The sequence below is a fragment of the Chiloscyllium punctatum genome, chromosome 32, assembly GCF_047496795.1.
Source record: "Chiloscyllium punctatum isolate Juve2018m chromosome 32, sChiPun1.3, whole genome shotgun sequence".
In the NCBI taxonomy this organism is placed as follows: domain Eukaryota; kingdom Metazoa; phylum Chordata; class Chondrichthyes; order Orectolobiformes; family Hemiscylliidae; genus Chiloscyllium; species Chiloscyllium punctatum.
In genome coordinates, this window is record NC_092770.1 from 41,176,068 (window position 1) to 41,464,425 (window position 288,358).

The 288,358-nt window shown below is 40.9% G+C and overlaps 4 protein-coding genes and 1 long non-coding RNA gene across 9 annotated transcripts; 2 read left to right on the top strand and 3 right to left on the bottom strand.

Annotated features, from left to right (window-relative positions):
- Nucleotides 1–36,647: 36,647 nt before the first annotated feature.
- Nucleotides 36,648–111,872, bottom strand: LOC140458091 (protein FAM180A). The gene is made up of 3 exons (XM_072552156.1): nt 111,657–111,872; nt 49,633–49,736; nt 36,648–39,153 (listed from the first exon to the last, which is right to left on the bottom strand). Exons 1-3 carry the CDS (start codon nt 111,730–111,732, stop codon nt 38,833–38,835), a joined length of 501 nt encoding a protein of 166 aa, XP_072408257.1. The 5' UTR covers nt 111,733–111,872; the 3' UTR covers nt 36,648–38,832.
- A 137-nt stretch (nt 111,873–112,009) lies between these two features.
- Nucleotides 112,010–129,932, top strand: LOC140458092 (uncharacterized). The gene is made up of 3 exons (XR_011953437.1): nt 112,010–112,160; nt 126,408–126,553; nt 126,803–129,932. It is a non-coding gene; the product is annotated as an uncharacterized lncRNA (long non-coding RNA).
- Nucleotides 129,933–130,090: 158 nt separating this feature from the next.
- On the bottom strand, nt 130,091–202,413 carry LOC140458093 (sodium- and chloride-dependent GABA transporter 1-like). Of its 4 annotated transcripts, XM_072552159.1 has the most exons (16): nt 202,234–202,413; nt 198,990–199,338; nt 192,376–192,507; nt 177,313–177,413; nt 174,710–174,819; nt 173,263–173,395; nt 167,390–167,524; nt 166,335–166,438; nt 164,468–164,592; nt 163,233–163,345; nt 158,479–158,610; nt 150,581–150,683; nt 146,667–146,767; nt 137,876–138,043; nt 136,061–136,183; nt 130,091–130,871 (listed from the first exon to the last, which is right to left on the bottom strand). In XM_072552159.1, the coding sequence occupies exons 2-15, from the start codon at nt 199,219–199,221 to the stop codon at nt 136,079–136,081; spliced, it is 1,794 nt and encodes a 597-aa protein (XP_072408260.1). In that variant the 5' UTR covers nt 199,222–199,338; nt 202,234–202,413; the 3' UTR covers nt 130,091–130,871; nt 136,061–136,078. The 4 variants fall into 4 exon arrangements, with proteins under 4 accessions (XP_072408260.1, XP_072408261.1, XP_072408259.1 ...); XM_072552160.1 differs by having other exon boundaries at nt 130,091–136,183; nt 202,253–202,413; XM_072552158.1 differs by having other exon boundaries at nt 130,091–136,183.
- Nucleotides 202,414–217,006: 14,593 nt separating this feature from the next.
- stmp1 (short transmembrane mitochondrial protein 1) lies at nt 217,007–231,733 on the bottom strand. Its single transcript, XM_072552164.1, has 3 exons — nt 231,606–231,733; nt 222,550–222,603; nt 217,007–217,487 (listed from the first exon to the last, which is right to left on the bottom strand). Exons 1-3 carry the CDS (start codon nt 231,618–231,620, stop codon nt 217,407–217,409), a joined length of 150 nt encoding a protein of 49 aa, XP_072408265.1. The 5' UTR covers nt 231,621–231,733; the 3' UTR covers nt 217,007–217,406.
- A 5,789-nt stretch (nt 231,734–237,522) lies between these two features.
- dennd11 (DENN domain containing 11) lies at nt 237,523–267,077 on the top strand. Of its 2 annotated transcripts, XM_072552162.1 has the most exons (9): nt 237,527–237,890; nt 242,665–242,764; nt 252,546–252,704; nt 254,691–254,853; nt 256,672–256,810; nt 257,765–257,893; nt 258,245–258,395; nt 260,411–260,479; nt 261,138–267,077. In XM_072552162.1, exons 1-9 carry the CDS (start codon nt 237,638–237,640, stop codon nt 261,331–261,333), a joined length of 1,359 nt encoding a protein of 452 aa, XP_072408263.1. In that variant the 5' UTR covers nt 237,527–237,637; the 3' UTR covers nt 261,334–267,077. The 2 variants fall into 2 exon arrangements, with proteins under 2 accessions (XP_072408264.1, XP_072408263.1); XM_072552163.1 differs by lacking the exon at nt 260,411–260,479 and having other exon boundaries at nt 237,523–237,890.
- The last annotated feature ends 21,281 nt before the right edge of the window (nt 267,078–288,358 follow it).

Consider the following 288,358-nt stretch of genomic DNA (forward strand, 5'->3'; position numbering starts at 1 on the left):
ATGCTACCCTGTGTCACCCTGGAACTGCTCTCTCTCTTCACCTTCAACACAAGGAGGAGCTCAGTGTCGCTTCTTCACACTTATCCGCTTTTAGATCTCTGGTAAACTTGAACCAAAACAGCGTGGGCTATAACCGGAGGCGAAAATTCACTGAGTGGTAAAGGGTATCAGGAAAGGACTGATAGGCTGGGTCTGAGGGCAAGGGATGACCCATCAGAGGACTTTAAATGATGAAGTGAATACAAAGAGAATGTTTCCTCTTCTGGGGAAGAGCTTAAACGAAAGATAATCATCTTAAGATAACCTCCAAAACAAAAACCCAACAGATCATTCACAATATTCCTTCTTTGCCCAAAGACTGCTGAGAATGAAGCTATTATAGCCAGTGCTTAACAAAACTCTGTAGGTGCCTTTAAGGGGAAATGAGACAGGCAGATGGGGGGAGACTGGTCATGGTCATGGTGGTAGATTTCAGTCCAGATTTAGATTTACCTCCAGCACATGGACTGCAGCAGTTCAAGAAACGTCAGGGCCAGATGAAATGTATCCGAGGTAGTTGAGTGAGACAGAAGAGGAAACAGCAGATGCACTTACAAAAATGTTCAATTCCTGCTGGCCACAGAAGGAGAGGTGCCAGAGGACTGGAGGACAGTCAATGTGGTACCGTTATTAAAGGAGGGAGCAAGTGATAACCTAGGAAACTACAGACTGATAAGTCCAACCCTGGTAGTGTGGAAACTATTGGAAGCAATTCTGAGGGACAGGATTAATCGACATTTGGAGATGAGAGAAATAATCAAGAACAGTCAGCATGGTTTTGTGAAAGGGGAGGTCATATCTGACTAACTTGATTGAATTTTTTGACGAGATGTGTAGATGAGGGCAATGCTTTTGTAGTCTAGTTGTTCTTTAGAAAGGTTTTTGATAAGTTCCCATATGGAAGACTGGTAGCAAAGGTAAGAGCCTGTAGGATCCAAGGAAATTTGGCAATTTGGATCCACAACTGGCTGAGTAGTAGGAAGAAGAGGGTGATGGTTAAGGGGTGTTTTCCAACTGAAATTCTGTATTCAGTGGGGTCCCACAGGGGTCAGTGTTGGGACTCTTGATGTCTGTCAATGAATTATGTCATTGAATGTGGGAGAGTTGATCAGTGAGATTGCAGAGGATACACAAATTGATGGGGTAGTAAGTAAAGAGGAGGATATCCTTATATATACAAAAAGGATATAGATTGACAAATGGAATTCAATCCTGATAAATGTGAGGTGATGCACTTGGCAGCTTAAACAAGGCAAAGGAGTACGCTGTGAACAGTAGGACCCTGAGACAACCAAGGATCTAAGGGACCTGTCCTTTAAGGTAGGAGTCAAGTCGATAAAATAATTAGAAAGGCATAATGAATATTGCCTTTATTAGTGAAGGCATAGAGTTGAAGAGCAGGGAGGTTATGCTGGAACTATATAAAATGCTGATTCGGCCACAATGAGAATATTGTGTGCAGCTCCAGAATCTGCCTTATAAGAGGGATGTGCTAGCACTGGAGAGGGTGCACAGCAGATTTACCTGGATGTTGCCTGGACAATTTCAGTTACAAAGGGAGATTGGCCAGAATGTGGTTGTCTTCCTTAGAGCAAAGGAAATTGAAAGAGGGCATATTTGAGATGTATAAAAGAATGAAGGGCACAGATAGCATGGGAAGAAACCTTTCCTTTGACGGAGAGATAAGTGACAAGGGAGCACAAAATTGAGCTAAGAGCAGGAGGTTTAGAGAGGATGTGAGGCAAATCCTTTTCACCCAGAGGGCGCTGGAAATCTGGAACTCATTGTCTATAAAGATGGTAGAGGCTGAAACCTGCATAGCTTTTAAGAAGTATTTAAGTACGCACTTGTGAGGTCAAGGCATACAAGACTATGGACAACTGCTGGAAAATGGGAGTGGAATGATAGTTGGTCATTTTTGACCAGCATGGATGTAATGAGCTGAAGGGTATTTTTCTGTGTTGTAGATCTCTATGGCTCAGTAATGCAGCTCAAGATCAACTAGGGAATGGGTAATAAATGCTGGCCCAGCCAAGGAAGGCTATGTCCCTTGAAAGAATGAAACATGATTCCCATACCAGCTGAGATTAGCATGAAGGTCTCACCTTCATGGTGAGGAAAGGTGACCCTCAGATTAAGCCCCCTCAGTCATCTCACCCTAATGAGAGAGCAGCCCTATGGTCCAGCAGAGCTATGGTGACTTTACTTATTGAAGTTAGATGAGGAAATGTAGGAGAAGTTCAAATGGAGCATACATACAGACATGGATTAGATGGGCTGATTGGCTGTTTCTGTATCCCAAACCAGACAGATGGTAATGCAACAACTATCCATCCTATCAACATGAAACATTGCCTAAATCACAAACTGCATAAATAGACCAAAAAAAAACTGGTTCCTAATTTTCACAAAGTACACACAGAACTAACACCTTTGTATCCTCAAGTGTAATGGATATAAACAAAGCAGGAATTATTAATTCACAATAAACTATTTGCCTGCTTATATTAATCTTACCAAGTGAGCTATTCACTATAACTCAAAAAAATGTAGCAGGGCTTTTTGTAAATGTCAACCTGTCTTTTTAACTATGTATCAATATTCACTTAGTGACAGCTCCTTACATGAAATGTAAATCAAAATTAATAAGCTAAAGACTTATTAAGGCTAGTTTTTGGTTACAGGGTTTAAAATTTGTGATCTATCAAAAAAAACCATTGCCATTAAGGTATCCAGCTTGTTGGAGAGTTGGTCTGAGCAGATGCCTGTTGCTAGCTGCTTAGTGCTCAACAAGAACAAGCAGTATGCACATATAGAACATAGAGCAATACACCGCTGGACAGGCCCTTCAGCCCTCGTGTTGCGCCGACCTGTGAAATAATCTAAGCTCATCCCCCTACACTATCCCATCATAATCCATGTGCTTATCCAAGGATTGTTTAAATCTCCCTAATGCGACTGAGTTAATTGCATTTGCAGGCAGAGCATTCCACACCCTAACCACTCTCTAAATAAAGAACCTGCCTCTGACATCTGTCTTAAATCTATCACCCCTCAACTTGTAGTTATGCCCCCTCGTACAAGTTGACATCATCATCCTAAGAAAAAGACTTTCACTGTCTACTCTATCTAGTCCTCTGATCATCTTGTATATCTCTATCAAATTTCCTCTTAGCCTTCTTCTTTCCAATGAGAACAGACCCAAGTCTCTCAGCCTTTCCTCATAAGACCTTCCAGACCAGGCAACATCCTGCTAAATCTTCCCTGCACCTTTTCCAATGCTTCCATATCCTTCCTGTAATGGAGCAACCAGAACTGCACACAATATTCCAAATACGGCCACACTAGAGTTTTGTATAGTTGCAGCATGACATTACGGCTCCAGAACTCTATCAATAAAACTTGACACACTATATGCCTTCTGAACAGCATTATCAACCTCAGTGGCAACTTTCAGAGATCTATGTACATGGATTCCAAGATCCCTCTGCACATCCACACTACCATGAATCTTTCCATTGACCCAATATTGTGACTTCTTGGTATCCTTCCAATTGTGAATCACCTCACATTTAGCTGCATTGAACTCCATTCGCCACCTCTCAGCCCAATTCTGCAGTTTATCCAAATCCCCCTGCAACCTGCAACATTCTTCCCCAATGTCCACTACTCCACCGACTTTAGTGTCATCTGCAAATGTGCCAATCCATCTATGCATGTGTTTAAGTCATTTATAAGAATGACAAACAGCAGTGGTCCCAAAACAGATCCTTGTGGCACACCACTAGTAACCGGACTCCAGGCTGAATATTTTCCATCAAACACCACTCGCTGCCTTCTTATAGAAAGTCAGTTTCTAATCCAAACTGCTTAAATCACCCTCAATCCCATGCCTCTGCATTTTTTTCCAACAGCCTACCATGTGGAACTTTAATAAAAGCTTTACTGAAGTCCATGTACACTAAAGTCCCACGTCAACTGCCCTACCTTCATCCACATGCTTGGTCACCTTCTCAAAAAACCCAGTGAGGTTTGTGAGACATGACCTGCCCTTGACAAAACCATGTTGACGATCTGAAATCAAATTGTTGCTTGCTAGATGATTATAAATCCTATCTCTTCCAATCCTTTCCAAAACTTTTCCTACAACAGACGTAAGGCTCACTGGTCCATAATTACTTGGGTCATCACTACTGCCCTTCTTGAACAAGGGCACAACATTTGCAATCCTCCAGTCCTCTGGTACTAAACCTGTAGACAATAACGTCTCAAAGATCAAAACTAAAGGCTCCGCCATCTCCTCCCTAGCTTCCCAGAGAATCCTTGGATAAATTCCATCCAGCCCAGGGGACTTGTCTACTTTCACTCCTTCTAGAATTAATTAAAAACTCCTCCTTACTAACCTCGATCCTTTCTAGTCTACTATCTAATTCTTCTCCTCTACAATATTCTCCTTTTCCTCAGTGAAAACCAGAGAAGTATTCATTTAGCATCTCACCAATCTCCACAGGGTTCACATACAACTTCACACTTCTGCTTTGATTTGCCCTATTCCTACCCTAGTCATCCTTTTATTCCTCATATACCTATAAGAAAGCTTTAGGATTCTGCTTTATTCTACCTGTTAACGGCTGCTCATGTCCTGTTTGCTCTTCTTAACTCTCTCTTTAAATCCTTACTATCTAATCTGTAACTCTCCATCGCCTCATCTAAACCATCCCGTCTCATTGTCACTTAAGCTTCCTTCTTCCGCTTAACAAGAGTTGCAGTTTCTTTAGTACACACGGTTTCCTTGCCTTATCACTTCCTCCCTGCTTGACAGGGACATACCTATCAAGGACACGCAATATATCTTCCTTGAACCAGCTCCACATTTCGATTATCCCCATCCCCTGCATTTTGTTACCCCATTCTATGCATTCTAAGTCTTGCCTAATCACATTATAATTGCCCTTGCCCCATCTATAACTCTTGTCCTGTGACATATACCTATCCCTTTCCATCGCTAAACTAAACATAACTGAATTCTGGTCACTCTCTCCAAAGTGCTCACCTACCACTAAATCAAGCACCTGGCCTGGTTCATTACCAAGTACCAGATCCAGTGTGGCCTCCCCTCTTGTTGGCCCATCAACATACTGTCAGGAGACCCTCCTGCACACATTGGACAAAAATTGATCCATCCAATCAATGTTGGGGAAGTTAAAGGCCCCCATAATGATCACCCTGTTCCATCATTCCTACCCAGAATCATTTTGCCAATCCTTTCCTTCATCTCCCTGGAACTCTGCGGAGGCCTGTAAAACACTTCAAGCAATGTGACCTCCTCTCCTGTTTCTATTCTCAGCCCATACTACCTCAATGGACGAGTCCTCATCATAAGTCCTTTCAGCTACTGTTATACTATCCTTGACTAACAAGGCCACACCTCCCCCTCTTTTACCGCCTTGCCTGTTCTTAATGAAAAATCTAAACCATGGAAGCTGCAACATCCATTCCTCACCCTGCTCTATCCATATCTCTGAAATGGCCACAACATCGAAGTCCCAGGTACCTTTCCATGCTGCAAGCTGACCTACCTTATTTCGGATACTTCTGGCGTTGAAGTAGACACACTTCAAACCAGCTTGCTGTCTGCCAGCATATTCCTGTGACCGTGAAATCCTGTCCATGCCCTTCCTACTCTCATCCTCCTATGCATTGGAACGACACATCAGGTCCCCATCCCCCTGCTGAGCTAGTTTAAACCCATCCAAATAGTACCAGCAAATCCAGGATATTAGTACTTCTCTGGTTCAAGTGAAGACCGTCCTGTTTGTAGATGTCGTATCTTCCCCAGAATGAGCCCCAATTATCCAAGTACCTGAAACTCTCCTTCCTGCTCCATCCTTGCAGCCACGTGTTCAGCTGATATCTCTCCCTGCTCTTTGCCTCACCATTACATGGTAACAATCCAAAGATAACAACTCTGTTTGTTTTAGCTCTCAGCTTCCACCCTAGCTCCCTGAAATGCTCCTAACATCCCTATGCCTCTTTCTACCTATGTTGTTGGTACCTACGTGGACCACAACTTGGGGCTGGTCACCCTCTCCCTTCAGGATCGCAAAGACATAAACCGAGACATCACTGACTCTGACACCTGGGAGGTAACACACTGACTGTGAGTCTCATTCGTTCCCAACAAACCTTCTATCTGACTCTCTAACTATTGAGTCCCCAATGACTAACACTCTTCTCCTTTCCCTCCTTCCCTTCTGTGGAACAGGGACATTTCATCTGTATGTTAAAGGAAGTTATACTCAGATGAAGAGAGCTGCTGCTGGCTGCCCATACTGACTGTGGTCGCGTGTCTGGGTCGGACAAATACAACACCAGCAAAGACTTAGAACTCATAAGTTCACTGATGCAGAGCTGATGCTTTCAGTAGTGGAGGATTACTGGTGGAGTGAAACTGTGATTCCATAGGTGGGTGTGGATGCAGAAGTCTTTCGAGGATGACTCTCAGAGGGAATAAGCAGAGAGGTCAATTGTTGAAGGCTAAGTCTATGAAACAGTACCGCAAGAAATTCAATGAACTCACATGCATGGCTAAATTCAGAGTCTGCATCATTGAAAGACCTCTCCCACCAATTGAGCTAACAAACTTCCACATTTCTCAATACGTGACTCCCTCTTCACTCATCCACTAACAGTCAATACCATTGAGAACTCAGACCTAACATCCAGCTGGTGAATCTCTCTCCCACACCCATTCCATTATTGCCAGCCTTATACACAGTTCCTACTTTTTCCATGTGCCACCAACTATTCAGTTGTGGAAGGGGCATCATCAAGATGTAATTGTTATAAACCATCAGTAAAGTATGTTGATTCTTGAACCCCACTACTCCTGCTGTCACCACTGAAGTTAATGATTTAATCAAAGTACACAAAGTCCCCAGTTAATTTGTTGGATGAAATCAGGTTAATGGAAAACACTGACCACTTCCCATGTTTAACTTGAACTACACTTTTTTTACAATTAAATAAGTTCAAAATGAACAAAACGCAGACTTACCAAAATGCAACTTCTACTTGAAATTCTAACCCACTTTTAAGCTTCTGCGCACAAATGCAAACAAATCAAAATAAATGGTTTTACGGATGGAGGGGAAAAAAACTGGGTAGAACAATTCAATAGAACTAATCCATAGCACCAGCTTACCACCAGCTTACCACAATTGCTGGGAGAGAAAAAACATACAAGCTTTTTTCAGGAGCAAAAGCTTGAAATTACTGGAAAACCTCAGCAAGTCTGGCAGCATCTGTGGAGAGAATTCAGAGTTAACGTTTTGAGTCCAGTGACCCTTCCTCAAAACCGATAGTACCTCAGAAAGAGTTTTTATTGTGGAAAAGATAGGGTGAGGGAGGGTGTAAGAGTACAAATGATTGGTGGAGATAAGCTCAAAGAGTGAGAAGAACAGTTGGACAGACTGAGGTGTGGATAGCAATCAGTCGAGGAGAATGAATAGCTATTAATGGGCACAATTAGTAGCTAACAATGGTAGTGTGTAATAACAGACCATGTGATAACAAGGCCTGGTGTATCAAGGTTGGGGTAAGGACATGGGAAAAGGTGCTTCAAGCGCTAAAATTGTTGAACTTAATATTGATCCCAGAAGGCTGTAGAGTTCCCAAGAGGAAAATGAGGTGCTGTCCTTCCAGCTTGTGCTGAGCTGCACCAGAGCACTGCAGCAAGCCTGAGGCAGAGATATTAGCCAGGGAATAGGGTGATGTGCTACTTTCTTCAGGCTTCAGGCTTCTTTTACTGCAGAGAGATGGAGACACAGAACCTGCTCATCTAGCAGTTAGGAGGCTTCTCACCCTCTATTGTAGACAAACTTTTGTTTACCTGCCCAGGAGCCAACCAGAGAGCTGTTGTCATGCTGATGACCTCTGCCATTCACCAATAGTCACCATGCATAAACCAATCAGCAGTCAATTGCCGGCTGAATCTCACTTGGGAATCATTCCCCTAGTCTTATCTCACTACTTGCAAAAGTAATAATGTAACTGTAACTCACAATGCGTTCCAATAATTTGTCTTCAAAAGTGCAACAGACCCTCTCACAGTCCTTTCCCCAATTCAACCGACAACCAAGAACCACAAATGAAATTAAATTGCAGTATTTACTTAATGCAAATGATGAATGGCATTCTTCCCTCTCTCCTGCGGGGCATGACGGACCATAAGTTCTGGGAAAAGTTTCAAACCTTATGGGCAAAAAGGACTTGTATCAGCTGAGCCCTACAAGGGCTCTCATCTGCAATATGAGGCTAGTTGTAACAGAGCCTGTGGCAGCTACATGGCAAAATTATGGAGCTACATTTCTGTCTAATACACTTTTCAACTACAGGATCACCTTCATCCTGAAGCCTGGCATGAAATGCACGTTGATGAGGCTCTGCTGATGACCTCTTTTTTTCCAACATATCCCAGATTTCCCAACCAGAAGTTTTCCCTTTCTACACGTTTGCTTTAAGAATTCTCTGAACAGTTACCCTCTCACCCACATAACACCTAGGAGGAAAAGAGAGAGAAAATACACATAATGAGGACTCTGCTCAGGAACCGTACAGTAGAACACCAAGGAGAATCTACCCTGAAATGTTCAATGCATTGGTTGTTCTGTCAGATAACATCTGTCACTTTCAAGAGGCATTGGGAAATTTAACAAATCAGCCGATGGAGGAGTGGTGCTCCGAAAGCTAGTGCTTCCAAATAAGCACTACAGCCTGGCGTTGTGTGATTTTTAACTTTGTACACCTCAGTCCAACACTGGCACCTCCAAATCATTACTGATAGGTTGTATTGTTGTCTCTTTAAATTGCTCCTGAGGGAGATCCCTCTTGCAATCGAATTTATGTTATTTGGTGAATAATAAAGGTATACAAGTCAATTTTAAACTTTGTCTGTCGAATTGACCAGAACAATAGTTTGATATCATGATCTGGATACATGGGAAGCTTCCAACATGCACAAATCATGTCTCTACAAGTATACCTCACATCATCAGAAGCACTGCTGTGCCTCATTTGGAGGCCTTCAACTTCCAGCTGAGCTGCAGAGCCAATTTTCAGAGTCGATATCTGATTGATATTTTAATTCATAATTTACAAACAGATCTCTGCCATGTCAGGACAAATATAATTATAAGCTACCTCTACTCTCATTTGTACTCAAAGATGACAGAGAAGAGCATGGAAATAGTTGATAAAAACAGAACAGAAAATCATGGAAATTTTCAGTTTTTCAGTTTTAATGCAAGGTCATTGATTGGAAACATTGACTCCAGGCAGAATTTTACCAAAGATCAGCTAAATGTCAATTTCAAGGAGCATCATGGATGGTTTCCCTTTGTCAGCTCGAGCAAGTTATCTCATGACATTCTCTGCCACTCACTTTATTAAGTATGTTTGGTTCCACTCTTACACTATCCTGCTCTCATTAATGGTGAAAGTACTCACCGTTGCTGATGTATTATTTAAAGCCCAACTATATACCAAGTCATACACTGCCAGCCACAAAAAGTCAGTCACAATGCACATAGTGAGGGGGACAAAGTTTCGTCCCCTGTCTAGGTGACATCCTCAGTGCTTGGGAGCCTCCTGTGAAGCGCTTCTGTGATGTTTCCTCCGGCATTTATAGTGGCCTGTCTCTGCCGCTTCCGGTTGTCAGTTCGAGCTGTCCGCTGTAGTGGCCGGTATATTGTGTCCAGGTCGATGTGTTTGCCATGGCACTCATCCACAGACTCTATCAACAAACACAATTTGAGCGGGAGCAGCGTCGAAGTAAAAGAGAACCCGGGAGACTACAGCAAAGGTAATACAGTTTGTTTTAAAATTGCTTACCTGTAGTGGGCAGCGGTGTTTTTTTTTTCCCTCTCTCTCCACAGAAAGAGCGGGAGCTGCAGAGGAAGTGACGGCGAGCAGAGGGGCAGCCGGGACGGAAAAGTGAGTATATAAGTCCGGAAGGCGGATAAACCCGAGATTCTACACCTGTAGTATCTCCCACCCGCCCTCCTCCTCTAACCTTCTTAACTACTGCTTTTTTTTTCTTTTAAGGTAAGAATTTTTATTTCTTTACTGGGGACTAGTTAAAAAATTACTTCGTGTTTTTTTTTGTGTGTATACATCAAGTCCTTACTTAGGGTAAAAAAAACTATAGCAGAGAGGTATCAGAAGGTATTCTAACTCATACTTGTACTAAGTAAGTAATTAACTAACTAAGCAGAGATGGCTGGGCAGGTGATGTGCTGTTGCTGTATGATGTGGGAGCTGGCTGATCCCATTGTGAACGGCAGTGACCACATCTGCAGCAAGTGTTGGTTGCTGGAAGAACTCCAGATCAGAGTTGATGATCTGGAATCTGAGCTTCAAACACTGCGGCATATCCGGGAGGGGGAGAGTTACCTGGACGCTTTGTTTCAGGAGGCAGTCACACCTGGGAGATTAATTAATTCCCACTCAGCTAGTGATCAGGCACAAAAGAGTGTGACTGTAAGTGAGGCAGGTAGGGGGACCCAGAATTCAGGAGTGGAGGAGCCTCAGCCCTTGACCTTGTCCAACAGGTACGAGATTCTTGCTCCCTGTTCGGATGAGGAAAAGGGCTCTGGACAGGATGAGCCAACTGACCAAGGCACCATGGTGCAGAAGGCCATTCAAGAGGGGGGAGCTAATAGACAGGTAGTGGTTATAGGGGATTCTATAATTAGGGGGACAGATAGTATCCTTTGCAAACCGGATCGGGAGTCTCGCATGGTGTGTTGCCTGCCCGGTGCCAGGGTGCGAGACATCTCTGACCGGCTTGAAAGGATATTGGAGCGGGAGGGGGAGGATCCAGTTGTTGTGGTCCACGTTGGTACCAACAACATAGGCAAGACTAGGGTGGAGGACCTGTTTGGGCATTACGAAGCACTAGGCAGGAAATTGAAGCACAGGTCCTCAAGGGTCATAATCTCCGGATTACTGCCCGAGCCACGTGCCAATTGGCATAGGGACAAGAAAATTAGGCAAGTAAACACGTGGCTAAGGGATTGGTGTGGGAAAGAGGGATTCCACTTCATGGGGCATTGGCATCAGTTTTGGAACAGGGGGGATCTGTACCGTTGGGACGGTCTCCACCTGAACCGATCAGGTACCAATGTTCTGGCGAAGAGGATAAATAGGGTGGTCAGTAGGACTTTAAACTTCTGAGTTGGGGGGAAGGGAAAGTGAAAGCGACAGGGAGTATGGAGGTAAATGGAAAGATAAGCAGCAGGATAGCATGTTTCCAGGCGGATTTAAAATTGAGGCAGACTGAGAATGCAGAAAAAAGCAAGGATAACTTAGGACATATGACTTACAACATCTCTAATAAGGAAGTTAGCATTAAGGCACTTTACCTGAATGCTCGTAGCATTCATAACAAAGCCGATGAATTAATGGCACAGATAATAGTGAATGATTATGATGTAGTAGGCATCACAGAGACTTGGTTACAGGGGGGTCAGGACTGGCAGTTAAACCTCCATGGTTTTTCGACTTATCGAAAAGACAGAGAGGTGGGCAGAGGGGGTGGGGTTGCCTTGTTAGTTAAGAACAAAATTAAATCTATGGTATTGAATGACATAGCGTCGGATGATGTGGAGTCTGTGTGGGTGGAATTGAGGAACCACAAAGGCAAAAAAACCATAATTGGAGTTGTGTACAGACCTCCTAACAGTGGTCAGGACCAGGGACGCAACATGTACCGGGAAATAGAGAAGGCATGTCAGAAAGGCAAGGTTACATTGATCATGGGTGACTTCAATATGCAGGTGGACTGGGTAAATAATGTTGCTAGTGGATCTAAAGAAAGGGAATTCATGGAATGCTTACAGGATGGCTTTTTGGAACAGCTAGTCATGGAGCCCACAAGAGAGCAGGCTATTCTGGACCTAGTGCTTTGCAATGAACCAGACTCTATAAAAGATCTTAAAGTAAGGGAACCCTTAGGAAGTAGCGACCATAATATGGTAGAGTTCAGTCTGGAGTTTGAAAGGGAGAAGGCGAAATCTGATGTAATGGTGTTACAGTTGAATAAAGGTAATTATGAGGGCATGAGAGAGGAACTGACTAAAATAGACTGGAAGCAGAGGCTAACCGGGAAGACACTAGAGCAAAAATGGCAGGAGTTTGTAGGTATAATTGAGGACACTGTACAGAGGTTCATTCCCAAGAAAAGAAAGATTAACCGGGGAGGGATTAGACAACCTTGGCTGACAAAGGAAGTCAGGAAATGTATTAAAGAAAAAGAGAGATCCTATAAAGTGGCTAAGAACAGTGGGAAATCAGAAGATTGGGAAGGATACAAAAGCAAACAGAGGATAACAAAGAGTGTAATAAGAAATGAGAGGATCAAATATGAAGGTAGGCTAGCCAGTAATATTAGAAATAATAGTAAAAGTTTCTTTCAGTACATAAGAAACAAACGACAGGCAAAAGTAGACATTGGGCCACTTCAAACTGATGCAGGGAGCCTAGTGATGGGAGATAAGGAAATAGCAGGAGAACTTAACAAGTACTTTGCGTCAGTTTTCACAGTGGAAGACAGGAGTAATATCCCAAAAATTAAAGGGTGTCACGGGGCTGAGTTGAGTATGGTTGCCATTACGAAAGAGATAGTGCTAGAAAAGTTAAAAAGTCTTAAAATTGATAAATCTCCTGGCCCCGATGGGATACACCCTAGAGTTCTGAGAGAGGTTGCTGAGGAAATAGCAGAGGCATTGGTTGAGATCTTTCAAGAGTCACTGGAGTCAGGAAAGGTCCCGGACGATTGAAAGATGGCTGTAGTAACCCCCTTGTTCAAGAAAGGATAAAGAAAGGATCAAGGATGGAAAATTATAGGCCAATCAGCTTAACCTCGGTTGTTGGTAAAATTCTAGAATCCATCATTAAGGATGAGGTTTCTAAATTCTTGGAAGAGCAGAGTCTGATTAGAACAAGTCAACATGGATTTAGTAAAGGGAGGTCATGCCTGACAAACCTGTTGGAATTTTTTGAAGAGGTAACAAGTAGGTTAGACCAGGGGAACCCAGTGGATGTGGTCTATCTGGACTTTCAAAAGGCCTTTGATAAGGTGCCACACGGGAGACTGCTGAGCAAGGTGAGGGCCCATGGTGTTCGAGGTGAGCTGCTGGGATGGATTGAGGATTGGCTATCTAACAGAAGGCAGAGAGTTGGGATAAAAGGTTCTTTTTCAGAATGGCAGCCGGTGACGAGCGGTGTCCCGCAGGGTTCGGTGCTGGGGCCACAGCTGTTCGCATTATATATTAATGATTTGGATGAGGGAACCGGGGGCATTCTAGCGAAGTTTGCCGATGATACAAAGTTAGATAGACAGGCAGGTAGTACTGAGGAAGTGGGGAGGCTACAGAAGGATCTAGACAGGTTGGGAGAGTGGTCCAGGAAATGGCTGATGGAATTTAACGTGAGCAAGTGCGAGGTCTTGCACTTTGGCAAAAAGAATATAGGAATGGACTACTTTCTAAATGGTGAGAAACTTAATAAAGCCAAAGCACAAAGGGATCTGGGAGTGCTAGTCGAGGATTCTCTAAAGGTAAACATGCAGGTTGAGTCTGTGATTAAGAAAGCGAATGCAATGTTGTCTCTTATCTCAAGAGGGTTGGAATATAAAAGCAGAGATGTACTACTAAGACTTTATAAAGCTCTGGTTAGGCCCCATTTGGAGTACTGTGTCCAGTTTTGGTCCCCACACCTCAGGAAGGACCTACTGGCACTGGAACGTGTCCAGCGGAGATTCACACGGATGATCCCTGGAATGACAGGTCTAGCATATGAGGAACGGCTGAGGATACTGGGATTGTATTCGTTGGAGTTTAGAAGATTAAGGGGAGATCTAATAGAGACGTACAAAATAATACATGGCTTTGAAAAGGTGGATGCTAGAAAATTGTTTCTGTTAGGCGAGGAGACTAGGACCCGTGGACACAGCCTTAGAATTAGAGGGGGTCATTTCAGAACGGAAATGCGGAGACATTTCTTCAGCCAGAGAGTGGTGGGCCTGTGGAATTCATTGCCACGGAGTGCAGTGGAAGCCGGGACGCTAAATGTCTTCAAGGCTGAGATTGATAGGTTCTTGTTGTCTAGAGGAATTAAGGGCTACGGGGAGAACGCTGGCAAGTGGAGCTGAAATGCGCATCAGCCATGATTGAATGGCGGAGTGGACTCGATGGGCCGAATGGCCTTACTTCCACTCCTATGTCTTATGGTCTTATGGTCTTATGGTCTAACACATCGACCTGGACCCAATATACCGGCCACTACAGCGGACAGCTCGAACTGACAACCAGAAGCGGCAGAGACAGGCCACTATAAATGCCGGAGGAAACAGCACAGAAGCGCTTCACAGGAGGCTCCCAAGCACTGAGGATGTCACCTAGACAGGGGACGAAATGTTTGCAAGACAAATTCCCAGCTTGGCGAACAGAACCACAACAGTGAGGGGGAAACAAAGGAAAAAAAATTTCTGAGATTGCATGGGTTGCACAGGTGACAGTGCTTTACAAATTAAGCTCACACTTGCAAATATATTTGCGATTTTAGATCATCACCATCTGACTGACTGCTATTGTAATTTTATTTACAAGAATTAGACCACAGAGGCCACCCATCCTTAGCACCATGCTTTGTTAGAAACCTCTTTAAGGTTACACTTCTGCTAACCCCCAACATAACATGACATGTCACTGTTCAATGTAGGACAATCACATGTTAGAACAGTTGAAAACGTTAACTTTTAATGAATAACAGCAGAAGTGAAGAAAGTAGGCAAACAAACAAAGCTACATTTGCTTCTGGAATGAACAGTGACTGCTTGACATTTTAACAACAGCAAATTCACAACCAATGAATGGTCACTTCTCCCAATTCCATTGGAACCAAGTGTCAATTAAGTCCCGTCTGGATTGTTGCAACCAATCTGCACCTCTTTATGATGGTGAAGGTGTTGTTTCTCCTGCTTAATGTCCTCATCTTCATCCTCAGAAAATAGCAGCTATTTTCCTGGCTATAATACATCCATCACATCCCCTTTTGTCCACTCCAGTGCCACGGCAGACTGCACATAATGATTATGCAGCACATTCTGTCTGGATTGTACTGCAAATCCTCTCCCATACCAATCCAGGCTTTGGAACTTCACCTTCAGAAGGCCTACCATCTGTGCTGGTGGAAGAATGGTCTGCCTTGTATGTGTGCTTGGACAAAGGAGGTTGTGTAACAGCATCATCAGCCATGGTTATAGAGGAGGGTAGCCCTTGCCTACATACATCCTTGTAAGGCACCTCCTCTTTGAAACTAAGTGGGAACAAGAATATAGGCATCATGGCAGTTTATGGGGTACCTAGCACAGGCTTCTAGAATGTGGTGCTGATGATTACAGATGACTTACACCTTCACTGAATAGCACCCCTTTCTACTGATGAAGTAAACCGCATAATGGTACAGTGCTCTCAATGCAATCTATGTACAACTTATAGTGCCTGCACTAGGGGAAGCCAGCAATATTGGCAACGTCTGCTATCCAATTTGCAGCACTGACCTCATCATGGGGATACAAAATGAAACTGTGTGATCTTGCACAATTTGCAAAAGTAAATGCCTTGATATATTTGTTGGGTAAGGATTAGAAGAAGCCAACTGCATAAAAATATAGCACAGCTGCCAGCTTGATGGCCCCTGGGATGGTCGCACGTCCTGCTCCAGAAGTTGGCATTGTTCTGACAGTGTCTCGGAACATCTTCAGCATTGAGTGGCAATGTACCTTACTCACATCAAGGAAATGGCATTGAGGATGAGAGACTGTGGGCCTCCAATCCCTTATCTACATCCTGAGGGGATTTCATATGGAGGCTGGAAGTTACTGCTGATCGTGGGCTTGCTGGGACATTTATTCCTCTTCATTTTCTCTGCTACCTTGTTGCGAAGTGGGCAATGTAATGATAACCTTTGTTGTAGCTGGATCCATTGGTCACAGTTCTGATAAATCTGTGCGGGGAGTTTCAGAAACAGAACAAGTCCTTAGAAATGTGAGTAGTCAGCATTCCCTTCACTCATAAATGACAGGTTAGCATACTCCTCAATTCAGTGGGGCAGGGAGGACTCTAACATGAAAGGCCATGGAATGCCTCTATGGGGACCTTAGACATAGTGAACTTTATTTGAATTAATACTGTGCAACTCATCTAGCACATATACCATAAGAAATTGTAAATGCAGTAGGATTACTGTAACATTGTCCCACATCCATATAACATCTACGAAAGGCAACATTGCAGATAGAGGAAATCTGTTCCATGCCCATTTGCAGTCTCTGAGACCTTGAACTGTCTTTGTGAATTATGGTTTAATCATGCAATCATCATGATGCACTTCCCATCAAAGTCAAGGTGGGTGATGACCATCAATTGCCCCTCCTTTCACAGTAACCTGTGTTCTGTAATCTACTTTTGATTCTCACACATTTAGCAATATGTCAAATCCTTGAATGATCACTGCTGATAAATATATCAAGCTGCCTGGCTTTTTCTTTACACTAAAAGGCAAGCAGAACAAAAGTACTATGAATCTGTAAGTCCTGAATGACATGCCAGCATGTAAAACAGGAAGGCAAGGCAGACGTGCTGTGATCGTTCAATGAGAACAAGTAGAGAGCCCTGAGGTGCAACTTACTCAGATGATGCTGGTGGGTGCTTGTCCTTGCACAATGAAAGTTTTCAGTATGTTCCAAAGTGCAGTACTGAAATGAAGAATTGTACTCAAGATGACTCAGAGATGTGCCATGATGAAATGATGAGGCTTGTGTGTGCCCAAAGCCAATCTGCTGTGGATGGGGAATGAAGGTAGATGCCATTGGGAGAGGTTTATCACTGTGCATGGGATGTAACCTGAAATTTTTGGGCTAGCTGGTCCAAGATAGAAGTCTGGAGGAGTGGCGAGTATCAGGTCTGACTTCATCGCCAGCTACAAACTTATCTCCGTGGTATGGGAGATGAGTAAACTGCATATCAATGAGGTGTGACTAGATAATAATGAAATTTTGATGCACGCAAGTCGCATCTCACCGTTCACTAGCAAGATTCTCATCTCACCACTCAAACCTTGCATGTAAAATCCGACCTTTCTCTTTAAGAATTCCACTTTTCTGATCTGCTAACTTGGCAATGCACTTGGTGATGCACTTTGGGAAGAATAACAGGAAGGCAGAGTACTGAGTCAATGGAAAGATTGTTGGTAGTGTGGATGTGCAGAGGGATCTTGGAGTCCATGTACATAGATCCCTGAAAGTTGCCACCCAGGTTGATAGTGCTGTTAAGAAGGCATACGGTGTGTTAGGTTTTATTGGTAGAGGGATTGAGTTCCAGAGCCGCAATATCATGCTACAACTATACAAAATGCTAGTGCGGCCACACTTGGAATATTGTGTACAGTTCTGGTTGCCATATTTCGGGAAGGATGTGGAAGCATTGGAAAAAGTGCAGGGAATGATTTACCAGGATGTTGCCTGATCTGGAGGGAAGGTTTTATGAGGAAAGGCTGAGAGACTTAGGTCTGTTCTCATTGGAAAGAAGAAGGCTAAGAGGGGATTTGATAGAGACATACAAGATGGTCAGACGATTAGATAGGGTAGACAGTGAAAGTCTTTTTCTTAGGATCCCGACATCAGCTTGTACGAGGGGCATAACTACAAATTGAGGGGTGGTAGATTTAAGACAGTTGTCAGAGGCAGGTTCTTTATTCAGAGAGTGGCAAGGGTGTGGAATGCCCTACCTGCCAATGTAGTTAACTTAGCCACATTTGGGAGATTTAAACAATCCTAGGATAAGCACATGGATGATGATGGGATAGTGTAGGGGGACGAGCTGAGGATAGTTCATAGGTCAGTGCAACATCGAGGGCCGAAGGGCCTATTCTGCACTGTATTGCTCTATGTTCTATGCTCTATGTTCTATGACTCTTCATTGCCCACACCGTTCAGATGCTGGGAGAATTCCACTCTCTTTGTTTCACTTTCTGCCTGACCTTCTGAATATTTCCAGCATTTTGTTTTCTGACTTTCAGCATCTTTGTTTTTGCACAGAATCTTTATGCTGGGTGATCATGTCCCTGAACGTTTAACCAAGAACTAAGTATTGAGCTGAAGTTAAACATTATTATCAAGGCACCCTGCTTTCTGGGTGCAGAGTTATTTTACACTTTGTTTCCTTGCAGCTATCTAGAGCATGGTTACACTTCCTGTTATTGAATTGATGCCTTGCTCTAAATTATACCAACTAACATTATGAAGAAAGATCATCACTGACAGCAGCAGCAAACAAAAACAAAATCCTCAAAAGGGAAAACAGTAAATAGACACAAAGGGAGCATCAAACAAAAAAGGCAAACTCCATTAAGCATGCAAATTGCACCGTTGCTTTGATCCACTTCAGGTTCAGATGTTCTTGCCATTTTTCAGAGAAAGTGTCAGCTTTATCTCAATGGTAACATACACAATTGGAGCTTTAGGCCCATCTCCAAAAAACCGAGCATACAGATCAGGCTGAAAACTCTGTGTAATACTGGGGGGAGCATAATCTGTCAGAGCTTTCAACTTTTATTTGAAATGTTAAATTGGCTTCTTGCATGGATATAAAGTCTCTATGGTACCAGCTATAAAGAAGAGCAGCAGAGTTGTCCTGGACAATTATTATCCATACAAGCACAACTCAGAATAAAAGCAGATTATGTAGTCACTTGCCTCATAACACTTTGTGGGTATTGCTGCACTAATTTACTGCTGTGCTTTGCAGCATTATAGCAGTGAATATGCTGCAAATCTACTTAATTGCCTGTATAGCACCAAGAGACACTGAAAAATTAATGGTCATATATAAATAGAAGTTCTGTACTTTTGTGCAGGTTATTCAGAATGAAATGTCCCATGGTCAAGGCAAAATACTGTATGTGCAGGAGATCTGAAATAACAACAGAAAATGCCAGCAAAACTCAGCAGGTCTGGCTGTATCTGTGGAAAGAGGAAAAAAAAGTTAATCTTTCAAGTTCAGTGTGACTCAGGATACCAGGAAAAGGAGGAGGAGATGGAGAGTAAGTTGATGAGTGAGGCAAAGAGATGACACCCTTCAAATTAGTACCTCTCTCTCACCCACAAAGAATTAACAGCAGACGTACAGCTTATGGAAGCCGTACCAATAGCTTCATGATCAAAGAATGTGCACCCAACTCCACTGGCCCTGAAAAATGCTTTTGGTTTTAATAATTATTGACTGTACTCAATAGTTATATAACTGCCTTCATTTAAGCAGCCATGGGAATCTGTATGAAATTGTCTATGTTGCTATCTGGACATATATTTTCCATATGACCAAGATTCATCTAATTTGACACCAATTCAGCAACATGGTAGGCATATATTATTTTCAAGCAGTGACAGATTTCTTCAAACGTATCATTGTGAAAAAAAGCCCCAACATCCTTAACAGAAAGAATTGACACAAGTGAAATATTTTGCTTATTTATGAGAACACGCAAACAATGTTTCATGGAAAAACTATTTCTTTTTGAGATGGACATGACTTATATGTTTTGCTTGCCCAGTTCTGATTAAGGCAACTAATCATATGTACAGGGGAATTATTGGATGATAAGACATGGATAATGAGCTGACTAAGATTTACAGGAGCAATACATGAGGAGCATGACAATGCTGCAGGTCTTTCATCCAGATTGGGTCCATTGGATCTAAAAGGGACTCTAGCTACTTTATTAGGACAGGAGGAGATCTCTGTTACCCTTTATATCACTTTGCTTGCATGGTTATTGCTTTCTCTATCTTGTAACGACACTGTAATTCAATAAAGGCTTCAATTTGGTCATTCCTAAGGAGCACTTAAGTTGCTTTGAAGCAAGAATAGCATGGAGGATAGCATTAGATTGGTCACTCATCCAATAATTTCTCAGTGACTGCTCAAGAGTCAGCAGACCACAACTGATCAATAAGTATTCTTCAAGATTGAACAGAAGCAGTGTAATGTCAGACAGGGCAGATCTTTCACTTGCTATTGAACCCATTCAATTTTCACGTCATTGAAATTTTCTAGATGAAAATAAAGGCAGTCGAGTCATCCCTTCATGTCCCTGACAAAGTGACAAACCTCTGAATGTGTATGACAGATATTTTAATAAATGTAGTATTCTCATTACATTTTCAATCCTAGATAGTCAATATTCATAACGCAGACTTATACACACTGAAATAACAGAATATTACCTCAAATAATATCAACTAGGAATGGAGTTTTACTGAAATAGATAAGCCCAGGGACAGTGCTACCATTGTGTGAAGTAGGCACTTGCCTTGGTAAGTTTGGCAGGGGTGAAGAAGGGTGTGTACAGCAAAATTTGAATTTCATTGAGGGATTGAGTATGAGCAGCAAGCATTAATGGGCGGCACGGGGGCACAGTGGTTAGCACTGCTGCCTCACAGTGCCATAGACCTGGGTTCAATTCCTGCCTCAGGCGACTGACTGTGTGGAGTTTGCACGTTCTCCTCGTGTCTGCATGGGTTTCCTCCGGGTGCTCCGGTTTCCTCCCACAAGTCAGAAAGATGTGCAGTTCAGGTGAATTGGCCATGCTAAATTGCCCGTAGTGTTAGGTAAGGGGTAAATGTAGGGGTATGGGTGGGTTGCGCTTCGGCGGGTCGGTGTGGACTTGTTGGGCCGAAGGGCCTGTTTCCACAATGTAATGTAATCTAATCTAATCTAAAAATCTACTCGCTTCTTAAGTGGATTAGTCCCATAACATATACAATGAAAATGGAAAAAAACTCAAAATCTCATTACCATGAAGCATTGTCATGAAGTGCCATCACATCCAGCACAACATTGCCCAAACAAATTAGAGTCATGGAGGATTGCAGCACAGAGAAAGGTCCTTTGGACCATCATGTCTGTGCTGATCAAATACAGCCACCTAAATAATCTAACCTCCTTCCACTGGAAAAAAGGACTCATTTTAACTGGGAGTTTGATGGGTCATAAAGGCTTTGAATTTCATTGAGGGATTGAGTATGAGCAGCAAACATAAAAAAAAAACAAAGAACTGTGAATGCTAGAAATCTAGTACAAAAACTGAAATTGTTGAGAAACTCAGCAAGTCATGTAGCTTCTGTGGAGGGAAAGCAGAGTTGACATTTCAAATTGAACTTCAAAAGTGAAGAATTGTCACTAGACCTGAAACGTTAACTTTGCTTTCTCTCCACAGATACTGCCAGACCTGCTGAGTTTCTTCAGCTATTTCTGTTTGTGTAGCAGCAAGCATTGTCTGACTGTGATGTGGGTGAATGGAGGTTCACATCATTTCACTTCTGATCTTGCCAATCATTTGTTTTAAGGTTTACTGAAAATGTTCTCATGGTATTTGTAAAACTGACTGTGTCAGCTAAACAAAAGAGCTTTATCTCAGAGTCCACTCATTACTGAGGAGTGGCAGGGAGTTCACAATAGGGAGGCAGTGAACCCCACATTAATTTGCACCCTAACCCATTCCCTGGGTTATTGGACTTGCTTTCACTTACAACATACTCTCAGCTTGTCACTGACTACCCATTTTGTCACTTCTGCTAACATTACCTGGATTATGGGGTAATGGATGGTCGGGGGGCAAATGCAGAGTAGCAGGCTGAAGTTTTGCCTAGGGTAGCAAATATCCTTGAGGCGACCCTACATAAGCCACAAACATTATCAAAATAGCTTTAGAATCAGCAAAGGCTAAAAAAATCTGCAGATATGCTTTTGTTTTACTTCCTTCATTTTTTTTCAAAAATGTATTTCTAAGCAAGTATACAACATAATAATTGCAATACTCACTCGTAGGCACTTCCATCTAATATATACATTCCAGTTTCAAGGAGCAAGCACAATAAAGCTGCAATACATTCTGACTATGAATTGGCAAATTAAATGTAAACTGTTCCTAATTCTGAATTCAATCAGTTTACAAGTTCTATCTCAAGGGCTGTCATAGTATCCCTATCTCTGGCCAAACAGGACTAGGTGCAAGTCTCATCTGCCATAACATGTCTCAAAAGGTTGATTACATTTCTGCAAGTTTTATCTCATTAACTCCTGAAAACACATTTATGCTCAGCACTATAATTAAGTACATTTGTTATTTTTGAATGAAGCTCACTAAAACTCCTTGAAACAGAATAAAGCACACGTTCATACTTTGATCTCATCCCTGATAGAATACCATTTTTTTTAAGTGACTAGTACAGATTTCAACACTTGTGAGATGATTTGTCTCCATACTGAGGACAACCTGTCTTAAAAAGGGGTAAAGCAGTTTAAAACTGGCCATTAGTAGACAAGCAGTGGCATTACCAACCTGTACCCTCATAGCCTGACACCTCCCTCAGCGTGCCATCAAAATTAAGCCAGGGAATCAATTGGGAGTTTAGGGCAGAATGCCAGGAGCAACTATGGTGAGGTCCTAATGTTCTCTAGCACAGCCTATGATAATAACAGACGCTGCACGGGCAGATTAGCCACAAACATATTGAATGGCAGTGTAGGCTTGAAGGACTCAATGTTCCACTCCTGCTCCTATTCTTGTCTGATCCATGAATCAAATGTAATTTATGCATTCCTGTTGCATCCAGTTAAGAATTGTTATGGATAGTTAAACGAATAACAGGAGCAGCAGGGTCAAAACATAATCCCATCCTGAATGATAGTGGACTCCAGCACATCAGTCCAAACTTCAAGGTTGAAGCTTTTGCGTTGATTTTGAACAGGAAGTACCAAGTTAATGATCTATCTTAGCCTCTACTGAAAATCTTCAAAATCAAAGATTCGGTTTCTTTAGCTATCTCTGATTAACCCACGTGATATCAAGCAATGGCTAAGTACATTGGATGTAACAAAGACCAAAACAACATCCCAGCTGGAGTGCTGCAGATATGTGTCCCAGAATTAGCAGTGCCCTTTCTGAGCTACTCCAGTACAAATACAACACTGACATCTACCCAACAATGTGGAAAATTGCAGATGATATCCTGTCCACAAAAATAGACAAAATTTAACCCGACCAATTCTACTGTCAATCATTATTAAGGTGATGGTAGGGGATGTTGGAAGTGCTATCAAGCAGCACTTACACAGTAATAACCTGTTCCCTGACTCAGAACTAAGAACTCATCTGGAACACTGAATTCCTGACCCTATTATAGCCATCACTTAAACACGAATAAAAAGCTGATTTCCAGAGGTGTGGTGAGTGACTGCCCTTGACATCAAGTCACAATGTAATTGAGTCTGACATCTAAGAGCCCTAGCAAAATTGAAGTCGATGAGAGAAAAACTCAAGCACAAAGGAAGGTGTTTGTGGTTGTTGGAGCTCAACCCCATAGCATCTCTGTCGGAGTTCTTCAAGGTAGTGCCCTAGGCCCAACCATCTTCAGCTGATTAATCAATGGCCTTCTCTTCATATTAAAAGTGAGGAGTGGGAATGTTTCTTCATGATTCTACAATGTCTAGTTCTATTCACAAATTCTTAGATAATCAAACAGTCCATGCCTGCATGTAACGAGATGTGAACAAAATTCAGGTTGGACTGATAAGTAACAAGTAATATTTATCACAAAATTGCCAACTAATGTCAATTTTCAACAAGACAGAGTCTAACCATCTTCTCATGACATTTGATGATGGTTTAATCACTGGTTGACACTGACCAGTAACTGCACAGACAAAACGGATACAGTAAGTCCAGTGACTACACAAATAAGTCAAGACTGGGTGACCTGCAGCATCTAACTTGACTCTCGACTCCCCACAACTTGTCCACCATTTACAAAGCACAAGTCAGAGAGTAATGGAATATTCTCAGCTGCCTGGATGAAGTCCGATTTCAATATCACCCAAGAAACTTAACACCTTCCACAGCAAAGCAGATTACTTGACTGACAATCCACCCACCTCCTCAAGCATTCATTCCCTCCAGCATCAGATTCTGCATTGTTATATGTGCTGGCTACAGGTAGCAATTCAACAAGGCTTTTTCAACATCACCTTCCAAAGATGCAGCTAACAGCTAAAAAGACAAGACCGGCAAATGCATGGGAGAATCACCACTTGCAAGTTACTTTCAACTTATGCATCATCCTCACTAGGAAATACATCTCCTTTCCTTTATCATTGCTGAACCAAAATCCTAAAACTCTTTCCCGAGTAGTTTTGCCAGTATATTTTCATTACATGAACTGTAGGAACTCCAAAAAGTGTCTTGTCAACAACTTCACATGAGAACTTAAAGACGGATGACAAACTTTGAGCTGAAATTTTTTTCGGCTAAGTTTTGAGTTGCATCATGTTTTTGGAGGGTTTCTCGCCCTGAGACCTGGCAAGTATTCTTGCTATTTTGTTTTAAACTATATTTGAATTAAAAAAAGGAAAACTTTTTCTTTTGAATATTACAACAAATACAAAACCAAACAATTCAAACTAATATTAAAAAAACAAACCTACTAATTACATAAATAAAAAATAACTAATATCTAAGCTAAAAAAGAAAAATCTTAACAATAATAATAATTTTAATAACCATAACACAGCTCAGCAAAACAAAGTGATCGCCCTTGATCATCGAGTGCACAAGTTTATACATATTTATATGTTCATAGTTTCTCCCCTCTGGATACCAGATTCATTACACAAAATTGCTATGGCTATATAAAGACTCTTGTAGTATGGCAGACAAATCTATACCCAGGTGATCCAAAAAGGGCCGCCACGTCTTATAGAAATTCTCAGTCTTATGGTGCACCATACTCTTAAGAATGTCAAAGGGGATGTGCACCATGACGAGCTTACGCCAGTCCACCGGCCCCAGGGAATTTTCCGACACCCACTCTAATTGAATGTTCTTACTGGCACAAAAAGTGATGATACTGAAAAGCCTTTTTTTGTGTGCACCTAATGAAAGTGAATTAACAAAGCAAGAAGAAGAGATACTGGGTCCATCTCCACCTCCATCCCCAGGGCCTTCTCTATTTCACCTACTACAGCACTCCAATATGCCCGCAGTCTGTGGCAGGATTAAAGACAATGAGTGAGTGTGCCCAGGCTCACTTTACATTTAGAACACATTGGAGATGCTTCCACTTCAAATTTAGCGAGGCTGCCTCGGGTCAAATGGATCCTGTGGAGAATTTACAATTGCAAGGCATGTGTTGCAAATCGAGATCCTCCTTGCATTTTCCCAGATATCCTCCCATATTTCAGAAGAGATCTCAACGTCCAAATTCTTCTCCGATACCCTAAAGAGCAGTTCGGTCTCATTTCAGGGACCCTCTCCCAATAGATGACAAATGTTGCTAACAAATAATGTATTCTCAGCACTCAAAACCCTCTTCTCCATGTCAGACCGATAAGGATCAGTTAGAAATATGGTCTCTTTCTGCATGAAGTTTCTAATTTGAAAGAAACGAAAGAGGTCCCTCTTGGGCAATTCATAGTTCTGAGCCAACTTGTCAAAGGACATCAATATGTCCCCTCCAAATAAATCATCCAGGCAAGAAATGCCTCTAGCTGCCCATAGTTAAAACCCAGAGTCCATCGTCCCTGACTGAAAGCCCGGCATGCCAACTTTGGGTGTCAAACATGATGTTTTGGCAATATTGTCCTCACCCTGACACAGTGCCCTCTCCGCCTTGGCAGTATTGATGACTACTGGGCTATGGCAATATTCCTTCACTGTTCTCATTTCATCTAAGAACAAATGGCTATTAAGGGGGCATCTTGCCTGAGATGCTTCGATGTCCAACCATAGTGAATGAGGGACCCCCGCAGCCCAATAATTCACGTAAGATAGCAACAAGCTTAACTGATAGTTTTTGATATTTGGAAGGCCCACTCCTCCCAGTCTGTAAGGTAACTGCAGTTTAGTCAATTTAATTAGTTGCTGCTTGCGATACCAGACAAAAGAACTAAACCAGCTGCTCAGTCTTCTAAATATTTGCCTAGTAGAAAGCAAAGGAAGCATTCACATAGGATACAACAGGTGGGACAGAATGAGGGCTATCGGAAGTGCCTCCCATCTATGAAGGTCCTGCTTGATTCTGTTGAATAAATAGGCAAAATTGGCTTTAAATAGCCAATCAAAAATAGGAGTAATAAATATACCTAAGTAGAGAAAGCCCTCCTGCAACCATCTAAAGGGGAACCGAGATCCGCCCTCAGGATCAGACACTCTCGGGAGATCACTATCGGCATGGCCTCTGACTTGTCAAAAACTGATGTTATAACCCGAGAAGCCACCAAATAGATTGATGCATTGTATCAGGTGTGGCACTGAGACTGCTGGGATTGATAAGAAGACGAGAACGTCATCCACATACAATGCGATCTTATGTGACTTTGTCCCTAGTTCTGGAGCGATTACATTGGGATCCCTGCATATTGCCTCTGCCAGCGGTTCAACACCAAAGTGAAAAGCAATGGTGACAAGGGACAGCCTGTCGATTGCCCCTACAAATATTAAAATTGCTTGACCGTACACCATTGGTGAGGACCACAGCAAGAGGATCACTATACAGGCCCTCCACCCACCTGATGAAGGTCTCTCCCTAAATATGAAAAAGATATGGCCACTCGACCATGTCAGATGCCTTTTCCGCATCTAAGGAGATCACCAATCCCTGTACTGGCCACTGTTGACTTATCTGGATCATGTTAGGTAATCTCCTGACATTATCCATCGATCTATGACCTTTTATGAACCCCGTCTGGTCCTCCTTAATGACGGACGGCAGTAAAGTTTCTAGCCTGAATGCCAGAGTCTTAGGTAAGATTTTGAAGTTGACATTCAGGAGTGAAATGGGTCTTTAGCAAGCACAATCCTCCGGGGCCTTCTCTTTTTTAAGAATGAGAGAGATGTTCACCTCTCTGAGAGATGGTGAGAGGAAGGCCACGACTATGTGAGTTATTAAACATACTAAGCATCGGCCCTGACAATATAGATATAAATTCCTTATAGAACTCATTGGGGAGCCTGTCAGGGCGCAGCACCTTTCCACTCTGGAGCTGCCTTCCAGCCTCCTGCACCTCTTGCTCTGACAATGGGGCATTGAGGAGAGACTCTTGTTCAGGGGTCACTCCCGAAAGGTTGAAATTCTTAAAAAAAGACTCCATCCTAACCCACCCACTCTCGCAGCTTTCAGATTGGTATAATTCAGAGTAAAATTTCTGGAATGCTGCATTAATCCTTTTAGAATTGTAGGTCAAATTTCCAGTACCCTCTCTAATCGAGGTAATGGCCTGGGGGCACTCTTTTACCCAGCAAGGTATGTTAGGTACCTGCCCATATAATCCACATGCTCAAACAGGCTTTGACTTGCAAATGTAAGCTCTCTCTTGGCTGTCCGTGTGAGCATGGAGTTCAGCGTAGACCGAAGCGCCGTGATCCTCTCCAGTTTAACCAGCAAGGGCTTGTCAAAATATGCCTTTTCAGCTGCTTTCAGACACGTCACGACCAAGCGTTGCTACTCACCTGTCCGTCACTTTTTACTGGCTGAATAGGAAATAATCAATCCTCTATCATAGCCTTTAGCTGTTTCCCAAAGGAAACTGGCCGAGCCTGAATTAATACCTAAAAAAGCCTTGAACTCAGTAGAAAAGAATTCAATAAATTTGCTATCCTTGAGGACGAAGGGGTCTAGTCGCCAGTGCCTTGAGCTGCCACTGTATCCATACTCTTAAGCATTAACTATACTGGGGCGTGATCGGAAATAGTGATATAGCCAATTGTTCATGACGCCACCGAGCCCAGATGTGCTGTGGGGATCAGAAAATGATCAATCCTGGTATGGCATTTATGTGGGTTCAAAAAGAACGTGAAGTCCCTGCCAGTAGGCTAAAGGTACCTCTAAACATCTCCCAACCCCAATTCAGCACACAAATCCCTTAACTGTTTAGATTGCAAAGAAGATATCAGTGGGCCTTTGGGCAATCTGTCTACCGTAGGGTCTATGAAACAATTGAAATCCCCTCCTGCAATGATATGTGGAGATGCAAGGTTAACCAGTTTAAAAAGTGCATCTGTCAAGAATTTAAGGGTTTGGGCTGGGGGACAGTAAACATTTAAGATCCCATATTCTTCCTCATGTATCAAAGCTTTAAGGATTACAAGTGTCCCTTGTGTGTCTTTAATACACTCTAATAACTTAAATGGGAGACTCTTTCTAACTAAAATAGCCACTCTCTACTCCTTGTATTGAAAGATGAAAAATAAACCCAGTCTTACCCGTTCTGTTGCAGCTTCAAATGCTCTGCATCATCCAAGTGTGTTTCTTGTAAGAAGGCAACATTCACTCTCTCCCTTTTAAGGCTGGAAAGTACCTGCTTCCTCTTGACGGGTGAATGACTCCCCTTAATTTTCCAGGTGCACCACTTAAACACATCCTGAGCCATAACCTTCTATAGCACCATCTGGACTCCAGAGAGGAAGAACCCAAACTACACATCGCTGAGTTTAATGCAAGAGAATCCACAAAACCCAAAATCTACACAGACTAAAATAATTAAAGCCAACAAATCTGCAAAACTTACAAAAACTATGCACAGCAAAAACAGAAAAACAAAAAATCGCCAAAGGCACTGTTTGGAGGAATTTACTCCCCCATTCAAAGGGGGCACCTATACACCCTACAACCCTATGAACCATCCCAACCACCTTCTCAACTCCTACCAGCTAGGGTTGCACCACATACACTGACCACCTGGTAGAGAATAAAAAACACCTGAGAGCAAGGTTAGTACTATAAAGAAGTAAACTAAAAATAAATATGTCACCCATCCCTTAACTTAATTTAAGAGATGAAGATAAATATCCATCCCAGACTCATTTCACACAACTTATTACGAGGAAGGAGACTCCACTCTTTTTAAGGAAGAGCAAACCCGAACAGCTCTGTCCTCTACGCGTATTCGGCCGTTCATTTAAGTCAACTTGTCCACAAGGTTCTTTGCTGTCTCTGGCAAATCAAACAAATGTATGGATCCATTATGATTGATCCAAAGCACTGTTGGATAGCTTAAAGAATACTGGATCCCAAGCACTCTCAATCTCTTCTTGATGCCATCTTGGACTTCCTTTTCCAGACCACTAACACCAAGAAGTCTTGAAAAAACATGACCCTGGAGCCGCCACATACCAACGCCCTTGAATCCCTCCCCTCGGCTCTGGAGGCCTCCATGACCCTCTGCTTGTCTTTATAATGAAGGAACCTTACCAGGACAGGGCGTGGGTGCTGATCAGCACCTGGCGATCTGGTGGGCTCTTTCAGTTGTTATCCTTCCCTTCTCAACCTCCAAACCAAGGAACTCCAGGAACCACTTCTCGAAGAACTCCACTGGCTGCTCACCTTCCGTCCGCTCCGGTATGCCAACAATGTGCACGTTCTTTCTTCTGCCCCTGTTTTCGAGATCATCTACCAGATCCCACAGAGCACGGACCCGTGCTTCCAGGGGTTCAATCCAGCTCTTGGAGGAATCAATCTCTGACCCTACCCCTGCAGTCCGGCACTCGGGTTCATTGGTCCTTTTTCCCAAGTCTTGTAGCATAGCAAACACAGCTTCTCCGTGACTTTTTCCTGGATCTGCCTCCCAAGGACCTTGCACGATTTGGCCAGTTCCTCAACCAGGAGGTGGTGAGTCAGCAAGCCCGCTGCTTCAGTGGGCTGGGCCTTGGCCAAAGCCCAAGGCAAGCTTCCTCCTTTTTTTGGCATTCTCCAGCTGCAAGGACAAAGGTAAGTAGATTTTTTCCAGGTCTCTAGCTCTGTTTCTGTGTTTTTGCTCACAGAAAATTTTCTTGGGATGGGTTCTGGGTCTGTGTTGCAGCGCGGAGCCCAGCAAATGCGATCCTAACAAGATGCCGCCATCTTGGATTCCCTCTTGCCATTTCTTACCAACTCTATTGATCAACTTCTGCCTTCAGAACATTCAAGAATTCTGCTTCTTCTACTCTTTGAGGAAGGGAGTTCAGAGGTTCATACTGTCAATGTCCCCAGGATTTTATATGTTTCAGTCAAGCCCCCTCTCTTAGTCTTCTAAACTCCAGAGAACACAAGCCTATCTTGTCCAACTTTCCTCTAAGTCAACCCATTCTCTGTTTCCAATACATTTACATCCCGGCTTGGTCTGGCCTACCTGTGAATCCAGACATGCAGCATTGTGGTTGACTCTTAACTACCTCTAAAATGACCAAGCAAGCCATTTATCCTAAAGAAAGGAAAATAAACTGGATGAACCACCTGGCATTCATCTCGACACCAGAAATGAAAATGACAAATGTTTCCCTGTTGGCCCTTCTTCACAATAACAGGGGTTTTGTGCCAACATTGGGAGTGCAATCCCACCTATAAGTCAAGCAAAGGCCTCTTGGAATCAATTCTTACAATTTAGTGTAAGGTACTGTACCCAGACACTATACCGCCAAGTCTGAGTCTATAATGCCAGTTGGATCAGAATTTGATGACACAATCAGGTAGGAGTTGCCCTAGAAGTTCTCAACATTGACTTCACCTGAGGCACCAAAAAGCATATAAACCAGTTTCAATCAATTCAGTTCACTCATGTAATATTAAGAAATGACTGGATGCTTTAGGTACTGCAAAGGTTATGAGCCCTGACAACATTCCAGAGTAGTACTGAAGATTTGTGTTCCAGGACAAACTGTTTCCCAATCCATGCTGTTCAAGAACAAGATTGACATCTATGCAAACATGTAGAAAATTGTCCAAATATGTCCTACACATCAAAAGCAGGACAAATCCAACCCAACCCAACCCAATCCCATAAGTCTATTCACAATCATTGACATTGATTTACAAGAGGAAATGCATGCTTTACAAATTTACTGAATTCTTCAAGGAAGTAAAATACGGTTGATGGTGGGTGGGATGAGCAGTGATTTGGTTTATTTGGAATTTGAGAAAGCTTTCAACAAAATCCCACATCGTAGATTAATGTATAAAAATTAACACACATGGGTTGGAGTATAATGTATTGAGATGAATAGAGAATTGGTTAGCAGACAGAAAACAAAGAATAGAAATAAATGGGTCCTTTTCTGAATGGCAGGCAGTGACCTGTGGGATACTGCAGTGATTGGTATTAGGACTCCTGCTATTCACAAAATATGTTAATGATTTAGATGAGGAAACTAAATGTAGTATCTCAAAATCTGCAGATGATACAAAGCTGGGTGGGAGAGTGAGCTGTGAGGAGGATGTAGAGATGTTGCAGTGTGATTTGGACAGGCTGAGTTTGTGGGCAAATGCTTGACAGATGTAGTATAATATGAATAGGTGTGAGATTAACCACTTTGGTCACAAAGTTAAAAAGGAAATTATTATTTGATTGGCTGTAAATTGAGAGAAAGGAATATTCAACAAGACCTAGATGTCCTCGTACACCAGTCACTGAAAGTAAGTGTGTAACTGCAGCAGACAGTATAGAAGACCAGCTCTTTGTTGGCCTTCATAGTGAGAGAATTTGAGTACAGGAACACGATATCAGAGAATTATAGAGTCTTACAGCACAGAAACAGACTCTTCAGTCCAACAAGTCGATGCCGACCATAATCTCAAACTAAACCAATCCCACCTGCCTGCGCTTGGCCCTTTTCCTTCCAAACATTCCTTATTCAGGTACTTATCCAAAGTCTTCTGAAAATGTAACCGTACTCCATCCACCACGTCCTCTGAAGTGCAGCTTCAATAACATTTAACAAGCTTGATAGTAGCCCACTTGATTGGCAACCCATCCAGCATCTTCAACATTCATTCCTTTCACTGCCGATGCATGGTGACAGCTACGCGTACTATCTATAAACTATATCGCAGTAACTCAACAAGGCTTTTCCAACAGCTCCTTCCAAACCAATGAATTCTACTACCTGGAAGGACATGGTCAGCAAATGAATGGTAACATTACCACCTGTAAGTTCCCATCAAAACCACACACTGTTGTGACTTGAAACTGTATTACAGTTCCTTGCTTGTTGCTGGGTCAACATCTCAGAGCTCTCTTCCTAACAGCAATGAGGGTTCCCTTACATCCTAAGGACTACAGCAGTACAAATAAGCAGCTCACCACCACGATCTCAAGCAATCAGGGAAAGGATAATAAATGTTGGTGCAGCCAATGATTCCCACATCTCACTGATGAATGAATATCAATTGAAGTTTAGCCCCTTTATCTTGTATTTTCAAGTCTTCTCACAACACAGGATAACATTCTAATAGATTCCTTATTTTTTGCTCTATCTGTATTCTAACCTTTTGTGATTCCTGAGGAAACCCAGATTTCTTTGCATCTCAGAGCTCTATAATCATGCACCATTTAGATAATATGCTTTTACACTCTTCCTGCCAAAATGGAAATTTTAGATTTTCCTACATTATGCTCCATTTGTCAAACCTTTACCCATTCTTCAATCTATTTATAATCCTTCATAAGCTCCTTTTGACTACTTCACAACTTACTTTTCTACCAATTTTGCATCATCAACAAATTTAAAATAATATCTTCAGTCCCTTTATCCAAGTCAAGTATATACATTGCAAAAGTTGAGGTCCCAGAATTGATCCCTCTGGCATACTATTCATCACATCTTGCTATCCAGGTCATCATCTTGTTTGTGTCCTTGATGCTTCCTATTAGCTAGCCATTTTCTATCCATGCCAATATGCTACACCCTAGGCCATGTGCTTTTATTTTCCACAACAACCCTTAATGTTCACTTGATTAAAATGCTTCCTGAAAATCAAATACAGTATTCAATAAGTTCCCTTTTGTTTACAGCAGATGTTCTTTCTTGCATTCACTCCAATAAATTGGTCAAACATGATTTCTCTTTCACAAAACAGTGTCTACTCTGATGCCCTTAAACTTATTCAAGTACCTAGTTACAACATTTTTATGATAGCTTTAAAAATGTAAAGCTGAATTGCCTGTAGCTTCCTGCTTGCTGCTTTCTGTCTCCCTCCCTTTTTAAATAAAAGAATTACATTTGCTATCTTCCAATGGGAACATTCCCAAATTAAGGAAATTTTGCAAATGTTAAGATTAGATTACTTATAGTGTGGAAACAGGCCCTTCGGCCCAACAAGTCCACACCAACCCGCCACCCACCCATTCCCCTACACCTAACACTATGGGCAATTTAGCTTGGCCAATTCACCTAACCTGCACATTTTTGGATTGTGGGAGGAAATAGGAGCACCCGGAGGAAACCCATGCAGACACGGAGAGAATGTGCAAACTCCAGAGTCAGTCGCCTGAGGCGGGAACTGAACCTGAGTCTCTGACACTGTGAGGTAGCAGTGCTAACCACTGTGCCATGTGCCGCTAACATGGCTAAACTAATTATAACTTAATTGTGGCTAAAATGTTGCACTACTGGCCCCTTACATGTTTGCCAGGATTCATGCTTAAAACATAAAAACAGCTTCAATAGAGCAACTCACACCACATTAGGGCAGTGACTTTTCAACACAACTTGGAAAATGTACATATCTGATTACTATTCACCAAATCATTTCTCCCCTGCCACATTTGGGTGGGCTTATTGCCCAGTCAGGCTTCACTCCTAATAGTGTAAGTGTTACTGTAAAGGAACACCATGGTTTTGAAGGATCTCAGTTAGTGAAGAGGTTTGTACACTCTTGGAGGAAAATGTCAATGTTATGAGGTATATGCCTATAAATATAGTTAGATTCATGAACAGGCATGTTTCACATTTTAGGCCAATATGATGACAGCCACCAACGGGCTGGGGTGCTGTTGAGTATTCATGGCACAGGAGTGTGTGTAAAACACAATGTCAGGAATGTCAAGCTGCCTGAAAGTTTCTGATAAATTAATAGCAAAATTCTAACCCACCGATAGAAAACTGCATTTTTGTCCCTTCCACAATAAACCTCTCTAGCCCACGCTTCTGAATGTTCTGGGTGGGCACAGAAATTTCTGTCCTTGATTGCTGATTTTTCAAAACTGTGCCAGTAAACAAAACATGTTTTATTTTATTTGGGGAGCAATGCTACTTTGTATTTTGTTTTTTGTTAACATGACAGTATATTAGTGCTGGAGTTGAAACCTGGTCAGGCATTCTGTATCAGCGCTAACCATCCCACTACAACCTTCCCTAGTATAGTCAACTGCAGAATAAAGGTCCCACCCTCCTCCCAACTTTCAAAAGAATACTCACTACTGTACCAATGATACATTTCCACTTTCCACAACAGCCTTTATCAGTGAGAAGTTTGGGCCACATTATTGACATTTTTATAATATGGACCTACTATCCTGATTCTTGAAGCTAATGTAAAAGGACTTAGTTTGACTACAGGTCCCCACATTTGTAAACAATACAGAAATATTGACTGAGGGCTGTAGCCATGTCACGTGATTAAAACCTTATTGACAGAGTTAACTCACAGAATCCCTACAGTGTGGAAACAGTGTGGAAACTCCACATTGACTCTCCAAAGAGTAACCCACCCAGACCCACTCACCCACCCCATTATCCCATATTTACCCCTGACTAATGCACCTAACGTACACATCCCTGAACACTATGGGCAATTTTGCATGATCAATTAGGGATAGTCAACATGGCTTTGTGCATGGGAAATCATGTCTCACAAACTTGATTGAGTTTTTTGAAGAAGTAACAAAGAAGATTGATGAGGGCAGAGCAGTAGATGCGATCTATATGGACTTCAGCAAGGCGTTCGACAAGGTTCCCCATGGGAGACTGATTAGCAAGGTTAGATCTCATGGAGTACAGAGAGAATTAGCCATTCGGATACAGAAGAGGCTCAAAGGTAGGAGACAAAGGGTGGTGGTGGAGGATTGTTTTTCAGACTGGAGGCCTGTGACCAGTGGAGTGCCACAAGGATCGGTACTGGGTCCACTACTTTTTGTCATTTATATAAATGATTTGGATGCGAGCATAAGAGGTACAGTTAGTAAGTTTGCAGATGACACCAAAATTGGAGGTGTAGTGGACAGCGAAGAGGGTTACCTCAGATTACAACAGGATCTGGACTAGATGGGCCAATGGGCTGAGAAGTGGCAGATGGAGTTTAATTCAGGTGCTGCATTTTGGGAAAGCAAATCTTAGCAGGACCTATACACTGAATAGTAAGGTCCTAGGGAGCGTTGCTGAACAAAGAGACCTTGGAGTGAAGGTTCATAGCTCCTTGCAAGTGGAGTCACAAGTAGATAGGATAGTGAAGAAGGTGTTTGGTATGCTTTCCTTTATTGATCAGAGTACTGAGTATGGCAGTTGGGAGGTCATGTTGCAGCTGTACAGGACATTGGTTAGGCCACAGTTGGAATATTGCGTGTAATTGTGGTTTCCTTCCTATCGGAAAGATGTTGTGAAACTTGAAAAGATTCAGAAAAGATTTACAAGGATGTTGCCAGGGTTGGAGGATTTGAGCTATAGGTAGAGGCTGAACAGGCTGGGGCTGTTTTCCCTGGAGCGTCGGAGGCTGAGGGGTGTAGAGGTTTACAAAATTATGAGGGGCATGGATAGGGTAAATAGTCAAAGTCTTTTTCCTGGGGTCGGGGACTCCAGACCTAGAGGGTGTAGGTTTAGAGTGAGAGGGGAAAGATGTAAAAGAGGCCTAAAGGGCAACTGTTTCACACAGAGGGTGGTACGGGTATGGAATGAGCTGGTACAATTGCAACATTTAAGAGGCATTTGTATGGGAATAGGAAGGGTTTGGAAGGATATGGGCCGGGTGGTGGCAGGTGGGACTAGATTAGGTTGGGATATCTGGTCGGCATGGTTGGTTTGGACTGAAGGGTCTGTTTCCATGCTGTACATCTCTATGACTCTATGACTCTATGACTCTAATTCACCTAACCTGTATATCTTTGGATTGTGGAAGGAAACCAGAGCACACAGAGGAAACCCACACAGACATGGGGAGAATGTCCAAGCTCCACACAGACAGTCGCCTGAGGCTGAATTTGAGCCTGTGTCCCTGGCACTGTAAGGCAGCAATGCTAACCACTGTGCCACCTTGCTGGGGGATGATAGCTTAAGCTGTTTTGTAATGACTTTTTTTTTCTTTTTATTTCAAACATTTTTCATGAAGGACATCCGGATGCTGAATCCAAGATTTCCTTAGTTTGGGGTCTTTGAGAAAATAGACTATTGGAAAGGAAAAGTACAAACCAAAGCTCTCAGATTGTTTTGAAAGAGAACATTATCCGGGAATATAATCCACAATTGTAACCAAATGCCTGAGGTCTCTTTCTTCTGCAACAAGGATAGAAATTTTTCCAATTAACTTAATTGATTTTTAAAACTTTATTTATTAACAAAAAAAGACTAGAACATTTAAAATATGTTTGACTTAATTGGTCATTTATTGAATGAATCCTTAAGAATGAAGCCTTAAGTTAAAGGCTCAGTAACACTTAAGTATTTAATAAAAAGAAATGTTAAAAAATATAAGTGACCATTATAACTCATTATTGAATTATTTTTTCACGCAAAGTGTTGCTACCAAAATGGGAACATGACATTTTTCTGTTAACAGCATTGTGAGTGGATTCTGTGGAAGGACTTTTTTTGACGCTACTGATCTCTGACATAGATCACTGGCAAACAGGTGCGCTATAGCCAGTGAGTCAAGATCTTCGGAGGTGAACGTACCTGCAGTTTTGATATCCAGCCAAGTATCATTGGATACTTCACTTATACAAGGAAAGCTCTGCATTTCAACTACTTAAGAAGTAGGTAACAATGATATTTTTTCTATCATGGACTGCCATTGATTTATCTACCTTTCACGATGCAAAGTTCCCAGCTCTTAATTGGACAAACTCTCCCCTTTCCTCCAATGAAATCATAAGGGAATGGAATGCTGATGGACTTCAAAAGAGAAAAGGCACACAGTGAGGAGTGAGAAACAATGCTTTCTTCTTCAATGAATACAATAAATACTATCTATAGTTCAATAGTTTTACCATCCACCCCTATGTGATATGCACCTTTGACCAGACACACAAAAGGAAAGCTTTCAGATGTTGTGCAACAATAAAATGCAGACATCCTGCCCTGGTCAGCCGATTTATTTGTTCCTGCAATTACAATCAGTCACATTTAATGATCCAATGAGTGTTAGGGTGGTGTGACGGGTTCATACGTGTAAGTCATGTATCAACTGTAAATAAATGATGGTATTTCTCATATTAGAGTAGAAGATTTAAGTGACGTGCAACACAGTCAGATTTTCCACAGTCTCCAGTTCATCTTGGTTCTCCTCCCAAGGGTTGGAGTCATTATAATCGGAGCAAATTTTATGTTACTATCCTTTTCTGAGTTTGTGATAATATATGGCTTCTTCAGTTTTTCTAAGAATGTATCTCAATACATACAAGATGTATCATTGAATTCCTCTACCCAATAATCCTCTTAATTAGTATTTTTGAGTCACTTGTGAAAAACTGTCACCGCCATTTCAAATGCACTCTGGCAAATAGAAACGAACACCTACGAAGCCAGTCTGCGATGTTGAAGGTAAGATTGCATTTTCAGCACATCGCAATCCCAAGCCCTGAAAATAACCCCTCCGCCTGGCAATATTCAAACAACGATAGCAATTTAGTTATAGAAAAGCATTCATTTCAATCATATTCTATATTGTATTGCATTTTAAATAGAACAGCTGTTTATATTTCTAAATCTTTAACAAAAGTATGCTATTCTGATTAACTAAGTGCAAATGTTATTTTTTGCAGGAAATGCATGGTGATCCATTAGCAAAATGCCTGCTACCATTTTAATCACGGCTGACATATTTCATTATCAGCTCACCTGACAAGTAATTTTTTAGCTTTGTGTTTGTTAAAATGATAGAATACTAGTGCTAGAGTTGAAAACCCTTTAGGCATTCCATATCAGCGCTATCATCCCACGACAACCATCCCCAGTATAGTCAACTGCAGAATAAAGCTCCCACCCTCCACCTAATTCTCAGAAGAACACTCTTTGCTGTACCAATGTAACACTTCCATTTTGCACTCCAGCCTCTATCAGTAAGAAGTAAGTGACAGATTTATATAATAGGAACCCACTTTCCTGATTCTTGGAGCCAGCATAAAATGACTAAATTTGATTTGATTTCATTGGGAGAAAAAAATATTGAAATTCATTTATGGTCCCCATAAACTGGCTTTGAGGGCTAATTGCAGTTGAGTGATACACTTTAACAGTAGAACCCCTGTATCTGTGGATTTGGTTTCCTGCAGTTAAATGCTTGAAAGTCTTATGCCTCACTATATCATTCCTTTGAATAGTTTTGGTCAGGTTTTATTTGATCAAGAAGCATTTATAGTTGAATCTCCCAATCTTTTTTGTACTTTAATGGCCCAATATTCAAAATATTTGCATTTCACCATCACTTATATTTTTGGATTAGAGAGGATTATGTTACATATAGTCATCTTTTTTTGTGAAAAGGGTAGAAAATACTTGCATTTTAATGCAGATCCTGCAAAAAAAAGCTAATTTAGAATGCTTAATGAAACTAGAGGAACCATTGAGAAATCACTAGAAGTGAGAGAGTTAAATATTCAAGAATTAAACTTCACTAAGCTTAACTTTCTTCCAGTACCCCCAAAATCAGAATTATTAAGACATCAAATCTTGTTTTAAAGCTTGAAAGAGATTTACAAGTGACTCTTCCCAGTAGTCCTGTTGGTGTCCTTTAAATTTTACTGCCTGATAAGCTGTGAACACCAAGGTCAGCAGCGTCCTCTCAAAGTCCTCTGACTTAAGCTGTCCAACGTATTTGGATAGTCTGTAAGTAAGCTTTCGAATATCAGCGATGTCCTTGGGAATGATGTGATTGACAATAACATTAAACTTCTTCGCTGCTCTCAGTGATGCAAGCTCTTCATCCTTCAGGGAGCACACTAAATTGTCATCAATTTTCAGCCCCCCCAGAAGAAACTAGAAATGTAGGAAAAATATATTAAAAAAAATAATAAAAATGACAGACAAAATAAACCTCATAGTTAATAAGTCAAGTATTTAGAATTTGTAAAATAATTCAACCAATCCATATGGATCCACTTTTTCAATATCTAAAACCATCAAAAGTTGAACTATATAAATCAATGAAGTGCAAGATCTGTGCCTAGTCAAGTGACAGCAGAGAGGACAATATGGGACTACAGTGAATCTAAATGTCCTTAGGCTAGGTAAGGGGAAAGTGGATAAATGGCCAGGAATGTTGCTCTTTATACTTTTATCTTTGGAAATTAAGAACTTTGAACTTCAAATAAGACAAGACTGAGCTGTGAGTCTCTGCTGTATCTGAATAGTGTGTGTAATTCCACAGCCTATGCTTACACATGAAGATTGACCCATTTGGCAAAGTCCAAGAGTGCGGCCAGAATCTGTAAAACTTTAGTCAGGCACAAACAAAGGGAGGAAGAAATTGCAATATAAGAAGAGGGGAAAATCTAGAAATTAAAAGCTGTGTTTGATTCCCTGTAGGAAGGGCTGAATCTTACATGTTTTGGCTAAGTCAATTTTGTTGAGATTCATGAAGGTTTGACTCCATAAGGTCTCATGCACTTTCATGACTATTGTCTCATTGACTACCTATGCCATTCCTATGGTACTCCTCATGTTTGATGCTAACCCAATTCTCCCACTCTCAGTACCCAGAAGAACTTGTCACTGCACAGGTATCCCAGAATAGACAAACATCCAAGGCAGCCACTCCAACTTTGAAAGGCCATTTGAAAGGATAAGTATTATCAGACTGTTGATGCCCAGCATGGTTCATAAAATTTTCCCTGGAAGTTGCAGATAAGAGAAAATTGCAGTTCTGATTTGTGGACAAGTATCTAGAGACCAAGGTGGTCAGAATAGTTCACAGGTAGGATGTGCTCTAATCTGAGTATTGCCAGAAGAGGCCACACTATCAGATCGTGCCAGCAGGGTCTCAGATTGTTATGAGGGTCATTGTGATCTGAGCTGTCTGGAGGAACTCCCAGCAGTGAAGGAATGACCTTTTCTGCTCAACCACAGGAAGTGACCGCACCTTTTCCCTGATACTGCAAACTGTCTCTATCTCTATTGCAACTCCCACCTCTGTTAATGCTCTAGCTCTTTCACTATCATCTGTAACATCTTCCCTCACTTGCAATCACCAAACCCAACCCTCCAACACCACTAATTCTTCTGATCATCTGCATTGCCTACTTACTCACTCAGGACATCTCACCATCTTTCCTCACCAGCACTAGCACTAACACTTACGCCACTCACATTCATCTCACTCAATCCCCCTTTTCTCTTCTTCCAGGAGAAACCTGTCCACATTATGGCAGAAACAGCCAATCTGATGTAATATAAGAAGGGGATCATGACCCTGATTGCCCTGAGTGGCTGATAAACTGTGTTCAAGTCTCTGGACTGATGTTGGACGCTGCCTTTGACCATCTGAATCGTGACCCCCCCCCCCACTGCCTGAAGGCAGTCCCCCTTCACTTGACTGAGGACTGTGGACTATTATGGCAAACTTCCTGACTTTGTGTCTGCACTAAATAGCAAGGCAAAATGGAAATACTGTGAACCTAGTAGCTCTGGGTGAATGGGCAAAGTGTAAAAAGGCAAGGCTGTCAGCATCAAGGTAGGCTCAAGGTGAGTGAGTACTAATACAGCAAGTGTGCAGCCCTGGGATGCAGCCTGGACCAGTCTGTGAGCTGGATGTCTGTGTACAAAGTGTCCTTGCAGCTGTTTTTCAATGCCAATGTTTTGCCAGTGTCCTCTGAAGTGCAGCTTTAACATGCAGGAATATCCTGCAAATAGAACAGAGAGGTGCCATGAGGGTTCTGAGAGACTGGCAGTTGTTGGATACCAGCGCCGTTGATGAGTATGGCAGGTGGCCTGGAGCATTCCCGGAGACTTTGTTGCTGGGTGTTCAAGGTAGCAGGCTGGAAAAGCAAGCAGTGAGCTGAAGTTATCAAATACCTACGCTGAGTTTCACATCAGAAATTCAACATCTCATTTCCTCACAGTGGCTGGCAGGCTAGGAAGCTGCATATTGCTGAGTGGAGATGGGAAGTTAATGAGGCTGATGACAAGCAATAAACCCTTGAATAAACATCTCTCTTTTGTGAGTGAGAATCTCACCTCAATTCCTGGCACTTAGCTGGAAAATGCTCCTAGTTGTTCCAAACATTGAATAGGAGCTTTTTAAGGATTATAGAGTGTTTCTTCTCCATTTGATTTTGCCTGCAGAAGTAAATTTAATGATCTGCACTCTGCTCTAGCAGATTCACTAAGGCCTTAAAGAGCAATAGAAACTCAGTCAGCAAAGTAACAGCCTTACCCCTTTCTTTATCTATGACTGCTGAAGAAAAGACACATAGAAGGCTCTGGTTATAAGTTGATCATAAAATTTGATGTTACGTTCAATGCTGTCAGACGATTGAGTGGACTATAATATCCATATGTTTAATACCGAATTAATGAATAGTGTTTGACTTTGTGCAACAAAGTTGGGGAGAGAAGTGGGGGAGGAAAAGCACACAAAGGTAAGGCAAGGTAGGGATGCTTTGAATATCCAGGTTGGCTCAGATTGAGGGAGCTCTAAGAGGACAGCTGTACATTCCTGAGATAAAGCTGGGTGCAGTGTGTGAGCTGTGTGTCTGTCTCAATGAATACAATGTCATTGCAGTAGCAATGCAATGCTGGTTGCCAATATGCCTTGATGTGCAAAATTAAAGCACAGAAGTGTCCAACAATTGGATTGGAAAGGTGCATTGATGGTTTCCACTAGTCAGTCAGTGTCCGAGGATGAGGGTGTCCTGGACCGTCCCCTGAGATTTTGTAGCCAGAAATCCAAGGTGGATGCCCAGAGGAGCAGGACGCAAGCTGGAGTTGCCAAGTAACCACTCAGACTTTCATGTCAAGAATTGCTGACATCTAGTTTCCTCGTTGTGGTGGTAGGATGGGAAGTTGCATATTAATGAAGTGAATTCCGTGTTAAAGAGACTGCTTACCCTTTAATAGGCATCTCACCAGTGTCGAACAATAATCTTGACATTCAGAACATAGTTGGAAAATGCTACTAGTTGGTCTTGATGTCAAGAAAGGCCTTGCTGCATCTCTCAGGCAACTGTCCCAGATCTCTCAACATAGCCCAGTTCATTCAGTGCCTTATAAGATACCACCAGAGTTTATGACATGGAATGGAGAATACAGCAGGTGTTTAAGTGAATTCTAAAATTTTGATTCAGTTGATCCAGTATGGCTGTCTACTGACTTGCAAGTTAATGTTGGTACCTATTGCGGAAGAAGTGTTCTCTAAAAATTACTAAATACTGAGACATAAACTCACATCCCCACACCATACAAAATAGAGGAACTAGATTGGCAGTAATTGGATGTCACTGAAGCCAAAAAGCCACATTCTCCTTTCTCTGATCAGGCAAACTATGATAATGGATCTTCACTGATCATGCAGAAAACATTGAACATACAACATAGAACAGTACAGTACAGGAGCAGGCCCTTCAGCCCATCATTTCTACTCCAATAATGGTGCCATTCTAAATTAGTCCCATCTGCCTGCACATGGTCCATATCCTTCTATTCCTTGCCTGTTCAGGTGATGGTATGAATGCCTTCTAAAAGTTGCTATTACATTTGCTTCAACCAGTTCCCCTGAAAGCACTTACCACCCTCTGTGTGAAAAACCTGCCTCACACACCTTATTTAAACTTGCCCCCTTTCACTTTAAACCTGTGCCTCCTAGTGCTTGACATTTCCACCTTGGGAAAAAGATTGACTATCCATTCTATGCATGCCTCTTATAATTTTATATATTTCTTTCAGCTTCTGAGCCCCTTGCAAAAAAAAAAATCCAAGTTTGTCCAATCTTTTCTTTGAGCTAACACACTCCAATCCAGGCAGCATCCTGTTAAACCTCTTTTGTACCCTCCCCAAAGCCCCATCATCCTTCCTGTAGTGTAGTGACTAGATCTGCACATAATACTCCAAATGTGGCCTAACTAAAGTTTTATTGAGCTGCAACATGACTTGCTAACTTTTATACTCTATGATGAAGTATCTGACTGATGAAGACAAGCACCTTCTCTACCACCTTATTCACTCATGTTCTCACTTTCAGGGAGCTATGGGTTTGCACTCCAAGATCCCTCTGTATATCAATGTGTTTAAGGCTCCTGCTATTTCCTGTACACTTTCCTGTTGTTTTGACCTTCCAAAATGCATCACTTCACACTTGGCTAGATTAAACTCCACTTTCACTTCCCAGCCCAACTTAGGGTACACAGCTATCAAGGTATAAGGAAAAAAATAGTTCAGAACATTTACAATGAAGAGATCTATTAATTGGGAACAAGAAGTGTAGGAAAGATTATTCAGAAAGGTCGGTGTTACCATTAGAGAAGCAATTGTTTGAGGGCTCCTAATCAGCAGACATAGTGAGTGTATGAAACCTAATATGAGTAATGAGAGTGTGAGGAGTGTAGTCATTGAAGAGTGCTTACTACGAGAGAGAGGATTATTATGGGGTTTAGTCGTTCATCAGAAGTCTAGTGAGGAACCTAGTTGTCAAGTAAATTATTGTTTAAGACCATGTCACTCAGTAGTAATTATAGGAATGAAGAGTTTAATAAGAGACAGAAATAACAACACAAAAATAGGTTATTTGGCTCAAGTGTGTGTCAGCAAATACTTGTGATCACAATTATTCACACTGGTCCCAAAATTCTTCAACCCCTTTTCCTTCACTCACCTTATTCAATCTAACTTTGAATGTCAATATAGGGTTGCAAGAAGTGCAAGTTGGAACTAATTCCAGAGCCTAAACCCTTAAGTTTCACAGGGCAGATTTGGAAGCCAGTTCATGGTTGTGGGAGTGGAAAGCGAGGTATGCCTCTTCATGTGTGAGTTCAACTTACACTGTGACAATCCATTGAATGCTGTGACTTCAGCTTGAAACGAATTGTGTTGTGACATGAATATAATGCCTCAAGAGAACCAGAAGTCTAGAGCCTAGGTTAGGGCAAGCCCTTCGATTGTTAAACCTCAGTCATGAGAGTGCAGAGGAACACTGTCTTCCCGGAAGCTGGCAGGATGTGACCCCCACCTGAATTAAGCAAGCCTACATGGACATATGCAGAAGGAGTATGGTTTGCAGAGATTGAATTCAATATTGAAAAAGCTTTAATGATCTGAATTGCTCTGGCAAAGTAAATGCTGTATCAGGGGGGGAGGGGGTAAAGAGGTGCACCTGAAGTAATTACTGGCCCCTGGGAAAGGGACTTTGTGCTGCTCAGGACCTGGCACCATTGATGTGTACAGCCTCTAATGAATTGGAGCAGCTGGTATTGTCCATGGAAGACAGCGGCCTTACCTCACTGTTCTTTTATCTTTATGGAGATCTCAATTCCCACAAGAGGGCCCAGATGGGTGGAGGTATTTCCGAGCATCAAGTGATCACAAGCATGGAGGAGGTAGCAATGGAAATAACAAGATCGCAGACAGTAAAGAGGTCAGCTGTGACAAGGTGGGCACTTGGGAAAGTGTTGGTGATAAGAGGGCACACTGGTTCATAAGAAGCTTTGCACTCCTCTTCATCCAACAATATACCAAACACTGAGTTACACTGGCATCGTCTCAGCAACACAGAGGTTTCTGCTGTCCAAGACTAGCTCAAATCTTCTCTTTATTTGTCTCCCACAGATGCAGAAATTGAATGTAGGAGATCATCTCCCCCAATGTCATGGGACACAAACCAAGCAGGAAAGCTCTGAAGAGGAATTGCACAATTTACAGGTGCACCAAACCAGTGCAGGTACAGAGAGATTAGTGAGTCCCGGAGTATGATTATACGGGGTGGCACTGAGTGAGTAGCACAGGACTTATGAGAAGTAGGGGATGACAAAAACAGTTGTGGATGATTTAATTTTGGATAAGGGGGGCATTTGTGATTCAGACTCCCTCACAGGCACCTCCAATATCAGGACAATCACCCTATGCATCTCAGCTGTAAGCCAAGGCAAGGGGACATCATCCAGATCTTGCAAGGCCACTGAGAGAGCAGTACATAAGAAGTGGCTGAGCATGGAGGTCACCACATTATGCAGAGCACTGAGTGGGTTACTGGGGTGTCTTCTTCATGAAAATGTACACACATTTGCTTAATGACCACAATGTAAATAACGACAATTGATTAACAATGGTTAAGAAAAGACAATGAGATGTTGGCGAGTAAGGATTTGGCTCTGGTGACAGAGCAATTTCTGGGAAGATGTGAGCCCGTCAATGGGGCTAAGAGTTCACACGTTCCAGGTGGAGTCTTCAATGGATGTGTTAGCACAGGCAACTAAGGGTCTGTTTCATAACATGCTGTTCATATAGGTATGAGTGATGTTTTTGAAATATGTCTGAATCAAATGATCTCAGACTTTCATGACATGCTGTTGAACATCACACTGGACCTGGTCGGCTCCCTGTGTATTCAGGCAATTTGGATGCTGCCTGAACTGCTGTGCTCTTCCAGAACCACTAATCCAGAATCCATTCAGGCAACTGTTTGTTCTACATCTTCCACCTCTACCTTCTCATCTGTGTCCTGCACCTCTTCCTCCACTGAGCTAGATAATTCTACAGCCTCACTGCCCTCAAAGGCCATATCTTTCTAGAAGGTCATTTACAAAGAACATTGTTCTGGGGGATATCTGATTGGTCTTGGCACTGAATTGCATCTTCAGATGGCCAACAGCTCATGGTGTGTTGCTTCTGTACCTTTGTCTGGTGACTTCAGAGAGAGGTGAGCAGTTGTTGGTTCAAGGGATATCCCTTGTCACCTTGCATCCATTCATGGAGTTTGGAATTGGATTGAAGAGTTGAGGCAGCCTGGACATGTTGGGAGGATGAGGGACTCATGACAGCTGCCAGGAAAGAGAATGCACACAGAATAAGTTGTTCTTTTTGTGATTGTTGATCAACTGACCATTGTAGGAATGGAAACTCCTCATGCGGGTGATGATCTTCTCATGTTGTGTCTACGTTCAGTCAACTGATCTGATGCAGATAGTGTGTGCATTCTCTACATCTCCTTAAAATTTGGAACAACCGCTTAATGTGCTGTTATTTACCTCATCGATGTCAATTAGCCTTCATGATAGATCAATCTTTGTCCCTTAATCACTAACCCTGGAAATGAATTCCACAGCCTTGCAGAGATTCTTGTGGTGCAGAGGTAATGCCTTTACCTCTGAACCAGGAGACCTGGGTTCATGGTCAACCTGCTCCAGAGGTGTGTAATAATGTTTCTGAATAGGTTGATTAGGAAAGTAGGTTAAATAAAATGAAAGAAACTTCATCTGGAGAACTCTGTTGGCAGTGTCCCCCACCTTCTATAGCCAGGAATCCGGGTTCAAGTTTCACCTGTTCCAGAGGTAGCACCTCTGAATGGGTTGATTAGGAAGCTATCAAAAGGTTTCTTCTGTCATCCATTCCAAAAGACTAGCATTCAACCAAATATCAATTGATCCTCCTTCATGATTTTCATGGAAATTGTTTGAGGTAGCCAGTCACCTTTTTGATCTTACATTGAAGAACAACAACTGCAAATAGTGAAAATCTAATAATATGGCAAATATGCAACACATTATTCAGAATGTGTAATGCAAGATTAACTATTTGCAAAATTGCAAAACAACTGAGAGTATTTCACTGGATATTTGAAGAAATTAGGGAAGATCAGGAAGAAACAATAGATACTTCAACTAAGAAGTGGAAGGTAATGTATTACTAACAAACTTGCTGCTTACAGCCTGAATTTTTAATTAGAAGGGGAAGTTCTCAGCGATACCAAGAGGTCTGAGTACTTCGTTACAAATTCATGAGAGGATGTTGCGAGATTCAAATTATTTCAAATTATTTCACTAGAGGGTGCTGCAAGATCAGTTCTTTCTGCTAACTGACTGCTTTTGATTTGTGATCCTGTTCTTCGTAAATTATATGTCTTCCAACTTCAATTTCCATTTATTATCACTGCCCAATATTTAATATTCCTGTTGAGTCTGTGCAGCTTTTGACAGATCAGAAAGATTTTATAATCCTGTTCTTATGGGTTTAATGTGTTTACTTTTCAACTTAACCTGGTAGTCGTTGTTGAAATTACAGCTAACGTGAGGGGTGCTCTGCATACATTCCATGTAGTGGGGGATTCATTCATAAAGGTGGATGCAACTTTTCTGTTTTATTCTATTTTTGTCACTGTTTGTCTTTATCTGATTATGCTTTTGAAAAGCATCTACCTGAAATAACTGCCCAGAGGCCGGTATCCCATCACCAAGTCTTTAGTTTTATATTCTCTATTTATATTCCCTATGAACTGAAGCTAATGAAGTTATTCCTAATCTTATGGTTTTGGAACATTTTGATGCATATAATACAATCATAAAAAGGAAAGTTCTGCTAAACAGGGGTATTTAACTGCATTGTATTGTGCTTGGATGTGTTTGGAAGGTTGTATGTTTTTATTCATTCACGATAAAATACACAGTGGTCCATACTTATTGAGCAAACAGAGTAGAGATCCTATAAAGAATGCAAAGCTGCACAGTGTTGATTTGAAACAAGCTATTCAAGTCTTTACAAGATACACAGCAATTCAGAATTGATCCAAAGAATGTTAAACTCCATTTGTGCCTCAATCATCCCGAACACTCTACTTGGTTTCCTACCCAAGAGATAAGTGCAGTGGAGGTTCACAAGGCTGATACCAGATATGGCAGGACTATCATAAGAGAAGAGATTGGTTTGACTGGGCCTGTATTCACTAGACCTTAGAAAGATGAGACAGGATCTGGTTGAAACGGACAAAATTCTAACAGGACTGGACCAACTGGATGAAGGGGGCAGGGAGATGTTTTTCCAGGCTGGCGAGTCTAGAACCAAGGGACACAGTATCAGAATACAGGGTAGACCATTTAGGATTAAGATGAGGAAGGATTTCTTCATTCAAAGGAGAGTGAATCTGTGGAATTGTCTACTGCAGAAAGGCTAAGTCACTGAATATATTCAAGAAAGAGATTGATACATTTTTAGATTTTAAAGGAGTCTGGGAAGAAAGCACTGAGATAGATATCTGCTATGAATCTATTTAATGGCAAAGCAGACTCAAATGGCAGTCTGTGCCTCGCTTGTATGTCACACCACTCAATTACTGTATATATCAACGAAGTTAGAAATCCAATTTGACTGCACTGAATTATTCTCTAAATCCTAACATCTTATATCTTTTCCTGATTCACATCAATGATTGGAGATGGGTGTTGAGAGCAAATACCTATATTTTCAGATGAAACTAAAGCTGGGTAGAATACTGAATTGGGAGGTTGATGCTGAGTGACTTCGCTGAGGCATTGGTAAGTTGGGCAAATGAGCAGAGACCTGGAAAATGAATTTCAATGCAGAGCAATGCAGGTAATGCATTTTGGTTGAAGAAACGTGAAGAGCCAATACAAGCTCAATGGTACAACTTTGAGGGGAGTACAGGAGCAGAGGAACCTTAGGATTCAAATGCATAATTCTCTGAAGATGGCAGGCAAGTTGAAACAATTGTTATCAGTGAGAGGATTGTTGTATTTATTAGTAGTAAAAGTCAGGAAGTGATGCTATAAGTCATTGGTCAAACCACATTTGGAGTATTGTGTTCAGTCTGTACACTTTATTTAAGAAAGGATGTTAAAGCCCTGGAGACAGTGCAAAGGGAGATATACAAGAATGATACCAGGAATGAGGGATATTAGATATAACAAAAGATTAGAGAAATTGGCCTTATCTCCTTGGAGCAGAGATGATTAAGAGGTGACTTTACTGAGATGTTTAAACCTTATGTACAATTTTGACAGGGTAAAGAAGAATATTCTGCTTCGGTATGTCAGTGACGAGGGGTTACAATTTCAAGATTGTCAGCAAGAATGCTGGGAGTGAGATGAGAGAAACATTTTTATTCAGAGAGTTGTTAGTCTTTGGAAAGCACTGCCCTGGAGAGTATTGGAGACAGATTCCATCAGAGGTTTCAAAAGCGAGTTGGATATATATTTGGAGTGCTACAGAGATAGAGCTGGAGAGTGGGACTAGCTGGGTAGCACTTTGCAAAGCTGGTACAGACGTGATGGTCAAATAGCATCCTTCTGTATTGTAAAATTCTATTATTCTACGAGCAGTTAATTATTTAACTATCCTTCACCAAGAAAATCATAAAGATACTCTTATCCTTAGGAGCAAGATGACAGTGAATGTTCACAATGAAAAGTTTCAGAAGCTAGTTACTTAATATATAATTGCTTTGTGTCTTATCAGATTAAGTATTCAATAACAGTGAAACAGAAGTGTAAAATGTGAGAGAGACAGAGAGAGAGAAACCTCATACAGCAGCTCCACGTCCTTATATGACTTCTGGAACACAGGATTAATAGGAATGTTGGAATCTAGATTTCTTTTTAGCCTCTGTGCAGATGGGAACAGAACTAGAAGAGGAAAAGAAAAAGAAATGTTGTTAATGTGAATAAAACAATAACAAAATCATGAACTTCAAACAATTCATTCTCAATAATATTCCATTAAAAACAACATGTGGGCACAAATTAATGAACACCTGACAATGATATTGTATTCAGTGCAAAACATAACATTCATTTATACTTTATATACAGTTGCCATCGTGTAACATACTCGAGGATACAATTTCAGCTCTGAGTTCAATTCCCAGTTCTGGAGTAATTGTACCCTAAATTCTATATGTTTTGAAAATATTGTTGCCCTGAATTTTTCACTTAAAACTGTTTGCATATTAGCAAATGTGAAATCTGTTATCAACAATCAGTATCAGGCGGCATTTAAAACACATTCTTCACAAGAAGTGTTGCTTCAAAAAAAAATCCTTTGTATATTTGGTTAAGTTTGCATAAAACAGATGAAGATAGGTTTCTATGGTAAAAATAAGCATTTTAACTACCATGTCAATTTAAGAGCTCTGAATCGTGTTTTTCTTGGGGTGTAAGCATTGTTGGGAAGGTCAGCATTTACTGTCCATCTTGCAAGTGAGCTCCTTTCTTGAATTCCTGGAGTTCATGTGGTCTAAGTGCACCTACAGTGCAGTTAAGGATGGGGGAGCTCCAGGATTTTGAGCAAATGACTGAAGGTTTGGCTGCATAATTTCAAGGAGAAAGTGAGGACTGCAGATGCTGGAGATCAGAGCTGAAAATGTGTTGCTGGAAAAGCACAGCAGGTCAGGCAGCATCCAAGGAGCAGGAGAATCGACGTTTCGGGCATGAGCCCTTCTTCCTGCATAATTTCAATTCAGGATGGTGTGTGGCTTGTTGGGGAGCTTGAAAGCGACTGCATTCCCACTCATTTGCTGACTTTGTCCTTCTGGTTAGTAGCTGTTGCAGGTTTAAAATGTGTTGCCAATGAAGTCTTGATGAGTTGCTGCAGTGCATTTGTACATGATAAAATGCTGTCACATGGTGGTGGAGGAAATGATTGATTCGGTTTTTTAAAATTCACTTGGAGGGAACGTGGACGTTGCTGGCTGGCCAGCATTGATTGCCTGTCCCCAGTTGTCCTTCAGAAGGTGGTGGTGAGCTGTCTTCTTGAAACACTGCAGCCCATGTCCTGTAGGTAGATGCATGATGACCTGAGGGAGGAACTCCAGGATTTTGACCCAGTGACAGTGAGGGAACAGCAATATATTTCAAAGTCCGGATGGCGAATGGCTTGGAGGGGATCTTGAGTTGGTGATGTTCCCATGTATCAGCTGCCTTTGTCCTTCTCGATGGAAGTGTTTGTGGGTTTGGAAGATGCTGTCTAAGGATCTTTAATTAATTTTTGCAGTGTATCTTGTAGATAGTACACATTGCTACTACTGAGTGTCAGTGTGGAGGGAGTGGATGCTTGTGGGTGTGAAACCAATCAAGTGAGCTGCTTTGTCCTGGATGGTATCAATTTCTTGGGTATTGTTGGTACTGCATTCATCCAGGTAAGTGGGGAGTATTCCATCACACTCCTGACTTGTCCTTTGTAGATGGTGGTCAGGCTTCAGGGAGTCAGAAGGTGAGTTACTCATTGCAGTATTCTTAAACTCTAATCTGTTCTTGTAGCCATTGTGTTTATGTGGTGAGTGTAGCTGAGTTTTTGGTCAATGGTAACCTTCAGGATTTTAACAGTGGGGGAATCAGTCATGGAGCACCATTCAATGCCAAGAGTTAGTGATTAAATTAGGAGAAAGTGAGGACTGCAGATGCTAGAGATCAGAGTCAAGAGTGTGGTGCTGGAAAAGCACGGCGGGTCAGGCAGCATCCAAGGAGCAGGAGAATCGATTTTTCAGGCATAAGCCCTTCATCAGGAATGAGGCTTGTGGTCCGAGGATGGATGGGGTTGCTGAGAGATAAATGAGAGGGGAGTGGGGTTGGGGGGAAGATAGCTGAGAATGCAATAGGTTCAGCCATGGTGCGGTGGGGTTGGTTGGTGCGGGTGTCCCCTAGATGTAATCTGAAATGATCCGCAAGTAGGCAGATCTTTCTCTATCCGCTCCACCCTCCTCTCCTATTTAGCACCTTCTCCCTCACCTTCATTGACCTCTTGCATTCTCACTTACCTTCCTCGCAACCCCCTACAATTTATCTCTCAGCACCCCAGTCCACAAGCCTCGTTCCTGATGAAGGGCTTATTCCTGAAACGTCGATTCTCCTGCTCCTCGGATGCTGGCTTACTGCTGTGCTTTTCCAGCACCACATTCTTGACTCAGCAATTAATTTGTCTGTTATTAGAGATGGGCATTGCCTGGCATTTGTACGGTGGGTAAATGGTACTTGCTACTTGTCAGTCCAAGCCTGGATATTGTCCAATTCGTACTTTATTTGAACATGGACTGAGAAGTCATGAGTGGTGCTGAACATCTGACCTTATGACGGAGGAAAGGATGAAGCAGCTGAAGATGGTTGGGCCTAGCACACTACCCTGAGGAACTCCTGCAGTGATATCCTGTAGCTAAGATGAATGACCTCTAATAACCACGACCACCTATGTGCCAGGTATGACTCCAACCACTGCAAAGTTTTGACTTAAGTTTTGAAAGGGTTCCTTGGTGTCACACTGAATGTGACCTTGATGTCAAGGGCTGTCACTCTCACCTCACCTCTAGAATTCTGCTTTCTTGCTCATGTTTGGACCAAGGCTGGAATGAGGTCAGGAGCTGAGTGGCCCTGACGGAACCCAAACAGGCCATCACTGAGCAGGAGGTGCTGCTTGATAGTACTGTTGCTGACAGCTTCCATCACTTGACTGATGATTGACAGTAGACTGATGGGGCGGGTTGGATTTATCCTGCTTTGTGTGTACAGGACATATTTTCCAAATTGTCAGGTGGATGCCAGTGTTGTACCTTTGTAGGATATCTCAAGTGTGGAAGCAGGCCATTTGGCTGTACTGGAACAGCTTGGCTAGGCGAATGGCAAGTTCTGGAGCACAACTCTTCAGTATTATTGCAGGAATATTGTCTGGGCCAATAATCATTGCAGTGTCCAGAGCCTCCAACTCTTTCTTGATATCATGTGGAGTGAATTGAATTGGCTGAAGGCTGAGGAGACTTAGATGATTGTCCACTTGGCACTTCCGGTCAAAGATTGCTGCTGGTACTTCAGGCTTATCTTTTGTACTGATGGGTTGGGCTTTTCCATCATTGAGGATGGGGATATTTGTGGAGCCTCCTCCTCCAGTGAGTTGTTTAACTGTCCACCACCATTCATGACTGGATGTGACTAAACCGCAGAGCTTAGATCCAATGCATTGATTGTGGAGTTGCTTAGGTCTGTCTATAACCTGCTTCTTTTGCTGTTTGGCATGCAAGTCGTCCTGTTTGCTGGCTTCACTGGGTTGACACCTCATTTTTAGGTATGCTTGGTGCTGTTCCTGGCATGTGTGCCTGCACTCTCCATTGAACCAGGATTGATCCCCTGCCTTGATGGTCATGGTTGAGACGGGTATATGCCGGGCCATGATGTTGCAGATTGTGCTGGAGTACAATTCTGCTGCTGTTGATGGACACAATGGGCCTCATGGATGCCCAGTCTTGAGTTGCTGGACCTGTTCAAGGTCAGTCCCATTTAGTACAGTGATAGTGCCACACAACTCAATAAAGGTTATTCTCAACATGTAGGTGAAACTTCATCTCTATAATGACTGTGCGGAGGTCACTCTTACGATACTATCATGGACAGAAGCATCTGCAGCCTGCAGATTGGTAAGGATGAGGTCAAGTATGGTTTTTCTCTCTTGTTGGTTCCCTCACCACCTGCCACAGTCCTAGTCCAGTAGCAATGTCTTTTAAGAACCAACTAATTCAATCAGTTGTACTGCTGCCAAGTCGCTCTTGGTGGTGAATATTGAAATCCCCCACCCAGGGTGCATAAAGTGTCGTTATCACACTCAGTGCTTCCGTAAGTGTTCTCAACATGGAGGAGTACTGATTCATCAGCCAAGGGAGGATGATATGTATGCGATAATCAGCAGGTAATTTCTTTGTTCATGTTTAACCTGAAGCCATGAGACTTCATGAGGTCCAGAGTCAATGCTGAGGACTCCCAGGGCAACGCCCTCCTTCCTGGCTGTATACCACTGTGCTGCTACCTCTGCTGGTGGGACAAAACTTAGAGTCATAGTGTCATACAGCATGGAAACAGACCCTTTGGTCCAATCAGTCCATGCTGAACATAATCCCAAATTAAACTAGTCCCACCTGCCTATTCCTGGCCCATTTTCCTCCAAACCTTTCCTATTCATGTGCTTATCCAAATGTCTTTTAAATGTTGTAATTATACCCACATCCATCACTTCCTCAGGAGATTCATTCCACACATGAACCACCCTCTATGTAAAAAAAAAATGCCCCTCAGGTCTTTTTTAAATCTTCTCCTCTCACCTTAAAAATGTGCCCTATAGTCTTAAAATCCCCTGCCTTTTGGAAAAGACAACTACCATTAACCCTATCTATATCCCCATAACATATCCAGAAATGGTGATGGCGGAGTCTGGGATATTGTCTGTAAGGTATGTTTCCATGAGTATGATTATGTCAGGCCGGTATTTGACTAGTCTGTTAGATAGGGCAGAAGTGGGTATGGAAGGGGCTGGAGATTAGAGTCAAAATTAGAGCGGTGCTGGGAAAACACAGTAGGTTAGGCAGCATCTGAGGAGCAGGAAAATTGACATTTTGGGCAAAAGCCCTTCATCAGGAATGAGGCTTCATTCCCAGTCTGTTAGACAATTCTCTCAATTTTGATACTAGCTCCCAGATGTTAGTCAGGAAGCCTTTGCAGTATCAACAGGGCTGTTTCTGCCATTGTGTCTTCTAGTGCCTTGGTCAATGCCAGGTGATCCGTTCAGTTTCATTTTTTTTATTAAGACTTTGTAGATATTGATACAACTGATTATCTTGGTGAACATTTCAGAGGGCAGTTGACAGTCAACCACGTTGCTGTGGGTCTGGAGTCACATGTGGGCCAGTTCAGATGAGAATGGCAGATTTCCTTCCCTGAAGGACAATAGTGAGCCAGATGAAAGTTTTTCTGACAATCGATAGTGGTTTCTGGTCATCAGTAGTTTCTTAATATCAGATTTCCTTTTTAATACTGAATTCAAATTCGGAATGAGAGACTTGTAAATTCTGGTGGGCAGACTGTGAGGCGGTGAGTAATTTTCCAAGAATTACAAGTTTCTGATAAGACCTTTTGGAATGGCTTGTTCAGTTAAGTTTCTCATTGTTGGTAACCTTCAGGATGTTGTTGGTGGGGCAGTCATCAATGGAAATGCCATTCAATGTAAAGGGGAGATGGGTGGATTCTCTTGGTTAGAGACGGTCATTGTCTGACACTGATGTGTCATTAATTTTACTTGTTACTTCACAACCCAAGCCTGGTTGTTTTCTAGGTCTTACTGTGTGTGGGCATAGGTTGCCTCAGTAACCAACGAGTTAAAAATTATGCAATTATCAGCAAACATTTTCACTTCTCAGTTTAATTCAGAAGGTAGCTCATTGATGAAGCAGCTGGAAATAATTGGGCTACACGCTTTTCTGAAGAATTCCTGTATCAACGTCTGTGAGCTGAGACAATTGGTTCCGACAATCATAATCATCTTCCTTTATGCATGGAATATCTTCAATTAATGGAGAGCTTTTCCTTTGATTCTCATCGGCTTAAATATTTGCTAAGCCTGCTTGATGTGGCACTCAGTCAAATGCTGCCTTAATGTCCAGGGCAGTCAATTTCATCTCGCCTGTGGAGTTAAGCTGTTTTGTCCATGTTTATACAAAGGTGTGTAATGAGGGCAAGAGCTTAGTGGTCCAGTTGAGCATTAGTGAGCAGGTTATTGCTAATTATGTCCCACTTGGTATCACTGTTGACGACTATTTCCATCACTTTATTGACCATCGAGAGTAGACTGACGGGGTGGTAAATGGTCAAATTAGATGTGTTCTGCTTTTTGTGTACGGGGTCTACCTGGGTAATTTTCCACATTGGTATAACTGTACTGGAGCATATGCAATCAGTTAAAAATCACACAACACCAAGTTGTAGTCCAACAGGTTTATTTGGAAGCAGTAGCTTTTGGACCACTGCTCCTTCATCAGGTGATTGTGGAGAATAAGATTGCAAGACACAGAATTTATAGCGAAAGTTTCCAGTGTGATGTAAGTGAAATTATATATTGAAAAAGACCTGAATTGGTTGTTAAGTCTCTCATCTTTTAAAATGACCACGTTAGCATACCCACCATATACGTGGCAGGTACTCATGCGACTCAGCCAACATTGTCTACCTTATACGCTGCAGGTATGGATGCCCTGAGGTACGGTACATTGGTGAGACCAAACAGAGGCTACGGCAACAGATGAATGGACACCGCAGAATAATCAACAGACAGGAGTGTTCCCTCCCAGTCGAGAACACTTCAGCGGTCTGGGACATTCGACTTCAGTCCTTTGGGTGACCATCCTCCAAGGCAGACTTCAGGACAGACAGCAGCGAAAAGTGGCCGAGCACAGGCTGGTAGCTGAGTTCCGTACCCATAGTGAGGGCCTCAACTGGTACCTTGGGTTCATGTTACACTACAGGTGACCCCATTGCACTATATATAACACACACACACACACTCTCTCTCACAGACATAAACCCTTTTACACTCATACTCACACACATACACACACTCTCTCACAGACACTCGTAGTCCCCCCAAACCACACCCCCCAACGCACACATACACATATAAGTTTGTGGGGTGAATTTGAACTTGGAGAATTACATTTTACTTTGCTCAAAAAATGCATGAATCCATGGAGGATTCGGTAAATTCGTTTTTTAGATTAGAGTCAGTCTGACCGTTGTGGCACAGACAGCCTCACAGGGAGCTAACACCTTCAATACATTATGTGGGCCGACATGGCACCAATTGTTAAAGTTCACTTGCGAATGTAACTTTTAAAAAAGGTTTTGCAATTTGCATATGAAAGAAATGAAACCAATGTGGTCATTCTAAAAGATGAGAGACTTAACAAACAATCCAGGTCTTTTTCAATATATAATTTCAGTTACATCACACTGGAAACTTTTGCTATAAATTCTGCGTCTTACAATCTTATTCTCTACAATCACCTGATGAAGGAGCAGTGCTCTGAAAGCTAGTGCTTCCAAATAAACCTGTTAGACTATAACCTGGTGTTGTGTGATTTTTAACTTTGTACATCCCAGTCCAACATCGGCTTCTCCAAATCATATGCAATCAGGCTTGTCTTGATACCACATGAGGTGAATTGAATTAATTGAAGATTGGCATATATGATGATAGTGTGTTCAAGAAGAAGTTAAGATGGATCATTCACTCAGCACTTTCAGTTGAGAATGGTCGCAAATGCTTCAGCTTTATCTTTTGCACTAATGTGCCATAATTAGCGATGGGACTGTTTTCAAAACCTCTTCACTGGTTAGTTGTTTAATGACAACATGTGGCTGAACTGCAGAGCTTTGATGTGAGCTGTTCATTTTGGAATGACTTAGTCTATCTATCTTCCAGTGCTTAGCATGTGCACAGTTTTGTCTTGTAGCAACCTGACTTTAATGCAACTTTAAAACAATGTATATAACTCTCTTCCAGTCACTTTGGGGTACAAATTCAGTTTCTATAAGTTAAAGCAAAAAACACATTTGAAAGCATTTCAACCTATCAGTTTACGTCCTTGCATCTAAAACAAAGTTGAAGTTTTGAAATCTCAAAGTAAGCCTGAAAAGGTAACTAGCAGAGATTCCAAATGGTGATTGGTTTACCCTAAACACCAATTTTCTGAGAAGGACGTGCAGTTTTTAAAACTTGCACAAAAGATTGCAGAAGGATGAATCCAGCTGAAAGCACTTCTAGATCATTTGACAATTTTGACTGAATTATACTGAAGAAACCAGCAAAATCAAGTGGAAAACCCAAGTAATTGTTTTCAAATATATTTTCAGCTTTTTTGCAAATATTCTTTTAATAACCAACACTCAGAGATGCACAATTTTTGCTTACTTCATTGGTTTATATTGACTTCACTCATCAATTTGTATCAAACCGTAAACATAATTTCAGTACTTTTCTCAGTTCAGTTGGCTGGTTTGCAATGCAGCATGACATCAGCAGGGGTTCAATTCCCATACAGGTTGAGGTTACTATGAAGATCCCACCTTCTCAACCTCACCCCTCACATGAGGTGTGGTGACCCTCCGATTAAAGCAACATCAGTCACCTCTCTTTCAAATGAAGAGCAGCCTCTGGGACTATGGCAACGTTACATTACCCACACTAATGCATCTCCATTTTATAATGTGTAAGATATGCCAAAGTACAGTCAATTCTGCTATAACACAGTAGTTCCATTCTCGTGCAATCCTGTGTTATAAGAAAATTGTGTACTAGCAGCACCATTTAAACTAATGTGGCCGGAATCACGTTATAACCAGTAGACATTTTCTAAGTTTGTGCTTTACAAATAGTTTGCCCAATTCGCCAAATACATTATAGCAGAATGATCTGTATTCTGATGTAGCCAATGTTTGTGACAGCATGAAGCAACCAGGACTATCTATATGTTCATTCCCACATCAATGACAAGTACATTCAATAATTTTCTTGTGTTTACTTCAACAGTAAAAAACATGTTGATTTGAATTTAATTTTGGCACCCATAAGCTGTAGAAGTTGGAACTGATATCTGAAGGAAATATCCTCATACTTTACATTCCAACATCTGTTTTCACTTATTAAAGTGCCAACAATACAATTTTTTAAAAACTGCACTGATGTTTAAAGGTTTAAAATTTAACAAAAATATATCCTATTTTCTGAAATTCTATTCCCCTTCTTAATTGTGTTTTTTTATACACTTAGTAGAATGCATTTATGTTGGGAATGTTATTTACTATTCTTAGATTTTTTTATGCAATCTTCAATTAGGAGCTAGTTAAGACATTCAGTAACTAAATTATACAGACCTGGAAGGTCTCAAGTTCACAGTCTAGACTCTAGTGAGCAGCTAATACTCATATTTGAGATTTTAGTATGAGATTGGGCATCTTGGATTAGAAAACAAAGGTGAGGTAATTGGGGTTCCTGCCCTTATGTATAATCCTCAAGGTCGTGGGAGTCAAGCTGTCAAAAGCCATACTGTCTTACTTAATATATAAAGATAAAGCACATCTGTGAAGCCAACCTGCAACATGATTTAGTCACAAAATGAAAGAATGCCCTACTCTAGTGTCCATGAAAAGCACAACGACGGTGTGCTGCAGCACTGTGGTCTACTACATCATGTGGATAGTGGCCATTCAAGCAGGTAACTCACACCATTTTCTCAAATGTGCTGCATGACCTGAATTTTAGACTTGAACTCACACACAAATAACATTCACTTCACAGAAATATCAATCAATCACCATCACCAACAGGAAGGAACTTAACCTTTTCACCCGCACAGTTAAAGGTAGTACAAGTGCTAAAACTCCCTTTGTTACCATCCGCAGGATTGCCATTGACCAGAAACATAACTGGACGAGGGAGTGCGGATGCACTTTGCAAATACTACCAAAGTCCCACTCATCACTCTGACATGGAACTTTACTGAGATTGTCCAGTATCACTGGTTTAAAAACCTGGAACTGCCGTCCATCAAGGAGTATTTTGCATCAGTATTTACTGTGGAAAAGGATATGAATATAGAATGTAGGAAAATAGATAGCGACACCTTGAAAAATATCCAGATTACAGAGGAGGAAGTGCTGGATGTCTTGAAACGCATAAAGGTGGATAAATCCCCAGGATCGGATCAGATGTACCCTAGAACTCTGGGAGAAGCAAGAGAAGTGATTGCTGGGCCCCTTGCTGAGATATTTTTATCATTGATAGTCACAGGTAAGGTGCCAGAAGACTGGAGGTTGGCTCACGTGGTGTCACTGTTTAAGAAGGGTGGTAAGGACAAGCCAGGGAACTATAGACCAGTGAGCCTGATGTCAGTGGTGGGCAAGTTGTTAGAGCGAATCCTGAGGGACAGGATGAAATTGTATTTGGAAAGGCAGGGGCTGATTAGGGATAGTCAACATGACTTTGAGCATGGGAAATCATGTCTAACAAATTTGAAATAGTTTTTTGAAGGAGTAACAAAGAGGATTGATGAGGGCAGAGCGGTAGATGTGATCTATATGGACTTCAGTAAGGTGTTTGACCAGGTTCCCCATGGGAGACTGATTAGCAAGGTTAGATCTCACAGAATACAGGGAGAACCTGCCATTTGGGTACAAAACTGGCTTAAAGGTAAAAGACAGAGGGTAGTGGTGAAGGGTTGTTTTTCAGACTGGAGCCCTATGACCAGTGGAGAGCCACATGTATCGGTGCTGGGTCCTCTACGTTTTGTCATTTATATTAATTATTTGGATGAGAGCATAAGAGGTATGGTTAGTAAGTTTGCAGATGACACCAAAATTGGAGGTATAGTGGACAGCGAAGAGGGTTACCTCAAATTACAACAGGATCTTGATCAGATGGGCCAATGGGCTGAGAAATGGCAGATCGAGTTTAACTCAGATAAATGCAAGGTGCTGCATTCTGGGAAAGCAAATCTTAGCAGGACTTATACACTTAATGGTAAGGCCCTAGGGAATGTTGCTGAACAAAAAGACCTTGGAGTACAGGTTCATAGCTCCTTGAAAGTGGAGTCGCAGGTAGATAGGATAGTGAAGAAGGCATTCAGTATGCTTTCCTTTATTGGTCAGAGTACTGAGTATGGGAGTTGGGAGGTCATGTTGCGGCTGTACAGGACATTGGTTAGGCCACTGTTGGAATATTGCGTGCAATTCTGGTCCCCTTCCTATCGAAAAGATGTTCTGAAACTTGAAAAGGTTCAGAAAAGATTTACAAGGATGTTGCCAGGGTTGGAGGATTTGAGCTACAGGGAGAGGCTGAACAGGCTGGGGCTCTTTTCCCTAGAGCGTCGGAGGCTGAGGGGTAACCTTATAGAGGTTTACAAAATTATGAGGAGCATGGATAGGATAAATAGACAAAGTATTTTCCCTGGGATCGGGGAGTCCAGAACTAGAGGGCATTGTTTTAGAGTGAGAGGGGGAAGATATAAAAGAGACCTAAGGGGCAACTTTTTCACACAGAGGATGGTACGTGTATGGAATGAGCTGCCAGAGGAAGTGGTGGAGGCTGGTACAATTGCAACATTTAAGAGGCATTTGGATGGGTATATGAATAGGAAGGGTTTGGAAGGATATGGGCCGGGTGCTGGCAGGTGGGCCTAGATTGGGTTGGGATATCTGGTTGGCATGAACGGGTTGGACCGAAGGGTCTGTTTCCGTGCTGTACATCTCTATGGATCTGTGACTCTGGATGTATTTACACCACATGGACTTCAATGCTTCAAGAAGGCAGCCCCTCCCCCACCATACTACCATCTCAAGGGCAATGAGTTATTTACTTATTTATTTTTATTTATTCATTTGTAGGATGTGGGTATCCCTGGCTGGGCCAGCATTTATTTCCCATCCCGAGTTGCCCTTGAGAAGGTGATGGTGAGCTGCCTTCTTGAACTGCTGCAGTCACCTGCTGTGTCATTAGGGAGGGAGTTCCAGGAATGTGACCCAGCGATAGTGAAGGAATAGCAAAACATTTCCAAATCAGGATGATGAGTGGCTTGGAGGGGGAACTTGAAGGTGGCGGTGTTCCCATGAATGTGCTGCCCTTGTTCTTCTAGATGGTCATGGGTCTGGAAAGTGCTTTCTGGGGAGCTTTGGTGAATTTCTGCAGTGCATCTAGTAGATAGTACACACTGCTGCTGCTGAGCGTCGGTGGTGGAGGGAGTGAATGCTTGTGGATGCAGTGCCAATCAAGTGGGCTGCTTTGTTCAGGATTGTTTCAAGCTTCTTCAGTGGCCTTGGGGCTGAACTCATCCAGGCAAGTGGGAAATATTCCATTACACACCTGACTTGAGCCTTGAGATAGTGGACAAACTTTTAGGAGTCAGGAGGTGCATTAATTACCACAGTATTCCCAACTTTTGACCTGCTTTTGTAGCTGCTGCGTTTAGGTGGTGAGTCCAGTTGAGTTTCTGATCAATGATAACTCCCAGGATGTGGAGGATCCAGTGATGGCAACGCTATTGAATGTCAAGGGACAGTGGTTAGATTGTTTCTTATCGGTGATAATCATAGCCTGATATTTGTGTGATGCAAATGTTACTTACCACCTGTCAGCCCAAGCCTAGATATTGTCCATATCTTGTTGCATTTGGACACAGACTGCTTCAGTATCTGAGGAATCGCGAATGGTGCTGAACATTGCGTAATCATTGGCAAACATCCCCACTTCTGACATTATGATGGAGGGAAGGTCATTGATGAAGCAGCTAAAGATGGCTAGGCCTTGGACACTACCCTGAGGAACTCCTGCAGAGACGTTCTGGAGCTGAGATGACTGACCTCCAACAATCACAACCATCTTCCTATGTGTCAAGTATGACTCCAACCACCAGAGAGTTTGCCCCAGATACTCATTGATTCCAGTTTTTCTCGTGCTCATTGATGCCACACTCAGTGCAATGCGGCCTTGAGTTCAGGGGCTATCACTCACCTCTGGAATTCAGCTGTTTTGTCTATGTTTGAAGCAAAACTGCAATGAGGTCAGGAACTGAGTAGCACTGACAGAAGTCAAACTGGGCTTCACTGAGCAGGTTATTGCTGAGCAGGTGCTGCTTGGTAGCACTATTGATGACACCTTCCATCACTTTACAGATTAATGAAGTTAGACTGATGGGGCAGTAACTGGCCAGGTTGGATTTGTCCTGCTTTTTATGTACAGGACATACTTGGGCAATTTTCCACATTGTCAGGTAGATGCCAGTGTTGTAACTGCACTGGAACAGCTTGGCTAGGGAAGCTGCAAGTTCTGGAGCACAAGTGCTATTTCCGGAATGTTGTCAGGCCCTGTAGCCTTTGCAGTATCCAGTGCCTCCAACTGTCCCATGACATCACGTGGAGTGAATGGAATTGGCTGAAGACTGGTATCTGTAATTCTGATATTTGTGTGGTTCAAATGTTACTTACCACTTGTCAGCCCAAACCTGGATATTGTCCAGGTCTTTTTGCATTTGGACACAGACTGCTTCAGTATCTGAGGAATCGTGAATGGTGCTGAACATTGCGTAATCATTGGCAAACATCCCCACTTCTGACATTATGATGGAGGGAAGGTCATTGATGGGGACCACTGGAGGAGGCCAAGATGGATCATCCACTCAGCACTTCTGGCTGAAGATTGCTGCGAAAGCTTCAGCCTTATCTTTCGCACTGATGTGCTGGGCTCTTCCATCATTGAGGATGTTAACAATTGACCTCAGTCAGTAACACTCACGTTACACGAACAAATTAAACTTAATTAAGTCAAAGTCTTTATTTTGTAACAAGACAATCTGAGAAAACATTTGGGAAAAGAAGTGACAATATGGAGAAAAATATGAGTTGCTCATTGAATGAAAATGAAAACCGTCTTGTTTGTTAGCAAAAGACCTGATGTACATCTCATAACTCAGTGAAATTAGTGGCACAATGGAAAGTGGTCATTTTTGATTAAATGTTGGTTGTATTATTCACCAAATAGTAGAACGATTGTTCAGGTGGAAATTAGTTTGGGACGTTTGTGATTCCAGACTTGGAGTGTCTGAACAAAGAGACCCCAAAGTATGATCCTCAGGCCTCATCTGAATAGTTAGGGTGAGTTCACTCTATGATAAAGCAAAATTGCAATCTGTGACCCTCAGGTTAATTTGGTTCAGGCAGTGATGGAAGTTGGCCATCAATGTTCACTTTTTTGTTGTTGTGTGAAACCGATTCATTTAAGAAAACAACAGTTTACATTTTTATTGCATAGCTACACATAGGCAGCATAGCCTTTTTTTTAGCTAAGAGAAACTCTTGGTTTGCAGTGGAGTTGCATAGCTAAGAAGCAAGATCAGTGGGTCTGTTTCATGTGAAATGCACTTCATGCTTCTCTTTTGTTAGGGATCTGAGCCCAGCAGGCCTAACACTTGACCCATTCACAGTGGACACATTTCTCAAAGAAACTTCGACAGAAATTGATCCTTAATTTACATGGAATCATAGAATAGAATCACAGATTTTTACAGCACAGGAAAAGGTGATTCAATCTATCATGTTTGTGCTGACTTTCTCAACAGCAACTCCCCTAGTTCTACCATCTCGCTTCTTATCTCCTACCATGGGAATCTTTGCTTTTCAGAAGTTTATCTCTTCTGAAAGCTTCAATTGACTTTAGCTCCACCACACTGTCAGACAGTGTTCTCTGGAAGACAGTGTTCTCTCATGTTTCCATTGCTTCTTTTCCCCATCATCTAAAGTATGTTTGCTGGCAAGTTCACTTTGTGGCACTCTTGTCAAACAACTTTGGAAATCCACATACACAATATCAAATAGCTTATTAAAAAGCTCAGTCAAGTTAAACACAATTTTCCATGTACAAATCTGATCTGCCTTGCCTTAATTAAAGTACGTGTGTCCAAGCAACTACTAGTTCTCTGGGAAATGATCATTTTAAGAGTACCAGTACCAGTATGAATAAAGTGAAAGAAAATATTGTCCTTATCTTACACCCGCATATGAATAGTTTCAGCAGAGGTCACTAATAAGCAATGAAGCAGTATCGTCAGTAATTATTTACTATCTTAACCAAAGGTACTGCACTCATGAGTGTCATTTCTGAAATGAGACCATTCAGCAAGAGCAGGAGGGAAAATTTGGCACTGACTGTAACCTGATTGAATAAAAAAGGACTGCAAATTTCTCTGAAAGGGACAAAGTTGACCAAGCAGAAGAATAGCATCGGTTATATTTCCCTTTTGATGCTTTCATTTTGTGTTTAAATAAATTATTTACAGAATGAAGATCTCCTTTTGCTGCCCTGATTGAGCACTCCCATACTGCAAGATAGATACCCATTACTCCAGCAGTGAGTAGAACACCGATCTCAGGACAAAAGAACAAAGGACAACATACTTGCCTGTTGATGACTCTGCCTGAATTCTAAGTCTGAGACCTTAACTTGCTGCATCTTACTCAGTCACATGTGCAGTGCTAGACGAACAGAAAGCTAAGAAAGAGAGGAAAATGGTGGCGAGGGATAGAATGGAATAAAGAACTTTTAGATAATAAAACATGTGAGCCTCTTCAAATGTTCCACACATAATGTAACATTTAAATTCAAATACAGTGATTCGATCTATGGAAGAATTACACTGCAATGAGAATAAAGCTAATCACGTCAGCGGGTGCCATGCTTAAGTGAAACTATTCAGTAATTGATGTCAACCAGTCAGCTACAAGGACTGCCTGAAGGTGTCACTGTTCAGAAAGTCGCAACAGGGAGAGACTGAATAGGATGGGGCCGTCGGAGGCTGAGGGGTGACCTTATAGAGGTTTATAAAATCATGAGGGGCATGGATAGGGTAAATAGACAAGTTCTTTTCCCGGGGGTGGGGGAGTCCAGAACTAGAGTGCATAGGTTTAGGATGAGAGAGGAAAAATTTATAAAGGACCTTAGGGGCAACTTTTTCATGCAGAGGGTGATGCGTGTATGGAATGAGCTGCCAGAGGAAGTGGTGGTACAATTATAACTTTCAAAAGGCGTCTGGATGGGTAGATGAATAGGAAGTGATTAGGAGCCAAGTGTTGGCAAATGGGACTAGATTCAGTTAGGATATCTCATTGGCATGGTTGTACAGAGGGGTCTGTTTTGGTGCTGCACATCTCTGTGACTCCATGACTCTAACTAGAGCGGTCCTTAAAGCCCTTCCCATACGTTCATACAAAAAAGCATTCGTCTAAACTTCTAAGGTGCCAAGTGATATTGCCAGTGACCCACCATTGAACTCCATCTCACTCAAACATTACATTATAGGGGTAATGGATTAAAAACACGAAAAAGTAAGTTAATGAACCTAAAGGGTTGGATGTTGTTAAGAAGTAGTTGCATGTAAGTTAAATGGAATTTTGGCACTTTTGGAGAACTGTTGGTCTGTAAACGTAACTTGTGCACGCACAGTTCTGTATTCATTTTTGTGCAAGCTTCCTATTTTTGTCGGACTTCTGTCTAATAAAGGAACTTGGTAGAAGTCTTGGAAATGATAGAGAAAGTGATAGTCTTTGTGGGAGCGTTAGGAGGAGAACAGTCAGGTCTAAAGTGACTTCATTTTACTGATGCGACTTTTCATTTTTGCAGACATGGCTATTGTGATCTTCTCACTCAGATTGCAGTCAGCAGGTTTTGCTGCTCCATTTCTTCACTTTAGCTTAACATCTTCCTCATCACATGATGAAAAGTTGCATCCCCTTGTTATTATTGTCAAGTTTTGCAAACTCAGAGATCACTTCATATGTTACAAAGGTCCTGCAGTTGGACTCAATTCCAGGAACCAACTAGATTTTTCTGTGCATCCAAACAAGACTTCAGAATGGTTATGTGTTCTATCACACTTCTTATGATTTCAGGGTTTCTTAAGATAAGAAATATGTCCCCAGTGCACATCCTGATGTTGGAAAATATATGATATGCTTCTGTGGTGTTCTTCAAGGCTTCTGTGGTGTTCTTCAAGACTTCCACACCTGCCTGGAAGCCAAGACAGTAAATCAGGTGAACACCCAAGCCTGGAGCTTGCCAAAGAGGAAAGATGCATTCTGTGTGGAGAGAAACCATTTGAGAGGTAAAGTGTTAGAAAGAAAGAATTCCAGAGCTTAAGGCCTAAGCATGGCTGAACGCTTGGATGCTAAAGGTGGAATCACTAAAATCTGGGCATGTGTCAGAGGAGAGAACAGGAGGAAGACAGATGTTCTGTTATTTCAATGAAGTGGTTACAGAAACTGCAAGGTGCAAAGGCATGGAAAGTTTTGAAAACAGGGACATGAACTTTAAAATGAATGCTGACCCGGGAGCCACTGGTTATCAGCAAGCACAGGGGTGATGGGAACCAGAACTTATCCAAGTTCTTAAGAGTGTATGGAATGCCACTGTTAATCAATTGATTTCAGATTTCCAGCATCCACAATACAGTGTTTTTGTTACAGTTAATCATCCTTATACACAACCTTCAGGGCTGGAGTGGTGAGATTGTTACATGATTAAAGAGTCATGCCAGCTCCCTATGTATTTAGTATTGACATGTGGGATCAGGTAATTAGTAACACACAGTAGAGACTTATTAATGAAATAAAATTGTTGTCTGTTCATAAAATAGCATAGGATGTATTTGCAGTATTGACTGATTCATGATCTCCCACAATTGCTGCCTGCACAAAAGGGGAGCAAACTTCAGGAAAAATTATCCTGTTATGTTTCAATTGGAATGAATGAGGTTTTGAAAGTAAAACATTCGTGCATAACTTATTGAATTTCCTGGTCTTATGAATACTGTGATTTTGGAAGTCTGCGGGAAGGACATCAGTATTTGGGACCGGGTGAAAGGGGGTGAATTTCTGTGGGAATTGTCCCAATCATCTTGTGTGGCTGCAATGAAACAGCTGCATAATGCTTTAAAAAACCAATGGTAACAATTGTGCATTGTTCTTCTGGCATTTCTAGCAGCTAATTTACCAACATTATAGTGGAATTGCAACAACCCCCATCTACGCCTCCTCACCAGGCTTTTCCAGTGCTGTGCTTTACATAAGCTTGCTTTGCTAAAAATGAGACAGGGTGCACCAGACCTGGAAACATTTATTGAAGCCTTTATCCTTCAGCCAACAAAACCAGTCTGTAAGCTTGAAAGAATTTCATTTCATCAGCTAACAGGAACTGGGCAGCAACTACTTATCAGAATTACCACTAAACATGGTTGATGTTTATCTTAATTACATCACCTGTCACACAATTTTGATGGCAGCTTTGATAAGTGTTAATCTAATGTCTTTCTATGTGCCGTTAAACCACATCAAATATAATCCATGTACTATTATTATGGAAAAATTAATTCTGAAATCATTGCCATTAAGTTGGAAATGGAGTTAAAAGCATGAGAAACATGTTAAGTCTCTCTAAATGTTGAAAGTGCAACAGATCAATAAAGCGATCAGAGAGAAATGTGGTGGGAAATACTTCCTTTGTTAACAATGAATGGATGGAACTGCACAGCCACAGAATGGTGCCAAATCCAACTCCATAGTGCCACTGGTACTAGTGCTATAGCAATCCCATAACTGGAATGATTCCTGTTAATCCTGTTGAAGCCTGACTGTAAGGGTGCAGTCAGAGGTTGGCATGTGTTAGAAACGTGCAGAGTAAGCGGATCAATTAGGCATTAGTATAAATGTCTAATTGATTAATGATACAATCTGCCATTTTGGACTGCACATTTCATTTAATGCCCTCCCTTAGGTCCTAGCTGGGCATATTCATAAGGGACCCTCTCCCCATCCTCACAAGCAACACCCTCAAACTCCCCTGTTGGTGTTAGTTAGAAACCACCCATGCAACTTTCAGATGAGGTGACTTTGACATTCTTGGTGCAGGTTTAGTGAAAGGTGTGTGTTCGGTACTGTACAAATGGAGTCTTTTTTTTATTTTTGCATTTATAAGGCAATGATGTTGGATTCTAATAAAGATGCCAAAGGATTTGGAAGACTTGTCTGGTGGAAGGCTGTTTCAGTGCACTCATTCCTCATTACCTGCAGATCCAAGCATTTGCACGGTTAGCCTCCATTTTATTGTGCCATTGACCTGTCCAGTCTAATTGTTCAGTCTTTGACAGTAGTTAGGAGAATTACATGGTAGCAGTACCCTCATTTTCTGTTATCCATGGGATGTCTGTGTCCTTGTACTGCATGTATAGTGAGGATTTGCTGTACTGGGGCCATTGTTGCCGTATGTCTGAGCCTGCAGCATACATTGGAGATACAGCAAGGGCATCAGAGAAGGGTAGCATTGTGATGGAGGGAAGGTCATTGATGAAGCAGCTAAAGATGGCTAGGCCTTGGACACTACCCTGAGGAACTCCTGCAGAGACGTTCTGGAGCTGAGATGACTGACCTCCAACAATCACAACCATCTTCCTATGTGTCAGGTATGACTCCAACCACCGGAGAGTTTGCCCCAGATACTCATTGATTCTAGTTTTTCTCGTGCTCATTGATGCCACACTCAGTGCAATGCGGCCTTGAGTTCAGGGGCTATCACTCACCTCTGGAATTCGGCTGTTTTGTCTATGTTTGAACCAAAGCTGCAATGAGGTCAGGAGCTGAGTAGCACTGACAGAAGGAGGAGCATGGATCTAAGGAGAAGGCACCAAAGGCCATTCGAGACTGAACTCAGTGCACTATCTGAACACATTTAGTTTTACTATGACTTCTCCAACCTGGCCTTTAAACACGCAGCAGAGCAAAATTGGTGCTGCCAATGGCTGTCAAGATTACTTCATCCTTAATTTCAATAGTGGTAGATCCTTCGTGGTTACTACATGGCACTCATTTCAGCTATACTGTTCTACGAGACACAGATGATAGTAGCAGCTATTCCACTTGTGCGCATTTGTATACTGCCAACAAATGCCCTATACAGAAAAAAGAGCATTTCATCGACTTCTCATTTACCAGGGAGTAGCAAAAGGAGTGAGCATGAGATTTGGCTGGATTGATGAGATTTGCAAAGGTCCACAGTGCAAATGACTGAATACAATTGGCTTTTGTCTCTCTGCATACCACATAGTAATGAAGTCATATTACACTTCATTAAGGTGCAATTGATGCCTGACAATATCAACGAACTAGCATGTTCTGTTGTCGCATCACATTTATTCATCCTGCACCAGTCAACTGCTCCCACCAGGAAGAAGCAGAGACTGGCTGCTGAGTGACAATGTTTGTCCAATCCATACTTTGGTCATGGTCTCCCCTCCATTACTCAATAATATGAGGACAATATGTCTGCATTGAGAGTCATGCAGCTACCTGGACAACACGGAAAAAACCATTGATGTTCTGATACTATGGCCCTACTGCCCGGATTACACTCAGATCTTTCTCAGTATGTGTTGCAAACTAAGCAACTGTGCTATCATGAGGGCCACTCCTTGGCCACTGCAGAAAAGAAAGAATGGCAGGAACCTCCTCACTTTGAAAGGACTGATTGTGACTGGATCCTCAGACATTGATTCCCCTGAGATATCATCCCAACATGACAGTTACTCCACAACTGCGCACCTTTCCATTCCTTTGGTAGGGACCATCACACTGTTATTTGGCCAAAAGCTGAAAATAAAAGACACCACCATAAACATTTCCTTCCAACTTAATCCAAAGCATTTCTAATAACATATTCAAAACTGAACTGTCCGCTCCTGCCTTTGTGCCTGCCTTGTAGGTGATCTTTCCTCTCCAGTGTTCCTACCCTGGGCTAACCCAATAACTATGGCATGACTGTTGGACAGCTGGTGACTTTCAATGGGGAAGACTGTAGATGGTCCTGAAAGATCATTTGAAACAGGTTTTTTGCGCCTTAAGGGCCAACATTCAGTGTGCACCATCTCAGCATAGGAGGCAGCACTCTGGAAAGACTGCATGAAATGTAATAACAAGGACAGGTGGAGCAGCAGTGGAGTGGGAATGAATGCTGCTATCCTGAGAAGAAACAGCAGTTGTGCACAACATGGAGTTACTGTCACTTCTGCAGGCTGACTCCCCAGCAATCCCGAACAAACTGTTGGAAAACAGGTTGCTGGGAGAGACTGCATAGTAGACAGGCAGGAAGTTGGAAGAACACAGCAAACCAGGCAGCAACAAGAGGTGGCGAACTTGACATTTCAGGTGTAACCCTTCTTCAGGACTCCATGCCCATTTGAACACATACACCTGCAGCCCTGATGGCAGCAGTCTAAACCTGTATCACACTACACTGAGCCTGCACAGTGACAAGCACTGGTCTCAGTCTGAGTGTTCACAATAACTCCAAAACATTGAGTAGCTTCTGTCTGTTCTTCTGATGGAAGCTGAGATATGAGTCACTCTTTTGTTGTGGGATCTTTGGGCTGCAATGTTAGGACTCCATGACATCAACATACGTTTGCTCCAGGGTCCTTATGTAAGTCACCAGACACAAAAGAACATTGTGTTCACAAGAGCTGACAAGTTGGTCACCATTTCCACTCTGGAAAGGATGGCTACAAGCTTCATGTAAAGTCCTGTGTCAAATCAAAGCCAAACTCTTTGAACTCCTTATCACTAGTGAGGAAAAATGGATCTGCCAATGCACCAAGCCTCTTAATGTGCATTCCCATAAGCATTTTCTTCGATGATCAAATCCAGGATGTCTGCCAAGTCCTCCATAGACGAGCATGTTGGCAATCTCACCCATCAGATGCACTTGCCTCTGCCCTGGCCCAGACCACTCATGCCCAGTGACTCACCAGATGCAAATTGCAGCTCTGGAGTGCCCTTTAAGGTCTGCACAGTATCAATATCCGCATTAATGCCTCTGTGTATCCATCAAAGTAACATTGCTTCTATCCACCAATCTCCAGTACCTCATTGAAAGACCTCTGAGCAATTGCTCCATGTTGTCCTATGGCTGGCAGAAGGTCTTCCTGAGAGTGTGCTGGCAGCTCCTGTAGCCTGACTGTGGATCCACTTTATAAGAGTGCAGGCTTCCTTTGCAAGGTGCACCTCCAGGCAGTCACAAAGCACACCACAGCCAATTAGTTATTTGTAAGTGTGTTCACAACCAGTGCAGTCCATCTGTGTAAAACAGATGTTCCAAAAAACATGAAATAAATGAACAGTTAATGTTTATTTGATAAAAAGGATTAGGGATAAGGACAAACATTGACTAGGATGCTAGATCCATTGTTCTGTTGTAGTGGCATGGTGTCAATGATATAAAAATAATCAAAAAATGCAGCCTTAACTTTATGTTCACTAACGTGCTCTAGGGAATGAAACTGGCATCCTTTCCCAGTCTAGTCTACATGTGACTCCAGATTCACAGCAATGTAATTGACTATTAACTGCCATCTGGGGATGGGCAATAAATGCTGGACTGGCCAGTAACACCTTCATCCCATGAATGAATAGAAAAGAAACCTCTCATCAATTGTGTCTCTGACAATGGAACACAATGAAATAACTCCACAAAGGCCTGCACACATGAATAGCTATCTCAGAGCCTAGAATGAACAGAACCTCTGACAGTCCTGTTTATATCTGTCAGCCAGAACTCCCTAACAGCTTCAATCAGGAAATTCCTATTTTATGAGGTCTATCAGGCTGACCTCATTCCAATCACTATGCACTGTCTCTGCACTAAAGGGCTAGATTAAATTACAATTATCAATCATTCTTTGATTAAGGAAGTAAATGTATGAATGACACAGACCATGAATATCCAAAATATAACTCTTGATCTGCTTTCTCAAATGTAATCCTGGATGTGTTGCAGTTTGTTTCACAACCTGTGGTCTAGGAAGAAGGAAATCACCCAGCTTTCCCACTCCCTACCAACAGATTTGGCTGAGAGATCGCTCACTGGGGAGAATGGCTACTTCTGCAAGATATAGGACCCTGAAGCGATAACTTCAGATGTCTCATATTTTTGATCTCCATAATTCCTTCTAAATGCTCTTGCAGAAAGATCAAGGTAAATGAACAAAAAGACAATATACAGTTATGATTTGGTGATGCCGATGTCGGACTGGGGTGTACAAAGTTAAAAATCACACAACACCAGGTTATAGTCCAACAGGTTTATTTGGAAGCACCTGATGAAGGAGCAGCGCTCCGAAAGCTGGTGCTTCTGATTAAACCTGTTGGACTATAACCTGGTGTTGGGTGACTTTTAACTTTATACAACATATAGTGTCATTTTCTCCTCTACAGTGTTAGCTAAAATAAATGACTGGAAAGAAAATGTTGAGTGGGTGCTCCTTGGCTATGTTGAAATAAACGTTCATAATTTTATAGTTGGTCCTAAACTGCAGGGGAAAAGGAAACAAGGAAGCCGTATCACTGAAACAATTCTGAAGTTGAGGCATCCCTTTCAAAACGCAGAGTTAGAATGGTGAGACACACTTTGGTGAAAAGATAAGCCCCAGGACAATGTTGTCTAGGATTAAAGTACATGCATACATGCAGTAAATGCAGGAGAAAGCAAGCAGGTTAAGGGCAAATCAAGAAAGTGATAAGCATTTTCAAAAGTAAATTTATTAGTAGTCAAAATCTAAGAGATTTGTACTTTCATTGCTAATATAGACAAGCAGGAGGCTGGAGGAACACGGCAAGCCAGGCAGCATCAGGAGTTGGAGAAGTCAAAATTTCGGGTGTAATCCTTCTTCAGGATGTGTGTAAGTGGAGCCACGTCTGAGGGAGGCAGAGACCTTCTTCAAAGGGCATCTTTTATTGTTGCACATGACAGAGAGCAGTCATTTGACTATTTTAATTTTTTACATTGACTTGTAATCCTTTAGCATATCAGATTTACATTTCTTTTGTTTAGTGCTTTGATGGCCATACCTCCTCTCATTTCAGCAACTGCTTCTAGCCCTCCAACCCAGAACTCTGTTCCTTCAATTCTGGTCTCTTGTGCACCTTGATTTTAATTGTTTTGCTATAGGCAATGCACCTTTAGCTGTTTGGGCAGTAAGCCCTGGAATACACTGTCTAAATCTCTTGACCTCATTACCTTTATCTCTTCATTTAAGAAAATGGTTAAGATCTAGCTCTTTGACCAGGATTTCAATCACACATCTTAATTTCTCCTTTTTTGACTTATTGTCATTTTTTTTATTTGGTGACGTTCGTGTGCAGAGTCTCAGAATCATTTGACACTGTAAAAGCTCTATATAAATTCACTTTCTTGTCAAACAATAACAAAAGATAAAGTTAAAACTACAAATTGAAAACAAGCAAGTGAAAAAGCAATCTGCAGTCTCTTCTGATTGAGATACCCCTGGTCAGAAGGCACCACATTATTGGTCTCAAAGGTCATTTGGGAATAAACTGAAGCCTAAAGCCTAGGCAAGCAGTACGTCTACCTTGGTGATCCTTTCAAATTTTGTTCCATAAGTACTGGAACCCAGAAATTTGATGATCCTTGCCTGTTTTACAGATGAAAGATGTTCTCCCAGCTGTCCATTATGATAAGTAATGCGTACATGCCCATTATGCACCACGGGTGCACTGTCCAGACTTTTGGTAAAGGCAAAATAAAATGCTAATCAGGGCTCCTGACTCAGACATTGTTCAACTCGTAAGGGGCATTATGTTTATTTGAGACCTTCTTTATATGTTACAGCCGCAGCATTCAGTAAAATATGGTGTTCTAACTAGAGATGTTTAAAGGGACCTCTGGAGGGAACAAGCAAAACAATATGCTTTTGAAAAAATTGTTTACCTGAAAGTAGGACCAGGTGGTGTAGTAGCAAAGACCATTACTGATTCATGTATAGCCCTCTCCTAGTTTTCCCACTCCCTGCCAATGGGCCTGGTTGAGAGGTAGCTCACTGGGGAGAATGGCTACTTCTGCAAGATATAGATTTCTGAAACAACAACTTCAATCCCTCATTTACTTCAATCACTTCCATCCTTCTTCAGATTGCCCTAGCTCCTCTCATCCACACCATCCCAGATGTACCCTCTGCCAGTATATGATATTGAGTAAGGGTTGTTTCAAGTAGTTTACAACCCACCAATCCTCGTTTGTCTTTACTTTATCTTGAGTCTGTTTAGTGATTAGTGGTAGAGGATGCATCATGCTAACATCATGTTATTCTGAGATAGCAATTGTGTTTTTGCAATAATAGCAATTAGCACAATGAGCTTTGGTTGGTAATGAATACCAGAGCCTTAGTGCACTGGTACAGAGACATCTTTCCCCTTCACCAACTGGAGTGGAACTATTCAGCCTCACCCATTAACCACATGTAACATCATCATCATTATACAATACCTGGGAAAGGGTTTCTTTGCTGACAGCAACAGGACGTTCTCGCCTGTCCCACACTAAAATGCTAAGCCTGCGGCTGAAAACATTGGATGGAATTGTATACGGGTCGGAATGATGTGTGCTACAGTAAGAAAAGTGGCAGAATCATGTGAGCTCTCCAGTGAGGCCTAACACGATATCAGGAGCAGCTCACAGCATCTCTTATGCATTTCCTGGGCATCAAAACAGATTTCTCCCTAGGCAGCAATGAGTTGCTAATTAGGGGGAATTATAGCTTGTTAAACACCTTGTTGAAGACACAACTCACCTCATTAAATATTCAGCTTCCTATTTTCCCAAACACACTGGAAAAGCCCAAGGTTCAGAATTCCCGAGCAGGTACCAGGTGACTTTAGCTCACTGTTAGCCACGAGGAACCTCCATGCTGCTCAGGGCATGATGTATGGGCTCAGCCGCATGCATCCCTTGACATTCACATCTGACACTTGCCAACTTCTCATGATCCTTATGGCACCTCTTCACCCAACTTGCAATTCATTAGGAAGCACGCACTCACAGTGCAAGACACACCAACCATTAGCATTGAAAGGCTGCTGCAAGTATAGGCACCCAGCTCACAGTTTAGACCTGGCTGTTTCTCAGGCCTGCTCACTCACATGGTATTTACCTGCATGACTCACAGCATCTCTCTCTTGTCTTGCCTTGTCTTGCTTGTTAACACATCGGTCCTTAAGCCAGAGTCAAAAATAATCAGTACTGCCATACTGACCATGCTTCTTTGTGCAGATGCACAGACAAACTCTTTGTCATGATTGCCAAAAGGGATCTGTTGGGGAAGAAGGAGGGCATCTTGCTGTATGGCACACTGAGATGTCAATCTTAATACCTACAGGCAGTGTGCCAGCTACCAATGTGGCAAACACTGCACATTTATTTAACCAAATGGACAGTATTGGAAAGTGGGTGAGTATTGGTCCTCAGTCCAGCAAAGGCAGCGAGGGAGTGTCCTGTTAGTCAGGGGTCCCGGTACCAGTACAGTCCATATAAAGTGTCAGGGCTTGGCTACAGTCAGCTGTCTTCTTGGCCACTCAAGGTCAGTGGACATGTTCCACTATATTCCAGGATTGGGTAATGGTCACTCTGTAGGATCACCACAAGCAATCATGGGAATCACATGTCAGTCAGGGAGCTGCAAACACAGTGGTCAGGGTCTGGCCAGACATGTTTAGAGACTACTTGTTGAAGTCTTATGGAGGTCTGAGGCAAATACAATGTTTGAGGCGCAAGTGGTGATTGTTGAGGAAGTGCAAGGGCAGCCTATAGGGGCAATGGGGATCAATGTTATACAGAATGTGGTGTTAAGGCTGAGGCAGAAAGCAGAGGCATTTGTTGAGATGGGGACAATGACAGTGATGACAGGATAGTCAAAGTGTATAGAGAATAAGTGGAACAGCATCACAGGGCATGGTAGGCTCTGAGAGAGGGCTATTGGCAGTGACTATCATTGTGGCCTCTACATGATTAGATTAGATTCCCTACAATGCGGAAACAGGCCCTTTGGCCCAACAAGTCCACACCAACCCTCTGAAGAGTAACCCACCCAGACCCATTTCCCTACATTTACCCCTGACTAATGCACCTAACACTCAGGGGCAATTTAGCATGGCCAATTCACCTGACTTGCACATCTTTTTTTTTGGAATGGGGGAAGAACCCGGAGGAAACCCACACATACATGGGCAGAATGTGCAAACTCCATGCAGACAATTACCTGAGATAGGAATTGAATCCAGTGCTGTGAGGCAGCAGTGCTATCCACTTGCCCCCCACTATGCCACCCCTATGGCGCATGGTGGCTCAGTGGTTAGCACTGCTGCCTCACAGCCCCAGGGACCCGGATTCAATTCCCACCTCGGGCAACTGTGTGTGTGGAGTTTGCACATTCTCCCCGCCTCTGCGTGGGTTTCCTCCGGGGTCTCCGGTGTCCTCCCACAGTCCAAAGATGCAGGTCAGGTGAATTGGCCACGCTAGATTGTCCCTTAGTGTTAGGTGCATTAGTCAGGGGTAAGTTTAGGGTAGGGTAATGGGTCTGGGTGGGTTACTCTTTGGAGGGTCGGTGTTGGGCCAAAGGGCCTGTTTCCACCCTGTAGGGAATCTGATTTACATGGGGAGTCTAGAGAAGCAGGCTGAACATCTTTAAAGGTATGATATTGGGGTAGGGAGGACAGTTGGAGATGAAGTTCAATATGATGGGTCTCCACATATATGGAGATAGGGAGCATCAGAGTATTGGGGTAGTGAAAAACAAAGGGGACATGGAGGCTATCTGGAGGGAGGGAAACCTTTAGGGGGGTCTGGGGGTGCTTAGCAACCAGGGGGACCCTGCCATCATTTTCTGTTGTCTAGATGCAAAATGCAACTGAATATTAATTGGGTGGCCACTGCAGAGGCTGAAGATCACTCAGCTCAGGCAGAGCTCACTGCTACAGGATCCCTCAGGAAGCATGATGTCTCATTGGAGGACTGGAGTTTTTCACCCCTGTAATAACTCAGGAATCCTGACTGGAAATGAACATTATTTATTATTGAACACTAAAATACAGCCACAATTCAGGTGTACTTAGACTAGTCACAGTCCAGGACAGACAGTTCTGCAGACCCATCCCGGGATCTATGAGGATATTAATTAGTGATTCCCCCGTGGGCCTTGTAGGAGTTATCACAATCCCAAACTCCATTTCCTGGGGATAGTGCAGACTCCCAATGTTCTAGAAAACTGTGAAAGAACTATGCTGTATGCTGGAGAGGTGTAGGAGTGGGAGGCTATCCTCTCCCTGTGCTTATAAAGGTGATAGCCACTTTAATCTTCTATGTGACTAGCTCCTTCCAAAAAACAACAGGTGGCCTATGTGAGATCACTCAGTTGTGCATTCAGTCATGTGGGTCTATCCACAGCAAGTGGAATACAGCAGTTCAAGAAGACAGCTCATTACCACCTTAACAGATGCTTCTCCTTTCTGACCTGCAACAGTCCTTTTTTCATTCATTCATGGGATGTGGACATCACTGGCTGAGCTGCCGATCCCTAGTTGTCCTTGAGAAGGTGATGGTGCTGCCTTCTTGAAGTGCTGCAGTCCATTGCCTGTGGGTAGACCCACCATACTATTAGAAAGGGAGTTCCAGGATTTTGATCTGGTGATAATGAAGGAATACCAATCTGTTTCTAAATCAGAACGCTGTCTTGATTGGAGGGGTCTTGCAAGTGGTATGTTCAACTATATTTGCAACCCTTGTGTTTCTAGATGGTAGCTATCATGCGATTGGTCGGAAATGCATAAGGAGCTTGGTGAATTTCTGCAGTGGTATCTTGTAGAAAGTACATACTGCTGCTACTGAACATCAAGCGCAGAGGGAGTGAATGCTTGTAGATTTGGTGTCAGTCAAGTGGGTTACTTTGTCCTGCATAGCGTCAAGCTCCTTGAGCGATGTTGGAGCTGCACTCATCCAGGCAAGTGGAGAGGATTCCATCACACTCTTGACTTGTGTATTGTAGATAGTAGATAGACTTAGGGAATCAGTAGGTGAGTTATTTGCTGCAATATCCCTGGCCTCTGACCTGCTGTTGTAACCACTATATTTATATGCCTAGTCCAGTTCAGTTTCTGGTCAGTGGCAATCCCAGATGTTGATAGTGGGGGGATTTCAGAGATGGTAAAGCATTGAATGTCAAGGGTTGATAGTTAGATTCTCCCTTGTCAGAAATGATTATGGTCAAGCATTTATGTGACGTGATTGTTACTTGCCAATTGTCAGACCTAGCCTGGATATTGTTCAGTTCTTGATGCATTTGAACATAGACTGTTTCAGTGTCTGAATATCAGCGAACATTCTTACTTCTGATCTGATGATGTGGAGAAGCTCATTGATGAAGCAGCTGAAGATTGTTGGCCCTGCGACAGTACCCTGAGGAACTCCTGTAGGGATGTCTTGGAGCTGGAATGACTGACTCCGATAATCACAACCATCTTCTTCCTCTCTAGGTTCAACTCAAACCTAGCACAGAAGAAGGGTTCAGAAAAGATTTACAAGGATGTTGCCAGGGTTGGAGGATCTGAACTACAGGGAGAGGCTGAACAGGCTGGGGCTGTTTTCCCTGGAGCGTCAGAGGCTGAGGGGTGACCTTATAGAGGTTTACAAAATTATGAGAAGCATCGATAGGATAAATAGACAAAGTCTTTTCTCTGGGGTCGGGGAGTCTAGAACTAGAGGGCATAGGTTTAAGGTGAGAGGGGAAAGATATAAAAGAGACCTAAGGGGCAACATTTTCACGCAGAGGGTGGTACATGTAGGGAATGAGCTGCCAGAGGAAGTGGTGGAGGCTGGTACAATTGCAACATTTAAGAGGCATTTGAATGGGTATATGAATAGGAAGGGTTTGGAGAGATATGGGCCAGGTGCTGGCAGGTGGGACTAGATTGGGTTGGGATATCTGGTCGGCATGGACGGGGTTGGACTGAAGGGTCTGTTTCCGTGCTGTACATCTCTATAACTCTAAGATGGTTGTGCTTGTGATTAAATTTCAGAGTGCAAACCACTTCAGTGTCTGATGAAGCATTTCATATATTTTGCAGGTTAGAAGTTAAATCTGGATCCCTTTATTTTACCATTGCAGATTAACTTAAACCATGTTCTAGATTTGCTGCATTATATCTTCAAAACTCAGTTAGTTCAACAGTTGCCTGATTTGTTTGATTTCTTAGTTTTCATCTTTAATTCTCCACTCACCAGCCAAATGTAATTTTCCATACTAGTTGAGAATTAAAGATTCTGGGCAGCTTTCCTGAAATGCCAATATGTCTGTTCTGTTTTTTTCTTGGTGCTTCCTGTCTTCTGCATTGTCCTGTTGTTATTCTTCTGTCTATTTCTAAACAAACAATATTTGTTTTCATATCACCACCCTTTGATTAAAGTGAACCAACAGTCTTTCCATGAGCAAATTAACTGTAATTTTGTTCAAAAACCACTTATCTCCAAAACTTTCAACTTGCTTCCAGTATTGGCCCTGGGTAAGGAAAAGTCAGCTCAGCAAAAGAGAAGGAAAACAAAATATATCCTCCCCATTTCTCATTCCAAAGCAGCCCTTTGTACACCATGCCTATTTGCTGCAGTCTTTCTGGTAAAAATAATTCTTGGATTCAAGTCCCAGAAATTGACTTGTAAAGGCAGCTGGCATAAACAGGGCATAGAGAATGAACACTGCCTGAAATGGTTAGGTCTAAAATCAACAAGCCTTGGGCAATGACCCAGAAACATGAATCTCCATTTTCTATGCATATGGAGGGATAACCCTGGGAGAAGTGGGTAGCCACCATTTTGATCGTTAAAAATGGCAGGAAAAACCTTGGAAATAATAATTAAGTTACATACATGATTGGATAATAGGTTAACTATGACAAAAAATAAGATATTTGTGCTGAACTCAAAGTTGTGGCTTATTGCAACTGAAAATTGCAACATTAAGTGAAATGAACTTAAGTCATTCACAGGTTTCTGTAGAAATCAAAACTGGAATAGGTACCTTCAGACATGTCTTACTTTGAAAAAGAAATGTGCTGGTTGAAATACATTATTCTATGTGTACACTAATATGCATTCTTTGCTGAAATGAAATAAATCGCTAAAAATGAAAGAAACAATGTACAGTTAGGTAATTCAGGACGTTTCTCAGCAGAAAAGACTTCTAAATCACTAACTCAAAATGATATCTGTTCCAAAATGCCTGCGTTCATAAAATAATCTTTGAAATAAAACAAGTTTGAAAATACAGAAGAAATACAATATAAATGTGAATACTTAAACACTTTATAATTACAATTGTTTGATGAAGTTTTAATTGATTAGATACCATCTAGTGGCAGATGTTGGTCAGTGTGTTGCAGCTAAAGCCCAGAATTTGCTGTCCTAACCAACTAATCTCTGCCTTGAGATAAAGTACAGGACTTCAGTGCATTTTAAGAATAGGAGACAGGAGAGCAGCAGATGTCAATGGTCTGAGAGGTAAGAACAGGGTGGGAATGGGCAGTTGGTACCAGGGTCAGGAACTGGCGGAAGGTCAGCAGGATCTCAGGACTGAGTGCAGGCATGAAGCATGAGGAAAAAGTCTTGAGAGCAGGCAGGCCATGGAACAGGAAGTATGGGACAAACAGTGTAAACTTTAAACTCACAACATCAAACAACTACATTGTCACTACTTTGTTTTGATTTAACATTGTTATTTTAATAATGTTAACAAAGTCAGCTTTAAATGGGAACACACAATAATGAGAAATTTGAGCAGAGTTTGACCCATATCCCCAGGGCACCATCCAACTACCTGCTGGAAGAGTGCTGGTGCTATGGACTATCACAGCTATACTGCATCATGTGACATCTGGTTATAGCTGCATAACAATATCCCTTTAAATCTCGCAATTTATATTCCTGAGCAGGTCTTTGATGAACAGAACAGAAGAGTGATTCCACGGACTGGAAACCTCTCTGGAAATATTATTGATGTGCATTATTTGAATTCCATATTAGCTTTTCTGTTTCAAAACTGTGGCACCTAGGAGAGAGTGTTCAAAAAATTAATATTTCCATTCTGCTAAGGCTCACATGTTCTGATTGCTCAAGTCCTTACATTCTAAGTCATTCCAAGATCTATTTTAGTGATGTAACTCTCTCTGCAGTGTTTATAAAGTTAGGATGTTGCATAACTTTGACAGCAGGTAAAATCTATGTGAATATGTTAGTAATCAAATGTGTTCAGAAAATAATTCCAAAATCATAGCAATGCTAAGTATAACGGTAAATACTACAGTTTAAAAGCAGCCTCAGAATTATTTGCTTAATTGACTTGGACATAAATATCCTTAAATAAACAGCATGCAATAAATAGAAGGGCGGAAAAGTTCTCACAAGAAACTTCTGGCTTCCAGTATTAGATGAGTAATAATGTTACAGCAGAACATTTCACACTGAAATTTGTATCAATGTACCCCACCAGACCCAGGAATCTTGCTGCCAGAGACACTCTCCACTACCATTCAGCATGACATCAGTCTGAATTAAGGCAGCTTCCTCAAACGGTTTGACATCTGTAGAATGATCTCACGCTTTCTGTAGCATTTAGTGGAGAAATCAAGATCATCTTAATCTAAAATACTAAATCATCCATCTGTCATGTATTGTGACACAGTAATAAGATTACAGAATTTGGTGTAATATACTAGATTTTTGTCAGTTAGAAGTGTTGACAGATTTTGCAAATACCCTCCCTCTCAACAACACACGCCCTTTTGCAAATGTCCTGGCTCGTTACATTAAATTATGAACTCATTGAATTTGTCTCAAAATGTCATTTTAAAAATGCACATATCTCTTCTCCCACACATTTGGGTCCAGTGTATGCTATCACTTCCATCAGTGTGAATCCTACATGTATTGGGTAGGATTTGCACTTTAAATAATGATACAAGAGCAAATCAGATTACATCTTTCCTAATTTCTACTATTGCAGTTGAAGGAATTAAACACTGGGAGAGATGTAGATATGTCCCTGACACTACTAAACATGGTCAAAACTGTCCTCCATTGTTCAAGATATATGTAGCGAAGTTTCAGTGTCACACATCCTGACTTCACTCTGAGACCAACATAAACTTGCAGTAAGATTCACAGATGTTCACCTTGGTATTCTGGAACATGTCTAAATGTCATCTCATGGCTATAATCACAGTTGTATGTTCGCTGTGTGATTTGGTTCATTCTATGGGTTTCAAATCGACTTCTATTGGTAGAAGTGTCCATTCTTGATGTGTGATGAAGTACTTTCAGCTATTTGATTGAGAATCACATTGGAACCCAATCCAGTTTTCATGCTTGGCCAGGTTAGACACCACAAAGCAGCAGATGCAGTGTGGCTTATGAGTTAATACTAGCCTGAAAAGAAGAGAATTGAATAGAGCTCTGAAAAACACAAGCAGGATTGTGACATACAATTATTTGGCATCCATTGCTTCCAATGGAGACAGTACGTAAGTATCACATTGCCTAATTTGCATCTTTTCTCAAAAATATAATTAATTCACAAAATATCTTTTAATTACATTGTAAAATAATTCAATTTGGACAGTAGTGTTATTACCATTTGTGAAAGTGCATTGATTCTCAAGCCCCACTACACCTCGGGTCTCCCCAAAGTTAATGATTTAATCAAAGTACATTAAGTCGCAATTTTAGCTGTCTAATGGAATCGTGTTAACAGAAAGCACTAACCATGTTCCTGTTCTTAACAAGAATTACTTTTTCATTCATTTAAAATATGTGGACATCATTGATCAGGCCAGCATTTATTGCCCATTTCTAATTGCCCAGAGGCCAATTAAGTGTCAATCCCATTGCTGTGAGTCTGGAATCATAGCTAGGAACTAATTACACATGGCTTTACTGGTTAAAATTCAAATCCAGTTTTAAAATTTCTTCACACAGTTACAGACAGACGCAGAAAGACAAAAAAGATGTTTCCTAGTCTTCATTCCATCCGTAACATCAGAGTTCATTGTCACAAGTCCATGGGTCTGTTGTGATGTTCCTTTTGCTTGCCAAGACTTTCTGTTTTTTTGGCATCTGTTCTCTCAGTTCTTTCACTTCTTCACTTGAGATACAGGCTGAATTGTATACACTAACTAAAAATTCTCTTTTTTACTGCTTCCAGGAAAGGCTGGCAGCAACTAGCAGGAGAAAATTAATGGCTTTCTTCACGTACTTATGCAACAGAGACACCCATACAACACCTGCCCTTCCAGCATTTCAAAAACATCTCCCTGGTACATTCACACCACAACCTGTTCAGTTGTTTGGGAACCAGAGAGATGTTGATAGACTGATGGACTTTGGCATTCCTAATTGGTCACAGTTACACATACCAACCAGTTACTTACCTCTAGTCATATCTCACTCTACATACACACACTCAGATGCCAAGCTATCTCAAAACAGCTTCTCCCATTGCTAGAATAAAAATCAGTGTACGCACTACACCGAATTAATAAATTGTTTTGAGAAGTGCAGCAATTGCTTCCACAGTCCTTTAAGTTTAAAGCTGTTCTTTTTGATTCTAGGCCATGATAAAAACATACGGAAATTAAATGCTATTGTCATTTAAACAGAAAATACAGTAAATTTCAGTTGGGCACTTTTCACAATTAGTTGCCTTCATCCAGTTGCAACAATGGAACGTGAACTAAAAGTGACAAGAATTATATTCATTCTGTTTCTAGTTTACAGTCTGAGCTTTCTAAGTTACTAGCTGTGCAGTACATTATGACTGAAAGATCTTAGGCAGTAGCTTTTTCCCTGCTGCAGCTGCCCCAAGCTTCTGTGCATCCTTCTGTATGTAGTCCTGGACCTTGGAATATGCCAGTCTGCAACATTAGGTTAAGGACAACTCTTTGCACTGGAAGACCAATAGTTTTCAGTCAGACCAAAGAACATTTTTCACTGAGTTGATGGTCCTCCAGACGGAGTTGATATTTGTTTCAGTGTGTGTCCCAGGGAACAGCCCAAGACCACAGAGTGCTGCTCAGAGGGAGCCTTGAAAAAAATCACTGCATCTCTCTCCAGACTTTTGTTATAAAGACACATCCTGGAAGGTGATCTATGAGAGTCTCTTCACCATTATAGCTGTCTCGAGGGCAGTGTGCGATGGAGCAGCAAGTCTGAGTGTGCCTTTCTCACCACCAGCTGAGCCAAACCTTGGTAATGCTTGAAAATTCTGACAATGCGCCATTCTGTCAAACTGCTTTGACAGTCTGCTCAGGGAACCACCTGCCAGAATCAACCATCTAATTTCCTCACAGGGCCTTGATGACTTTATGTGTTCACTGCTACCTGATGGTCTTGTGGTTAAAGGTGATTTTCTATACAAATATTTCCACAAGGAACTGTCAATATAGAATAGTCCAACTACTTGAAGCCTTCTGCAGCAACATGATCAAACCCATCCTTCACAACCTGGGGACAGGTCAAGCTTCAGCATGTTGTAACACTTAATGTTTATGTACTGAGGATCTATGAAGCTGCTCACGAAGATGGTCACCAGGATGAGGGTGATGTCAGATACATTCTTCCCCTCTCTATCCCAGGTTCTGTATTTTGTGTACCTGTGAACACAATCCATCTTTGACCTCCAGATAAAACAGAAGATAGCTCAGCTAACTGATGCAGTGTAGGTTTAGGAAATGGGCCATATACCGAAACACCGAGAGCACCTTTCACATGATGGCCAGGTCTTTACCCACAATGGAGAGAAAGAGTCACTCCTACATATGTCTGCAATATCAAACTTCATCCCACTGCCCCTTCTGCTTATATATGTGGGTGCTGATGAGAGTGATGATAAGGGTGAAGATGAGGGTTGGTGAGGGTAGTGATGTATGTAAAGGTGAGGGTGGTGATGAAGGTCATCATAAGAGTGATCATAAGGCTTGCGATGAGGTTGAAAATGAGGGTTACAATGAGGGGGAAGTTAAAGGTGAACTTGAAGATGATGATGAAAGTGAAAATGAGAGTGTTTGAGGGTGATGATAAGAATAATGATCTGGATGAAGATGAGGATGGGATGAGAGTGATGTTGAGGATGAAGATAAAGGTAAGTTGAATGTAAGGTTGAAGATGAAAATGAGATTACTATGAGGAAAATGATGATGAGGATGAAGATGAGAATTTTAGTCTTCTCATTGAGAGTTAGCACCTTGCACAGCTTCTCCCACTTTCTGTGATAGAGGGTAGGAATATTGGGAGGCTACGCTGTCTCTGGATAACTCAGACCTGTGATCTTCCTTCAAGCTGCTGATCGCAAAGCTCTCCCAGTGTGCCTTTAGAAGGAAGAAACACGTCCACATCTCACCCTGCTCCACAGAGCTGGAGATGAAAATTAGAGGCCACCGAAGTAAACAGTGAAGCTTGCAGGCTCTTCAGATCCTGAAGGTCCACTTTGACATCGACCCCCATTGTCCTCAGCAGGATCAGGTTCTGCAGCTTTTGAGCACAATTGAACACAATGCTGCCTTTCTATCTCTCTCTCACTTTCTGAATACCTTCTTGGGATGTAAAACCTCTTGATGTGCACATTGATTGCTTCCCAGGATTGCACTAGAATCTCAAAGGGACGTTTCATGCTTCTCAAATGGTCTTGAGTTCTTGTTTCTGGGATCAAAAGTTCTTGTTTCTGGGATCAAAAGTTTCATGTTCAGCTTCCATGTTCCAATGCCAACCTTCTGAACCTCGTATAGGTGACAAGCAGCCAGTAGGAAGTAGTGATCAGAAGAGAGTACCAGCTTGATGTCATTGAATCTGTCCCCTCCAAACCTGCGGGACACAAATAGGAAGTCTATCCTCGAGAATACATACCCGTTAGGCTACTGCCAAATGTACTGCTGAGCTCCATCCAAAGGGGGTGCTGAAGATTAAAAAATGTATAACTACTTATAGACAATAATAGACAATAGGCGCAGGAGTAGGCCAATTGGCCCTTCAAGCCAGCACCACCATTCATTATGGTCATAGCTGATCATCCTCAATCAGTATCCTGTTCCCGTCTTATCCCCATTACCCTTGATTCCACTATCTTTAGGAGCTCTATCCATCTCTTTCTTGAAAGTATCCAGAGACTTGGCCTTCTAGGGGAGAGCATTCCATATATCCACCACTCTCTGGGTGGATAAGTTTCTCCTCAACTCTGTTCTAAATGACATACCCTTGTTTTTAAACTGTCTCCTCTGGTTCTGAACTCACCCATCACCCATCAGTGGAAACATGCTCCCTGTCTCCAGAGTGCTTAATATTTATTGTAATATTGAGGTTTCACACTTTTCATGTTATGATACCATTTTCCAATAAAGTTACAAAAATAGACAATTAAAACTCAACAGTCGGTTTAGACCTTGTGACTTATGCATATGATTAAGTGAGACAAAATCAATAAGGTTTTACTAACATACAGGGATTTTCTTAGGAGGTGATGTTGAGCCATTTGGGCCTGTATTCTTTGGACTTCAAAAGAGAGGTGACCTTATTGAAATATATAAGGTTCTTAGGAGTCTTGACCAGGTAGATGTGGAGAGGTTGTTTCGCATTGTGGGAAAGTTTAGGACCAGAGGGGCTTAATCTCAGAATAACGGGTCCCCCATTTTTAGACAGAGATGAGGAGGAATTCCTTCTGGAGGGTAAGAGAAGGATAGTGAGTCTGTGGAACTTTTTTACCGCAAATGACTTTGGAACTTGTGTTATTATTTATGCAGAGCTGAGATAGTCAGGTTTTTAACCAGTAAGAGAATTGAGGATTATGAGAAAAAGGCAAGAAATTATAGTTGCAGGTTATCAGATTAACCATGATCTCATTGAATGGTGGAGTTGATTTGACAAGCCAATTTTACAGTCTTATGGATATTTCCATTCAAATATTTTCTTACAATGTGGATTAGATTGAATTTATTTTAACCTCTTATGTATTGACATATTAATATCGTGAAATGTTATAAATAGTTTATTTAAAAACTGGAGGATGGAAAATAGAGTTTATTGCGACTAATATAAGAAAGCTGGAAACAGATTTATGTTAATAACATGTGACCTCTTGTGTTGAAGACTTGAAAAGAGAGGAAGAAGATAAGTACAGGAAGAAAATGAAGATAGACTCTCTAACTCTATATCAACTGAAAACCAAAATAGGGATCCTCTCTAGATGTATGGATTGTTCTTTTTTTGAATAGAATACCTTACTTAGTCACTGGATGAGATCCGAAGTGGCTGAAGGAAATGATTCACTCATGATTTTAACTTTTAAACTATTCACATGATCTTCTCATCTCACATTTATTTTGCTCCTGCATGCTTCTCTTTCAAATTCCTTAGTTGAAGAACCTTTGACACCACACATTTTGAGGTGCCAACAGAACCAAATTGTGTGAAACATAGGTGTGCACAGTCGGCATAACTCATGGTCACAACTGTCTGTTTCAATTGGTCATGTCAAGTTAAAGTGCCATTAAACAATCCACTCCACAAACTTTCAGATTTCAGACCTGCTGCCAGAGTCCTCTGATGTTCAAAATGTTAAATTCTGTCTCATGCCTGAGTCCCCCAGGTGGGAAGTAGCCAACATTCACATTCTTGTCAGATAGTGGCTTGTTCTGGAAAATTGTGCGCATGATAATTTTGAACAAAGAAAAGATCAGGTTCAATAGTGATGGCCCTCAGAGTTGATCAGCCTGCCAAGTCTTAACATCAATCACAAAATATTGCTGTTTGGAAGAAAGCAAACAGTATCCTACCCTGCAGTGTGGGTCCAGAGTTAGCAAAAATTTCATTTTGATTCTAAAAATGGAAGAATTGTAAAATACCTGAAGTAAAATAATTTCATCAGAATATTGATTTGGAGACGCCGATATTGGACTGGGGTGTACAAAGTTAAAAATCCCAAAACACCAAGTTATAGTCCAACAGGTTTAATTGGAAGCACTAGCTTTCAGAGCGCTGCTCCTTCATCAGGTGGTTGTGGAGGACACAATCGTAAGACACAGAATTTATAGCAAAAGTTTACAGTGTGATGTAACTGAAATTATACATTGAAAAATACTTTGATTGTTCGTTAAGTCTCTCATCAGTTATAATGACCATGATAGTTTCACTTCTTTCCTATGTAAATCACAAAGCGATTTTTTTAAAAGTTACATTCTCAAATGGACTTTAACAATTGGTGTCAACACAGAAAATTTACAGAAGGTGTGCAGCTGTCTGTGCCATACTGTTTAGACTGATTCTAATCTAAAAAATGAACTAACAGAATCTTACATGGATTCATGCAGTTTTTGAGCAAAGTACAATGTAACTGTGCAAGTACAAATTCACCCCACCAAATAAATGTGTATGTGTGCATGTGGGTTTGTGTGTGTGTATATGTATATAGGAATGTCCGCGTGTGTGTATGTGTATGTGTATAGTGCAATGGGGTCACCTGTAGTGTGACATGAACCCAAGGTCCCAGTTGAGGCCCTCCCTGCTGCCTGTCCTGAAGTTCACCTTGGAGAATGGTCACCCAAAGATCCAAGGTCGAATGTCCCAGACCGCTGAAGTGTTCTCCAGCTGGGAGGGAACACTCCTGTCTGTTGATTGTTGTGTGGTGTCCATTCATCTGTGGCCATAGCCTCTGCTCAGTTTCACCAATGTAACATTCCTCAGGGCATCCTTGCCTGCAGCATATGAGGTAGACAACATTGGCTGAGTTGCATGAGTACTGCCATGTACACGGTGGGAGGTGTCCCCACGCATGGTGGTGGTGGTATCCATGTCCACACTCTGACAAATCTTGCAGCATCTACCGTGACAGGGTTGTATGGAGTTGTCCTGAAAGCTGGGCAGCTCGCTACGAACAATGATCTGTTTGAGGTTTGGTCGTTATTTAAAGGTGAACAGTGGAGGTGTGGGGTAGGTCTTGGTGAGGTGCTCAGAATATTGATTATTGATATCTACATATCATGTGATTCCAGTCACTAAGTGCCTTTCAATCATTCTTAAGGGGGAGTGTCATTATGAAACACCAAATGCAAAGAAGTGCTGATTGTAAACTTGCTTTTACCAAAGTCTCAGTGTGTGAATACTTTATGAAATTGAAAGACGGGAATTTCATCTGGAGCTGGTAACATTCCACTCCATTTTAAACAATTTCCTACTGCAGAACATCAACTGGAACATTGCAGTATGTGGCACCATTAATTCACAGTCACCATAAATAGGAACTATTAAGTGTAAGTCATTAAGCCTAGAAGTTTAATGAATAAGCAGACTTATTTCCAAACATCAGTAAAATAATAAACTATTGGCTATTAACAGTGGAACCCTGTACCTTTGCTGTACTCACTGTGCTACAGCTGGGACAATTTACAATTCTGGGTGCTGCAGTAGGAATTCCTGGTAACATCTCTGTATCATGGTGCAATTCTTAGGCTTCATTTGTAGGAGAATTATCAGCCAACATTTATTGAAGGTATGTCAAAATCTCCATATTTTAGGTACTAAGAGATCATTACAACTTGAAATGGATGAGTGTACAGTCGTTGGGGTGGCACGGTGGCTCTGGGATTAGCAATGCTGCCTCATAGCGCTAGTGACCTTAGTTCAATTCCAGACTTGGGCAACTGTATGTGTGGAGTTTGTACATTCCCCTCTGAGTCTGCGTGGGTTTCCTCCGGGTGCTCCGGTTTCCTCCCACAGTCCAAAGATGTGCAGGTCAGGTGAATTGGCCATGCTAAATTTCCTGAAGTGTTAGGTGCATTAGTCAGGAATAAATATAGGTTAGGAGAATGGGTCTGGTTGGGTTACTCTTCAGAAGACAGTTGTGGACTTGTTGGGCCAAAGAGCCTGTTTCTACACTGTAGAGATTCTAATCATTCTTCTAATCGTTCTTGATATGGTAAATAGACAGGATGCCACATTGGTAAATGGGTTTGTTCATGTGTTTCTTATCACCACTAGCAGATCTGCAGAATCAGGATGAAAATCAGTGACACTGTTAATGGGAGGGCACTGCTGCCATTTGCCAAGTCACCACTCCAGCTAACACCCTGTGTTAACATTGGGCAACTGAATATGAACAGAGTGAAGGACAGCTTCACACCTCCAACCAACATTACTTAAAAATAATTATGAAATACATTCATGTTAACAGTTAGAATACTCATTCTAGCTGCTAGTGCAATTGGACTTCCTTAAAAAGCATTCCTTCAGCTCAAGTTGAATACCCGATAGAGAATGGTTTGACTTGTCTTGCAGTGTGTTTATTTGTCATCAGGAATATTGTGTTGAAAGAAATTGCTTCTGTATATTGGGGGCTTGCTGGGGCTTTCTCTTGAGGTTGCACAGAACAAAGAGGAGGAAGAAGCAGCTGAGAAACAGGAAAGGCAGACAGTGTAGGAAGAATAGTTATCTGGGTGATTAGATTACACGAGTAGTACCAGGAACATCAACTGGACTTGTTTATTCACTACAGTCCCATATGCCTTACATTTCCTATAGTACTAATCATCATATTATCCTGTACTTGATAACACAGAGAGCAAAGACCCAGGAAATGCAATGCGAATAATATTTTTAAAATGTGCTCATTAAATGATGTATATACAATAGAATTAATAATCCTTGTGCATTCCCTTACTGTCTGTCTTCTGTGTGACTTTATCTTTTGGTATGAAGAAATAAACGGGGGTGGGGGGAGGCGGGGGTTGACTTCTCTAAGCTCTACCATCTTGAGCAATTGTGACAGTTATTTGTTTTTCGTCTCAGCACATGAATGTATCATATATCAAATAAAAATCTGGGCGATCAAATCAAAATAAAGGAGCCAATGACAAGGTTTTCTTGATTGAAAGGAAGAGGAATTTTAGTGGTTACTAACCTTGAGGGAAAATAATAAAAACACCATCAAACACTCAGAAACACAGTCACTAATTTGAAAGGGAATTTCTCTGTTCCAGACAGGAAAAATAAAGGTTATACGGTTTAAAATTCCCTTGAGGTATTAGATTTTTAATCTGAGTCCACAATTATATAACTGTTGTCTGACATCCTCAGCAGTGGTGATATTTTCAGTTCTCAGTGAATGGTTGTTTCCCCAGTTTCTTTTTTGACTGGAGACTGTTGTTGAGATGCTGAGGGAACAGGCAAGGAATGAGAGAAAGTCTTCCAATTTTTGTTTTAAAATTCATTTTTCTTTCCTTTGCTGTGCTGCTTGAAATCAGCTGTTAAAATATAGTTCAGTGTGGATTCTTGAGTCATCTTTTTTCAGTTGGCAGACTGACAGAAGAGTCTTTCATCTGTCAATAAGCAAAACTTTCATACAAGTGTGAATTAAAATAGGAGATGCAAATGCACTGAAACTCCCCCAGTTGCCTGGTGTAAAAGTCCATGAAAAATCTCACGTACAGCAATCAGAAGATGGAAGTTGTAATTTATTAATCTATATTTGCCAGTGTTGTAACACTTTTCCAAATGTTTCTCTGCATTTCAGCAGCGGCGTTAGTATGAAAGGCGGATAACCTCCAATTGAAGAAAATGCAAGGAAGACTTTTGAAGGAAGACCTTTACCAACTTTGGACGTAGAGTTTTCAGCTGTTCCATCAATGTCTGCACTGAAACAGACTGGTTGACAGGAACAGCAAGGCAGTTTAATTGAATGTTAGGGATGAGAGAAGAAATGCGCTTATTCTGAGAAAGGATAGCAGGTTCCTCTTCCATGGAACCACTGCAACCTTGAGGCAGTGTCTCAAAAATCCTGATGACCTGTTGAGAATAGACTGATGGACTATAAGAGTTCACTGCAGGTCCCTGACTCACCTAATCCACAACTACAATAATAGCAATTTGCAAAGCAGAAGTCAAACTTTGCCTGTGCTGCACGGAAGCCAAAACATTGACAATCAGATATTCTATTACGATGGGTTCTGTGGTATGCTAAAGGAGGTAGCTACCTATTCCTTATTAGAAAGGCTGGACTCTAAACTCTCTGAAAGGTGCCATTTCAAATTCTTGCTAGAAACTTCTATGCTTCTTGCTCTTGACTGCAGGCTATCAGTAGACTTCCCAATATACTAAGCCGATCAATCTCCTTCTGGTCCAACAAATTTCTCATGTCAGCCAGGAGCAATTATTCAAGATGGCAATGGAGTAGTGCGGCTGGGTGCGGGGTCTTGAGTTCAGGGCTCGTCCATTGTCGCCCACTTTCTTTTCTTTTTACTTCTGGTCTTTTTCTATTCCTCTTTCATTTCTTCATTTGATTTTCTTTTCTTCTAGGTCTTCTGCAAAAGGCCATGCGTGGAATGGTGGCAGCCTCTTGGTGGGTGGACACAGCAACTCTGCCTGATGATTGGAGGCAGCAGCGACAGAGCTCCTCCAGTGACCAGAGGCAGTGGCAACAGCAGACTTTTCAAGATGGCAACACTGGCAAGGTAACATGTCAGAGGAGGGGGTCGGAGTGGGACTATTGGCGAGGCAGCAATACCAGCCTAGCCTGGCAGTAGAGCCACAGATTCCTGGTTGTAGTCGAGGTAGATCCAGAGTGGGGACTCCTGGTTATTGACAAGGTGGTGCCAGCAGCTCCAAGCTGAGGTAGGACAGGGGCTGGGGATGACTGGTTATTGGCGTGGTGGCAGCAGCAACAGAGGTGGAGGTGCAGGCTACGTGTGTGTTGAGCATGGGACCCAGCATTGGCAGTGGTGTACAAATGCTGTCTAAAGAGTAGCGACTCCTATATTACTGGGTCCAGCGCAGACAATAGCAAGGTAGTGGCAATGAGGTGGTGGTACAGGCTTCGTTGGTGAACTGGCTCAAGGCTGACGACTCACGGTCACAGTGACAGAAGGAAGATAGACTGTCTTTCATCTATACCTTTATATTCTTTTTATTCTTGAACTGTTCAAAATGGTGCTAGGCTGTGGTGACAGTTGGAGGCTTTCACGATATTTTACTGTATTATTCACTTTAAAATATAAGTGATCCTTCGATGCCCAAAATCTCCTGACTTTCCTGCCTCTGAACTGTTGGTCTTTTCTTCCAGAGAGTGACGTCAGCCCCAGCAGTGACCACCACTCTCCTGGCATGGTTCAGTTAGAAGACTCAGCTCACTCATCTTAATTAATTATGTCAAATCATTAAATTTATTTCTGCATGGTATTCATGTACTTGGATCTATACTTCAGCAATTCACCTGTCTTTATGACTTCCCACTGCCTGCTGAGTATACGACTGGAGGGTCTTCTGTGTACCTACAGGTACACAGTGTTTCTCCTTCTCCTCACATTATTCACCAACGTCTCCAGCAAATCATCAGAAAGATATGGATCAGTCTCTCTTGCATATTGACCCTTAAAATATTTTCAAAAGTAATTACTTCCTGAAAGCATTTCCAATAGGCATGAGGCAATTTTCTAAAAACTTTCAATAACACTAGACACTGATGGTATTGGGACCCCTGCCTATGTGTGCAGTCAATGAACATTATAGATTGCACTAGCTGTCTGCAACAATGAGAATGAACAGCTAGCATGATGCAACAACTGCAGTGCACTGAACAATTACAGGTTATTCACACACTGTGATCCCCTTGCCCCTTATCAGGTCTTATCCAATTAGCTTGCATACCGTGACAATGAAGCTCAATTATTTTAAAGTTATGATAATCTGTCTTGAACTTATACTGCCGTGGAATATTTCACTATGCTGCACCGCCTGCCTTATGCATTACACATTTACTTATTGAATAATGATTATGGACTCTTAGATGAGGCTGATAGCTTGGTAAATTCAAAGCCTGGGTTTTCCTCCTTTTTGTGGGTTTGCGGCAGATCATTCAACATGCTTTCCAATGTGAAACGATCTTAAACTGCCAAATAAACTGCTTACACTCCCAGAGCCTTCATTATCAATACAGCCTGGCTTGGAAGCCAAGAATTAAATACTTTTCCTCATTTCTCTTAGCCCAGGATGTCAGAGAAGACTTCCTTTCTGCAGTGGGCAACTTTTGCAAACACCAAAGTACCTTCTTTGCTCTTTGTTTACAACGTCTGTTGCTGAATAATTGATTGCAGTTTGGAACTGAGCTGTATGGGCATTTTTGAAAAACGTCCTTTGCAGCCCAGGCAATGCAATAGATGAATCGGTCAATGAGGCATGAGGCTCCAGCACACTGGAAATGCCTGGAGAACCCACCCAAAGTATGGAATGTGCTGGCCCTGGGAAGTGAACATGGGTCAAATAAAGGACAGGTGAAACTGCTACACAGCTAAGATTACTTTACCATTGCTGCAGAAATGTAATATGAAGTCTATATTATTATTGGAATGCTACTGCTATTGTAAGTGTCTTCTTTTTTTTCTGTATTTCAATATCTTATTTATTTCAGGAAGATTTGGGAAATTATACTATGTTGCGTTTAAGTAATTCAGGGTAAAAAGAACACCAGGTCCCAGAACACGTGAATGGACTTCACAATATTTACTAAACTATAACATTGCTAACACTGCGGAGATTGACGTGATTAGCTTTGGATTCCACCACAAACCCCATAACCTTACTATCAGTTCCAACCCTTTGCATGACAACCAATGCCTCAGGCAAATAGTCCCACATACAAGTTTTAAGAGCTTCTCTTTCAACAGAAAGCAACTATGTCCAAGGTCAACCTGCACTTCACTCAACCTTGTCCACTGTATTTGCTGTTCACAGTGTGGTCTCCTGTACACTGGGGAGACGAAATGCAAATTGAGTGATCACTTTGTTCGATGGTCAACAACATCTCTGTCTTGGCCTGTTGCAGTGTTTCATGAAACTCAGTGCAAACTGGAAGAACTGTATCACAGATTCCACTTCAGGACCCTGCAGCCTTCATTACAAAATATTGAATTCAATCATTTTCGAGTCTAAACACCTTCTTCATATCTTTTGCCCAGCGCCAAATCCCAGGCGCTTTTATTACATGAGCTGCTTTCAGTTATGATCTCCAAGATCAACTTTTCTTCCCCTTGGTTCATGGTCAACTTTATCTGCTGAACTTTCTTTCTATCTCTCTAGGTTCTAGTTCTGCCTATCCAATCACTCCTTTCTCCCCCTCACACTCTGTCTTCAGCATATATGTCACCTTTTCCTAGCTACTATCAGTTCTAAGGAAGGGTCACCAGACTCAAAATATTAACTCTGATTTCTCTCCACAGACATTGCCAGACCTGCTGAACTTATCAAACAATATCTGTCTTTGTTTCAGATCTTCAGCATCTGCAGTTCTTGGTTTTATCCAAGGTTACGTCACGATGCAAAGTCACAGTGTACACAGCATTTCTTTAAACATTTCCTTTTCATCAAAAACACAAAAAAAGGACATGCTACCATTTGCAGCTACAAGTTGTATAGTGTGCATTGTCAATCATGAAAATTATCACTCAAGTACAAAAGTTACTTCTTGAGCTTAGTCAATCCACTAACCAGTATTTGACCCATTACCTTTAAATTGTTCAAGTTAACCCACAACCTTTAAAACAAGTAATGGCATGCATGAGTTGTTGTTGGCTGTTCATCTGATATCTGCTCCTTTCTGGCATTACTTCCTCCCTTCAACTCCAGGGAATATCATTCAGTTTCTGTTACCACTTTGGATGCAAAGGCAACCGGTTCTCTTGCTGCACTGGAGTTGCTTCAAGTCTTGCCTTGCTGTTATCATACTGCTGGGTGGGCTTCATCATTGACATCCAAGTAACTCAGTACCAGCATTGACAACTTTAGTTGCTTAATGTGAGTGAAAGCTGTTGATTGTTCTGTACCCCGTTATCACTGATCATCCTTTACAGTGAGCTAATGTAGAGGCTCATACCCTGATAACAAATCAGGCAAAACTTTGTCAGGTGGTTTACAAATAAAAAAGATCCATGCTTTGCTTTCACATCTGTTTGTTGCTGCATACCTGCTCCAGGTCTTACACTATCAAGATGAATTCCATTTACTACCAGACCTGTGAGTCTGACTTAAATCATATTCAAATCCATCTCCTTCTTACTTAGTTTCAGTCTTATCTGGTGAGTTCTGTCTACCAGATTCTGATGATGATCTGTGATGACTACTCCCAATATATCTCTATATCCATAGACAAGAAGGTCATCAATGATTGCTTCCGCTCCAAGAAGTCACAATCAAATGTTTTCTGTGTTGATAATCTTCCGGAGCAGTGCAAGTGCCTGCAGTGTGCATAGCTATCTGTATCTCCCAAATAGCACACAGACCATAGTCACAAAATGTCTGCCTTCATCCAACTTCACATGCCAGTGATCATCCTTTGCACCTATAGTATTAATGACTTTGGTAAGTTGTGGTGGTGAGTGGCATGGGATAGGGAGATTGTTTCAAAGTTTTAACGAGAGCCTTCAGATCTAGGCAAACTCACAGCTTTATAGATTTTTAAAAATTCATTGAAACTTGCAGACTAGCATTTACTACTCATCCATGATTTCTCTCTAACTATTACAACGTGCAGACTTATTAACTTGCATCAGTTTGCTCAGAATCACTTCCCTGGTGGTAATAATTTCACTAAGTTCACCTCTTCCTCCACTTCCTGGTTTATTACTATTATTGGGATATTTTTCTTATCCTCAATAGTAAAGACAGAAATGAAACAATTAACTCGCCATTCACATTCTCTCAAGGACCAACACTTACTTTATATACTCGTCCTTTTCCATAAAACTGTGGAAAGTCCTGTTCTTCATTTTTACATTTCTGACTAATTTCCAACTTCTTCTCTGATTAATTCGATTCTCTGCTGCTTTTTGTGTGCTGACCAATCATCTTAACTGCCACTCTTCTTCCTGCAACTCTATGCTTTTCCTCAACTTTGAAGCTTCTTAACTTCTTTAATTAACCTTAGATAGTTGGTCCTCCTTCCAGATCTTTCCATTATGGTAAAAGATATCTATTGTGCATATTCTAAAACATCCGCTTAAATGTCTGCTGTTGTGTCTCAATTGATCTATCCACTAGTTTAAATGCCACTTCATTTCAGGTGGCTTAGACTTCATACCCACACAGTTGTCCTTATTTAAATTTAAAATATCAGTCATAGAGTCATCAAGTCATTAAGATGTACAGCACGGAAACAGACCTTTCAGATCAACTCGCCCATGCCAACCAGATATCCCAACCCAAATCTAGTACCACCTGCCTGCACCCGGCCCATTTCCCTTCAAACCCTTCCTATTCATATACCCATTTTAAATGTTGCAATTGTACTAGCCTCCACCACTTCTGGCAGCTCACTCAATACACGTACTGCCCTCTGCATGAAAATGTTGCCCCTTAGGTCTCTTTTATATCTTCACTTTCTCACCCTAAACCTATGTCCTCAAGTTCTGGACTCCCCCACCCCAGGGGAAAGACTTTGTCTGTTTATCCTATCCATGCCCCACATGATTTTATAAACCCCTATAAGGTCACCCCATGCCTCCGACGCTCCAAGGAAAACAGCCCTACCCTATTCAACCTCTCCCAACCCTGGCAATATCCTTGAAAATCTTTTCTGAACCTGTTCGAGTTTCACAACATCCTTCTGATAGGAGGGAGACCAGACTTCACACAATATTCCAAAAGTGGCCTAACCTGTTCAGTATCCTGTACAGCTGCAACATGTCCTCCCAACGCCTATACTCAATAATCTGACCAATAAAGAAAAGCATACCAAATGCCTTCTTCACTCTCCTATCCACCTGCGACTCTACTTTCACTCTACCTGCACTCTAAGGTCTCTTTGTTCAGCAACGCTCCCTAGGACCTTACCATTAAGTGTATAAGTCCTGCTAAGACTTGCTTTCCCAAAATGCAACACCTCACATTTATATGAATTAAACACCATCTGCCACTCCTCAGCCCATTGGCCCATCTGATCAAGATCCCGTTGTAATCTGAGGTAACCTTCTTCGCTGTCCACTACACCTCAAATTTTGGTATCATCTGCAAACTAACTATACCTCTTATGCTCACATTCAAATCATTTATATAAATGACAAAAAGTAGTAGACCCAGCACCGATCCTTGTGGCACTCCACTGGTCACTGGCCTCCAGTCTGAAAAACAATCCTCCACCACCATCCTCTACCTTTGAGCCAATTCTGTATCCAAATAGCTAGTTGTCCCTGTACTCCATGAGATCTAACCTTGCTAACCTGTCTCCCATGGGGAACCTTGTCGAACACCTTACTGAAGTCCATATAGTCCACCACTCTGCCCTCATCAATCCTCTTTGTTACTTCTTCAAAAAACTCAATCAAGTTTGTGAGACATGATTTCCCACGCACAAAGCTATGCTGACTATCCCTAATCAGACCTTGCCTTTCCAAATACATGTACATCTTGTCTCTCAGGATTCCCTCCAACAACTTGCCCGCCGACCTCAGGCTCACTGATTCCCTGGCTTGTCCTTACCACCATTCTTAAACAGTGGCACCATGTTAGCCAACCTACAGTCTTCCGGCACCTCACCTGTGACTGTTGATGATACAAATAACTCAACAAGGGACCCAGTAATCACTTCCCTCACTTCCCACAGAGTTCTAGGGTACACCAGATCAGTTCCTGGAGATTTATCCACTTTTATGCATTTCAAGACATCCAGCGCTCCCTCCTCTGTAATATGGACATTTTTCAAGATGTTACCATTTATTTACCCACATTCTATATCTTCCATGTCTTTTTCTACAGTAAACACTGATGCAAAATACTCGTTTAGTATCTCCCCCATCTCCTGCAGCTCCACACCAAGGCCACCTTGCTGATCTTTGAGGGGCCCTATTCTCTCCCTAGTTACCCTTTTGTACTTAATGTATTTGTAAAACCCTTTGGATTCTCCTTTAATTCTATTTGCCAAAGCTATCTTATGTGCCCTTTTTTCTCACCTGATTTCTCTCTTAAGTATACTCCTACTGCCTTTATACACATCTAAGCATTCACTTAATCTATCCTGTCTATACCTGACATATGCTTCGTTCTTTTTCTTAACCAAACCCTCAATTTCTTTAGTCATCCAGCATTCCCTACACCTACCAGCCTTTCCTTTCACCCTGACAGGAATGTACTTTCTCTGGATTCTCGTTATCTCATTTCTGAAGGCTTCCCATTTTCCAGCTGTCCCTTTTCCTGCAAACATCTGCTCTTAGACACTCTTCTCCCACCTAAACAGAATATAAGATTCAATCATATTATGGTTGTTGCTGCCTAGAAGTATCTCTATTCTGATGTTCTTAATTAATTCTGTTTCATTACACAATACCAAATCTAATATAAACAGTTGGTTCCAAAGTGTTCCGTTCAAAGGAGCTAGCTGCAGCTGTTAGCTACTGCCTCCTCTCTTGTTATTGTCTTTAAGTTAAAGAATTGGGTCTTTGTGCTTGGACTTCAGTTTATCTTCACCTGTCTCTGCCCTTGCTGCTGCTGCTGTCTTGAAGCCTGGGACACATGTTATCTACCAATGTTCCAGTATAGCAATGAACTGTAACTGAATATTTCATTGTCAAACAGCAGACTTTCAAGCCAATCAAGACATTAACCACTTATGAAGTCAGGGATTTGTGAGGAGATATCAGCTAGTGATAAACATAATTTACTTAATTGAGACAATTATATAAAGAATTTAATAACCAAATAAATGCTTAGCAGAGATGTATTAGGCAGTGAGTACCCAAAAGGGTTAAGTGATATGAGAAGGCAAACTCCATTCATCAGGATATAAAGGACTACTAGGTGGTTGGATAGCTCATTTGGCAAGTTTGTGGTTGCATTCTTTCCAGCGGTTTTCCCGGAGCGTCGGAGGCTGAGGGGTGACTTTATAGACTTTACAAAATCATGAGTGGCATGAATAGGGGAAATAGACAAGGTCTTTTCCCTAGGGTGGGGGAGTCCAAAACAAGTGGGCATAGGTTTAGGTGAGAGGGAAAGATTTAAAAGGGGCAACTTTTTCACACAAAGGGTGATGTGTGTATGGAATAAGCTGCCAGAGGAATTGGTTGAGGCAGGTATAATTACAACATTTAAAAGGCATCTGGGTGGGTATATGAAGAGGAAAGGTTTAGAGGTATATGGGCCAAGTGCTGGCAAATAGTACGAGATTAGTGTAGGCTATCTGGTTGGCATGGATGAGTTGGACCAAACGGTCTGTTTCCGTGCTGTATATCTCTATGATTTTTAGAGTAATAGCACGATAAAGGATTGGTGGCAGTGAATCTGGACAAGGTATCTCAGATATACCAGATATTATATCATATATTACTCATATTACAGCCAACACTGTATAATATTTTCCAACTTTCAAGATGTCACTGATGGCTGCCATGTCATCTAAAGCCTATTATAATAAGTGAATATGTTTGATTACAGGAGATGCTGTCTGAAGCATTTGGAGTTGTGAAATTGAAACTTACAAATGAATATATGCCCTGTTTAAGTATGAATGTGAGTGAGACCCAACTATAATGACATACTTGTTTCTGTGAAATGAAGTGGACAAGCAGGACAGGTTGTGCTGAGAAAACCTCATGTTACATTATCCTACAGTGCCAAACTGGCATGTGGCAGGGTCTTCAAGCTATGACATGATTTCTAGTATTTGTTCTTATATCCCTAAATACTGTACATGGCATTCTCTGTGCTGACCTCGTCTGCCAAGCCAGGGTCAGTGCCATATAGAGTGATGGATGGTCTGGAGTTTATTGCTCATACTAATTGTATGCAGCAGCAAATCCATTTTACCAAATGTCGTCACTTATACTATAGTTGTACTTTATTATAAATTCAAATGATCGATAAGTAATCTTTAAACATTTATAATGAAGCCAGTTATATTAATGGTAATTACTAGGGTACATAGGTTTTGAGGTAAAATAAGGTAAGTTCAAAGGAGATGTGAGAGGCATTTATTTTATATAGAGGGTGGTAAGTGTCTGGGATGCGCTGCCAGAGGAGGTGGTGGAGTTGGATACAGTAGCAATGTTTAACAGGCAACTTTTTTAACATGCAACTTGACAGATACAGGGAATAGAGGGATACAGACCACATAGAGGAAAAAGGTTCTTTTAGTTTAGAAAAGCATCAGGTGCTGGTGCAGGCTTGGTGGTCCGAAGGGCCTGTTCCTGTGCTACCCTGGTCTTTGTTGTAAGCTCATAAATACAAAGATGAAGCAAGTTATATATAGATAAAACAATAATTATATATGGTCTTTCCATTATTTAGTTTGATTAATTGGAAACCACTAACTTTAGATTGTCTTCTGTTTTTGAAAATTTCCTTTCTTTGTGATATTTATACATTATATTGGGAACTCAAGACTTTGCACATATTTAATAAGATTTAATAAGAACATAAAGAACATTTTAGTCTTGCCAGTGACATGTACAGGTCCAAAAGAAATAAAGCGCAGCTTGGAAAAGGAGATATTGATCATGATTTTCAAACTTCAGCGGGCTCTTGTTTGATCAATTCAAAAAACGTATGTTCTGTTACCAAGACATGCAAGATCAGGGAATAACATCAGCTGAGCACTGTTCCTAATTGCTTCACTGACCACAAGCTGAACCAGTTGCAATGCTTCCTGCCTAACTGTTGTTGTTGAAACTGGTGATAAACAATTGAAGAAAGCTTCGCAAATATGATTTAAAGAAGCAATTGAGAGCAGTAAGCCATATATCTGTGAGGTATGCAGTAGCAGTGTTAAAAGTAGTTTCTATTCAAAGGATGTACAAACGCCATTGATTTGAATGATGAAGCTAATGGAGCAACACATTTTGAGTGGCATATTTTGGATACTTTTGTTGTTTATTACTGCTTAGATTGTTTGTGGCTCTGAGCTAGCTTGCTTACACATAAAGAACATAATAAACCAAGAACAATGAGAACTGATTCAATGTGTTCAATGTCAGTTCAATAATCACATGTAACACACTGCAGTGCAATGTACTGTGAAGTACAAAAGTCCTTAAGTGTCTTATACACAGCTTGGAATCTCAGGAATGTTATTGAAAGAACCTATGAGATGACCCTCAGCTCTGTAATTGAACCTTATTCGGATATTTCATATACTGGATAAAGCACATCCCAATCTTGATGATCTGTCTTGTGAACCTCCATGCCAAGCATATGGTTATGACCATGAGTGGCATGGAGAAAGCTGCCAAGGCTACTTAACCACCAAAGGTAGGTTTGTAAGACAGACCATTAAAAATGGGAAGAGCGTGATATGGGGTGGGAGTTGGGGCTAGATTTTAACCTGCACAGTAACTGGGGTTGGATCAAGAGAGTAGGTCATAGAATCATAGAGTTATACAGCACGGAATCAGACCCTTTGGTCCAACTAGTCTATGCCAACCATAATCTAAAACTAAATTAGTCCCACCTGCTTGCACTTAGCCCAAATCCCTCCAAACATTTCTTCTTCATGTGCTAATCCAAATGTCTTTTAAACATTGTAACATTTGCATCCACCATTTCTCTGGAAGTTCATCCCCACACATGAACCAGTCTCTGTGTAAACAAAAGTCTTATGCTCCATTCCATTATCTGGATTTTTTAAAGCTGCTGATTTTGTAGCTCCATGAGGCCACCCCCATTGGAGTTCCATGAATTACAATGATCCAAATGTAACTTTAACCCTCTCTGAAACAGGACACAGCTTCAGCATTCCTTCTGAGATAAACCTTTCAGGGAGCCCAAACAAACCATTCAAAAATCTTTTCTTAGTCAAGATTGAGTAGTAAAATTCCTCCCCAGAGCCCCTCTACTCTCCTGAATCTTCCTAACTATGAGACCCTGCAAGCACCCCCCCCCCCCTTTAACCTACTGTGCTTCTTGTTACTATTTTCTGATACCAAACAAGCAGTTTGCCACCCAATTTTCACCTTTTCCTGTCAATCTGCTTCAGTTTTCCAGTTGAACAATTGATTGCCAAGATTCAGATGAAGTCCACTAGGTAAAATCTGCTGGGCCTAAGAACATAAGAGTTTGGAGCAGCAGTAGTTCCATACAGCCCTTGAGAGTATTCTGCCATTTAGTAAGACCATGGCTGATTCAAGCTTGGCTCTAGCTTGTCTTTTCTGGCTGTACCCATTACCTGTGACTCCCTATACTTTGAGTTGGACTTTCTCAGGAGTTGGACTTTCTCCTGGGCAGAACCATCCCCAACTGTTTCACCAATGACCTTTTCTCCATTAGGATCAGAAGTAGGGATGTTCACTGATGATTGTGGTGTTCAAAAGAATTTGTGATTCCTCACATACAGAAGTACTTCATGCCCTTGGGAAGTTAGGTTTTTATTTTTATGCGACATGGGAATCGTTTGCAAGACCAAAATTTGTTAATCATCCCTTGATCCTTGAATTGATTGGCTAAGTAGGCCATTCCTTATTCCTGATGAAGGGCTCTTGCCTGAAACATTGATTCTCTTGCTCCTCAGATGCTGCCTGATCGGTTGTGCTTTTCCAACATCACACTCTTGACTCAAATCTCCAGCATCTGCAGTACTCACTTTCACCTAGGCCATTTCAGGCAACAGTTAAGAAACAACTACATTGCAATGGATCTGAAGCCACATGTAGACTCTATCAGGTAAAGATTTCCCTTCCTAAAGGATTTTCGTGCTTCAGATGGGTTTCAGGCCATCGTTAATGAGACTACCTTTGTTTTCCAGATTTAATAATTGAATTTAAATTTCATCAGCTCCCATGGTAGGATTTGAATCGATATCCTCAGAGCCTAGTGACATTATCTCTATGCAGCTGCCTCCCTCTAAATCTAGTGGCAACATTCATGCTTATATTAATAAGTGGTATGTAATATTCACACCACATACATGCCAAGTAATGACCATCTTCTAAAAGAAAAAAGTCTAGTCATCTGAGCTAGATATTCAAAGACGTTATCATTGTTGAATTCTCCACTAACAGCTTTCTGAATTTTACTATTGACAGAAACTTAAGTGGACTAGATATATAAATGCCAAAAGTCCAGGTTAAAGACTGGAAGTTCTTGGGTGAGTAACTCATAACCTGAGTCCCCAGTGCCTGTCCACTATCTACAAAACACAAGTTAAGAGTGTGATGGAATACTCTGTACTTGCATGGTTGACAATAAATCCAGCAACACACGAAAAGCCACAGAACATCTAGCACAAAAGAAGCCTCTTTGATTGGCTATGCATCACATTTCAGTCTTTCCATTGTTGCGCAGGGATAGTAGTGTGTACCAAGTTGCAGTGCATCAACTCACCAAGTCTTCTTTGCTGACACCTTCTAAGCCCAAGATCTTAAGCTTCTAAAAGGACAAGGACAGAAGGTGCATGGGAACACTTGCAAGTTGCCCTCCAAGCCACACAGCATTGGAAGTAGATCATTGCTTCTTCATTGTCATTGGGTGAAAATCCTAAAACTCCTTTTCAAATAGCACTGTAGATGTACCTAAACCTAGTGGACTGCAGCAGTTCAAGGAAGGAGCGCACCACCAACTTCTCAAAGGCAGTGGGGATGGGGAGCAATTGCTAGACCAGCCAGCAACATTCACATCCTTTGAATGTTTACAAAACATACGTTTAACAGATTTTAATAAATGCTGATGGCATCTGGTTCACATTCCTCCATGTGATTATTGTTTGCTGCTGCCAGCTTCCTACAGGAGGTAAAGTTGTTTGATGGGAAAGAGACATCACATACTTTCCATACAATGACACAGACACCCAGCTGGCAGATAATTCACCAGTTCTTGTTTTTCTCAAGAAATTCTTGGATCAGGATTGTGCAATACGATCTGTTCCCAGAGGAAATGGTTTACTTTCAGATGAGTGGCAGCTTTAAAATCTATTCAAAGCACTGGAACAACTGACTAAATGGGAGGGGTACAAAGAAAATTAGAGGTGGGACCCGTCATTTGGTCTAAACCAGATACTAATCAGCAGAAACCTTTCCATTAACAAAGCGTTTGTCTTCAATTGTTATTCAGCTGAAGGACAAAACTCCCACAAGCAACTTTGCACAGCTGCTTCAGACCATCAGTATTGCAATCCAAGACTGTACTCCATGGCCTTTCATACTAGTGACTCACTGTCACATGCCTGATATTTTTGAATAAAACTACAGTTGGTCCCCAAGAAAAATAAATAAAGGGTAACTGAGTGCAAATACCCATTATATATTTCCTGCACACTTGTCTGTGTCTGTTCATGCTTGTGATATACAACAAGTTGTTCTTGCAGAAAGGAATCCTGCTGTTAGCTTTCAAGCCAAGAGAGAAAATGCTGATGATTTTCTTTACAACAACAGCAGCGCTTGAGTGCTGTAAAAATGGAAAGAACTACAGATTCTGTAAATCAGAAACAAAAACAGAAATTGCTGGAAACTTGAGTTCTGAGGAAGGGTCACTCAAACCAAAACGTTAACTCTGATTTCTCTCCACTGATGCTGCCAGGTTTACTGAGCCTTTCCAGCAATTTCTGTTTCTGTGTCAGTGGCTTTTGTACTTTGAAAGATATCTTAAGATGATTGTTATAATTTTTCAAAAAGTAATTCTGGTTCGCTTATATTGTATTTTTATACTACAATTTCACAAGTAAATCGTTAGTGGTGTGTCACTGCTTTATTTGCTGAAAACGTTTATAATTGGAATTGTAGTCCTTTTTTGTACACAACCACCTGATGAAGGAGGAGTGCTCTGAAAGCTAGTGCTTCCAAATAAACCTGTTGGACTACAACCTGGTGTTGTGTGATTTTTAACTTTGTCCACACCAGTCCACCCCAGGCACCTCAAAATCATACAAATGTCAATCCAATATTAACTATGTGATATTTGTTGCATTCTATCTCACAGCTGAATAGAATAAAATCCCTACAGTGTGGAAACAGGCCATTAGACTCAACAAGTCCACACCAACCCTCTGCAGAGTAACCCATCCAGACCCATTTCACATGACTAATGCACGTAACCTACATATCCCTGAATACTATGGTCCATTTAGCATGGCCAATTCATCCAAACTCACATCTTTTGAATTGTGGGAGGAAACCAGAGCACCCGAAGGAAATCCACACAGGCACAAGGAGGATGTGCAAACTCCACACAGACAGTCGCCCGAGGCTGGAATAGAACCCGGAACCCTAGCGCTGCAAGGCAACAGTGCTAACAACTGAGCCGCTATGCCACCCCAGCTATGATGCAGTATACCTTTAGGAGATGATGTTCTCATCATTTCATAGCATATGGCCTGAGGGTATAACATTCTCCATCTCTCTTTTAACTGGGAACACTTGAAGCATGCTGAAGGGCTTATGCCCAAAACGTTGACTGTCCTGTTCCTCGCATGCTGCTTGACCTACTGTGCTTTTCCAGCGCCACACCTTTCGACTCTCACATGAAGAAAAATGTGCTACTGTTTGTAACCAAATAGCTTTGTATTAGCCCAGACACTAAAGTTCCTGTGACTTAGTGTAGGCATATATCAGGAAGTATAATTTTTAAAAATTCTTTCGCACGATGTGGTGTCACTGGCCAGGCCAGCATTTATTACTCATATCTAATTTCCCAGAGGAAAGTTAGGAATCAGCCACATTGTGGGTTAATAAGTTTGCTGATGTCACAAAGGTTGGTGCAGTGGTGGATCGTGTGGAGGGCTATTGTAGGGTTGCAACAGAATATTGACAGAATGCAGAACTGGGCTGATAAGTGGCAGATGGAGTTCAACCTGGAAAAGTGTGAAGTAATTCATTTTGGAAGGCCAAATTTGAATGCAGAATACAGGGTTAAAGGCAGGAATCTTGGCAGTCTGGAGAAACAGTGGGATCTTGGGGTCCATGTCCATAGATCCCTCAAAGTTGCCACCCAAGTTGATAGGATTGTTAAAAAGGCGTATGTATGATGTCTTGGCTTTCATTAGCAGAGGACTGAGTTTAAGAGCTTTGAGGTTATGCAGTAGTTCTATAGAGCCATGGTTAGACCACACTTGGAATATTGTGTTCAGTTCTGGTCGCCTCATTGTAGGAAGGCTGTGGAAGCTTTAGAAAGGGTGCAGAGGAGATTTACCAGGAAGCTGCCTGGACTGAATGGCATGTCTTATGAAGAAAGGTTGAGGGAGCTAGGGCTTTTCTCGTTGGAGTGAAGAAGGGTGAGAGATGACTTGATAGAGGTGTACAAGATGATAAGAGGCAAAGACAGAGTGAATAGTCAGAGACTTTTTCCCAGGGCAGAAATGGCTATCACAAGGGGCACAGTTTTAAGGTGATTGAAGGAATGTTCAAGGGAGATGTCAGAGGTTGGCTCTTTACACAGAGAGTGGTGGGTGCATTGAATGCACTGCCAGCAATGGTTATAGAGTCAGATACATTAGGGACATTTAAGCGACTCTCGGATAGACACATGGATTATAGCAAAATGAAGGGTGTGTAGGTTAGTTTGATCTTAGAGCAGGATAAAAGGTCAGCATAACATCAAGGGCCAAAGGGCCTGTACTGTGCTGTACTGTTCAATGTTGTGGGCCCAGATGCACATGTAGGCCAGACCGATAAGGACCAATAGTTTACTTCGCTAAAGGTCTGGTGGGCTTTCTAGACAATCGACATGGTTTCACAGTTATCATTATACTCTTAATTCCAGCGTTTTACAGAATTAACGTAAGTATTGCCTCATCAGGTACACATCCTCTGCTAAAGGCAAAAGTCCACATCATAATGGGAGGCCCTGGTAGCAACACAGTGGTAAGCAGCAATGACCATTTATAGGAATCCATGTTTTTGGTGGTAGACACTTGGAAACCTCACTGAAGGTTAGCTAGATGGCAGCTCTTGACTTCAAAACAATTGGAAGTCTAATACCATCAATTTCTGTTAGTAGAAGCCTACAGATTTACCTTTTTTCTGCTTACAGTTAATAGGTCCACATTACTGGACATTCTGTCTCTCTTATTAAGGAGAAAGAACCAACAACTTACTATTTAAAAGTGAAAAAGAAAGAAAAGAGACTTATTAAAACATTACTATTTTAAAAAGGCAGTCAAAGGCTACTTTCAGCTTAAATACATGCCTCTCTTTAATCTGCTGACCAGTTTTATTATTTCCAGACTTCCTGTAGAAGGTCAGAAAGATCTTGGAAACATGTGTTGGTTTTCACAGACCAGTTCAAAGTAAGAATTAACTTCAGGATTAACAGGCTCCAGGCTTCCGTCATGGTATTTAAATGGAAACGTCAATGCCCCCTGATGAGTTTGTCATAAGATGCCATAGCAAAGCGTACGAGTGTAGTTTCACCAAAGTAGAATTTTAGAGAGGCCATTGAATTAGTAATCACCTCTATACTGATTAAAGCATTCAGGAAGGAGCTTTCAGGCATAATAGAGAGCCTGATCATTGACACCTTACTTGAAGATGGATGGCTGCATGAAGCCATAGTGGCAGGCCAACAACAATTACATCTTTCAGGTTCATCCAACACTATTGCTACCGTCAGTAAGAGCACCAAACCACCAAGATCTGCAATTGTTGTGGTTTGACATACCTATCCAAAAGTTGACATGTGTTTCTTTACATCCGCAAAGTATGTTTTATCAAATGACATTGGACGCATGCATGCAAGAAATATGGTTTCAAAATTCAAGCCAGATCCCTGAACAATACTAGGTGATGATTCAAATGTTACAACACTACAATTCCATCAATAAGAAAAGTTTTAAGAATGTGCACAAATGCAAACACATGAATGAAATAAAGAGACAACCAAGCGAAAGGTAGATTTTGAAAGACAACCAAATTTTCAATATTGTTTATCTCACATACCATGTCAATGTTATAAAGGAATACAAAGTTGTTACAAATATTAATGTCCATAAAAGGCACAGGAGTTAGTGTCAACATAAAAACACTATGTATCTGAAAGATGTGTATCCTCCATTTGCACTCCATTGTTCAGCCTATGAGAGATTGTTTTATAGCATATAACAGGGCACCAGTTGCATGCATTAGCAAAATTGCACTGCGGTGTCTGTACACAAGGTTATCTTGGCTTCTGGAAAATTCCAGGAGATATTTACCAATGGTCCATAGGCAAAAAACAGAAATTGCTGGCAGCATCTGTGGAAAGCAAACAAAGTTAATGTTTTGGGTCCTATGATGTTTCTTCTCCAGTCAGAAGGCTTGTTCTGAACAAGGATCACTGGACTCAAACCATTTACTCTCTTTTCAGTCTATAGATGCTGCCAGATCTGTTGAGTTTCTCCAGCAATTTTTGCTTTTGTTTCAGATTTACAGCAACAGCAGTTCTTTTGTTCAATGGTCTAGCGGGTTGTATAACTCTGGGACATTGCCTCAGAAAGCAGTGGAGGCAGGACGATTGAATATTTTTAAGAGAGAGGCAGATAGATTCTTGATGGGCAGAGAAATCAAGGGGTTTTCAGGGGTGTAGATGAGAATGTGGAATTCAAATGTAAACAAATCAGCCATGATCATATTGAATAGCAGAGCCAACTTTTCTACTTCTGTTTCTCAGTTTTTTTGTCCATATGTCTAGTTGTGGTATGACCAGCAGTCCACAGAGACCACAGTTAATGAGAAGCTAGTTCAGGCCAATGTACAACATGCCAATCATGCGCAAGCAGAGTCAGGAAGCAAACTTAAGAAATAAAGCTGAAGATCATGTTTGTGGTGGCACGGTGGCTCAGTTGTTAGCATTGATATCTCATAGTTCCAGGGACCTGGGTTTGGTTCCACTCTTGCGTGACTGCCTGTGTGGAGATTGTGCAAACTCCCCATGTCTGCATGGGTTCCCTCTGGGTGCACAGGTTTCCTCTTACAATCCAAAGATGTACAGGTTAGGTGGACTAGGCATGGGAAATACTGGAATAAAGTCAACAAAGAACAGTCCACAGAAACACCCCAGTTAGGGCTTGAACCGACAATCCCTGGTTTAGGAGGCCAGTGCCATATCCATTAGGCCACTGGGGCATTGTTTTTACCCCAGGGGAAATACTGGGTAGGTGTAGATCTGGATGGGATGCTGTTCAGAGGGTCAGTATGGACCAAATCGTCTTTTTCCACTCTGTATGGATTCTAAGATGATGTGTAATGTTGTTGAATGACAGCAAGTTGTCAGCGGACAGCAATCAAGCACAACATGTACCTCTCCAGCTGGGTAAGCAATCACTCAATCAGGATGAGTTGTCAACCTTCTAAAATGTTGCATTGAATTGTTAATCGTGTTAACTCTCTTTGCATTATTATCAAATTGACAAAGTGTGCCAATGTTTAACCATGTAGACTTGTTTAGGGTAATATTTTTATCTTCAACAAAAGAAAAATGTGTTCAGTCTCACAACTCATAACGCAGTATATCTGTAAGAGAAATGCTCATCATATCATCATGATATCATAGCATTTGACCTGAGGGTTTATAGTCTCAGAATCCATCTTAACTGGGGCCAACAGAAACATGGCAAATTGGGAAAAACATGCTGCAGCTTGTAACCAAATAGTTTATTTTAGCCCAGGCACTGAAGTCTAATATGTGTATCTATCAGGATCTTTAATAAACATCTATTATATCTTTCAATTATGGGAACTAATAGAAGTATTGCCTCATCAGGAATAAAAGCCCGCATCACATTTTCTCAAACTACAATGACCAAACTATCACTTCATGCTAAGAAGCGTGTCCAGCAACCGTATATTGAAGGTTGCTCTACCTTCAAGAGAAGGAAAATTCAAGACATGTAAAACAAGTTGCTGATTCACTATCAACTATTTTCTACTATTGCCCAATTCATGATCTACCCAACAAGAAGGCATAATATGGACACCAACAGTTATACAATTAACACATACTCACTGACAAATATCCACACATCAGTACAAAAGAAAAGATATCAACACAAACATATAGTCCAACACCATTGCATACAAGTAGATCCAAATTATTGTATGCAGACTTGCATGAACATAAACAAGTAAAAGCTAACACACACACAATTAACTAAATACACTGAAGCAAAATTTGTCTTGAATGGTCGAAGCACAGTCAATAGTGTTTTGGCATCCTGATTTACATTCTGTTTGTTATTTATTGACAAATTTTGTCCATCTGTATTGCCTATTATAATTGATTGTCCAAAATAATTCTACTCCTGATACACATTCCTGCGACACAAACAGTTTTACCCATAGTAGAATCACATGACATTTGAAGAGTTTATTTCCTGTAATTTAGTTCAATTTTTATTATATTCTCACTGGACTTACCTTTATTCCTTTTGGGAAGTGCAGCTGCACAAACATTGGTGGAAAATATCAGCAGAATCAGAGTTTTTCCCTGCATTTTCCCAAGGGTTTAATTAGTGTATAATCTTGAATCAAAGTAACTTCTTGTAGTGATATATTAGACTACTATGCAGCTCTGGTAAGTCTGAAAGTCTTTTAGAAACTCTTTATGCAACGACTGCTGTGGCTGTATGTAAGCATGCCTGACCTTCAAAAACATCTGGTACACATCAGCAGACTATAATACGTATGCATGTTGACACTCAATCAACTAGCTGCTCACCCTCTCTCCCTCCCTCTCACACATCAATACCCATTTTCATACAATGCAGTCACACCTATACAGTTATTCTTACACACAATCCAGAACACATCAAAGGATATAGAGCAGATTCTTGCATTAATTTTTACAGGCAATTTTAAATTGTGTATTATATTGTAAGTGAAGACAGAGCTGCAGTCTTTGCATTCCAGGAGCTGTCAATGGTATGTAATGTTTCAGTTTCTAATAAGCCATGTGTACACGTATCTTGTAAATGTCTTTTCAGCCTTGCAATTTATCTTCCCACCTTGATAATAGTCCTTGTGAACTGATTTCTTCAACCCTGCCACAGTCTCATTTAGATCTGCTGTAATTTCAGGCTCAAACTTCAATTCCTTTTCCCTTCTCTTTTGCTAAAACTGCCACAGCAGCTGTGTGGCTATCATTAGCACATCCTTCAGACAACTCCATTTTCAAAATGGAGTTCTGTGATTGAACACAGACAACAATCCACTTTTGTTCCTGAATTTGCATAGGAGGTAGACAATGCCAGCTCCAGGAATGCTCCTGGATAACCTTTGGTCAATCTAACCAATTTTGCGTTTGGAGCTGTCCATATTTGGATCAAGCACTGCCTGCCACGTACTATACAGAACGTTCCAGTGCTTGTTTATCACCTGAATAATAGCTGCTGTGGGATCCAATTTTGAAGTAGATTTTGCTGAGCTAAATGATCACAGCTGATATTACAATTGACCTAGAAATAGAATAATGGAAGGCATGGGTCTTTCATACTTATGATCCCATTCAGATTTAGTAGCTCCAGAAAAGAAAGGAAATTTAATGTACTGAACATATTCCAGGAACATGCACTTCACAAGAAAGATCTTTCTTTGAAAATCCATATAAATAATAGTCTGTCAATGCTACTGAATTTATGAACTTCAAAAGGTTTCAGACATAATACCAAACTAATCCTCTTGTATTTAAAACTGCACCAATAACCGTGTTGCTGCTGCTTTCAAAATCCTGTTTAAGTTCCTTAACATCTCTTGATGCTGCAAAACCTCCGTGCTAGTGTGTACAACTTTCAGACTGTTAAAGACACTCTGGCATTCTTCCGTCCATTCAAACTTCTTGCATTTTTTTTAACAAGCTAATCAGTGATGCCGCTAGATTTTAAACATGTCTATCTACTGCAAAATCTTTTGTTTCCTCAAAGGCAGAAAATCCAAATTGCCCTTAATTTTCTCCTCTTGAGACCCCATGGCTTTACTTCATAGACTGACTCAAATAATTTATATTTGCTTTGGGAAATTCAATTTGTGCCAAGTTTTTCATCAAATGGGATCTGTGCAATCCATCAAACATTTAAGTGTTATAAATACTTTCTTCCATGCTTTGATAGACACAACAAAATCATTAATATATACAAAATGGTTGCACAATCCTTCAATAATGTTGTTTATAATTTTGAAACATTACTGGTGCTTTTTCATTCCAAATGGCATTGCCAAAGACCATCTGGGGTTATAAAGGCTAGTCAATGTAACTTGCAAATGTCCCTTCATAAGTCAATTTCTGTAATAGCCCATGCTTGCCCAATCCTCTTACTACAATCTTCCTGGCATTGGATATCAATCTGCCTTTGTCATAGCAATGACCTTACACTTAAACGAAAAGAGTCATTGTGATCCATCTGATTTTGATACAGACACAATATTTGAGCTCCACAATCATGATTCAGTTCAATAACAGCATTTTCCAACATAAATGATCTTTCCCTCATTTGAGTTAATTTCTCTGGATTTGAGTCTGTAAGAATGTTGCTTTATGGACAATTTTCTTTACATTAATATTGTTTATGATCTATGAAATTTTCCCTGATGTATTTACAAAACTCATTTATGAGTCCATAACAGCTATCATAAATCAAATAGTTTTTTCTAGAGATAGCATAACACAGTGGTTAGCACTGCTGCTTCACAGCACCTGAGACCCGGGTTCAATTCCCGCCTCAGGCAACTGACTGGAGTTTGCACGTTCTCCCCGTGTCTGCGTGGGTTTCCTCCGGGTGCTCCGGTTTCCTCCCACAGTCCAAAGATGTGCAGGCCAGGTGAATTGGCCATGCTAAATTGCCCGTAGTGTTAGGTAAGGGGTAAATGTAGGAGCATGGGTGGGTTGCGCTTCGGCGGGTCGGTGTGGACATGTTGGGCCGAAGGGCCTGTTTCCACACTGTAATGTAATGTAATCTAATCTAATCCACCTAACTTCTCAATTGCCTCTGTATCATCCAACTCAATTACTGGGAGAGGGGTATTGACTTTCAAATTATCAATTTCTTGTTCATTCTCTTTGATATTTTTATTTATCTCCCTACTCCTACTATTAATGGATAATAGTTACTAGACACTGATTCCTATTTCTTGTTTTAGGTAAGAGTCCTACAAACTCTATTAAATGCTTCCTCAAAAGCTAATTATTGGAAATAAGGCTGCAAGGTTAATTGATGGTTGGGGATTCTGCAGTAGCATGGATGACATGACTAGCATGATTTAACTCATTTGGGCAAATCTGGCCAATTAAATGTTTTGGTGTTTGAGCCTGTGTTTTTAAAATTAATAAGTGACTTGCCATTGGTATTCTGTGAACTGCTTGTAACATTTCATTACAGAACTCAGATGGAGTTAATGTATTATTGACTATTGTCCATTCTTCATATGATGCTATTTAACATGGTCTCCATTTCCTCATTTACCTTTTATCAAATATGTTTTGCTTACTTTGTTCTGTAAGCTTCACACAAACAATTTGAAGAAGACCCATCTTGAGTGAGACACAGCAGAATGAGAGAGTATTTTTGAGAATTTGGCATGCACTGGGAATTGAATTGATTTTTTTTTGTTTTTTTAATTCAATAGTCTAGTCAAAAGCTGACTCCACTGACTGAAATACTACAGTCAATCATCTGAAGCATAAATAGGATCTCAGTAGATGTTAATTACTATTAACGCTTATTGAGTATGACACACAGCTAGCGTGCAGGTGTACTTCTGGAAAACGGGAATATATTGGGGATTTGGTGCTGAGGGGAAGAGTTGTGTTTTGCTCTTTGTTTTTTTTTCCTGTGGTTTATAGTTTGTAAGGACTATATTCTACAGTAACGAGACCAAGTGAATAAGGACCCTAGAATAATTGATATTATTTGATATTAAACATCTTCCAAAATGTTAGTTTTATGAGTTAAGTTTTGGCAGAAGACCTCAAAACCATGGAGTGTTCTTCCTGCTCTATGTGGGAAGCCAGGCACATTTCCAGTGCCCAGGGCCAGCATGTGTGCTGGAAATGTATGATTTCAAGAAGGATACGCATTGGGTTTAAAGTAATCAAAGGATATTGGGCAAGAGCAGGAACAGGCCACTGAGTTCGATGATAAGCCATGATCATAATGAATGACGGAGAAGGCTTGAAAGGTTGAATGGTCTACTCTTGCTCCAATGTTCTATGATTCTATGTAATAACACACAGATATTGGCTCTTATTCAATTCCTGACAAAGCTTTTTGAAATAGTCCTCTCAACTGCATTCATGCCATACAAGTGCCAGGCAATGGTATCTCCAATAAGAGACAATCTAACCACTGCCCCTTGACATTCAATGACATTACCATCACTAAATCCCCCACTGTCCACACCCTGATGATTACCATGGAGCAGAAACTGTACTGGACTCGCCACATAAACAAAATGGCAACACATCCACATCAGAGGCTAGGAATCCTGTGGCAAGTAGCTCACCTCCTGACTCCCCAAAACTGTCCAGCATCTACACAGCAAAAGTCAGGAGTGTGATGGAATACTCGCCACTTGCCTGAAGAATGCAGCTCCAACAACATTCAAGAAGCTCGACACCAACCAAGATAAAGCAGCCTGCTTATTTGGTACCACATCCACAAACATTCAGTCATTCTACCAGCAAGGATCAGTGGCAATAATATGTGCGATCTACAAGATGTGTTGGAGAAATTCACCAAAGATCCTTAGACAACATCTTCCAAACCCAGAATTAATTCCATCTAGAATGACAAGGGCAGCAAATACATGGGAACACCACCACCTGCAACTTCCCCTCTAAGCCACTCACCATCCTGACTTAGAAATATTTGTCATTCCTTGTCACTGGGTCAAAATGCAGCCTTTTCCCCATTTCCCCACATGCCATTACTATCCAAATAATCACCAAAGTCCTTGTGAATGCCTCAATTACATTGTTTCCACTATGTTTCCTGGCAGTGTGTTCCATTCCATTCCCTAATAACTTGCTGTGTGAAAACATTTCTTCTCACATTTGAGGGTGGCATGGTGGCTCAGTGGTTAGCACTGCTGCCTCACAGCACCAGGGTACCAGGTTCAATTCCAGCCTCTGGTGACTGTCTGTGTGGAGTTTGCACATTCTCCCTGTGTCTGCCTGGGTTTCCTCCCACAGTCCAAAGATGTGCAAGTCAGGTGAATTGACAATGCTAAATTGCCCATAGTGTTAGGCGTATTAGTCAGAGGGAAATGGTCTGGGTGGGTTACTCTTTGGAAGGTCAGTGTGGACTGTTTGGGCCGAAGGGCTTGTTTCCACACTGTAGGGAATCTAATCTAATTACCCTTTCTTCATTTGCACATCACTTTAAAATGCTGTTAAGATATTATTCCAACTGATTCTTCTCTCAAGCCATGGAACACATCAGAACTTGATGAAACCCGGCAAGCAGAACTTCCACAAATTAGAACATCATACTGCACACTCTTCTCAGCAATACACCAAATTGTGAAGAATGCTATTTGCTTCATGATATCTGTGCTGACTCTTTCAGGAGTGAACCTAATTAGTTCCACTCTCTTGTTCTTTCCCAGTAATGTCTTTATTTTATTTTTTAAAATATGTATAATAATCTTTTACAAATCACTATTGAAGCAGTTTCCCTGTCAGTCAATCCTTCCAAATTATAACAACATGCCGCGTAAAAATATTATCCGCACCTCCCCACTGATTCCTTTACCAATTATCCAAAATCCTTGTCTCATTTAATGGAGGCATTAAGTGATGAGCTGATTATTTTTGCTCTTCAGACCACACTTATTGAAGACTTAATGCTGTACTCATTCCTGTCGCTAATAGATCCCTGTTCAGATTCTCCTCCAACATTCAGCTGATAATGCTCCCTTTTCCACCACATATGGACTGCAGCAGTTCAAGAAGACAGCTCATTACCACTTTTTTAAAAGACAATTTGGATAGGCAATAAGTTGTAGACTTGAGAGAAGTACCTTATTTGTGAAATATATTTTTAAACCATTCTCTGTATCGTGTCCCACATTTATAAACAGACTCCCTTTATAAAAGACCTGTTAATTGCTGAAAGAATCTAAACCTTTCCAAGGATCTCTCCACATCTTCTAGCTTTCGTATCCCATGTCACTGCCACCTTTTAGTTAGCCACTATTTAATGATACATACTAACCAGGGTGGTTGTACCATCTACAATCTGTTCAAACTGAGTATATAATCTATATAATCAAAAGTATATAACCATAGATAGCTACAGATTAATTCGATAAATTATATAAATTATATATGTAATGAGGTGTGCCATTATTAAAGTGGACGTGAATTTTAGCCGCTACCAGGGCCAGAGATGCACAGGCACCAACGATACTATCGATGGCTAGCACACCCGTTTTCCAGATCAACTTGTTTCCAGCCATTTTTAAGGCAGAATGGAACCAGGCATGGTTACTCACTAGACCTGGCAAATGGCCAATCACGTTTGTCTGCTTACATCCACTTAATTAAAGGAAGCTAACTGGGAGTTTACATCATCGTCCCAGTTCCCATGGATGACAGGTGCTCACTAGAAGCAGCAGCCCCTATTGGTAGACCAGGTGATTCTCAATCCTAGGGCCCTCCTTGCTTGCCCCTGTGCAACAACCTAACCGACCTGTAGACAGCCTCCTCCCCAAGAAAGATGACCTGGTTGCAAAAGCCATGTTTAGCTTAAATCCTGAAACATTGGAGAGAGGGCACCTCCATTTAAGTACCCTGTTCCTTCCTTGGTTTTCATCACTCCCTGCTGCTGCTGCTTTCGAGCTGGAAGATCTCCTATTGACCATCAAGCCCCTGTCCACCAACACCCCATAACTGGATATGGGGTGCACCCTGTGGGCATTAATTGGCTGTTCTGGGGAGTGACTGTTTGCTGTTAATACTGTCTTCTGACCACGTTGTAACTTGGTAATGTGGGCCTGAAACCCACAGAGAAATGCTGGTCTATAGTAGAATATGGTGGAGTTTAGAATATAGAAGAGGAACAGGCCCTTCAGCCCAGCATGTCTGCACTGACCATGAATGCCATTCTAAACTAATGCCATCTGTCTGCGTATGGCCTCCATCCCTCTATTCCCTAATTTCTGCCAATTATTTTAAATCTGCACTCTCTCCTTGATCCTTTCATAAAGGGGAACAGTTTCTCACTATCTATGCATCCAGACTCCTCCTGGTTTTGATATATGGGTTGAGGACATAACTGAGGAACTCCTACAACAAATAGTCAGGGCCTGAGATGACTGACCTCCAATGACCTTAATTCCTTTATGCAAAACATGGTTTTAATTAGTGGAGGGCTGTGTTCGCCTGGCATACACTGCCACTGTCTCATTGAAGTATGAAGAAAGCATCCTGTGTCATTCCCAGACGAGAACATAGAACATAGAACATAGAAAAATACAGCGCAGTACAGGCCCTTCAGCCTTCGATGTTGCGCCGATCCAAGCCCACCTAACCTACACTAACCCACTGTCCTCCATATGCCTATCCAATGCCCGTTTAAATGCCCATAAAGAGGGAGAGTCCACCACTGCTAATGGCAGGGCATTCCATGAACTCATGACTCACTGAGTAAAGAATCTACCCCTAACATCTGTCCTATAACTACCACCCCTTAATTTAAAGCTATGCCCCCTCGTAATAGCTGACTCCATACGTGGAAAAAGGTTCTCATGGTCAACCCTATCTCAACCCTTAATCATCTTGTACACCTCTATCAAGTCACCCCTAAACCTTCTTTTCTCCAATGAAAACAGCCCCAAGTGCCTCAGTCTTTCCTCATACGATCTTCCTACCATACCAGGCAACATCCTGGTAAACCTCTTCTGCACCCGTTCCAGTGCCTCCACATCCTTCCTATAGTATGGAGACCAAAACTGCACATAATACTCCAGATGCAGCCCACCAGAGTCTTATACAACTGCAACATGACCTCAGGACTCCGGAACTCAATTCCTCTACCAATAAAAGCCAGTAAGCCATATGCCTTCTTCACCGCACTATTTACCTGGTTGGCAACTTTCAGAGATCTGTATACATGGACACCAAGATCCCTCTGCTCATCCACACTACCAAGTATCCGACCATTAGCCCAGTACCCCATCTTTTATTTGATTCAAAAATTGAAGCAATTTCACCCTGAATATGTGTATGTAGATATTTTCCTAATCAACCTGCTCAGAGATGTTATTGCATACTTCTAAAGCAAGTGAAAGTTGAACCTGGACCTCCAGATCCAGAGGTAGGGGCACTATCACTATGTCAGAGGAGCCCTCCTGAATGTATATACTTTACATATTTAACTCAACACGATTCACATATCATTATTAGCTTACTTTTGGATTAATAGACATGCAAAAGGATAAAGCTGAAAATGTATTGCTGGAAAAGCGCAGCAGGTCAGGCAGCATCCAAGGAGCAGGAGAATCAACATTTCGGGCATGAGCCCTTCTTCAGGATGTTATTTTTCTCCTAGAAGATTTTAACCTACTGTGAATCCTCTTGCAAGGATGCCTTCCTTGAAGAAGCTCTTTTCCTCCCTCTCCTGCTCCTTGGATGCTGCCTGACCTGCTGCGCTTTTCCAGCAACACATTTTCAGTTCTGATCTCCAGCATCTGCAGTCCTCACTTTCTCCATGCAAAAGGATAAAGCCATGTTTAGAAGTCTTGTGGCTCAGTTGGTTACACTGTTATCTCTGAGCCAAAAATCTTGGGCTCAAATCCTACCCCAAGATTTGTTGACCATGGAAGATGCTTTCATGATACAGGCTGATAATAACCCTGCAAGTTACCCTGGCAGGTGGTAAAAGCAGGAGAGATTTCTGCAGTAATACCTGCTCCTCATGTTAAAACCAATTGCCTCTCTCTAAAACAAAGAGATGCCTGTAATATCTATTTGACTATGGTTGATTGTGGATGGGTAAAACACTGCACTTCCTGGGCTCTGGTAAAATGTGCGAAGGAGGAAACATGATTTAACGTTAAGCCCAACAATGCTGGATTTCTGCCATGTACAAACTTCATCTTAAATTAGAAGATATAAGTGGAGGAGGAATAGTCACCCTTCCGATCAGAAGTGCGAGCATTCAAATGGTAATTGGGATGAAGTCATCCATATACCCGTAAACTGCCTTCAATGTCATTGTGACTTCTGATCTTCTTGGATGCACTTATAAAAGCAGTCATGGAGTACTGGTGGTGTCATGATACTGTCGTTGATTGTGCAATCCAGAGCTTTATGCTACCATTCTGGAGTTGTGAGTTCAAATCCGACCAAAACAATTCTGCTGGGGAGGAATCAACAGGACTCAAGTACACCAAACTTCAGCCTTCCCACCCTCAGGCTCACCAACAGAGACAGCACTTTCAGGAGTGTCATTTGCAGTTAGACAATACTAACAGCATTAAACAAAAAGTGTTGAATTATCTTTTAATAAGAACCACATTCTCTATTGTATCACATGGAACTGATGAGGTCAGCGTATCAAAATGCCAATTCACTGGCAACACATAAGAATGCAACACAGTCTGGAGTTTGACCCAAACAGCTGTAGTCACATCAGGATTTAATATTTATGAGTGCTGGAGGTCGCAAAATATATTTGTACTTTTCACTATGCAATAAAATATACCTTGTTTACTACAAGAGGCTCTTCTATCCAATAGAGGTGGATATTCTCATCCAGACTAGACCACACAGACTATGAAGGAACAGATACCTTGAAGACTTTTTTAGGAGCATTTGCAATATGATGTTTAACCTCACTACAAAAAGATGAAACGATATCAATTATTGCAGCAGTACACCCTTAAATGAAATCAAATTTAAATTTAATCATCCTATGAATAGAACATTCAATACATTGTAGATCTCTAGTTTACTGAAAAGGCATTTTGAAGAATCAAGACTGGAATTATGAGGAAACAATTTACATAAAGGCCAACAGACAGTCAGAAATACACATACACACATGCATATATATCATATGTGCAGGTTATACAGAAGGGGTCTTTTGATATACATTACACATTTTCTATGTGGATCCTTTATCTAATGTGCCTGTTGATTACTCACAGCAGCAACATTCAACTTCCAACACTCACTTATTACACTTATTACAGTATGCATACAAAAGCTACTACATCATTGAACCATGGAATGCTACAAAATAGAAGGCCACTTGGCCCATCTTACCTGTCCCCAATGCCATCTCTTTGGCACAGTTATCCAATTAATCTCATTCCTTTTCAATTCTTTGGCTTTACTTAATGCGCCCTTCATTTATGTAGCTAGTTTGAATGTAGTAGTGAACCTATTTCTCCCAACCTTTCAGGCACTGCTTTCCAAAGAACAGTAATTCGTTGTCTGAAACAGTATTTCCTCATGTTACCGCTGCTTCTTTTAGCAACCACTTTACATCAGTGTTCACTAGTTACAACTCTACTACCACTGGAAACAGTTTCTCCTTACGTACATGATCAAAACCATTCATAATGTAGAACGGGGTTTTGGATGGAGATAAGAAATAGCAAAGAAGGAAATTACAAATGGAAACAATTTATAGAATTCTAACATTAGCTACACTGTAGGGCAGAATATAAATCAAGAAAGGACGTTGAGACCTTTAACTATGAAATATGGTAGCAAGTGATGTAATGAAGGAGCATGTCTTGGCCTACACGGTTACTGCTGCGCCAAGTGGATTTTTTTCTGATTTTCTTCAACAGAAATATTTAGGACAGGCCTGAGTTGGCCAGAAAAATTGCAGGCAGATGAGTGTGTAATTTTAGAAAGGATTACTATTCGTGGAATTTATTTCAACAGTGATCAGAATATCTGGATCAAATGCAAGGAAATGTGATATTGTCCGCTTTGGCAAGGGGGTTAAAAAATCAGAACATGACTTAAATAGAGAGAAATTGCAGCAGAGTGTAATACAGAGGGCTCCAGATGAAATACATCTTAATCATAACTCATGATTAATCACAATGCAGGTGGATGGAAGACCGGCCTTTCCTGCGAAGGGGTGGAGTATAAAAATAGAGAAGTTTGTTGTTTAGGAGTTAATGTTGGGAGATTGCATTAAACTCTAACCAATCTGATGATGTGAGATTGGTTTGAGTGAGGATAAAGCAGAATACCTTAAGATCTCCTGGAAAGCAGACCTTCATTCATAGATCTCCTCAGAGTCTTGGAAACTAACTAGCTAATGAACTTTGAACTTCATTGCTAATCATAAAAGAAACAACATCATTTTCAGACAAGAGCTTCTTCTTGCTAAGTCTCCTCCAAACCAAATAGGTCCTTAGACCTGATCAAGGAATGAGGAATGGTGGTATTTCTCTTCCTTTGCTCAAAGACTAGTCACACCTGGGAGTTACAGATTCCATCAAGAAGTGAGGATCTTCAAGAGCATTCTGGTTTGAGGTTTAGCTAGGAAGCAAACATACCGGAGCTGTGTGAGTAAAGTTTAAAATCCCCATTGGACAAAAAAAATCTGCAAATTATTTTCAAAAAACAAACTGAGAAGGCAAGAAGTTAAGAAATGAGTGTTTACAGTTCAGAGCAAGTGTCTCCATCACTGCATGTGTATACAATGAGGCACAGCTGTAGTAGGGGAATCTGGGGCTATATAGGTCCATAAGGCCATACTGAGTTTGTAGCACCAGAAACATGGCGAAGTTGAATCAAGGTAACAAATGGGACAATGAAAAACCAAAGCAGACAGAGTCAAATAGAAGAAGATAGTTACAAGACCATTGAGGCTGAGACAAAACCAAAGAATCCACAATTTAAAGCATGCTTCTAACAAAGAATACATTTGATTTTATTGGGTAAGTCATGGAAAATTATTATGTATTAGGATATGAAAGGCAGGAAATCAGTCATTTTGCCATTGAGAGGAGAAGAAACCTCCATTTTTTCTGCCTGTAGAAAACGTCCATGTTCCCTGCAAAAACAAGGGAAAATCCACTAGGAAGCAATTACTAAGGTAAAGGATTGTCTCAAGCTTAAATTCTAAATCATAAGTTGTACAAGTAAGTTCAAATTGTATTCAATAGAACTTACAGCTGATGGTTAAATTGCCAAAGCGTATAACAAGCCAGAGATATTTCTCAACAATTTTTACAAGTTTTGGCTATTGTTTTAATTTCAGAATAAATAAAATTCTTAAAACAGCAAGTTTTAACAGAAGAGCTCAGAATCCAGAGGGATCCCTATATACATTTCTGTTAACAATCAGTGGAAAAGTGTGGCTATGAAGTGCTAAAATCCGAATTAATAAGAGGCAGAAATTGCTGGAATTATTGCTGGTATATTTATCATAACTCAAAGTAATTTTACTTTGGAGTAAACTGTTTAAATCATGCTGGAAGCAGAAACCAGGAAGGCTCATAGGAAAATCACGGAGAGGATTTGCCTATCTTATCACAGGAGATCAACAGAATGCATTTGGTTTATAAGGTCTAAACTGCCTAAAGACTATGTGACAAGCTAACACCACAAGTGGGTCAGAATGCAGAAACTAACAGCCAGTACAAATGCTGTGGAAAATGAAACCTTCATATCCACGAGCAAAGCCCATTTATAAAAAAAACTATAAATCATTTCCAGAAGATGTACATTAGTTATATATAGTTTCATGCTGCAGAATGCCAAATGATTATTCGTACAAAGACATTAATTTGATGGAATCACCAGCATTAGAAAAGTTACTCAATGCAGTTTAAGCAGAAATTTGTGATCCAAATTGATATGATCTTGATAGAATGCGTTTATGTCAGTGCCTATACATTTAGTTTTATGTTTGTGTAACAAAGCTGCTCCTTTCACAGATTATGGTGTCCTTGGTTTTCTTTCAGAGAGGACGTAAAAGACATAGACTCTGAAAAGTCAAAGTTGAAGACTTTTAGGACCAGTTTGATTATAGGTAACAGATACTGCCTCAGGCAAAATGCTTTCAAGTTTTTGAAGAAAAACACTTGTACAATGAAGGGGGAGTGGCCATTTATCCCAGCTCAGCTTTTCTCTGGTTTGGTTTGATTTTAGCAGTAGTCTGCTGAAGCTGCTGCACCCAAAGAAGCAGGTCCAGGCTGGTGCCCTCTCTCTGACATCTCTTCTGTAAGACCCTGTGTATGATTTTACCTTTTGTGTCAAGGAGTATTTATGGGGATTGTTGCAAGTATTTGGAACAGCACCATTAAGTTGGGATAATTTGTTGGGTTTTCGGATAGGTTAAGTTAATCTGTATTCTGTTCTCTTTTGTTTGTGTTTCATTCGGTAATCTTGTAAACTATTCTGTTTTGTTTAAACCATCAACAAAACCAGTTGGTTTGACCAGCAGCATCTCTCTTGGTATATCCACTCCACACCTGCTTAAAACAAGTAGCAAAGTTAGGGTCTGGGCTACTTTCTTGAAATATTTTGAGGGGTCTGGTCTGGTCTATAACACTGGATATACAGATAACTGTCACAGTCTTATCAAGTCAAATACCATGAATGAAGAGGTTATAAATTGCAGAGATGAAACTACACGATCCCAGTATCATAACCTCAGGCTCAAGGATTTGATACAAATAGCCTTGCAATATTAACAATGTAAGGGAGTTGAAAAAGTAGATGTAATTTATCATCAGCGCTTCTTAATATTGAGCCTCCATATTTCAATCTCAACATTCATGAGGTCGCACGAAGTTTTCCACGAATTCCTCGAGAAAGTGAACAGATCAAGAGAAATAAAGTTATATCAAGCCTATTCAGAGAGAAGCCAGTCAAAGAACAACTGGTTCCAGAAAAAATTGTTGTCCAACTGGAAAAGGAGAAACTGATAGAATTTTCACTGGGTTTCCTACAGTCATGGTGGAACACAAAAAGAAGAAACGATCTATTAACTAGCTCGACAAAAGAGAATTGTTTCATACTGTCAATGAGAAGAAAACCTGCAACTATACAGGAGTGATGGAAATATTTTCCAATCCGAGCCTCAATTGAGAGCCTGGGGATATGAGAAATCAATAACGTTTGACAACTGAGCCATCTCCTGACAACAAGAATGAGCTGTACAACCTAGTCAAGCTTATTGAGGAATCACTAACTGGAGTGGTTCAGACATTTTTACTTTGAGCACTGCCAACATTTTAAGTGCATCATTTTTGTCTATTTTTATCCAAACCAATATGATTCTAATATCACCAAAATTTCTTCCTTTACTGTTGCATTGACACCATCTTCTTCTCCAGGGAGAAAGATGCTATGTGTTCATTTAATGCTAGAGTACTATTATTTGGCTCCATAAAAATACCTCAGAGGAAAAGTTGAATGAGGTGTGAAATTAACTGATTTGGAAATCGAGATTGGTAATTAACCTGATTCGAGTTGTTATGCTGTAGACAGTATGCAAAAAATTGTGCTGCCATCTCTTCATATGATTACAGCCAGTGCTAAGTGTATTGTTGATGGCTGCACATTGAAGTAAAGGCACAAAATCCAAAGGCACTGGCAAGTATTCCCACTAGTTTGTGTGCTTAAAGTAAGGCCTTCACCTCTTAAAGAGGAAGAGGGCATTGTCTGGAGCAGATCTAGACTTCATTTTGCAAGAGCCAGAAATGGAATAACATGACAGAGAGAATGCTCCAAAGATGTCTGAAAATGCACTGGAAGGTCCTCATATAAGAGGTGGACATGAAGAGAGAGGTCTTTAATTGACAGGAGGTTAGAAGACCCTCCAGTCAACTTCTGAGAAAGCAATGGTCATTAACAGCAAAGGGTAGCCCTGAGGACCTGGATGCAGTGTTAAAAGGAGTTAATTTATATCACATAATTAGTCAAGGTGTTATGATAGTGTTAAAATGGACTATCACTTTTAACTTCAATTATCAGATTTCAAATACCTGGGACTTTTTCATGGAGAAAAATGGTTTTAAAAATGGAAAACACTGACTTTAGATGGCTGCAATATTATCTGCATGGTTGAGACAAGAACCGTCAATAAGCAAGCAATGATGTAACTTCCGACTCACATACAGTTTTTATGCCAATGGCAATCACATGAGCAAAATTCATTGCATCATGCTCAATGATACACTTCCCCTCTCTTGCAGGACAATGCGGTACATAAGTGAAGATCACCACCTTCCAGTAGGACTACGTTCACCCTCACCAGGAGATGACGCTCAGCTATGACTGAAGTGAACATGGCTCGCCAGTCCTGAAGTGGAAACCAACAAGGAAAATTGGAAAGGTGAAAGTGAGTACTGCAGATGCTGGAGGTTAGAGTAGAACTGGAAAAGCACAGCTAGTCATGCAGCATCCAAGGAGCAGGAAAATCGAAGTTTCAGGCAAAAAACCCTTAATCAGAAATTCGGCCTTTACCTGAAATGTGTCCTGCTGTGCTTTGCCACTCTAATCTTGAAGGAAAATTGTATGCAATTTCCTAGTCATCTTTCATGCATCCCACTCCCCTCACAACCTAACCTTGTTGTCTTTCTCCTTCCAGATCTCCAAGAATTGGCACCTGGCCAGCTGGTAGTATCAAGAGGGAATAACAGTAGAGGAAGAGGAATCTGATGATGAGGAAACACTGAAACTCAATCTTGCATTTACAACTACCAACTCAGGCTCTGCAGGTGTTGTACAAGCTAACACAGAAACAGTAACAGAACAGCAGATTGTGGCAAGGGAGAAGGGTTGCTCAATATGATCAGAACAAGTCAGATGGATAGGCACAACAAAATATTTGGTACATTTGTGAACCTAGCAGAATGTTACCTTTCACTGTCAATGAGCATGGAAGAATTCAACAATATCCTTGCAATGGCTGTGCACAGAGATGGAAATTCACCCTTTCCAGAGTAGAAAAGGTGCCCAACTCTGAAAACATTCACAAATCCAATCATAGTGCTATATCTGATGGTTAATGTCTGAGCTTCAATCTGAACATCCAGATCTCTCTTTACCTCATTTTTTCCCAGTGCTTTTCCATTTACTGTATAGTTTGCTCTTGAATTGAATCTTCCAAAATGCCATCTGCCATTTCTCTGCCCAACTCTCCAATCTATCTATATTCCATTGTATTCTCTGACAGTCCCCTTCACTACCTGCTACTCCACCAATTTTAGTGTCTTCTGCAAACTTGCTAATCAGACCACCTATACCTTTCTCCAGATCATGAATGTATATCACAAACAACAGTGGCCCCCACACGGATCCCTGTGGAATACCACTAGTCACAGGTCTCCATTTTGAGAAACTCCCTTTCACTACTACTCTCTGTCTCCTGTTGCCCAGCCACTTACCCTGGACTCCACCCAACTTCACCTTCTCCATCAGCCTACCATACTGAATGCCTTACTGAAGTCCATGTATATGACATTTACAGCCCTTCCCTCATCAATCAACTTTGTCACTTCCTCAAAGAATTCTATTCGGATTGTAAAACATGACCTTCCCTGCATAAAACCATGTTGCCTATCACTGATAAGCCCATTTTCCTCCAAATGGGAATAGATCCTATAACTCAGTATCTTCTCCAGCAGCTTCCCTACCACTGACGTTAGGCTCACCGGTCAATAATTACATGGATTATCCCTGCCACTTTGCCACTATTTATTTGCAGCTTCCGTAAAGCCATGTGTACAGTCAATCGTGACTCCAACCCCCAGTGGATGACTGCATTGATAGCAGGAAGGTTGCCATATTTTCCATTCCCAGTTCAACAAACCTGACGATAATTAAAATAGACCATGCAAGATGGTACTGGAGTAGGATCATTCGGGCTGCTGATCATCCATTGCTTTTTCCCATCTATTTCTCTTCCTCTTTCTTTTCTTTCTTTCCTCTACAGTTCTCTCTTACCTATTGCACTTGGGGGACCTCAGCAGCATCAGTGACGGCAGCAAGTGTTTTCCCAGCGGCAAGAGATGGCAGCAGAATGTGTGGTGACCTCAATGTGGTGGGCCAAGCGCAGCACTTGAGGCGTCAGCATCACCATCGATAATGGCTCTGATGTCAGCATTGGTTCAAAGGGTTGCATTCTTGCATTTCTTCAGGAAGGTTGTAGAATCTGATATATCAATTGATTCCAAGATGTTTGTGGCGTCGTCAAGTTGGGTCAAATGGTGAGTGATGGACCACATGGTGGTTCAGTGGTTAGCACTGCTGCCTCACAGGGCCAGGGACCCAGGTTCAATTCCAGCCTCAGGCAACTGTCTGCATATTCTCCCCATGTCTATGTCAGTTTCTTCTGGGTGTTCTGGTTTGTTCCCACAATCCAGAGATGTGCAAGTTAGGTGGATTGGCCATGGTAAATTGTATATTTTGTCCAGGGATTTGCAGGCGAGGTGCATTAGCCATGGGAAATGCAGGGATAGGGTAGGGAGATGGGACTGGGTGGGATACTCTTTGGAGGGTCATTGTGAGCTCGATGGGCTAAATGGCTTGCTTCCACACTGTCGGGATTCTGTGATGGCGATGGAACATTAGTGGATCTGACGTATGCGGCACCAAGGCATTGGCATCAGCGTTTGCGAAGCCATGGTTGCAGCAGTGGCAACACCGCAGTGTTGGTGGGTCCAGTGCAGGTGGCATTGATGATTCTGACTCAACATTTATGGCAGCAGGTATTGACAATGGTGATTTGGACTTTTTCTTTTATTTTGTTTCTGTTTTGTTAATTTTGGCTCTTGTTTTTAATTCTAACTATTGTATTCTAAGGTGGCGCTGGAGAGTGGTGACACTGTATTCCTGTACTCCTAAAGCTGGGTACATGTGACAATAAAATCTAATCCTCTGCTGATGTCACGGCCAAGCTCAGTCAATTCAGCACATATCAAACAAGAAATGTGGGATCTTATAAGGCTTACAAAACACGTGGAGGCAATAGAAAATGGAACAAGTTAAAGCATCCAACTCATTAAGCCTACCACTCCCTCTGTTTGTGCAGTTTGCCTTATCCCAGACTTTATCCATTTATCCAAGTTCTAAAACATTTCTCCCTGACAGCTAAAGTGAGTCAAACACAACTCCACAAACTTCTTGTTAACATCCCTGTCATGTAACTGCCTATCTATTTTCTGGTTATAAGCATAAGGCTAAATTCATTAGTCATTTTATATTGTTTCCAAGCGAGTTTTTCTGTTTCCTGATTGTTAATAGAATATCCTTTCTTGTGTATGAACAAGTTACTTCTTCTAAACTGACACTCTCATTTTTTAGAGTGGTACAGTGGCACATTGGCTAGCACTGCTGTGTCATAACGCCAGGGACCCACATTCGATTCCAGCCTCGGGCGACTGTCGTGTGGTGTTTGCACATTCTCCCAGTGTCTGAGTTGGTTTCCTCCGGGTGCTCCAGTTTCCACCCACAATCCAAAGATGTGCAGGTTGGGTGAATTGGCCATGCTAAATTGCCCAATGTGACTAGGGATATGTAGATTGGGTGCATTAGTCAGGGAAATGTAGATTATTAGGGGTCGGGGAATAGGTCTGGGTGGGATACTCTTTGGACAGTTGTTGTGGACTTGTTGGGCCAATGGCATGATTTTATGATTTACTTTGTCCAACTCTCTGCTATTTTCATCACCAAATTTCCCTGTTTGCTATTTATGTAATGAGAAGTTCCCTGTTCCATTTTGCCTTTTCTAAATGTATTTTGATTCACATGATCTCTTAATTGTAAATACTTATGTGATAAAGGAATTTTTTCACTATTTACTGCTATGTTTTGCCTTAAAGTTCAGTTCCAAAGGCTTGCAGAGTTAAAAAAAATACTGATCTCAGACTGCCATGTTAATGATGCATTTATTTTCTTTCCTTTTACACATATATATTCAATTACAAAGATGAATAAGCCAAAGCTGATCACAGCCTAAACTACTATAACATCAAACCACATAAGGAGGCATGATACTTTCATGCATTCAACTATAATGAGAGAGCTATTGGCCATTACACAGCAAGTTATATGGATTGATCATTAAGTCTCATGCAGTACCCTACACAGAATGATTATTACTCACAGATGTAGAACTAAGAGAAAATAAACTATTATTTAGTGCTATGAACATCATCAGAGAATCAAAAGCATTTCACAACAAATTCTTTCCTTTTGTTATCATTACACTGCAGCAAGTGAGATAAATTACCAGCGAGACTGGGTTTAGTAGACTTAGTGGCAGGATAGCGTTCATTGTTGACCTAAGTTGACCAATAGAAATTCACCACCAGCAACAAGCAAAGGTCTGTCAAAATAGGTGCTAAGTGAGCTACTGTGTATTTCTAACATTATTTTTATTTTACATGCAGCATTTGCAGTTTTTCTGACTCTGTCCCAGATTCCTGGGTATGGTAGAACAAATAACAATTGGTCTGATTTAATGTTATATGTTGATTTCATGCATTTATTTATGTTACACACAACCTGCAAACAGACGCACTAATTAGAAGCAGGAACAGGGTGTTTGGCCTCTCGAGCCTGCTCTATTATTCAATAATATCTTGGCTGATTTGATTACATCGCATCCCCGTCTTTTCACTCTCTTGCTTATCAACAACTCTGCTTCCACCAGCCTGTGAAGAAGAGAATTTGTAAAGCTGATGGCACTGTGAGAAGATATTTGACCTTAAATCAGTCTTAAATGGGTGACTCTCAGTTCTAGATTTTCTGACAAGGAGCACCATCCTTTCTATATTTACCTTGTTAAGACCCATCAGGATCTTATGTAATTCAATAAAGTCATCCCTTACTCTTTTAAATATCAACAGTTATGAGTCTAGTCCATTCAGTCTCATGGTGCAACCTGTCCATTTCAGATTGTAGTTTAGTAAATCTCTCCTGAACTGTTTCCAATTTTTTTATGTTCCTCTATAAATAAAGTGTCCATTACTATACATGGTATTCCTTATTATACTAAAGCGTAACCACCTCACTGGAATATTCAGTTGCCCTCACAACAACATTCTATTAGCTTTCCTAATTACTTTGTGTAGTTACATATTAAGCTTTCGCATGAACATACAGATCACTCTAGACCATAGAGATCTCCAATCTCTCGCCATTCAGGGAATACTTTGTTTTTTATTCTTCCCGCCAAAATGGACATTTTCATATTTTCCCTCATTAAATTCTATTTTCCAGATACCTGCTCATGAATTCTATCCATATTGTTTGTAGCGTTCTCGTGTTCCCTTCACAACAAACCTTCCTACCTACCTTCACAGGAGGCTTCAAAGAATTGAAGATGTCACCTAGGCTGGACAAAATATCTGCAAATCAACCTCCCAGTTCAGTGGACATACCCACAACTATGGCAACCAGCAACCAAGTTACAAATTTTTACTCAAACCTTGAACACCTAGGGTGAGACACTCGAAAATGAGCAAGGAAATGGGAATCCTGTGCCAACCACCTAAGCACTACCGGCTTCACAGGAGGCTTCAAAGCACTGAAGATGTCAACTTGACAGGGGACAAAATGTCTGCAAATCAACTTCCTGTCTTAGTAAACATACCCACAACCACAGTTCACTACCTATCTTTGCATCAACAAGAAATTTAGCAGCTGTACCTTTGATCCCTTCATCCAAGTCATTCATATATATTATGAACAGTTCAAGTTCCCCATGTCACTTGACTCATTATATGTTGTCAACCAGAAAATGATCCACTCATATCTACTCTCTGTTTCCTAATAATTAGCCAATCTCTTCTATTAATGCCCATATATTAATCTCTACTCCAAGGGGTTTTATTTTCTTCAATGATGTGGCACTTTACAAATGCCTTATTAAAACTTAAGGACAGTAATTTACCAGCTTCCTTTTATCCACAGCACCTGCTACTTCCTCAAAAAATGCCAAAACAAAAATAGTTAACTGTGATTTCCCTTTCACAAAACTATGTTTACTGTACCTCATTAGCCTGAATTTGCCAAGTGCCTTTCCTTAATTTTTTAATAAAGCCTTCTAAGTTTTTCCTGTGGCAGATATTAAACTAACTGGCTTGTAGCTTCCTGCTGTTAGTCTCCCTCCATTTTTGAATAAAGGAATTAAATTCATTATTTTCCAATGTAAGTGAACCTTAACCAAATCATGGACTTTTCAAAAAGGAAAACCATCACTTATCTATCTCACTAGACTCTTCTTTTAAGACATTGGATGAAGTTCATCAGGTTGCAACTCTGATGTTTTAATATCACTTCCTTGGTTATTGTAATTTTCTTGAGTTTGTCTCTCCTTTCCATTTTCTGATGTACAGCTATTTATTGGATGTTTGTATATTTGTTACAGTGACTAACTGGGGCAAAATACTGTCCAATTCATCACTTATCCCCTTATACTCCATTATTAATTCTCTAGAATTACTTTCTGTAGGCCCATACTCACTCTTACCTTTTTTATATATTTCTAAAATCTGTCACTATTTGCTTTTCACATTTATGGCTAACTTTATTTTACTACATTATTAGCATTTTAGTCACTTCTGTCTTAATCTTTGTTGTCTGTTATATTTCTGTCCAATCCAATCTTCCGACCTGCCATCCATCTTTGAAATTATATGCCTTTTCTTTAAGTTTTATACTACAGAGTCATATAGTTATACAGCACAGAAACAGGCCCTCCAGCCCAACCTGTCCATGCCGACCAGGATTCCTAAACTGAACTAGTCCCATTTGCCCATAGCCCTTTAAACCTTTCCTATCCATGTGTCTGTTTAAATGTTGTTTCTTTCACTCCCTCTGCCAGTTCGTCCCATATACGCACACCATCTATGTGAAAATATTACCCCTCAGTCGCTTTTAAATATTTCCCTCTCACTCTCTAGTTTTTGACTCCCTTACCCTGGGGAAAAGACCTTGGCTATTCACCTTATCTATGTCCACCATAATTTTATAAACCTCTAAACCTCAGCTTCCATTGCTCCAGGGAAAAACATCTCAGCCTCTTATAACTTAAACCCTCCAGTCTTGGTAACATCTTTGTAAATCTTTTTGCATCCTTTCTAGTTTATTAGCATCTTTCTAATAGGAGGGTGACCAGAATTTTATACAGTCCTCCAAATGTGGCATTACCAGTGGTAATGTGATGTACAGCAGTAAAATGATGTCCCAACTGCTATAGTCAATGCTCTGACCAATGAAGACAACAATTTCTTCATGAACTATGGATAGTGGGTGTTCCTCTTGGTATTGTTCTTTCATATTGGAATATAACGATGCTTCTACATCTGAAATATCCCCTTAAGTTAATTAATAAACATCCTATCTGATTGCATATGGTTGGGTCCAGAATGTGCTATTCTAAGAAACTATCCTAAAAACATTTGCACGAGCTCTTTACCCACGCGACCTTTGTCTCTCTGACTTTTCAAGTCTACATCTGGTTTATAATTCCCCATGATTATTGCAGTACCTTTCATAGAAGTGTCACAGTTCAAAATGAGGCTATTCAGCCCATTGTGCCTGTACTGGCTATCTGAGCATTATAACTTAATTCCATTCTCCTACCTTTCTCCCAAAACTTGTTTTTATTTAAATAATCACCCACTGCCCTCATGAATGCCTCTGTTGAACCTCCCTCCACCAAACCTCCAGGTAATGCATTCCAAACCCTAACTACATGCTGTTCAAAAAAAAGTTTCTCACCACGCATTAGCTTCTATTATAGAATACTTTAAAACTGTGCCTTCTGTTTCTTGACCCATTTCTGAGTAGGAATCGTTTCTCCCTATATACTCAGACCTCATGATTTTTTACATTTCTCTTTATCTCCTCTTAGCCTTATTCTCTCCAAGGAAAACAGTACAAACTTCTCCAATTTTTCTTTATAAATAAATTCTCTTATCCCTGGAACCATTTATTGTATACACTTTCCAATGTATTCACATCCTTTCTACAGCATGGCATCAGATCTGAGCAATACTCCAGCTGACATTTAAACAGTGTCTTGGATAAGATCATCATAATTTGCCTGCTTTTTAAACTTTAAGTCCCTATTTATGAAGCAAAGTGCACTATTATTAACAGATCTCTCTTTGTAGGCTGTCACCTTTAAGGATTTATGTGCTTATACACCGAGGTTCTCTGTTCCTATACACCCTTTAGAATAGTACCTTTTACTTTACACTGTCTTCCTATGCTCATTGTACCAAAGTATATCACCTCACACATCGCTGCATTGAAACACATCTGTAACCTGTCCACCCACGTATGGACAAGAAGTCTATGTCCTCCTCACAGTTTCCAATTCTCCAAAGTTTCTAAGATCTGCAAATTTTAAAATTGTCCCCTAGGTCTGGTTCATTTAGATATTTCAGGAAAAGCAAGGGTACTAATACCTAGCCCTGGGGAACAGTACTAAAAACCTTCTTCCAGACCAAAAAAATACCCATTGACCATTAATCTCTGTTTTCTAACCCAAAGTCAATTTTGTATCCACATTGCTACTGTTCCTTTTATTCTATCAACTATAACTTTTCTCAAGTCTGTTGTGTGGGACTGTATTTAACACCCTTTTAGAAACCCATTTATGCCATAAAAACAATCAAGCAAAATAGTTAAACAGGAATTTCCCTTAACAAATCCATTCTGACTCTTCCAAGTTAATCTACATTTTTCTGTGACTATTCAATTCCAAGTAACAGTTTCTAGAAGTTTCCCCACACTAACATTAAACTGCTTGGTCTGTGATTGCTGAGCCAATTTTATAAAAGTTTTTAAACAAAGGCAGAATGTTTGCCATTTCTCAATCCTCTGGCACTACTTCAATCCAGGGAAAAATAAAAAATAATTTCCAATGCCTCTGTAATTTCCACTCTGGCTGCATTCAATATTCTTGTATATCCTTTCTAACAAGCTCTAATCATTTCTTTTTTATATTACATCCTACCATTTGGTTACTGTTGGGGTTATTTGTGGGGTAGGGCAGCGGCAGTAAGCCTGTCACTTCTTGCCATTTTCATTTCTATTCTCAGTCCAAATCCTGATTTCCTGAATTTAAGTTATCCTTCCTGATAATGCTAATTGTATCATGAATGAATAGTCATGTCTCCACCTTTTCCCAGTTCCCTGTCCTTCCTAAATGCGATATATCCTTCAATATTCAGGATCCGATCTGTATCTGTGTGCTAACATTTTCTTGCACAAGTGATAACATATAAGTCTAACTGTTTATGCCCAAAACATATGACAGGGAACAGCCATGTATGTCAGTAGAGAAGCAAATTTTCTGAATAATTGTTTTCAGCATTTTGTTTTTATCAAGTAAACTTCAAAATAGTGCACCAGGCAACACATTACATTGAGGATTTGGACCCACCATATGAAGAGCTACTGATGAGATACACAATTCTAGATCTTAAAATGGGCACAAGACAATCTGTTAACAGTTAACTCCAACTAATGTTTATAGAAGCTACAGTTAGCAAATCACAAGATAGTTATGGCAAAACAATGGTATTTCCTAACGTCCTCAAATCCTTTGGTGGTTATAATAATTTCTGAGAGAGATGAATACAGAATCTCACAATGTTGAGCAGATTTGTGATGATAATAGGAAAGAGGAAGGCTTTCATGACAACATTACACTGTGTGAAAGGTGATGTTAGTGTTTAATCTTACAGTACTTATCAAATAGATAATATATCTTTCATAACTTGAAAAGAAGCTGTTTCAGACAGATAAACTCTAATCTATTTTTTCATCCATTTAAACTTCTGGATTACTATGCAACAAGCCAAAAAGGTTTATAAAAAGGCTTTGCCTTTAAACATGTAGAGAACTAAACGGTAGCCTCAGCATAGCCACTGTTTGGAGACGAGTTGGATTTTAGCCCATTGTTGTGAAATATGACCCCTTGCCTGGGCTGTGTCATTGTTTGCAAACGCTAGAGTAACAAGAGAAAGACAAGATGTTAAAAAAGTCAAAGATAAAAATTTATCAATACGCACTGTTTGAAAAGAAGAAACATATTAAACCAGAGAATCTTGTAAACTCTGAAAGCAAGTAAGTTTTTCATTAACAGTTGTAATGAAGCCAATTCTTAATCCTCAATGTTCATAAAAGCAAAATCATTAGGATGTATTATTCTCACATAGGTTGATACAAAACTGATTCAATATATTAAATAAACTTTGGTTTTAACAATTACAGACATTCCTTTTGAGATTTTAATGGGAAGTGACACTTCCTCTTCAGGTCAGACAAATCCTCTCAATTAAGAGTCAGCCCACATCAAGTCCAGACATAAGGTGAAACTCTAACTGTTTAAAATACATACCCTTTATCCAATAGGAAACAATGTGAAGGTGTGTGCACATTTGAAAATCTTGCAATACCCATCTTTCATGATGGCTCTGCTGTTGTACCTCTTTAACACAAGGATAGACTTGAGATTGGGTGACGCGATAGCATCATACTAACCAAAGCAGAAATTGCCTGATTGTTTCATGTTAGGGCAATTTATTAGCTAATGTTTCAAACCAACTGGGTACAAGCTGAAACTATAACTGTTAAGGGTAATGGTGACTTGGCTGGAAACTAGTACAGACTTCATGGCTGCCGGTGTCCTATATGCAGAGGGGAAGACTCTGCTCTGATGTCCGGAGATAATTGTTCACAGTCATTGGTGTGTAGATGTGCCAAGACAGTCAGATATGCAAGTCTTTCTGGTATATTTTCTTCCACCTTAATCATTGAAATATTGTATTTGAAATGCTTTTAGAACAAACTTAACCTTAAGGAGTTCAAATAAGTCTCCTGATTTTTTTTTCAGAAAATAAATATTAATAAAGCATCAGAATAAAAACTATGACAGAAATGAACTGTAAACTTTACAAAAAAAACCAGACAGAACTAAGAACTTCTTTACTCACAGAACTTCCATTGTTTCCATTCCAACTAAAGAAGCAAGGTAAAAGAGTGAGCCTACATAAACATTAATGAATTCCTTAAGGCTTTGCATAGAACCTGGCATTATACTGAGGCCAGCATGCAAAGAAATGTAAATATGTTTCAGCATTTTAATAAAATACTAAAATTGCCAAAACACTGACATACATCACTGAATGTAATAAGAACATATAAGTTCTTTTGTGTAGTGAATGTCTTTTTGAAGCATTGTTTTATTTACTGCTAAAAATGATTTGCAGTCCAGAAAGTTATTGGCTCATAGCTTCCAATCATTTATACACTAATATAAAAACACAAAGAAACAATTGGATTGATAGCTAGAACTTTATAATTAACTGATAGGAATAATATATGATTTGGAGGTGCCAGTGTTGGACTGGGGTGTACAAAGTTAAAAATCCTACAACACCAGGTTATAGTCCAACAGGTTTATTTGGAAGCACTAGCTTTCAGAGCACTGCTCCGTCATCAGATGGTTGTGTATAGTTATCCCCTCATATCCCTTCAACAGCTATGGGTCATCACCACTTATCAGGATTCTTATACAGGTCTCAAATTAATTGAATAAGAAGCTGCTGATTTGAGCTTACTGTAATAAAGAGAAAAGCAAAGCAAAGTAAGCAAAGTCCAATGTTCAGAGTCTGAACTGCAGATTTTTATTTCATACCTGTATGAAGGTTCCTTTTGTGATGCAAAACAGGTAGGCAATGTATCCTGGAATAAATACCATGGAGGAGAGTGCCATGAACCAGCCAATCCCTTGTCCCCACTTGGGGTAGACATAATTCCCAAGTGTCAGTGGTGTCATTTCAACAGCACTGAAGAGAAATACTCCCTAAAATGAATGCACAAAAACAATATTAGGAGTTAAGAGTATTACGTCATCTTCATCCCAAGACCCAAATATTACATTGGAGGGACAACTGAACGAACCGTGTAATCCTTGGTTTAGTGACAGCCTTCTGATCTCTCTACTCACAGATCATAGATTCAACCTTCATTCCTGAGCATATAATTTTGACTGACAGTCAGTCTTCCCTCTAATTTTTTCTACTTCTGTAAGGAACATGCAGGTTAGAAGGAACTTTGCTGGCAGTCCAACTCCGAACATACTATCTTTCTGACAAAACTCTACATCAAGGCTGGATTTGTTTTGTAGCATGAAGGGAAAGATCCCACCAAATAATCAAAGAAGGACAGGGCCAATCTTCCAGTGTTTTTTGTCAACATTTACACTAAATCAAACACAATTAAGATGGATCTTATTTTTATCATTGCTATTTCTGAGGCCATGCTCAAGCAATTTTCTGCATGATAATATATTTGAAAAAACATAATTAGTTATGAAACATGCTGAGACTTTGAGGTCATGATGAAGCACTGTATGAACATTCTTTCTTTACTTTAACAAATGATTCAGAGGAGAAAACATTAAGACAACAGTATGATGTACAGGCTGTTATTGGATATATGCATTACCACTACAGAAGTGACTGTACTGTAGCCATATTTGTAGATGACACCAATGCAAACAGTTTACAGAGAGATATTGATAGGTTAATTAAGTGGGCAAAAAGCTAGCAAATGGAGTATAATGTAGGAAAATGTGAAGTTGTCATTTTGGAAGAGAGAACAATTTAAATGGATAAAAACTGCACAAAGCCACAAAACAAATGGACTAGGGGGTATATGTACATAAAACACAGAAAGCTAGCACACAGAGTAGGTAATCAGGAAGACTAGTGGAATGTTGCATCTTATTTCAAGGGATGTTTGGTATAAGTGTAAGGAAGTCTTACTGCAACTGTATAAGGTGCTGGTGAGACCACATCTGTGAGCAGTTTTGATCCTTTTATTTAAGGAAATGCTTTATTTACTTGGAGGCAGTTCAGATATGGAGTAAAGATTAAACAAATTGGGACTCTACTCACTGGAGTTTAGAAGAATGAGAGACAATCTCATTGGCACATATCGGATTCTTAAGAGGCTTGACAGAGTAAGCGTTGAGATGATGTTACCCCTCATGGCAGAGTCTGGAACCAGAGGCCATAGCTTCAAAATAAAGGGTTGCCAATTTAAGACCAAAATGAGGAGGAATTTCTTCTCACAGCGGCTCTGAGTATTTGGAATTCCTTACCACAGAGAGCTGTGGGGACAGAGTCCTTTTATATATTTAAGGCTGAGGTAAATAGGTGTTTGATCAGTCGGGAAATCAAGTGGACATGAGGCATGTTGGATCAGCCATTATCCTATTGATTGGCACAGCAGACTTAAGGGGCTGAACAGCCTACTCCTGTTCCTATTTCTTATCATCTTAATGCTCTATTATATGTATACTGCAGTTCACAGACATTTTAGGGTAAATAGCTTTTATGTTGTTAAATTTTTTTAAAGTGACACCCCGGATTGGTACTTGTGTTATGAGAACAACATGCACTGGGATGTGCAAGATCTTTAGGAATGTCTGAGCAATATTCTTTAATTGGTGTGTGCACAAGTAGAGTGAAAGTATTGCAACAATGGATTTTTGTATGAAGCACTGACCATAACTGACTTGAGGGCTGAATTTTATCAAAAATTGACTAAGTGTCAATTTTTTTGGAGTTTGATGGAGGGTTTCTGTTTGTGAGCCCCAGGGATGTATCTCACACAACGTTTTGGTAGTCACCTCATCATGCATGTACCATGATTCTATGGCATCATGTACTCACTGCTGCTGGGGTCTCCTGAGACTTGTACCACTGGCACTACATTAAAAGCCCGGCTGTGCACAAGGTCAACAGTGAGAGGGAAGTGAAAAGGAAAAGCATCAATGCAAATAGAAGTTCACGATCATAAATATATTGCCTCTTCATACTTTCACCGGTCTGACTGACTTTCGTTATATTGTAACTGCAGCTTCAAGAATGATGCTACAGGGGCTACCCATCCTGAACACCATCCCAAGTTAGAACTCTGTTTAAAGGTGTCCTACACTTCCCTGAATACGCAGTGTAGCATAACATCTGGTCACTGTCAGATCATCACATGTGAGAAAGCCTTCAAACAGGTGAAAATATTAACTTTTATTGAACAACAACCAAAGTGATGAACAAAAGGCACATTTTCTTTTAGGAACATAAAGGGACTGCTTGACTTTTGAACAACAACAACAAATCTTTAACTAAAGAATTTTCACTGTACCCTGATCATATCTATTGGAAGCAGTTACCAATCAAGTCCTATTTGATTTGTTCTCAATCATGCTGCAGATTATGTTCCTCCAACTCAAAGTTCTTATCTTCTTCTTTAGAAGACTGCTGATCTTCCAGCTCTTCAGCATTCATCACACCCCCTCTTTACTGGAGCTGTGCAGATCATAGCATGCTATGATTATGCAGCACACTATATCTTAAAGATACAAGATGCCCCAGTAATCCAGCATTAGAACTTAATTTTTAGCAGGCTTACCGCCTGCTCTATGTTGGCTCTGGTGGAAGAATAGGCTGAATTGATCTATGCACAACCTCATTAAAAGTCTTCTGTAACAGTCATCAGTCATGTTGCAGCGGGTAGACTAGAGTCATAGAGATGTACAGCATGGAAACAGACCCTTCAGTCCAACCCGTCCATGCCAATCAGATATTCAACCCAATCTAGTCCTATCTGCCAGCCCAGCCCATATCCCTCCAAATCCTACCTATTCATATGCCCATCCAAAGCCTCTTAAATTTTGCAATTGTACCAGCCTCCACCACTTCCTCTGGCAGTTCATTCCATATACGTACCATCCTCTGTGTGAAAAAGTTGCCCCTTAGGTCTCTTTTATATCTTTTCCCTCTCACCCTAAACCAATGACCTCTAGTTCTGGACTCCCCCTGAACTCAGGGAAAAGACTTTGTCTATTTATCCTATCCATACCCCTCATGATTTTGTAAACCTCTATAAGGTCACCCCTCAGTCTCCGCCGCTCCAGGAAAAAAAGCCCCAGCCTGTTCAGCCTCTCCCTATAGCTCAAATCCTCCAACCCTGGCAACATCCTTGGAAATCTTTTTTGAACCCTTTCAAGTTTCACAACATCTTTCCGATAAGAAGGAAACCAGAACTGCACGCACTATTCCAATTTGCGACCTAACCAATGTCCTGTACAGTCACAACATGATCTCCCAACTCCTGTACTCAATACTCTGACCAATAAAGGAAAACATACCGAACGCCTTCTTCACAATCCTATCTACCTGCGACTCCATTTTCAAGAAGCCAAGAACCTACACTCCAAGGTCTCTTTGTTCAGCAACACTCCCGAGATTAGATTAGATTTTTTAGATTACATTACAGTGTGGAAACAGGCCCTTCGGCCCAACAAGTCCACACCGACCCACCGAAGCGCAACCCACCCATACCCCTACATTTACCCCTTACCTAACACTACGGGCAATTTAGCATGACCAATTCACCTGACCTGCACATCTTTGGACTGTGGGAGGAAACCAGAGCACCCGGAGGAAACCCACATAGACACGGGGAGAACGTGCAAACTCCACACAGTCAGTCGCCTGAGGCGAGAATTGAACCTGGGTCTCTGGCGCTGTGAGGCAGCAGTGCTAACCACTGTGCCACCGTGCCACCCTAGGACCTTACCATTAAGTGTATAAGTCTTGCTAAGATTTGCCTTTCCAAAATGCAGCACCTCGCATTTATCTGAATTCAACTCCATCTGCCACTTCTCAGCCCATTGGCCCATCTGGTCAAGATCCTGTTGTAATCTGAGGTAACACTCTTCGCTGTCCACTACACCTCCAATTTTGGTGTAATCTGCAAACTTACTAACTGTACCTCTTATGCTCGCATCCAAATCATTTATGTAAATGAGAAAAAGTAGAGGACCCAGCACCAATCCTTGTGGCACTCCACTGGTCACAGACCTCCAATCTGAAAAACACCCCTCCACCACCACCACCCTCTGTCTTCTACCTTTGAGCCAGTTCTGTATCCAAATGGCTAGTTCTCCCTGTATTCCATGAGATCTAACCTTGCTAACCAGTCTCCCATGCAGTCTCTGAGTAACTATTCTTGCCAACATCCAGCTCTTGAAATGAAAAGAGAACATGAAAGCTATCAAGGATATAAGTATTAAGGCAATTTTCAGGGTATTTGGCACAGGCCTCTCAGATGCAGTACCAGTGATTATAGATAACCCACAGGGATCAGTGCTGGGATTGCAACTGTTTACAACATATATCAATGACTTGGAATAAGTAAGCTAATGTTCTGTAGCCAAATTTGCAGAATCCACAAAAATAGGTGGAAAAGCAAGTTGCAAGAGTGTAGAAAACAGTTTTTACATTGAGATATTGATAGGTTAAGAAAGTTGGCAAAAAGTTGGCAAATAGAGTATAATGTGGAAAAATATGTTGGAGCAGACTCGAGGAGCCAAATTGGGAGAAAGTGAAGACTGCAGATGCTGGAGATCAGAGTTGGGAGTGTGATGCTACTAAAGCACAGCAGGTCAGGCAGCATCCGAGGAGCAGGAGAATCAACATTTCAGGCATAAGCCCTTTATCAGGGCTTCATCAGTTGATTCTCTTCTCCTGGGATGCTACCTGACCTGCTGTGCTTTTCCAGCACCACACTCTTGACTAGGAGCCAAATTGCCTATTCCTGTTTCTATTTCTAATGACTTGTGCATTTACTGAATAGAAGTCTTTTCTATTGATGAAGTCTGTTATGATATAGCACTCTCAATGTGACATGTACACAATCCATTATATCCTGCACCTGAGGGAAGTCAGCTAAATTGACAAAGCCTACAGCTTAGGCTGCAGCTCTGATCTGATTACAGGAAATGAAATGAAGCATTGTTATCTGGCACAAATTTTTTCACCAACAGTTTTGATATTTTTCTGGGTTGAGAATAAAGAGATTCTGCATTGGGTCCCAGTTGCATAAAAATGTAGGGCAGCTGTCACCTTGATAGCCACTGGGACAGGATGGCAGCCCATCCATTCAGTCCACAATTTCTACTTCAGTTCTGTGACAGTGTTCCATGATATTCTCAGTCTGTCATAGTAATGTGTCTCGTCAACTGGAGGAAATTGCATTAAGAATGATGGATTCTGGTCCTTCTATACCTCCACATCTTGAGAGGGCACTCATCTGCAACTCTTTCTTAAGGAAGCTATTTGGAAGCAGCTAGAGGTTGCACCTGGTCTGAGGTTAGTGGCATATTTGTTCCTCCTCAAATCTTTTGTGCCTTGGTGGCATTGTAGCCACAGTGATGATAAGCCCTGCTTTAAATTGATCCACAGGGGATGCTCTGAGTGACCCTTTCAATCTCAGAAACAAAACAGCTTCTTCATAAAGTGAACTGTCATCATTTGTGTCACACACAAATGACAGTTCAGCGTAGTCCTCGATATGGGGGATGGGGATGTCTGTATTTGGGCCTTTGATATCATTGTTCCATTGTACCCCATCCCCCATGTCACCCAAAAAGGTAGCATGACATATAAGAGCATGTTGTCAAATACTTGCAGGTGAAGTGACAGGAAATCAGGCTGTGCCCTTGTGCAGCCTTTGAGATGTTGGATAGCCTTTGTGAATTGTGGTTCACAGGTAATATTTTTAAAATTGCCTGTGACTAATTCTGCTTTACAGAGGTGAATATGATCAATTTCTATTAACAAATGTAATTGTCAAGATTACATGGGGCCAGAATTTGTATTCTGCATAGTTTATCATGCATGTGTTTTGTATACGGAATTCTATGACTAAAAATGTATTCAACCTGTGCTGTATAAGTGATTGATTAATGCAATTGCCCCTTGACGGCCTCACATTTCACAGTAGAACCTACATCTTCCTACAGAAGAAAACACTTAGTATGCTCAATCCAGGTGAGGTGGCAGCCATTTTTCAATTCCACTGTGTATCATCAATTTGAGTGAAGGTGGGAGGGAAAACAGGTCATGCTTCACAGAGTGGCAGGCTCCGCCTGGTAACCTAGGGGCCCTCCATACCTTCATGTTTCTTTTGTCCTTGCACTCCCTGTCACCGCCAACAGTTCTGATATTCCACACATTCTTACCCAACACTTTCATTTAAGTCTTCGCCTCCTAACCTTACCCCTGAGCTCTAGACTGACAACTCAGCCATGCCAACCATCATGATGCACTATCTCCCTTTTAAAGAAAGGTAATGGTGGCCATCAATAACCCTTTTGTTTTTGCAGTAACCCAAATCTTCCAATGTACTATCATTTCCTGCCCTTATATTTTGGCTTCCTAATCCCTCACAATTATTGGTCCTCTCTGCATCCCCCAACATGCTGCTTCCAATCCCCACAACAGACTTTCTCAACTTGCCCACTAAAATAGGCCTCTGAGAAGGCAACTTAACTTTAGTGAACTGACCACCAGGACTGACCATAATTTAACTCCCTTGATCCATTTAGAAGACCAGCCCAGACTGATGAGTGACTATATCCATGACTGATCTCTTGCAGTTCCCTGACTGACTTACTGCTAAACTTCTGACTGGTGACACCAGACTTGTAGGACAGACTATGATCCACTTGCCAGAGTCATTTTTCACTCTGACTGCTCCAAGCTGCTAACTGACCATGTTCAAGTTAAGCAGGAGAAAATGATGTGAGAGATCAGAGTTGAGATGAAGAGCTTATGCCCGAAACATTGATTTTCCTGCTCCCTGGATGCTGCCTAGCCTGCTGTGCTTTTCCAGCATCACAATCTCGACCATGATGTCCAAGTTAACCCTCTGGACTGAAATTGAGCATTGCCCTTGACTGACTGTGCCAGGCAAACCTCTTGATTTGACTGAGGACTGCTCCCCTTGTCTTTAAGACCTAGCCAGATGTGTGAAGTATATGCTGTTGCCGTGTCATTGATGTAGCACAATGACATCAAGCAACATTCTTGCCCCCATGGTTGATCACTTCTGATAGCAATGACAAGCTGCATGGCTTTGTTTCTGCACTAGAAGGCAAGACAAAGTACTGTAAAACTGTGAGTTCTGAATGAGGTAGCAATATAACAAAAGGACAAGCCAAAGCAGAGATGCAATGAGCATCCAAGAAAATAAAAAGTGAGTGAGCATTAAGAGAGCAAACAAAGAGCCCTGAGGTGCACCCTGTTCTGATGCATGAGATGGCTGTCCATCCCTGCACACAAAGTGGTCTTGCAGCAGCACTACAATAGAAGGGATATTGGTATGCTCCAAATTTAAGTCAAGTGATAAACTTTAAGTGAATCAGAAGTATGTCATGATAACATGGTGAGGCTGGTGGGTGTCCAATGTTAAACCTCATGGATTAAGGATTCAGGTTGTTGCTGCCCATAGAAGCATTCCCTGAGATTGGCCATTGCCCACTTAGGGGCTTGGAAGTTTCTGCCCTTAGATGTTTTAAACAAGTCCATTAGTCTAAATTAATTGCAAGGTTACAAGTGCACTAAAAGTTATTACGAAGTCAATCAAAGGTTCCAAGACACTGTGAAAATTTAATGGAACAAATGTCCTGCCATTTAATTTTACAAGAAATTTGATAACATCCACTAAATATGTTCAGACCATCTGTAGGCAGACTATGGTTATTGCACCAATATTTTCTTCATTTTGAATCTCATAATGAAGTGCTGAGAATTGGACAATTTGCTTGAATGTTCTAGCCAGAAAAGAATAAGGTTCTTCCAATAACAATTTTTTATATATAAAGAGATTATTAAGTATATCAGCAGCTCATGTTAAATTTGTTCCACCAATAATGTGGGGCACAGTTCAATAAGAAAATACTGGAGCTCGTCAATAAACCATTATTCATGTGTGAGGTTATGAAAGAAAATTTGAACCATTTATTACAGACAGATCTCAGTTTTTCTTCTCTGTGCATTTGCCAGTAGAGGGCACTAAATAATTACTGGGGTGGGAATACCTTTCCCCTGTCAAGTCTGGGGCCAATACATTAAAAATTTGTGAATACACGCATTGAAATCAGCTAAAACAAGACATACTATGGGTTAAATGAGAATCTTTCTGTTGAAAAAGGAGATGTGTTATGCATACAGAGCTGGTTAGAGGTTATCTAAATCACTTCTATGCTTTATGATGAGGACTAATATGCTCCACATGTGGGAGAAAAATATCAGGCTATGTGGTATGGATGATATGATATCTGAGATAGATACATATGCATTGCTTCTTGCATGAAAATTGAAATGACAGCCAGAAAATTGCACTGGTTCACACAGAAGGAATCAGGATCTTGAGAAATGTACATGTTAATTATCCAGGAGGAAATGTTGAAAATAAAACAAGTAATAAGAAACAAGTAATTTAAGGAAAAGAGATTAGTAAACTTGAGAGAAATACGAAAAGACAGAGAGGGAGAAATGAAATTAGATTCAGAAAGAATTTTTTATAAAAAAATAAAGCTACAGTTTAAAGAAATTAAAAAAGAGTCTTACCATAACTACAATAGGAGTAAAATATACCCAACAAAGCTTCCACCATATGCATGGCTTGTACCCAATCATTTCCTCAATATTTTTATAGAACTTGTTAACTCCTGTGAAAAACAATATCAAAAATTATAGCTCTTGGACATCAATCTTTCCAGAAAATTTCAATCCCATTTCAGAATTCTCACTTTCATTTTCAAGATATTTCCAAACCTTACTCCATCCTATCCTATCTCAACAATCTTCTTCAGCCCTACAAGCAACCATCTCTGCATTCTGCAATTATGACCTATTAACCATACTTGATTTTAATGGCCCCACTACTGGTGATGATGCTCTCAACTTCCTACCTCCTAAGCTTTGGAATTCTTCCCTTAATACCTGTTCCTCTTTTCCTTATTTTCTTCCTCCTAAAATGTACCACTTTGATCAAGCTTTTGATCTGCTGTTTTCTTATATGACTTAGTATGCAATATGGTTCCCTAATGCCTATGAAAAACTTTGGGAAGTCTTATTACATTCAAGGTCTCAAACAAAGCAAATGGATTTTTTTTTAAAAAATCATTCATGGGTTACAGGTATCACTGGCTAAACTAGTGTTTATTGCCTATCTCTAATTACTTTGGAGAAGGCAGTGATTAGCTGTCTTCTTGAACTGCTGCAGTTTTTGGGTAAAAAAAAATCCAAGGTAGTGTTCAGAAGGCAACTCCAGAATTTTGAAGTGGTGACATTGAAGGAACAGTGATACATTTCAAAGTCCAGATGGGATGTGTTTGAAAGGGAACTTGCAAGTGTTTATACCTGTGTATTTGCTGCCCTTGTCATACAAGGTAATAAAGGTTCTGGAAAAGAATCATACTGAACTCAAAGTGTTAATTCTGTTTCTCTCTTCAAAGGTGCTACCACACTGCTGAGTTTCGTCAATATGTTGGTTCTTATTTCACAATTCCCAGAATTCCAGTATCCACAGTATTTTGTTTCTATTGTATGATAGAGGTTGCAGATTTGGAAGGTGTTGTCAAAGTGGTCTTGCAAAATCCTACAGTGCATCTTGTAGATGGTACATACTATTGCAACTATGCATAAAAAGTGAAGAAAGTGAATCTTGAAGATTGTGATTGGGTTACCAATCAAGTAGGCTGCCTTGTCCTTGTTAATGGCAAGCTTCTTGAATGTTACGGAAGCTGCACTCATTCAGGCAAGTGAGGTGATGGTGGACAAGTTTTACAGAAATGGGAGGTAGGTTATTTACTCATCGAATTCCTAGCCTCTGATTTGCTCTCATGGTCAAAGTATTTATATGGTGATTCCAATTCAGTTTCTGAAGAATGGTAACCTCTAGGGTAGTTGGGGAATCAGTGATGGAAGTACAGTATGGTGATGGTTAGATTCACTCTTGTTTGAGATGGACATTGCCTGGTACTTTTGTGATGCCACCTATCAGCCCAAGCGTTAATAGTGTCTGAGTCTTATAGCATATGGATGTGTGTCAGTATCTGAGGTACTGAACATAGTGCAATCATCAGCAAACATCCCCACTATTGACCTTTTGATGGAAGTAATGTCAGTGATAAAGCAGCTGAAGATGGTTGGGCCTGCAACTCTACCTCAGGGACCCATAAAATGATGTCCTGCAGCTGAGATGATTGGCCGTTAACAACCACAACCATCTTCCTTTGTGCTCAGAATTATTCTATCCAGGGAGCATTTTCCCTGATTACCATGGACTCCAGTTTTTCTAGACCTGCTTCATATCATACTCCATCAAATGCTATGTTGATGTAGAGGATAGTCAGATTTCAGTTCACTTCTGAATTAGAGCATTTTATGTGCACGTTTGGACCAAGTCTAAAATGGGATCATGAGTTGAGTGTTTCTGGCAAAACCAAAATTGAACATCAGTGAGCAGGTTATTACTTTGCAAATGCCACTTTATAGCACGGTCAATCACTCTTTTCATCACATTGCTGAGGATTAAGAATAAACTGATAGGATGGTAATTAGCTAGATTAGACTTGTCCTGCTTTTTGTGCACAGTACATGGCTGGGCAATTTTTCACATTGCCGGATAGATGCCAATGTTATAGCTGCAGTTAGGCCAGGTTGGTTTAGGGCTTGACCAGTTCTGGAGCACATGTATTCAATGGTATCATTGGAATGTTTTAAGCCCATGGACATAGTGGTATCCAGTGAATTCAGACACTTATTGATATCATGTGGAGTGAATCGAACTGGTTAAAGACTGGTATCTGACATGGGTCTCTGGAGAAAGCCAAAATCAATCACTAACTCAGTACTTCTGGCTGTTGTTGTTTTACACATTTTCTTTGATTTGAAATCTGATTTAGGCAAAAAAAGTGTTTCACATTGACTGGTAAAAGAATTCCTTCAGGGATAATTTCCAACTGAGCTTCCAAAGAATAACCTGTTTGGATTATGCATAACTCTACTGCCTTGTGATCACAGAACTACAGGTTGTAGTGTAAACTGTGAAGATTACAAATTTACCTCTTCTTTGGCTTTTAAATTATATCCCAAAATATACTGCATATGGAATGTGCATAGAGACTCTAACTAACAATCCTTACAGTCCTTTGTTTTTTGATAAAACAATTTTGTGTGTTGCTGTGAAAACATTATTAGTTTGGCTTAGCATGCTCAAGAATGTCTAGTTATTAAAAGAGTATTACACTTAATTGGCTGAGCAAATATTTTGGAAACTCATATAGAATTTGTGATACTACTGCTGCAAAAAGTAAAAAATAAATGATTGAAAATAACTTTAGCTAGGTGAATAATAGACTGTTATTAGTGGCACTCATCCAAGAGTACATTGCTTGGACAATGACTAGGAATGTAAATTAAGGTAGGTGTCTTCACCACTGGCACACCTAAAATGGGATACCCAGTGTAAGCCTTACAATGTCACCTTTAATGGCCATGTTAAGTTCAGGACATTGCAGAAAGACACCAAATTAATATGCATTCTCATTCAGAATTAATAATGATTATACATACATTATAAAGAACCTCACTGTAGACAATGTCTGAAAGTTGCCTTGTAACAAAATAAAGCAACAATTTTACAACTGATGAGCAGAAAGTAATCTAAACAGAACTCCAGAAATCTCAGATCATTGTGGATCAGTTGTCACAACTGTAACTTATTACAAGGACAGTTAATCCCAGTGACAGGAAGTCGAGGAAATCCTGCTGAGTTGTCTTTTTTTCCTCACAGTAGACCTATGCCTTCCTCTAAGTTTCTGCTGTGTGAACAAAAGGGTCTTCGAATCAAACCAAATGAAATACTTAGCCAGCATAACTTTACCCCACAAACATTGCTATATGATTTAAGCAAGATGTATCGTTGTGATGCAAAGTTAACAAGATTATTGACAAGAAAGCAAACATGAATTAGAGATTCAGAGGGGAAAATGCTGAAGATTGATTTCCCCTCCTAGGTGTTTCCTGATTCTGGGCCAGCAAGCAAGATGCTTTCTCCCAAGTGTCAGGTAATACTAGGCTGTAAGCATCACTAGGCAGCACCCAACAGCAGACTAAAAATGACTGTAGGCTTTAGAGAAGAACATTCTGTTGAGCACTTCCCCTTCATTACACAGATGAGGTCCTGTGAAGAATTAAAAAGCATGTCCTGTCATTCCATGAGCCTTTTGGCATGAGGTTAAAAGATGAAATTACTTCGTGATATCTATTTATATCTAGATTTTTCGTAATAATCATAATAGTTTGTTGCTCCATAACAGGAGAGTCTGTAGAGAGCCATTTAACCTGAAATCTATATCTAGATTTACTATTAAGCTGTTCTCTCCTTCCATATCTGACTGCAATTTTACATTAACATGAGTCACAATGTTTCCTAATAAAACTAACATAGGATTTTATTTAGAACAGTCACTAACCATAAAACCACGATATTGAGATAGTCTCAAAGAATACCAGAAAGAGGAGAGTCATGCCACTGGCAGAATAATAGTCAAACAACTTGAACATGTAGAGACCACCCTGTGTTGAGAAAGAAAATTTAGAGATGCAAAGTTGAAATATGAATTACAAATTCAATTTAAAAATATCTTCTCAGCACATTATCTGTAAAACATTTCAGAATATAGGTCAACTGTAGCTATCCCACAATGCCAACACATGAACAGACACACAAATATACAAAATCAGAGCAGGAGTAGGCCAGATGGCCCTTCAGCCTGCTCCACCATTCAATAAGGTCAAGGCTTGATTGGATCACTCCACATTCCTGCCTACCCCAACAACTTTTCAACCCTTTGTTTATCAAGAATCTATCCTCTTCTGCCTTGAAAAGATTTAAAACATCTGCTTCTCCCACTTTTTGAGGAGGAGAGTTCCAAAGACTCACAGCCTACTTTGAGAAAATAAAATTCTTATCTCTGTCTGAAATAGGTGAAACCTTAGAAGCAGTGACCCCTAATTTTAGATTGTTCCACAACTGGAAACATGCTTTCAACATGCACCTGGTCAAAACCAAACAGTATCTTATATGTTTCAATTAACTTTATTCCCTCCTGTCTGTGTGGAGTTTGCACATTCTCCCCATGTCTGTGTGGGTTTCCTCCGGGTGCTCCGGTTTCCTCCCACAATCCAAAGATATGCAGGTCAGGTGAATTGGCCAAGCTAAATTGCCCACAGCGTTAGTCAGGGGTAAATATAGGGTAGGGGAATGGGTTTGGATGGGTTTGTCTTCGGAGGGGCGGTGTGGACTTGGGCTGAAGGGCCTGTTTCCACACTGTAGAGAATCTAATCTTTATCTTTTATTCTTCTCATCTCCAGGGGATAAAAGCCTAGCCTCTTCAACCCTTCATCATAGGTAAACATGTCCACATTTTATGTCATTACTAAATCTGGGCATTGCTAGCTATGACATCATTTATTGACCCTCATTTATTGCCCATGAGAAGGTGCCTTCTTTAACTGCTGTCGTCTATTTAGTGAAGGTACAGCCACAATGCTACTGTCGAGGGATGGTGAAATTCCAGTATTTTGATTCAGCAGCACTGAAGGAACAGCAACATATTTCCAAGTCAGGATAGTGAGTGGTCTGGAGGGGAAATTGCAGGTGTAAGTGCTCCCATGTATCTGCTGATTTTATCATTCTAGATGGAAGTGGTCATGGGTTTGGAAGGTGCTGTCTGAGGATCCTTGTGAATTTCCGCAGTGCATCTTGTAGATGGTGCACACTGTTGCTGCAGTACCATGGGATGGAGACAGTGAATATTTGTGAATTGCTGCCAATAAATGGACTGCTTTGTCCTGGATGATGTTAAGCATCTTGAGTGGTAATGTAGCTGCATTCATCCAGATTAGTGGGGGGGGGGGGGGGGGAGGGGTATTTCATCACACTCTTGACTTGTACCTTTAGATAGTGGACAGGCTTCTGTTGAGTTAGGAGATGAGTCACTCTCTGTAACATTCCTAGCCTCTAACTTGCTCTTGGACCCAAAGTATTTAAACATTTGGTCCGGTTCAGTTTCTGGTTAATGGCAGCTCCCTCTGTAAAGGGAAATAGTGGGAGATTCAGCAATAGCAATGCCATCGAATATCAAGCAGGGATAGTTAGTTTCTTGCTGGTTGAACACTGTCATTGCTTGGCATTTTTGAGGTGTAATTGTCACTTGCACTTCTCACCAAGCTGGTTTGTTGCCTGGGCTTGCTGCATTTGTGCTTGGACTGCATCAGTAACTGAAGAGTAGTAAATGGTGCTAAAAATTGTGCAATCATTAGCAAATATCTCTACTCCTGACCTTATGATGGAGGGAAGGTCATTGATGAAGCAGCCAATGATAAGTGGGCCTAGGACACTGCCCTGCAGAACTTCTGCAGAGATGTCTTGGTGCTGAGATGACTGGCCACGAATACCTATCACCATCATCCTCTGTGTCAGGTATGATTCAACTTGTGGATTAATTTCTCCTGAATTCCACTGACTCCAGTTTTGCTAGGGCTCCTTGATACCATACCCAGGATGATCACTTTCAGCTCACTTTTGGAGTTTAGTTGTTTTGTCCTTTTTTGAATCAAACTTGTCATGAGGTCAAGAACAAAGTTTTCCTGGCAGAACCCAAATTGAACTTCAGTTATCAAGATGCATGTCTCTTTAATGACCAAATAGATGAGCTCCAGAGTTGATTGAGAACAGGCAATACTCATTTAACTTTGTATTCAGGTAATAAGCATGCCCCTTCCAACTCCATTTTGATTTAGCCCTTTCCATTTCTCCCTAACTCCCTCTACCTTTGATGGTTTGAATTGTCCTCAAAAGCTATGCACACAAATTAATTAATTAGAAAACATGATGATTTACTGGAGGTGGTTACAAGGCAGAAAAAAATAGCATGGGTGATTTTGTGATGCAAGAAATGCTCAGTTATGTCTAAGAGCACTTCTGGACATTGAAAAATATCAAATCAAACCTACGACAAGTGATTCGGTAGTGGGAAAAATGTTTGGTTGTGTGTGATAGTATTCCCGGATATAAAAAGAGAAAAGAAGAAATCTTTAAAAAGTCATAAATTCCAACTGCTTTTTTGGGTTAACCTTTTCCAACTTCCCTAATGCCCTAATACTGTTAATGATCTGTATTGCCCTTAAAGGGCTTTGCATGTAAATTAATCAGTTGGAGAACACAGCCAATTTAGTGATTGTGGCTAGTCGATGAAAAAATACCACAGGGGATTTGGAGATAGGAAATAAAACACAGCTCTAGGAACACTTTCAGATATATGAAATCATAAACACTCTGGGGTTCTTGTGGTACAATGGTAGTTTAGATTAGATTAGATTACTTACAGTGTGGGAATAGGCCCTTCAGCCCAACAAGTCCACACCGACCCTCCGAAGACCAACCCACCCCTACATTTACCCCTTCACCTAACATTGTGGGAAATTTAGCATGGCCAATTCACCTAACTTGCACATTTTTGGACTGTGGGAAGAAACCCACGCAGACACGGGGAGAATATGCAAACTCTACACAGGGCAGTTGCCTGAGGCAGGAATTGAACCCAGGTCTCTGGCGCTGTGAAGCAGCAGTGCTAACCACTGTACCACCATGCTGCCCACTTTCCCACCTCCAAGCTAGGAGGCCTAGGTTCAAGTCCCATCTGTTCTCGAGGGGGGTAATACAGGTTGAATAGAAAATATCTAGGTCATAAGCAGGATTGGGGTGCTGGGGGGAGTAGCATATGGTAATTGGGTGATTTGGTGATAGGTTCTTGAAATAAAAGAAAGAATTTAATTCATATGGGTGAAGCCTTTAGAGGGAGTTCGGCACTGAAGGGGTCGTGGTGCATTATTTTCTCCACAATGTGTTACAGTATGCCCAAACAGGTTGATTAAAATAATTGCAAAGTGATTTTGGAGCCAATCTAACATTTCCTTAATTTCAGAATCATGTGTCTCTCTTACCATCCCTGGTGGTCTAATGGCTGTGATTCAATGATCGCACTGCCCATGGCACAAATTTGTTTGCTGGTCAAACAATGAAAAGTCATAATATTGCCTCTATAGGGCAGTGATGTAATTTGTTTATTGGGAGTTTAGTTAAATTTGCGGTTTGTTTAACTTAAAAAAAGAGCTCAGTTATCTTCTTGACTTTCTTTTGTTGTTACACTGTTCCTGGGGAGTGTTTGTAATTGATTAATTGGGTGATTAGATAACTTATTCTTGAGCTTCTTAAAAAGAGCTGAGTTTATACCATTGCTGGGCAGTGTCTGTAATTCATTCACTGAGTGATTAGCTACGTTGTTGGAAAAAAGATCTGATCTCATATATCAAAGCTTTTCGAGACAAGTCGGTTCCACACATGATGGGAATGCTCCCTCCAACAACACTTTGACTTAATCCCCTCCTTTGTTCTTTTTGAAGGGAGTTGTTCCTTGAATTTCTGAATTAAGAGAAAATATTGGACAATAAATGATTTCCAGAAGTCTACGGGGAAGAGTTAGTACATGTTTCCAGTGTGAATCTAAATATCACAATGTCAGGAATTGTCCACGGATCACTATTTGAAGTCAAGTTTTTGAAGCAACTCATGAAACAGATTGGTGAATATGATCAGACTGAATAACAAGAAAAGATTCTGTTAGTGATTGAAGACAGAAGTCAGCGCATGATTTTCTCAAGTGCTGATTCATTCAATTGCTTTGCAGCAGGCAGTGGGTGTACCCCAACAGGGTGTGGCATCAATTGGCTGAACTGAAAACCCTGGACAAAACAAAGTAAAACAGAGCCAAGGAGTATGAAAGCACTGCCTGGATTCAACTCAGAAATGATCATTTGTTATCAGTTTAGCAATTTGTTATTGCTTGTGAAATTGTATGGCTAGAACATTTTGTAAGCACTGCCATTATTGCTGATTAAGTCTTCAATGAAACAAAATGAAAATGCATTTGGCATGGAGAACAATAAAGCATTTGTAATTGTAAAAATAGTAAACTTGGAATTCACAAGATCTGGACATTATTGTATTCTATTGATAAAACCTGGAGTTTCTCATCAAGAGGTCCAAAAAGTTTTATTGACCAGTGCAGCTAAAAAGATTATATGGAAATTGCGCAAACAATTTGCTCATCTGTCCTCACAAAAACAAAGCTAATGTTAAAAGCTGCCAGAGGTATGAATGAAGAATATGAATCCCTTTAGATCAGATCACATTGCAATGTATTAGCTATTATAAGCATCATCACACCCAGTTTTAATTGTTCCTGAACTCAGGAATTTAATGAATTAGTAGTTCTGGATCCGAAGAGTGCACGGAGCAAAAAGTGGGATGTCTAACTATTACTTTATATAGATATGACAACCGGGGTAATTTTGTAAATGACAAACCTCAGATCATGTTTGAGAAGTTAAATATTATTGTAACGCATACTGCTGCATAATGTCCATTCAGCACTGGCTTGTGCAAAAGAAAGGATGCAAAAATTGAAGTGGAGTGCACAAAATACTGCCAGATCAGCTAAACTTAATTTACAAACTGTACTTGCACATGCAGTACATGCAAAAAGTATCCTTTACAGATATCTGGAGGGGTATATCCAATACTAATTAGGAAATGGTCATATGTCAAAATTGCCTTCAGTACTGCTTGACAATCTTCCAGCATTAGAATGAACAATGATCAACTCAATTATTTTTTATCTAACTAAATGAATCTCACACTGTGAGAAAAGTATTTATTAAAGTTGAAGCAATAAGAAGGAAATTTCAGACCAGGTAACATGGCTAACTGTATGAGAGAAGAATACAGGATGAGGAAAGGGCCAAGAAAAGTTAGTGAATGTGATGGGAAAACTTCCATTATATAACAGCAATCAGACTGTAAAGGTACATTGCTCATGAGGAGGGGGGACAATTAAACTCTGAGAGCACGGGAGAAGGTGTTGACAATGAAGCACTACACATTTCGGACACTCATGAGTTCTAAAGTTTGGACCAGAGCGATAGGACGTTAGAACTTAAGAAATACATACCAATACATGTACTGATGGTGAGGAATGTGAATAAGTAATCTCGTGAGGATCACTCGCCGAAAGTATGGTCACAAGTATTTTACCTACCTGCAGTCAGATGTCTAGAGAGTAATCATGACAATAGGACATGCAGGCAGGACTACAGGAAAATACAAAAACAAGCGAAATGTCCAAGATGGGGAATAAGAAGTGAGCGCTATGGACTAGCAGTGTGGTCTATGAGAGTGGAGAACAAGAAAACACAGTTCCATACTGATTCAAGAGATACATTTAGGATACATGTATAGTAGAGAGAATTTCATTCTGATATCCTGATAACACTAGTCCAGAGAAATCTCGATGCAAAAAAAAGTTTGGTGATTAGGTATCATTATAATAAAACTAGACTGCACACCTTTCAAAATAAATATATTCTTCTTATGGTGTGGTGCCCTGTGGTGCTCACAGTACTCTAGCTGTGGTCCATGTTTGCTTGTATAGTTTGGGTGTGGGATTCTTTTGTCTCCCAGATGTGGGCTGCTGGAGTCAATGGTCTTCTTCTTTGCAATAATTCATTATTTACAGTTAGATCTTTAGAAGTGTTCTCTTCTTGTGAAGTTAGAAAATCTGTACTATGCAATGTCAACTACTCGTTTGACTCTGACATGATCATTACTTTATCTTTCGTGATTCTGATGTTAATTCCATTTCCCAATCTCTCCTTAAGTCTTCGGTTCTATATTTACCTTTGATACATCTCTCTCCAAAGTCTCAGACTTCACAGGTTTAGTCTTAATGGTCTCCCTGACCTGGTCCTGATTTTTTTTTGAGGTAGAGAATCTTCTGTGCTCTTTCTTCTGCTATTCTTCTCCTGGGTGGTTGTAACAATTTCTTCTTCGTAGCAGCAAATCTAAGTTTCTGTTGGTTTCTTATTTAATAATATTAATGCATCACAGTATTTTCTTATGATTCCAAAAGTCTCAACCCAGTCTCTAGGCTGAATGCCCATTGGCTCAGTAAATGCCCATAAGTCAGTGACCCAGTGGCCTCGTTATCTGTCAGGTTTAGTAAGCCACCAATCTACTTCACATAGCAGCTGCAAGAAAAGCCATATTTTGCAAACCAGCCAAGACCAACAGCAACTTAAGTATATGGATTGCCAAGGGCAGTTATGCTAAGTCACTGACCCTATCTTCCAGAGAATGACTGTGTTCTCCACATATGCGTGTTACACCGTCGTAAATTCAGCAATCTGTCTTTTGTTTTTTTCCAGTGCTGAAGTGTGGACGTTTTAGCAGAACAACACATTGATTGATTGTGGAATATTTGTGCTCATCTCTACATTGGAAGATGACTTCAACAATTCTACTGTAGCTAAGCACTATATCTCTTAATCACTTTCCTAAACCAAAACTATCTGTTAATCACTTCCTTACAGGTAGGGGTGAAAATCAAACTGAAAGTCTTTGTCAGGCTACAATGTTAAAATTTCTAAACAAACTTTTCACAATGTAGGTGTAGAAACTTGGGAGAAAACTGCTCAGTGCATGGTGTGTGACACTGAGACCAACTAGAAGAGGAACAACCCTCTGTCTTTTATATCTTTTTCCTCAGTGGTTTATTTCTGGTATTGAAAGTGACCTGCTCTCATGAATGCCTTGTCTAATATCTTGCCAGAGTTTATCATTATAGGAAATACTTCATGTATGGAACTGAAAAAAAGAAAATAAATTGTGCTTATTGGGCATTTGTGGATATATTAGTTACTTCATATAAAATAGAATCAGGATTGTCAGAGATTCGAGAAGACGTGGTTGTGTTACAGATTATAGTTTTGAAACTACCTCAAATCTTTATAAAGAAATTACTGGTCTTTGCTGGTTGTTGGGTCACTGGTGAAATAAATTGAATATACTCAAAAATTATTTTTCTACTGTGCAAAACTATTGATAATTCAACATTTACAGGCCAATATTGGCAATGAACGTACTGAAAGGGCAGATAAGAATATTAAATTACAGAAAGCTCAATTAATACATGTGATGCAACTTATTTTACTTTGCATTTGAGCCATGTTACAATTGACCATGCTGACATATGGTTCAAAACATGCAAAGAGAATATTACATTTTCCACCATTCACATGCTTCACCTTGACAAGCACAAAATGAACTCCTGAAAAGAGAGCTGAACGATGTACTCACTTTGTCAAAGCAATCATGAATTATAGGACAATCCTGATAAGTATCCTGATAAGTTAACATATAATCTGTCTACCGTACAAATACATAAATTTAAGGATTTTATTCGTAAGATACCTGAGTAATGTTACATAACCCAATGACGTATGAAAGGATGCACACCACTGCAATGAACAGCTTTTTGTGGGTTCTCAGTCTATGAGGATATTCATCCATGAGGGCAGTGATGAAGCCTTCAACTGTGCAGAACTGAAAGGAAGTAATCAAATTTAGAATATAAATGGAGTGAGAAATAAAGAGAGCATGAACACAATGGACTTAGGGAAAGTTAAATCAATGTCATTACTGCATTGTAAGATTAGCAGTTAGTTCTTTTGAGAGTGTTGTATTTAATTTTGATCAGTACTTATTGGATACAACTAATGCAAAGTCAATGCATTGGTTTTGTTTGGTCAACTAAGTTTGTGTACGGCTGTTTGTGTTAGTTAAAGTTGAAGTTGCATAGTTCACTTGAGCTTTCTGTGCAAAGGGTGTTACATTATAAAACTGCAATGGACAGAGGAGAACCAACAAGTGCAAGAATTAAAAACAGTAAGAACTGCGAGCAGCTAACTACATCAGCTTGTTTTTATGTTTTGTGCAAGAGCTTAATTCTGGGCACTCACTGCAGAAATGTTGTGACAATGTGTTTTCTGCTCGGAGCTGTACCAAAGGGTTGTAGCTGGTCATATGTAGGTAAGTATGCATGTAGGTAGGTATACATATAGGTAGATATGGAGGTAGGTGGGTAGGTGTGTGTGTCAGTTAAAACCTTTTAAGGGACAGGAACTACACTCAGTTTTAACATTTTTCATAAATCCATCCATAGCCATGTACAAATATGCAAATATAAGGCATCACTGGGCCTAAGTTTGAGTTTAAAGAGTTCAGTTAAGTGTATGAATACCAAGGCATGGATAAGATTTTCAACAGCAGATGAACTGAGGCACTGACAGAAATAGAGAAAGAAGTATGTATTCTTGGTAATGCAGAGTATATGGAGCTAGATATTATGGTCACATGCCAGCATATTTGAAGGTAGGAGGTTCAGAAAATAAAAGGAGGCCTTCCTCCCATTTTCCCACCCATCTTCGACCTGCCTCTGAAACCACAATGGATTGTGGAGGCACCAGGATCCCCAGTCACTCTGAACCCTACTGAGGTCCTTAAGTGGTGAACAGCTTTAACTGTGTGAAATACTGGGAAGGTATCTACTTTGAGGGTACATTTCCTTTCTGTCCATCAGAAGCAACACTCAATATCATGATCATTCACCCTGTTGACCTTTTACATTAGCCTCTCAAGCCCATCCATCCCATCCCCTTTCCCTGAGGTCTACCAGCCACGTTCACCCAAAATCCTAGATTTACCATAAAGTTGTGGCCATAATGGAGACATAGATTTCACAGGTGCAGGAATGGTTGCTGGATAGTCCAGTGTTTAGATCTTTTAAAAAGAAAAGGGAGGGGGTGTCAAAGAGGAGGGGCAATAGCATTGTTAATCAGAGAGTGCATCACAGCTGAGGAAAAGAAGGTTTTTAATGAGGGTTTGTCTACTGAGTCGGTATGGAATCAGTAACAGGAAAGGAGTAGTCAGTTTATTTGGTGTTTTCTATAGACCCCCCAACAGCAGCAGAGAGATGGAAGAATAGATTGGACAGCAGATCTTGGAAAGGTGCAGATGTAACAGAGTTGTTGTTATGGGTGATTTCAATTGATTGGAAACTCCTTAGTGTAGATGGCCTGGATGGGGCCAATTTTGTCAGGTGTGTCCAGGAGGGATTCCTGACTCAATATGTAGATAGGCCGACTTGCGGGGGGGGGGGGCATATTGGATTTAGTGCTCGGCAACGAGCCAGGCTAGATGTCAGATCTCTCGGTGGGAAAGCATTTCGGTGAGTGACCACAATTGCCTCAGCTTTTCCATAATCATGGAGAGGGATAGGAACAGACAATACAAGAAGATATTTAATTGGGGAAGGGGAAATTATACTGCTATCAGACAGGAACTGTGGAGTATAAATTGGGAACAATAGTTCTACAGAAAATGCACATCAGAAATATGGAGGCTATTGTTGAGAGTGTTGGATAACTTTGTCCCACTGAGACAGGCAAGAAATGGTAAGGTGAAGGAGGCTTGGATGACAAGAGAAGAGGAGCTTCTCATCAAAAGGAAGAAGGAAGCTTACTTAAGGTTGAGGAAGCAAGAATCTGGCACAATGTTAAAGGATTACAGGGTACTAAGAAAGAACTCAAAAGTGGACAGAGGAGAACTCAGAGGGGGCACAAAAAAGCCTTGGCAGGAAGGATTAGGGAAAACCTAAAGGTGTTCTTACGCAAGGAATAAGAGAATGATCAGAGAGAGGATAGGGCCAATCAGGGATAGTAGAGGGAAATTGTGCCTCGAGTCTGAAGAAGTGGGGAAGACTTAACTGAGTTTTTTGCTTCAATGTTCACTAGAAAGAGGGACCTTGTTGCTAGTGAAAACACTGTGGACCAGTTAATAGGCTTGAATAGATTGATATTAAGGAAGTGGATGTGCTGGAAATTCTGGGAAGCATCAAGATAGATAAGTCCCCAGGGCTGGACCAGATATTTCCAAGGTTACTACGGGAGGCAAGGAGTGAGATTGCTGCTCCTCTGGTGATGATCTTTGTATCCTCACTCTCCACAGTAATACCAGCTGATTGGAGGGAAATGAATGTTGTTTCTCTGTTCAAGACAGGGAATAGGGAATCCCTGGGAATTACAGACTGGTCAGCCGTACATCTGTGGTAAGCAAGGTACTGGAAAGAACTCTGAGAGATAGGATTTATGACTATTTGGAAAAACGTGATTTGATTATCGCTAGTCAACATGGCTTTGTGAGGAGCAGGTCATGCCTCATAAGCCTTATTGAGTTGTTTGAGGATGTGATGAGACAAATTGACGAAGGTCTTAGATTAGATTAGATTAGATTACTTTACAGTGTGGAAACAGGCCCTTCGGCCCAACAAGTCCACACCGACCCGCCGAAGCGCAACCCACCCATACCCCTACATTTACCCCTTACCTAACACTACGGGCAATTTAGCATGGCCAATTCACCTAACCTGCACATCTTTGGACTGTGGGAGGAAACCGGAGCACCCGGAGGAAACCCACGCAGACACGGGGAGAACGTGCAAACTCCACACAGTCAGTCGCCTGAGTCGGGAATTGAACCCAGGTCTCTGGCGCTGTGAGGCAGCAGTGCTAACCACTGTGCCACCGTGCCGCCCATAGTTTTGCAGTGGATGTAGTGAATATGGATTTCAGTAAGGCATTTGATGAAGTTCCCCATGGTAGGCTCATTCAGAAGGTTAGGAGGTATAAGACACAGGGAAATTTGGATGACTGGATACAAAATTGGCTGGCTGAAAGAAGACAGCGAGTGGTAGTGGATGGAAATGATTCCACCTGGAGATTGGTGACCAGTGGTGTCTCGCAGGGGTCTGTTCTTGGACCTCTGCTCTTTGCAGTTTTTATAAATTACTCGGATGAAGAAGTAGAAGGGTGGTTTAGTAAATTTGCTGATGACACAAAGATCGGCGGTGTTGTAGATAGTGTCGAGAGCTGTTGCAGGCTACAACAAGACACTGACAGGATGCAGAGTTGGGCTGAGAAGTGGCAGGTGGAGTTCAACCTTGATAAATTTGAAGTGATTAATTTTGGAAGGTCGAATTTGAATGCTGAATACAGGGATAAAGACAGGATTCTTGGCAGTGTGAAGAAACAGCAGGATCTTGGGGTCCATGTACATAGACCCTCAAAGCTGCGACTCAAGTTGGTAGGGTTGTTAAGAAGGCATATGGTACTTTGGCTTTCATTAACAGGGGGATTGAGTTTAAGAGCCACGAGGTTTTGCTGCAGCTCTATAAAACCCTGGTTCAATCACACTTGTAATATTGTCTCCAGTTCTGGTTACCTCATTATTGCAAGAATGTAGATGCTTCAGAGAGAAGACTTACCAGGATGCTGCCTGGATTGGAGGGCTTGTCTTATGAAGAGAGGTTGAGTGAGCTAGGCCTTTTCACACTGGACAGAGGAGGAAGAGAGGTGACTTGATAGAGTGTACAAGGTAATGAGAGGCATAGCTAGAGTAGATAGCCAGAAACATTTCCCCAGGGCAGAAATGGCTGTCAAGAGAGGTAATAATTTTAAGGTGATTGGAGGAAGGTATGAGGAGATGTCAGAGGTAGGTTCTTTCCGCAGAGAGTGGTGGGTGCGTGGAATGCACTTCCTGTGGTGGTAGTGGAGTCAGAGACATTAGGTACACTTAAGTGACTGCTGAACAAGCACATGGGTAGCAGTAAATTGAGGGCTGTGTAGGTTGGCCTTAGATTAAGATAAATGCTTGGCATAACATCGTGGGCCGAAGGGCTTGTACTTGGCTGTACTGTTCTACGTTCTAAGTCCCAGCGGAATCACTTTTTCAATTTAAGAACGGTCTGTAGTTCCAGCAGTGGCCACCTAGTTTTGTTCAATACATCACATTAGTTGATCTTTTACGATAAATTTTATATCCTATGATCCTGCCCCACTAACTCCCTGACAAAGGAGCAGCACTCCAAAAGCTTGTACTTCCAAATAAATCTGTTGGACTATAATCTGGTTTGTGTGATTTTTAACTTTGCACACATCAATAAATTCAATTCACCAACCAACCAGGTCAGGAAAGGAGGGGAGGAATTGTTTTATTTATTAATTCATTTAATACAACTCCTTATGGTTTAATCCTTTGGTGCTTGAGACAATGTCACAGATATCATATCATGAATCATCATTTTAATTTTCTCATGTTTCAATACTAACCTGTGAATCAAGGCCAAGCATCATTAACATAGAGAAAAAGAGGATGGACCATAGTGCTGGTGGATGTAGTTGTGTCACAGCTTCTGGGTACGCAAGAAATGCCAGCCCAGGACCTGTATAATAAATGGAATGGAATCAGAAAGTCATATCAACTGATTTTCTTAAGCATCAATACATTAAGAATGATTACTAAATGTAATATATTCCATGAAAAAATGTGATAAAGATACTAACTTCCAGGAAGTTGACACAAAATGAAGCAGAAACCCTAAATGCCTGAGTCCCAGACCAGTGACTTTTCCCAAACTCGGCTTGTCTGGACCAGGTTACATGCACCTGTAGAGTGACTAAATGGCCGTTGTCCTTGTTAGATTTTTGAAGCAGCATCATTCAGGTCCAATGACAGAGAAGTGACCCAGTGAGTGTTTGTTTCAATCAAGGAGGGATTGGTTGATACATTGTGATGGTTTCAGAATAATTGTTAGATGCCCAGTCTTTGGTATTCATGTCTGGGATATCAATTTCTGGACACTCTCTCTGACATTAGTCTGTCACACTTAGGCTTGTGGTAGTATCGCTCTAAATAGTGGAGAATGCCCTAACGGTGATGATAAAATCTTAAGAATGTAATGATAATTGTTAGCAACCAAAGGCATAACTCCGCTTTCTCCCTTTCCCTGATAGGATATGCTGGTGCTGTTATGCTGAGTGATCGCAGGCTGCTTGTATGTTTCTATCTCAAATAAAAACTGAATAGAAACTCAGCAGGTCTGGCAGCATCAAATGTTTCAAGTTTGATATGTCTCTTCTTCTGAAGAAGTCAATCCAGGACATGAAACATTAGCTTTGTTTTTCTCTCTCTATAAATGATGCCAGGCCTGTTGAGTTTCACCAGCACTTTCTGTTTTTATCTCAGATTTTCAGCATCTGCAATATTTTGTTTTGATGTGCTCATAGCTGTTCATTTACCATATACCATGGTACCAACAATCATGATTGAAAATTAAATAAATCTTGAAAAAAGGCACGTGCAGCAACAGCAGCTGGAAATACTTCATGATCTATTAAATGCTTTTCTGTAATCTATTTGATAGTTGGATCACAGAACATTTCAATTGCACACCCAATATCAAAAGATGCTGTTTATAAAATGCCTAAAAATCTACTTGCTTTAAACATTAAAGGGAGACATAATGTAGCATCAAATATTATAGATTCTAAGGTTCTCATCTTACCTGATGAAGCCAGCTCATTTATTGGTTTCTTTGTGATGTGAGACATAAATCCAATGACTGAGAAAATTACTAGTCCGGCAAATATACTCGTGCAGGAATTTATACTGCACACTATGAGGCAATCCCTGGAAGGTAAAGCAGGTACATAGACTGATTCATATCTCTTGAATGAATACTTTCACCTTGCTTAAGATGTGATTTCTAGAAAGCCAATTGTCAAACATTCATAGATTTGGAAAATGACCTTGGCATATTTTCACCTTAATAACTTGCTGTTATCTTTCATTGCTTTTCCCTTATTTGCTTTTGAACTCCCTGGCTCATACAGTGTTCTGTGCTCCAATTAACAAGCAGTAAACCTGCTCTGAGTTCCGATGAAGTCACATCAATCTGGAAACGTTACAATGTTTTCTCTCTATTGATGCTGCCAGACCTGCTGAGTTTCTCCAGTAGTTCCTGTTCTGTTCTAGGTCTCCAGCAACCACAACACTTTGCTTTTATACATCGTCTCATCTGTTCTTGAGCCAATCTTCTGAAAGATACATTCAATTATCTGGAAGATGACTTATGAAAGTGTGAAGTAACTGTAAAATATATTATTATCAGTGTTTTACAAATACTCTGTGATATGGAAAATAAACACTTCTACCTCAATTTTTTTTGTGTGTGTGAACACAGTCTGAGTTGTAAACTGAACTAGATATATGCCAGCACTGTAATAGCACTGGAGAAGGCTGATTAAAACAACTAGGTAAAAACAATTATTTTGTTTTAGTTATATGGCACACATATAAATCTTGGTATTTACACTGGTATCCTAACTGACAGTGAGGACTGTACTCCATGTACACATCATTCCATGAACATAACCACAAACTAGAGAACAATCTCAAGGTGAGTATTTGGAATTTTTTTCTTTACACTCATTCTACCAATAAGAGTCATGAATTGGAGATGCTGGTATTGGACTGGGGTGTACAAAGATAAAAATCACACAACACCAGGTTATAATCCAACAGGTTTACTTGGAAGCACTAGCTTTCATAGCATCGTTCCTTCATCAGGTGGTTGATGAAGGGGCCTGATGAAGGAGCTGCGCTCCGAAAGCTAGTGCTTCCAATTAAAGCTGTTGGACTATAACCTGGTGTTGTGTGATTTTTAATTTTCTACCAATAAGTTCTGCTTTAGGAAACAAATCAAACTTTCATCAACTTTCTCACTAACATAGGGAAGGGAAATTTATTTTACAAAATGATAGGGTATTTTAAAAAAATATAAGGAGCAATTTATCAAATTTAAATTTATAGTACAATCATGTAAAAGTTATTTCACAATCACGTTCCTCATGAGAAGTTACCATCACAGGAAGTAATTGTCAGAAAGCCAGAATGACAATGCTGTAGCCTTGTCTCTGGCATACACTTTGTATGTATTCCTAGCTTGCCACTGGGATCTCGGAATCATTATTTCTACCATGAAGGCTGTCAGCCTCTAATCTGAAGGGAAGGCATTACTTGTCTCCTCAAACTCAGAGTAAATAATGTGCTGTAAAGTTTGTAACAATAGCAGTAATTGGTTTTCAGTGCAAATCCAAAAGCAGTTTAGAATAAACTGCAACAAATATCACAACGACTGATCAATCAGTCTTTTTACTTTGTCCTGGCAGAAATTCAAAGCCCAATTTCTGTCAGTCTGGCCATTTTGCTGTGTCTGGACTCCATAACAATGTGGTAGGATGTTCCAACTCCATCAAATTATAATGTCATGAGGCACAGTCACAGCAAAGGTTGTGAATTGGAAAGCATTCCTACTGGAAGCGTCGCAGTTCTTTATTTCATCCTTAATCAAAACAATGTATATATTTTACCTGTAAACATTGTTGTGAAACATATTGTAACTGCCCAAAGCAATAAGTGATCCCAGACCCAGTCCATAAGAGAAAAAGATCTGTGTAGCTGCATCGAGCCAAACCTGTCCAAAAGCAGACACCATTAAAGTTGACCATTAAATGTGTAGATGAGATTAGATTCAAACAATTCCATAAAGCAAAATATATTCATAAACAGGTCTACGAAGAAGATAACTTAAGGTAATGTGTTAATATGGCTAAGATGGCAATTGTCATTCGGGCTGTGACTTTTCGGCTGGCAGAGCCATTGGGCTACAAAGCTCCAAATGTGACTGAGACCCACTAATGTTGAAGGTAGTGGAGTGGGCAGTTGGAGTTGCAATCAGAAAGGTTGCTGAGGGGAATGGGAAGGGGAGGGATCTGGGTGGCAGTAAGTAGTACCTAAGGGAGCACTTCTGTTCATTCAAAACCCACAAAATCTATTCCAAACTTGGCTTTTCTGAGCCACTTTGGCTCTGCACAATGCACATTCTAATTGGTTCAAAACAAAAGCGGCTATCTTTGAAGATAACAGTCTCAACATTTCAAGAAAATATTTACTTTCTCTGTCAGATGTAGCAAAATAATTGTGAGCACATTTAGCAAGAAAATATTTATATAGTTTCACTGCATTAGTTATTCAAAGGAAATTTTAATCTATCATCACAAAGAAGTAGAGAAAGCTTCACTTTCCATCTAAACTGTTCATGAAGTCTTTAATGGGGAATAGACAGGCAATGAGTTTACTTCAAAACTAGCCCATATGTGAATTTCAAATTTAGTCTCCTTTAAAAAAAAGTACTCATTCACAGCTGGACTTTTACCGAATTTAAGGGAGTCTTAAATTTTGGAGTCCAGTCTGGAATTGATAAAATAAACATAGGAAGGAAAAAGAATCTAAACATTCTTACTTGATTCCAAGGGCAATTGAGCAGACAATCCAACAAATGGTTATTCTACTATTAAATTTTGCTATAGCTATCTATCATATTAAACATATCTATAGTTAGATGGAAAATCCACATTATACGTACTTGAGAGTTTGAAAGCTTGTTGAAATTGGGTGTAATATAAAACAAAATCCCTTCCTTAGCTCCTGGGAGTGTCACTCCACGGAAGAATAAAATGATCAGCATGACATAAGGATAAGTTGCAGAAAAATAGACGACCTGAAACAGGAGAAAGCAGGAAAAGGGACTGAATAAGACTCATGAATGTAAAATATGGCAGAACTTCTGTTGCAACGGAGACTATGGAGCAGTTTTTTTTTTATCTTCAGTTTGGAAACAGTTAATTGAGCCATCCCTTGACATCATGGTCCTGACTTTTCAAGGTCAGCATACTCACTTAGAATTTTCATTCCAAAAGTTGAGTGGAGGTTACACTCTGGGCCGCTTTGTTCAGAGATACCCCTCAGGTAGCTACAAAGGTGGGAAAATGGTGAGGTTACTAGGTTAGCTGGCCTCTCTCAGTTTAAGGGATATCTATCCAGTTCAATTCATAGTTGTTGTGTTCTCTACCCCTCATATCTTACTCCTTCAAATAACATAGATGCCGCTTCCTCTTCCATGCTCTAACTTATGTTCCATGTTCACCCCTACATGCCTCATCCTCCATATTTCCCATGATACTTCCACGATCCATAACTCCCGTGCATTAACTATATCCACTCACCCAGTATCTACTCTGATGAGCAATCTAATGATTTGCAAGTATTTGAAATTTTTATTAAAATATCAGGCATTCAACATGCCCTGTGAAGATAATGCTCCTTTACGTTATCCTAAAAATGTTAAAAATGTGAGCGACATTTCCATTGAAGGAACTATCAATCTTGTCCAAATAAACTTTGAAAAATCATTAATAATAAAAATCACTAATAATAGAACTCAAATGAACAGATGACCAGATAGTTGTTTTGCCAGAAGGTCTATAATGAACGTACTGTTGTGCTGCATTGCAGACTGACAAACTGAGCCTAGCAAATATGATTCCCTAGTTGCTAAGGGGACTACTCACTTTATTTGTTTTACAGCCATTTATGCAGTAATAACTTGATCTTGTTTGAAGTAAATTTTCAATGCTTACATGTGTATTTGGACAATATTAAACGGTTCTTCATTGGCTGTGTTTGATTGACAGTGTTATACGAAGGTAAGAGAGACCAATTTCTTTGGAGAGTGAGAAATCTTGATTTTTTTAAAATTCATGACTATATTCAAGACTTTCAAGTATGACTTCACGGCTCAATAGTTCAGTACCTAGTGAATATTATAAGAGTGCTTCAAAGGCTGAGTAAATGTCAGGATGTTAAATCAAAGTGTAAATCAATCCATTACATTGCAAATTATATGCAAACCTATGATCTGTAAATAGTACAGTAAGGAAAATTAGTAATTGATTTAAAATGTTTGTGATATCTCTTATTTGTCTTAGTAGTGTTCTGAAATGACTTTTAAGCATTTGCATGGGAATCAGTTATAATTTCCTTAAGAAAAATTACTGGTCTGTGTCACCTGATGACCCTTGATCCAGTAGAAGTACCAACAGGAAAGAAGGTAATGTATAATAGCAACGATGCCGGTGGACAAATGAGCTCCCACTGTAAATAATAGCAGGGGAGAGAAGGAGCTACATATGTAACACAGTTAAATAGGACAAAAAGCTGAAAGTAGGTTTAGAATAGAAAGTGTAAAATGGATGATTTTATAGCTATGCTACAGTTTTGCAGTCATTGGGAAGATAAATAAAGAGTTCGCTTAATGGAGTCAGATAAATAGACACTGGGGAATCCATCTCATCAACAACTTCATAAACCCAACTAAGGAGTTTCTTCACAATTGTACAATCAAAGTGGCAAATCTCTCCTGGGAATCAGATGGAATGGAGCTATCATTGTCGGTGATTCAAGGAACAAATTTCATTAACTGAGATAAGTGAGACATCGTATGTTTCAGAAGCAGAATTAGAATGGCTGAGATAATACATATTGCCATATTTGTACAGAGAGTGACAAAAATGCTTTTACCTCAAGAGATAGTATTTATCCTATGAACTATTCCATGTCTAATTTATAATTTCTACCAATCTTAATCTATTAATTGATGTTTAATTTGTGTATATTTGCATTTATATAGCAATAAAAGTTATGGAAAACAGAATTCTGTTAATAATGCCATCATTGGATGACATTCAGTAAACGTGGTCATTTTGGTTCATAGTTCCTCTGTTGGATCATAAGGTAGGTGACATAACTTCAGAGGCCAGTATCCTGTCACCATGTCACCCTTTAATTACACGTGCAATAACTGACTCTGGTCCGGTTTCCTCAGAGCCAGCTCTCAGAGTCCCCTTAACAACTAAGGAATCATATTTGCTAGGCTCAGTTTGTCCATCAGCAATGGAGCACAACTGTACATCCATTATAAGACTTTCAGGCAAAATAATTACCTAGTCATCTGTTCATCTGAGTGACACTCATATTTATATCTGTCAGCAAGGGTTCCCTGATTGGACCAGATAAACAGCCCCAGTCAGGGAACTCATATTCTATGAGGTCACCTAGCTGACCTTGTTACAATTAGTACAATAGGAACAAAATAGTCCATTCAGCCCATTGAGCCTGCTCTGCATTTCAAAAAACAAACGTAATTTATTCACACATTGTGATTTTTTGAGGGAACTACTACCCAATTTAATCCCCTGCATTTTAATCAACAGTTACAAATCTTCCAGGATCATACAGTATTAAAAGATTTATCACTCAGTCACTGTTACAATTAAAGTTGTACAAAAATTGGAGAAGCATTCAAAAACTGTGGGCCAACTTTTCTACTGGCAATATTTCTATTGAAAATATTCAGCCTGGAGTCCAGTTACTAGTGGTGTGGCACAAGGATCTGTTTTGGGAAGACTACTGTTTGTCATTTTTATAAATGACTTAAACACAGGCATAGGTGGATGGATTAGTAAATTTGTAGATGACACTAAAGTCAGTGGAGTAGTGGACATTGGGGAAAAATGTTGCAGGTTGGGCTGAGAGGTGGCAAATGGAGTTCAAAGCAGCTAAATGTGAGGTGATTCACTTTGGGAAGAATAACAGGAAGGCAGTGTACTGGGTCAATCGAAAGATTCTTGGTAGTGTGGATGTGCAGAGGGATCTTGGAGTCCATGTACATAGATCCCTGAAAGTTGCCACCCAGGGTGATAGTGCTGTTAAGAAGGCATACGGTGTGTTAGGTTTCATTTGTAGAGGGAATGAGTTCCGGAGCTGCAATATTATGCTGCAACTATACATGATGTTAGTGCAGCCACACTTGGAATATTGTGTACAGTTCTGGTCGCCATATTTCAGGAAGGATGTGGAAGCATTGGAAAAGGTGCAGAGGAGATTTATGAGGATGTTGCCTGGTCTGGAGGGAAAGTCTTATGAGGAAAGGCTGAGAGACTTGGCTCTGTTCTCATTGAAAAGAAGAAGGCTAAGAGGGGATTTGATAGAGACATACTAGATGATCAGAGGATTAGATAGGGTAGACGGTGAAAGTTTTTTCCTAGGATGATGACGTCAGCTTGTACGAGGGGCATAACTACAAATTGAAGGATGATAGATTTAAGACAGATGTCAGAGGCAGGTTCTTTACTCAGAGTGTGATAAGGGCGTGGAATGCCCTACCTGCCAGTGTAGTTAACTCAGCCACATTATGGAGATTTAAACAATCTTTGGATGAGCACATGGATGATGATGGTCTAGTGTAGGGGGACGAGCTGAGAATAGTTTACAGGTCAGCACAACATTGAGGGCCAAAGGGCCTGTTCTGCTATGTTCATTTTCTAAGACAGTTGTTATTCCAGCATCAGTGGGAATTGTGTATGGGGGCCCTGTGGAATCCCCATTGCCGCAGACTCTGAAGGAATTATCTGGGAAATTAAGATACTGCTGAGCATTCCTCTTAGTCTGAAACTCTCCAGAAGTTTCCATTTAAATCAGAGATTTCAGATGGTTTCAATGAACTTAAGTAAAATAGTTACTCAGAAAAAGTGAGGCTATTAAATACACAGTTTAACTCATAAGTAAGTTTTAAACAGACTCTTTATGTACATTGCACACTCCCAACTGCACCTCCTCCAGGCTGCTTACATGCCCCGAACCCAATCTCCCTTCCACCAGCTGGATCTGATCCAACACTCAGCTCCACCCCAGGAATCAAACCCTCTTTCCCCCACCTAGATGTACCACAAGCTAATAGGACCACCCTCCACCAGACCTGACCAGATTTGACCGAACAGCTTCACTTACCTGACCTGACCTGACACCCCTGCGTTGCTCCCCACAGGATCAACCCACCTCTCTGCAACTCCACTAAACCCCTACTTGACCAGATTTCTTCATCCTACTCAACCTGCCCAAAACATTGCAACATCTAACTTGTCACTGTGTATTGTACTGATCTGGAACTTTACTCCTTAAGCAGCTAGCATCCCACTGACCTGCATCAGATAGCTTGCCTAACTTGCACCCAACTCACCTGGCACCCTACTCACTGTCCACCTGCCATCTTATCTTGAAAACCTACCTGTCCCCCTACTGGCATCCCTCCCAACTGGCACCTTACTTACATGGTATCCTATCCCTCCCAGCCATCTAACACCCTGCCCTCCCTAAATTTGAACATCACACTCACCTTACGTACTTAAGGCTTGGCAGAAGCTGTCAAGGTAGTTGTCAGACCTGACTGCTGTGAAAAGGGGGTATGGTTTACCTTTAGCCGACAGATATGTGCTATGAAAGAAATGTTGGAATGATGAATAGCTCCCCATAGTTCAAAATGTACTACCAAGGTACTAATAAAATGTCTGCTATTCCACCAGAAGCCTAAACACTCTGGACCATTGCTACACAACCATCAATGATGCCTACCACTATATTCCCCATCTGCATTTTGGTAAATCAGACTAAGGCTGTGCTACTTCTCCCCGCTTACAAGCAGAAGCTGAAGCATGATGATCTGGTACAGAAGGTCATATCGTGTTGGTCTGAGGTAATGGACGAGTTCCTCTATGACTGCTTGGAGTTGGTGTCCTCGTCCATAATTAAACAACTTAGCAGCCAACTCAAATGAGTATTTCAGTACTGATGCAGACTTCATCAGTTAAAGTGTAGACAACTGTGTGCAAAAGAAGTTAATCCAAGTGTTCCCCAACTACAAACTATGGATGAACCAAAAGAGTTACTCCCTACTGAAGTCCAGGTCTGAGGTGTTCATCAGGTGACCCTGACTTATACAGGAGATCTAGGTACAATCTTCACAAAGCCATCAGGGATGCCAAGAGACAATACCAGGCTGAACGAGAGTTCCAGACTAACCACACAAACACACGTTTACTGTGGCAAGGTTTACACGATATAACTGATTACAAAGCAAAGTTGAATAGATTCATTGACAACAATGCATCCTTTCCCAATGAGCTAAATACATTCAAGGAGGTCAGTAAAATGATGTCACCTACGCCGACAACCTTGCATGCATCTGCACCACAGTTACCACCGCAGACATCGGGTCGGACTTCTTGAGAGTAAACTTGTGTAAGGTGTGAGCTGTTTGGTTAGCATGCAATACAATACTTTTCACTGTATCTCGGTACATGTGACAATAATAAATCAAATCAAAACCATTACTGAGGGAGATCTTAATGGAATCTCCTCTTAGAATGTGAAGTTCCCTTATTTCATCAGAAAGAAAGGCCAGAGTGGCAATCTACACAAGATTGCTGCTATCTGGAAAATCCAGCCTAATGTTTTTTTTTCAAAGAACAACAAACCATCCACTGAACTTAGCTTCATTCAGTGATGACATCTATTTTGTTTTCTCTGAAGGGTAAATAAGTTATGAATTCTTTTTGGACATACCTTCCCTGTCCACTCCACTCCTTTCCAGATTGAGAAATAGACCAACAACCAAGAGAGGGCCAGTGTTCCAGCCAGAGGCCACCGAATGCTCCCTGGTTCATCTAAACCACTGGTAATTTGGTGCACATTTCGTCTGAAAATATATCAAAATATTTAATGTGATTCACTACCTCACATCAATGGATAATCTTTATCTCCATCTACAAATGGCTGTTTACAATTTTCAATCCAATTGCATTAAATTATTCACCATGAATCTGCCCATTATTAAGACCTTTCATTTGTCACCATTTCTAGCTGGGCGAGCAACGAAGGTGAAATATTTCTGAAATAGTTCCTAGCTGGATGAGATTCTATGGAGCCCTCAAGAGTGCAAAATAAACTGGCCAGGTTGCTTTAATTAGAGACAATACAAAATTTTCATTTCCTGATGGCAGTTAGAGATGCAGAGATAAAATCAGATGAAGGATCTGAGGTCGGATCACTCGACCCAAAACATCAACTCTGGTTTTTCTCCACAAAAGCTGTCAGAGCTGCTGAGCTTTTCCAGCAATTTCTGTTTTTGTATCTCATTTACAATATCCACAGTTCTTTTGCTTTTTAAAAATCAGAAGCATGTTGTAACTTGCAAGCCTAACCCGGGTTCTGGTGGGTTTGTATTTGTAATAGATTAGCACTGAGAATGTGACTCATTGTTGGGTGGGGAAGAGGAAGAAGAGAAAGAACTTAAATGGGGCACATTTCTGGTAATGGTCCCAAATGCTAAACTGTTGCACCCAACACACTGCATGAAAGAAGCCTATATGCATCACGTTCTCTTTTTCACAGAAAATTTTTACGTCCACTCACATTTTCCCATTGTGTGTGTGTATCTATGATCTACAACTGTGTGTATAAAGTTAGCATTAACATAGCTGAGCTATTCCATTTCAATCATGAGGTTTAGCCAACAAATTTAGAATAATTGTTGTGGGATTCAAGGAGAGGAGTACTCCATCACGCAGTGCCTACTGCAGCCCAGGATCATTTGGCAGGTTTCTATTAAATTTTTCCTCTTCTTTTGTGACTGCTTTGTGCAATCACGCACAGTCTTATGTAAATAGTGACTGATACCTCAGGATGAAGCCCTTAAGCAGCTATTTAAGGATCTGAATAGGTCTAAAAATGGGCAGAATGTCCACCACATCCCCACTCCTGAAACTTCAGTAAGGTTGGGCCAGACAACAGGAAAGACACCTTGTGGATTTTATGTGCCTCCTCCTCCTTCAAACTCACCAAAGCAGGAAAGTGACATCCAATTGCATGTATCTCATAAGCCATACATTTCACATTTTTACGATTTATCAACAACTATTATGAATAAATAAAATTAATTACTATTAATCAATAATGATTACTAGAAGATAAAAATATCTCCACTTCAACAAACAGAATGAGCATCCCTTACTCCCAGAATTCTGTCACTGCACTGGTCATGTTACTGGTATCAAGCAGAGAGTAGTTAGAGAAACATACTTTTGTGTTCCATTCATTGTCACAGCTTTGCCAAGGAAGCTCCTGTAGAAAAAAAACACAAATCCATCAATCAATGTACATTAAAGAAGCAAAAAAAAATTGAGTTGTTTTTTGGTTGTCTTTGGAATAACTTTGTAACTTTGAAGCTCCATCCTTAGTAGTGTAATCGATTATGACAACCTCAAAAATATCATTCAGAAGCAACAAATCAATTTCCTCGTGTTAACTGAAAATATCATTTTATCACTCCATCTCTTCTGCCAACCAGGCAGCTGTAGCAGCATCTTCTCACTCTAAAGTGGACATTAGATTCCATAAGACAAAAATTTCCTCCAAATTACTTTTGGCAAAATCAAAATAGTTCCATGAATCAGACAGTAATTAATACCTGCAGCAGCCTTTGTCCATCAACCTCTTTTACTACATCTTAGGCTAACACTGTAGGCTATATCAGGAGATGGACAGAAGTTGTCATACTGAGGATGTTACTTTGGGCTTTCTCTCAAACCTTTATTCTTTTACCCAGACCATCTTTGTCCATTTCCACATGAGCACTCATTATCTATACTGCTAACTCTATTCAGTATTTTGTAATTCAGCTTATCTTAAAGCTTCTTAGTGAATCATTCTAAAACCACTCATAACAAATCAAACCTTATTGACAATATTGCATCCTGTATTCTCAACTGTAGTCTGCAGTCCCATCACTTCTATCTCCCCTGACCACTCAGGAAGGATTTACTCCCCGTCTAGATTATACGGACATCTCAGTGAAAGTCCAGGTTCAGGTATACCCTTGAGTTGGGCCTTGCTGAATAGTTGTAGTATTTAAATAAATGGGATGAAATTTCAGTGTAGCTCTCTCCTTTCTCATTATAATAGGTCCTGGCACTTACTGTAGGAACAGGACAAGCTAGATTTAAAAATAAGCTTCCTGCACATATTACATCAAATATTTTCAAATCAAATAAATTCTGTTTTTTTTCCCCAAAAATTGAAGAGCATGCCTCAAAAACACAATAAAGATCCCCCTAAAAATGCACGGTTAAAAATGTTCTTAGCTTGATACAGTAAAGAGCCATTTACAATGGACTTTCCAACAGATGGAAATACCAAGACTTATTTTGCTCTCTGGCTCTATGCCTAACATGGTATGTATATTGTAGGTATCAAGGTTATTTGAATTGTTTTGAAACAGCTAAATGTGGGACATGATGTATGGAGACAAGTTGAATTTTATTCCAGAATGTGTAATATCAGAGATTTAATTTTTTTAAAAAATATTTTATGTATCAAACATATGTTTGAGTAATGTGAGTCGTGACATTGTTTGGAAGGGGAGGGAAAACAAGAATCCCCCACTAGGGAGTAGGGGAAGGAATTAGAATCTAGACACTACCAGGCTTGAGAGGGCAATAAGAATGGGCCTCTGCTGCTGGGGTTATAAGACAAACTGGGTTGCCACAAACAGCAGTGGTTCCAGCTGCAGCACAGTTTGAGAGAGCTGTGTGTTAGACCAGACAGGAGGAAAATACTGGTTGGCACTTCACAGCCATCCTCTGCAGCTCTTCAGTATTACCAATCACCTAAACTACTGGGCCTGAGTGTGAATGAGTGAATGGTGTGGATGTGTGGGTGTCAGATAATAGCTGGATATATGGGTGGCCATAAGTGAATGGATGGGTGTGAATGTCTGGGTGAGAATGAATGTGTGTTTGTTTGAGTGGCTGTGAGCAAAAAGGTAAATGTTTGCATGAACGTGGCTGAATAGGTGAGTGTATAAATGGCTGTGTGGATGTGTTTCAGGGGATTGATGTATACTGGGTGGCTGTAAATGAATAGGAAGGTGCACAGGTGGGTAAGAATGAATGGATGCATGGGTGGGTGTAAATATGTAGTTGGCCATGGGTCAATGGATCCATCCATGTGGATGATAGTGGGTGACAGTGAACAAGTAGGTGCAAGGGAAAAGGTGGCTGTAGTGAGCAGGAGGATATATGGTGACGGTTTGGTGTGTGGTTGGGTGTGGATGAGTATGTGGATGTGTGTGCAAATATGGTAGGGGTGAATGATTGTGAAAGAGAAAGTCTGGCTGTTCTTGGTTAGGTTTGTTGGTGGGTGTCAGCATTTTTGAATGGGAATGTGTGTGAGTGCATGTGTGGCTGTGTTTGGGGGAATGGGAATATAGGTAAATGTGTGTGTGACGATGTGTGTGTCTCTCTCGCCCTCTCTCTCACTTCTCCATACTAGCCACCCCCAGCCCCACCCTGTCACCCGCCGCTCTCTCTCTCTCTCACTCTCCTGCCTTCTTAAAACCAGAGTGGGAGATGAGAAATGTCCGGTCTGAATGGAAATCCACCTTCATATTAGTTCTGGTGGCCTGTGTCAGGAATGCAACAAGTTGGAAGCTGCAATCTAAATTGTACTCCTGCTGTTTCTCCAAGAATTCCAAAGGTATTCCTCCATTTGAAGATTCAGAGGAGAACAGGACAGCCTGACAGAATCTGTCAGTAATGTCTAAAAACCGAGACTTACCGATGTGAAAGAGCTGAAGAGATAGTAGATAGCCCAGGCTATAATCACAATGTAGTAAGTGTTGAGCCAAAAAGACAAGATGACAGCAGCCAGTCCAACTCCTGTTAAGAAACACAATGCAATTTGTCATAGAAAATATATCCATAACCCAAGGAGGCACTTCTTCACAGGCTTGTTAAACATGTCAGAATCACATATTCATCGTGGCTACCAAAGAATATTCAAAGAAATAGAGTTAAAGCAAATCATTGATCTTGCGATTTACAAGGAGTTACTATTTCATTTTTGTCTCCTCCAAACAACACTAAGTGCTGATGGAACTTTTAAGAACTAAAGATGCTAATGTGCACTGTCCCACTCTGCAACTTGATAGTGCAGAAGTTGAACATTACTGAGAAAGTACACATGTTGCTAATGTTTTTAATCTTAAATTCATCAGGACGGATCACAAGTATGCTATGTTTCGAAGTGAACAGTAGTGTATACTGCGTGAGATAGGGCGCAAATTGGTCAGCAGCAACATGTTGTGCATTGAAATGCATTCCACTGCAATTTTTATAAACCTGGTATAAGCAATTCCTCTTCACAATTCATTAAATGAATATCAATTTAAATTCAGATGTTGAACCAAGTACTGGAAAGGTGATACTTAAAATCAGAAAATGCTGAAAATACTCAGCAGCATCAGTGGAGAGAGAAACAGAGTTAATATTTTAAATTAAGGACCTTTCATCAAACTGGGAAGAAAATCAAACTGGGAACAGTTAGTAATGTCACAGACTTTAAGCAATTCAAAGAGGAAAGGGTGATACAAAGAACTCAGAGGAAGGTCTGTGATATAATGAATGGTGGAATAAATAAAGGCAAGAGTACACAAGAGTATAAAAACAGAGTTGGCTGAGGATCCAAAATGCTGGTGTTCTGATAGGTCCGCTATGCTGACCTCTGCACCATGTTCCAAGAAAAGTGGTGCTTTCGCCCTGCCCTCACAAGTCATTTATAAGATAAATCATGAAAATAAAGTAAAATAAAGCTTTAAGAACCTTTGAACACTAATTTTAGCATTTTGGGAAGAAGAAGATGAAAAAAGATGACCAAAGGAAAAGGATCACAAGGATCGCAGCAAGTAGGACATTTGCCTATAGTATCGGATGTGCTCATGGCCACGGAGCCGACCCCCGCGGCAGCGCCTTTGAACCCACTGGAACAACAGAACTTAGTCTTGGAATCTTAAAACTCTGAGAGAAAAATCAAATCGGTGCTGGAATCTATCACTACAAAAGCATGGGCAGGAGATCCAAAAGCGTGATCAACGCGTGGAGGCGGTTGAGCAGAGGACCACGGCATTGGAGACCACAGCAGAAACCTCAGAGGAGCAGATCCAAACACTGGAAAGCCAGATGTGGGCCTTGCTAGACCAGGTTGACGTCCTCAAGAATCGACATCGAAGAAAGAGCTTACGTATAATTGGGCTCCTGGAACGTGAAGGAGGTGAGAATCTGGTCAGCTCCTGGAGCACTGGCTCCCGCAGCTTCTGGGACTGGGACTCGAGTCAGGCCAGGTGTGTGTGCAACGGGCCCACTGGATGGCAATGTGCAGGTACGGGTCGGATCAGCGCCCCCACCCGGTCCTAGCATGACTCCAGTGCTATAAGGAGAAGCAAATTATTATGGAAGCCTCCAGAATGCTGGGAAAAGACTCACAGATCCTGGTGTACAAGGGGTCGAAAATCATGTTTTCTCAAGACTTTTCTGGGGCTGTCATTAGAAAAAGGAAATCCTTTGATGAAGTCAGGAAGAGGTTGAGAGACCTGAACATTCAATACTCTGTGAGGCATCCGGCAGTATTGGACTTCAGCCATGGAGGGTCTGTTTATAACTTTGACTCAGTCGAGAAGTCAAGGGATTTCCTAGACTCTTTAAAATAGACTGACTGGGTCAAAAAAACTTTGCTCTCTCACTTGTTAATTTTGTATGCCTGGCATGGTTCTGATAATGTGGGGGTTGGGGGGGGGGGGGTGTCTCTATTTCTTCTCTCTTTCTTTCCCTTTCTTGTCATTGTTATTAATTCCTGTTATTCGTTTTGTTCTCTTTGGGTGTGGGGAGGTCATTTTTTCCATTAAAGACAAGTGGGGTTGACATATGGAGGGGATGGGTTGGATACCTACTTTTCATTTCCATGTATTTAAATTATAGGTTTTCTTTGTTTCTGTATTACTTGGGTTTGAGGCGCGGCTCTAGCCAGAAGGAGCCATGGTGGTATTAGGGAGTAGGATCAGTGCCCCCTATGGGCAAGGAAGGACATCTCCAGCTATTTGTTTTCTGTTTAATTTAAGAGTAGTGATTAGTTTTTTTTTTGTTTTGGTAGTGTCTGTAGTGGTAGTTTTTAGATTTTATGAATCTTGTTTTGTCTCCACTCGATGCACTAAGAGTAGGCTTCTTCCTCTCAGGGGGCTGCGGGCCACTTTAGGTGGTTATGGCTAGTTGTTCTTTAGATGGTGCACCTGGAACATAAAGGGGGGTCATTCGCCGGTCAAAATAAAGAAGGTGCTCTCGAATCTCAGAAAGGAGAGCGTTGATATTGCTTTGCTACATGAAACACACTTGAATGATAAGGAACATTTAAAATTACAGCAGGGAGGGGTTAGCAGGGTTTTCGCCTTTCAATTCAAAAAGCAGAGGAGTGGCCATATTAATACAGAGGAACCTCTCATTCCAAGTAATAGATCAAATTAAGGATGAACATGGGCAGTTTGTAATCCTCAAAGCCTTAATACATGGGGAGGAGTATGGCATCTTGAATGTCTACTGCCCCTATTGAGATTGTATTATAGACTCCCTAATAGTCAGACGGAAATTGAGAAACAAACTTGTAAGGAGATGTCAGCTATCTGTAAGAATAATAGGTAGTTGTGGTAGGGGATTTTAACTTTCCAAACATCGACTGGGACTGCCATGGTGTTAAAGGTTTAGATGGAGAGGAATTTCTTAAGTGCGTACAAGACAATTTTCTGATTCAGGATGTGGATGTACCTACTAGAGAAGATGCAAAACTTGACCTACTCTTGGGAAAGAAGGCAGGGCAGATGACTGAGGTGTCAGTGGGGGAGCACTTTGGGGCCAGCGACCATAATTCTATTTGTGATAGAAAAGGATAGACCAGATCTAAAAGTTGAAGTTCTAAATTGGAGAAAGGCCAATTTTGATGGTATTAGGCAAGAACTTTTGAAAGCTGATTGGAGGCAGATGTTCGCAGGTAAAGGGATGGCTTGAAAATGGGAAGTCTTTAGAAGTGAGATAACAAGAATCCAAAGAAAGTATGTTCCTGTCAGGGTGAAAGGAAAGGCTGGTAGGTATAGGGAATGCTGGATGACTAAAGAAATTGAGGGTTTGGTTAAGAAAAAGAAGGAAGCATATGTCAGGTATAGACAGGATAGATCGAGTGAATCCTTAGAAGAGTATAAAGGAAGTAGGAGTATACTTAAGAGGGAAATCAGGAGGGCAAAAAGGGGACATGAGATAATGTTGGCAAATAGAATTAAGGAGAATCCAAAGTGTTTTTACAAATATATTAAGGACAAAAGGGTAACTAGGGAGAGAATAGGGCCCCTCAAAGATCAGCAAGGCGGCCTTTGTGTGGAGCCACAGAAAATGAGTGAGATACTAAATGACTATATTGCATCAGTATTTACTGTGGAAAAGGATATGGAAGATATAGACTGTAGGGAAATAGATGGTGACATCTTGCAAAATGTCCAGATTACAGAGGAGGAAGTGCTGGATGTCTTAAAACGGTTAAAGGTGGATAAATCCCAGGACCTGATCAGGTGTACCCGAGAACTCTGTGGGAAGCTAGAGAAGTGATTGCTGGGCCTCTTGCTGAGATATTTGTATCATTAATAGTCACAGGTGAGGTGCGAAGACTGGAGGTTGGCAAACGTGGTGCCACTGTTTAAGAAGGGCGGTAAAGACAAGCTAGGGAACTATAGACCAGTGAGCCTGACCTCAGTGATGGGCAAGTTGTTGCAGGGAGTCCTGAGGGACAGGATATACAGGTATTTGGAAAGGCAAGGACTGATTCGGGATAGTCAACATGACTTTGTGTGTGGGAAATCATGTCTCACAAACTTGATTGACTTTTTTGATGAAGTAACAAAGAAGATTGGTTAAGGCAGAGCAGTAGATGTGATCTATATGGTCTTCAGTAAGGCATTCGACAAGGTTCCCCATGGGAGACTGATTAGCAAAGTTAAATCTTATGGAATACAGGGAGAACTAGCCATTTGGATACAGAACTGGCTCAAAGGTCGAAGACAGAGGGTGGTGGTGGAGGGTTGTTTTTCAGACGAGCCCTGTGACCAGTGGAGTGCCACAAGGATCGGTGCTGGGTCCTCAACTTTTTGTCATTTACATAAATGACTTGGATGCGAGCATAAGAGGTACAGTTAGTAAGTTAGCAGATGACACCAAAATTGGAGGTGTAGTGGACAGCGAAGAGGGTTACCTCAGATTACAACAGGATCTGGACAAGATGGGCCAATGGGCTGAGAAGTGGCAGATGGAGTTCAATTCAGATAAATGTGAGGTGCTGCATTTTGGAAAAGCAAATCTTAGCAGGACTTATACACTTAATGGTAAAACCTTAGGGAGTGTTGCTGAACAAAGAGACCTTGGAGTGCAGGTTCATAGCTCCTTGAAAGTGGAGTCACAGGTAGATAGGATAGCGAAGAAGGTGTTTGGTATGCTTTCCTTTATTGGTCAGAGTATTGAGTACAGGAGTTGGGAGGACATGTTGCAGCTGTACAGGACATTGGTTCGGCCACTGTTGGAATATTACATGCAATTCTGGTCTCCTTCCTGTCAGGAAGATGTTGTGAAACTTGAAAGGATTCAGAAAAGATTTCCGAGGATGTTGCCAGGTTGGAGGATTTGAGCTATAGGGAAAGGCTAAACAGGCTGGGGCTATTTTCCCTGGAGCGTTGGAGGCGGAGGGGTGACCTTGTAGAGGTTTACAAAATTATGAAGGGCATGGATAGGATAAATAGACAAAGTCTTTTCCCTGGGATCAGGGAGTCCAGAACTAGAGGGCATAGGTTTAGGGTGAGAGGGGAAAGATATAAAAGAGACCTAAGGGGCAACTTTTTCACGCAGAGGATAGTACATGAATGGAATGAGCTGCCAGAGGATGTGGTGGAGGCTGGTACAATTGCAACATTTAAGAGGCATCTGGATGCGTATATGAATAGGAAGGGTTTGGAGGGATATGGGCCGGGTGCTGGCAGGTGGGAATGGGAATTGGGTTGGGATATCTGGTCGACACGGACAGGTTGGACCGAAGGGTCTGTTTCTATGCTTTACATCTCTATGACTCTATGCCCCCTGGCGCACCCCCTTAAATTCTTAATGGATGCATTCTCTAAATTGATACCTCTTGGGGTACGTTGTACGATTATAGGGGGAGACTTCAACCATGTCATGGATCCCAAGGGGTCTCTCAGGTATCTCCCTGCAATCCAAACGTTGGTGGACCTGTGTGGGGAGCTGGGATTGGTGGACAAGTGGAGATCTAATGATAGGGATTTTACTTTTTACTCCAACCCGTACAAGTGCCACACAATGATCGATGTGTTCTTTGTTCCATCAATCTGTCTGGATTCGTTACTATTCTGCAGGATTGGGAATATAGCCATTTCGGACCATGCGGTAGTATACTTACATGTTAAGATCAGGGTAAGGGAACAGATACATGGCATTGGTGCATGGATCCATTTCTTTTGAAAGATAACAAGTTTATTGAATACTTCACAAAGGAATTAACGACTTTCTGGGACATTAACTCAGGTACAACCAGTAACCCATTGATGCTCTGGGAGATCACCAATACTTATTTAAGGGGCTTAATTATTTCATACTCAGCAACCAGGAAGAGGCAGAGAGGAGAGCAGCAGTGTATACTGGAGACCTGGCTGATGGCAGCCGAATCGGTATACTATGATAGACCATGTATGACCAAGTTACAGGGGGTCACGGCTCTCCAGGCTGCTCTGAATTCAGTACTCACCTGGGCAGCGAAGGGAGAGGTCTCCTTAGTGAAGTCAAGATTATTTGAATACGTTGATAAGCCAGGAAGCTACTTGGCTTGTCTGGCTATGAATAAGAGTGCCCCGCAATCCATTATGTCCATTAGGGAGAGTACTGGTATTCTCACCAGTGAGTCTAAAAAGGATTAATGCAATATTTAGGAAATTTTATGCAGAGCTATACCAGTTGAAGAGTTGTGAGGATGGAAGGTTAGCGAGGATAGAATCCTTTTTTGAGAACTTGGATCTCCCAGGTATAACTGGAGAGTAAGCCTCCCTTCGAATGTACTTTTAACAATATTAGCAATACAGAGGCAGTAAGGCAGCTCTAAAGTGGCAAAGCACCAGGCCCAGATGGATTTCTGAGTGTGTTCTATAGAAGTTCATAAATATGTTGGCTGAGCTCATATTGGGAATGAACAATCACTCATACAGCCAGGATTACCTTCTGCCCTCTCTTCGGGAGGCTAATATCTCTCTTATTCTTAAGAGAGGGAAAGATCCTGAGGACTGTGCCTCATACAGACATATCTTGTTGCTGGATGTAAACTTTAAGATCCTGTCTAAAACGCTAGCATTGAGATTGGCGAAGGTACTGCCCTCTATCGTAAAGGAGGACCAGACAGGCTTTATTAAGGGTCACAGTTCTTCTATCCATATCAGGAGAGTGTTGAATATAGTACAGGTATGCCAGCAGAGGTCAATCTGGGTTTGGTGGTCTCCTTAGACATGGAAGAAGTGTTTGACCGGGTGGAGTGGCCATATCTTTTTAACTTCCTGGCCTTGGGGAGGGGACCTTCGCCAGGTGGGTGGCAGTACTGTATAGTGACCATGTGGTGGTGGTCTGTACAAATGGCATAAAATCAGATTACTTTAGCAATGGGGAGGCAGCCAACAAGGGTGTCCTCTTTCGCTGCTGATATTCACTTTAGTAATCGAACTGTTGGTGGAGGCTATTCAGAAGGACACTAAAATAGTTGCCCTAGAGGTAGGAATGGCAGAGCATAAAATCACACTCCTTGCTGATGATGTTATTTTTTGGCTAATCTGACAAAGTTTGTATCCCTCTAATACAAAAGATTTATTTATTTGGCATTTTCTTGGGATATAAAATTAATTTTACAAAGTCGGAAGCTATACCTGTGGGAGGCCTGGTGAGAATACCTGACCTGAAAGATGGCACATGATTTCCTTTCAGTGGTCACAAAAAGGTTTTCTGTATTTGGGTATTTTTATTACCCCCACTTTTCATCAACTGTACAAAGCCAATTTTGTGCAGTTGTTTAAGAAGATAAAACAAGATCTTCAATGCTGGAAGGGGTTGCCAATACCACGATTAGGTCAAATAGCTCTGTTTAAAATGAATATTCTTCTTTACCTATTATACTCCATAAGAATGCTCATGTTGTTGTTTCCCAAACAAGCACGGTGGAAGCTTAATGTCTGGCTTGGATCCTTGATTTGGTGTTGTAGGTGTCCTCTCATTAAATTTGCCAAGTTGCAACTCCCACAGGGAATGGGAGGGGTAGATCTCCCAGACTTTAAATGATTCCAAATGAGCTCCTTATTGTCTTATGTGACTGATTGGGTGTGTAAGGATCGAAGATCGATATGGCTAGACATTGAGGCGTACCAAGCAAAGTATCCCCTCTTTAATTTGCTGTTTAAGGACAGGATGAAATCTGTTGCTGAACATTGTAAAAGTCCAATCATTATAAACACAGTCAAAGCAAGGGGAATGATGAGGCAGGGTGAGTGTAATCTACGTAAGACCTCACCGTTCACCCCCCAAGTTGGAACACCAAGGTTTAGGCCAGGATCAATGGATTCTCGTTTTAAAAGATGGGAGGCCAGGGAAGTCTTCTGGTTGGAAGACCTATTTGAGGGAGAGGTCTTGATGTCTTTTGACCAGCTGAGTCATAAATATGGGCTACCCAGTAGGGACCTCTTCCAATATTTTCAGATTAGGGATTATATAAAGAAAAGGACCACACTCTGACCACGCTATAAGTCTGATATGGAGAGAAGAGTGCTTTGGTGCGCGGGCATTCTCTCGGTCAGTGTCTACACCATCCACGGGGAGGGGGCAATTGGGAAGATATGGAAAGACTTAATGGAGTTTGGAATCAGGAACTGGGAGCAAACATCTTGTTGGAAATATGGGAGGATATCTGGGAGAATGTGAAAAAGATCTCAATTTGCAATAAAGTGCAGGCCATGCAACTAAAGATTCTCCACACGGCCTATATGGCCCCAGAGCGATTAGCAAAATTTAAGACAGGAGCATCTCCAGGGCACCCTAAATGCAAAGCAAGTATCGCACTCTTACACACTGCTTGTGGTCATGCCACAAGATCCATAGGTACTGGGGTGCCATAGCAAATGAATTGGAGGGGATCCTGGGAACTGAAATCCAGGAGGATCCAGTATCCCTTCTTCTGGGATGGCCGAATCTGCCTTCGCTAAATGAACACGGGAAGAGACTATTCAACATTCTCATGTATTGTGCAAGGAAGAATATTTTAATGAGCTGGATCTCAGAAAAAAACCCAGGTCTCACAGGGTGGCGCAGATTAGTGATGGAGCACATATCCCTGGACTTTCTTACGAATGAGGTGCACCAGAAAATGAAACTGTTTTATAAGACCTGGTGGCCCTTTTGAAATTACAGACGTGGACTTGTCAATCATACTGATTAGGGTCTTTGTATAGCCATGAAGGCTGGATTTGGCGGCTGGGGTGGAGGTGGGGGGTGGGGGGGCCTTGGGGAGAAGAAGCCTGAATAAATACTGGAATAATAACTGATGCTCCAGCTGACAGTGGAGGTGCGTCACGTGGTGCAAATTAATTTAATTTAATTTGATCTAACTGAAGTTAAGTTGGTTTAGTTCAACTTAAGTTAATCTAATTTGTTATGTTTAATTATTTATCAAATTGTAATGTGGAAAGACTGTTCTGTGTCTTTGTGATAGTTTTAGTTTGTTTTGTAAAAGAGGTACCACTGCTTAAGAAAAGTGGTAAGGACAAGCCAGGGAACTATAGACCGGTGAGCCTGACATCAGTGGTGGGCAAGTTGTTGGAGGGAATCCTGAGGAACAGGATGTACATGTATTTGGAAAGGCCAGAACTGATTAGGGATAGTCACCATGGCTTTGTGCCTGGGAAGTCATGTCACACAAACTTGATTGAGATTTTTGAAATAACAAAGAGAATTGATGAGGGCAGAGCAGTAGGTGTGATCTATATGGACTTCAGTAAGGCGTTCGACAAGGTTCCCCATGGGAGAATGGTTAGCAAGGTTAGATCTCATGGGACACAGGGAGAACTAACCACTTGGATACAGAACTGACTCAAAGGTAGAAGATAGAGGGTGGTGGTACAGGGTTGTTTTTCAGATTGGAGGTCTGTGACCAGTGGAGTGCCACAAGGATCGGTGCTGGGTCCACTACTTTTCATCATTTATATAAATGATTTGGATGTGAGCATAAGAGGTATAGTTAGTAAGATTGCAGATGACACCAAAATTGGAGGTGTAGTGAACAGAGAAGTACGTTACCTCAGATTACAACGGGATCTTGATCAGATGGGCCAATAGGCTGAGAAGTGGCAGATGGAGTTTAATTTAGACGAATGCGAGGTGCTGCATTTTGGGAAAGCAAATCTTAGCAGGACTTATACACTTAATGGTAAGGTCCTAGGGAGTGTTGCAGGTTCATAGCTCCTAGAAAGTGGAGTTGCAGGTAGATAGGATAGTGAAGAAGGCGTTTGGTATGCTTTCTTTTATTGGTCAGAGTATTGAGTACAGGAGTTGGAGCGTCATGTTGCGGCTATACAGGTCATTGGTTAGGCTACTGTTGGAATATTGCGTGCAATTCTGGTCATCTTCCTATTGGAAAGATATTGTGAAACTTGAAAGGGATCAGAAAAGATTTACAAGGATGTTGCCAGGGTTGGAGGATTTCAGCTATAAGGAGAGGCTGAACAGGCTGGGGCTGTTTTCCGTGGAGTGTCGAAGGCTGAGGGGTGACCTTATAGAGGTTTATAAAATTATGAGGGGCATGGCTAGGCTGAATAGACAAAGTCTTTTCCCTGGAATGAGGGAGTCCAGAACTAGAGGGTATAGGTTTAGGGTGAGAGGGGAAAGATATAAAAGAGACCTAACATGCAACTTGTTCATGTACCACCCTCTGCATGAACATGTATGGAATAATCTGTCAGAGGAAGTGGTGGAGGCTGATGCAATTACAACATTTAAAAAGCAAATGGATGGGTATATGAATAGTAAGGGTTTGGAGGGATATGGGCCGGGTGCTGGCAGGTGGGAATAGATTGGGTTGGGATATCTTGTCGGCGTGGACAAGTTAGACTCAAGGGTCTGTTTCCATGCTGTACATCTCTATGTCTCTAAGTTAGTTTATTGTTCTTGTTTTTTTAACTTCTGTATTTTTATAATTCTGCAAAAAATGCCTTTTTCAATTAAAAACAGACTTGGCTAAAGTGGACTGGGAAAATAAGATAAAGGTAATAATGTGATGATGTATCAGCAGAAATTTAAGGAGATTTAGTAATCCTACTAAATGTTGGAGAAGGCCCATTCCTGTTCCTATTTCTTCTGGTCTTATACAATCACTAGAGAAAACGTATTGGGAATACTAATGCGATTTAAGGCAGGCAAGTCCCCTGAACATAATGGCCTGCATCCTACGGTCTTAATAAAGTGAATTTTAGTGGATGCATGGAAAAGGTCCCAGTCAACTGGAAAATTAACAATGTCACAACATTAGTCAAGAAAGAAGTGAGGCAAAAAACAGGAAACTATCGTCCTAGGCAGAGGTTGACAGCCTAATGACCAACATTTTAAAATACTGCAAAAATTATTAAAGATCATGGCTGGACGTTTCAGGAAGCATAATGCAATCAGACAAGTCAACATGGTTTTCTTAAAGGGACACTGCCTTTGGAGAATTACTTGAGTTAAGGAAGCAAAAAAATGCTGCATTATAGTATAGATTTCAGGATAAACAGCCTTGTATCTTTGAGGCAGTTGCACGATAAGAGGACTGCTTTGGCTTCAGTTACAATCTCTCTGTGTAATGGAGTCAATGTAATGTCTTCAAATGGTCATGAATTTACATGTGATGTATAAAAGTAAGCATAAAACCCAGACTATGTACGCACATCAGAGACTTCACACCTATGTGAATATTTAGTTCTAAATAGTTAGTCAAGACATCTATTGCAAAAAGAACCTGCCACTCTGTGGTTTATCTTATTTTGATTAAATATAGAAAAATTCATAATGCACCAATAAATAGAGTCGGTAAAGTGAAATCAGTAGATGTGTAGTGTACTTAGATTTTCAAAAGGAGAAAGTGAGGACTGCAGGAGATCAGAGCTGAAAATGTGTTGCTGGAAAAGCGCAGCAGGTCAGGCAGCATCCAAGGAGCAGGAGAATCGACATTTTGGGCATGAGCCCTTCTTCAGGAATGAGGAAAGTGTGTCCAGCAGGCTAAGATAAAAGGTAGGGAGGAGGGACTTGGGGGAGGGGCGTTGGAAATGCAATAGATCGAAGGAGGTTAAGGTGAGGGTGATAGGCCAGAGTGGGGATGGGGGGCGGAGAGGTCAGGAAGAAGATTGCAGGTTAGGAAGGTGGTGCTGAGTTCGAGGGATTTGACTGAGACAAGGTGGGGGGAGGGGAAATGAGGAAACTGGAGAAATCTGAGTTCATCCCTTGTGGTTGGAGGGTTCCTAGGCGGAAGATGAGGCACTCTTCCTTCGACCGTCGTGTTGCTATGGTCTTGTGATGGAGAAGTCCAAGGACCTGCATGTCCTTGGTGGAGTGGGAGAGGGAGTTGTAGTGTTGAGCCACAGGTTGGTTGGGTTGGTTGGTCCGGGTGTCCCAGAGGTGTTCTCTGAAACATTCCGCAAGTAGGCGGCCTGTCTCCCCAATATAGAGGCGGCCACATCGGGTGCAGCGGATGTAATAAATGATGTGTGTGGAGGTGCAGGTGAATTTGTGGCGGATATGGAAGGATCCCTTGGGGCCTTGGAGGGAAGTAAGGGGGGAGGTGTGGGCGCAAGTTTTGCATTTCTTGTGGTTGCAGGGGAAGGTGCTGGGAGTGGAGGTTGGGTTGGTGGGGGGTGTGGACCTGATGAGGGAGTGGTCTTTTTGGAATGCTGGTAGGGGAGGGGAGGGAAATATATCCCTGGTGGTGGGGTCCATTTGGAGGTGGCGAAAATGACGACGGATGATACGATGTATATGGAGGTTAGTGGGGTGGTAGGTGAGGATGAATGGGGTTCTGATCAATGAGGTAAGAACAATGACTGCAGATGCTGGAAACCAAAAAGGCTGCTCGTTGGATGCTGCCTGAACTGCTGTGCTCTTCCAGCACCCCTAAACCAGTGGGGTTCTGTCCTGGTGGCGATTGCAGGGGCAGGGCTCAAGGGCAGAGGAGCAGGAAGTGGAGGAGATGTGGTGGAGGGCATCGTCGATCACATCTGGGGGGAAATTGCGGTCTTTGAAGAAGGAGGCCATCTGGGTTGTGCGGTATTGTAACTGGTCCTCCTGGAAGCAGATGCGGCGGAGACGAAGGAATTGGGAATATGGGATGCCGTTTTTACAGGGGGCTGGGTGGGAGGAGGTGTAGTGTAGGTAGCTATGGGAGTCGGTCCCACAGCTACCTAGACTACACCTCCTCCCACCCTGCCCCTGTAAAAACGGCATCCCATATTCCCAATTCCTTCGTCTCCACCGCATCTGCTTCCAGGAGGACCAGTTCCAATACCGTACAACGCAGATGGCCTCCTTCTTCAAAGACCGCAATTTCCCCCCAGATGTGATCAATGATGCCCTCCACTGCATCTCCTCCACTTCCCGCTCCTCCGCCCTTGAGCCCCGTCCTTCAAATCACCACCAGGACAGAACCCCACTGGTCCTCACCTACCACCCCACTAACCTCCATATACATCGTATCATCTGTCGTCATTTCCGCCACTTCCAAATGGACCCCACCACCAGGGATATATTTCCCTCCCCTCCCCTACCAGCATTCCAAAAAGACCACTCCCTCGTCAGGTCCACACCCCCCACCAACCCAACCTCCACTCCCAGCACCTTCCCCTGCAACCACAAGAAATGCAAAACTTGCGCCCACACCTCCCCCCTTACTTCCCTCCAAGGCCCCAAGGGATCCTTCCATATCCGCCACAAATTCACCTGCACCTCCACACATATCATTTATTGCATCCGCTGCACCCGATGTGGCCGCCTCTATATTGGGGAGACAGGCCGCCTACTTGCGGAACGTTTCAGAGAACACCTCTGGGACACCCGGACCAACCAACCCAATCACCCCGTGGCTCAACACTTCAACTCCCCCTCCCACTCCACCAAGGACATGTAGGTCCTTGGATTCCTCCATCGCCAGACCATAGCAACATGACGGTTGGAGGAAGAGAGCCTCATCTTCCGCCTAGGAACCCTCCAACCACAAGGGATGAACTCAGATATCTCCAGTTTCCTCATTTCCCCTCCCCCCACCTGGTCTCAGTCAAATCCCTCGAACTCAGCACCGCCTTCCTAACCTGCAATCTTCTTCCTGACCTCTCCGCCCCTCTCCCCCACTCCGGCCTATCACCCTCACCTTCTCACCCTCACCTTAACCTCCTTCCACCTATTGCATTTCCAACGCCCCTCCCCCAAGTCCCTCCTCCCTACCTTTTATCTTATCCTGCTTGGCACACTTTCCTCATGCCCAAAAGGACTCATGCCCGAAACATCGATTCTCCTGCTCCTTGGATGCTGCCTGACCTGCTGCGCTTTTATAGCAACACATTTTCAGCTTAGATTTTCAAAAGGCATTTGTTAACGTGCCATGTAAAGGGTTACCATTCAAGATAACAGCATATGTGTTGGGGTTATATATTATCATGGCTAGAGGGCTGGCTAACTAATAGGAAACAGCCAGATGGGATAAATGGTTCATTTTCAGGTTGACAAATTGCAATTGATGGTGTGCTACAAGGATCAGTGGAACCCCAACTATCTATGATTTATATTAATGATGCGATTAATGTGATGAACTGCACTGAAGCCAAAGTTGATAACAATAGGTAGGAAGGGAGGTTGTAATGAAGTTGCAAAGAATCTGCAGAAGGATAGATATAGGTTAAGTTAATGGCCTGACAGATGGAACATAATGTAGGAAAGTGTGAAGTTGTCTACTGAGAACACTTGCTTGTTCTGTGCTTCAGTGTTTCTGCAGTCAGCAAGAAATCAATTCCACCTTTAAGATACTTTTCAAAATTTCAATTATATTAGAATTTAGATTGAGTTAAATTCAGCATCCAGACCGTAAATGTACTTTAAAAGTCATATGCTGCACTGGGTAGATGCATAGTAAATGTCCTTTGTAATGCCCATCTATGTACATTACATTAACATCAATTTCAGAAGATTTTCTCTACCGCATCACATCATCAGTTGTCCATTAACCAGTTATCTACTGGTTAATATCTAATGCTGACACAGAATGACTACATTATTGGTTGGACCTATCCCAAAGCCATTTTATACAATTAGGTAAACTTTGTGAGCCCTTCCTTGTGGCATATTGAAAATATATGGTCCTGCAATTCTTTGAAATACGTTTGCATGGTAGGGTGACTTGCCATGTTTGAGGGCTTAGGCAACATTCTGTAACATATTTGTAGCTGGCAGAGAGAAATTTTCTCACACCAGTTCAAATAAATCTGATGATAGATCATGAAGTGAAAAGGAAATATTTCACTCAGCCCACAGCCTAACTTTATAAACATAGCTTTAATGTTATTTCCAGCCCCATTATGCTATATTCCTTCCATTACAAATTCTGTACCAGATTATCAAACACAGAACTAACCACTCAAAGCATCTTAGAAAAGAAAATAATCCATGGCAAAAATTTTAATGTATTTTTCATGCAAATTCCAAATATACAAACCCTTAAACATAGGAGCTAGTTTCCACACACCAAGGCCTCCAATGGATGTGTACTGACCAAGAGCTGTTTCCAAGAGGAACAAAGGGATGCCAGCAAATATCAGTGTCAAAAAGTATGGGATCAGAAATGCACCTAAAATGTAATAAGCAGGATGTTATTCCAATAAGATGAACACCAAATTTCAGAAACAATTTCTATCTGTATCTTGAAAGTGCATGTCTATATGAACATTTGACATAAGATTGTTGGATTGCATTTTTGTTCCCCCATCAGGTTTCTACATCAGTAATGTAGGTCATGTTTTGCAGGCAAAGATCACATACAACAATTACAGATGGTTAGCCATTACACTTCCACATCAAAGGAAAAGTAATTAAACACAATATATTGAAGTCATTCTAACATTGAAAACCTGTTTCAACCAAAACTCTAACTGTGTTAAAAGTGGGCACCTATCTAGTCAGAGGCAATAGATGCTGAGGAATATATGATTTGAATATTTTATGAAACATTTTATCTTTATGTAACTCTATCTACAGTGATACAACTGAGACTGGAGAGTGCACTGTCACAGTCTATTTCCATCATTCCACTATTCATAAGATAAATTTAACTCCCTTACCCAGTTACCAAAATGGCCAATTAAAAATGTTACCAAACATGCTTAAAATAAATGATCAACTAGATTTATTAAATAAATTACCAAATTATTGATTTATTATAAAACAAAACTTACTCAGCAAAGATACAAAGCTGCTTACACATTTTGAAATATGGAAGTACAAATCTTCACCCTTCTAAATAACAACAACACCCAGATCAACTAAAAGAGAGAAAAAAACTTTCTAGATAGAGATTAATTCTGAGAGAAAGAAAAACAATCTTGGCCAATAATTGTTAGTTCTTTATGTTAAAAGGATAAGGTACGGAATGTTAAAGATGTCTTTCAGTTGGTATTCTGACACATGGCATGAACTGGATCCTTTGCAGATGCAGGAGAAAGTGAGGACTGCAGATGCTGGAGAGTCAGGTGAATCAGGAAACTTTGGGATGAATTATTTCAGAAGAACAACTGCATTGGTTTTCCGGTATCACACTGAACTGTCTAAATGGGATTTTGCGGAAAGACAGAGGAACAACCAATTAGCTCCACTCTCTCAGCAGGCTATACCCAAAGTCAACTTAAAAAAAAACAAACAAAACAAAGCTATAAACCCGGGCATGTGATTTTCAATAAACAAGTCCAAGCAATTAGCTTAATTTGTGTGGCTTTTAAGAAGGTTTTTTTTTAAAAAAAGGTATCCTTTTAATTACCAAATTTAAAATGAACAGTCCTGATGTCTCTTCAACACTTCAAATAAACCAGTCCCAATTTTTCAAACATAAATCCTTAAAAATTATCATAATGAAACATCTTCATAATACTTTTGCCATTGGAGAAATGAATATTTTAATGTACTTCATTACAAAATGTAAACAAAACAAGATATTAAAAAATGAAGACATTAATTGTCACTCACATTCACTCTTTGAATGCAACCAAAACTGAATTCTGGATTCTAGACAAGGCATCATCAATTAAATTATTTTTTTCAAAATGTGAACAATTTTAATAGTAAACTCCTTCAAAATAGTCTGGCATTCTTGTTTTTGAATTTTTCTAAAAGGCTAAAGAATTATGATTAATATATACAAGTGTTTCTCTTCACTGCTATAGGTATATACTTCAAAATAGGTATATACTTTAAGAACCAATAGCAATCCCAAAGTTTCTTTTGCTATAGTAAATTCTCATTTATAATATTGAATTAGTATTTCAGAAATGTATTCCATTGAATTCTCAATGGACCACCCAACTTCTGGTAACAGGACTGTAACCACCTCATGTCATGAGTATTAATTGTTACCTTGAAGCGTCCAGTGAAATTGAGGGCAGCTAACATTGGTTTAATCGACCAAAATTGATTTTAGCCTCTCAAAGGATGGTTAGAACTCTCCTGGCTATATTTTTACTTTTCTTTTTCCACAAATCCATCAGTGGAATGACTATGTTGCTGAAATGAAAACAGAAAGTGCTGGAGAAACTCAGCAGGTGTAGCAGCATTTCAAAATATTAACTCCGCTTCTCTCTCAACAGAGACTTGCTGAGGTCCTCCAGCCTGTTCTGTTTTAATTTCATACCTCCAGCTTCAATTTATTAATGATAGTGCTGAAGTTTGGTCCAAACTTACTTAAAAACAACACATCTGCAAAAACTTGATGATTTCTCATTTCATTTTAGAGGCAGGGAGGTCCACTAGTATTTGTACTTCTGCTGTTCTTGGAGCTTTTGTCCTTGCTCTACTAAATGCCCTAAACAGGCTACACTTTTGCAACTTCATTTTTGGCAAGTTTATGACCAAATTAGCTAACGATTATTTTCTAAACAGAGCTTATCATTGTTCCAAGTGCCATTGGATATCAGCACATGAAGTTAAGTCACACAATTAGAAACACCTGCAATGACTTAGTCCGTCAGTCACTGGAAAGTTGATGGAGGATTTCTTTAGCCAAATGGCATCACTCTGCATTGGAAAAGGCCAGCTGTGTGAAAAAGGCTATTTTTTTTAGTTCAGAGAGGTAAAGGTAAAATAACTCCACAAAGATCATTATCCCATCACCCAGTCACCCTTTATTTACATGTGAAGATCCTTTGACATTGATCCAGCTCCCTCAGAACCAGCTCTCAGAGTGAACAGGATATTTTTTTTTTTTTTTTTTTTCGATTCAGTCACCGAAGAACGGAGATTCTGAATCTCCTGTTTTTTTTTAAAGTGGCCAGTCACAACTCCAGGGTGTCAGTGGACACCCGCGTGCTCCTTCTCCAAGGACACCCGGGCCAAACAGGATATTATCTATCAGCCAGAGGTCCCTGATTGGCCCAGATTAACAGCCCCATGCAGGGAACTCCTATGAGATTCACCTGGCTGAACTTGTCAATGTACTTATAATAAATCAACCTGATCAATAGACCTCCAGAAAAGGAATTGGATTGATGCCTGCTTTTATTACTTCATTGACCTTTTTGTTTTTAAGCAGGATCTGGTTTAAACTATCAGACTTAAACACTAACTTGATTTGGAAAATTGAGCTGCTTTGTCAGGGTTCAAATAGATAGTTTCCAACATGTATTGAATTTCTTTCATCCCAAGCTGTTTCTACGGACCTATGTCATAACAATGCTGTTTTATTGGAGAGGTTTGCCATACATCCACATCACATATGGCTAAGATTGTGCACTCTGATTTATCAACACAGATCCCTTTAAGTTCCATGAGTAGCCATGTCAAGTGCCCTCGTGGTTCGCCTCCAAATTTGAAAGCATAATGTCTAAACTTGCTAGTAGTTCATCGAATCAGTGTGAGATACAGGTATCAGAAGGTTCAATTCTGCCTCATCCTTGCTACCTCTTGGCCTTCGACTGTCCTTACTACCTGACGTGCCTGTGCTTGCTTTTGCTTCAACATATTGATTTGCACAGCAGCATCAATCAAATGATTTATTTTCATTATCCTATTGATTACATTATACAAACCACCGAACCACGCTTTGAGTGGTTCACCTTGTAAAGCCAGTAATACAAACACATCATCTCCTGATTGAAATATCAATGCCTTTGCACGCATTTTGGTCCATTTCTTCATGGTTGTTTGTGAAAATCTAAGGTGCTTGTCAGCCATTTTGCAGGCTCGTGTGAGCCACTGCTAGAATACAGTAAGATAATCTAACATGCTAGATTCATCTCTCCATTTTAGATTTTTTTTTGTCCTCAGCATGCTCAGATATGACATGACATACCTCTGGAACAAATGGAACTTGAACCCAGTCCTTCTGGCTCAGAAGCAGAGACACTACCACAATGCCAGATGAGACCTATCCCTCTGCATTAAGGTTTTTATTTAGTTAGATTCAGAGGGCTCACGTCCATATACTAATTTTGAAAAGCTCATTAGCCTCATTAGGTGAATCCAGTGTGGCAAACAAAAGATATTCTTGTCCTTTATCCCAATCATGGGGATATTCATGACAGTTTGCCGTGATAATCGTTTTGAGGGTTTAATGGTACAGTTCTAAAGTCCTTTGTTTCTGTGGGTGACTTGTTGAGGAATGTGACTGTATTACAACCAGCTACTCATAATTTCCTAAAAAGCCTTAGACATAACATTGGAGCTCTAATCTGACTGGGTTGCAAATGGTACTTCATATAGAGTTACAAAAAGTGGCATCAGTACTCAATCCATTATCTTGACAAAAACTGTTCTCAAGGTAATGGTCTCTGGACGTGAATAACAATATCCATAACAGTAAGAACATACTGTGTCCTATTCTTAGTTTTGGTAAAGGTCCTGCAGATTACTAAAACGCTATTAAATGGTTCACCAAAAACAGTTTGGGAATTAGAAGTATTATGTTGAGTGCAGGTTGTTGTTTTTCCATAGAATGGATTATATGGCATCCTTTTGAAGTTCTGGCCATTAAAAATGTCAATCAAAATGTACAGAGTCATTCAGACTCCTGCATGTCTCACCAGAGGAATTTCATGGGCTATCCTTAATAGCTCTGAACAATATTTGGGCAGCATCAATATCTGTTGAAAGACTATCCAATCTTCATGTGCAGGTCTGTGAGAAGATCTCCGCTTGTGCATCAGAATTATGCTTTTAATATAGTGGCATTTCCAATCTCCCTCTGCTTCAATTTCAATTTGACACAATGCTATTTTACTTATTTCTGGATCAGCTTGCCAAGTTTTGCTCTAAAACGTCTTATTGAACATTCCCTTTGGGTTATTCAAATCCCTCAAAAGTTAAGTGTCTGTGATGTAAATTTGACCTTTGACAATGGAACTTGTTTAGCCCTGGCTTGGCTCACTACATACAAAGGAAAAAATCTAGGAATCTTTTCTTGAAATTGCTTGGGCTCCTTGACCTCACTTAGTCTTTCCATGACTATCATAGAAGTCCCATTTCCTAAGAGGTAAACTCTCTTTACAGATAAACTACAGATAAATCTGACTGTTAGCATTTCAAACATTAGATTGCACTCTCCAGTGGCACCCAATAGAAACGTACGGTATATATTCCCCACCAATACCATTCACTAACATCTTTGCATTCAACGTGTTCTCTGTTGGAGAAAATATCTCTTTCCCCAGCAAAAGGGCTTGAGTAACTCCTGTATCCCTGAGTATAGTGACATGCCTACCTATCTCACTGAGAGGGAAGGAATTGTTTTCCTTTAGATTAGAATTCTGGAACAAGACATCCATCCTAGGAGAAGCCAAACAGAGACACACATGAGAATTCCTAGAAGCATGGCATTCCAACCTGAACTCTATCAACAAACACATTGATTTGGACCCCACCTACCACACTCTGAGAGAAAGAACAGAAAATGGCATCACCAACACAGGAAATTATATCCCAACCCATGGAAACCTAAACACATTAAAAGGAAGTTGTACGTAACATCAGTGCTTCACCAGAGATTCACTGATGATGTTACCAGTATGGTGACGAAATGTCTAAAAACGAACCTTCCAGTTCAGCGAACAAACTTACATCCAGAATCTCAACCTAAGATACAAATCTTCTCAAAACATGCTAGAATTCCCTGTAGTTCTCAGGTATCTTATTCATCTCCCCCACAGTCAGAGTGTTGTTTGTATTTGGTCTTATAACTGCAGTCAGAGGTAGAACTTGGCTTGTCCTACTCTTGTCAGAGCTCTCTTCTCTGCAATGATGTTGTGTGCTCCAGTTAATCACATGTTTGCCCTGCAATTTTCAGTTATTGCATGAATGTATCCTGTGTTGTAACAGTGGAAACACTTCCGCTTCTGGACAACACTTGCACTCAGAGCAGCTTCGTTTCTGGAATGAAGAGTTGATTGTGAGCATTCCTAGCCAGCTCTTCACTTCCTTGGCTATTGGCTTTCCTTTTACCCTCCCACCTTCTATTGTTTTTAGGCTTATGGCGACGGAAAAACTGAACTTGTGAACTAACTCATAATCATCAAACATCTAAGCTTCCTGTCTGGCTGTTGTAACCTTTTGATATCCTTTGTGTATGCTTACTATTGGAGGGCGGAAATTTTTAAATTCCACTAAGAGAATTACTTCTCTAAATGGCTCATATGTGACTTCTATTTTTAGTGGTTAATTCCAATGATCCACATTAATTTGCTTTACCCTTTCAAATTTTAGATAAGTCTGCATGGGCTATTCTTGATTGTTCCAAACTTTTTGCCTGTAAACCTCAGAGGTCAACTCATATATCCAGAGAATAGATTTTCTTTTTCTTCCTCGTAATTTATTGAAGCCGCTTCAGAAAGTGTATATTTAGTACAGTCAGTTCTTCTATAATGCGATGGTTACATTCTTGTGTAACCCCATGCTCTAGAAAATTGGTGCTTGAGAAACAGCGCTTATAGCGTTGGTGCTGTTATTACGTTACAGCCAACACATGTTTCAAAATTTCGTGTTGTGGTAACAGTGCCCCGATTCATCAATCATGTTACAGCAAATTTGCATTGACAAAACACGCGTTATAACAGAATGACCTGTAGCTTGTCCTACCTCCACCATTTTTGCCACAGAGGTAAGGGAAACGCCAGACATTCCCAAGTCCAATGGCATATCCAACACAGGAAAGTAAGAAGTCAAATTTTCCCTTCCAGTTCCCTCTGTTTGGTAGAGTTTCTCTTTTAGCAGCCTGGCTACCTGTTGGCTCAGCCGTTTCCTCCAGTTGTGTCTGTCTCATACTTGGGGGTAAAATGATCTCCAAAGAAGCTTGTTCTGTCTCCCCCATCACTGGACACTTACATCCACTTTATATGGAAGGATTTAAGAGTTACGAACTCAGAGCACAATGAATTACAGCTCTTTGTTAGAATCAAATATTTTCCCCTTGATGTTTCACTTCACACTGCAAGTGGAAAAAAAGAAATAATTCATGAGTACAAATGTAATTTCAGTTTTCTTTATATTCTGAGAGAGCTGCGGGGGTGGAGGAGGGGGTGCAGGAAGAGATATTTTCTGAAAACAACTCAGATATATTGTGAACACTTCAGTCCCACAGGAGATGAGTGAAACTTAATCCTGCTAGGTGCTATCAAATGCCTTCCTTCAAATAAAATGTCAAAAACTAACAGGCTGGATGAAAACTGACATGAAGATATTTCAAATCTGGTGCAAACTTCAAACAATTCAACAGCACAGGGACTTCTGTTCTGCCAGACATGGCAGGCTTTAGGCTAAATCGACAACTTGGACAGTAACAGAGACAGTCCTGATATTGTAAGGGAACCAGAATATTATTTGTAACATATACAGTTATTAACCCGTAGAGTTGGTCAGGAATCTGAATCTATGGGTTTTATTAACATAGCATATGCCTTGGGTCCAGTGTTAACATTGTGGGTTTTGAATTAAAATCCCATCCCAAGTGTCTCCTGTTATACAATCATACAGCACAGAAACAGACCTTACGGTCCAACTTGTCCATGCAGCCCCATTTGCCTGCATTTGGCCCATATCCCTTGAAACAGTTCCTATCCATGTGCCTTTCCGAATGTTTCTAAATGTCATAAATATTTGTCCCTACCACTTCCTCTGGCAGCTTGTTCTATATATGCACCATCCTTGATGTTGCCCCTCAGGTCCCTTTTAATTTTTCTCCTCTCACCTTAAACCTATGCCCTCTAGTTTTGGACTCCTTACCCTGGGGAAAACACTTTGGCTGTTCACCTTACCTATGTCCTTCATGATTTTGTAAACCTCTAAAAGGTCACCTCTCAGCCTCCTATTTAACAGTCAATAAAAAGGTTCCAGCCTATTCGCCCTGTCCATATATCTCAAACCTTCTGGTCTCGGTAAAGTCCTTGTATATCTTTTTTGCATCTTTGCCCATTTAATAACATCCTTCCTGTAGCAGGGTGGTCAAAATTCTACGCAGTACTCCAAATGTGGCCTTACCAATGTTTTGTACAGTTCTAACATTCACTCATTCAACATAATAAATTCTGTCCAATAGATTTAGAAGATAAAGCAGTGGCCTAAAAATAATGGCCTTACAACCTATCCAGTTCAATCTTTCAACCAAGATCTCCTTTATATTATTAATTTCCTGCCTGTCTCAAACTTCTTTTGCTTTCCTTCCTATTATCACCTCCCAATATCATCAATATTCAAATTTTTAAAAATCAGTAAGTCATTAAAATCATAGGAACTAAACAATGACTGGAGTTTCTGGTTTTAAAATACATTATCATGGCAAAGTTCTTTAACTTACGGTGGAATTCTCACATGGGTTTGAAAATGTATTTATTTAATCATGATATTGCTAGTTATACCATCTAACCAGGTCACAGTGGACATGTAGATCAAGCTGCTGGCTTCTCCTAATGAGAACTGATCTTATTTCTGAGATGGGCCAAGATCACTTTGCTTTAAGGGTAGCTACTGCACAGAATTATCAGGATCAGACTAGTTTTGATTCAGGATCTCATCTCACTTCACAACTGACAGGACTAATAGGATAACCATGAGAAATTGTTCCCAAGTCATCACTTCAGATTATCTTTGCAAGTTTTCTGAGAAAGAAACACAGTCAGAACTTGTAAATTAATGTCTTTTAGTTATTGTGCTAAGTTAGTAACTGTTGTGGTTATAGGTTTCTATATATTATTCAACTTCTAAATAAATTTCAGTAATTAGTTTTAGTGTATAGTTATATCGTGACAACATGTTATTTTTCATCTTCAGTAGAGATGCCAGAATTCTTTTAGGTACCTTATAAGTTGCCTTATAGTGATTAACCCTTAATTGTGAGCCTGGAAAAGGCAAACCATACTTACCATGAATAGAGATATAACCTTATTCATATGTAACTCAGATTGCCAGACAATATTGTTATCTATCTCCCAGCTTAGAATCGAATATTTGAGAAAAGCCAAGATTACAGAGGCGACATACATCACAGACAGTAACTGGTAAATTACTGACATTTCAAAATTACAGTGTACAATTAAATCCAAATGAAATAACACAGGTTCATTAATGAAGTGCAAAGCTAGGGGAGAAAGTAAAACACAGATGCTGGGTAAATTCCTCCTTTCGAAAGATATGACAGGGTGAAGGGTCTTCCTTCGGTGCCACAGAAACGTCATGAACCAGAGGCTAAAAGCCTACAGATAGGTCATTTTTAATACATTCATTAGGAAGGATATAAGGATGATTACGATGGATTCTTTTCAGTAGCTGGAATTTAAATCATATTCATATGAACTTTTCCTGAGATCTAGCCTATGCTAGCCCTGAATTAGAAGTGTATCTTGTGATGGAGAAGAAAGAATTTCTTTTGCGTCTAGCTCACCCTATCCAGTTATCCTTGCTTTTCAAAAGTTTGCTTTATGCAACTTCCCTTTTACGAAAGACTACATTAGTATCTGTTTTCGCTAACCAAACAAAATCCAAAGAGAATTTTCGCTTTTATGAGAAAGGCGAAATTTTTCCCAGATAAATTAATACTTCTTCGTTTTACCATCTCGGCTTACAAAGGTTTCATAGGAACGCATTACTTTTGGATAGCAGGGGATACCTGTACCTGAATTGAAAACACTCAATATTCAGGGGAATCTAGTAAAAAATCTTTCATTTATCAATATGATGCTAGTTTTAAGCACAGAAATTTCCAGAACAAAGCTTAGCATTTGGCTTTTATGCACATGGTAGAAAAACTATATTTTTCATACTCCATAGATATTCCAATGTCTTTACTTCTTACAACTATTACTGTAGATGGGAAATAATAAAATCTTACCTTTTACAATTAATAATACCTTTTACAAGCAAGATGCTGTAGTAATCTTGTAATAGATGGGCATATTAGGAAGTTGACCACTGGGTGAATGAAAGAAAGGAAGAAATTTCATCCTTTAATTGGATGGTTTGTACTCTTCAATCCTTCCTCCTGACCCAGATCATTCTATTTTGAGCTGCACTTCATGAGTTTTGATTTGTTTGTCTGATCAGATTAGTGATTAATCCATTCTGGGATTCTGCATGATTAGAGAATCAATACCATTTTTTCTTCATGATGTTATGGGAATGGTGTCTCAACTATAATCAGTATAGCTTTCATTGTAAGGTTGGTGGGCATTTGACCCAATGGAAGTAGGGATATATAGTGACGTTGTGACTGAAGACATGATTAAAATATACAAGCAACTGCACAATTTAGGAAGGTCATGGTTCAGGTTTTGCTCTAGGATTTGAGCATACATTCCAGGTTCATACTTTATCTCAGTCCTCAGGCAGGCCAACATCATTAAAAGCACAATTTTTCATGTTAAAATTTCTGGCATAAGCTTGAGGTAAAAGATTGAATGGAACAGTTTCAAATGAGAACTTTAATAGATTTTTCTTAGACAGTAATATTAATGATTATACAACCAAGGCAGATAGATGGAGTTAAGAGACAAATCACCAATGATCTAATAGGAAAACAAATTCAATGGACCTATTAGACTACTCCCATCAATCAACGCCCACAAGAGTAGTTATAATAAAAGAAAGAACTGTGGATACTGGAGATCTGAAACAAATAAGACTGATTAACTAGTCATTTTTCACATTCAAGAGACACTATTGTGCACCACCTGCCTGCACAATAATGGTGACTTCACGTCTAAAATAATTCATTGGCTATAAATTTTTTTGAGATATCCTCAGGACATGAATGGTGCAAATAAATGTAAGGTTGAGTTCTTTAACATAACATAAGTACATCCTCATACATAACTCAAAGAATGTCTATCTTTATAGAATTGCTTGTAATTTAACAATCTCATGCTGCTGAAGCATTTTTCCATTTGTGTTATCCTTCAGCCACATGTTATTGAGATTGTATAATTCAATGTCATTTCTACTTACATGTCTAACTGGATGGGTCAAACACTGCCACAGGGTACAGGGAAAAAAAAATCAAGTAAAGTGCTCAATGAAATGGGCTGAAGGTTCACAGAACACACAATTGAGAGCATAAAGCACAGCAAGAATGCAAAGCAAACAACAAAGTGAAAAGAGTGAAAAACACAAATCACACAGCATAAGGGATAATTTGACAGCAAAAGCATAGATTAAACACTCAGCATTAAAAAAAATGTAATATCCACAATGTAACTCAAAGAGAACAAAGTTCACCCTCATCCCAAAAATGAAGACAACAAAGAACGTGAATGACAATTTTCATTAAAAATCACTGGAGCTTTAGCCCAGACACTCTACTGTGATGTCCATTGCAAATATTAAGGTAGAAAATAAACTCCATTGTGATCTTTAAAATAATGAATTTATTTGTAGTAAAATATATGTAACATACAAAATATACAATATTATATCATATATTATTATACAGTAGATAATATATTTTAAAAAACTGTACACATGACCTGACACTTTTTTCATCTAAATTCCAAGACCCACATTTATTAAAGTAAAATTATCACACTACAATTGCATGGGGGTGCTGCTTAGTTACATGTTTTGTAATTTCTTCAGTTAGTATTATAGAAGAGTTCCTAGGACCAAATATCTCTGTTCAATTTACCATTAAATGCCAGAAGTTTTGCTCTTTAATTGTCATACTGAATCAAAGTATGATATAAATATAACAACAGAATGTATGATCTCAGAAATGGGGATTGAAATCCCTATGCAAGCCCTGATTTAATTAGCAACAACCCAATCCCCTTCCAGGCTGACATCCAGTCAGAATACCCTTTTATTTTATTTAACTATTTTGTAATCAACCTATTCAAAAATCTGATTACACCCTCTGGGGCAAGAGGCACTTGAACTCAGGCCTCTCAGTCCAGGGGTAGGGATGCTACCATTATACCACCTCTGACCAGAAGATCTTCTTTCCCCCGAACATATGAGGTACAGCTAGAGTTATGACTGGTTCTTGCAGCTCAAGGTAAGAAAGAAGGAAAATGTTAGGACAAATTCCAGTGCTTGAGTATTGGTCTCTTTCAGCACCAAAAATAGCAATGTGACGACTGATGCAAAATCGTTCAAGACAGTGGTAAATAGAAATGTGAGATGGAGGAATTTGGTGGAATTAAATAATGCAAAAAATATTGGTAGTGTTTTGAAACTGAAGCAAGTCCTTCTGCCTATACTCACTGCAGTGGCTTCATTAAAATTCATTGACCAGTTGTGTGTAACAATACTGCAGGTATTTTTAACAACTGGAGATCCGAGTCTCCTCCATCATTCTCTGCACTGTCAAGGCTGTTCAAACAGTTCGAAGTTGGCATAAGACTCCCAGGACACACACAGTGAAGGCCTGATGTTAAAATAAGGCTCCCTATATATCAGTTATGTCCAAGCAGTTTAGACTGAGTGCCAAAGTTACAAAGCGTAACCATGCCAGTCTGTCTTTGCATGCCACAGTCTGTACACCCAGAATTTATTTCAAGGTTGAGATTTTTTCCCACTCTGTATCGATCTTTCCAATCCCATTGCTCGCTGCTCCTCAGCCCAGACACTGACAATTACATTTGTAAAGCCCCTTGCAGTTACTAAAACAGTAACTCTTTGAGGCAACTATTTAGTGATATCAGTATTAGCACTTATCATTCAAAAGACTTTGAAGACCAGAGACAGTCAGCGACTAAAATGTGGTTTATATTAATGTTAATTCTTTATATTCATGCATCAAATCGGCAGGATAAGGAAACCCATAGGTTATTCTCCTGTTTTGCATACAATAGGTTCAAACCCCTCCATATCAAATTGTGAAATTTAACACAATGGCCTAGAAATTCACTTACATAGCGATCTGTACCGTTACAGACTCACCTTGCCTTCTTTGATATGAGTGTTCTTCATGACATTGGTCCACTGACCTGACACACAGCTTCAGCCTTAGCATGCTTCTGAGCACGTGGACATGGCATTCACCAACCATCTGATAGGACATTAGGGGTATAAATTAACAGGGGTCCGAGTGACATGGCCATAGTGAGATGAGTAGCTGCACCGGGCGATGTGTGCTGAGGCCCATCTCAACATTGGGAGTGACTCACTCCATCTTCAATACTTTTCACAAGCAGTGTGGTGAGATTCTCAATAGGCAGTGGGTTGCCAATTGACAGGGCTTGTTAAATACCTTGTTAAGAGCCCAACTCGCCACATTAATATCCAGCCTTGCATCTTACCAAGCTTGCCCGGCAAGTTTGACCTGAGAAAACTTGACAATGAAAACAGACTGAGCACCTGGCCAATTCATTTGCCTCTTTCTCCAAATGGTCAATGTTGAAAACCTGGCACCAAAATGTCACAGCATGCATTATGGGCACCAGCCAGTCACGCCCGACATCCACAAATATTGGCATTCATTATGTATTAGCCTCTAAGAATACTCAAAACACATCTCTGATTCACATACATGACACTTGGATATTTCAATACTGCATCCCGGAATGCAACAAGGACATTGCGTGCTCAGGGACATGGAACCAGGGATCTTCGCTTGCTGTCAGAGCAAACTGTTCACTGAGTTGACACAGCATCCCCGCCTTGCATTGCCTTGTCTTGTTTATTTTCACCTTGTCTGATTAGCCAGATACTGGGCTCACATTACTCCTGTCTTGCCATGCTATTGAGCACAGACCCAAAGACAGGAAGCTTGTCGTGGTTATTAGCAGGTCTCCGTCAAGTCAAGGAGATTAGCGTTCGCTCAGTGGATCCTGGCACAGTAAATCTACAGCAGCCTCTGATATCAATCCAAACGTTGCTCAGAGCAGTCAGAGTCAGGATCCTTTCCACAGAGGAGGTGAGGATCTGACTGTTGGGCTGCAAACTACCCGTGTTGACTCTTTTTGATCTATTCTGGCCTGTTCTCCTCTCTTGTTATGATATTGGCTGCTTTTAGCACAGCCAACCCATAGTTACCCACTCTCAGGACTATAAACACATTACATGGCTTGTTTTCAGCACAGCCTATCCATTATGATTTAGTCAGCATCTCTTCTGTTCTGTCCTGCACCCCTCTCATATTGCTCTCTGGGCTCCGCTTCCACCTATCCACTCACCTCCTTATCCTACCACTCTCCCTAATCTCACCTCCAGCATAAATAGCAGTTTTTCCTAGCTGCTAGCAGTTCTGATGAAGAGTCACTGGACTGGAAACATTAACACTGCTTTCACACCACAGACGTTGCCAAACCTGCTACGTTTAGCCAGCAAGTTCTCTTTTTGTTTCAGATTTATGGAAAATGTTAAAAGAAGCCTCAGGTGTTTCTAGAGACTTTTTCTTTGGTGCATATGTCAGATGGGTGGCAGAGGAAAATGTGACTTGTCCACGCAAAGGCTACAACAAATAAGGGGCCAACAGTGACAATGGCTTTGCAGCTTAGCAGGAAGATGGAGCAGAGGTTGCTCAGATGCTAAGCTCTCCACCATACCCTCTGCTCAGTTGCAGATGACTTCTATTATGCCCCTTGACAAGAACATATTTAGTAAGTCAATGTATGCAGTATCTGGGTGTGCACGTTCAATCAGCAATCTCCAGTATACTGCCCCACCAACACCCCACAGAGCTCCTCAGAATTGTACAGCAGAGTGCTCTGAGATTTACTGACACTGCACTGGTGGCACTTGTTCAACATGGAGAGAAGAGAGATGTGTGAGAAAGTGAGGACTGCAGATACCGGAGACCAGAGTCAAAAAGTGTGGCGCTAGAAAAAGCACAACAGGTCAGGCAGCATCCAAGGAGCAGGAGAACAGATGTTCATCAGGATTGGAGGGGGTTGGGGGGATGGGGATGGGGAGCAAGGTAGCTAGGAAGGCGATAGGTGGATGCAGGTGGGGCGTAATGGTGATAGGTCAGAGCAGAGGGTGGATCAGATAGGTGGGACGGAAGATGGACAGGTGGGAGAAGTTCAAGAGGGTGGTGCCAAGGTGGGGGGAGGGGAGATGAGCAAACTGGTGAAATTGATGCCATGTGGTTGGAGGGCGCCTAGCCAAAGATGGAGCATTCTTCTTCCAGGCATTGGGCGGCTAGGATTTGGCAGTGGAGGAGGCCCAGGACTTGCACGTCCTTGGTAGAGTGGGAGGGGGAGTTGAAGTGGTCCAGAAGAGAGATGTTACCTATCTACTGCACCAATCCTTCCCACACTCTTAGAAGGTGATGGGGCAAGATAATCATAGCAATTAATGTCAGGATTCGAGTTCTGACGATTTACAAACTTACAAAATAGGAGCAGAGGTACACCATTCAGCTCGAGTCTGCTCCAACATTCAATAAGATCATGGCTGATCCGTTTGTGTTTCTAATTCGGCAACCACACCTATCCCTGACTTTTTTGCCTAACAAGAACCTATTTACTTCTGCCTTAAAAACAAATTAATAAATTACCACCACAGCCTTCTGAGGCAGAGTTCCAAAGTCACACAACCCTCAGTGGGAAAAAAAACCTCTTCATCTCTGTTCTAAAAGGATGATCCTAATTTTATTTCATTGCCCTCTAGTACAGAGTTCACCCAGAAGAGGAAACATTCTTTCCACATCCAACTCAGTAAGACCATTCAGGATCTTACATACCTCAATCAAGTCACTCCAAAATCTTCTGAACTCCAGTGGAAACAAATCCAATCTGTCCAACCTGTCCTCAAAAGAGAGCCCATTCGTTACAGGTATCAATTGAGTAAACCCTCCTCTGAATTGCCTCCAATTTGTTTACATTCTTTAAGTAAAAAGATCAAAACTAAACATGGTATTCAGGATGTAGTTTTGTCAATGACCTGTATATGTGAAGACTTAACATTATTGGAAATTTCATACCCATGATTCACAGCAAGGACACTTTGCCAGATTTTCAGCCATGGCAGCCACATCAGTCAAATGGATTAGATCATTCTCCCCTCTTGAGCATAAAAGGTTGACATATAACTTGCGGAAGCAGAACCTAACCTGTGAGTAACATGCACAGCTGCTTGTCCTTACTCCCATGAAGTTGTTATTCGTGGCCATGTCTGAGGTTGTTATCAAATGTCATATCTAAAGCTATGGTCAGTAGCAAGGCAGAAACCATCATGTCTGATGTGTGCTGATAGCCAATCCTCCTTCTCATATCGCAATGTCCCCTTGTCGCAAAATCTCATCTGCTTTAGATTGTGTAAGCACGCAGCTTCAACATTTCCACCATTAGCACTCCCTCCCACCCCATCGAATGCCTCTTCACTTCTTCACCATGATTCTACCATTTCTCATTTTAAGTATCTGAGAACTTCAACCTGAGTATTAGGTAGTGAAAGAGAAACAAAAGCAGGAATGATGATGACGAAACACTGTCACTAGCTTCAAGACCCATCAACACTAGTTCAAATATTGAAACTTAAGAGGATTGGATTCTTGGAAGGATCCGCATCTGGTGAGACACCGCATGAGTGACCCGTAGCTAGGCTGGGGGAAAAGCTAGAGCAGTTCACTGGATGGCAAGGCCACACATAGGGTTCTACTACTCAAGACTCAGATGAAAACTTCAATGAGACTTTTTATAGTACACTGATGAGTATCCACAATGAATTGGTTAGTGCATTGGCAGCTGCCAGAAAAATCTGTGATCAATGTCAAGAAGTATGGAGTAGTCTGGCACCAACATGACACAGGGCTTTGTACCCAGCATGAAGCACAAACCTCCACCACAGATGTGGCAGCCATCTCCAATTCCATAAGAACATTTGCAAACTCATTCATGAGGCAATGACTTTCAATCTCAACGTATCCTGGAGCTCAGTTTAAAGTTCAGACAGCTGGTACAGCAGCCATTGCAATCTTGGATACCTTGCAGCTTGTCACAGTAGCCCACTAACCTGGCCCCCTAGAATTACTGCAGCAACACTTCGGTGAACACTCCATGGAGCAAAAACCTTCTGTTTTCTCTCACGATGTCATCTATCTTCCTATCACTATCATTTTATCTGATGAAGTTTGTGATTTATTATATGTTAGCCTGTAATATACACCAAGAAATTTAGGCTCTTTTTGGGTCAGATACTTTGAAGTTTGTTTACAACACTACTTAAATTGCTAAACTGACTTACCCACATAGTCAGCATCCTTCTTGCAGTGTAGAAATAACTCATGTGCTATTTATGAAGTTTCCAATAAGACCAATATTATGGCATTTGGAAACGTAGAAATCCCAGTATGCCTATTGACCAGTGAAGTGAAATATTTATTTACGTCAAATCTTGTGAGAACCTAGAATAATAATTATGTTTTTGTCTTTATCATATAGGATACAATTCAAAAAAGCAGATCACTTGTCTGATTTTCATTTCATTTCATAGATTTCACTTGACTTCAAACATAAAATGCAGACTGGTAAACTGAATAAAAGAAAGCTTATTTTTGAGTCTGCTGTAAATATGGAAATCCCATATAAAGCTGGATGTTAAAGTAACAATTGCTCTTTTCAGAAAACACTTTTTTCACTTTACTCCAACTTCAAATTCTTCATAATTCAGTCAGCATTGTAGCTACAGTAACTGTAGTAGTGCTGTACAATCTATATTGTAGCTTAGAGCAAAAGCAAATAGAAAGATGCTGATATTTCTACTGTACTTATTATTTATACACTGGGATTACTCTTATCCAAGGTGACTTACATTATATGGTGTTGTACTTCACATGCATTACATAAATTCCAACATGACAAAATCAAAGATAAGATAGTTGAGGATTTATGAACTAGGAGCAGCACCAGGCAAACAGTATCCTCAGAAACTGGGGACATTATAAATCCACTCTGGCAAAGTACCATCTTGCAGCAGACATACGTTTACCTCATTGTGCAAAAAAAACATAGTGACAAAGGAAAGTTAAGTGTTTAGATGTGAGACAAAATGTTCCCCATTATTCATTCTTTTAATTCAAGTTCTTTGATCATTCAATACATTAACACTAAATTTCTGGTGCCCTGTGTTACATTTAATTTTTAAAATGGCAAATTAATTTTTATTTTACAAAGCCAACTGAATTAGCAGAGGTGACTCAATGTTTACTTGAGAATTCCAGGCTATGGAGAATGAACAAATAAATCAGAGTAGAAATCTACAGCTAAAATAATTTTAAATGTGGCAAAGAATGCTTAACAATCGTTCTCAAAATCACAAAAGTAACGTCATAAATGTAAAGTCCATTGCAACAAATTAAATCTATTAACAAGTTCATAATGGAATCCATTTAAGAAAGGAAAAAGGTTGCAAATTCACAAGATGCATGCTGGAAGCTTGTAGAAATTGCCAGTAAGAATACGCCGTACTGGTGAGTGCAATATCACATTTTGCAGGAGTTGGTGCCCTCTAGTGGATATCTACATCTCTCATTATTGTCACTTCATATTAATACTGTACTCTTTCCTCCAAAAAACTTGGCAGTGTAGAATCATCACTGGCAGATTTTATTTTTTGCTTTCATTTATAAAATAGTAACTTTCTGTTGATAGAACACCAACTGCATTAGGAAACAATGTCAGTTCTTATAACAAAAATATCATTTTGTCCATGATCATTGGACTGAATTTGAAGTTTTTTGTCCTGCTGTGCCATTTATTTGATGGAAGCATTTTTCATTCTGTTGTCTTATTCATTTTGACAGTTGCAACACCCCACCCAGGTACTGTGTGCAAAACCAAGTTATTACTGGTTTACCCTTGTAGAAAAAGGTCGGCACTATCAAATTCAGCGCCCCTTGGTTATCCAGAAGAGTAGAGAGGATAAAGCTGAAGATATTGACAACCTCAAAAATATACTATACTTTAGGCAGGTTAGAGAACTATAGAAAGCACAGTGAAGTAAAAATAAAAATTAGGAAAGCAAAGAGAGGATAAAAAAATTGGCTGGTAAAATTAAGAAAATTCCAAAGTTGTCTTAGCAACTATTAAGAGTAAAAGGGTGACTAAGGAATGCATTGGATCCATCAGATTTGTACATGGTAACTTTTGTGTCGCTGGTGCTGATGTTGGCAGGGCTTTTATTGACTCTGTTCTTCAGTAAGGAGAAGGAAGATCAAAACATTCTTGTTAGAGGAGTGTGGAATATTGGATAGGATAAGCATAAGGAGAAGAGAGTTTAAAAAGAACTACAAATGCTGGAGATCTGAAACAAACAGAAATTGCTAGAGAAACTCAGCAAGTCTGGTAGCATCTTTGGTGTGAAAGCAGAGTTAACATTTCAAGTCTGGTGACTCTTCATCAGAAGGGAAGTACTGGAGAGACTGAATTCCTTAAATATGGAGAAATGACTAGGTTCAGATGAATTGCATTTCAGCAGTTAAAGGAAGCCTGGTGTGAAATAACAGATGCTCGGAGGATCATTTTTCAACCTCACTAGATGTGGGTACTAAATGACTGGAAATCTGCAAATATTGTACCATTATTCAAAAAGGTGTCAGGGATAGGCAAAATGATTATAGGCCATTTGGTCTGAACTCAATGGCGAATAAATTGCTAGGATCAATACCGAGAGATAGAATTAACTATTATTTGGAAAAACGTAAATTAATCTGGGATCGTCAGCATTGTTCTGTGAAGAGGAGCTCATTTATTACTAACTTAATTGAACTTTTTCGAGAAATGACAAGGATGATTAGTGAGGGAATAACAGTGGATGTTGTCTGCATGGATTTTAGAAAGGCATTTGATGAGCTGTTACATGGTAATCTGGTCAGAAAATTATAGCTCATGGTGATGTTTTCGATGTAAAATTGGCTCAATAATAGGAAACAAAGGGTAAAAGTCAACTGTTCTGAGGAAGGGTCATTCAACCCCAAACATTAACTCTGATTTCTCTCCATTGATGCTACCAGACCTGCTGAGCTTTTCCAGCAATTTCTGTTTTGATACATGTCACCAGATGTGTTTGCAAATGGAAATCAGTGTCCAGCAGTGCTTCTTCAGGGCCATATGTTTAGGTCGCTTGTTGTCTGTGATATATATAATAATTTAGACTTTAATGTGGGAAGCATGATTGGGAGATTTGGGCTATGAGGCAAGATTGGACATTTTAGGGCTGCTTTCCATAGGAGTTGGGTAAGGGATAACTAAATTGATGTGCGCCAAATAAACAGGGCTTGGATGGAGTGGACACGGAAGACGTTTTCTCCAGTGGATACATGAATTACCATGGATCACATATTGAAAGTGAACAGTAAAAGAATCAGTGGAAACACAAGGAAAACTATTTCCAAGCAGAACATGGTGCATGTCTGGAATTCAATGACCAGTTTAGAGATTAAGGTGGAAACCCTCACTGAAGTGTTGTAACCCCTGCAAGTCTATGATGTTGCAAAGTGGTATCAGAACGGATGGTTAGTTTAGTCAGCCGGCGCAGACACAAAAGGACTGAATAGTATTTCTGTTTACTAACTTTTCTATGGTTTCTACCTTCATGTGTCATTGTAGCATAACCAATGAGTTGCTTAAAATCACTTCCTGGTTTTCATATTCAATACCCTATGCTTCAATCCTGCCTATTAACAGCATGACCTTTTGTACCTTTATTCACATAGTTAAAAGATTGTTGCTTTACCACTAAGGAAGTGCATCAGAAGTACAAAGAACATATTACAATAAAGGGAGACACTTCTTGGACATTTCCATAGTCATCTCATTCAAATAAATATTACATATTCTCTGAATTGATTGGATCAAAGATGGGATCAGAGGAGGTTTACTGGGATCCCTGTGGAAAGAGAGTATTTATGTTGTTGCAACTCCTCAAAGAGTAAGCAGCATGTTCTGTGGAGGAGAATTTAAACTTTTGTTTTTTTTTGCTACACGTTGGGACCATTACCCAAGAAATTGTAGATATACAGGGAACAGAAAAGTGGGTTCACATTTTGACAGTATTGCAAGTAACACTGGGAGAAGTTGTCCAAATGAGGAACTGAAGGAATTCAGCAAGTCGAGCAGAAAGAGAAACAGAGTCAACATTTCAAGTCCAAGGACTGTTCTTCCAAACTGGATTCATTAGACTCAAAGTGTTAATTTTGTTTCTCTCTTCACAGGTGAAGCCAGACCAGATGACCAGCATCTGCAATATTTTCCTATATCTTAGCTATGGGGGGGGTGGTCTTCCTCCAGATGATGGAGAAGTTAAAGAGGTTTACTCAGTATGGCAGGACACTATCTCTTTATCATGTTATGCTTTGGCATGGCAATAGCACACATTTACTCTTGAACAAGTTGCCTATTAATAGATCATTCCTGTGCTGGAAGCTGACATTTGGCCTTTTTAAAAACTTTTGCCAGAAAAGGTTTAAGAAAAAAAAGGGCCAAATTTTGTCACTGGCCAGGGCAGCATTTATTGCCCAGCCCTAGTTGCCCACAATGATGGTGGTGAACTGCCTTCTTCTGCCACAGTCCATGTGCTGCAAGTATATTCACAATAAAGGGTGGAGTTCCAGGACTTTGACTCAGCAACAGCGAAGGATAGTGAAGTTAGAACAATGGGTTACTTGGAGGGGAACTTGCAGATGGTGATTGTGTTCTCGCATGTATCTGCAATCATTGCCCTTTTAGACATAAATGATCACGAACTTGGAAGGTGCTGTCTAAGGTGAATTTGCACCGGACATTCTGTACCGTGTACACATTGCTGCTTCTGGACATTGGTGGTGGATAGGGTGGATTGTTTACAATCGAGCTGGCCACTTTATCTCAGATGTCAAGATTGATTGTTGCTGGAACTGTACCCATCCAGTCAACTGAGGGTATTCCATCACACTCCTGATTTATTCCTTGGAGATGGTGTTCAGGAGGTGAGTTACTCACTGCAAGTACCCTAACCTCAGACTTGTAGCCATTGTTTTGGTATGGCAAGTCCAGTGGTAATCCCCAGGTTGTGGATACTCAGTGATAATACCATTGAACATCACAGGAGAAGGGTTAGATCTTCTCATTGGAGATGGTCATTGCCTGGCATTCATGTGGTTCCAATGCTACTTCTTGCTTTTCAGCTAAAGCATAGATATTGTCCATGCATTGCTGCATTTGAACATGGACTGCTCGAGTTCCTAAGCAAACTGTGCTGAACATTGAGTAAAACATTAGTGAACATCCCCAGTTCTGACCTTATGATGGAAGGTAAGTCACTGCTGAAGCAGCTGAAGATGGTTCAGCCTAAGACACTAAGCTGAGGAACTGCTGCAGTGACGTCCTGGAGCTGAGGTGACTGACCTTCAACCATCCCAACCACCTTCCTTTTGTACTAGCTATGACTCCAATCAATGGGACAGCCTTATCCTTGAGTGCTATTGACTTGAGTTTTGATTGGGTTCTTTGATGCCACACGTTATCAAATGCAGTCTTGATGTCAAGGACAGTCACTCACATCACAGCTGGAATTCAGCTCCTCTGTCTGTTTGAACCAAGGCTGTGATTAGGTCAGGCTCTGAATGGCCCTGGTGAAACACACCATGCGCCAAGACAGGTTTTTGCCAAGTGCTGCAAATGCTTCAGCATCATACTTTAGAATTATAGAGCATAGAAAGAGACTCTTCAGTACAACTCGTTTGTGTCGAGATATCCTAAATTAATCTAGTTCCATTTGTAAGCAGTTGGCCGATTTCCCTCTAAACCCTTCCTATTCATGTGCTCATCCAGATTTTTAAATTTCCTCTGGCAGCTCACTCCATAGACATAGCACCCACTGTGTGAAAATATTACTCCTCAGGTCTCCTCTCACATTAAACCTATACTCTCTAGTTTGGGACTCCCTTTCGTTGGGAAAATACCTTGGCAATTCACCTTACCCCTATCCTTGATGATTTTTTAAACCTCTCCAGTGACCCCTCGGCCTCCAACACTCCAGGTAAATTAGCCCCAAACTATTAAGCCTCTCCCTATCGCTCAAACCTTCCAATCCCGGCAACATCTTTGCACTCTTTCCAGTTTAACAATATCTTACCTATATCTGGGAGACCAGAATTGAACTCTGTACTCCAAAACAGGCCTAATCAATGTCACTCACATGCTCGTCAACATTTCAACCATTCCCCTCCACCACCCCACCACCCCTCCTCTCCCTGCCCCTCAATCATTGAGAAAGGGATATTTGTGGACCCTCCTGCTTGAGTGACTTGTTTAATTGTCCACCACCATTCGCAACTGGATGTGGTAGGACTGCAGAGTTTAGAGGTGACTTGTTGGTTGTGGTCTTGCTTACATCTACCAATCACTCGCCACTTATGTTATCTGGCATGCAAGTAGTCTGGTGTGGTTAACTTTACCAGGCTGACCCCTCATTTTTAGGTTTGCCTGGTGCTGCTCTTGGCATACCCTCTTGCGTTCTTCACTGAACCAGGGTTGATCCCCCACCTTGATGGTAATGGTTGAGTAGAGGATATGCCAGGCTATAAGGTTGCATTGGAGTACAGTTCTGCTGATGTTGATGGCTCACAGCACCTCATGGATGTCCAGTCTTGAGCTGCTAGATTTATTTGACATCTGCCCCATTTAGCACAGTGATAGTGTCACACAACACAATGGATGGTATTCTCAATGTGAAGACAGGACTTGATCTCCCCAAGATTTGTGCGGTGGTCACTCTTACTAAATACTCTCATGGACAGATACACCTGCAGCTGGCAGCTTGGTAAGGATGAGGTAAAGCACATGCTTCCCTCTCATTGGCTCTCTCCCCAGCCACCACAGAGTCAAGCAGCTATATCCTTTTGGACCCAACCATTTCAGTCAGTACTGCTGTTGCTGAGCCATTCTTGGTAGTGGGTATCAAAGTTCCCCCACAGAGTATATTTTTTACCCTTGCCACCCTCAGTGCTTTCTCCAAGTGAGGTTAAATATGGAGGAGCACTGATTCATGAGCAAAGAGAGGGTGTTATGTAGTATCAATAGAAGGTTTCCTTGCCCATGTTTGACCTGGTGCCATGAAACTTCATGAAACGCCCAGAATCAGTGTTGAGGACTTTCAGATAACTCCCTCATAATTGTATACCAGTATACTGCCAACAGGTAGGACAGGACATACCCATGAATGGTTGTGGTGTCGTCTGGGATATTGTCTGCAAGGTATGATTCTACAAGAATGACTAGGTCAGGTTGTTACTTAACTAGTCTGTGAGACAGCTCTCCTAATTTTGTCACTAGCTCCCAGATGTTGTTAAGAAGGCCTTTACAGGTCAACAGGGCTGTATTTGCCATTGTCACATCTGGTGCCTAAGATGTTAATAGTTGAAGTGGTTTCATTTATTTTTTGAGACTTTGTAGTAATTGTTACAATTAAGTAGCTTGCTAGGTCATTTCAGATGGCAGTTAAGAGTTAATCACATTGTTCGGAGCATGAAGTCACATATTGGCCAGAATGGGTAAGGATGTCAAATCTCCTTCCCTAACCAGGCATTAGGAAACTAGATAGATGTTTCCAACAATGGTTTCATGGCCATCGTTAAAATCAATTCAAGATTTCTTAACGAATGGTATAATTTTCTATTCATCTCACAGCCAAGCAGCTCATTATTTTACTTTATGTAAAGAATAAAAGAATGACAATGCTGAAACACATTTTGTTACAATACCAGTGACTCTATATTAGATTGTAATGAATTAAAAGACACTGTTCTCAATATACAAAGAGCAGCACAGCAGAGTCAACATAGAGTTCATGAGGTCATTACTGGCTTTTCAGCACAGACCTTCAGTCACAATTTAGTTCCACTCACTAAAATTGACATCCCCTCAAATATTAAATTGGCTACACAAATAAAAGTAGTATTAAATCCCAACTGGATCAAAACAATAGCTCACCGGTAATATAAATACTGGTGTCTCAGAACTTTACTGACTGCTTAATTGATGCTAATTTGTACTGAAATGGGCCCAAAACAGTGTGTTTCTTATTGCATCCAGTCCATATAGTGCTTGGGACTGAATGCAGATGTCCCAATCTTATCCATTGTAAACCTCAGGATCCATCACTTGGCGGTTTTCTTCGGGTTTCTGCATCTTTCTTGAATTCTTCAAACTTCTTATAGATATTTGGAATCTGAAAACAGAACAATACATCTGGGTATAAACTTTCTTCTATTCTAAATAAACAAAGTTCTAAAAAACTGGCAAGAAAATCTTAAAAATGAACTTAAATAGTTTAGCCTACAAATTCAGCCTCTAAGGAAGTTCGAGGTCCTGATTTTTACAAAGTCATTGTCAATGTAAAACTTGCATGACATCTTACTGGATTAAGTCCAAGGCAGACTTTGGGACAAGCAACAACCAGAGTGTTGTGGATAGCAAAGTTTGGTATCCATGGGAATGCCCTCAACTAGGATCTTGGGTTCATGTCACACTACACACTACACAATACACACACACACACACACACACACACACACACACACACACACACACACACACACACACACACACACACACACACACACACACACACACACACACACACACACACACACACACACACACACACACACACACACACACACACACACACACACACACACACACACACACACACACACGTCTTACATACTCCCACACCCAAACAGACCCTCCCTCACACACGAACGCTCTCTCATATACACACACACACACACACACACACGTACACCCCCGCACTCACACTAACACACACATCCTCTCATATATCCCATCTCTCTCACACACACACACACACACATTTAACCAAGCTTACACACACACACAATCACATGCATTCATACCCACATGCACACTCAATCTGTCACTCCTACCTATATACACACAAGCTTATGGGGTGAATTTGTTTCTACAGAATTATTTTGCTCAAAAACTGCACAAATCCATGTAAGATTCAAGCTATACAGAGAGTTTGTCAGTCTGACATGGCTTTGGAACACAGACAGACTTCTCAACTATTGTTTAAAAAGCTGAGCTAACAAGAATGTAATTTAAAAGATGTTCTTATAAAAGATTAAAGTTTTAATCTAAGATTGTTTACTATATCACATCTCCATGACACTGGACTCCTTTGGCTATAAATTCTGTGAGCATGATCTTAATCTCCACAACCACCTAATGAAGGAGAGGTGCTCCCAAATAAAGCTGTTCAATTATAACCTGGCGTTATGCAATTTTAACTTACTGGAGTAAAGCATGCTAGCTAGTTATATTTGTGTATTTCTACCATGAAATACTAATAGTTGAATTATGGTTAAAAATGTCTAAACTCAAGATGGATGCAAAAATTACTTCAGTTACAGCAAAGTTTCAACTCTGATCAGATCTCAAGAACTATCCATGTATAAGCCTGTAACATTCTGTTTGCAATATGTTTAAACATTCTTTCAGGAAACTGCACTGTGAAGCACAAGCCCATAGCACAAGACACAAAACCCCAAGTCCCAAATGGATGTTCATGTTGCACAGCAGTCCGTGTTACCAATTTCACAGAACAGTCTCACAATCATGTGCTTAATATACCCACTATTTTGACATTGCCTTCAATGCCTTGGAACAGTTACCATCACAAGCAGGTGATTTCATTGGTACGACATATTTCAGGTCACATTATATACTGAAGTCCCAAAGATAATATTGCTAACTTCATTTAAATGCATTCTGCATGGATAGAGCATTTATGCATATGTTCGAAGTGAGAGAGACAATGTTCAAAGCATTTGGATTCAAGTATCTAAGAATAGTGAAACTCAGTGCATAGGTAGGGCTGCTTTTTGCTGGTGGTATCCCAAATGGCCCATACATTTAAGGTCTGCTAATTCGTCCTCTAAATATACGACTGCAGCTTTCTAAGTTAGGCAATAGAAATCTATGAACAAATCTAGTGAATGGCCTAAAGATTGATGTTAGAACAATGGGGATAGCTTAGTAATTTTATTCAATGCCTGCCACCTTAAAACTTGAGTACTTTCTGTATAACTCCTTTCCCTGTTTAAAAGTGTATCTTCAATTTGAGTAGTGGGAGCAAGATCAAATGTCGTCCTTTTCTTTGGACAACCTGCACCCTGTGGACCAACTGTTCCTTGAATTAACTAATCTTAAGTTTGAGAAAGTTAGCTACTTGCAACGAAGATTTCAGTGAAATTATGAAGCAAGCTTCTTTGACCCCTATCTCAACTTTAAGCAACCAAGCCTATTTCTTAAAATTCATTATCTTCAGAGGTAATTAGTATTTGTTTGAGAAGTACTCAAATTTTGCATGGAAACCCTAACAGGAAATCCCAATTTCTTAGCCTGGCAGTCCTGTGGATCAAGATTCAGGAATTACAGGCTACCCAAATTACAGCAAGAATATCCAGTATAGCAATTTGTAAGTTTCTCAGTCTGAGTGTGTTACCACATAGGAATTGAATCACCTTGCAGGCACTAGTATTCCTGTTGCTGCTTCACTGATTTGTAGGCATTTGCGAACAAACATAACCTACAGGCATTAGCAATCTGCCAGAAACCTATGACCACTATATTACTGTACAAAGAACAAAAATTAGCTTTTAAAAACACTAGATTATATATAATCAGACAAATGGGATAAACAGGAATAAGAGCTGAGCCATATTAGACATACTGCTGAGGATAGAAATTTGTGCATCGATTCTTGTACACTTATGTTTTTGGGAATATGGGTTCAGACCAACTATGTATCTCAGTTTGTGGGATCAGCATTTAATGAGTCAAAACAGCTTTCTGTTCTGATCACAAACAAACACTTTGCAAAGGAAGAGAAGCTGAAAAATGGGAAAATGCTCATTATCCTCTTAAAGGTTTGGACCATGCTGTTTGATTATTGTCTAAAAGTAATCTAGTCATTAAAATATACGGTAACAGAATCTTTGGAAGAGGTCAAGGAAAACACAAGTTCCTCTTGGTTCCATATTATCTTAAGTTTGCAGTGTGCCCCTTTTAACAGACTGCAATTTAATATTAGTTTAAATGAAATGTACAGATCATTTGAATCAAACCACTGTCTGCTGTAGTCAGGCTGAAATAGTAAAGCTGAATACCAAGTTTAATAGTGAATTGTGATCTCAATAAATAATATCAAACAATCATACTATTTGCTGTGGCTTAGCTCTCATATTGAATATTGTAACTAAACTAATTAAAGACAAGAACTTGATTGTGCAGTTGCAACAAATAATATAGATGCTTAAAGCAACAGAAAATAGGACAAGAAAACAGTTCACATAAAGAGCATTCTTTAAAGATAGTCAAGAGTGCAGAGTACATCAGGTTATCTTCATGCCATTATCTTCAGAAAAGATTGTTATGAAGAACCAAACCAAAAGGAAGTGAAACAAACCAGGTACACAACATCTGCTCGAGTGATTTCATAAATTTCTAACAATAACTGACTAGAATTCAGGAAGTTCTCCTATAACACACATTTATTAAACGCGGTTTATATGTAACGCTGTTTGTGAATTGGTGAACCGTTTTTTGATAAAGCGATAGTGACGCAATTTACGTCCCCTGCACTAGGTGTCACAGTACATGGAGGATTGGACTCTGTGACGGCATCACATGATCAGTCAGCGCATGCACACCTCTCATGAAGAGCTTCATGAAAGATATTGTGAAATGTTTGTGCTCGTGAACTTGGAAAAGCATTGTGAAAATGCCTCCACAGCCACCAAGAAGCTGGGATCAATCTGTTAATTTAAAAATTTAGAGTTCAAATAAGAGTGAAATTTCACTGGAATTGACCAACAGTAGAAGGACAGTGTTGAGGAACAGTTTGAAACTTGACTTTGCTGTTTGTATTAAGAGCTTTTTTTCTCTCATATTATTTTTAAAAAATACTTGCAGACTCCTGTGAATCTGTCTCAGTGACTAATTACGATAGTAACAACCTGAAAAAAAAACCATGGTCAGCCAGCTGCTCTGGGTGGTCAGAATCAGGAAACTCTGCACATGGTGGGTGAGGGAGAGAAAGGTGGGTGGCACACTTACTTTTGGTGCATGTGTCTTGAGGGGGTGAGTAGGCTCTGCAGAAGAGATTCAGGGTTAGTCAGGATCAGATATTTGTGGGGATGAGAGAGAGTGGGGAAAAATATTGCAGGAAATGTTGGGTACCGTAGCAGAGATAGAGTGTGAGGTATCAACGAGGAGATGGTGGCACTTTCACAGGCAGAGTGGAGAAGATCATTGATCGTCTTCCTACATTCTGTGCATTCCTTCAGATAGTTGCGGCTGCACTGGCCTGGATGGCAATCCTGGTCCAGGTTGGCATGGTTCCAGTAGAACATCATTCTCTGTTGGCCTGGGGAGAGAAAGACGTCCTGCTTCTGCATCACCCCATCCCCATCCCCATCAGCAGCATCTCCATGTCCCTGCCCACAAAGAGAGGCACCAATTTTCCATTGTCTGCCCAGGGCCAATATCAGGAACCATGCAGGACAGCTCCGGACTCAACCCGTGTCTGGTGCATGATATCTTTTAAAAGATGGTGCTGCACCACAGATATTGGTCAATTCTGGAACATCCAGTAAGTGGTGAGTTGTTTTGGAAAGGGTACATGTTATGATGGTGCTAGAATGCGAGAGAATGCACTGAAGAGTAGGGTAGGTAATAAATCAGGCTAAGTTTGGGGACAGACATCCCCAAGCATCACAATGTGAACCCCTCTGAAAAATTGACAAAACTGACACTTAGCGAAATAAATGAAGATTTAGCCCTGACTTGTGCAGTGTTAACATTGGATGGGATCAGAAGATTGGCTAAAATGTAATGCAGCCAGCAAGTATAGATGCTAATCGAGAGTAATCAGTTGAAGATTCTGATGAATTGCACTATATAGTACCATACAATAGATCAACATTTACTTAGACTGTGCTATCATTTATGTTAGGCCAACTACTATTTTTGTTTCGATTTTTACTGGTTCGCCCAAACCCAGTTTTTCCCAAAGGCCCCATTATTTCTATTGCATGATTTTCTGTAACACAGTGTCGCAAGGGAAAGCAACTATGGGGTTATAGGAGAACTATCTGTATTATAAAAATACAAGAACCATAACACATTAGCATTCTGTGCTTTGATCCTGACTTATGTAAAATTATCCCTGGGAATACACAGATTCATTTTCATAAACATACCTGATAATTTTGAGCCAGATACATTCCCACTAGATTCCCAAAAGTAAACCCTACCTGAAATAGAAAACACATTAACAGACAAGTTATTAAAATAGATGTTCATAAATAATACCTTTCATAGGGCAGAACATTAAACCATCTGAGTATGTTTGCACACACGTATACATGAATGGTTAATGGAGCATGATACTTCAAACATCTAGAATTGAAATTAGTGGGAAGCGAAGTTTCCCAAAGTAAACTTTTGACAGTGCTGTAAAAAGAGGTGTGGGATTATATACATATATAAAAAAAAGAGTTCCACAGTTCCTTTTGTAATGACGAGCACTGAAGCTGCCCCAGCCCTATTGGCTAATGACATTACAAGAGTTAATCAACGGCTCTTACTCTGTGCTTATTGCTGGTAAAGGGAAGGCAGAATCATGTCAGAATTTCTGACATAAGTGACAGAACAGCTCTGCTCACATTTACAGGAAATTTACTTATAGAATCTTTTTCTAGGGTAGGAACATTTTACGCCAATGCCAGCCAGCACAAAAATAAAGCTGTACAAATATTAACCTGAACAGAAAACCAGAAAATAGTGCAGTCCAACTAAAGTTTCAACTGCACCCTCATTGCCCTCTGTAACATCTATGTGCACAACAACATTTATCACAACCCAGTCTAAACAATCCCACTACTGTAGTCCCCATTTCATTGTTTCAAGTCCAAGGGCTAGAGCAATAAACGTACCTGACAGAGCTGGCTTAGTCTCCTTGGTATGTCAAATATTAATAATTGGTGGCTGTGTCTTTACTTACTTAGGTCCCAAATTCTAGACTGTCCTCCACTACACCCTTTTGACTCTATACCTCACTTTCTTCCTCAAGAAACCCCTTAGAACATCTCTCATTGTCTCAACCATCAGTTATTTTAACCACATACAAAGATGTTAGGTCAAGTGTCATATTTTGTCTCAATGCTCCTGTTGAGTACCTTGGGATATTTCATTACTGAAAGCTTTATAGGAATACAAGCTGTTGTTAGTCATCCATGACTAGATGCTATCTTTGTGTGATTGAGACTCATGCCCTTCTGCCAGTAACAACCATTTTATTGAGGACCACCCTGGTAATTAGTACCTTTAATCATAATGGATAAACAATCTCCAAATGCCCTCTTTTTGCCAAATGAAAGGCGATTAGGGACTATTTTGACAAAACAACAATTTATCTTTAGATATCACTTTTTGAAAAGGAACATAAAAGTTGAGGAACAGAAACTGAGCTAATAAATGGTGAAACAAGCTCGAGAGGTACCCGTTCCTATGTTCTATGCACTACCTTAACTAATCAATCAGAGTATCTCCAGCAATTATTTATCTTTTCAACCCCATAACTTTCTCAGTATTTCTCCAATGCTTAACATTTCCTACCATCCTCTTTCTCATCTACACACTGTCCCTTGGTGACATAATCTAAACACAGAGGGGCAGCTTCAATACCAGAAAGGCAGAGCTCACTTTTTTTGGCTCCTGCCACAACATTATCAAAGAGACCATATTCATCTCCAGTTAACCCACCATCAGTGTTCTTTCTGGTCTATGTTGTCTCTCAGTCTTCCAACACACCTAATCTTAATTATCTTCATTTACAAATCACTTCAGAGTCTCAAACTACCATATTGCTTAACCATTTCATGTCTTACAACTGCCTTTCAAAACTCTACATTTCATCAACAAAACATCTCATGCATTTCTTTCTTCTGTTTTCCCACCATCAAAAAGTAGCCCATGCGTTCAGCATTTTAGACCTCGTGCTGGAATTATATGCTTAGACCACTTTGTTTTGCCTTTTTCTTCCTTCAAGAATTAGAGTCTCCCTGCTCTAGGAAGGATGTTCTGAAACTTGAAAGGGTTGAGGAAAGATTTACAAGGATGTTGCCAGGATTGGAGGGTTTGAGCTATAGGGAGAGGCTGAATAGACTGAGGTTATTTTCCCTGGAGTCTCAGAGGGGTAACCTTATAGAGGTTTATAAAATCATGAGGGGCATTAATAGCATGAGTAGGCAAGGTCTTTTTCTCAGGGTAGGAAGGCCAAAACTAGATGGCAAAGGGCAAAGATTTAAGGTGAGGCGCGGGGGGGGGGGGGGGGGGGGGAAAGAGAGATATAAAAGAGATCTAAGGGGAAACTTTTTCAAGCAGACGGTGATGCTTGTATGGAATGAGCTGCCAGAGGAAGTGGTGGAGGCTGGTACAATTACAACATTTAAAAGGTATTTGGATGCGTATATGAATAGGAAGGGTTTAAGAGTGATATTGGCCAAATGCTGGTAAATGTACTAGATTTATTTAGGATATCTGGTCAGCATGGACGAGGTAGACTGAAAGGTCTGTTTCCATGCTGTACTGCTCTATGACTCCATGACGTTCCTGAAACCAAATGCTTTGACTAAGCTTTTAGTCACATGATTTAATGTCTCACATTTTTGGCTCATTATCCATTTCTAGCCGATTCAATCTCTGAACTTGGTGTCGGGGGGGGGCTCTTCATAATTTTAGGTATTACATACTAGAAAGTTGCTGAATCTGCAAAGGGAAAAGGAGATTAGCATTTTAGTTGTATAGCTTGATAACATTGACTTGACTTTTCTCCTTTACGGATGCTAGCTGCTCTGCAGTACATTTATAGGAATAAGGTTTTTCCCAATGTTCTATAACCTTACTGTTGTAAATTTCATAAATTAGAGCTAAAAACTTTGAAAGCTTATTAAGCAGAATTGTTAACAGTAAAGTAAAAAGTGTACCCATTCCATTCTGTAATCCTTGACAGTCCGTCAACACTCCCTGACCTCTGCATTCCTCTGGTCTATCCGCCATTTTCTTACCCCCCACCATGAGTGGCTGTGCTTCAGTTGTGTGCGCCCTAAGCTCTGGAACTCCTGATACACACCTCCCGATTTGTCCACATTTAGTTCAGGTACTCTTTAAAACACAACTCTTTAGTCAAGTTTTTAATCTGCTTTTCTAATACCTCATTCAGTGTGGTGTCAAATTTTGACTCAGAGCTTCACTGTGGAATACAATATTAAACAAGCTGCATAAAACCTAAGTTGTTGTTTAAATGAAAATTTTTGAAGCATTAAGAGAATTTTAATAAAGTTTCTTTTCCCAATGAAATAGCAATAGCAGTATTTAACGACTAATACTGCAGCATACACTCAAAACAAACACAGCCTGGCTGAGCCTTAGAAAGGAGTGCTGAATCACATTTAAACTGGGTGAATTACAAGTTGCACTGGAAAATAATTCTTAAACTTTCAAAATATTCATATTACATAAAATAACATTTTATTGTTGTTATGGTGAACTGACACAAGAGAATATGTATTTATTGTTTATGCATGAACATGTTATAGTGCAAAATGACCATCCCAAGGGCCAATTCATTGCAGTTACTTCAGTTTCTGGTCTTCTTTAAAGACTTAAGTTCAGCTGGTTGGCAGGCCACAGGATTCACAGCAAAAGCTTTTTTGCGCCCCCCCCCCAACATACTGAAAGGTAAAGTCTTACCAGACCATAGGACTGTTCTCCAATGACAGAGAGATAACTGGTGCTGATTTAACCTGATGGTCAACAGTATTGTGCTGGAAAAGCACAGCAGCTCAGGCAACACCCAAGGAGCAGGAGAGTCAACGTTCGGGCTTATGCCCGAAACATCAAATCTCCTGCTCCTTGGATGCTGCCTGACCTGCTGTGCTTTTCCAGCACCACTGTCTCGACTCTGATCTCCAGCATCTCCAGTCCTCACTTTCTCCTCCTTAACCTGAGGGTCACCATGGCTCAGGCGAGAGAGAGATTAGATTAGATTCCCTGCAGTATGGAAACATGGCCTTCGGCCCAACAAGTCCACACTGACCCTCCGAACAGTAACCCACCCAGCCCCATTCTGTCTGACTAATGCACCTAACACTATGGGCAATTTAGCATGGCCAATTCACCTAAGCTGCACATCTTTGGATTGTGGAAGGAAACTGGAGCACCCAGAGGAAACCCACGCAGACATGGGGAAAATATGCAAACTCCACACAGACAGTTGTCTGAGGTAGGAATTAAGAGGGGTAATACTTCACTCAGCCAGTACAGGAATTGAATCCAAGCTATTGCTGTCACTCTGCGTTGCAAACAAGCTGATCAGCCAACTGGACTAACTGACCCTTTCTGTCAAATACTGTCAAAAGTTGTTAGTTTGTACATCTAAATTCTCTCTACCCCTTTCCTTGTTGCCCTATTTACGATCTATCCTGCCCTAAACTCTGTTGCATTCTAACCTATTTACTTGGTCATCACCTCAAACCTCAGGAGCTATATAGGAATCAATCTGTCAACATCTATCATTACCCTGCCTCAATTCAGCAAGCTCTCTCCTCCTTTTGTTTGACCATCAACTCTCAACCAACTAACTTTCAAACATTTATCATGTGTGGGAAGTGTTTCCTAACTTCACTCTTAAAAAAAAGTTTTGTCGTTAATCTTTACACAACCACTTAGACTTAAAAACCAGCAGAAATAGTTCCTATCTACCTTATCAATTTTCAGAATATCTTGTAACCTTTCATGTCATTCCTTGCAGTCTACAGTATATTCCAGGGATTGTAACCCCCTAGTTTGTGATCACTCCTCCTAATTTAACTCTTGGAAATTAAAGTATCACTCTGGTAAAACTCTCAAAGATCAAAATATTTTGCCTATAATGTGATGCCCAGAACTGCTCCAGGCATGATTTAACCAGGAGTTTACACAGTTGAGGTATGGCTTCTATCACCTTGCCTTGCAGGTCTGTGGGTGTAAAGGCCAATATTCATCATTTTGATTACTTCATGCACCTATTTGTGAAACTTCAGGGATACAAAGTACCTGTACACCAAATATCTTTGGATCTCCACTGTTTCTAGCATTTCACCTTTGTCCTATTCTATCTATTTTCCCCTTAATGCCCAACTATGTTCTTTACAACGTTGACTCTTTTTGCATCATTGGCATACTTGGACACATGACATTCTAACCGATCTATATCATTAATAAATACGACATATTTGAGATCGAAATGTAGATCTTTGCAGGATACTAATCGTCACATCTCACTAATTATTAGACCTGCCCATTATCTCCCTTCTCTGTCTCATGTGGCCAAGCCAACTTTTTATCACATCAATAATTTGCCTTCAGTTCCTTGAGTTTGAACTTTAGCTAAAGTGAAGTACTTTGTTAGAAGTCTTCTGGAAGTCCAGAGCATCCATTCATGCTCCCCTTGTCCATTACTTTAATCATCAGATTAATAAAAAACAAATAGCTTCACCCTGGGAATAGTCCATAAAGCAGTGTCCTGTGTCACAGTGACTCAGAATGAACCTCAACCAACACTATTGTATCTCCCTCCAGGCCTTCTTTGCAAAGGCACATTTCAACAGGAGATGAGCCAGTCTCTGTGCTGTATAACTATTTGACTCTTCCACATCACAGCCACTTAGGTAATAAAGGGGTGAGATTCCAGGTTTGTAGGAAGGGGCTTTCTTATCACCTTCAAGCTAATTCTTGGTCATAGTTTAAAAGTTCTGGCAACAATGCATTTGACCAAATGACTACAACAGACTACACACGGAACCAACCACCAGGATCTATCTTCTCTTTTCTCCCACAGGGACTGGACTGTATTCGCTACCGCATACAGGTACTAAATGCAACAAATTCACTGAAGATTCTGAGACAGCAACAGGCATTGCCGGAAAAGCTCAGCAGGTCAGGCAGCATCTGTAAAGAGAAATCAAAGTTAACGTTTCAGGACTGGTGACCTTTCCTCAGAACTGATGGTACCTAGGAAAATGTCAGTTTATAAGCAGAAGATAGGGTCAGCGAGGGAATAAAAAGTAAACATAGGTAGGGGATAGAACCCAAAGAGAGAAAGAAGAACGACTGTACCGTCAAAAGATTCAAGAACAATCTGGCTGGAAGGGTGAATAGATGTTAATAGAGACTATTAGTGGCTAACAATAGATAGTGTGTAATGGCAGACTATGTGATAACAAGGCCTAGTGTGTGAATTTGATTTCTCTTCACAGATATGGCAAACCTGCTGAGCTTTTCTGACAACTTCTATTTTTGTTTCTGACTGACAGCATCTACAGCTCTGAGACTTTTTATTCTGAGACAGCACCTTCCAAACCCACAACCATTTCCTTTGAGAAGGACAAGGGCAGCAGACACTTGGGAACATCATGACCTGCAAGCTCCCCTCCAAGCAACACACCATCCTGACTTGGAAATATATTACCACTCCTTCACTGTTGCTCAGTCAAAATCCTGGAATTCCTTCCCTAGGGGCATTTTAGGTTACCTATAGCACATGGACCAAAGTGGATCAAGAAGCAACTCACCCCCAACCACTTATGGGCATCTAGGGATAAGGAAAAAATGCGGCCCAGCCAGCGATGACCACATCCCATGATTGCACAAAATAAGGTGCACAAAACTAATCAAAATGACAAATACATACAATCACCACTTCATTGACTTACGGTCAAAGGTACTTTTCTACACGAACTCCCCTCACTAGGGACAGGTGGATACGGCACAGTCCAACTACTTGGAGCATGTCATGGCAATGTGGCCAGACCCACCCTTTCCAACACCAGGGACAGGCCGAACATTAGTATGGTGATACATGCTGTTTGCATACTAAAGAGTCTTTGCACAGCTTGATGCAGCTACACACAAAATGGCTGTCAGAATGAGGGAAAAGTTGGGCACATTTTTCCCCCTTTTACCTCGAGTTTCACACTTGTCATTATAAACAGGGTCCATTTCAAAACCTTCAGAAGATGGTTCAGCTAATCACTACAATACAGAGTGAGGAATGGGACAGACCCATGTCCCTAACAACAATTATCGTGGCAAGCACCAAAAATACACAATAAGGACCAGTCATTGTACTTTGCTTGAAAGGCCTGAGATATTGAGGAGACGGAAACTGCAAAAGCCCATGGGCTGTGTGCCTTGCTAAGAATGTAAATTGTGAACAGAATTACTGAAACGTACTGAGACACCCAAATATATCATGGTGCAAGGAGTACTGTGTGCAATTTTGGTCTCCTTATCTCAGGAAAGATACTGCCAAAGAGAGAGTGCAACAGATGTTCATTAGACAGATTCCTGGGATGGTGGGGCTATCCTAAGAAGAGAGATTGTACCCAACTTCAGTATGTCTCTCTTACATGGCCTTGGATTTTGGAATGTACCAGGCTACAACACTGAAGTGTTGACAGTATTTTACATTTGAATATTTATACCTCTACAATGCCAAATATATCCTCCCTGTGCTTTTGCAAAAGAGTGCAGGTGCTATGATGGCATCTGAAAAATAGCAACTCTGACAGTCTAAAACTCCCTCAGGGTTTCTCTGAAATGTTAGTCTAGAACTTGTGCACAAGTGTGGGCCTGTATTTTCTCTTAGCATTGCGAGCATCATTTTAGATTGCTTTCATTCTAGGTTTGACGTAGGCCGTATGATGCAAGGAGGTGCCATGTTAAAGAAGCCTCTTCTTGTCACTCACTCCTCTTCACTACTATTTCTCTGGTTCACAGCTTCAGTTCTTCCCTAATCCTTTGTATTACTTTACATCCTCTGGTTCGAGGCTTCTGTTGGCTGAATCTTACTGTTGCCACTAACTCTCCAGTTCAATGCTTCCTAACCTCCCTTCTTGCTGCTGAACCCTCTATCTCAGTTTATCACAAGCAAATCAAAACTGCTGTTCCTGCCTGTCACTATACAACTCCAGCGCTCTCGTTCACAGTAAAGGAGAGGGAAGCAGTAAAATGATTAAGGTAGGGACTGGCAGGTTTGGAAAGACCAAGAATCTGTAATGACCAAAGATCAAGGAATGGCAGAAGACATAAAATGGAGGATCACCAGCAATCAGATTATCAGGTCTGATGAAAACTCATGACCTGGAATGTAAACTCCATCTCGGTATCCAGCAGTATTGCCAAATTTGCTGAGTACTGCCAGCATTTTCAGTTTCCATTCTTTAATGTTCTGAATGGGTCATCAGCTTTCAGTTCACTCTGTTTAAGTTGGTTGCACTCATGCCTGATTCAGAAAGTCACACTTCAAATACTGGTGCACAAAATTCTCAACTAACATTTCAGCGAAACGCTGAGGAAGCTTTAGACTGTCAGAAGTGCTATTTTCAGATGCTAACATACCACACACATTCTTTTGTAAAAGCACAGGGAGGATATATTTGGTATTGTAGACACATCGATCTTCCAATGTAAAATACTGTCAACACTTCAGTGTTGTAGCCTGGTACATTCCAAAATCCAGGGTCATGTGAGAGACACATACTGAAGTTGGGAACAGCTTTTCAAAAGGGACAATTAAGAAAGATCATAAGACCCTTTTACCATCGTACACAGACAGGCAAAACAAAACACAGAATTCAAGTGGTATTTGTGGCATATAATTAATATTGTAGATATTAACAAAGAGCATATGTCATAACAACTGAAAGAAACTGATTTTATACAATGTCAACTTTGAATGGTCAAGTCATGTACTATTATACGTGACAAATAGTTTGGTTAGATCGGCTTTAGGCTGTGGGAAAAAACAAATAAATTGTATTTGAACGATGCCAGAATAATTGACACCGGCATGAAGCAACAAGCGGATAAATCCCATCCAAAGCCATCGTCTAGAGGAACACCTTCTAATTCCCTGAAACCAAAGTGAACCATATAGATGAATGACACTAACAGAAGTTCCTACCTACAGTAAATACAAAAGTACGCTGAGGAAGCCCCACATAGAACTGTCATTACCAGGAGCAGCTGCCTGAGAGGAGACAACAGCTAACGCCCATCATCAGAAACCGACCAGACTTGGGGAAGACTCCAGGGGAAGTTAGTGGAGGCCGCATCCTAAAGCTAAAGTTAAGCCTAAGCCCATCGCGGACACCCATTCAGAGCGGCTTCAGCTCAGGAAAGTCACCGTTCCCGTTTCCACTCACTCACTCACCAGGAACTGCAACATTGCGCTTTCTGCACGGACCTCAATACCTGGGCCCGCCGCGCTTCTTCCACTGGCCCAGCTCAGCAATGCGCAGGCGCGCCCTCACCCCACAAGGGCGGGATCACTGCGCCGCCATCTTGTGAAGGTCACAGCATCTGTTCTGTAGGCCCAGTATCCTGACAATAGCACACTGTCAATGGGAAAGAAACATTTTCCTACATATTATTGGTTAGGTACGGAAACCGCTGACTTTTACAAGATCTTGGTGGATAGCGTTGTCAAGTTTGGTGGTGGTTTCATCAAAGGATGCATAAGGCCTCTAACAACTAAATTCTTAGCAATTATTTCTATAACCAGTACGAAATGACTCTTAAAACTAACAGTTACATTAATTGTCCTGTAGTTTTTAAAAATATGACTTGTTTGAAGCAGTATCCAGCAGATTCATTTTTAATTGTTTTCAAGAGGTCGCAGAAAAGATCTCCAAGAATGATCACAATTACAAAATCATTACAACACAGGCCATTCAGTCTGTCCTATCTAGGAGCATATCACATAGTGTCATTCTCTTGCCTTTTCCCCATAAACATATACTTTGTTCCTTCATACAGATTTAATTCATTTTTGAATTACTATATCATGCTTCGAGGCAGTAACCTGATTTTTTGCTGCATGAACAATATTTTACTTGTATTAACCTTTTCTATTGTCAATTATTTTACATCTGTGCCCTCTCGTTCTTAACACTTCCATAGAATTACAGGGATTAGACACTTTAATCACCGAATGGTTATTGCCATCGGTCATGGAAGAGCAGAGCCAAGCAATTAAAAACCTTCAAAAGGTGGGTTTGCAAAGAAGTCTATTAAAAATACTGATATTTCAAAGTTTTTGCAAGGTTTGTAACTCAGGTTGGGGTGTAGGGTGTAGGTTTGATATCCAGACGTTTCATTACCTGGCTAGGTAACATCATCAGTGGCGACCTCCAAGTGAAGCAAAGCTGTTGTCTCCTGCTTTCTATTTATATCTTTCTCCTGGATGGGGTTCCTGGGGTTTGTGCTGATGTCATTTCCTGTTCGTTTTCCGAGGGGTTGAGAGATGGCATCGAGATCTATGTGTTTGTTTATGGCGTTGTGGTCGGAGTGCCAGGCCTCTAGGAATTCTCTGGCATGTCTTTGCTTAGCCTGTCCCAGGATAGATGTGTTATCCCAGTCAAAATGGTGGTTTTTTTCATCCGTGTGTAGGGCTATAAGGGAGAGAGGGTCGCATCTTTTTGTGGCTAGCTGGTGTTCGTGTATCCTGGTGGCTAACTTTCTTCCTGTTTGTCCTACGTAGTGTTTGTGGCAGTCCTTGCATGGAATTTTGTAGATGACGTTGGTTTTGTCCATGGGTTGTACTGGGTCTTTTAAGTTTGTTAGTTTTTGTTTGAGAGTGTTGGTGGGTTTGTGTGCTACTAGGATTCCGAGGGGTCTTAGTAGTCTGGCTGTCATTTCTGAAACTTCTTTGATATTATGGTAAGGTGGTTAGGGTTTATGGCTGTGCTTGGTCTGCTTGTCGTGGTTTGTTCTTGAGGAATCTGCGCACTGTATTATTTGAGTATCCATTCTTCTTGAATACATTGTATAGGTGATTCTCCTCTGTTTTCCGAAGTTCGTCTGTGCTGCAGTGTGTGGTGGCTCGTCAGAATAGTGTTCTGATACAGCTTCGTTTGTGTGTGTTGGGATGGTTGCTGGTGTAGTTAAGTATTTGGTCAGTGTTTGTCGGTTTTCTGTGTACGCAGGTTTGTAGTTCTCCGTTGTCCTTTCTTTTGACTGTGACGTCCAGGAATGCGAGTTTGTTGTCGGTTTCTTCCTCCTTGGTGAACTTTATGCCTGTGAGGGTGTTGTTGATGATATTAAATGTCTCTTCTATCTAGTTTCGTTTTATGATGACAAAGATGTCATCTACGTAGCGGACCCAGATTTTTGGTTTGATGGTTGGTAGGGCTGTTTGTTCTAGTCTTTGCATCACCTCTTCTGCTATGAATCCTGATAGCGGAGATCCCGTGGGTGTGTCATTGGTTTGTTTGTAGACTATGTTATTGAAAGTGAAGTGGGTGGTGAGGCACAGGTCCACTAGCTTCATGATGTTTTCGTTGGTAATGTGATTGATGGTCGTTGGTGTGTGTGTGATGATCTCTTCTAAAAGTGTGGTAAGTGTTTCTTTTGCCAGGTCAATGTTGATGGAGGTGAATAGTACTGTTACGTCGAATGAGATCATTGCTTTGTCTTCCTCTATTTTGGTGTTTTTGATGATTTTTAGGAATTCCTAGGTGGAGTGGATGGAGTGCTGTGACTCTTCTACTAGGTATTTCAGTCTTGCGTGTAGTTCTTTGGCCAGTCTGCAAGTTGGTGTTCCGGGTAGTGAGACTATGGGTCTGAGGGGGAATCTTCGCTATCAGGATATCAAACCTACAGCTCAGCGAGCAAACCTACACCCTAAATTTCACAAGGTTCTTGCAAGGTCATAAGTAAGGCTACATTTTATTTAGGAATGCTTAGGAGATTTGTTCTCAGCTTGTGGAATCTGTTTTACATCATGGATTGCAACATCTCCATTTACATCACTCATCATAGTAATTGTGTTTGTTTACAATCCAGAATGCAGGAGAAAGAAGAGGATAGACGGAACATAGCTTAAACAAAATAGAAGAGAAATAGAAAGGTAATGTATTGCATTCTCATGTGTGTTCTTTGTCTTCATAGCAGCCCAGGCCGACGTTCTAGGTTACCATTAAACAACATTTATTACACTGTTGATGTGTAAGGCTTTGTAGCAACCATTTAGGGATGTACAAGATCTAACTTCTTTGTTGTACTCACACATGACTTGATGTCACAGTGACATGATGACTTACCTCAGAGGCTCATCTGATCATTTGTGGGCAGCACGGTGGCACAGTGGTTAGCACTGCTGCCTCACAGCGCCAGAGACCCGGGTTCATTTTCCGCCTCAGACGACGGACTGTGTGGAGTCTGCATGTTCTCCCCATGTCTGCATGGTTTCCTCCGGGTGCTCCGGTTTCCTCCCACAGTCCAAAGATGTGCAGGTCAGATGAATTGGCCATGCTAAATTGCCCGTAGTGTTAGATAAGGGGTAAATGTAGGGGTATGGGTGGGTTGCGCTTCAGCGGGGTGGTGTGGACTTGTTGGGCCGAAGGGCCTGTTTCCACCCGTTAAGTAATCTAATCTAATCTAATTAATTCATATCTCTTCAATATTGAGGGATTCAAAAACACAATGAAGCAAGAAATTCATGAACAAATTTTTGAAGGCAGGGCTGTTTGCCATAGGAGGAAGAAACTGAATAGGGATTTACAAGATTTGAAAACATTCTGCAGATTTCATATTTAATCATTTTATAGACGTGAACTGGAAGGATTGTGCATACCTTGATTTTTATTTAAGAATGAAAGGTCACTGGAATGGACTTTTTTTTAACAAGGCATTTCTTAGTTGTCATGCGTTGTGATAGCTGCTTATTTAGTGGAGAGACCCCTGCCTCGATTATGACTGTCAGGCAGCAGCATTTGCTTTGGATATTAGTTGGAGTCAATAGTAACTAGCCTGCTGAAGGAATGCAGTTTCTCAGTTAGATATTCTCATTCTGTAAGTAGGCCCATTGTGATGGGGTCCTAGTACAGCTGCTGTCATTTGCTCTGCATAAAGAAATACATTTTTGTTTTCATTTATCTAATGTGTATCTTTTGGGTTATTTAGAAGGATATCAATTCATATTTCTTATTTCAAATTATGTTAACCAATTCTGTACTTTCATTAAATATATTTTGATTTATAAAAAAATCATTCTGAGCTTATTAAAGTAACATTTTTTATTCTAAGTCTAAAATAGAGCATAGAAGTGGCCATACAGTGAACCAATAAAGCAATTCATATTGTGACCCATGAAGTACTTGAAAACAGTGCATATCTCCCATCTCTTTTATAATAAGAGGAACTTCCAATGATGGGATGGAGAAACCAGGGGATGAGAGATTCTTAAGAGGAACAGAAGGTGTGTTCAGAATCAGAAAGTCAGGGTGGGGTAATCGTGAACTAATTTGTATCTAAGGAATAAAAATTTTACTTTGGACCTTAGAGATAACAGGGCAGAAGTGGGTACTGCAGATGCTGGAGATTAGAGTGGTCCTGGAAAAGCACAGCAGTTCAGGGCAGCATCTGAGGAGCAGGAAAATCAATGTTTTGGGCAAAATCCTTTCATCAGGAATGATCTAACCAGTTCCAAGTAATAATGGCAATCATGGTTCTATTACTATTAACTAGATATCATGTTGTTCTCTTGGCATTTTGAAACATTTATTAAATATACATTTCACATGTACTGTGTTTCATAATGTCAATGTTTAACAATGTGCTTAGTTAGGAAAACTAAGCTAGAAAGTTTAAGAAATCATTCTGTGAAAAGCTTTTCCCTTCTGATCCAAAGCAGCAAGCTGTTAATTGAATTACTTCTCAATGAATTTACCTGCTATCTCCTTTACTTTATGCTCAAACCTGTTGCTTAATTACAATAAGTTTCTGTCACAAAGTAGGTAATATTAAGAGCAATTTAATCATTTTAACATTATTAGTTATTCCCCATATCTGATTGACGTGAGGGCATTTACAGTCAACTATTTGTACAGGACTGGAGACTGTAATCACTCGCAGATTGAAAGTGTTCGTTCTCTGCCATGAAGAACACTGTTGTACATACAGAACAATGAGAAGGGATTTATGCACTAACAAAAACAACGCTAACACAGTGCTGGAATCTTTGGGCTTCAGAGATATCAATCAAAATAGAATGTTTCTCAGAAGACAGAATCATTTTGTAACTCCACAAACTAGAAATACTAATCATGTAAATATAACCCTTTGTAACTGTAACAACTAATAGGATTTTTTAAAAAAACTCTAAAAAATTTTTAGACGTAATACAGTATTTCTGCGAAGAGCTCTTATGAGTTACAGGTTAAATAAGACACTTTTTTTTCTGCTAACATGCCAATCTGCCTGGTTATATTTGAAGAAAAAACAACTCATGATTTTATACCTTGTGTTTTTTTAAGAGTTTCTCTTGTGATATAAGAACCAGAGCAGCGGGCATGTTTGTTACTGTCACATTAATTTTAAAAACTTGATGTAGTTGTTCAAACATTTGCAACCATTTGAATTTTTAAGTTGATATTTTTTGATTACCTCTCAGTTTTACTAAGTAAACAAGCATAATTCAACACAATGTAGCCTAAATGAAATCCAAACTATGGTGACAGATTATCAAATTTCCATCTCTGGAGTTATACTACTTTGTCTTAGACTATACAACAACTTGAAATGTAGGTGTCTCTCCACAATACCTAAAGCAGAATCAGTGTATCGCAATAGCCACACCAGCATGTGCCCAGTACTTTTGCCACTGAGTCAGAACGTTGTGTACTCAAATTTCACTCCAGGACTTGAGCATAAAAAAATCAAAGATGTGGGAGTGTTGCACTATCTGAAGTGGAGTCTTTCAAGTGAACTGTTAAACCTAAGCCCTTTCTAGGGCCAGATATATTCATCACTCATCAACAGTACAAAAACAGACGACTACATTATCTTTTGTTGTGTGCAATTTGGCTTCACATTTTCTTCATTACTGCATTTCTTGCAATTACAACAGTGACTGCATCTGTACTTTGTTAGCTTTGTCCTCAAGTTATGAAAAATACGAAATGAATGTAGCTTTTCTTGACATTGGGTATTGATATTGGATAATGTTCACATTCAAAGGAAGTGCAACCTATAAATAATTACTACAAAGAGCATCTGAGACCCAGAAACAAAGCAGGCACACCTCAAATTAAACCTTCTTGTGACCTTCCCAAGATGGCGCAGGTCTGGTTCCACCACGCTGACGTCATGTCCGATTCCCAGCAGTGGTTCCGGTTTCTCTGGAAACAGTAGCGAGACGACACCTCGGAGTGAGCTTGATCCGAGCCGAGCTGTGCCGCTGGGATGGCGGACCGCGCCCCGCTGCTCGAGTACGAGGAGGGTCCTGCTGTCACATTCCCTCCTTGGGATGGCTCCAGCCCGGCTCCTGGGAATGCCGCCGGATCAACGGCCTCACCGCGCGGAGCTGCCGACAGCTGGAGCCCGAAGCCGGAGCTGGAGCCGGAGGGGGATGCGGCCGCGGCTCCGGGAGCTCAGCAGCAGGAAGAGGAGGAGCAAGTGGTGGCCGTGTTTGTGGTGACTTTCGACACGAGAGCAGGTGAGAGTGGTCTCCCTACAGCCACAGTCCTCATCCAGTGTCCGCAGTTAAAATGGCTGCAGAGTGGGGGGTGGGGGAAGATGGCGGGGTCTCCATGGTACCCGGAGGAGGAGATGGTGATGGGAGCATCTGCATACCCAAGGGTTGAGGAATTTGTTCTCTACTTTAGTTTACACTGAGTGATATTCCTTATAACAAAGCGTTTCTGAGTTGATGATACCTTCTCTGGTACAAAAACTATATTGGGATACGGCTACAAAGCGGTAGAGTTCATTCCGACGACTCAGCCCTTGGATTGTTCCAACTTGGTCATAGTGAGCGAGGTGCACTGTATCATTAAAGAGACTTGGTCCGTCCTTTTTCTTTAACCAAAGCATTTTCAAAAAAAAAATTAACGATCAATGCAAACCATTTGGATTTGGTTTAGATACACTTGGTTGGGATACCAATATTTTACTACTTTGTGAGTAATGAAAAGAGTCTGGAGTTTATGGAGGCTGAGATTGGAAACAGCATTGATGTCATCCTTTTGGTTTAAGAGAAGCTGTAGATTTTGTTGAATGATTGTGGACTAAGTTCTTAAATTGCTAAGGACTATGTACCTTGGACATTTGCTGGAAGATGGCCCATCAGGTAGCAGTAGCAGATCTAGAATACATGATGTATTTACTCTTCCTTTCCTGCTTCACCACTACTTCTGTATAGAATCCCTACAGTGTGGAAACAGACCCTTCAGCCCAACAAATCCACAGCGCCCCTCTGAATCATCCTGAATGATTGGTGGCACGTTGTTCCCAATTATTTAATGGCAATGTAGCCACACTTCAAGAGGAACTAAAGAACATCTTTGCAGTTTGACCATTTGAGAGTTGTGAAAACAGGATCTAGCAGGGAATGTGACTTTTGACCATCCAGACAGAGTGACCAATCTGTCAAAGTTAATCTTGTAAGTCTTTTGCCTGATTGTGGACCTGGCTTCAAGAAAGGCATTTGACACTTGACATAAAAATGGCTGCCAAGACTCAACATATTCCATGATTTGGAGGTGCCATTGTTGGACTGGGGTGGACAAAGTTAAAAATCACACAACACCAGGTTATAGTCCAACAGGTTTATTTGGAAGCACTAGCATTCTTCTTCATGTGATTGTGGAGCAGAATCCTGGAACACAGAATTTATAGTAACAGGATTGCAATGTAATATTAAACAAATTAAGCTTAAGCCTTTCATCTTTAAGAATGATCATGTTAGTTTTGGTTCCTTCATATGTAAATCCCAGAACTTTTTTAAAGTTCCATTCTCAAGATAGCTTTAACAACAGGTGCCATCTCAGCTCAGAAAATGCATTGAAGATGTGAGGTTAAAGTTTGTCTGTGTCCCAATGTTAGGCGAGACTGATTCTATTTCTGAAGTGGAATTTACAGAATCTTACGTGCATTTATGCAGTTTTTGAACAATATAAAATGTAAATCTGCAAGTATGAATTCATCCTACAAACTTGTACATGCATGTGCAGGGGAGACCAAGGTGAGTGTGCGCGTGGGGGTGTGAGTGTCTGTGTGTGTGAGTGTAATGGGTTATAAGTCTGTGATGGGGTATGTGTGTGTGAGAGAGAGAGAGGGTGTGTATAGTGCAGCATGGTCACCTGTAGCGTGACATGAACCTAAGGTCCCAGTTGAGGCCATCCCCACGGGTACCGAACTTGGCTATCAGCATATTCCAAAGTACTACTTTCAACATATGGGGGGGGGTCAAGTGTTCTGGATGGCAAATCTAGAATTAGGAGTCACAACTTCAGTCCAAGTACGTCAACATTTAAGATCTGTTTTTTCACCAAAATAATTTTGAGTCTGTGGAATCCCCTTCCTCAGACAGCAGTGGATTCTTGGACATTGAGTACACTCAAAATGAACTCAACCGAAATTATGGAATATGTGCATAGTGCTTAATAGTGGAGTTGAGATTGGGTGTCTGTTAGATTTAGGATCCAAAAATAAGCCAACTTCATTAATCTCTCAGTATTTTTATAGTTTCACCCATTTAAAGTCATCAATAAACGTCTTTACACCATGAATGCTTCAATAGTACCCTGCTGTAGTTTTTAGGCCCTTCAGTGTTGTGACCTTGTAGCTTTATGCTATAAGTATTGTCATAAAAAGGCCATTTTGTCTTTGGTAGCCAATATTCTTGAAGTAGAAGTGATAAAATGCTACTTATAATCCAATGCTTTGAGCTGATGGCATTATGGAAATACATTAAAAGGGAAGAATTATTTTACACAGATGTCCCTGTTTGAATAGAGCTGACAGGTTTATTTTATATTTCCATGGTTGATATTAGGCCTATGGATAACTGAGCAAGGACATGTGGCACCAGATTTCATTTATGAAGCCTGATTTAATTTTGGATGCACTATGTAAAAATATATGGACATCTTAGGGCTCTTAATGCTGTTCTGCTCCCAGTTTTCTTCCTACCTACAAACAATGACAATTAATAGAATACAGCACTCTGAACAGTAGTACCAGAATTTATCAAATTTGGCACACTCATCTTACAATTCATTCCTCTGAAAATCTGAAGGCTTATTCAACAGCTGTGTTAATGAAGATATAAAGTTAAACACACCTTTTATTGAAATGTTAGCTTTGCTGAGTTGGCAGTACTTTTACCTCTGAATTAGGTCAGGGTCTATCCATTCAAGGCCACCTGCTGTCACTGTCTTGGCAGTACAGTGCTGAATGCATTAGTGGCAGCAATATCTTTCAGGTGAGATGTTTTTTGCACTCCTTGAAAAATAAGCTGTACACTCATTGTTCCTTATTTACTGCTTACTAGGTTCTTGCAATTTGCACATAGTTTCATTTGCCTACAAATCACTTGACTCCACTTCTAAAGTAATTCACTGGTTGTGCAACACATTTGAAGATATTGAGAACAAAAATGAAATAATCGGGCTTCATTAATTCTTATGTCTCACAGACTGAATCTATAGTGAATAAGTTGTTTACTATGCTTTCTTTTATAGGTCAGAGTATTGAGTATATGATGCAGCTCTACAGGACAGTGGTTAGGCCACTTTTGGAATATTGTGTGCAATTCTGGTTTCCCTTCTATAGGAAGGATGTTGTGAAACTTGAAAAGGTTCAGGAAAAGATTTATAAGAATGTTGCCAGGATCGGAGGTTTGAGCTATAGGGAGAGGTTGAATAGGCTGGGGCTGTTTTCCCTGGAGCATCGGTGACTGAGGGGTGACCTCAGAGGTTTATAAAATCATAAGGGGCAGGGATAGGGTCAGTAGACACGGTCTATCCCCTGGGGTGGGGGAGTCTAGAGCAAGAGGGGAAAGATTTAAAAGGGCCCTAAGGGGCAACTTTTTCACGCAAATGTGGTGGATGTATGGAATGAGCTGGCAGAGGAAGTGTTGAAGGCTGGTACAATTACAGCATTTAAAAGGCATCTAGATTGGTACATGAATAAGAAGGGTTTAGAGGGATATGAGCCAAGTGCTGGCAAATGAGACTAGGTTAGGTTAGGATATCTTGTTGGCATGGACAAATTGGACTGAAGGGTCTGTTTCTGTGATTTATATCTCTATGACTCTATTCTCTGTTACTGTTGTCGAGAAATAAGGAAATATGTCATGTAAGCTCTTAACACCTTTAAAAATAAATAATATTTGTATGTTTTCAATTGAGTCTAATCATGAAGCATTCACTTTTTTGAAAGGATCTTTAACAAAACTTAATTAACAGAATCTTGCATGTTAATGGAGTCTTTAGTGTCACAGTAGTTGTTTGTTTGATCAGTTTTCAACTGGGATAGCCTTCGGAACTTTTTTTTTCCAGTTTGATTCACACCCCTGAAATCTCAGCACTGAAATCTCTTAACCAGACTCAAAAATAACATCACCTTTGACTTTATCCCTCTTGTCCTCCTTGACGTGTCTGTAGTCTTTTCCATTCTTGGCTATTCAGTGGCAGCAAGGAATCCATCTATGCTACTGATATAGGCTGAACCATGCAGTTCACAATCTTAAGCCATACCTTTGCTAATCATTGGCAAAATTATCTCTTTGTACATTGTAATGTTACCTGTTTCCATTCTTCAGTGCTGAAACCCTCAACCAGGCTTTTGTATTTCTGCTGAACTGACTGCTTAAGTGTTTTCCTGGCTGGTCTGTCATCTTCCATCTTTTAAACTTGAGCCCATCAAAACAAAGTGCAAATGTGACCCAATACAAAGCTGAACTATTGGCTGAATTCTGATGTTAAAGTCAAATTGTCACCCACACTATTTAATTCTTTTGTATGTGCCTTATACTTAGCAAAAAGTTCATGATCTAGAGACAGGTTATGATACAGCCTCAACAGAGAGATTCTGAAATAAAACGAAGAATGCAGATGCTGGAGATCTGAATCAAAGCAAAAATTGCTGGAGAAACTCAGTAAGTCTGGCAGACCCCTTCAAAATTGGATTAGCCACTGGACTCAAAACGTAAATTCTTATCTCTTCACAATGCTGCCAGACCTGCTAAGTTTGTGCAGCAATTTCTATTTTTGTTTGAGAGTTTATGAAGTTCCTCTCACAGATTAGTAGTCCAATAACGAACTGATAATCAACAATCCTGGTGTCCAAGTTTAGGATTAGGATTGTTTAGGATTTCATGTAGAAAAGCCATCTTTTCAAAATTGAGAGATATGACTGTTGCTGACCTATGCTTCATGGAGTGCTGTAAAATGGCTAGTGTGTAATATTGACATCTTTCTCCACAGGTAACATTATTGAATGGTGTCTGCCACATGAAGTGGATTTAGAAGGGGTCGAATTTAAATCCATGGCCAGTGGATCTCACAGAATAAATTCTGATTTTGTGTAAGTCATTTTCCAGACAGCTTTTTCAAACCTCCTCTGAAACAAACCTCAGTGGGAAGGATTGATTCTAATTTGTCAATTAATTTAAATAAGATTTAATTGTGTATGTAACAGATTCATGTTGTCTAAGTTTGAACTGCTGAAATCCCATAGCAGAATAAATTCTGATTTCTGCAAAATCAAGCTACTATGATTAACAAATGGTATCTGCTGTTAGCTTGGTTTGCATTTAGTTACAATGCTAACCGAATACATAACTGAAATCCCACCATGGCAATTCCAGGCAGAATTTCAGTTGAGCTTATGTTTTAAAAACTTGGAAATTTAAAACTGAGGTTTAAAAGTGACCATTAGCTGCTGGATTATTGGAATAACCCATCTGTTCAAGAATGTTATTCTTGAGGGAAGCAAATCTGCTTTCTTACCTGATCTGACATGCAAATGCTTCCAGACCCCACCGATGTGATTGAATATGAACTGGTGATGGAGACTAAATTTTGGAGAGTTCTGAGGACAGGTCACTGGACCCAAAATGTTAACTCTGATTCCTCTGCACTGATGCTGCCAGATCTGCTGAACTTTTCCAGCAATTCCTGTTTTAGTTTGAGACAAAATGTTCCCTTGCTTAGTTTACAAATGAGTAGAGAAACTGGTCTATAATTAATGATGGAGCAATAAGAAGTTAAACATTTAAGTGTCCTACAAAAATGTGCTGGTACAGTATTAGACCATTGTCTGAAGTACTGATTCTTTCACCTAGCTATACCATTAAACAATAAACCAAACCTTCATCTCTTAATTCTATTGTAAAAGTAGAATACATGATTAACCTGCTAGATGTTAAAATTGCATTTAGTATCATAGAATCCTGACAGTGTGGAAGTATTTGGCCCAACAAGTCCACATCAACTCTCCGAAGAGAATGCCACCCAGACCTGTTCCCCATAACTCTAGCTTTCCCCTGACTAATGCATCTAACCTACACATCCCTGAATACTATGGGCAATTTAGCTTGGCCAATTCACCTAACCTTTGGACTGTGGGAGGAACCCGGAGCACCCGGAGAAACCTACGCAGACATGGGGAGGACATGCAGACTCAACACAAGCAGTTGCCCGAGGCTGGAATTGAACCCAGGTCCCTGGTGCTGTGAGGCAGCAGTGCTAACCACTGAGCTACAATGCTGCCCAATTTAACACTGATCTTTTTGACAGTCTTTTTACCAAGAGATCGGCTTTTGATTTAAGTCTGTTGGAATACTTTGTACAAGATGTCATTATTTGTGCTAATCTTAATATCTAGCTGCACCATCAGGGTTAATAGGAAAGCATCTCTTCACACAAAGGAATTGAAAATCTCTTTTTTTAAAAAAAATTGATTCTGTCAATTAAAAATTGTTGGGTATTAAGGGTTATGGACCCAATTTGGCTAAATGCAGTTAAGATACAAGTCTTAACTATAATCTAAATAGCAAATTAAACTCATAGACCTGAATGGCCAACTGAGAGATGTTTACTTAATAATACCAGTTATCACAATTCAACTGAAAATTTATTCTTATCCTTCCTTTTGAGTGATAGAATCTTGAAACAGCAAAGAAGCCATTCAAGACATTGTGCCTCTGGTGACTGTTTGAAAGTGCAGTCATGCTTTGTCCAACATCCCTAAATTGGCCATTCTCTTTTCAAAATAATTTTGGAATTGACTTCACTACTTTTTTAGGTATTGAATTTGAAAATTATTTCCCTTTTTCTTCTTTTTCAATATTTATTTGTAATCTGTAAATCTGTATTCTTTGGCAAATGGTTCATCTCTAGTTATTCTATCAAAACCTCTACTAAGTTACCTTTTGGGCTTCTCTTTTCAAACCTCTTGAAAACCTAAGTCTTCAATCTCAGTAACATCCTGGTAAGCAGTGTGCTTTCTAAGGTCTTGCTTCTTTACTGAAGTGTGATGCCCAGAATTGTACACAATGTTCCAGCTCAGGCCAAACCAGTAACTTCTAAAATTTCATCTCAATCCTTTTTTTTTAAATTCTGTGGTTCTATTTATAAATATGAGTAACCCATATCTTTCTTTTTAACCACCTCAACAATTTAGCCTGCCACCTTTTCTGGATTTCAGTATATTGACACCAGGATCTCTGCTCATCTACACTTTTAAAAATTCTGTCCTTTATAGTTAACACTTACAATATGTTATATAATCTCTAGTGCACTTATCCACTTTAGAACCTCAGCAGATGGCTTCTATCTAATTCAACAGTATTTCTATCCCTCAATGTCTATTTACTAATCTCAATGTAGCTCGCCCTATGTCAACTTTCTTATCTACAAACTTTATAATGCTGATTTATACATCCAAGTTCATATTATTTATAACATTGAAGACTAATGAACCCAAAGCTGGATAGTGGGAAACACCCAGTGCAAACTGCTTCCCAGTCTGAAAAAAAATGTTTCTACCACTCATGCTCCCTTGTTTCCTGTCAGTGAACCAATTTGGAATCTGTATTGCCATTTTATCCTTGAGAGGTGAGTGCATGAAAATAATGAGCAGCCTGTGTAGGGCTTTGCTTCTGAAGTTCAGATATAAAACATTCTTTTTAATCCGTTTGCAGGATACTGGAAAGGCTAAAATTTATTGCCCATCACTAATTACCTTTGACAAGGTGTTGGTGAGTCACCTCTTTTAGCATAACTGAGTGACTTGATAAGCCATTTCAGAGTGCACACAAGAATCACCTGCATGTCTGTGTCTGGAGTGACATGTGAGTCAGACCAGGTAAGAATGGTAGATTTCTTAAGTGACATTGGTAAACCAGGTGGGATTTTACGATAACTGGTGATTTGACGGTCACAGTTATTGATGGTGTCTTTTTAGTTCCTAATCTATTTAATTAAGTTTAAATTTTCAAGGTACCATGGTCAAGTTTGAATCTCTATATCTTTACTCCAGGCCAATAGTTTGTTAGTTATGTGACATAAGTGCTATAGAAGCATATCCTTACATCTACTGCACTTGCCTTTTAACAAATCCATGCTGGATTTCCTTTGGTTAAACTTTGCTATTCCAATATGTCCCTGTTAACATTCCTCATCTTTACCACTGCATGTTAACTGTTCTTTTTCTGTAATTAATATAAACTGACTTGCGCTGTGATCACATTAGCTGAATTATTTCTGTTATATTGTATTCTACTTTCCCTATTTCATTTCTCAGAATCGTAATCAGCATTGCTTCCTTCCTTGTTGGATGGAGATGTTGATCAGCAAGGTTCTTGTACAGATAACATATTACTCTCCCCTTTTTAGCATTTGTATTGTTTTTTCTAGTCTAGATTGGAGTAGTATATCCTAATATTTCTACTTATTTAAATAAATGGCTTGAAATTCTGCCAACAAATTTCAGAATCCACCTCTTACCTATTTTTTGGTGCACTATATAAGAAAACCTCCCAGTGAAAGTAGCAACTGAGCCTTTGATCCTTGTCTTGAGCTAAACAGTTTTAAGTTCTTGAACCATCTAGTAAATCTTCCTATTTAGAGCCATAACCACTAGTTGCTTCCTTCTGATTCATGTGTAAATTATCCTTTTTAAAAAAAACCGTGGAATCTGGAAGACCTGAAACACAAACAGAAATTGCTGGAGAAATTCACCTGTGGAGAGGAAACAGTTAATGTTTTGAGTCAAGTGATCCTTCTTCACAATTGATAGCAGCTAGGAAAAGGTGATGAGGAGGTAGGGGAGAAAGGTGAAACCTAGCGTGGAGGGGACAGCGGAGAGAGTGTAGCCGCCACAAGAAGTGTATTTGCTGCTTACAATGCAGTCTCCTCCACACCAGGGAAACAAAACACAGATACTTTGAAGAATAACTATGTGCTATTTGTAAAAACCCCGAGCTTCCAGTTACCTGCCCCTTCACTGTACCACCGTCACCATTTCTTTCTCAGGCCTGCTGTAGTGCTCCACTGAGCCTCCACGAGCTGAAAGGACAAGACTTTATCTATTCGGGGACATTATATCATTAAGAACCTCATTTTGCATTTACATCTGAATACACCCTTTCATATCATTTACTTTCCCCAACACCCATTCACCGCTGCCAATCCATTTTCACCACTTATAGTTCCCATTATCAGTTAACTAGCTTTTCTCCCTTGGTTTACTGTCAGCAATCCCTTTATCTGCCTTTTTTTGCCCTGTTTTTTAGGACCTCTGTCTCCATCTATCCTCTCTCTCTCTGCCCACCATCCCCTCCTAAATCATTAGCATAAATGCCTTTCCTAGTTGATGTCTGTTCTGAAGAATGGTCAGTGCACTCAAAATATTAACTGTTTATTTTCTCCTTTGCTGCTGCCAGACTCCTGCGTTTCTCCATCAATTATCTGTGTTTTTCTATTGTCTAACCCAGCCAATATTTACCTTAAGTTCCATGAATGTTTCTTCTATTGAACAGTCTCCAAATTGCAACCCTACCCCTGCTGAATGTCTTCTGAAAATGTTTTCCATCCATACACACTGGTGTTGATGAAAGATCATCAACTTGAATCATTGCATGTTTCTCTCCCTGATGCTCCCTGACCTGCTGAGTACTTGTTTTTGGTTAATTTTGATTTTCTGGAAACCACATAAATAAATGTTGTCCATAGGCATTCTTCAGTCCTACTCTAGCCACTCTTTTTTTTATATAAACAAAAATCAATTGGGCTATGATATACCCTTTAGAAACCCATGTGCAATCACTTTAATCAGCTCGAATTTCTCCCAAGTGCTCAGTTGTTCTGTCTTTCATTAAAGATTATGACAGCTTTAGAATGGCTAATGTTAGACTGTTTTGTTCATCATTCCTAAATAATGCAGTTTTCCAATCTGAGGGAGTAATTTCTGAATTGAAGACACTTTGAAATATTATAGCTAAAGCATCTTTTCATCACCTTCCTTTAAAACCATGGCGTGGAAATGAAGTCCTTTTAGTCCTAGAATTTTTCAAATGCTGTGAAACCTGACACAAATTAGGGTTATCACCAAGTCTGCCATGTTGTTATTTTAATTTGCAATGTCATCCACATTTTGATTTAAAGGACATACATTTCCCTTGGCTGACCCTTTTCTTATAATATTATTTATTAATGCTAACATTATTTTGTTAATTCCTAGCTCTAATAAATTTTTGTGTATTCCTTTCTGCAGCTTTTTTTTTGTACCTTTTATATTTCTACCAGTGCCTTCTAATTTTGTTGTCTCCTGTGTCTAAACATCCATCCTTTAACTTTGTAAGAAGAGCTCTTGTCTCTTGAGAATATATCGATCCTGAATTAAATTAAAATTTTCTTGTATGCCTTTCTCTGTTCGTCTGTGATTTTATCCATTAGGAGTTTGACCCACTTGATGTCATCAGCCTCTGTTTAATTCCATTAAAGTTGTCCTTAACAAACCTTGAATCTTAATAGCTGTTACGTCGCTTTTTCAAAACTAGCATTGAATTTGATCACGCAATAACCACAGTTTGATAAATGTTCCTTTATTGTTAAATTATTAAAGTAATTATTCATAACTAAGTCTAGTAATCAGGGATATTTGCAGCCAGGCTGGAAGTCAAATGCACAACATTATGTTCAGCCACAGGGAGCAGTCAGGTGAAAGTAATTGGGCTGGAATGAGGAGTTTGTAGAGAAGGAACTGCTGCTCCTTGCATAATTTTTTTTCTGATCACACTGATTTGTGTAATTTTAAGCATTGTTAGCTTTGCATTTGAGCCCAACAAAATGGTGATGTAAAAGATGCTTTACTCTGGAGGGTACTTGAAGACAATGTTGGCTTCTTCATTTGAGTTTGATTCTTCACAACCTACAATTGACTGACTTGTGGCAATGACCATGACAATTCATATTTAATTAAATAAACAAAGAGCTTATCAGAAAGAAACAAAGTTTATAATAGGATAGATTAAAAAAGCAGGTTTTTCCATAAAGTTAATATTAGATACCACAGCTTGTAGTCATAAAGTTGGGTAGTGGTAGAGTATGTATACTTTGAGAATGTAGCTAAAATTGTTTACTAGATATATTTTATTCCTCTGTTGTTTTGATGAGTTTCCTACTAAAATACATGATGACTCCTAAATTTGAATTGGAGGGTGCATGTACAAAAAGAAGCTTTGAATGTGGCAGGGCTAATTGAAAGGAAGTTCAAAAGCATATGAGATTGTTTGCTTTATTAATGGTACAAAAACAAGTTAAATTAAACTTGTATGACTGGACCTCAGTTGGACGACTAGCTCAATATGAATCACTACACCAGTTAAGAGCTGGACTTGATAAGTAATAAAACACTAAGGAATAATGATCATTTGATGATTAAATTCAGTGTTGAGTTTGAACTAAAGAAGTGTAACAGCTACTAAAATTTTAGATTTGTTAAGGCTAATTTTACTGCAATGTCAAAGCCTTAGCAGAGTCCAGAAGGGATTTACTAGAATGTTACCAGGGTTGAAAGACTTTAGGTAATGTGGAAAGAGCACAAAGCTGGGGTGGTTCTACTTAAAGCAGTGAAGCTTAAAAGGTGATATGATAGAAGCGAAACAAAATATTTTTAAAAGTAAGCAAGAAACTAATTCCAGGAGCAGAAGTGTCAGTAACCAATGGATAACATTCTGGCAAATAAACTGTATATGAAATAGTGGAACATCCTCTTAAAGAGCATTGGGTTGCAGTTTGGACCATTACCAAAACTGGTTGGTGAGGCAGATTCAGCTGTAACATTCAGAAGGTGATCGAAAACTACTTGAAACAGAGGGAACAGAGGGAAAATACATACAGGACTGAGAGAGAACATGGATGTAGGACCACTTAGATGCATCTAGTATAGCACTGTCATTGGTGCATTTGGCCAAATGGTCTCTGTCTATGATTTGTCATTCATGATTAGCACTCATGTCAGTGTGACAAAACTGAAGCATCTGTCTATCATATAGTATTGTCCTACTTTTGATCATTCTACAGGTGCAGCCAGAGTCCTCACATAGAAATAGACTAATATCATCATGATTTAAGACCTGCACCTTATCTAATTTACTACTCAGTTTCAGAATTTATTGGTGTTTTTGCTTCTCTGGGAGTTGAGGCTAGCTTTGAAAATATACATCATGTCACTGCTTCTGTTCACTTATCTATTCACTCTTTAATCTTTGTCGGTTTGTAGCTTGAGACATGATTCTGGTAAAATGTTAATCTGCTCCCTTATCAGAAGTGGAGAAAACATTTGAGGACAAATGATAACTGACCAATAACCGAAAGAACATAGCCAGAGGTTTCTTATTCATCTCTGATCTATGCCTTGACTACAAATTGTGTTGCGCAAGCAAGACATATTGTGGGTCATGAGAGACGAGGCCTTTTTTGTAGAAGTAAACTATGAGATTCGAAACAAAACAGCTGTGAAAATCTAGTCTAACCACTGTTGTTAAGATAGAAGGAAATGATAGTCATAACTTCAGTTTAGTAGGTTAGAATTTCAAAAATGCCACTTTGAAAATAATATAGATATGTCAGAAGTAGAGGATGCAGTGCATTCAAGGCTGTTGAGGGAATTAAGAATGGAAATCACGGAGGGGCTTCTAATGTTACTTCAACACAGGGGTCTTGCAAGAATGTGGATAATTGCAAATGTTCCATCCTTTTTTCAAAAAAAGTTTAAGAATAAGTCCAACGCTACAGGGTAGAAAACCTGTGCTTGGTGGAAGTAAGTGAGAGAACACGTTTCTGCGAAGTAAGGGGGCAGAAGGGGTGAGAGCCCTGAGACTGAGCAAGCCAGGTACAGCAATGATTTGTGACATAAGTTTTTGTTAACAATGTTGAAGTTCATGGAATTAAAGGAACAATGGCTTCATGGATAGAAAGTTAAATGTAAGGAAATAATATTGCTTAGTGGCTGAATGCCAGCTTAAGAAGGTATGCAATGGGGTTTCCCAGAGGTCAGTTCTTGCTTTTTTTTGTTAAATATCTGGGGAACAATTTGAATGTTTGCAAATGCACATAACTTGGATGCACATTTAGTAGGAACAATGATGAGAGGAAGTAAAGTGCAATACTGATTGGGTGCCAGAACAGAGATCTTTAGGTATCTTCACACAATTCATTGACAGTTCTAGAACATGTTGACAAAACCACTTAGAAAGCATAAGAGATCTTGGGCTTCACAAATAGGGCCATAGAATACAAAGGAGCAAGTGAGGATTGAAGATGCTGGAGAGTCAGAGTCAAAACGTGTTGCACTGGGAAAACATTGCAGGTCAGACAGCATCCGAGGAGCAGGAGAATTGACATTTTGGGCATAAGTCCTTCATCAGGAATGGGGAGGGGAAGAGGGCTGAGAGATAAATAGGGGGCTGGGGGAAGGTAGGTGGGAGGTGATTGTGACAGGTCAATGGGGAGGGTGGAATGGACAGGTGGGATGGAAGATAGACAGGTAGGTCAGGTCAAGACAGCGATGCAGAGTTGGAGGGTTGGATCTGGGATGAGGGGTGTGGGGAGATTTGGAAACAAGTGAAGTCAGTGTTGATGCAGTGTGATTGTAGGATCCCAAGGTATAAGATGACATGTTCTTCCTCCAATCAGTGGATGACTTTGACTTGGCAATGGAGGTGGCCCATGATTTGCATATCCTTGGCGGAGTTAAAGTGGTTGGCCACACGGCAGTGCGGCTGTTTGGCTCATGTGGACCAGAGATGTTCTCTCAACTGCTTCGCGTGTTGGCATTCAGTCTCTGGGATGTCCTGGAGTGGAATTGTCCCTCCTGGGAGCAGATACAGTGGAGTCGGAGGAATTGGGAATCAGGGCTCATGTTTTTGCAGGAGAGGGGTGGGAGGAGGTGTAGCCAAGGTAGTTTTGGGAGTCTTGCAATCGACTCAAAATGGGCATCTATTTCAAACCCTTTTTTTTAACACATCAGTATTTTTAAAAAACCCAAGAATCTTTTTTTTAGTTCAAATCATGAAAGCACTACCTCAAAGCAGTTCATTTAGGACTTTCAAAAGAAAATTGGGTAAGCATCTAAAGGTAAAATTAATTTGCAGTGTTTAGAGGAAAGAGTGGGCGCATGACAGTAACTGAATTGCTCTTGTTGAAAACAGGTGCAGCCATAACTGTCTAAATTGCTACATCCTTCTATGCTGTAACCATTGAATGATTATTAGAAAAATGGTTCGCCTTCTTGAATGTGTTGAACTTATGCCTCTTTCTTAACTTTAGCTTTCAGCTCATCAGCATCTATTTTTAAATAGATAAATTGTCTAATTCATCTGATTCACTCATTATTTTTCTGTATTGTTTGTTTTTAATAGCCTATATATTTCCAGTTTTCAGGTATGACAAAATATTTAAATCCAAAAAGTCCACCTATCTTTTCTGTTTTTTGATATTAACACATCCTAGAGAGCTAGGAACAGGATGGGGTAATTCAACCCACCAAGCCTGTTCTGCTATTCAGTATGATCAATCTGTGTGTTGTTTGGACTTCAAACATTAGAGGGCGTTTGCTGCCATCATGTCTTGTGCTTCTAGCTTCCAAATGTGTTACAAATCCATGTCAGTCTTTGACTTAAGCACCTTGATGCTGATAGTGTATCAGGTAAGCCTTGAGTCTTGGGAAGTTTCATCTGTATTTTGCTAATAAGTTTTTTTTTGAAACCTTTATCTCAGAAGACTGAATTTAGGTAAACAATTGGTCAGTTAAATTTAATATCTATTCCTGATCAGATAGCTGTCCTTTGTGCTTTCAGCTACTTTCGAAAAGGTAACTACTTTGGTATGGCATGCTTTGCCAACATGCCTGTGGAGAGTGAACTGGAACGAGGCGCTCGAATGAAATCTGTTGGAATACTGTCCCCATCGTATACACTCCTGTACAGATACATGCATTTCCTGGAGAATCAGGTCAGGTGAGGGCTCTTGTGTTAGTAGCCCTTAATGTGATGAATCATTTCATGTGAATGGTGTAAGCATTCACAGGTCGAAAAATGTTTGCAACTCATACAGTTGTAGACTAAATAGGTATTTTTCTCCAAGCAGACTTAAAGATCCTTTCACTAACTTGTACCTACATTATTCTGTTACTAATAAACTACATGAACTCTGTGCTGCTAACTGAATGTTTCCTGATGTAGAATTAATAGACTTGTTTTACTGATGTGTTACTAAGAAAACCTTTTGCATCAATTCTCAGCTAATTGTAAAAGGTGATAATTAATAGATTGCTGCCTATTTAATTGATTTCCCTCAAAATACTGACTTCTGTTGGTACTGACACATTTGCTTGTTCTTGAAATGTTTTGATTAACTTTCTTGTACTTTTTTACTGATTCATAATTACAAAAATCTGTCTATTTAATTTGATTCATTCTCATTTATGTTTTATTCCTTTGCATTTTTTGACTTGTTTCCATGTTTGAATAAAACATGCTTTTAGTCAAGTTTCCAATTGAAACTCATTTTCAGATCTGATGAAGTATATAAACTCAAAAGTGCAATCTATTTTATGTTTATTTTCTAATACTGATGTATCATCTGTGTAATTCATCAACAATCAATTTGACTTTGCAGTCATTTGAATCTAATTTTATAAACGTGGATACCCTTCCAGCAGCTTGCTATACCTTACATGAGTCCACCATTAGTATAGTAATGGCTGAAATTCAGTTTTGAAGATATCACATTTCCTCATGGACTTAACTAAGCTTTTTCTCACATTGCTTACTGAGAAAAAAAATAATTGCTATCTTAACTTTCCCTGCCTCCTTACCCTCTAAATAACTCTACATAGAGCAACATTCAAGCCTGGAAGTTTCCTCAGTATCAGGAGCTTACAATCTAGATTTTATTGAACTAAGACAGCCGCTGTGAGATACACAATGTGATATATTGCATTTTGTGTACTATTTGTTAATTCTTACTGAACTGGAGATTCATCTGTTCCCTTTAGCACTGTAATACCACCAGATGTACTGGGTTCTTTGGAATTTAACGGTCTGTGCACCAAGCATCTAAATTTGTCTTTTTTTTAATATTTCTTTCTTTCTGCACTTCTTTGGATTTGAAGAAAAATTGCATTAAACTATGCACATACCATACCCATTGGCCTATACTTACAATATTATTGATTCTGCAGATCACAGAAAAGGGACATGTTGGCATTCACTTCACCCCAGTCTATCTCATCCCTCTTGCTGTATTCAATGCTTATTATCTGGAATGAATCTCCAGGTTAGGTGCACAAGTTAGCTAAATGAGCAATTTTCTTGGATGGACTCAAGACTATTGGCAAATGGAATAAAACAATCAAAATTTGGCCATTACAAATTGCTCTGGAAGTAGGTTTGCTCGCTAAATAGAAAGCAGGAATTATCAACAGTGCTTCGCCTGGAGATCCACTGAAGATGTTACGTAGAAGGGTGATGAAACGTCTGCAAATGAACCTTCCAGCTCAGCGAGCAAGCCTACATGCAGAACCTCAACCTGAGCTACAAATCTTCTCAAAACTCGCCATTACACATTGTGCTGAGAGAAAAAGCATTCTATATGCATCCACTTCACATTGACCTAGAGACAAAAGCTTTGGATAGCCATTGAAGGAATTGCTGTGATTTTAGTTTAGTACACTTATTGGATTATTGACTGGCATAAGTACAACCAACATCTGAAAGCAATATCTAAGAAAGGATTGTTGTACTCCCCACCCTTCCCTGTAAGCTTAACAAACATGGTGTGTCCAGATGAGGTAGAACTGTGTTAAATAAATTGAGTGTCAATTTTTGTTCTAAAGATAGGCAATATTTTAAAAACCCCTCCACACAGTAAAGATATTGAACTGAAATTCTCAAAGTTACAAAATCCCCGAATAGCTCAGAATACATTGTATATTTTTACAGGCATCAGCTTGAAATCCCTGGGCATTATGCACAATTAGAAGCCTTTTATGAAGATAAGAAAGGTGTTTTACCAACAGCGATGAGCAGCAAAGGAATTCCTACATCCCTTCAGCCCCTTCACTGGTTGCCACCTGTTAATAAGTACATGTATCCAGAGATGAAGGTAAAAATAACACAACTATTTAAAGCATTTGGTGTATGAAAGGCATATAGTTGTTCAAAGGGATTTGCAAACCCAAATAATGTGGTAATTACTACGTGCAATACCATTGTCATCTGAACTCTGCTAATTTGGCGCAAGTTGAATTTCATAATCACTTGAAAATTAAGTTCTTTTGGCTTTGTTTTAAGCAATTCCAATAATGCTTTTTGTATTAGGTTTAGATGTTAAAAGCTTCAGTTTATAGTGTGCAAAACAAGTGGGAATGTACATTCTCCACTAACATTTTCGATGAATGAAAGTTTTGAGCAGATTAAAATGAATATAATAACTTGGAATTTTGAATTGACTAGGAAATATAGCTTCAGGTGTCCACATCATTAGAGGGAAAAGAATCCAAAGCTTTTTTTTTCTTTTGAATGCTTATTATCTAGAATGAATCTCCAGGTTAGGTGCACAAGTTAGCTAAATAAGCAGTTTAATTGGATGGACTCAAGACTATTGGCAAATGGAATAAAACAATCAAAATTTGACCATTGCAAATTGTGCTGAGAGCAAAGGCATTCAACATCCACTTCACTTTGACCTAGAGACAAAAACCTTTTGGGCGGCACGGTGGCACAGTGGTTAGCACTGCTGCCTCACAGCTCCAGAGGCCCGGGTTCAATTCCTGCCTCAGGCAACTGTCTGTATGGAGTTTGCACATTCTTCCTGTGTCTTTGTGGGTTTCATCCGGGTGCTCCAGTTTCCTCCCACAGTCCGAAAAATGTGCAGGAGTTAGGCGAATTAGCCATGCTAAATTGCCTGTAGTGTTAGGTGAAGGATAAATGTAGGGGAATGGGTCTGGGTGGGTTGCTCTTCGGCGGGTCGGTGTGGACTTGTTGGGCTGAAGGGCCTATTTCCACACTGTAAGTAATCTAATCTAAACCTGCATAACAAGTTGTACAACAGCAGAATTTAGTTCTCTGTGGAGTACATTTGGAGTGTAATTTGAAAGCAACATTTTAGTTAATGACCAACCTGCACTACTCTTATTTAGTTCATTGCTTCACTGGAAAATCCAAAACCAGTTTGATGGTGAAGTGATTAGAACTTGATTGAATGGTTGGGTTTAAGAAATGTCTTAACAAGAGAGTTTGAAAAGCAAAGGGTTCCAGACAATGGACTTGGCTAGCTAAACGTATACCCTATAACATAAAGGGAAGCATGAGAAAGTTATTTTTATGAATTTCCTTCACTAGTGCAGCACGCTGTTTTTTTTTAATAGGTTTGGCAGAAGTGACTCTAGATAATCCACTGAACATGAATAAACTAGAATGAATAAATCAAAGTATAGAATTGTTATAGACTCAATTAGGAATAAGATTTAAATGTTACTTTACATCTCACAATCCAGCTTCTTTTTATATTTATGTGCATCCATTATGAAAAGTAAGTGCCATTGCTTGACTTTGTCATGTTGTCTGTGATCAGTCAACTTATTAGAGTCCAGGTTTGGCCAACCGTTATGAGAAAGCATGTGGTCTGCCCAGGAAGGGCTAATTTCACTTTTGTTGCTCCACCTTTCATTGTGTTTGATGTTTGAAGATATTAATATCTTCTCAAATATTTAGTATACCCAAGATCAGCGTTATCATGAATTTTATTTGCAATAACCTAGACCTTGCCCTAAAAGCACCATTACTATTTAAAACATACATGATATGTGTCTCTGTTTGGATTTGTCATTATTTGAGAATTTGCTGTCAGAATCCTTATTCAGTCAATTAACTAGCAAATAGTATTATTGAAATGTTGCTAAAATTCTTGTCTTGGAAACAGATCACACATCCTGCAGGGTGCATGTCACAGTTCATCAAGTTTTTTGGAGAGCAGATAATGGTTCTTTGGAAATTTGCACTTTTAAGGAAACGGATTTTAATTTTCTCTCCCCCTCCCGTTGGCGTGGTCTGCTACAGAGGTGCGTGCTTTGATTGAATTCCGTTTTTAATGCAGCTCGCAATTTAAAGTTCATGTAACGCTAAAAATGAGAATATGAAGCACAGACCATTCTGTCATTTGCAAATAGTGACTGTTGGCTCCATAGTTGCATAATTCCAGTTATTGGCATGCAACATTTTGTTATTGTAAGGTTCCAGCTCAAGCTGTGCAGCAGAAACCTGAAAAAAATGATAAGTTACATAGCTAGCACTATTCATGATTCGAAACATGATGACTCATCATTTTTATTTTATTTTTGCTTGATTAAACACAATGAATACTTAATATTCCTACATAAAGTATAATTTGGGGCGGCACCGCTGCCTCACAGCTCCAGGGACTTGGGTTCGATTCCCACCTCGGGCAACTGTCTGTGTGGAGTTTGCACATTCTCCCTGTGTCTGCATAGTTTCTTCTGAGTGCTCCGGTTTCCTCCCACAGTCCAAAAATGTGCAGGTCAGTTGAATTGGCCATGCTAAATTGCCCATAGTGTTAGGTTCATTAGTCAGGGATAAATGTAGGGTACGGGAGTGAGTCTAGGTGGGTTACTGTTTGGACGGTTGGTGTAGACTTGTTGGGCCAAAAGGTCTGTTTCCATACCGTAGGGAATCTAATGCTTTTGCTTCTGAAGATAAGTAATGTATGCAATATTGCAGAGAACCAAAATGGGTTATTCCTTGATCTTGATTATCAATGCAGTAGCTAAATTTGACTTGAAGTTATTTAGACAAGAATGGTTAGATCTTGTGTGATCGTAAGAATCTAACACTGGTAAGGATTTTGAAATTAGTTTCCATCTTTCTTTGTTAGTTGAATCTCCACATTCCACTGACCCTTTTGTTATCTAGGTAAGAAATCTAGCCCTCTCTCACCCTACTCAGCACATCACTACATTCATTATCTCTCTCTCTTCCCCCATTTTTTTCTATTCTAGTTTACTGTTGTTGCTGTCTGGCCAATGTTTCGCTGCCTGGAATCAGAGGAGTGCCTGAAACCAAGCCTTACTTCTACATCAGTGTAGCAGATATTGAAACTCTGGAGACGGAAGTATCTTATGTGGCATGTAAGTATATAAAACATTCTGAAATTGCCTTCAAACGTAAATCTCTTTGAAGGCCTAACAGAGGGCAGCATCCCAGCATTTTGGTTCTGTTTGACTGTAAAATCTCAGCATGTTTATAAAAGTTTTACAAAATTTAAGGAGTAATTCTTAAATTGCTGGAAAAAATACATTTTTCTTGTGCTCATCAAGATAATTCATAAGGACATCAATTCATGTGGAAAACCCCTTGTCTCCTTTTTTCAGCAATATTCAAGTTCTGCACTACTTAAGGACTAATTGTATAAATGCCAGTTGGGTTTCCATGAATGTGATCTTGAGATCTTAATTACAAATTGCATTCCATGTTTTAAGGCACAACAGAAAAGATTTTTGAAGAAAAAAAAGATCTGTATGATGTTTACGTTGATAACCAAAATGTGAAAGCAGACCGTGAGCACCTGCAGCAACTACTTAAAATAAACAGTGCAGATAAGGACAAGTATCGTAAGCTCAATGACCAGAGGTAAGCAAAATCCCTTTTCTTTTCCCCTCAGTTTTCCTCTCCCTTTTCCTCTTTTACTTAAAAATGATGTACTGGTTAATTAACACTCTGTCCTATTACTTCAGGATATTCGAAGAATTGAGTCCAAAGATATGCAGTATAGGTGAATTGGCCATGCTAAATTACCTAGAATGTCCAGGGGTATGTAGGCTAGGCGAACTAGCTGTGAAAAATGCAGGTTTACAGGGTAGGGGAATGGGTCTGGGTGGGTATAGACTCAATGGGTTGAATGGCCTGCTGCCATACTGTAGGGATTCTGAGTGAGGATAGATACTCCTGACTATTGTATAATTTAGGCAGGCAATGGATGGCTTGTGCTTTTGCCTTGTGAATACTTTTATTGCCCTCGCTCTGCAGAGGGAACTGTGTATAGCATTATGTTTATATTTGCATGTGCAATGAAGTTGTTCTGTATTTAATATTGCTTAGAAGGTTTAAATTTTGAAGGCTTGTCGGAAATGGAATGCATTTCAAGTATTGTGGACAATCAGGGAGAAGCTTCTTCAAAAGAGTTCATTGAAGGTTCACTGTGGACGTTGAAGATATTTTTTTAACAAGGCTTCTCGGAAGTTTCATAATTACTGATCACTGTTTGCTTTACTGTAGACCATACTGGAGCTTGTTTGTTAATTGTGACTAGTTTGAAGTGGTTTTATCTGATTCTTTTGGGAGAAGCCAACTATGAACAAGTTGCCCAGCTGATCTTTCCCATTTCTCAAAGAAAACTCTTTACATTAGTTTGGAATACAACCTATTTCTGAAAGAATGATTAAAAGAATATCTGGAAGATGCTATTTCCTGAGCAAGCTGTAACCATGAGATCTTAGAGACAGCCATTCATGTCTATATGTGCCAAAGCATAAGAGCAAACGATGCCACAAAATCGTAATCTTTATCTTTTTGACTACAAGAATAACTTCTTGGCCAGAATTATTGTTTTGTTTTCATATAGCCATTCTTTACAGAGAAATCACTTTTCCTCTGTTTCTGAAGCATATTTGTTCATATTTGCATGTGTCATTTGGGGATGTTTGTTGGTGAAAATACCTCTGTTGCTGACTATGTAAGTTCATCAATTATTGTATCTTTATTGGGTAAATTTTGATGAAATAATAAACCCATAATTGTTTAAGAAACCTGGTTGATGGATCTTTTTAAATTTAAATCCTGATATATGAACAGAGAACTCTGGGTTCAGCTACATAGTTATTTGGAAGTTGTGTCACAGGTAGACAGGGTGGTAAAGAGATGTTTGCTATGCTTGCCTTCATTGGTCAGACCATTGAGTATGGGTGTTGGGATGTCAACTTGCGGTTGTATGGGACACTGGGGAGTCCACATTTGGAGTATGTGTACTGTTCTGGTTACCCTGCTATAGGAGGGATATTATTAAATTGTAGAAGGTGCAGAAAAGATTTGCAAGGATGTTAGTGGGACTGGAGGGTTTGAGTTTTAGAGAAAGGCTGAAGAGGCTGGGACTTCTTTCACTGCAGCATAGGAGGTTGTGAGGGGTGATCTTTTGAGGTTTATAAAATGGTGAGGGGCTGAGATCAGGTGAATAGCAAAAGTCTTTTCCCGAGGAGTTCAAAGCTAGCAGGGATATTTTTCAGGTGAGAGAGGAAAGATTTAAAAAGGACCTGAGGGGCACCTTTTTCACAGAGTGAGTGTATGGAATGAACTGGTACAGTTCAGACGTTTAAAAGATATTTGGTCAGGTACATAAATAGGAAAGGTTGAGAGGGATATGGACCAAATGCAGGTAAATGGGACTGCTTTAATTTGGGAAACTTAGTCTGCATGGATGAATTGGATTGAAGGGTCTGTTTCCGTGTTGTATGACCTATGAGGTATTTAATTGGTCATCTTGGTAACAGAGAAAATAATTTTGTAGCCCAACATATGAGCAGTCAGACTAGAGCCATAGTACATTCCTCCAGTCCTGCTTTTAACACATGACATGTAAATCTTTTCAACAGGCAAATGCTACTTTATTCTCAGGAGGTGGGGGGAGACTGCAGTACCAATGAGGAAGACCTGTTCATTCTGTAAGTAACTAACAGTGCAGACTTGTTGGGAAAGAGAGGAAAAAGGCAATATTAAGACCCAAGTCTGTTCAGGTGGACAAAACCCTAGCTCCGATGAATTCTAATGAACCATGTTAGTCAATTTTATTTGAAGTCTAGTATCAGTCCGTTTCAACCATAAATTGAAATAAATTTACCGGTAGAAAAAACTTATTTGATAATGCAAAATTGGATTCCAGGTGTCTAATTTTCCTTAAGTTATCACAAAGAATTGAAAGAATCTAAATATATAGTTATGAATGGCGAGTTATGTCTAATTATGTTCCAGTTCAGAATTAATTGCTAAGCAAGGTTGTCAGGTAAATTAAAATGCATAGATCACGGAGCGATCAAGAAGAAATGCTGTGAAATACAGAAATTAGAGAAAGTTTGTAAACTTCTAATTCATTCTTGTCTTCCTGATCGCTAATGAAGAGTGATTTGCTTAGTCTAGATCTGTGATTTTTTAAATGATTCTCATGTTGACATTGGAAAGGCTCTAATTGGAGCATTTGTCTGTATACTAAGTTGGGAGCCATACTGTTTCTGTGAACATCATGTCTTCTTGCAATTACCACTCTTCATGCATTAAAGCTGTTTGACTCGTCAACTAGCTAATGTTGCCCCACTTCTCTTGCAGGTTTTTCATGGAACAGAACAATCGAATCTTCCAGATGTTGCTGGAGGTTTCAGCATGCCAAGATAAAACACTGACAGCTGACCATGTGAGGAGTATGGGGCTGGATCCCCAGGGGGATCGCATCTTCCTGATGGACTTGCTTGAAGTTTATGGCATTGATGTAATGTTGGTTATCGACAATCCTTGTTGCCCATGATCCAAGTGAACTTTGACTAACAAACTGCTATATGAACTGGGAAGGACCAAGACAGGAGGTTTGAATGGATGCATAGAGTTTGAAAAAAATTAATTAAAACCAAGTGCACTTGTATCATGACTTGCCACAATCTCTTGAGTTGTGCCCAGGTCAGTTCATGGGTCACTTGTTCTCCTGCCTCTTCAGTTATCTATGTATTTAAAGATTTTTGGAGAACTAATGGGAGAAATTAACGGTTTAACTGGAAGAAAAACACATTTGAAGGAAATTTTATTTATTTGTAGTTTTTGATTTTTCCTTTGACTTTTTTGCCATTTGCGAATGTGTTGTACAACTAGCAGCTGTGAATTAGCACATATGCATGAATGCATTCATATGAATTTATTTCTAGTACATCAGAGACTCCATACTACACCACTGTGAAATGTAGTGAGCCTTCCCTGTTTATCAGGTTTCAACTAAAATTGCATTCTTCTTTTCAGCAAGTCCTCAGTTTGATTTTCTTTAGCTGCTCTGCTTAATGGCTTGCAATAACCCATTCACTTTTAAACTTGGGATTTTGTTTCCTAGAACAGGCATTGAAAATTGTCCCTTTGCACAACCTTTAAGACTTATTGGCTGTGATAGATGACTTTGATGTTCCACATGAAAACAAATTTAATCACTTAACTATATAATCCCATTACAATGTACCATTATTAATTTGAAATGGAAGGAATGAAAGGAAGTTTCTGATCCGGAATAGTTCTCTCTGGTGACAGAACCATCTGCAAACTCATGTTAAACACAAATTCAGTGATTGTTTTCTATGTTTGACTGCATCTTACATCTTGCTGTTAAACAGCAGCTACAAGGGAAAGTTAGAGCCTATTAATGGAGTGATCACTATTTTAAGTGAGAAAAGGTTTCTTCAGTGCTACCTGTAAGGCAGTTGCATGGAATAGTTTGCATGCTTTTCATGAAGCCTTTGCATCGTAAGCTGTTTGCTCAGGATGAGACATGGTATTGCTGTACTTCAAACTGTCACCTTCATCTTTATTTTGAATTCTTTGAAATGTTTATGCTGCTTTTGGTAATCATTTAACGAGCAGAAAAAATAACATTAAATTTCAAATACATTTGAAAAAATAAATTTTAAATGGTACTTAGAATGTACAAAATGGAAGGACTAAGTAAAGTTTGAAGAAAGCTATGGAGTAAGAAAGGAAAATGATAACGATTGTTAAAATAGTTGCAGAAATGTTGAAACTTAGATTAAAAGAAAATGCAGTGTGAAGGGATGGTGGAGGTACAAAATAAGTATGCATCTCTTTTTCTGTGTTTTTGTATGAATGAGAGGGTAAGATGAGGCTGCTGAGCTATTGGAGGGAACAAGGGATTGCTAAGAAAAGTTGGTGAAACTTAACAATAAATCAGTTACAGACCTGTTTGGCTAGCATTAAATGTTGACCAGTTTTGAAAGTTGGACATGCATACTCATCTAGAAGTATGACAGATGTGCTCAAAATTGAGGGCTTTGATGTAGAAAAATGTCGCAAGCTATTTCAGCTGTTTGGTGAATCTGTAGCTCGAAGATATCAAATTAGGCTGATCAAAAAGAATGAGGTTAGTTTTTGGGGATACACTCTAATTGTGTTTTAGTATGTAAAAATCCAAATTGAATCTTAAACAGAGAAATGAATAAATGTTTTAAAGGACAATTGGATGGAATACAATGAATGGTTTAGAGATTACAGGGCTGATTTGGAGTGATTTCTTTGTTCTGTAAAAATTGAAGTTTAATATACAGATTGAATAGTTATGTACCTGCAGGGTATACTCTCATTCTTTAAAAGTGCTGTATGATAATAAAGAATACAGAAAGAAGGCTTTTCAACTTCAAATAATTATCTAATTTCTTTATCTTGTATTCACTCGCAAATGTGTAATTTAGGTTGCTTCAAAAGATTATCGCAATGTAGAGAATGGAATATTTTATCACAAGTGACTCTTTGTGTAACTGAGAGATTTCTTTTTCCATTCTGGAGATGATTGAGTTTAAGCTGCCCTAATATGTATCAGGCTGTCAAAACAATTCACTTACGCAAAACCTTCTCGGTTTTCAAACCTCTCTCGGGATTCAAGGGATTTTAAAATTTTCCAGTCAACTCAGATTCTCAATCTTTCAAGCCTGTTGTAGTCAATATTGTTTCATTTACTTCAACAATTTTAATGGATTTTCACCAAAGTTTACTGTAGCTCTAATATTTTAATGGGAATGTTCAGAACTCTACTAAAGTCTAAAGTTTGCTTTGTCAAATAACGCATCATGTTTAAAATTTATATTACTTTGTTTAAACCCCTTTGTGGTATTTTTCTAAGAGCACTTGCACAATAAATAATAGGTTATGCCTCACAAATCACTTGGAACTCTTGAAGTGGTTCTTGATTTATTGGACACGAATTGAGGTACAGATTTTTTTTGTTAAATTTAAAGGACTGTTAAAACTCATGAAATTAATGATGGGCTAAATAGTGTTGTTGAAAATTATCAATAAATTTAAAATCTCCTTTGAAGAAGATAGGATGGCATTCTGGCAATTCCAGCAGCAGCGCAGAGCTACAATCCACAAAGGATCATAAGCATTTCTGTCCATTAGGTAGAATCAGTGGTTTGTGTAGCATTGAGGATAACCACACTCCAAGCGTGGAGGAAGGTGTTCCAGCCCTTGTGCTATTGGTGTTATTCTACACCATACCCTAGCTAATTGAACTTGTCAGTCACAATATGACAATTAAATTTCACATTTGGCCAAAGTAAATGCCATTACTGACTAATCAAAGGGAATTATTCAAATGCCTCTAACAAATTGAAAAATGGGGTAATGAAGGTCACTGACCTAATGGCAGTAAAGTAATGCATAGTGGAACGTGGAAACTGTCTACTCAGTAAATGCCCATTAGTAAATTGAGAGATTTCTGTGTGTTTATTGACCTTACTTCAATTAGCCAATCAATATTAAATTCATCATCGGAGCTCCAAGTATAGGAAGAGTCTCAAGGACATTTAAATTGTTAAGGTCATAGCAAAAATATTGTTAGTTTCAATGCTCCATCTTTCAGGAATTAATCCTTTTTGTTTGCATGTTGGGAATATTGGCGCTTCATTACATATACAATTAAATTGTCACACTTGCCACTGACTTGAAAATTCAAATCTAGAATTTTATATGAAATGATAAACTTTTAATATATTACCACAGGTGCTGTAGTATGGAGTATCTGGTGCATTTTCTCACCAATCACTTGAAGGCAAGACTTGTGTTTTTTGTCTAATTTAAATTTTAGAAATGATCTAATTATCCAATAACTTCATGTCTTTAAAAAGTAAGATTCCGTTTCAGATGTTGAGAGACCAAGATTAGGTTTTATTTTTGAATCTGTGGGCATCAATAATCTGTAAATTTCCATTCCATTGTAGATCCTTCTAATGGTGACTTACACTCAATGCCTTTTTGTCAGTAACAGTAATTGGGAAGGGGGTAACATTTATTATTGGAATGAAGAGTATTTTTAATGCTGGATTGATTTTTAATAGTACATTGATTTTATAGGAGCTGCACTTTGCCTTCCTTGAGTTTGGAGCCTATACTCCATCATGTAGCTCATCCAAGTGATCATTTTTGTTTACATTTGTGGTCCACCCATTAGTTTTCAGTTTGTGTGTATTGAAGTACTAGTTTTCAAAAAGTATATGGTTACTGTGTGTGTGCATTTGCAAACATTTTGTCATTGAGGATGGATATTAAGTTTTCCTATCCTTCCCTACCAGCTGGGGTTGGGAGTTTTTTTTTCCTTTGCCATATTGTTAATTTAATATTGCGAGATATATTTAAGCTGAGTACATGCTAGAGCTACACCAACCTACTTGTGTTTATTAATACCATTGCTGAATTAACATCTATCACAACTTATTTCATCTATTCAGTTATATTTTTGAGCATTGGTGTGTTTTTCTTTTGGTTTAGCTGTATTTAAGGATATCTTTGACACCTGGCTAAATCTCCTGGTACTACCAACATGAATAACATTTCTGGCAGTGAACCATTTAATTCTTTTTTTCCTTTACATTAATATTTATTAATGTTAAAAGGGTGCAGTTAAGCAGCAATAACCAACTTCTATTAAAAAGAATAATGACCAAATTGATGGAAGTGTGATTACAACTAAAATATTCTTATTGTAGTTCATGTTTAGTCTGCACTGATAAGTGTTGATGCTGTCTATAAAATCCAAACCAACGCTGCTGTTGTATGTCCAAGTATTTAACATGTAACCAGACTTTGTAGTCTTTTGTATGTATTGCCTGGTGTCTCTCAACTGTACACTCTGAATATTCAAAGTTGCATGGACATGAGGTAAATGGTAATTTTACAAAACATGATCTCTCAATCTGAGTATTGCATTTGTGTACATTCTATGACTGTTTTAAAGCATCACCTCTTAATTTTTAAAACTGATTTTGAAGTATTTTGTTCATGGTTATAAAACAGTCATCTTGGATAGTAAATTATCTATTTTAACAGCATTTAATGGGTTTTTTTTCACTTTATTGCACTGGTGTGACATGAATCACCTTATTTGATGTATCCAGCCATAGAGAATCCACAAAACTGGTGAATCAGTCTCAGATATTACTGCACGATGATCACCTTTTAGAACCATTTTAACTAAAGTGCTATTGAAATCCAATCATTTCCAAACATGAAAAGGAATATGTCAGCATCCATGCCTAAGAAGTTGATCCTATTGAATGGAAAAGCAGGCTTGAGGGACTGAATGACTCACTCCTTTTCCTATTAAGGACTATTTTTGCTTTCATTATTACTTTGACATTTTTAGTTTGAAAGAGGTTTGATAGAAAACTTCAAATTTAGGAAACTAAGTCCAGTAAATAATTTAATGACTTTTTTGCATTTAGACCAAACCCCCTAGCATTCAGATTGTATTTGATTTTATACTGATACCTTGAAATTGTTCTCCCTCCTTTAATGTAGAAGCTGAAAGCCTGTAGCTAATGTCTGAAAAGGTAAGTGACTTTGTCCTTAGGTATTGGTTGGGTCAGTAATATGACAGTGGTAGTTTTGTTTTGTTTTAGTTTGGAAAATTTTGGGAAAATGGTTGATCTTTTTTCACTGCCTCCACTTTTTGATACACTTGTGATAGTTTCATAAAAGCAAATGGCTGTAGCCTGCTCAGTTTTTGAAATTTTCGTTCTCTAATAAGGTGCAGCAGGATTAGTTTACATTGATGTTAATCAATATGGTATAAGGAGAGTGATGAGAAATCTATACTGCCCCTGCCAGTAGTCTGTTGGGATTTTGGTGGAAACCAAGTCTCTCGACTAATGAAGTTATGAAATTTTGTCTTGTTTTGAAAGTTGAAGATTTTAGATTCAAAGTTCATATTGTTATGCCTGAGATTAAGAAATACTTTGGTTACAGAGAGAGCCTTAAATATTGTGTAAGGCGCTATGAAATTTATCTGTATTTCATTATTAGGATAAGAAGAACGTAGAATGCAAAATTTGGATTTAAAAAAAAATACCTGCTGTTGAAATTACTAAAAGGGACTTTTTTTTAATAAAAGCTATATGTGAAGAGATGTAAATTTCTCAATGTCTTCTGTGGATAATTTTGTACTCTGTAAATCTGGATAGATGATGTGCCTAATATATTTTCTAATTAAAAGTTATCTGTAGTAAATCTTGTTTTTGTATCAGATATGATCTGTTGTCAGTGCTACTCACTAGTGAGCCACATCATGCACCTGTAAAAAGAGTATCTCTTTTAAGTTAGCCTGTTTACAATGCACTGCACTTATAACATTGTATTCAAACTTTTTGCAGCTTGTTGTATTAAAGAAAATGCATCAACGCTATGTTAGAAACAGATGATGAAGGTGGCTGGAATGATTTGTGAAGATTATAAAACCAAACTTGAAGATTTATTAGACGGCTTCAGCAATTTTTATAAAGTTCATTGTGACCTTGTGTACAAGGTATAGAGAAAAATCTGTTCTTGTTCCTGTATTCAGCATTGTCAAGCCGTACAGATAAATAAGGTTCATGTGAATCCTTAACATTGCTAGAGTTTAACTCATTTGGAGATAAAAGCCATTTATCTTTAATATTCGCTTTTATGGGTCATTCTGGAAATTTGTGGTGGGCACTGTTATTACTAAATCTGCATGGAATACCAGTGAACCTTAACATCCACTGCTTCTGCACGAGATACATGTTACTCCTATCACTTGTTCAAAAAGCAGGATGGAATTTACTGAGCCATTATTGTTTAATAGAATATCCTAAAGTGCCTAAAGGCACAAAGAATAAAATGGGCCTTCTCCAAAAGGTTCATTAGAAGTGACTAACGATCGTATATAAGGCATGGGTTGTAAAGAAGGTTTTGAGGTTTCAAAAATTGAATTGTGGTGTTTTGGACCTGAGAACATAGTTGACAGAAATGGAATAAAGGTAGGATTTAATGCAGTTAGGATGGGAACTGATGATTGGGCTGGTGGGGGGGAGAGGTGAATGACTCAGTGAAAGACTTTAATCATGGTGGGTGGAAGTCACAAAGGTTGGGTGACGAGTGGGCACGCAGGAGAAAAAGGTGGAGTTCACAGAGTTATTTATAGACATGCACAGAAACATTGTAGGTGATGAGATGGAAGAACAAAGTAAGAAAAATGATGAGCAGAAATGCTGTTTTGTACTTCAACAGTAAAAACGCTACCAGCAAAGAGTTGAAAATTATGAGCTTGCATTTGATATACATTGAAGTCAGTGTAGGTTACAGATGGGAGCGCTGAGGGTATACAAAGATTTCAGTCTTCTTTTGAACTGTAGTGACTGCTGTAAAGTGCTTTGGACAGATTATGGTTATTAAAAGATAAATGTGAGCTTTTATTGCTAGTTTAAGAATTAACATTTGCATTATATGCAAGTAATTAGTATTCTGATCAGAGTACCCAGTTGCACTACAGTCCACAATGTGGTGTACGTTGAAACGTTCCCATATGTGCCAGATTGATCATGTAGCACTCTGAAAGGGGCTGTCTAGTGCAATGGATCTGCTTATGCCTATTAGAGAAATTTTACAGTGAACAGTGGGACTGATTAACCTATGTATACAAAGGTAGGAGTGATGGGGAACTGGCACTTGGAGGGAAGAGAATGCAGCCATCAGAGTTTGAAATGAGTTAAAATTAGGCAAGGTTGGGAGTCAGCCAGACAGCATTGGTGTAATAGATGCTGGGGCTGATGAGCATGTGAAAATCTTTTTGATCAGATAGGGTGATTTTAAGTCCACAGGTCAATGTTCCCAAAGTGGAATAAAATATTCAAGGAGAAATCTAGCTTTAACTCTTCAGAATGCTAAGCAAGTTCAGCATGTCCACAATGACTCTTATCAACTTTTATAGATGCACCATAGAAAGCATCCTATCCGGATGCATCTCAGTTTGGTATGGCAATTGTTGTGCCCAGGATTGCAAGAAATCGCTGAGAGTTGTGAATGCAGCTCAATCCATCCATTGCCTCAGTCGACACTTCCCGCAGCCAACGTAATTGCAAACCCTTTCCACCCTGGTTATACTCTCTTCACCCTCTTACATCAAGTGAAAGACACAAAACTTTGACGATACGTACCAACAGATTCCAGAATAGGTCCTTGCCCGCTGTTGTCAGACTTAGGAATGGACCTCTCATATATTAGTTTTGATCTTTCTCTTCACCTTCTCTGTCGTTGTAACACTGTATTCTGCATTCTGTACTATTATCGTGATGTACTTATGTAAGATATTATCTGTCTGGTTTGCATGCAAAACAATACTTTTCACTGTCTTAGTACGTGAGAATAAATCAAATAAATTCCTCACTCCACATTTTGTTTTCGGATATCTTCCAAATTTGAGGAATCACTAAAGGAATTCCTCTCAAAACCCCACAATTCAAAAAACTGTTCTTGGGCATAACAGGAAACTTTCTTGAAGTTTGGGCTCGAATTTTTAAAGAACAACGTTACAAAAATAGACAATGCATTTATGAAGAAGGGTCTATCAGAGCTGAAAATGTGTTGCTGAATAAGCTCAGCAGGTCAGGCAGTCCTAGGAGCAGGAGAATCGACGTTTCGGGCATGAACCCTTCTTCAGGAATCTTGAGCCCTTCTTCAGGTCTATCAGACTCAACGTTAACTTTCACTCTCCATAGATGCATCCAGACCTACTGCATTTCTCCACTTGTATGACAATGGCTTTGTCCTCTCAATATTTGTTCAAGGCAAATCTCTGTTCTTCCCGTGCCGGGTGGTTAGACATCAATTTGACAATTTAGCAAAATTGGGGGAGTCAACAAGAAATGAAACTGGGAGTTATCGACATTTGTATGAAAACTAGTGCTATGTTTTCCAGTGATGCCAATGAGCAGCATGCCTATTCCACCTTGCCAGTGTTGGCTGACACCTGGTATTGCTTACAACTGTGTATGCTTCCAAAAAGGTTTATATAGAATTCTAATGATGACGTGCAGAAAAAAGTGTGCTATTCAGAGTTCAGTTCACAATATTAATTGTAAAGCATCTTCATAGCTAGTAAAACTGACACAGCATACATACTGGTACCATAACACTGCATGCCAGCAGTGCCTTCATGGATAAAATTGGCCCCAAAACCAGTGTTTCTGACAGTCTGACCTGTATTACTGGTATCATAATCAATATTTCTGTATTACTGCTGCCCTGACTGGTTTTATTGGTGGACACATACATTAAAGCATGTAGAATACTTGTATCGAATGCAAAATCGCTGGAAAAACTCGACCAGTCTGGCAGCATCTGGAGAGAAATTGAGCTGAAGTGTCAGGTCCAGTAACCCTCCTCATGAACTGATTATAGCTAGGAAAAATGTTTGTATTTATACAGAAGATCAGTTGGGAAGGCGGTGGGGAGGTGGAGTAAACCCTTTTCTCAGGCAGCATGGTCCCCTCCTCCTTCACTCTGAACACATCCCTACAGCACGTTTGCACCTTCCCCTGCAATTGCAGAACGTGTATTACCTGTACATTTGCTTCCTTCCTTCTCACTAACCCCAAGGCAGTTCATAGACTCCCAGCTGAACTGCTTGTTCTGAGGTGCTGTGGAGTCTGTAGACCATGTGTAGATGGGATGTGGGTGTTTGCACTCCTCTTTAGTTTTCTGGAAAACCACCTCCTCTGTTTTTGGTTGCACTTCAGTCCCACACACCTGATCTTTGGGTACCTTGTGGGGAAAGGGGAGGGTAGGTCAGAGGCCCTCCACGTGGATCTGCTCCTGGGCCTGGCCATAAACAGGTCCAGGCAGCGGATCGTGGAGAGGATTGTTATGGCCAATTGCCTGTCCCTATTCTGTGGCTACATACGAGCCCAGGTATCTTTGGAGAAGGAGCGTGCGGTATCTACCAACACTCGAGCCATTCAGGGAGTGGAGTGTTTTATTTCCCCCTCCAACTCTATTTTGATTTAATCCCTGCCCTGCCCTTACCTTTGCTGATCACGCAGCATTGCCCTTTGATGAGAAAGGCATTATGTGTCACTGACACTTGGGTGTTTCTTTTCCTGATGGTGGAATACTAATAAGGGTTTACATACTTGTTTGTTCATCACTGTGTCAGTTGCAGTTAGGCGGTAGTGTGGGGGTAAAGAGGAATAAAAAGGAAAAATAAATTAAACCAGGAGATAGTCTCCTCGGTTTAGGGGGAAAATATATTACCAGGAGATTTGGAATCCCTCAGTCTAGAGATGGAGTTACTGTTGCTGTTGGTTTCTGCTTTTTTGGGGGGAGGGAGGGAGAACTTGATTCCTGAACTGACTGGTTTACAAAGCCAGTTTCGTTAACTAGTATTCCTTTTTTTTTGTTGAGGACTAAAAAGAAAAGAAAAATCAAAATATACTGCATTTGCTGCCCATAATGGGGTCTCCTGTACTCTGGGGAAATAACACACAGACTGGGTTACTGCTTTGCAGAACACCTGTGTTTTGCCTGCATAAATGACCCTGGGCCTTCAGTTGCATAGCCACTTCAACACATGACCGTGATCCCTAGGTAGCACATGTCTCAGCGTTGCGGCAGTGCTTCAGGAAAGCTCAGTGCAAGCTCAAAGAAAAACACCTAGTTTTCAGCCTGTGAACCCTGCAGCATCTGCACTCCATATTGAGATCAACAGTTTTAGGGCTTAAACATCTTTTCTCAGGTCCTTAGTCCAACTCTGACACACCAGGCCTTGTCATCATTATGGGCTACCACACGGCCCATCGTCAATTACAAACAGTCCCCATTAGCAGCTAGTCCCCCAGGGTGATCTTTACCTTGTCCTTTGACTGTCCAATTGTTTTATTGACTCTTTGGGCCCTATCACCTCTATTCCCTACCACCACCTCAACTTCTTTCGTTTTTGATTTGCAGCATCCACATTTCTTTAATTAATTGCCTCAAGCACCGTAGTATACTGGTCTTGCATTGGTGTCACAACCTTTCCTCTTCTGGGTGAAGTCATCCATGTTCACAAACCACAAATTAATTTTAAAGAAATAACAGTTTAGTCTAATGTTGATATCTACTGAGATGATAAGTTATGACAATATTATATAGATTGACCATCCAGGGTGGCACCAGAAAAGTGCAGCAGCCGAGGAGCAGGCGAGTCGATGTTTTGGGCATAAACCCTTCATCAAGAACCCTGTTTTGGAGTCAATGTACTGGACATGTGCCACTGAGAAGCTTTTCTCCTGAGTTAACAGCAGCAGTAAATCAAAATCACCTGCTCCCCAGAAGATTCCTGTTCAAAGTCAGGACTCGTAATGAGAATAAATCGGAATCCCATCATTAAATTTAGTGATTTATAGAATTGGAGGCAAAAATGGTGCCGGACTCAAGGTTCAAACATGGACTGGGAAGAGGATTTAAAAAGAACAAAATAGAAAATTGAATGGAAGCAAAAACTGAAGTTAAAACTTAAAAACGTAATGTTTTTAAAATTTATAAGATTTTACTGTGATTACCTAGAAATATTGAAGCAATGTAATTTTAAGGAGCAACAGTGCCACCTAGTTTGAGAGATAGAGCATTGTTAACAATGAAGAATAACTTTGAGCCAATATTAAGAGTACTAATGATAAAGGCTGATTTCTTTTCAATGGCAATCAGTTTAATGTTAGCAAAACACTTAAGCAGGATCTGCCCAGCTTGATTTTGATTGCAACATCCTGATATTGAAGGTTATTGAAAGCTAATATATTGTGAAAATTCAATATTGCTTTTGCACTTGTTTCCACTGAGAGAAATGATAAAAGTGCATAAAAGTGATTTAAAATGATGGAGTCTTCGAACAACTTGAACACCTGGTCTTGAAAATATGAGACAAACGGTATATGTTGCAGTCAAGAATGGTTTATCTACTAATAAAGATCCTGCTGAGAGGGTAGGAAAGAGCTTGTTGCAGGCTTCAGACACAGAAAACGTCACGTGGCCTAAACAGCTATGAGTGATGTGAAATTATTGAAATGGTGGCATTGAGCCAAAAAATGGATTAGAAAACATTTAGTAGCCAGGGTGTGATCAGACCTGTATCACTTCCACTGGATAAATTTAGGAATGCAATCATGGCACTTTACAAAGTCACGACATACAAACATACAAAATAGGAGATGAAGTAGACAGAGGTAGTTGAGACCCCTTGAGTCTGCTCCATAGTGCAATAACATCTATTTATGTTTTGAATTCCACATTCCCATCTACCCCCAATACCCCTACCTAACAAGAATCTATCTCTCTGCCTTAAAATATTTAATGACGCTGCTTTCCCTATATTCTGAAGCACTACTCCTAAGTAGCGCGCAACCCTTTGAGAGAAAGAAGTTCTAATTTCTGTCTTAAAAACATCACCCCCAATTTTAAAACAGTGTGCCCAATGTTCTGGATACCCACAAGAGAAACATCCTTTCCAGGCCCACCTGGTCAAGACCATTCAGGTTCTTATATACTTCAGTCAAACCACTCCTTACTCTTCTAATGTCCAAGTAGAAACAAGCCGGCCTTCCAACCTTTCCTTTATCACTTAATCCCACGCATCAATTTATTAAATCTCCTCAGAACTGCGTCTGATGCCTTTACATCATTTCTTAAATCCAGAGATCAAAACTGCACACAGTATTCAAGATATGATCTCACCAATGCCCTGTATAACTGAAGCGTAATATCCTTTTTATGGATCACTCCTTAATAAAGGATAACATCCCATTAGCCTCCCTGAATAATGTTGGAGGGAGTGATATCAACATGATTCTTGAGTTCTGTGTTTAGGAACACAATTGACCTTTATTCAGAGAACCTTACAAATGTAGTGTGGGAGAGGACCTTCTCTAGGACACTAGTTCTCTCAACCAAATACAATATCTTGTATATTCTGCATAACAATAATTACATGCAATGTTCATGTCACTGTTAGCCACATACCCCAAATGTGCATAATCAATCCTGTAAACATACAATCAATGACGGTCAACTCTATGGATAGCCCTAGTTCATCCCAAAGTCTCATGATGTTTACCAGATACCTTCATCATCTGTCTTAGGGATCTTACAATGTATCTCCTTTAATCACATTCCAGCACTGACAGTTATACCTCTTCCTAGACATTTGCCAGCTGTAACACATTAATTGCCAATAACATGGATACTTAACTCATTAATAAGAACTCTTCCAAATTCTGTGTTGCAATATATATTCCCTACCAACCTTATTACAAACAATACAAAGGATGCTAATTTCTGCCAATCGTTATAAAATCGCACTACTATGACAAAGCTGCCAAATGGGCAATGCTTCTCTCCTCCCTCTCCTTGGGAGATCAAACAAATGCAGAGTCTCTGTCTTGCAGCTACAGTTTGAGACCTCTGCTATTTGCATGCTCTAAGTTAGTTTTAAACAACATTTTTGTTCTTGGATGAACCTTACTCTCTTCTAAACTAAATCTCTTTTCTAAATAAGACAGCATCTATTCAAATTGCTAAGGGTGAGATTTAATCATTTGCACAGCACTATCAAATCATTAAAAGAAACTGATTTGGATTCTCAACATAAAAAAGGACATGACCTCACTCCCACTATTATCTTATTATTTGTCTGTCATTCTTTGGATGCAAGGATCTGCTCAAATTGTCTACAGCTGAACTATGCTGTTTGCTCAGCTGGAAAGTTGCAATTGTTTATCTCTCCACAGTCACAATGATTTTGCTTTATGACTGTTCTCTCCCCTGGACGATTGTTTGAGCTGTGTTGGTCATCTCCATGTTAAGCATTGCTTCATGAGGCTCAGAACATCCACTCTGTAACTGTTGTAAACAATTACTGCAAAGGGAAGTAGTAATCTGCTAAGGTGCATGGTTCAGTGGGCCCTCTGGTTTTCTCTGGGCCCACTTCTCAGCCAACTGAACTAATTTCTGTAAATCAGAATCAGAGAATGTACACATAAAACAAACACATGTTTCACTCTATTAATCTCATGGAAAACATCAATGTAATTATGCAAGTCCATGTGTTTGCAAAAATATGTTGAGTATGTATTTTACATAGATTGTTTAATTTAATACATTATAATCTGATGTTAAAGCTAGTCTCCTCTCTATTTGTTCTACACATTGGGTAAAACGGTTAAGAGAGCATCTGAGCATGAAAGCCCATCACTAGGCCTCCTTGAATTAAGAGTCTAACGATAGCCATGAATCCATTGTTGATTGTTGGAAAAGCCTATTTGGTTCACTAATGTCCTTTAGGGAAGGAAACTGCCCTCTTTATCTGGTCTGGTCTCCATATGATTCCAGACCCACAGCAATGTGGTTGACTATTAACTGCACTCAGGGCAATTATGGATGGGCAATAAATGTGACTCAGCCAGCAATGCCCTGATCCTGCGAATGAGTTTTTAAAAATCCCAATCACTCACTACCATCTCCTCTCACTGTCACGTCTTTGTTCTTGTTGCTTCCCTTGCAATCACCAATTCATTGCCAATATGGTCCTCATTCCTGATCAGTTCCAACTCAACTATTCCCTCACTTCTTTTGCAACCATATGCTTTCCTCTCCATTCTGCTCTTGGTGACACTTTCCTGTTCTCACAACAGGGGAAAAGGGAAGACAAGTTTAAGGGATGATAACTGCAGTGGTTGAGATTCTAATCTTGCAGAGTAATCAAGGCTAGAGATAGCAGAATAGATGCAAGCTGAGCAGGAGCCAGAGCACAGAAAATATAGAGGTTTGGTGATTCTTTTCTCGTCTCTAGTTTCCCAATATATATATTTTGATAACATAAAGTCAGTTCACTCTTGCATCAAGAAATATGTGAGGCAGTCTGTTGTGTCACCATAGTCTTACCAGACTACAGGGGCTGCTCTCTCATTAGAGAGAAGCAATTGGTGCTGATTTAACCTGAGAGCCACCAGATCTCAGGTAAGGGAAGAGGTTGAGAAGGACAGTCCTTCATGTTAACCTCAAACTAGTGATGGGAATTGAACCCACACTGTTGGTATCACACTGCTCTGTAAACCAATAATCTAGCCAACTAAGCAAAATCAATTCCCATAACAGACAGGATAAGGGAATTAAAGCCACAATCTGATCAGCTATAATCTGACTTCACGGCACATTGACTTGTTGGACCAAGTGGTCTACTCTAACTCTTATTTCATATGTTCTTATGTTCTTATGAAATAAGCTGGAGTGCTCTATCAGTGACAGATTGTCACCTTTCTAAGAGAATGGAGATAGCAGGCTTGTTTTGGAGCACAGCTGAATGCTATTCTTCTGTCTCTGGCAGTGAGTGTATCAGTCTTGATTGCTAACAATTTAAACCCTTATATCTAATGTCAATTTGTTTGTTCTATTGATATTATGTACATCTTTATGATATAGTGAAGACCTTGTCATCACAAGTTTGGTGAGCATTGAACTCCTATTGGACAACAATTGTGTATGGCAACAATTTGTGCACCTGTATAAGTTTTTATTTGAATTTGATGGTTCACAAAATTGATTGCTCAAATGTGATTTTGCTATCCCTTTAACTAAGCAAGATCTTCTCACAACCATATTTTTCCTTATCTGCTCTCTTAATTATTTAAATATGGATAACGTTTTGGCAATATTGGATTATTAGTAAAGGTCTGTGTAGAAAAAGAAAAGGTTTTGGAAATATGAATTTTACAACATATATGAAATTCCATATGAAATTTCAAAAACTACACGAACTCTACAAATATCCAGGGAAGAAATGTCAGTATTCCAACCTGATTTGGATTCCTACTGGAGAGCAGTACTTCAAAATGATCACATTTAAGTTTTGTTTTCTTAAAAGAAAAGTGAAAACTTAGCATAATTCTGAAGGATTCTCAAGCTGGTCTCCAGCTAACTTAAGTTGGAATGGACGTGGGGTTGGGGAGTGTCAAAAGCAATGAGTATTTTTCGCATTGCAGATCAAGTGATGCTGAGTTCAAAGTTCAATAAAATCAGTGGACACTACAATAAATTATGTTTGAAAAAGTGCATATACAGCTTTGGCTGATAGGAACATCTTACAAACAGTGGAAATTTCTGTCAACAGCATGTCACTTCCAATTGTGTAGATGAAAGTGTGTGCCATAGCTGACCAGAATGTAGCCTTTTAACTTCCCTTTTCTGCCTGTCCCACATAGTTCTTGACACAAGAGTTAACTGCCTTTATTTTATCAATATTTATATATTAAGAGACCAGAAACAGCAAAAGAATCAACAAATCTCCATGTATTGATTTCAGTGCTCAGTGCTCAATTTCAGTGAGGAGTGAGCTATACATCAATCCCCCAGCCAGAACACTTCTGCCCATCTCCATGACTATCAACATAAGGATTATTGAGAGATAAAGGTGGCTTGGTTATTTTTGAAACTAAATTGCACTTCGGGTATTTCAATTGCATTGGTTTTACTTTTCTGGTGCATACTGCTGCTTTACTGTTGAGACTTGTTTAGTCAGGGACATAAATGGCACTGTACTCTGTACTGACACGCCTCGTGGTTGGTGCACATTGATGGTTACAGTGGAGTTCAAGACATTTCCATTATTATGAAATAAATAACTTGTTTGTGCATATCAGTGTCTAATGTTTTACTCACGATGAGACAAGGCTGAACTTGCAGACTCAGTTAGTCCTCTGTTTTATGGATTGTAACACACGGCCCAAAATAGCAAGAATAGCTGCAATGTTACAGATACGCTGCCAGAACATTCTGATATTGTTTACAGTGTTTGATTGAACTCAAATGGGATAATGCAGACCAAGTCTTAATCACAGATGGTTATGATGTGGAAGCAGGAACATAGGCATAAATTACACCTTTCCACAGGCTGCAACAGCAACAAAAATAGTCAAAACCAACTACTGTTTTCACAATGTTACCAAAACGACCTCACCGGCTCCATTTCAGCTGGTCTGCTATCTTTTCTGCTGATTGTATTTCTGCACCATTGCATCCACATTGCCAGATGATTTCAGTGCTGACTCTACCAGAGTGACCTCTGCAACCCCCACCAGCAGGGTGACCACTACACCCTTCGACCAGAATGACCACTACATCGCTTCCACCAGGATGACCACTAACCCCCTCCACCAGTATGACCAATGCACCCCCTCCACCAGAGTGACCACTGCACCCCTTCCACCAGACTGACCACTACACCCATTCCACCAGAATGACCATGACACCACTCCAGCAGAATGACCACTACACCCCTTCCACCAGAGTGACCATTGCACACCTTCCACCAGAGTGACCACAACACCCCTTCCACCAGAATGACCACTACACTACTTCCATCAGAATGACCACTACACCCCTTCTATCAGAGTGACCACTGCACCCCTTCCACCAGAGTGACCACGACACACCTTCCACCAGAATGACCACTACACCCCTTCTATCAGAATGACCACTAAACCCCATCCACCAGAGTGACCACTACACTCCTCCTACCAGAATGACCTCTACCCCCTTCCACCAGAATGACCACTACCCCCTTCCACCAGAATGACAACTGCACCCCTTCCACCAGAGTGACCACGATACCCCTTCCACCAGAATGACCACTACACTTCTTCCATCAGAATGACCCCTACACCCCTTCCACCAGGCTGACCACTGCACTCCTTCTACCAGAGGGATCACTGCACCCCTTCCACCAGATTTACCACTGCACCCCCTCCTCCACAGTGACCACTACACCTCTTCCACTTGAGTGACCATTGCATCCCCTCCACCAGAATGACGACTACAGTCCATCCACTTGTATGACCACTACACCCCTTCCTCCAGAGTGACCATTGCACCCCTTCCACCAGAGTGACCACTGCACCCCTTCCCCCAGAATGACCACTACACCCATTCCACCAGGGTGATCAGTACAATCCTTCCACCAGAATGACCACTAAACCGATCCACCAACGTGACCACTACACCCCTTCCACCAGAATGACCAATACACCCCATCCACCAGAATGACCACTACACCCCTTCTACCAGATTGACCACTAAACCCCATTCACCAGAGTGACCACTGCATCCCCTCCACCAGAATAACCACTACACACATTCCACCAAAATAACCACTACATACCTTCCACCAGAATAACCATTGCACCCCTTCCACCAGAATGACCATTGCACCCCTTCCACCAGAGTGACCACTGCACACCCACCACCAGAGTAACCACTGCACCCCATCCAGAAGAGTGACCACTGCACCCATTCCACCAGATTGACCACTACACACCCTCCACCAGAGTGATCACTGCACCCCCTCCACCAGAATGACCACTACAACCCCTCCACATGGGTGAGCTCTACACCCCTTCCACCAGAATGACCACTACACCTCTTCCACCAGGGTGACCACTGCACCCCTTCCACTAGGATGACCACTACACCCCCTCCACCAGGATGACCACTACACCCCCTCCGCCAGAGTGACCACTAAACCCCTTTGACCAGAGTGACCACGACAACCCCTTCCACAGAGTGACCACTGCATCCCCTCCGCCCGAGTGACCACTACACACCCTCCACCAGAGTGACCACTGCACCCCCTCCACCAGGATGACCACTACACCCCCTCCATCAGGCTGATCACTGCATCCCCTCCGCCCGAGTGACCAATACACCCCTTCAACCAGAGTGACCACTACACCACCTCCACCAGAGTTACCACTGCTCCCCATCCATCAGAGTGACCACTACACCCTTTCCACCAGGATGACCACTGCACCCCTTTCACCAGAGTGGCCATTGCACCCTCTCCACCAGAGTGACCACTACACCCACTACACCAAGGTGACCACTACACCCCTTACAACAGATTGACCACGGCACTACTTCCACCAGAATGACCACTACACCCCTCCCACAAGAGTGACCACTGCACCCCCTCCCCCAGAATAACCACTACACCCCCTCCGCCAGAGTGACCACTGCACCCCCTCCAACCCCTCCACCAGAGTGACCACTACACCCTTCCACCAGAATGACTACTACACCCCTTCCACCAGAATGAGCACTGCACCCCTCCACCAGAGTGACCACTACCCCCCCTCCGCCAGAATGACCACTACATTCACTCTACCTGGGTGAGCTCTACACCCCCTCCGCCAGAGTGACCACTGCACCCCCTCCAACCCCTCCACCAGAATGACCACTACACCCCCTCCACCAGAGTGACTACTGCACTCCTTCCACCAGGATGACCACAACACCCCTCCATCAGGTTGACCACTGCACCCCCTCCGCCAGAGTAACCACTACACCCCTTTGACCAAAGTGACCACTACACCACCTCCACCAGAGTTACCACTGCAACCTCTACACCAGGGTGACCACTGAACCCCTTCCACCAGAGTGACCACTGCACCATCTCGACAAGAATGACCACTACACCCCTTCCACCAGAGTGACCACTACACCCCTTCCACTAGGGTGACCACTGTACCCCTTCCACCAGAGTAGCCATTGCACCCCCCTCCACCAGAGTGACTACTACACCCTCTCCACCAAGGTGACCACTGCACCCCTACCATCAGATTGACTACTACACACCTTTCACCAGAGTGACAACTGTACCCTCTCCACCAGAGTGACCACAGCAACTCTTCCACCAGAATGACCACTACACCCCTTCCACCAGAGTGACCACTGCACTGCTTCAACCAGAGTGACCATTGCTCCACCTCCACCAGAGTGACCACTACACCCTTTCCACCAGGATGACCACTGCACCCCTTTCACCAAAGAGGCCATTGCATCCCCTCCACCAGAGTGACCACTACACTCCCTCCACCAAGGTGACCACGACACCCCTTCCACCAGAATGACCACTGCAACCCCTACACCAGGGTGACCACTACACCCCTTCCACTAGAATGACCACTAAACCTCTTCCACAGAGTGACCACTACACCATCACCTCCCGAGTGACCACAGCACCCCCTCCCCCAGAGTGACCACTACAACCCCTCCATCAGGATCACCACTGCACCCCCTCCGCCAGAGTGACCATTACACCCCTTCGACCAGAGTGACCACTACAACACCTCCACCAAAGTTACCACTGTACCTATTTCACCAGAGTGACCACTGCACCCCTCCAACAGAGTGACTACTACACCCCTTCTACCAGAATGACCACTATACTCCCTCCACCAGAGTGACCACACACCCCTTCCACCAGCATTACCACTACACCCCCTCAACCAGAGTGACCACTGCACCCCTTCCACCAAAGTGACCACTTTACCCCTTCCACAGAGTGACCACTGCACCCCTTCCACTGAGTGACCACTACACCATCACCTCCCGAGTGACCACAGCACCCCCTCCCCCAGAGTGACCACTACAACCCCTCCATCAGGATGACCACTGCACCCCCTCCGCCAGAGTGACCATTACATCCCTTCGACCAGAGTGACCACTACACCACCTCCACCAAAGTTACCACTGTAACCCCTACACCAGGGTGACCACTGCACCCCCTGCACCAGAGTGCCCACTACACCCTTTCCACCAGAGTGACCACGATGACCCTTTCCACCATAGTGACCACTACACCCCTTCCACTAGAGTGACTACGAAAACCCCTACCACCAGAATGACCACTACACACCCTTCACCAGAGTGACCACTGCACCCCCTCCACCAGAGTGACCATCACACCCCCTCTACCTGGGTGACCTCTTCACCACCTCCACCAGAATGACCACTACAGCCCTTCCACCAGAATGACCACTGCACCCCTTCCAACAGAATGACCATTGCACCCCTTCCACCAGAGTGACCACTGCACTCCCTCCACCCGAATGACCACTGCACCCCTTCCACCAGAATGACCACTACACCCCTTCCACCAGAATGACCATTGCACCCTTTCCATCAGAGCCACCACTGTACCCCCTCCAACAGAGTGACCACTACACCCCTTCCACGAGAGTGACCACTGTACCTATTTCACCAGAGTGACCACTGCACCTGTCCAACAGAGTGACTACTACACCCCTTCTACCAGAATGACCACTATACCCCCTCCACCAGGGTGACCAATGCACCCCTCCTCCACCGAGTGACCATTGCACCCCCTCCACCAGAGTGACCACTGCACCCCTTCCACCAGAGTGATCTCTGCACCCACTCCACCAGAATAACCTCTCCACCAGTGACGACTGCACCCCATCCACCAGAGTGACCTCTGCACCCCTTCTACCAGAGTGACCACTACTCCCCTTCCACCAGAGTGATCTCTGCACCCACTCCACCAGAATAACCACTGCAACCCTCCACCAGAGTGACCACTGAACCCATTCCACCAGTGTGACCACTGCAACCCTCCACCACAGTGACCACTGCACCCCCTCCACCAGAGTGACCACTGCACCTGCTCCACCAGAGAGACCACTGCACCCGCTCCACCAGAGTGACCACTGCACCCCCTCAACCAAAATGACCACTACACCCCGTCCTCCAGAGTGACTACTACACCCCTTCCACCAGAATGACCACTATAACCCCTCCATCAGGGTGACCACTGCACCCTCCTCCACCAGAGTGACCAATGCACCCCCTCCACCAGAGTGACCACTACACCCCTTCCACCAGAGTGACCACTGCACCCCTCCACCAGGGTGACCACTCCACCCCTTCCATCAGAGTGACCACTACACCCACTCCACCAGGGTGGCCACTGCTCCCCTTCCACCAGAGTGACCACTGCACCTCTTCCACCAGAATGACCACTACACACCCTCCACCAGGATGACCACTGCACCCCTTCGACCAGCATGGCCACTGCACCCCTCTACCAGGGTGACCATTCCACCGCTACCACCAGAATGACCCCTACACCCACTCCACGAGGGTGACAACTCCACCCCTTCCACCAGAGTGACCACTGCACCCCTTCTACCAGATTGACCACAACATCCCCACCAGAATGACCATTGCAACCCTTCCACCAGAATGACCACTGCACCACCTCCACCAGAGTGACCACTACACCCCTTCCACCAGAGTGACCACTGCACCCCCTCCAACGGGGTGACCACTGCATCCTTACCATCAGTGCCACCACTGCACCCCCTCCACCTGAGTGACCACTGCACCCCCTCCACCAGAGTGACCACTACACCCCTTCCACCAGAGTGACCACTGCACCCCTTCCACCAGAATTACCAGTATACCCCCTCAACCAGAGTGACCACTGCACCCCTTCCACCAAAGTGACCACTTTATCCCTTCCACCAGAATGACCACTACACACCCTCTACCAGAGTGGCCACTGCACCCCTCCACCAGAGTGACCACTACACCCCTCCACCAAGGTGACCACTGCACCCCTTCCACCAGAATGCCCACTGCACCCCTTCCACCAGCATGACCATTACACCCATTCCACCAGAGTGACCATTACATCCCTTCCTCAATAGTGACTAATACACCCCTTCCACCAAAATGACCACCGCACCCCCTCCACCAGGGTGACCACTACACTCCTTCCACCAAAATGAGAACTGCACACCCTCCACCAGAATGACCACTGCAGCCCCTCCACCAGAGTGATCACTACACCCCCTCCATCAAGCTGACCACTACACACCTTCCACCAAATTGACCACAACACCCCTTTCATGAGAGTGACCACTGCACCCCCTCCACCAGAGTGACCATTACTTGCCTTCCACCAGAATACCAATACACCCCATCCACCAGAACGACCACTATACCCCTTCCACCAGGGTGATCACTGCTTCCACTCCCTCACAGTGACCACTACACCCCTTCCACCATAGTGACCACTAAACGCCTTCCTCCAGAGTGACCACTGCACTCGTCCACCAGAATGACCACTGCACTCCTTCCACCAGGGTGACCACTGCACCACTTTCACCAGAGTGACCACTGCACCCCCTCCACCAGACTGACCGCTACATGGCTTCCACCAGAATGACCATGACACTCACTCCACAAGAATGACCATGACACTCACTCCACCAGAGTGCCGACTGCACCCCTTCCACCAGGGTGATCACTGTACCCCCTCCACCAGAGTGACCATTACACCCCCTCCACAAAGGTGACCACTACACCCCTTCCACCAGAATAACCACTACACCTCTTCCACCAGAATGACCACTGCACCCCTTCCACCAGAATGACCACTGCACCCCCTCCACCAGTGTGACCACTACACCCCTTCCACCAGAATGAACACTGCACCCCCTCCACCAGAGTGACCACTGCACGCCCACCACCAGAGTGACCACTGCACCTGCTCCACCAGAGAAACCACTGCACCCCCTCAACCAAAATGACCACTACACCCCTTCCTCTAGAGTGACTGCTACACCCCTTCCACCAGAATGACCACTATAACCCCTCCACCAGGGTGACCACTGCACCCTCCTCCACCAGAGTGACCAATGCACCCCCGCCACCAGAGTGACCACTACACCCCTTCCACCAGAGTGACCACTGCACCCCTCCACCAGGGTGACCAGTCCACCCCTTCCATCAGAGTGACCACTACACCCACTCCACCAGGGTGGCCACTGCACCCCTTCCACCAGAATGACCACTGCACCCCTTCCACCAGAATGACCACTGCTCCCCTTCCACCAGAGTGACCATAGCATCCGTTCCACCAGAGTGACCACTACATCCGTTCTGCCAGAGTGATCACTACACCCCTTCCACCAGAATGAACACTGCACCCCCTCCACCAGAATGACCACTGCACCTGTTCCATCAGTGTGACCACTGCACTCCTTCCACCAGAATGACCACTACACCCACTCCATCAGAGTGACCACCGCACCCCCTCCACCAGAGTGACCACTGCACCCCCTCAACCAAAATGACCACTACACCCCTTCCTCCAGAGTGACTACTACACCCCTTCCACCAGAATGACCACTATAACCCCTCCACCAGGGTGACCACTGCACCCTCCTCCACCAGAGTGACCAATGCACCCCCTTCACCAGAGTGACCACTACACCCCTTCCACCAGAGTGACCACTGCACCCCATCCCCAGGGTGACCACTCCACCCCTTCCATCAAAGTGACCACTACACCCACTCCACCAGGGTGGCGACTGCACCCCTTCCACCAGAGTGACCACTGCACCTCTTCCACCAGAATGACCACTACACACCCTCCACCAGACTAACCACTGCACCCCTTCCATCAGAGTGACCACTGCACCCCTCCACCAGGGTGACCACTGCACCGCTTCCACCAGAATGACCCCTACACCCACTCCACCAGGGTGACCACTCCACCCCTTCCACCAGAGTGACCACTGCACCTCTTCCACCAGAAGGACCACTACACACCCTCCACCAGAGTGAACACTGCACCCCTTCCATCAGAGTGACCACTGCACCCCTTCACCAGAGTGATCACTACACCCCCTCCACCAGGGTGACCACTGCACCCCTTCTACCAGATTGACCACAACACCCCCACCAGAATGACCATTGCACCCCTTCCACCAGAATGAGCACTGCACCCCTCCATCAGGATGACCACTGCACCCCCTGCACCAGAGTGCCCACTACACCCTTTCGACCAGAGTGACCACAATGACCCTTTCCACCATAGTGACCACTAGTCCCCTTCCACTAGAGTGACCATGAAAACCCCTACCACCAGAATGACCACTACACACCCTTCACCAGAGTGACCACTGCACCCCCTCCACCAGAGTGACCATCACACCCCCTCCACCTGGGTGACCTCTGTACCCTCTCCACCAGAGTGACCACTGCACTCCCTCCACCTGAATGACCACTGCACCCATTCCACCAGAATGACCACTACACCCCTTCCACCAGAATGACCATTGCACCCTTTCTATCAGAGCCACCACTGCACCCCCTCCAACAGAGTGACCACTACACCCCTTCCACGAGAGTGACCACTGTACCTATTTCACCAGAGTGACCACTGCACCCTCCTCCACCAGAGTGACCACTGCACCCCCTCCACCAGAGTGACCATTGCACCCCCTCCACCAGAGTGACTACTGCACCTCTTCCACCAGAATGACCACTACATCCTCTCCACCAGTGACAACTGCACCCCATCCACCAGAGTGACCTCTGCACCCACTCCACCAGAATAACCACTGCAACCCTCCACCAGATTGACCACTGAACCCAATCCACCAGGGTGATCACTGCAACCCTCCACCACAGTGACCACTGCACCCCCTCCAACAAGCTTGACCACTGCACCCCGTCCACCAAAGTGACCACTGCACCTGCTCCACCAAAGAGACCACTGCACCCGCTCCACCAGAGAGACCACTGCACCCCCTCAACCAAAATGACCACTACACCCCGTCCTCCAGAGTGACTACTACACCCCTTCCACCAGAATGACCACTATAACCCCTCCACCAGGGTGACCACTGCACCCTCCTCCACCAGAGTGACCAATGCACCCCCTTCACCAGAGTGACCACTACACCCCTTCCACCAGAATGACCAATGCACCCCCTCCACCAGAGTGACCACTACACCCCTTCCACCAGTGACCACTGCACCCACTCCACCAGGGTGGCCACTACACCCCTTCCACCAGAGTGACCACTGCACCTCTTACACCAGAATGACCACTACACACCCTCCACCAGAGTGACCACTGCACCCCTTCCATCAGAGTGACCACTGCACCCCCTTCACCAGAGCGACCACTACACCCTTTCCACCAGGATGACCACTGCACCCCTGCCACCAGCATGGCCACTGCACCCCTCCACCAGGGTGACCACTGCACCGCTTCCACCAGAATGACCCCTACACCCACTCCACCAGGGTGACCACTCCACCCCTTCCACCAGAGTGACCACTGCACCTCTTCCACCAGAAGGACCACTACACCCCCTCCACCAGGGTGACCACTGCACCCCTTCTACCAGATTGACCACAACACCCCCACCAGAATGACCATTGCACCCCTTCCACCAGAATGACCACTGCACCACCTCCACCAGAGTGACCACTACACCACTTCCACCAGAGTGACCACTGCACCCCTTCCACCAGAGTGACCACCGCACCTCCTCAAACGGGGTGACCACTGAATCCTTTCCATCAGTGCCACCACTGCACCCCCTCCACCTGAGTGACCACTACACCCCTTTCACCAGATTGACCACTGCACCCCTTCCACCAAAGTGACCACTTTATCCCTTCCACCAGAATGACCACTACACACCCTCCACCAGAGTGGCAACTGCACCCCTCCACCAGAGTGATCACTACACCCCTCCACCAAGGTGACCACTGCACCCCTTCCACCAGCATGACCATTACACCCATTCCACCAGAGTGACCATTACACCCCTTTCACAAGAGTGACTAATATACCCCTTCCACCAAAATGACCACTGCACCCCCTCCACCAGGGTGACCACTACACTCCTTCCACAAGAATGAGAACTGCACACCCTTCACCAGAGTGACCACTGCAGCCCCTCCACCAGAATGATCACTACACCCGCTCCACCAAGGTGACCACTACACACCTTCCACCAAATTGACCACAACACCCCTTTCACAAGAGTGACCACTGCACCCCCTCCACCAGAGTGACCACTACTCCCCTTCCACCAGAATACCAATACACCCCGTCCACCAGAACGACCACTATACCCCTTCCACCAGGGTGACCACTGCACTCCTTCCACCATAGTGACCACTAAATGCCTTCCTCCAGAGTGACCACTGCACTCCTCCACCAGAATGACCACTGCACCCCTCCCACCAGGGTGACCACTGCACCACTTTCACCAGAGTGACCACTGCACCCCATCCCCAGGGTGACCACTCCACCCCTTCCATCAAAGTGACCACTACACCCACTCCACCAGGGTGGCGACTGCACCCCTTCCACCAGAGTGACCACTGCACCTCTTCCACCAGAATGACCACTACACACCCTCCACCAGACTAACCACTGCACCCCTTCCATCAGAGTGACCACTGCACCCCTCCACCAGGGTGACCACTGCACCGCTTCCACCAGAATGACCCCTACACCCACTCCACCAGGGTGACCACTCCACCCCTTCCATCAAAGTGACCACTACACCCACTCCACCAGGGTGGCGACTGCACCCCTTCCACCAGAGTGACCACTGCACCTCTTCCACCAGAATGACCACTACACACCCTCCACCAGACTAACCACTGCACCCCTTCCATCAGAGTGACCACTGCACCCCTCCACCAGGGTGACCACTGCACCGCTTCCACCAGAATGACCCCTACACCCACTCCACCAGGGTGACCACTCCACCCCTTCCACCAGAGTGACCACTGCACCTCTTCCACCAGAAGGACCACTACACACCCTCCACCAGAGTGAACACTGCACC

What these genes read in the sequence shown, in the direction of transcription:
- LOC140458091 (XM_072552156.1), bottom strand. Translation starts at nt 111,732, where the DNA reads ATGCAGGGAAAAACTCTGATTCTGCTGATATTTTCCACCAATGTTTGT. An exon ending in ACTTCCCAAAAGGAATAAAG is followed by an intron (nt 49,737 to 111,656) that starts GTAAGTCCAGTG and finishes TTCCTCTTCTAG; the next exon opens with TTCTGTTCCCATCTGCACAG. An exon ending in ACGTGGAGCTGCTGTATGAG is followed by an intron (nt 39,154 to 49,632) that starts GTTTCTCTCTCT and finishes CTACATTTCTAG; the next exon opens with TTTCTTCTGGGGGGGCTGAA.
- LOC140458093 (XM_072552160.1), bottom strand. Translation starts at nt 199,221, where the DNA reads ATGGGGGAGACAGAACAAGCTTCTTTGGAGATCATTTTACCCCCAAGT. An exon ending in TTTCACAACAATGTTTACAG is followed by an intron (nt 164,593 to 166,334) that starts GTAAAATATATA and finishes TTTACCTTCCAG; the next exon opens with GGATTGCCTCATAGTGTGCA. An exon ending in CAAAAGGAACCTTCATACAG is followed by an intron (nt 136,184 to 137,875) that starts GTATGAAATAAA and finishes TTGTTACTCTAG; the next exon opens with CGTTTGCAAACAATGACACA.
- stmp1 (XM_072552164.1), bottom strand. An exon ending in ATCTGGCTCAAAATTATCAG is followed by an intron (nt 217,488 to 222,549) that starts GTATGTTTATGA and finishes TTCTGTTTTCAG; the next exon opens with ATTCCAAATATCTATAAGAA.
- dennd11 (XM_072552162.1), top strand. Translation starts at nt 237,638, where the DNA reads ATGGCGGACCGCGCCCCGCTGCTCGAGTACGAGGAGGGTCCTGCTGTC. An exon ending in TTCCTGGAGAATCAGGTCAG is followed by an intron (nt 252,705 to 254,690) that starts GTGAGGGCTCTT and finishes ATATTTTTACAG; the next exon opens with GCATCAGCTTGAAATCCCTG. An exon ending in TGGCGTGGTCTGCTACAGAG is followed by an intron (nt 256,811 to 257,764) that starts GTGCGTGCTTTG and finishes TTTCTATTCTAG; the next exon opens with TTTACTGTTGTTGCTGTCTG.